The sequence below is a fragment of the Oncorhynchus nerka genome, linkage group LG4, assembly GCF_034236695.1.
Source record: "Oncorhynchus nerka isolate Pitt River linkage group LG4, Oner_Uvic_2.0, whole genome shotgun sequence".
In the NCBI taxonomy this organism is placed as follows: Eukaryota; Metazoa; Chordata; class Actinopteri; order Salmoniformes; family Salmonidae; genus Oncorhynchus; species Oncorhynchus nerka.
Window position 1 is genome coordinate 34,403,095 of NC_088399.1, and position 288,358 is coordinate 34,691,452.

Genomic DNA, 288,358 nt, shown 5'->3' on the forward strand with positions numbered 1-288,358 from the left:
CTCTACATACCACTGTAACCCTCTACATACCACTGTAACCCTCTACACACCACTGTAGCCCTCTACATACCACTGTAACCCTCTACATACCATTGTAACCCTCTACAAACCACTGTAACCTTCTACATACCACTGTAACCCTCTACATACCACTGTAACCCTCTACATACCACTGTAACCTTCCACATACCACTGTAACCCTCTACATACCACTGTAACCCTCTACATACCACTGTAACCCTCTACATACCACTGTAATCCTCTACATACCACTGTAACCCTCCACACACCACTGTAAACCTCTACATACCACTGTAACCCTCTACACACCACTGTAGCCCTCTACATACCACTGTAACCCTCTACATACCATTGTAACCCTCTACAAACCACTGTAACCTTCTACATACCACTGTAACCCTCTACATACCACTGTAACCTTCCACATACGACTGTAATCCTCTACATACCCCTGTAACCCTCTACATACCACTGTAACCCTCCACACACCACTGTAACACACTACACACCACTGTAACCCTCTACATACCACTGTAACCCTCTACACACCACTGTAGCCCTCTACATACCACTGTAACCCTCTACATACCATTGTAACCCTCTACAAACCACTGTAACCTTCTACATACCACTGTAACCCTCTACATACCACTGTAACCTTCTACATACCACTGTAACCCTCCACACACCACTGTAACCCTCTACATACCACTGTAACCCTCTATATACCACTGTAATCCTCTACATACCACTGTAACCCTCCACACACCACTGTAACCCTCTACATACCACTGTAACCCTCTACATACCACTGTAACCCTCTACACACCACTGTAGCCCTCTACATACCACTGTAACCCTCTACATACCATTGTAACCCTCTACAAACCACTGTAACCTTCTACATACCACTGTAACCCTCTACATACCACTGTAACCTTCCACATATCACTGTAATCCTCTACATACCACTGTAACCCTCTACATACCACTGTAACCCTCTACATACCACTGTAACCCTCCACACACCACTGTAACCCTCTACATACCACTGTAGCCCTCTACATACCACTGTAACCCTCTACATACCATTGTAACCCTCTACAAACCACTGTAACCTTCTACATACCACTGTAACCCTCTACATACCACTGTAACCTTCCACATACGACTGTAATCCTCTACATACCCCTGTAACCCTCTACATACCACTGTAACCCTCCACACACCACTGTAACACACTACACACCACTGTAACCCTCTACATACCACTGTAACCCTCTACACACCACTGTAGCCCTCTACATACCACTGTAACCCTCTACATACCATTGTAACCCTCTACAAACCACTGTAACCTTCTACATACCACTGTAACCCTCTACATACCACTGTAACCTTCTACATACCACTGTAACCCTCCACACACCACTGTAACCCTCTACATACCACTGTAACCCTCTATATACCACTGTAATCCTCTACATACCACTGTAACCCTCCACACACCACTGTAACCCTCTACATACCACTGTAACCCTCTACATACCACTGTAACCCTCTACACACCACTGTAGCCCTCTACATACCACTGTAACCCTCTACATACCATTGTAACCCTCTACAAACCACTGTAACCTTCTACATACCACTGTAACCCTCTACATACCACTGTAACCTTCCACATATCACTGTAATCCTCTACATACCACTGTAACCCTCTACATACCACTGTAACCCTCTACATACCACTGTAACCCTCCACACACCACTGTAACCCTCTACATACCACTGTAACCCTCCACACACCACTGTAACCCTCTACATACCACTGTAACCCTCTACACACCACTGTAACCCTCTACATACCATTGTAACTCTCTACAAACCACTGTAACCTTCTACATACCACTGTAACCCTCTACATACCACTGTAACCCTCTACATACCACTGTAACCTTCCACATACCACTGTAATCCTCTACATACCACTGTAACCCTCTACATACCACTGTAACCCTCTACATACCACTTTAAACCTCTACATACCACTGTAACCCTCCACACACCACTGTAACCCTCTACATACCACTGTAACCCTCTACATACCACTGTAACTCTCTACATACCACTTTAAACCTCTACATACCACTGTAACCCTCCACACACCACTGTAACCCTCTACATACCACTGTAACCCTCTATATACCACTGTAATCCTCTACATACCACTGTAACCCTCCACACACCACTGTAACCCTCTACATACAACTGTAACCCTCTACATAGCACTGTAACCCTCTACACATCACTGTAACCTTCTACATACCACTGTAACCTTCTACATACCACTGTAACCCTCTACATACCACTGTAACCCTCTACACACCACTGTAACCATCAACATACCACTGTAACCCTCTACATACCACTGTAACCCTCTACATACCACTGTAATCCTCTACATACCACTGTAATCCTCCACACACCACTGTAACCCTCTACATACCACTGTAACCCTCTATATACCACTGTAATCCTCTACATACCACTGTAACCCTCCACACACCACTGTAACCCTCTACATACCACTGTAACCCTCTACATACCACTGTAACCCTCTACACACCACTGTAGCCCTCTACATACCACTGTAACCCTCTACATACCATTGTAACCCTCTACAAACCATTGTAACCTTCCACATACCACTGTAACCCTCTACATACCACTGTAACCCTCTACATACCACCTTAACCCTCTACATACCACTGTAATCCTCTACATACCACTGTAACCTGTACACACCACTGTAACCCTCTACATACCACTGTAACCCTCCACACACCACTGTAACCCTCTACATACCACTGTAACCCTCTACACACCACTGTAGCCCTCTACATACCACTGTAACCCTCTACATACCATTGTAACCCTCTACAAACCACTGTAACCTTCTACACACCACTGTAACTCTCTACATACCACTGTAACCCTCTACATACCACTGTAACCTTCCACATACCACTGTAATCCTCTACATACCACTGTAACCCTCTACATACCACTGTAACCCTCTACATACCACTGTAATCCTCTACATACCACTGTAACCCTCCACACACCACTGTAACCCTCTACATACCACTGTAACCCTCCACACACCACTGTAACCATCAACATACCACTGTAACCCTCTACATACCACTGTAACCCTCTACATATCACTGTAACCCTCTACATACCACTTTAAACCTCTACATACCACTGTAACCCTCCACATACCACTGTAACCCTCTACATACCACTGTAACCCTCTACATACCACTGTAACCTTCCACATACCACTGTAATCCTCTACATACCACTGTAACCCTCTACATACCACTGTAACCCTCTACATACCACTGTAATCCTCTACATACCACTGTAACCCTCCACACACCACTGTAACCCTCTACATACCACTGCAACCCTCTACATACCACTGTAACCCTCTACATACCACTGTAACCCTCTACATACCACTTTAAACCTCTACATACCACTGTAACCCTCCACACACCACTGTAACCCTCTACATACCACTGTAACCCTCTATATACCACTGTAATCCTCTACATACCACTGTAACCCTCCACACACCACTGTAACCCTCTACATACAACTGTAACCCTCTACATAGCACTGTAACCCTCTACACATCACTGTAACCTTCTACATACCACTGTAACCTTCTACATACCACTGTAATCCTCTACATACCACTGTAATCCTCCACACACCACTGTAACCCTCTACATACCACTGTAACCCTCTATATACCACTGTAATCCTCTACATACCACTGTAACCCTCCACACACCACTGTAACCCTCTACATACCACTGTAACCCTCTACATACCACTGTAACCCTCTACACACCACTGTAGCCCTCTACATACCACTGTAACCCTCTACATACCATTGTAACCCTCTACAAACCATTGTAACCTTCCACATACCACTGTAACCCTCTACATACCACTGTAACCTTCTACATACCACTGTAACCCTCTACATACCACTGTAACCCTCTACATACCACTGTAACCTTCCACATACCACTGTAATCCTCTACATACCCCTGTAACCCTCTACATACCACTGTAACCCTCCACATACGACTGTAACCCTCTACATACCACTGTAACCCTCTACATACCACTGTAACCCTCTACATACCACTGTAACCTTCCACATACCACTGTAATCCTCTACATACCCCTGTAACCCTCTACATACCACTGTAACCCTCCACATACGACTGTAACCCTCTACATACCACTGTAACCCTCTACATACCACTGTAACCCTCCACACACCACTGTAACCCTCTACATACCACTGTAACCCTCCACACACCACTGTAACCCTCTACATACCACTGTAACCTTCTACACACCACTGTAATCCTCTACATACCACTGTAATCCTCTACATACCACTGTAACCCTCCACACACCACTGTAACCCTCTACATACCACTGTAACCCTCTACACACCACTGTAACCATCAACATACCACTGTAACCCTCTACATACCACTGTAACCCTCTACAAACCACTGTAACCTTCTACATACCACTGTAACCCTCTACATACCACTGTAACACTCTACATACCACTGTAACCTTCCACATACCACTGTAATCCTCTACATACCCCTGTAACCCTCTACATACCACTGTAACCCTCCACATACGACTGTAACCCTCTACATACCACTGTAACCCTCTACATACCACTGTAACCCTCCACACACCACTGTAACCCTCTACATACCACTGTAACCCTCCACACACCACTGTAACCCTCTACATACCACTGTAACCCTCTACACACCACTGTAACTATCAACATACCACTGTAACCCTCTACATACCACTGTAACCCTCTACATACCGTAACCCTCTACATACCACTGTAATCCTCTACATACCACTGTAATCCTCTACATACCACTGTAACCCTCCACACACCACTGTAACCCTCTACATACAACTGTAACCCTCTACATAGCACTGTAACCCTCTACACATCACTGTAACCTTCTACATACCACTGTAACCTTCTACATACCACTGTAACCCTCTACATACCACTGTAACCCTCTACACACCACTGTAACCATCAACATACCACTGTAACCCTCTACATACCACTGTAACCCTCTACATACCACTGTAACCCTCTACATACCACTGTAATCCTCCACACACCACTGTAACCCTCTACATACCACTGTAACCCTCTATATACCACTGTAATCCTCTACATACCACTGTAACCCTCCACACACCACTGTAACCCTCTACATACCACTGTAACCCTCTACATACCACTGTAATCCTCTACATACCACTGTAACCCTCCACACACCACTGTAACCCTCTACATACCACTGTAACCCTCTACACACCACTGTAACCATCAACATACCACTGTAACCCTCTACATACCACTGTAACCCTCTACAAACCACTGTAACCTTCTACATACCACTGTAACCCTCTACATACCACTGTAACACTCTACATACCACTGTAACCTTCCACATACCACTGTAATCCTCTACATACCCTGTAACCTCTACATACCACTGTAACCACATACGACTGTAACCCTCTACATACCACTGTAACCCTCTACATACCACTGTAACCCTCCACACACCACTGTAACCCTCTACATACCACTGTAACCCTCCACACACCACTGTAACCCTCCACATACCACTGTAACCCTCTACACACCACTGTAACTATCAACATACCACTGTAACCCTCTACATACCACTGTAACCCTCTACATACCACTGTAACCTATACATACCACTGTAACCCTCTACATACCACTGTAATACCACTGTAATCCCTCTACATACCACTGTAACCCTCCACATACCACTGTAACCCTCCACATACAACTGTAACCCTCTACATAGCACTGTAACCCTCTACACATCACTGTAACCTTCACATCACATACCACTGTAACCTTCTACATACCACTGTAACCCTCTACATACCACTGTAACCCTCTACACACCACTGTAACCATCAACATACCACTGTAACCCTCTACATACCACTGTAACCCTCTACATACCACTGTAACCCTCTACATACCACTGTAATCCTCCACACACCACTGTAACCCTCTACATACCACTGTAACCCTCTATATACCACTGTAATCCTCTACATACCACTGTAACCCTCCACACACCACTGTAACCCTCTACATACCACTGTAACCCTCTACATACCACTGTAACCCTCTACACACCACTGTAACCCTCTACATACCATTGTAACCCTCTACAAACCATTGTAACCTTCCACATACCACTGTAACCCTCTACATACCACTGTAACCCTCTACATACCACCTTAACCCTCTACATACCACTGTAATCCTCTACATACCACTGTAACCTGTACACACCACTGTAACCCTCTACATACCACTGTAACCCTCCACACACCACTGTAACCCTCTACATACCACTGTAACCCTCTACACACCACTGTAGCCCTCTACATACCACTGTAACCCTCTACATACCATTGTAACCCTCTACAAACCACTGTAACCTTCTACACACCACTGTAACCCTCTACATACCACTGTAACCCTCTACATACCACTGTAACCCTCCACACACCACTGTAACCCTCTACATACCACTGTAACCCTCTACATACCACTGTAACCCTCTACACACCACTGTAGCCCTCTACATACCACTGTAACCCTCTACATACCATTGTAACCCTCTACAAACCATTGTAACCTTCCACATACCACTGTAACCCTCTACATACCACTGTAACCCTCTACATACCACCTTAACCCTCTACATACCACTGTAATCCTCTACATACCACTGTAACCTGTACACACCACTGTAACCCTCTACATACCACTGTAACCCTCCACACACCACTGTAACCCTCTACATACCACTGTAACCCTCTACACACCACTGTAGCCCTCTACATACCACTGTAACCCTCTACATACCATTGTAACCCTCTACAAACCACTGTAACCTTCTACACACCACTGTAACTCTCTACATACCACTGTAACCCTCTACATACCACTGTAACCTTCCACATACCACTGTAAGCCTCTACATACCACTGTAACCCTCTACATACCACTGTAACCCTCTACATACCACTGTAATCCTCTACATACCACTGTAACCTCCACACACCACTGTAACCCTCTACATACCACTGTAACCTCCACACACCACTGTAACCATCAACATACCACTGTAACCCTCTACATACCACTGTAACCCTCTACATACCACTGTAACCCTCTACATACCACTTTAAACCTCTACATACCACTGTAACCCTCCACATACCACTGTAACCCTCTACATACCACTGTAACCCTCTACATACCACTGTAACCTTCCACATACCACTGTAATCCTCTACATACCACTGTAACCCTCTACATACCACTGTAACCCTCTACATACCACTGTAATCCTCTACATACCACTGTAACCTCCACACACCACTGTAACCCTCTACATACCACTGTAACCCTCTACATACCACTGTAACCCTACATACCACTTTAAACCTCTACATACCACTGTAACCCTCCACACACCACTGTAACCCTCTACATACCACTGTAACCCTCTATATACCACTGTAATCCTCTACATACCACTGTAACCCTCCACACACCACTGTAACCCTCTACATACAACTGTAACCCTCTACATAGCACTGTAACCCTCTACACATCACTGTAACCTTCTACATACCACTGTAACCTTCTACATACCACTGTAACCCTCTACATACCACTGTAACCCTCTACACACCACTGTAACCATCAACATACCACTGTAACCCTCTACATACCACTGTAACCCTCTACATACCACTGTAATCCTCTACATACCACTGTAATCCTCCACACACCACTGTAACCCTCTACATACCACTGTAACCCTCTATATACCACTGTAATCCTCTACATACCACTGTAACCCTCCACACACCACTGTAACCCTCTACATACCACTGTAACCCTCTACATACCACTGTAACCCTCTACACACCACTGTAGCCCTCTACATACCACTGTAACCCTCTACATACCATTGTAACCCTCTACAAACCATTGTAACCTTCCACATACCACTGTAACCCTCTACATACCACTGTAACCCTCTACATACCACCTTAACCCTCTACATACCACTGTAATCATCTACATACCACTGTAACCTGTACACACCACTGTAACCCTCTACATACCACTGTAACCTCCACACACCACTGTAACCCTCTACATACCACTGTAACCCTCTACACACCACTGTAGCCCTCTACATACCACTGTAACCCTCTACATACCATTGTAACCTCTACAAACCACTGTAACCTTCTACACACCACTGTAACCCTCTACATACCACTGTAACCCTCTACATACCACTGTAACCTTCCACATACCACTGTAATCCTCTACATACCACTGTAACCCTCTACATACCACTGTAACCCTCTACATACCACTGTAATCCTCTACATACCACTGTAACCCTCCACACACCACTGTAACCCTCTACATACCACTGTAACCCTCTACACACCACTGTAACCATCAACATACCACTGTAACCCTCTACATACCACTGTAACCCTCTACAAACCACTGTAACCTTCTACATACCACTGTAACCCTCTACATACCACTGTAACCCTCTACATACCACTGTAACCTTCCACATACCACTGTAATCCTCTACATACCCCTGTAACCCTCTACATACCACTGTAACCCTCCACATACGACTGTAACCCTCTACATACCACTGTAACCCTCTACATACCACTGTAACCCTCCACACACAACTGTAACCCTCTACATATCACTGTAACCCTCCACACACCACTGTAACCCTCTACATACCACTGTAACCCTCTACACACCACTGTAACTATCAACATACCACTGTAACCCTCTACATACCACTGTAACCCTCTACATACCACTGTAACCCTCTACATACCACTGTAACCCTCTACATACCACTGTAATCCTCTACATACCACTGTAACCCTCCACACACCACTGTAACCCTCTACATACAACTGTAACCCTCTACATAGCACTGTAACCCTCTACACATCACTGTAACCTTCTACATACCACTGTAACCTTCTACATACCACTGTAACCCTCTACATACCACTGTGACCCTCTACACACCACTGTAACCATCAACATACCACTGTAACCCTCTACATACCACTGTAACCCTCTACATACCACTGTAACCCTCTACATACCACTGTAATCCTCCACACACCACTGTAACCCTCTACATACCACTGTAACCCTCTATATACCACTGTAATCCTCTACATACCACTGTAACCCTCCACACACCACTGTAACCCTCTACATACCACTGTAACCCTCTACATACCACTGTAACCCTCTACACACCACTGTAGCCCTCTACATACCACTTTAACCCTCTACATACCATTGTAACCCTCTACAAACCATTGTAACCTTCCACATACAACTGTAACCCTCTACATACCACTGTAACCCTCTACATACCACCTTAACCCTCTACATACCACTGTAATCCTCTACATACCACTGTAACCTGTACACACCACTGTAACCCTCTACATACCACTGTAACCCTCCACACACCACTGTAACCCTCTACATACCACTGTAACCCTCTACACACCACTGTAGCCCTCTACATACCACTGTAACCCTCTACATACCATTGTAACCCTCTACAAACCACTGTAACCTTCTACACACCACTGTAACCCTCTACATACCACTGTAACCCTCTACATACCACTGTAACCTTCCACATACCACTGTAATCCTCTACATACCCCTGTAACCCTCCACACACCACTGTAACCCTCTACATACCACTGTAACCCTCTACACACCACTGTAACCATCAACATACCACTGTAACCCTCTACATACCACTGTAACCCTCTACAAACCACTGTAACCTTCTACATACCACTGTAACCCTCTACATACCACTGTAACCCTCTACATACCACTGTAACCTTCCACATACCACTGTAATCCTCTACATACCCCTGTAACCCTCTACATACCACTGTAACCCTCCACATACGACTGTAACCCTCTACATACCACTGTAACCCTCTACATACCACTGTAACCCTCCACACACCACTGTAACCCTCTACACACCACTGTAACCCTCCACACACCACTGTAACCCTCTACATACCACTGTAACCCTCTACACACCACTGTAACTATCAACATACCACTGTAACCCTCTACATACCACTGTAACCCTCTACATACCACTGTAATCCTCTACATACCACTGTAACCCTCCACACACCACTGTAACCCTCTACATACCACTGTAACCCTCTACATAGCACTGTAACCCTCTACACACCACTGTAAACCTCTACATACCACTGTAACCTTCTACATACCACTGTAACCCTCTACATACCACTGTAACCCTCTACATAGCAATGTAACCCTCTACAAACCACTGTAACCTTCCACATACCACTGTAACCTTGTACATACCACTGTAACCCTCTACATACCACTGTAACCCTCTACATACCAAAGTAACCTTCCGCATACCACTGTAATCCTCTACATACCACTGTAACCCTCTACATACCACTGTAACCCTCTACACACCACTGTAACCATCAACATACCACTGTAACCCTCTACATACCACTGTAACCCTCTACATACCACTGTAACCCTCTACATACCACTGTAACCCTCTACATACCACTGTAACCCTCTACATACCACTGTAACCCTCTACATACCATTGTAACCCTCTACAAACCACTGTAACCTTCTACATACCACTGTAACCTTCTACATACCACTGTAACCCTCTACATACCCCTGTAACCATCTACATACCACTGTAACCTTCCACATACCACTGTAATCCTCTACATACCCCTGTAACCCTCTACATACCACTGTAACCCTCCACATACGACTGTAACCCTCTACATACCACTGTAATCCTCTACATACCACTGTAACCCTCCACACACAACTGTAACCCTCTACATATCACTGTAACCCTCCACACACCACTGTAACCCTCTACATACCACTGTAACCCTCTACACACCACTGTAACTATCAACATACCACTGTAACCCTCTACATACCACTGTAACCCTCTACATACCACTGTAACCCTCTACATACCATTGTAACCCTCTACAAACCACTGTAACCTTCTACATACCACTGTAACCTTCTACATACCACTGTAACCCTCTACATACCCCTGTAACCATCTACATACCACTGTAACCTTCCACATACCACTGTAATCCTCTACATACCCCTGTAACCCTCTACATACCACTGTAACCCTCCACATACGACTGTAACCCTCTACATACCACTGTAATCCTCTACATACCACTGTAACCCTCCACACACAACTGTAACCCTCTACATATCACTGTAACCCTCCACACACCACTGTAACCCTCTACATACCACTGTAACCCTCTACACACCACTGTAACTATCAACATACCACTGTAACCCTCTACATACCACTGTAACCCTCTACATACCACTGTAACCCTCTACATAGCACTGTAACCCTCTACACACCACTGTAAACCTCTACATACCACTGTAACCTTCTACATACCACTGTAACCTTCTACATACCACTGTAACCCTCTACATAGCAATGTAACCCTCTACAAACCACTGTAACCTTCCACATACCACTGTAACCTTGTATATACCACTGTAACCCTCTACATACCACTGTAACCCTCCACACACCACTGTAACCCTCTACATACCACTGTAACCCTCTACATACCACTGTAACCCTCTACAAACCACTGTAGCCCTCTACATACCACTGTAACCCTCTACATTCCATTGTAACCCTCTACTGTAACCCTCTACATACCACTGTAACCTTCCACATACCACTGTAACCCTCTACATACCACTGTAACCCTCTACATAGCAATGTAACCCTCTACAAACCACTGTAACCTTCCACATACCACTGTAACCTTGTATATACCACTGTAACCCTCTACATACCACTGTAACCCTCCACACACCACTGTAACCCTCTACATACCACTGTAACCCTCTACATACCACTGTAACCCTCTACACACCACTGTAGCCCTCTACATACCACTGTAACCCTCTACATACCATTGTAACCCTCTACTGTAACCCTCTACATACCATTGTAACCTTCCACATACCACTCTAACCCTCTACATACCACTGTAACCCTCTACATACCACTGTAACCCTCCACACACCACTGTAACCCTCTACATACCACTGTAACCCTCCACACACCACTGTAACCCTCTACATACCACTGTAACCCTCTACACACCACTGTAGCCCTCTACATACCACTGTAACCCTCTACATACCATTGTAACCCTCTACAAACCACTGTAACCTTCTACATACCACTGTAACCTTCTACATACCACTGTAACCCTCTACATACCCCTGTAAGCATCTACATACCACTGTAACCTTCCACATACCACTGTAATCCTCTACATACCCCTGTAACCCTCTACATACCACTGTAACCCTCCACATACGACTGTAACCCTCTACATACCACTGTAATCCTCTACATACCACTGTAACCCTCCACACACCACTGTAACCCTCTACATACCACTGTAACCCTCCACACACCACTGTAACCCTCTACATACCACTGTAAACCTCTACACACCACTGTAACTATCAACATACCACTGTAACCCTCTACATACCACTGTAACCCTCTACATACCACTGTAACCCTCCACATACCACTGTAACCCTCTACATACCACTGTAACCCTCTACATACCCCTGTAACCCTCCACACACCACTGTAACCCTCTACATACCACTGTAACCCTCTACATAGCACTGTAACCCTCTACACACCACTGTAAACCTCTACATACCACTGTAACCTTCTACATACCACTGTAACCCTCTACATACCACTGTAACCCTCTACATAGCAATGTAACCCTCTACAAACCACTGTAACCTTCCACATACCACTGTAACCTTGTATATACCACTGTAACCCTCGACATACCACTGTAACCCTCTACATACCACTGTAACCTTCCACATACCACTGTAATCCTCTACATACCACTGTAACCCTCTACATACCACTGTAACCCTCTACATACCACTGTAACCCTCTACACACCACTGTAACCATCAACATACCACTGTAACTCTCTACATACCACTGTAACCCTCTACATACCACTGTAACCCTCTACATACCACTGTAATCCTCAACATACCACTGTAACCCTCCACACACCACTGTAACCCTCTACATACCACTGTAACCCTCTATATACCACTGTAATCCTCTACATACCACTGTAACCCTCCACACACCACTGTAACCCTCTACATACCACTGTAACCCTCTACATACCACTGTAACCCTCTACACACCACTGTAGCCCTCTACATACCACTGTAACCCTCTACATACCATTGTAACCCTCTACTGTAACCCTCTACATACCACTGTAACCTTCCACATACCACTGTAACCCTCTACATACCACTGTAACCCTCCACACACCACTGTAACCCTCTACATACCACTGTAACCCTCCACACACCACTGTAACCCTCTACATACCACTGTAACCCTCTACACACCACTGTAGCCCTCTACATACCACTGTAACCCTCTACACACCACTGTAACTATCAACATACCACTGTAACCCTCTACATACCACTGTAACCCTCTACATACCACTGTAACCCTCTACATACCACTGTAACCCTCTACATACCACTGTAATCCTCTACATACCACTGTAACCCTCCACACACCACTGTAACCCTCTACATACCACTGTAACCCTCTACATAGCACTGTAACCCTCTACACACCACTGTAAACCTCTACATACCACTGTAACCTTCTACATACCACTGTAACCCTCTACATACCACTGTAACCCTCTACATAGCAATGTAACCCTCTACAAACCACTGTAACCTTCCACATACCACTGTAACCTTGTACATACCACTGTAACCCTCTACATACCACTGTAACCCTCTACATACCAAAGTAACCTTCCACATACCACTGTAATCCTCTACATACCACTGTAACCCTCTACATACCACTGTAACCCTCTACATACCACTGTAACCCTCTACACACCACTGTAACCATCAACATACCACTGTAACCCTCTACATACCACTGTAACCCTCTACATACCACTGTAACCCTCTACATACCACTGTAATCCTCTACATACCACTGTAACCCTCCACATAGCACTGTAACCCTCTACATACCACTGTAACCCTCTATATACCACTGTAATCCTCTACATACCACTGTAACCCTCCACACACCACTGTAACCCTCTACATACCACTGTAACCCTCTACATACCACTGTAACCCTCTACAAACCACTGTAGCCCTCTACATACCACTGTAACCCTCTACATACCATTGTAACCCTCTACTGTAACCCTCTACATACCACTGTAACCTTCCACATACCACTGTAACCCTCTACATACCACTGTAACCCTCTACATACCACTGTAACCCCCCACACACCACTGTAACCCTCTACATACCACTGTAACCCTCCACACACCACTGTAACCCTCTACATACCACTGTAACCCTCTACACACCACTGTAGCCCTCTACATACCACTGTAACCCTCTACATACCATTGTAACCCTCTACAAACCACTGTAACCTTCTACATACCACTGTAACCTTCTACATACCACTGTAACCCTCTACATACCCCTGTAACCATCTACATACCACTGTAACCTTCCACATACCACTGTAATCCTCTACATACCCCTGTAACCCTCTACATACCACTGTAACCCTCCACATACGACTGTAACCCTCTACATACCACTGTAATCCTCTACATACCACTGTAACCCTCCACACACCACTGTAACCCTCTACATACCACTGTAACCCTCCACACACCACTGTAACCCTCTACATACCACTGTAACCCTCTACACACCACTGTAACTATCAACATACCACTGTAACCCTCTACATACCACTGTAACCCTCTACATACCACTGTAACCCTCCACATACCACTGTAACCCTCTACATACCACTGTAACCCTCTACATACCACTGTAACCCTCCACACACCACTGTAACCCTCTACATACCACTGTAACCCTCTACATAGCACTGTAACCCTCTACACACCACTGTAAACCTCTACATACCATTGTAACCCTCTACTGTAACCCTCTACATACCACTGTAACCCTCCACACACCACTGTAACCCTCTACATACCACTGTAACCCTCTACACACCACTGTAACTATCAACATACCACTGTAACCCTCTACATACCACTGTAACCCTCTACATACCACTGTAACCCTCCACATACCACTGTAACCCTCTACATACCACTGTAACCCTCCACACACCACTGTAACCCTCTACATACCACTGTAACCCTCTATATACCACTGTAATCCTCTACATACCACTGTAACCCTCTACATAGCACTGTAACCCTATACACACCACTGTAAACCTCTACATACCACTGTAACCTTCTACATACCACCGTAACCCTCTACAAACCACTGTAACCTTCCACATACCACTGTAACCCTTCACATACCACTGTAACCCTCTACATACCACTGTAACCCTCTACATACCCCTGTAACCCTCCACACACGACTGTAACCCTTCAGTCGTTACTCCACCTTAGTATAAAAGGGTCACTCAGTAATTATCTTTCTCCCTCTCTCTGAGTGTGTGTGTGTGTCTCGCACCATGAAAATAACTGTTTAGTCCAGAGTGAGTGAGCAGCCGTGGCCACAGGAAACAACCATGGGGCCTTGGGTGTTACAACACATCACTAATGCCCTCAGAAAGCCTACTTTATCTCAATCCCTCTAGTCTAGTGGTACAGCCATATTCGTCTATGGATACAGCACATTTACAGCACAGCAGTTCTTCTGGTGTCTCTGGGTCTTGGACTTCTTGATGGACTTACACCAAGTGGTGAAGGTACGCATCAACACCTCCTCCATGCTGATTGTCAACACGGGGGCCCCACAGTGGTGCGTGCTCAGCCGCCTCCTGTACTCCTAGGAAAATAACCTCCCCCTCAAAGTCAACAAAACGAAGGAGCTGATTATGGACTACAAGAAACAACAGAGAGAGCACGCCCATGCCCACATCCACATGGACACACCCCCATCCACATCCACATGCCCCCATCCACATCGACAGGGTCACAGTGGAGAGGGTCCTTGGTGTGCACATCACTGAGGACCTGAAATGGTCCCTTCACACAGACAGTGACAAGAAGATCATCATGGACCTCAGCCACCCGAACCAGGGCATGTTCACCTCGCTACCATCTAGAAGGCGGAGACAGTACAGGTGCATCAAAGCTGGGACCAAGAGACTGATTAACAGCCTCTATCTCTAGGCCATTAGACTGTTTTAACAGTCACCACTAGCCAGCCTCTGCCCAATACCCTGCCATGAACCTTAGTCACCGTTACTAGCCGGCTACCACCCTGCACCTTAGAGACTGCTGCCCTATGTACACCGAGTCATTGAACACTGGTCACTTTAATAATGTTTACATACTGAGAAGGGCTTACCAAGAAAAACTTCCAAAAGGACTAATTCAAGGTAAAACGCGTGGAGGCCCATCGGAATTCTTAAATGTTTAAATTTCTGTTTTACCCACATAATATAGTCCCTTCGGAAAGTATTCAGACCCCTTGACTTTTTCCACAATTTGTTACATTACAGCCTTATTCTAAAATGGATTAAATAAAAAAAACGTATCCTCTGCTGCAGAGAATAAGTTCATTAGAGTTACCAGCTTCAGAAATTGCAGCCCAAATACATGCTTCACAGAGTTCAAGTAACAGACACATCTCAACATCAACTGTTCAGAGGAGACGAATCAGCGAATCAGGCCTTCATGGTCGAATTGCTGCAAAGAAACCACTACTAAAGGACACCAATAATAAGAAGAGACTGGCTTGGGCCAAAATACATGAGCAATCCACATTAGACCAGTGGAAATCTGTCCTTTGGTCTGATGAGTCCAAATTTGAGATTTTTTGTTCCAACCGCCGTGTCTTTGCGAGACGCAGAGTAGGTGAACGGATGATCTCCGCATGTGTTGTTCCACCGTGAAGCATGGAGGAGGAAGTGTGATGGTGTGGGGTATTTTGCATTCTGCAGCGATATGCCATCCCATCTGGTTTGCGCTTAGTGGGGACTATCATTTGTTTTTCAACAGGACAATGACCCAACACACCTCCACGCTGTGTAAGGGCTATTTGACCAAGAAGGAGAGTGATGGAGTGCTGCATCTGATGACCTTGCCTCCACAATCACCCGACATCAACCCGTTTGGGATGAGTTGGACCGCAGAGTGAAGGAAAAGTAGGCAACAAGTGCTCAGCATATGTGGGAACTCCTTCAAGACTGTTGGAAAAGCATTCCAGGTGACAGCGAAGCTGTCATCAAGGCAAAGTGTGGCTACTTTGAAGACTCTCAAATATAAAATATATTTGGATTTGTTTAACACTTTTTTGGTTACTACATGATTCCATATGTGTTATTTCATTGCTTTGATGTCTTCACTATTATTCTACAATGTAGAAAAAAAACAATCAAGAAAAAACATTTTAATGAGTAGGTGTGTCCAAACTTTTGACTGGTACTGTATATATTAATTAATACATTTGGGCACAGTCGATAGCGTGCTGGACTTGAGGGTTCAAAACGGGCTCCCTGCTTGATTCAATACATTATTATGCAGGTCTCAGAGCAAATAGCCTGGATTGTTACTCCCATCTCGTTCCTCGCTCTCTTCCACGCGTCATTCTCCGCCTGAGTGGCTCGCTTGTGGGCAGGATGCTTGTGGCAGGATGTACTGTTTTTTAATCTGTATATATGAATTACAAATCAGCCTTTTCTTAAATCATTTTTCTAGTCTATTGCATAGTTACAATGTGTAATCATTGATGTCCCAGGAGCAGGAGTGGTAAACACTGTTGAAGTGTATAATTGTAATACATACATGCAGACACAGCATCATCAAAATAATGGAGTTTGATACACCTGGTATTGGATATGACTGAAAAAAACTTGCTAAATAGTGATTTTCGTAAATTAAATGCACATTTACTGACATATTCCTCTCAATTGTACATTTTTTGCTTGACTCATTATGACGTTATATAATTTCTTCAATTTGCTTCCACCATACTGTTTTGTCAGCCATCTTTGCTGAAGAAAGTCACCAGGGACTGGTGGTTCACGTCAAATTCGTCATTGGAACCAAAATATCAGTACGGCCCTCACATAAAGCAGTTATTCCAGTGTTACAAAATATCAGTACGGCCCTCACATAAAGCAATTATTCTGGTGTTACAAAATATTAGTACGGCCCTCACATAAAGCAATTATTCCAGTGTTACAAAATATCAGTACGGCCCTCACATAAAGCAGTTATTCTAGTGTTACAAAATATCAGTACGGCCCTCACATAAAGCAATTATTCCAGTGTTACAAAATATCAGTACGGCCCTCACATAAAGCAGTTATTCTAGTGTTACAAAATATTAGTACGGCCCTCACATAAAGCAGTTATTCTAGTGTTACAAAATATCAGTACGGCCCTCACATAAAGCAGTTATTCTAGTGTTACAAAATATTAGTACGACCCTCACATAAAGCAGTTATTCTGGTGTTACAAAATATTAGTACGGCCCTCACATATAGCAGTTATTCTGGTGTTACAAAATATTAGTACGGCCCTCACAGCAAATATGTTGAATGAGCAGTTTGACGAAATGACCTTATTTCTTTGAATCTAATATGGCTATTTACTTACTTTTGTAGCTCTTCGTCAGAAGCAGCTTTTTTTAAGTAGTTCATCCTAATTGTCCTCTCCAAGCTTGAATTCAGCCTGAAAGGATCTGAGAAATGTGATTGGTTGAAGATTGGCATATGACATGATATTGGCCTATGTCTCGTCTTGCTCTGCGCAGAATATCAGATCTCAACAACGATTGGAGAAGTGTTTAACATCACCAGTACCTCATCCTTATGATATATTTATTTTGATCAAATCTGTTTGAATTTGCTGATAAAATGCGAGAAATGATTGTTTGGTTGCGGGACACTGGACAAAGGGCCAAAATGTGGTCACCATAGTTGAGGTGTCAGATCTAAAGTTCAGTGTCTCCACCAGACGAGTTACTAAAACTAAAAGTAGACTCCTGCTGGGTTTTCCCTCAGAGTTTTTTCTTAGCTCTTCCTCTTTCACCTCCCTGTTTAATTATCCACTCTTAACTTATCCAACTGTCTCCCACCCCCCTGTGCCCAAACACTACTGTATATAAAAACTCCCAAAGGCAGGGAGGTCTGTGGCTCTCACTGGGTGTCTTGCATTAGTCTATAGTGGCTTCCTCTCCTTGTCTCCTCTACTTCATCTGCACAGACAATACATGATCGTAGATAAGCAAATGGAAACGAGATAAGGGGAGGAAACTCTTAGACTATTGATTTGACTCCTGTTGTTTCCCATGGCAATCTAAAGCAGACAGGTTCCCACTATACTTTACTACTTACCGAGTCGTATGCTCACTCAAACACACCTAGGCCTCTGATGCAATGGTCAGTGCAATGTGTTTTATTCACGAGGTACGTCAGATAACTGAAAGGATTCTATGTATTTTAAGATTCAGACCCATATAAAAAAAGACCACTTTTGACATTTAGGTAGTCATCATTTGTTTGCTCTGCGGTCCCTGCATATTTATGCTATTCCTGTAATGCGAGCTGTGAGAACAATGGTCGCAACACACACACATTATATCATTATATACAGAATATGCACACACACACACACACACACACACACACACACACACACACACACACACACACACACACACACACACACACACACACACACACACACACACACACACACACACACACACACACACACACACACACACACACACACAGCCTTTCCTGGCATTTACCTCAAACTCGGTCTAAACAAATAGTTTCTTCCTCTCTAGCATTTAGCCCAAAGAATATTTAATAGGCTCAACTTGCTAATGAGGAGATTAAGCATTGAGTCACTGGGAGTTCTCCAGTTCATCTCTCAGCTCCCTCCTGCTACTGTCATCCTCCACAACTCCTTGGCTTTATTCTGCTTCATCTATCCCCCTTATCTCTCTCATCCCTTCCCTCGTCCCATCACTCTCTCTCTCTCTCTATCTCCCCCTCCTCTTTCTCTTCCCTTTCCCCTCCCTCTGGTTTCTGTTTGTCTAATGGGCATCATAATAGTCAGGGGTTACAGTACATGTCTCCCCTCCCCCACTCCCCCTCTCTCCATCGTCTCTCCCCCTCGCCCCACAGCCTGAATACATTTGTCCACTCAGATGAGATGCTTTTCCCAGTGATTGTTATTACAGTTCACAGAATCACATCTATTTAGTAGGAAAGAGCTCATTTAGTAGGAACCATCTCAATAATGGACAGTGAGAAGACACCAGTACAGAGAACACTGCATTCTCCACTCTCACTGGATGGAGGAAGACCTAGGCTAGTTGCTGCACGTTGCTGCACTGTACAGTGTGTGTAGTGTGTGTGTGTGCTTGCATTCAAATGCTTAAAATGCAAATATTCCTGTTCTCTTCCCTTCCCCTCTCTTCCTGACTAACATTGCGGTTGTTCTGTGGGCTGCTGTAGGAGGTCAGGGGCTGGTATTACCTACTGGGGGGAGGAGCTGGGGAAGACCAAGCACCTGAGAGTGTGCTCCCATCCCCAACAAATCCAATAACACACCACCGGTCAGTGGAGCATCTAGCCATTCTACATCTGCGTGTGCTATAGTACATGTGTACCGTACGCAGTGTATGAGCGTTTAAATATACGATGGTATATTCAGGGGAGCTCAGATGAGTGCACATATATGTCTATCGTGTATCTGTATCTGTCCAGCAGACCTCCACTGAGTCGAGTGTGTGTGTGTTATATGTGTGTGTGTACGAGTGTGTGCGGACTGTACCGGGCTCGCAGCTGGGGCTATCTAAAGGGGCCTTGGCATTCTGGGTCGGGAGGTGGGGTGAGGGGTGCGGGGAGAAATGGGGATTAAGGGAGTGAGGGTGAGCGAAGTGTGGAGGGAGGTAGGGAGGGAGGAGGGGGCTGGACAAGCACTCGGCTTCTGAGGAGTTGCAAACAGCTCTGTGTTTGTACTGTGTGCAGGAGTGAAACTGCAGAGCTTCACACACGCTGCTGTTTACTTTCATTCTTTCCTCCACACTGTCCATATTTTCTTGTTTTCTGTGGAGAAGAGTGACTGTTCCCTCTCTCTCACCCGTCTATGCTCTTTCACCTTGGTGCTGGTGGACTATAGACGAGTTATGCTTTTGAGTGCCTGCCACCTGAGCAGCCTGGAGTAGGTGAGTGTTGCCTTTGTGCTCTCAGGAGTACAGTATAGTGTTGTTGTTTGAGATGTAGAAAGATAGAAGCGCTTAATTAGCGGGTTTTAGTGTTTATTGTCTCCTCTCTGTCTTTCGGTTGTCTCTCTCTCTCACTCTCTTTTCTGTCTCTCTTTATTGGTGTGTGAGTGAGTGAGTGAGTGAGTGAGAGACACACACCTTTGACGCATTATTTAATTACATTGTAATGGTATGCCTTGTGTAATTAATATTTGCATGTCATCCTCTCAGATTGAGATTGACCCAATGAAATAGTAATCACGCTCATTTGCCATGCTTGACTAAACTCAGATTGTCTCATGTAATTTGCAACTAGTTTTAGGAATGGTGTGTGTGTGTGTGTGTGTTTATATTCTGTATATAATGGCTGTCTGATAAGAACTGGGGCAGCTGTCACTTCAGACTTTTAGTGCTGGTTAGAAAGTATTTGTGTCCTGACAATGGCATGAGGCTGCTCAGACCCATGCCCAGGGGTGAGATGGGAAAACGATCCTTCATTCTGAAGCTGATGGACTGAAATGAATCTGAAAGCTACAGTGTTAGAGTAAGGATAGGCCACAAAGCTAATTTCTATAGCCACATGACGGTAGGAGCTACACACAGCCTTCTACAAAACAACACATGTTTATTATTCTTTATTATTCACATCTGAATCGATCTTAACAAAGGTTGAACATAAGTTAAGATATTAAATGCAGACCAGACTAGAGGTCGACTGATTATGATTTTTCAACACCGATACCGATTATTGGAGGACCAAAAAAGCAGCTACAGATTAATCGGCCGATTTTATAATAGAAAATAGAAAAATACTGAATGAACACTTATTTTAACTTAATATAATATATCAATAAAATCAATTTAGCCTCAAATAAATAGTGAAACATGTTAAATTTGGTTTAAATAATGCAAAAACAAAGTTTTGGAGAAGAAAATAAAAGTGCAATATGTGCCATGTAAGAAAGCTAACATTTAAGTTCCTTGCTCAGAACATGAGAACATATGTAATTTATTTATTTGATGTGATTTCACCTTTATTTAACCAGGTAGGCAAGTTGAGAACAAGTTCTCATTTACGATTGCGACCTGGCCAAGATAAATCAAAGCAGTTCGACACATACAACAACTCAGAGTTACACATGGAGTAAAACAAACATACAATCAATAAAACAGTAGAAAAATAAGTCTATATACAATGTGAGCAAATGAGGTGAGATAAGAGAGGTAAAGGCAAAAAAAGGCCATGGTGGCAAAGTAAATACAATATAGCAAGGAAAACATTGGAATGGTAGATTTGCAGTGGAAGAATGTGCAAGGTAGAGATAGGTAGAGGTGTGTGTGCACCGTGTGTGAAACAGTGTGTGACTCTTCATATCAAAGCCTGTGAGTGTCTGTTGTGTGTGTGCATGTGTGCATCCCACATCAGTGCTGATTCTGTCCTGTGCTGTTGGCATCTGGGTGAATGTAGGGCAACTAAACTCTGTTTGTCCTAACCAGAAACATGAACATGGGACTGGGAAAATCCAATTCATTTACATCTATGTCTATTGTAGCCTTCTTAATCTCACCCACTTTTCTCTCCCACAGTACCACTCTCATCCATGTCCTGTTCTTTTTTCTCTCATTCTCAATCCCTTTATCTCTCGCTCTCCCTTTCTCTCTCACCCTCTCTCTCACTCATTAACGCTTATCTTTCATCCATCTCCTTTGCAATCTCTTACACATCATTAGTTGTATAAGAAATTAATAGAAAGTATTTTTATCGCACATTCAGGTTGACATGACAGGTTACAACTAATGCTTATATGATACATTTGGTTTTTAAAATCATACCTTCAGGCCATCCTCTGAGAGCATCCTAGTGATAACAAAGCGATCTAGGAACAAGAACAGGAGTGGGGCTTGAACCAGCGATACTCCAATTACTGACCAGAATGATTCAGACCTTGTTGTCCAATTACACTCAGGAAGGCTACAGTATATTTGCCCAGTGAAGCTAAAGAACATAGCTAGCTAAAGCAGGAAGTGGACCAGATGTGTCGGGCATGCTCCCTACAGCGGTGTAGTGTTGGTCAGTGTACCATGCAACCCCGACTGATCAATTTGGCCTAGTTTCAAGTTTTAAGATTTAATTCCGAGACATGATTTTGTCGAGGCACAGATCTGGGGAAGGGTACCAAAAACTTTCGGCAGCATTGAGGGTCCCCAAGAATACAGTAACCTCCATCATTCTTAAATGGAAGAAGTTTGGAACTATCAAGACTCTTTCAAGAGCTGGCCGCTTGGCCAAACTGAACAATCAGCTGAGAAGGGCCTTGGTCAGGGAGGTGACCAAGAACCCAATGGTCACTCTGACAGAGCTCCAGAGTTCCTCTGTGGAGATGGGAAAACCTTCTATAAGGACAACCATCTCTGCAGCACTCCACCAATCAGGCCTTTATGGTAGAGTGGCCAGACGGAATCCACTCCTCAGTAAAAAGGCACATGACAGCCTGCTTGAAGTTTGCCAAAAGGCACCTAAAGGACTCTCGGACCATGAAAAACAAAAATGAAATTTCTCTGGTCTGATGAAACCAAGATAGAACACTTTGGTCTGAATGCCAAGCGTCAAGTCTTGAGGATACCTGGCACCATCCCTACAGTGAAGCATGGTGGTGGCAGCATCATGATGTGGGGATGTTTTTCAGTAGCAGGGACTGGGAGATTAGTCAGGATCGAGGGAAAGATGAACGGAGCAAAGAACAGAGAGATCCTTGATGGAAACCTGATCCAGAGTCCTCAAGACCTCAGACTGGGGTGAAGGTTCACCTTCCAACAGGACAACGACCCTAAGCACACAGCCAAGACAATGCAGGAGTGGTCTCTGAATGTCCTTGAATGGCCCAGCCGGAGCTCGGACTTGAATCCGATCGAACATCTCTGGAGAGACCTGAAAATACCTGTACAACGACGCTCACCATTCAACCTGACAGAGCTTGAGAGGATCTGCAGAGAAGAATGGGAGAATCTCTCCAAATACAGGTGTGCCAAGCTTGTGGCGTCATACCCAAGAAGACTCAAGGCTGTAATCGCTACCAAAGGTGCTTCAACAAAGTACTGAGTAAAGAGTCTTAATACTTAAGTAAATATGACATTTCATTACTAAACTTTTTTGACATTTGCCATCATTTCTAAAAACCTGTTTTTGCTGTGTCATTATGGTGTATTGTGTGTAGATTGATGAGGGACATTTAAAAAAAAATCTATTTTAGAATAAGGCTGTAACATAACAAAATGTTGAAAAAGTCAAGGAGTCTAAATACTTTTTGAATGCACTGTATGCATAGGGGTAAGGTCACTAGGCATATTTGATAAACAGAGTAGCAGCAGCGTTGATTGTATGTTAGTGGGCATGTGGGTGTGTAGTTTTAGTATAAATGTATGTGTGTGTGAGCAAATGATGAAGTGTGTGGTTGTGTGTGTTAGAGTATCAGGGGGAGTGAGTGTGTAGGGCCCTGTGAATGTGCATAGAGACAGTGTAAAACATGTATAAAATTGTCAACTCAACTAGTTCGTGTCGCTATTTAGTTATCTATTCAGCAGTCTTATGGCTTGGGGATAGAAGCTGTTCAGGAGCCTGTTGGTGTCAGACTGTACCGCTTGCCGTTCGGAAGCAGAGAGAACAGTCCACAACCCATCTGAATGCAAAGCCCAGGGGCAGGATGGGTAACAGCCCTGTTGCATCTGCCAATCTGCACTGTTCACACAACACAGCTGTTAGCCTGCCAGAATAGAATAAAATAGCATACAATACAATACAATAGAACCACTAACTTGCTCTAGCCACACAGTGCCTTCTAGGCAACAGAACCAACAAAGACAACAGCCTATGTCCACCCAACAAGCAATATGGAAATTGGGATTCAATTGACATAAGCCTGGCTCTCTGTTATATCTGTTACATAAGGAAGAGAACCGAAGTGTGTTATCAGAAGACTAAAAGTCAATTTTCTGGGAGAAGATGGGAGATGACAAAAGAGCTGGCTGAATGGAGGCTCTTGATGTTAATCGTGCTGTTGAATAAAAGCAGAGAGAGAGAGGGAGAGATGCACGATTGGCGTCACTTATGGCTCCAATTTCAGATAAGGGTTGTGTTCATTTAGTTTGTCTCGTGCCTTAAAATAAGTCACACAATTAAAACACTTTTTGCCATGCCAAGTCAGACTAGTGAACACACAGAGAGAGGGAAATGTACAGAGATAGAGTGTGGGAGGTGAGAAGGAGAGGTGTATGATAAAGTCAGAGTGAAAGAGAGGAAGGAAAACATGGTTTCTGACCTCAGTTTGTCACTCCCACAGCGCTTTGAACTTAACCGCAATGAATGTCCCCAGTCTGTCACCCTGAAGAGCTCCGGCAGACATCAGAGGAAAGGGTTCAGACATTTCAGCTGTGATTTAGAATTTCAGACTAAATGATAGGCCACTCATCAGGTTTGTAAAGGGACAGCCACCCACATTAAAATGGCCTCCGTAGGGGCCTCCCAGGTGGCGCCGTGGTCTAGGGTACTGCATCGCAGCGCTAGCTGTGCCACCAGAGACTCTGGGTTCGAGCCCAGGCTCTGTCGCAGCCGGCCGCGACCGGGAGGTCCGTGGGGCAACGCACAATTGGCCTAGCGTCGTCCGGGTTAGGGAGGGTTTGGCCAGGAGGGATATATCCTTGTCTCATCGCACACTACCGACTCCTGTGGTGGGCCAGGTGCAGTGCATGCTAACCAGGTCGCCAGGTGCACACACTGGTGCGTCTGGCTTCCGGGTTGGATGCGCGCTGTGTAAGAAGCAGTGCCTCTTGGTTAGGTTGTGTTTCGGAGGACGCATGGCTTTCGACCTTCGTCTCTCCCGAGCCCGTACGGGAGTTGTAGCGATGAGACAAGATAGTAAATACTAACAATTGGATACTACAAAATTGGGGAGAAAAAGGGGGGAAATAAATAAATAAATATATATATATATATATATATATACATAAAAATACATTTAAAAAATGGCCTCCGTGAAGGCTTTGCTTACAGTGAGGTGAGCCAGGGTCATCTGAAAGAGCCAGCATGTGTGTGTCTCTGGCAATGAATACTACTAATAGGATTATTCAAATGAAGAATTAGGCTACCTGAGAGCAGCTATGTGAGTAACAAAAAGGTTTCAAACTGTGATGCAAATCTAAGACCAAATACACTGCAGATGCAAGGTTTCTGGCCCGTGTAGAGTCATACTAGCAAGCCTCGCTATTAGAGTCCCACAATAGGCTCATAGCATCAGTAGGACTGAGATTGGGTCTCTGCTGCTCTCTAATTGGACTGCAGACATAGTGTTGCACAGTCTCCCTCTCAACCTAGCATGCTCTGCTCTGAGTGTGACGCACGGCGTGCAAGACCACTGCTCTTCCATTCCCTTCCGAAAGGAGTGCACATCAACATGGGCCAGACTGTTAGCATAATTGACCGGGATACGGCCTTGCATTTGAAAGGCTAATTTAAGAACTTCTCGGGGAGTGAGAGAGATCCACCACAACACCTTTTTGGTCATTCTAATGCAGAAGTGGGTTAGACAGTTATAAAATGGGTTAGATAGTTGGCCAATGGGTTAGATAGTTAGACCAATGGTTAGACAGTTGGGCAATGGGCTAGACAGTTAGACAATGGGTTAGACAGTTCGACAATGGGTTAGACGATGGGTTAGACAGTTAGACAATGGGTTAGACAATGGGTTAGACAGTTAGACAATTAGACCGGGTTAGATGATGGGTTAGACAGTTAGACAATTAGACAATGGGTTAGACGATGGGTTAGACAGTTCGCCAATGGGTTAGACGATGGGTTAGACAATGGGTTAGACAGTTAGACAGTTAGACAATTAGACCGGGTTAGATGATGGGTTAGACAGTTAGACAAGGGGTTAGACAATGGGTTAGACAATTAGACCGGGTTAGATGATGGGTTAGACAGTTAGACAATGGGTTAGACAATGGGTTAGACAATGGGTTAGACGATGGGTTATAGACAGTTAGGCAATTATACAATGGGTTAGACAGTTAGACAATGGGTTAAAATCAAATCAAATCAAATTTTATTTGTCGCATACACATGGTTAGCAGATGTTAGTGTGAGTGTAAAAGCGAAATGCTTGTGCTTCTAGTTCCGACAATGCAGTAATAACCAACAAGTAATCTAGCTAACCATTCCAAAACTACTACCTTATAGACACAAGTGTAAGGGGATAAAGAATATGTACATAAAGATATATGAATGAGTGATGGTACAGAGCGGCATAGGCAAGATACAGTAGATGGTATTGAGTGCAGTATATACATATGAGATGAGTATGTAAACAAAGTGGCATAGTTAAAGTGGCTAGTGATACATGTATTACATAAGGATGCAGTAGATGATATAGAGTACAGTATATACGTATACATATGAGATGAATAATGTAGGGTATGTAAACATTATATTAGGTAGCATTGTTTAAAGTGGCTAGTGATATATTTAACATAATTTCCCATCAATTCCCATTATTAAAGTGGCTGGAGTTGAGTCAGTGTGTTGGCAGCAGCCACTCAATGTTAGTGGTGGCTGTTTAGTCTGATGGCCTTGAGATAGAAGCTGTTTTTCAGTCTCTCGGTCCCAGCTTTGATGCACCTGTACTGACCTCGCCTTCTGGATGATAGCAGGGTGAACAGGCAGTGGCTCGGGTGGTTGTTGTCCTTGATGATCTTTATGGCCTTCCTGTGACATCGGGTGGTGAAGGTGTCCTGGAGGGCAGGTAGTTTGCCCCCGGTGATGCGTTGTGCAGACATCACTACCCTCTGGAGAGCCTTACGGTTGTGGGCAGAGCAGTTGCCGTACCAGGCGGTGATACAGCCCGACAGGATGCTCTCGATTGTGCATCTGTAGAAGTTTGTGAGTGCTTTTGGTGACAAGCCGAATTTCTTCAGCCTCCTGAGGTTGAAGAGGCGCTGCTGCGCCTTCTTCACGATGCTGTCTGTGTGGGTGGACCAATTCAGTTTGTCTGTGATGTGCACGCCGAGGAACTTAAAACTTACTACCCTCTCCACTACTGTTCCATCGATGTGGATAGGGGGGTGTTCCCTCTGCTGTTTCCTGAAGTCCACAATCATCTCCTTAGTTTTGTTGACGTTGAGTGTGAGGTTATTTTCCTGACACCACACTCCGAGGGCCCTCACCTCCTCCCTGTAAGCCGTCTCGTCCTTGTTGGTAATCAAGCCTACCACTGTTATGTCGTGCGCAAACTTGATGATTGAGTTGGAGGCGTGCGTGGCCACGCAGTCGTGGGTGAACAGGGAGTACAGGAGAGGGCTCAGAACGCACCCTTGTGGGGCCCCAGTGTTGAGGATCAGCGGGGTGGAGATGTTGTTGCCTACCCTCACCACCTGGGGGCGGCCCGTCAGGAAGTCCAGTACCCAGTTGCACAGGGCGGGGTCGAGACCCAGCGTCTCGAGCTTGATGACGAGCTTGGAGGGCACTATGGTGTAAAATGCCGAGCTGTAGTCGATGAACAGCATTCTCACATAGGTATTCCTCTTGTCCAGATGGGTTAGGGCAGTGTGCAGTGTGGTTGAGATTGCATCGTCTGTGGACCTATTTGGGCAGTAAGCAAATTGGAGTGGGTCTAGGGTGTCAGGTAGGGTGGAGGTGATATGGTCCTTGACTAGTCTCTCAAAGCACTTCATGATGACGGAAGTGAGTGCTACGGGGCGGTAGTCGTTTAGCTCAGTTAGCTCAGTTAGACAGTTAGACAATGGGTTAGATAGTTAGACAATGGGTTAGACAGTAGGGATAGGTAATGCAGATCATATGAGATCATATGAGATCCCACACTCTTACATAACCTTATGTATTGGATGAATAAGGGAGAATGGACTGCCCTTCATGGTTTTGGAGTGTTGGGTGTACGTTTACAATTGAGTCATTTTGCTCTTATCCAGAGTGACTTACGTTAGTGCATTCCTCTTAAGATAGCTAGGAGGGACAACCACATATCACAGACATAGAGAGGACAGGGACTCAGGGGGAAGCTGGTTCCACCATTGGGGTGCCAGGACAGAGGAGAGCTTGGACTGGGCTGAGTGGGAGTACAGTCGTGGCCAAAAGTTTTGAAAATGACACAAATATTAATTTCCACAAAGTTTGCTGCTTCAGTGGCTTTAGATATTCTTGTCAGATGTTACTATGGAATACTGACATATAATTACAAGCATTTCATAAGTGTCAAAGGCTTTTATTGACAATTACATGAAGTTGATGCAAAGAGTCAATATTTGCAGTGTTGACCCTTCTTTTTCTAGACCTCTGCAATCTGCCCTGGCATGCTGTCAATTAACTTCTGGGCCACATCCTGACTGATGGCAGCCCATTCTTGCATAATCAATGCTTGGAGTTTGTCAGAATTGGTTGGTTTTTGTTTGTCCACCCGCATCTTGAAGATTGCCCACAAGTTCTCAATGGGATTAAGGTCTGGGGAGTTTCCTGGCCATGGACCCAAGATATCAAAGTTTTGTTCCCCGAGCCACTTAGTTGTCACTTTTGCGTTATGGCAAGGTGCTCCATCGTGCTGGAAAAGGAATTGTTCGTCACCAAACTGTTCCTGGATGGTTGGGAGAAGTTGCTCTTGGAGGATGTGTTGGTACCATTCTTTATTCATGGCTGTGTTCTTAGGCAAAATTGTGAGTGAGCCCACTCCCTTGGCTGAGAAGCAACCCCACACATGAATGGTCTCAGGATGCTTTACTGTTGGCATGACACAGGACTGATGGTAGAGCTCACCATGTCTTCTCCAGACAAGCTTTTTTTCCGGATGCCCCAAACAATCGGAAAGGGGATCAGAAAAAAGGACTTTACCCCAGTCCCAAACAGTCCAATCCCTGCACCTTTTGCAGAATATCAGTCTGTCCCTAATGTTTTTCCTGGAGAGAAGTGGCTTCTTTGCTGCCCTTCTTGATGCCAGGCCATCCTCCAAAAATCTTCGCCTCACTCTGCGTGCAGATGCACTCACACCTGCCTGCTGCCATTCCTGAGCAAGCTCTGTACTGGTGGTGCTCCAATCCCGCAGCTGAATCAACTTTAGGAGACAGTCTTGGCGCTTGCTGGACTTTCTTGGGCGCCCTGAAGCCTTCTTCACAACAATTGAACCGTTCTCCTTGAAGTTCTTGATGATCCGATAAATGGTCGATTTAGGTGCAATCTTACTGGCAGCGATATCCTTGCCTGTGAAGCCCTTTTTGTGCAAAGCAATGATGATGGCACGTGTTTCCTTGCAGTTAACCATGATTGACAGAGGAAGAACAATGATTCCAAGCACCACCCTCCTTTTGAAGTTTCCAGTCTGTTATTCGAACTCAATCAGCATGACAGAGTGATCTCCAGCCTTGTCCTCGTCAACACTCACACCTGTGTCAACAAGAGAATCACTGACATGATGTCAGCTGGTCCTTTTGTGGCAGGGCTGAAATGCAGTGGAAATTTTCTTTTTGGGCAAAGAGGGACTTTGCAATTAATTGCAGTTCATCTGATCACTCTTCATAATATTCTGGAGTATATGCAAATTGCCATCATACAAACTGAGGCAGCAGACTTTGTGAAAATGTATATTTCATTCTCAAAGCTTTTGGCCATGACTGTAGAGTATGTCTGTGTAGAGGAAGATCTGTTTACATGTGTTAGTGTGTGTGAGTGTGTAATTTATAATGGATTTACATTACATTATGTAAATGTGGAGCGCAGTGTTTCAGAGGATTTTTAAATGTCCGCTTGTGTCTCTGTGTGTGTGTGTCTGCTTGTGTCTCTGTGTGTGTCTGCTTGTGTCTCTGTGTATGTCTGCTTGTGTCTCTGTGTGTGTGTCTGCTTGTGTCTGTTTGTGTTTCTGTCTGTCTGCTTGTGTATCTGTGTCTGCTTGTGTCTCTCTGTGTGTGTGTCTGCTTGTGTGTGTGTCTGCTTGTGTATCTTTCTATGTGTGTGTGTGTGTCTGCTTGTGTCTCTGTCTGTCTGTCTGTCTGTCTGTCTGTCTGTCTGTCTGTCTGTCTGTCTGTCTGTCTGTCTGTCTGTCTGTCTGTCTGTCTGTCTGTCTGTCTGTCTGTCTGTCTGTCTGTCTGTCTGTCTGTCTGTCTGTCTGTCTGTCTGTCCGTCTGTCCGTCCGTCCGTCCGTCCGTCCGTCCGTCCGTCCGTCCGTCCGTCCGTCCGTCCGTCCGTCCGTCCGTCCGTCCGTCCGTCCGTCCGTCTGTCTGTCTGTCTGTCTGTCGTGTGTACTCACCCTCCAGGACAGCTAGAGTATTTATAACTGACACAACGTGACCTGTACGTGTGTATGCATTTAACCATGTCTAATGCACTGCCCTCAAACGTTGTTACAACTAGGGTCAGAGGGTCTACACATGAAAGTGTCATCTGCATGCACATGCACTCTCCCCTCCCCCGAAGTACTGAAACATTTACACACCTACCCAACCCACTTCCCTATAGTTGGTTTTAGAGGAGAGGCATAGCATTTGCTTGACATTGCTGCTGACATTGTAAGCACAACAGGAATGACAAAGATGAATCTCAACTTTGCCTGAGGCCATCCCATCATAAATCACAGTCAACACTTTCTAATGTGTATATGTTAGATAAAAATATAGTTCCTCTAAAACAACAACAGAGGCATATTCAATTTGATATTTCACGCTTGTTTCCATCAATGCCTACTGAAACACATGAGACCTTTCTACTGTATATTATTAGATTGTTTTTGTTGCTGCCCTTTAACAGATGGCTTTAAATTCATTTTAATCTGCAAATTAAATATTTATAGGAAATTATAGTAAATGTCAAGCATCAATAATATCGCCCTGTTTCACATAGAGCTGCTGTCCTCACATCTCAAAGGTGTTATGACAAATGAGTTCAATCAGAAGATTCAATGAGCTGTTTCTTTCCCCCTGCTGAGTGGGAAGACTGTGTGTGTGTGTTTGAGAGAGTGTATATAACTTAGGTCTGTACTGATGTTTGTAATGACGCTGCTATGATTTAAGGTTAACTCATGCCTCATGCTACTGTCTTGTTGATCCAAAGTCAGATAACCCATCCTAAAAGGTCACATATCCTCTGTTCTTTCCTCTGGCCACTTCCTGCCACGTTGAACTGTCAAATACACAATTGCAAACCATTGCTTTGTTCTGTTTCTCCAATCATAATCTTAATTTAGTTTTTCATAATTTATCCTGTTATACCGTATGTCAACCCCCAAAGCCATATTAGAGTAGTTTTGTATCTGGTGTCAGGACCCTTTTTTTCAATTTTCACCTAAAATGACATACCCAAATCTATCTGCCTGTAGCTCATGACCTGAAGCAAGGATATGCATATTCTTGATACCATTTGAAAGGAAACACTTTGATATTTGTGGAAATGTGAAATTAATGTAGGACAATATAACACAATAGATCTGTTAAAAGATAATACAAAGAAAAAACATGTGTTTTTTGTATTTTTGTTCCATCATCTTTGAAATGCAAGAGAAAGGCCACAACGTATTATTACAGTTTAGGCTCAATTTTGATTTTGTCCACTAGATGGCAGCAGTGTATGTGCAAAGTTTTAGACTGATCCAATGAACCACTGCATTACTGTTCAAAATGTATCAAGTCTGCCCAAATATGCCTAATTGGTTTATTTATACATTTAAGTGCACTATTTTCAAACAATAGCATGGTATTCTTTCACTGTAATAGCTACTGTAAATTGGACAGTGCAGTTACAATCACACGTTAGTTTAACCATCCCCTGGGGGGGGGGGGTGGGACACACACCGAGGTTAATGTATTGGTTCATGGACTTTACAAGGTGTCGAAAGCATTCCATAGGAATGCTGGCCCATGTTGACTCCAAGGCTTCCCACAGTTGTGTCAAGTTCACTGGATGTCCTTTGGGTGGTGGACCATACTTGATACACACGGGAAACTGTTGAGCGTGAAAAATCCAGAAGCATTGCAGTTCTTGACATAAACCGGTCCTCCTTGCACCTACTACCATACCCCGTTCTAAAGCACTTAAATATTTCCTCTTGCCCATTCAGCCTCTGAATGGCACACATACACAATCCATGTCTCAATTGTCTCAAGGCTTAAAAATCATAATTTAAATTGGTCTCCTCCCCTTCATCTACACTAATTGAAGTATATTCAACCATTGACATAAGGGATCATAGCTTTCACCTGGATTCACCTGTCAGTCCATGTCATGGAAAAGCAGGTGTCCTTAATGTTTTGTACACGAAAACGTCCATTATTTTTATTTTTTTATATAGTCGAAAACACTTAGCTAGTCTCTGTAGACTGAATTTTAAGCCTAGAACAAACTAGGCTCATTAGGGAGAATTGGAGAGCTGAACCCTAGACAAATACATTTCCTCCAGAGAAAATTCCTACTGTTACGGTTTTCTTCCGGTGAAAGAGAGGAGGACCAAAATGCAGCGTGGTTATTCATAAACATCTTTAATGAAAGATGAAAATACAAACAGTATACAAAAAAACAATAACGTTAAAAACCGAAACAGCCCTATCTGGTGCAACAAACCCAGAGACAGGAACAATCACCCACGAAATACTCAAAGAATATGGCTGCCTAAATATGGTTCCCAATCAGAGACAACGATAAACACCTGCCTCTGATTGAGAACCACTCTAGGCAACCATAGACTTACCTAGACTACTTCACTAACCACAATCCCATAACCTACAAAAAAACCCTAGACAAAACACACCACATAAATACCCATGTCACACCCTGGCCTGCCCAAAATAATAAAGAAAACACAAAATACTAAGGCCAGGGCGTGACACATACCCCTTGACTTATTCCATATTTTTCTGTGTTACAGCCTGAATTTAAAATGTATTAAATATATTTTAATTCTCACCCATTTACACACAGTAATCCATAATGGCAAAGTGAAAACATGTTTTGAAGAATATATATATATATAGTTTTGTAATTGATTGAAAATGAAATAATTGATTGAAAATGAAATATCTCATTTATATACAGTACCAGTCAAAAGTTTGTACACAACTACTCATTAAAATGTTTTTTTTCTTCTTTATTTTACTATTTTCTACAATGTATAATAATAGTGAAGACATCAAAACTATTAAAAAACACATATGGAATCATGTAGTAACCAAAAAAGTGTTAAACAAATCAATACATATATATTTTAGATTTTAGATTCTTCAAAGGAGCTACCCTTTGCCTTGATGACAGCTTTGCACACTCTTGGAATTCTCTCAACCAGCTTCACCTGGAATGCATTTCCAACAGTCTTGAAGGAGTTCCCACATATGCTGAGCACTTTTTGGCTTCTTTTCCGTCACTCTGTGGTCCAACTCATCCCAAACCATCTCAATTGGGTTGAAGTTGGGTGATTGTGAAGGTCAGGTCATCTGATGCAACACTCCATCACTCTCCTTCTTGGTCAAATAGCCCTTACACAGCCTGGAGGTGTGTTGGGTCATTGTCCTGTTGAAAACCAGATGGGATGGTGTATCGCTACAGAATGCTGTGGAAGCCATGCTGGTTACATGTGCCTTGAATGATAAATAAATCACTTATTGTCACCAGCAAAGCACACCCACACCATCACACCTCCTCCTCCATGCTTCACAGTGGGAACCACACATGCAGAGATAATCCGTTCACCTACTCTGCCGTTTCGCAAAGACACGGCGGTTGGAACCAAAAATCTCAAATTTGGACTCATCAAACCAAGGACAGATTTCCACCGGTCTAATGTCCATTGCTTGGGTTTCTTGGCCCAAGCAAGTCTCTTCTTCTTATTGGTGTCCTTTAGTAGCAGTTTCTTTGCAGATATTTGACCATGAAGGCCTGTTTCATGCAGTCTCCTCTGAACAGTTGATGTTGAGATGTGTCTGTTACTTGAACTCTGTCAAGCATTTATTTGGGCTGCAATTTTTGAGGCTGGTAACTCTAATGAACTTATTCTCTGCAGCAGTGGTAACTCTGGGTTTTCCTTTCCTGAGGCGGTTCTCATTAGAGCAAGTTTCATCCTAGCGCTTGATGGTTTTTGCGACTGCACTTGAATTTTTTTTTAAAGAGCTTGAAATATTCTGGATTGACTGACCTTCATGTCATAAAGTAATGATAGACTGTCGTTTCTCTTTGCTTATTTGAGCTGTTCCTGCCATAAAACGGACTTGGTCTTTTACCCAATAGGGCTATCTTCTGTATACCACCCTACCTTGTCACAACACAACTGATTGGCTCAAACGCATTAAGAAGGATAGAAATTTCGCAAATTAACTTTTAACAAGGCACACCTTTTTGGTTACTACTTGATTCCATGTGTTATTTCATAGTTTTGATGTCTTCACTATTATTCTACAATGTAGAAAATAATACAAATAAATAAAAAACTTGAATGAGTAGGTGTGTCCAAACTTTTGACTGGTAATGTAAGTATTCACACCCCTGAGTCAATACACGTTAGAATCACTTTTGGCAGCGATTTTAAGGAATTGTTTGCAAATGTATTTAAATATAAAAAAACAGAAATACTTTGTTTACATAAGTATTCAGACCCTTTGGTATGAGACTCGAACTTGAGCTCAGGTTCCTGTTTCCATTGATCATCCTTGAGATGTTTCTACAACTTGATTGGAGTCTACCTGTGGTAAATTCAATTGATTGGACATTATTTGGAAAGGCACACACCTGTCTATATAAGGTCCCACAGTTGACAGTGCATGTCAGAGCAAAAGCCCAGCCTTGAGGTCAAAGGAATTGTCCGTAGAGCTCCGAGACAGGATTTTATCAAGTTACAGATCTGGGGAAGGGTACCAAAACATTTCTGCAGAATTGAAGGTCCTCAAGAACACAGTGGCCTCCATCATTCTTAAACAGAATAAGTTTGGAACCACCAAGACCCTTCGTAGAGCTGGCCGCCAGTCCAAACTGAGCAATCGGGGGTGAAGGGCCTTGGTCAGGGAGGTGACCAAGAACCCAATGGTCACTCAGTTCTGCTGTGGAGATGGGAGAAACTTCCAGAAGGACAACCATCTCTGCAGCGCTCTACCAATCAGGCTTTTATGGTAGAATGGCCAGATGGATTCCACTCCTCAGTAAAAGGCACATGACAGCCCACTTGGAGTTTACCAAACAGCACCTAAAGACTCTCAGACAATGAGAAACAAGATTCGCTGGTCTGATGAAACCAAGATAGAACTCTTTGGCTTGAATGCCAAGTGTCACGTCTGGAGGAAACCTGGTGCCATCCCTAATCCTGGGAGACTAGTCAGGATTGAGGGAAAGATGAACGTGCCTCCCGAGTGGCGCAGTGGTCTAAGTCACTGCATCACAGTTGCTAGCTGTACCACTAGAGATCCTGGTTCGAGTCCAGGCTCTGTTGCAGCTGGCCTTGACCGGGAGACCCATTGGGCGGCGCCAATTGGCCCAGCGTCATCCGGCTTAGGGGAGGATTTGGCCGGCAGGGATGTCCTTGTCCCATCACGCTCTAAAGATTCCTGTGGCAGTCTGGGTGTATGCACGTTGACACAGTCACCAGGTGTACAGTGTTTCCTCCGACACATTGGTGTGGCTGGTTTTCGGGTTAAGCGGGCATTGTTTCACGAAGTGATGCAGCTTGGTTGGTTCGTGTTTCGGAGGATGCATGCCTCTCGACCTTCGCATCTCCCTGTACGGGAGTTGTAGCGATGAGACAAGACTGCCAATTGGATACCAGTGTGCTCAGGACCTCAGACTGGGACGAAGGTTCACATTCCAATAGGACAACAACCCTAAGCCAAGACAACACGGGAGTGGAATTTGGACAAGTCTCTCAATGTCCTTCATTGTCCCAGCCAGAGCCCGGACTTCAACCCGATCAAACATCACTGGAGAGATCTGAAAAAAGCTGTACAGCAATGCACACCATCCAACCTGACTGATCTTGAGAGGATCTTCAGAGAGGAATGAGAGAGGCTCCCCAAATACAGGTGTGCCAAGCTTGTAGTGTCACACATATCTACCTCAATGATCTCATACCCTTGAACATTGAATGGTACTGGTACCCCTTGATATATAAGTTATCGTTACTCATCTATTACTACTTTTATTATTGCGTGTTTTACTTTTCTATTATTTCTCTATTTTCTTTCTCCCTGCATTGTTGGTAAGGGCCGTAAGTAAGAATTTCACTGTTAGTACACACCTGTTGTTTATGAAGAATAACATTTTATTTTATTTGATGTGTTCCCATTTCAATGGTGTCAGTCTGGGGCTCGTCAAAAGCTAAAAGCCTGTTGGTGATGATGTCGTGTTCTTGTGCCCAAGGGCGTGAGACACTGAACTCAAGACTGCTTACTTGGTCTCTCCTTTTCCCACTCCCTTCCCCTTGGTCTCCCTGATCCGTCTCATTTTCTTGTCTCTTTATCACTCTCATTTGGTCCTTTTTTAAAATCTGTTTTCACCTGTTACATTTTCTTACTTTCAGCTGTCCCTTTTTACAATACAATGTTACGGCCTGTATGCATTGTTATTGGTTTCGTTTCACCGCATCAAGATGGTGCCATCTTACAATATTGAAATCCCATTAATAGGCTACAGTATGTTAATACGGTTCACCTTTATGAATGTGTCGTGATCACCCTATTCGCCCTGTGTTTAAACCAACCCACCCAAACCCTCCATGTCACAGACTGAGACAGTGGGATGACCAACAGATTGATTGACGTGACTCATAATCCCCATGGGCAGATTGGCCCCCGGCAGAAAGAGGAAATAAGACATCTGCCAATCACAACAGCTACCCTCTGCCCAGTCACCCTAAATGTCCCCATCTTGTTGCGTAGTTCCGTGTGGCATGATGAGTCAGTCACCCTCAGTTTGGCTGAGCAGAAATCCTGTATGTCTGTCTGTAGTACTCTGCTACATTGTTTTCATCTATCTGTTAGCACTGGGTGGTGTCATCGTCTTTGAGTCGCTTTCAGCTCCCCTGCTTTTGCTTCACAGTGGGCTGTTTTTGTGCAGTTAACCCAACCATAACAAGATGTAATTTCATCCCGACCATCACTTTGTGTTTGTGTGTGTGTGTGTGCTTTCCTTTCCTTTTTTCTCTCCTCCCCTCTCTGGCATATAGCTGTGACTTTAGGCTTCGGGGAGAATACTGTTTCATTCCATGTCTCTGCGCTGGCCTGCTTGTTTAAATGTCCTATTTTCCCTTGATTTACCCAGTACACAGGGCTCACCAGTCACATCCTGGTAATATGACTTTTTCCCCTGGTAACGCGTCAGTAAGCATCTGATGGGTTACTATATCCAAGGCACTGGTGGTTAATGTGTTTTCACATCCTCTCTCTCATTCCCTTGTTCTCTCTCTCTCTCTCTGTCTCTCTCTCTCTCTCTCTCTCTCTCTCTCTCTCTCTCTCTCTCTCTCTCGGTCTGTCTGTCTGTATTTGGTGCAGCCTCCGCTCTGTCCTCTTCTGTTAGAGGTAACATTCCCTGACGGTTAGATGTGGTCAAGTGTGACAATGGGTCCTTTTCAAATGCCCAAAAGATGCTCTACCCACCGCTCCAATTCACAGCCACATTAAAAAAATAGCTTTGATCTGCCTCATCCAGGGTCAGAGAGAGAGAGAGAGAGAGAGAGAGAGAGAGAGAGAGAGAGAGAGAGAGAGAGAGAGAGAGAGAGAGAGAGAGACGTGGGGAGGGGGGGTTATTTTCTGCATTATGCATCTTCCTTTCGATGCAAAACCCAGCACTGGGGTTCATGACCGACGCGCTCTACCCACTGGGCACACCACGTCATTTCAACGTGAAAATTTGGGTCATATTTAGTTGAGATGTTGATCAATGAGATTTCAACCTTTAAATCACCCACGCAAAAAGACAGCCAGAAGTTTGTTGAACTGCATTATATCGCTATGCTTTCGACCATTTAAAAGCCAAACCAAATTCCAAATGGAAGAGCAATGTCTGATTTTTGGTTTAGTTGTCATCTAAATGTGTTATCAGAGCAATTTCAACCATTTAAATTCACAACAAAGTTCAAATTGGAAAACATTGTCATATATTTTGTATTTCTAACAACTTAATGTGTTATCCATCTAATAGCACAACCAAATGACTTGGATTGCAGTTGAGATTACATTACAAGTACATGAGCAAGTGATCAATGCTGTTTGAGATTCTGCACATATTATTATAGCAATTGTGAATTGTAGACAAATTGTGAATTGTAGACGAATTGTAAATCGTGGAAAAAGGATAGACAAACTGGACTTAAAGCCAGACTAAGGGGCGACAGGTAGCCTAGTGGTTAGAGCGTTGGGCCAGTAACCGAAAGGTTGCTAAATCGAATTCCCAAGCTGACAAGGTAAAAAATCTGTCATCCTGCCCCTAAACAAGGCACCCACTGTTCCTAGGCCGTCATTGTAAATAAGACTATGTTCTGGGTCCTACTTGTCTAGTTAAATAAAGGTTAAATATAAAATAAGTCAGTGGCACAGATGGACAATCCAAGCCGAAGATACATCCCTTACAAATGTTGATATTTGGTTGTGTTCAATATCCAGTTTGTCAACAAATTGATATGTTAGATTCATGTCTCCATCTCAACCAACAATCAAAGTTAAAGAATAAGACTAAATCTAATCTAATCAAACTTTAAATGCACTTATAAATAAAGTTTGATTTAATTTAGTCCTATTCTTTCACTTAGATTTTTGGTTAAGATGGATGTGAAACTTCAATTTATGATTAACTTGAAGATTAAATTTGAATTCAACCAAAGCTTGAAACCCTAGAACTGAATTGAAGAATAGCTGTTAACACCTCTTAAGGATCCGCCCCTTTTTAAAAAAATTTCGCCTAAAATGACATACCCAAATCTAACTGCCTGTAGCTCAGGGCCTGAAGCAAGAATATTAATATTATTGATACCATTTGAAAGGAAACACTTTGAAGTTTGTGGAAATGTGAAATCAATGTGGGAGTACATAACACATTAGCTCTGGTAAAAGATAATACAAAGAAAAAAATGTGTTTTTTTGTATTTTTTTTGTACCATCATCTTTGAAATGCAAGAGAAAGGCCATAATGTATTATTCCAGTCCAGGTGAAATTTAGATTTCAGGCCACTAGAAGGCAGCAGTGCATGTGCAAAGTTTTAGACTGATCCAATGAACCATTGCATTTCTGTTCAAAATGGTGTATCAAGACTGCCCAAATGTGCCTAATTGATTTATTAATAACTTTTCAAGTTCATAACTGTGCACTCTCCTCAAACAATAGCATGGTATTCTTTCACTGTAATAGTTACTGTAAATTTGACAGTGCAGTTGGATGAACAAGAATTGAAGCTTTCTGCCCATATCAGATATGTCTATGTCCTGGGAAATGTTCATGTTACTTACAACCTCATGCTAATCACATTAGCCTACGTTAGCTCAACCGTCCTGTGGGGGACCCACCGATTGTGTAGAGGTTAATGACTTCCCAAATGAAATACAGGCCTAAATACCATTATTGATGATATATGATTGATAAAGTATGGATACATTTAATTTTCTTTGTTGAATCGACCCCTTTTGAATGACTTTGATAGTAACAGTGCATATATTTAGTTATTAAGAGATTTCTCAATAATTATTCTCATGATAGCACATTGGCAGTAGTCAGTGAAAAATATCAAAGCTAAGCTGGGCTTTGTTAAAACCCTGGATTGGAGACCAAATGAATAACTGTAGATAGATCAACTCTCCAGTAGGAGATATTGCCCAGCCTATTGTTTTTTTTCTGATAGTGCACAAAGTTGATTGTGTTTCAAAGGTAGAAAATCAACATATAAACAACACTTTAAGTTCATGACTTTTTTAAAAATCCAATGAATTTCCAAAAGTGGCAACCAACCATTGATGCCAATGAGAGAGAGAGATTCAATCACAATCTCAGTTACATCTTGTGTACTTGCTTAGTTTTCAGAATATTTTTCATTGAATTTAAACATAATTTAACATTCCTCTATGGTTCAGCCATAGCATTTATGTTGTTTTCAGCCATATTCGTAGAGGCAAAAATCATCTGCTATGTCTACCACTGAAATATACGCTACTGCACTTCATGACCCAGGGCTCTTTCGAGCCATGACACCTCATCAGCTACTTATCATTGTGTGAGTGTCACAGGGTTTTCAACACCCCATCTCTCCCATTGACACCCAAGGCAACGTGTGTTTTGGTGCCCAGCACTACCATTATGGCCTCATGCTGGAGGTGATCTTAAATGACTGAGAAAGAAGTCTGCTTGATGGAGAGATCATTCTCTCGTTCTCTCCATCAATTGTTTATTTGTTTGGAGTGTGAAAGGAGGGCCAGGATGTCAAGAGAGTGAGGAGTGCTTCCACGATACTTGGGGAGAGAGAGAGGTGTTTCATGGCCCGACAGTGCTGTGGCAAGACTGACTGACTGTGGCCAATGGCCAACACTATTCATTCCTCCTTACACGTCTCTCTCTCTCTCCCTCTCTCTTTCTCTCTCACGGTCACTCTCACTCTCTCTTGACTCTCATTTACTCTCCAACTCTTTTTTTCTCTTTATTTCTGTCTCCCCTAGTTTTTTTCCCTCCTCTCTCTCTCTGTCTCCATCTCGTACATTCTCTCCATTTCTTCAGTGCCCCCCTCTCTGTTTAGAGGCTGTTCCTGGTGTGTTGTTACGCTGGCGGACAGTCTTGTGTGCCAGTAGGTGTGTGTGTGTGTGTGTGTGTCCCTTCACTCTGTGTGATTAATGGTCATCCAGACAAAGGGCCGATGGATGAGCAGGTTGGCTCTCTGGGGCCCCTCTGAGTTGGGATTAAAGTGACGAAACTCTTAGACTCCTGCTTGAAGTTCACCCTGTTACCCCTGCAACACGCCTGCGGGATGGGAGAATGTCCTCAGGGTGAACGACAGGGCTGTAGGAGAACTAATTGTGGCAGGGCAGGGCAGGGCAGGGCAGTGTGTGTGTGTGTGTGTGTGTGTGTGTGTGTGTGTGTGTGTGTGTGTGTGTGTGTGTGTATGTGTGCGTGCGTGCACGCTTCTGTGTTTAATGGATGTGTGTGTCTGTGCTAATGCGATTATGATAACTCCTCACGAGGCTGGCGCAATGCTGGGTATGAGAGGGGGGTGTTTCCATGGGGTGGATGAGTTTGAAATCAAATCTCACCATCTGCATGGGGAACAGGAGAGAGGGAGAGAGGGAGAGAGAGATAATGAAATATAGAGCAGGAAAGAGGGAGAATGGCAGAGCAAAAGAAAATAAGAGAGAGTGTATTTCCCTATAGAGTGACTTGGGGGAGAGAGATACAGCTTTGTGCATAAGGAAAGAGAGAGAGAGGCAGGGAGAGAGAGTTGCAGCTCTATGTATAGAGAGTGAGGGAGGGAGGGCAGAAAGGAGGGATGGAGGAAAGGAGGGAGGGGGACCAGGCATCAGCATTGTGGGCCAGCTGAATGATGCCTTTATGAGGAATGGTTAAAAGGACATTGGGGGCGAGGCCCCATCACCATGGTAACCTCACAAGAGCCCTCGAAGGAGAGATAATGGAGTGAGAGGGAAGTTCCTTTTCTTTTTACCCCCTCCCTCCCTCCCTCTCTTGTGTTCTTCTCCTCTCTTGGCTAGTTGGGCGCAACCTCACACCTTAGCGGAGTTGAAAGTTCTGTTTGTGCCTTATTAGAGGGGTCCTAACTGACAACACACACCAAGGCAGCCCAGGACAGTCTTCATACATTGCCTTGTAACGTACAGAGACTTTTTTTTGGCTGCAACATATTGCCATTGTTTTTGTCAGCCTCAAATTTGGGACTTTATCTTGCATCTGCAATATATTGAGGAGTTTTTTGGGGGCATCTTGTTGAGAATAAGAGCACGTTCCCCTGTTGGTGACCTGAAGGTCCAGAGACAGAGAGGCAGAGATGTTCTCTAAAAGCAGTGTCTCAGCCTGTGACTCTTTTGTATTTCTTTCAGAGGCTCCGTTGTCAAACCATGGTGCTGCCTCCGAGACCACAAGCCCTGAGAATATGCAATGCTTAACGGTGAGTGACTCTTTTAGAACTTTCTCTCTATGTGTCTGTGTACTGTATATCTGGGTATCTGTTTGAGACATGGAGCTGTGTGTGTGTGTGTGTGTGTGTGTGTGTGTGTGTGTGTGTGTGTGTGTGTGTGTGTGTGTGTGTGTGTGTGTGTTGTGTGTGTGTTTGTGTGCGCTAGTCTCTCTTTTTTCATCACATTTCATATTTTTGAGGAATCGTCATAATCCGGACAATACATAAAGAGCTTAAAAATATAACAACATTTTTTCGTGAGTATGTGTGTGTATGTGTGAGTGTGTTTGCATGCATGTGTTTGTGTGTGTGAATTATTTATAGCTAGGCTTTGTGTGCAGATGTTAAGAAAATGCCAGAATGTTGTGAAGTATGCAATGCTGTAATTGGTCGCATGTATGTGAGTCATATTGAGAAGAGAAGATTGTTGTTGATGTTGAGAGAGAGAGAGAATGCCCAGTTTGTCATTTATGATGGTCATTTTCTGACCATGTTCTTAGAGAGCAGGAGATAAAGAGAGGGAGAGTTGAGAGGCAGATAGAGAGAGGGAGAGTTGAGAGGCAGATAGAGAGAGGGAGAGTTGAGAGGCAGATAAAGAGAGGGAGAGTTGAGAGGGAAATGGAGAGCGGGAGAATTGAGAGGCAGATAGAGAGAGGGAGAGTTGAGAGGCAGATAGAGAGAGGGAGAGTTTAGAGGCAGATAGAGAGAGGGAGAGTTTAGAGGCAGATAGAGAGAGGGAGACTTGAGAGGCAGATAGAGAGAGGGAGAGTTTAGAGGCAGATAGAGAGAGGGAGAGTTGAGAGGCAGATAGAGAGAGGGAGAGTTTAGAGGCAGATAGAGAGAGGGAGAGTTGAGAGCGAAATGGAGAGCGGGAGAGTTGAGAGGGAAATGGAGAGCGGGAGAACTGAGAGGCAGATGTTGAGAGGGAGAATTGAGAGGGTAAGTTGAGAGGGAGATGGGGAGAGAGAGTGAGATGGAGAGAGGTGAGAGGGAGATAACGGCAGGGAGAGTAGAGAGGGAGAAGGGTGAGTTGAGAGGGAGATGGGGAGATAGAGAGAGGGAGAGTGATAGGGAGAGTAAAGAGAAAGAAGAAGAGTACAGCGTGTTTGTGACCCTCTTCACTTAATGATGCATATAAAACACATGCTTAAGTGCTGTTATGGTGCTCACAGCAGTTTCTCATGCTATCTGCATTTAAGTCTATCCATAAATAATGGTGCCAATGGGAGAGTTGAGAGGGAGAGTTGAGAGGGAGATAATCAGAGTTGAGAGGGAAATTGAGACAGGGAGAATTGGGAGGGTGAGTTGAGAGGGATATAGGGAGATGTTGAGAGGGAGATAAAAAGAGGGAGATAAAGAGAGGGAGAGTTGAGATGGAGAGTAGCAACAGTGCTGAACTTTCTCCATGTATAGACAATTTGTCTTACCGTGGACTGATGTTTTAGAGATACTTTTGTAACCCTTTCCAGCTTTATGCAAGTCAACAATTCCTCTCAGAATGGCTAATATATGAATATTAGCTGATGCTAGCAAGTAATTGATTTCATTAACCTTATTTCTAAGGCTACATACACATATATAAATATGGGCAATTTTCAGCCCTTTCCTGGGTAACTTTTCAGAGATCGACATAATACTAAAAAGAGAAAAAAAAGCAAGAGAAAAAAAATACATCCAACAGTCCATGAATCAATTGGTGTGTGTGTGTGTGTGTGTGTGCTGCGGGGTTGAAGCTACGTACCCATAGGCTTGGCTCTCTCATCCCTTCCAGACTTCTGTGAGGGAGGGTGGACAACGAGCCTGTCGTAGGGAGGGTGGACAACGAGCCTGTAATAGGGAGGGTGGACAACGAGCCTGTCATAGGGAGGGTGGACAACGAGCCTGTCATAGGGAGGGTGGAAAATGAGCCTGTCATAGGGAGGGTGGACAACGAGCCTGTCATAGGGAGGGTGGACAACGAGCCTGTCATAGGGAGGGTGGAAAATGAGCCTGTCATAGGGAGGGTGGACAACGAGCCTGTCATAGGGAGGGTGGACAACGAGCCTGTCATAGGGAGGGTGGAAAATGAGCCTGTCATAGGGAAGGTGGACAATGAGCCTGTCATAGGGAGGGTGGAAAATGAGCCTGTCATAGGAAAGGTGGACAACGAGCCTGTCATAGGGAGGGTAGAAAATGAGCCTGTCATAGGGAGGGTGGAAAATGAGCCTGTCATAGGGAGGGTGGACAACGAGCCTGTCATAGGGAGGGTGGACAACGAGCCTGTCATAGGGAGGGTAGAAAATGAGCCTGTCATAGGGAGGGTGGACAACGAGCCTGTCATAGGGAGGGTAGAAAATGAGCCTGTCATAGGGAGGGTGGAAAATGAGCCTGTCATAGGGAGGGTGGACAACGAGCCTGTCATAGGGAGGGTGGACAATGAGCCTGTCATAGGGAAGGTGGACAACGAGCCTGTCATAGGGAAGGTGGACAACGAGCCTGTCATAGGGAGGGTGGGAAATGAGCCTGTCATAGGGAGGGTGGACAACGAGCCTGTCATAGGGAGGGTGGAAAATGAGCCTGTCATAGGGAGGGTGGACAACGAGCCTGTCATAGGGAGGGTGGACAACGAGCCTGTCATAGGGAAGGTGGACAATGAGCCTGTCATAGGGAGGGTGGACAACGAGCCTGTCATAGGGAGGGTGGACAACGAGCCTGTCATAGGGAGGGTGGACAACGAGCCTGTCATAGGGAGGGTGGACAACGAGCCTGTCATAGGGAAGGTGGACAACGAGCCTGTCATAGGGAGGGTGGACAACGAGCCTGTCATAGGAAAGGTGGACAACGAGCCTGTCATAGGGAGGGTAGAAAATGAGCCTGTCATAGGGAGGGTGGACAACGAGCCTGTCATAGGGAGGGTAGAAAATGAGCCTGTCATAGGGAGGGTGGAAAATGAGCCTGTCATAGGGAGGGTGGACAACGAGCCTGTCATAGGGAGGGTGGACAATGAGCCTGTCATAGGGAAGGTGGACAACGAGCCTGTCATAGGGAAGGTGGACAACGAGCCTGTCATAGGGAGGGTGGACAACGAGCCTGTCATAGGGAGGGTGGACAACGAGCCTGTCATAGGGAGGGTGGACAACGAGCCTGTCATAGGGAGGGTAGAAAATGAGCCTGTCATAGGGAGGGTGGACAACGAGCCTGTCATAGGGAGGGTGGAAAATGAGCCTGTCATAGGGAGGGTGGACAACGAGCCTGTCATAGGGAGGGTGGACAACGAGCCTGTCATAGGGAAGGTGGACAATGAGCCTGTCATAGGGAGGGTGGACAATGAGCCTGTCATAGGGAGGGTGGACAACGAGCCTGTCATAGGGAGGGTGGACAACGAGCCTGTCATAGGGAGGGTGGACAACGAGCCTGTCATAGGGAGGGTGGAAAATGAGCCTGTCATAGGGAGGGTGGACAACGAGCCTGTCATAGGGAGGGTGGACAACGAGCCTGTCATAGGGAGGGTGGAAAATGAGCCTGTCATAGGGAGGGTGGACAACGAGCCTGTCATAGGGAGGGTGGACAACGAGCCTGTCATAGGGAGGGTGGACAACGAGCCTGTCATAGGGAAGGTGGACAACGAGCCTGTCATAGGGAGGGTGGACAACGAGCCTGTCATAGGGAGGGTGGACAACGAGCCTGTCATAGGGAGGGTGGACAACGAGCCTGTCATAGGGAGGGTGGACAACGAGCCTGTCATAGGGAGGGTGGAAAATGAGCCTGTCATAGGGAGGGTGGACAACGAGCCTGTCATAGGGAGGGTGGAAAATGAGCCTGTCATAGGGAGGGTGGACAACGAGCCTGTCATAGGGAGGGTGGACAACGAGCCTGTCATAGGGAAGGTGGACAACGAGCCTGTCATAGGGAAGGTGGACAATGAGCCTGTCATAGGGAGGGTGGACAACGAGCCTGTCATAGGGAGGGTGGACAACGAGCCTGTCATAGGGAGGGTGGACAACGAGCCTGTCATAGGGAGGGTGGACAACGAGCCTGTCATAGGGAGGGTGGACAACGAGCCTGTCATAGGGAGGGTGGACAACGAGCCTGTCATAGGGAGGGTGGACAACGAGCCTGTCATAGGGAAGGTGGACAACGAGCCTGTCATAGGGAGGGTGGAAAATGAGCCTGTCATGGGGAGGGTGGACAACGAGCCTGTCATAGGGAGGGTGGACAACGAGTCTGTCATAGGGAGGGTGGGAAATGAGCCTGTCATAGGGAGGGTGGACAACGAGCCTGTCATATGGAGAGTGGACAACGAGCCTGTCATCGGGAGGGTGGACAACAAGCCTGTCATAGGGAGGATGGAAAATGAGCCTGTCATAGGGAGGGTGGACAACGAGCCTGTCATAGGGAGGGTGGACAATGAGCCTGTCATAGGGAGGGTGGACAACGAGCCTGTCATAGCAGATGTAAGCAATGTCTCTACGTGCTCTGGCAGCTTTCATGGCTGGGATCAGTTCTTTCCTCTTCTGGCGCATAGCTTCATGATAGTCCTCCTTGAGGAAGATATACATTCCTCTCAAGCTCTTGGCTCTTTCCAGAACAGCTACCTTGTCCTTGAACTTCAGGAACTTGACCACTATTGGTCTGGGCCTGTGACCTGGGCAGGTGGTGGATTTTCCAGTCCTGTTGGCTCACTCCACCTCAAACTTCCTGTGGTCCATCTTCAATTTCTCAGAGATAATTTCCCTCACTTTTTTCTCAGACTCCATCCAGGTCTCGTGGAGATTCTGCAATTCCGTCCACAACCATGTTGTTCCACCTTGATTGTCCTTGAAGATAATCTGATTTATCCATCATTGTTATCATGGATTCACACACAGAACTGATATCCTCTCTCAGTGACATACAGATTGCTGTCATCTTGCCGTTCTTCTGTTTCAACTCACCGAGCTGACCCTGGGATAACTGTTCTTCAGGTCCTGGACCTCTCTGGTCAGGTCGTCTATTCTTTAATTAGTTGAATCCACCAGTATTTGGACGCAGAATACTGTTCCCATGCAGGAACATCACTCAGCGGAATTTCAGAGCGCCACCTATAGTTTTTGATAAAACTCAAACTTTCATTAAACTTTCATTAAAATACACATTCAAGGTAGTGAATTAAAGCTACACTCGTTGTGAATCTATCCACCAAGTCAGATTTGTAAAATGCTTTTCGGCGAAAGCATGAGAAGCTATTATCTGATAGCATGTACCCCCAAAATACTGCAACGTCACCTAACATGACAGATTTTGCGGTAGCCGGCGCTACCCAAAACGCAGAAATAAAATATAAAACATTCATTACCTTTGACGAGCTTCTTTCTTGGCCCTCCTAGATGTCCCATAAACATTTATTTGGGTCTTTTTTTCGATTAAATCGGTCCATATATAGCCTAGATATCGATCTATGAAGACTGTGTGATCAAGGAAAAAACAGCGTTTTAAAACGCAACGTCATTTTTTTAAATTAAAAAAGTCGACGATAAACTTTCACAAAACACTTCGAAATACTTTTGTAATGCAACTTTAGGTATTAGTAAACGTTAATAATCTATCAAAATGATCACGGGGCGATGTATGTTCTATAGCTCCACGTCTTGAAATCATGTCCGGATATTTCTCAACCAAAACATCCTGTCGGAGACCGGAAGAAACCGGCTGCCTTGTTTCGGTTTGACCAAGAAACAAATCTGAGACAAATGACAAGACTGTTGACATCGTGTGGAAGCTGTAGGTATTGCAACCTCGGCCCCATTTAATGTGGGTCACTTTTAACAATAGGTTGAAGTGGCGCATGAATATATTTTCCCATTTTCAGTGATCAGATTTTCCTGCACTTTTCGATGAAATGCACGTTCTGTTATAGTCACAGCCGTGATCTAACCAGTTTTAGAAACGTCTGAGTGTTTTCTATCCACACATACTAATATGCATATACTATATTCCTGGCATGAGTAGCAGGGCGCTGAAATGTTGCGCGATTTTTAACAAAAAGAGAGCCATAAGAGGTGCTATTTTCTTGTTGTAACAACTGCCTGTAGAACTCTTTTTGTTTGCTTAAAAGATCCTTCACCTGTGATAGAGAGACACCACTGTCCTCAACGGTACTCCCACTGGCTTTGGTCTTTGTCATGGTAGCTAGCAACTTAGGTTACGCTGTTACTACACACAGTTCCAGAAAGGGCAGGTCACAGGGAAGATTGAAAACAACAAACAGCCGGGATCTAGACAGCCACAAACCCGGGACAATCCGTTGTTCCAGCCACAATGGCTAACTGCGTCACGGGCTGCGTTCAAGCACTCAAGAAAAACCCGCTAGTAGCTAGCAGTTCAAAAAGACAAATTTGAGCTCTCCCTCATTCTGCGTTCAACAGGAAGTGAGGATTGGCGATGTACTTTGTATTTTGGCAAATGTGGTATGACATCTGGGAAGTTTTGGCATACTAACTATGACCAATATGCACACTACATACTCAATTTACGTCACAAATAGTACAGTTAGTGTGGTTAGTATGAGTATTCGAACACAGCTTATGTGTCCAATCTAAAGCACAGAAACATATGAAACATGAACACATTACCTTGATGCTTTCTCTGTTAAAACGAATGACAAGACTCTGCTGTAAATAAAGCAGACAACCGTGGTGTTCCTTACAGTATGTTCCTGTTCTGCACTCCCTTCTCTCCCTCTCCCTCTCCCTCTCCCTCTCCCTCTCCCTCTCCCTCTGTCCCTGTCTCTGTTCTTCCTCTGTCTCTGTCTCTCTCTCTCTCTCTCTTCGGAAAACTCTTTACCTGTTCACTAAGTGTCATAATGTCTACAAATGGTTTACAGTACTCGTTTAAACAGTTTGAAGGTGTTTCGAAGGGATCCTGGGATACCGATATCTATGCATACTCGGGGTATCAGATTCGATCAAACCCACACTGCAAAAACTGCAGACACACAAAAATCTAATTCAAACCAAAAGTAGTTTTGTTTTATTTCAGACTTCCCCTCACTCCTGTTCTTTCCAGTTATGTTTTTCTTCATCACAGCCTAGGTTCTGTCAGCTTTCTCTGTCTCTGTGAGTCGTGTCCAATGCAACTAAGTCCTTTTCCAAGGAGTGGCAAGAGCCCAACCCCTCCACTGCCATATTAACATCTCGCAGCACTTAACCTGAACGGACAGAGCAACACATCTCCAGTGGTCCATCCCACAGATAGACCAGACACAGGGAATGAATATTAATGCTGATTGAGCTGACAAAAAGTTTCCCTGACTCATGACAGCAAGTGCTTGTCGGCTGGTATTACTTTCCTCTCTCTCCATTTCCTGAGACCTGGGAGTGACACTGTCCTGTTGCTCTGGATGCAGAGAGGTGATGAGGATGAGGGTGAGAGCAAGGACAGAATGGTTGTTGATTTTGCTGGAGCCCCTTAGCTCTGCAAGGGCTCCAGTCCAGGCACCAGCCCTGGAACCAACACAGTCCTAGTCCTATAGTCCTGGTTTTAACCACAGCCAGAACTAACACCTGCCCTAGCCTGTCATGACCCTGGTCCAAGTCTCTGCCCTGGGGCTGGGCCTAGTCCTACCCCTATAAAATAATCCCAGTCCTAACCCTGAACCTAGTCCTATCCTTGGCCTTGGCCCTAAACCTACAAAATAACCCCAGTCTAGTCCTGCCCCTGGCCTTGGTCCTAGCTGCGCAGTGGAGTGGAAGCTGCCTGTCTTTGATGCCTCCTCTAGTCAGGTCAGCCAGAGAGACGCTGCCTGTCTTTGATGCCTCCTCTAGTCAGGTCAGCCAGAGAGACGCTGCCTGTCTTTGATGCCTCCTCTAGTCAGGTTAGCCAGAGAGACGCTGCCTGTCTTTGATGCCTCCTCTACTCAAGTCAGCCAGAGAGACGCTGCCTGTCGTTGATGCCTCCTCTACTCAAGTCAGCCAGAGAGACGCTGACTGTCTTTGATGCCCCCAATAGTCAGGTCAGCCAGAGAGACGCTGCCTGTCTTTGATGCCTCCTCTAGTCAGGTCAGCCAGAGAGACGCTGCCTGTCTTTGATGCCTCCTCTAGTCAGGTCAGCCAGAGAGATGCTGACTGTCTTTGATGCCTCCTCTAGTCAGGTCAGCCAGAGAGATGCTGACTGTCTTTGATGCCTCCAATAGTCAGGTCAGCCAGAGAGACGCTGACTGTCTTTGATGCCTCCAATAGTCAGGTCAGCCAGAGAGACGCTGACTGTCTTTGATGCCTCCAATAGTCAGGTCAGCCAGAGAGACGCTCGGAAGATCCCACACTCCAAAGGGGAGCCGCTCCGTTCGTCTTGTCTGGCTCAAAGACGGAGTTACAAACACTTGCCTCTCTCTCTTTCTCTCTCCCCCTCTCTTTCTCTCTCTCCCTCTAATCCATCCTTCTGCCTGTTTAGAGCTGAACAGAAGGATAGAAAAGGAAGAGAAAGAGCTCTCGCATGTTTTTGTGTGCGATTGAAGGGTAACCTTCCCCCCTTAAAAAGGAGAACAGGGAAAAGTCCCCCTAAATGCCCAGTAGAGGGGATGTAAGGACTTGAATGGCCTTTTCTGTCAGCCTGTTAGCATTGTGGAGAGAGCCCACTATGGGTTACTCTTTGGCCTCTCCTTTTCTGTGACTCTGTAAACCTCCAGTGAGCCAGCCACTAAAGGATAAATGGAACGGAGACATGTTAAGAATTAATGAGGTCGCTCTGGGGTTACATTTGCCAGTTTTCTGGCCGAGCGATGTTTGTTGTTATTTTACATAGATTTCATAGCCCTCCTGTTTCCGGCTCTCATGCCGTAGCCAATCAAAAACAAAAATAGGAGAGTGTTTTGATAACTAGAAAGGGGTTTGCCGGAGTTGCACATTCACAGACCTGAATTCCTGCACAGGGAAAATTGAAAGGAAAAGGAGAGGAAATATGAAAGAATCAAACATAACAAACATGATGGTGTCTGGTGTGAGACTGCTGTAAAATAGTTTAGAGAGCGCGGAGGGAGGTCTCCAGAGAATGTGTCTAGGTGTGAAAACTGACTGTGTGTGTGTGAAAAAAGAGAGATTTTCAGAAAAATTGCGAGGTGAGGGGTATGTGTTGCTTTCAACCACTCATGTGCTGCTTTCGACCACTCATGTGCTGCTTTCAACCACTCATCAGCAGCCTGTTCTGTCTTTCATTGTAAGAGCTGCGCAACAGGAGGCTGCACACAGTGGATGTTTCTTGTTAGTGCATGTGGGTGAATATGGCAAAGGGGGACGCTCATAAACACACAGGAGTATATCTACTGTATTTATAATACATGGCTGTGATTGAGCGTCTACAGACTCCCTCCTACCTCCGTATGCATAACATACATATTATGGATGCAAAGCGTTCATTCTCACAGTGCTCTTCTCTCTCTTCCACTTCTACAGTATGATAACACATCTGTGTGTGTGTGAGCAGTCTGTCTCACCTCTCTCTCTCAGCCCTGTACCGCTGGCTCAGGAAGTTGTTCTGGGCTTATCGAGGGTAGGCACACAAACAGGCTGGCCCGGACAGGGCTCGAGGTGGGGGGGAGGCAAAAGAGAGGAGCGTGAGGAGGGGGGGTGAGGGAGCACTTCCTCCCATTCTTCTCCAGAGCGGAGTTCCCATGAGCGGCCATGCCAAGTGCAGTGTGGCTGGAGCAGGCCAACGCAGCACCAGTCTCGCCTCCGCGACGCCAGCCCCCACACACGGACTCACTCAGATCAGAGAAGACTGGACAGCGCTAGGAGGACTCACGGTGTTGCGAGGACCCATACACAGCATTCTGAGGACCCATACACAGGGCTTGGAGTACCGCACCCGGAGCATTAGCATAGTTAATAGAGGATCTACTTGGTGACTGCACTGACCACATACAGAGAACGGTTTCCAGTGCATCTTATTGACTGCATGTTGACCATGCAGATAGGACCATACCTAGTGGTTGCCTCATAAAGGACAGCAATCAACACAGACCATACTGACTGGACTATTTCATAGAGGACCCTAACTAGACAACCACACACAGAGGATCATCCAGAGTGGACAGAGGAATCAGATTGGGGTACACACATAACACATTGAAGAGCACATACAGCGTTGGGAGAACCCAAAGGACCATACAGACCATTGTGTTTAGGAGATCTTCCTCTGAGTATAAAGACGAACAGAGGAACTCAAGAGGATCATCCCCAGAGAACCATCCAGGACTGTAGACAGAGGAGCATCCACAGTGTGTCTGTCTTCAGGAGGAGCCGGGAGTCATGCATACCATCCACGGGCTGTGTAGGGTCTGCATCGCCGCTAGACTGCCTCAGGTCTGTCCCCCTAGATAATCACCTGGAGAGAGAAAGGGAGGGTGGGAGGGGGGTAGAGGGAGAGATAGAAGTGTGTTGTGCATAGGGGTGTGACAAATGGGGGGAGAGTGTCAGGTAAGTGTGCGTGTGGGAAGAGAGGGAGAGGACAGGGAGTGGGGTAGGAGGGTGTGCGAATGGAAGTGCAGAGAACGGGGTAGTGGGAGAATGGAAGAAGAGGGGGAGAGGAGGAGGGATGGGGGTTCAGCTAGGGTTCTGTGTGTAGCCGGCTCTTTTGGAGAGACTGCAACACAGACAAAGAGAATAAAGATGAAAGCAATGATGTAGGAAGCAGACCCTTCAATTGGTTGGGAAAGTATATATATTTTTTTTGTATAGTGCAATTGGATTAAGGCACCGGAACAGTAAGAGATAGATAGATAGCAGTTATGGAATTTATATTTGAGGCTTTAGGCTTTACTTTGCCATTGGAGTGTTTGCCATTGGAAAGCTCACTCCTACAGTATCTAACGTGGAGTGTTTGCCATTGGAAAGCTCACTCCTACAGTATCTAATGTGGAGTGTTTGCCATTGGAAAGCTCACTCCTACAGTATCTAACGTGGAGTGTTCGCCATTGGAAAGCTCACTCCTACAGTATCTAACGTGGAGTGTTTGCCATTGGAAAGCTCACTCCTACAGTATCTAACGTGGAGTGTTCGCCATTGGAAAGCTCACTCCTACAGTATCTAACGTGGAGTGTTCGCCATTGGAAAGCTCACTCCTACAGTATCTAATGTGGAGTGTTTGCCATTGGAAAGCTCACTCCTACAGTATCTAATGTGGAGTGTTCGCCATTGGAAAGCTCACTCCTACAGTATCTAACGTGGAGTGTTTGCCATTGGAAAGCTCACTCCTACAGTATCTAATGTGGAGTGTTTGCCATTGGAAAGCTCACTCCTACAGTATCTAACGTGGAGTGTTTGCCATTGGAAAGCTCACTCCTACAGTATCTAATGTGGAGTGTTTGCCATTGGAAAGCTCACTCCTACAGTATCTAATGTGGAGTGTTTGCCATTGGAAAGCTCACTCCTACAGTATCTAACATGGAGTGTTTGCCATTGGAAAGCTCACTCCTACAGTATCTAATGTGGAGTGTTTGCCATTGGAAAGCTCACTCCTACAGTATCTAACATGGAGTGTTTGCCATTGGAAAGCTCACTCCTACAGTATCTAATGTGGAGTGTTTGCCATTGAAAAGCTCACTCCTACAGTATCTAATGTGGAGTGTTTGCCATTGGAAAGCTCACTCCTACAGTATCTAACATGGAGTGTTTGCCATTGGAAAGCTCACTCCTACAGTATCTAACATGGAGTGTTTGCCATTGGAAAGCTCACTCCTACAGTTTCTAACATGGAGTGTTTGCCATTGGAAAGCTCACTCCTACAGTATCTAATGTGGAGTGTTTGCCATTGGAAAGCTCACTCCTACAGTATCTAATGTGGAGTGTTCGCCATTGGAAAGCTCACTCCTACAGTATCTAACGTGGAGTGTTTGCCATTGGAAAGCTCACGCCTACAGTATCTAATGTGGAGTGTTTACCATTGGAAAGCTCACTCCTACAGTATCTAATGTGGAGTGTTTACCATTGGAAAGCTCACTCCTACAGTATCTAATGTGGAGTGTTTACCATTGGAAAGCTCACTCCTACAGTATCTAATGTGGAGTGTTCGCCATTGGAAAGCTCACTCCTACAGTATCTAACATGGAGTGTTTGCCATTGGAAAGCTCACTCCTACTGTATCTAATGTGGAGTGTTTGCCATTGGAAAGCTCACTCCTACAGTATCTAACATGGAGTGTTTGCCATTGGAAAGCTCACTCCTACAGTATCTAACATGGAGTGTTTGCCATTGGAAAGCTCACTCCTACAGTACAGTATCGAATGTAGAGTTTTTGCCATTGGAAAGCTCACTCCTACAGTATCTAACGTGGAAGGGAAGTGATGATGAGGAAACCAGTGTAAAAACGAGTGGATGAAAGTGTGTAACCTGTTTCCTGAGAGAGACAGAAGAATGAGGTCTCCGCCATCTGCATTATTTATTCAGAGGCAATCTGATGGAGAAAAAGAGAGAAAGAGAGAAATTTGAGACTGTGCTACAGGCTAACAATTACACCCAAAGTCTGGAGTCTCTCATCCTCACTTACAAATCAGTCTCAAGCTTATAGCTTATAGACTTAGCACAAACATTTCTTATCTAACAGTTTGCAATCAGTGATTGGAGTTTGCATGGCATCGCGTCAGTACAGTGTGTTGACATGGACACAATACTGGGCTGGCAGAGAGTTATGTTTTTCTGCCAGCCTAGACATGTTGTCACCAAAACACAGTGACCCAGAAAAGTCCTTGCTCAACGGACTGGGAATGTCTTACTGGAGTTATAGTGTTGTGGAGTTCAGCTCACAAACATACCTGTTAGTGGATGGGAGAGAATTGTTATTTTGCTTTAGTCCTGTAGTGTGTGTGCATGTGTGTGTCTGTGTGTACGTTAGTAGTGCAATCACTGAGGCACATCGGGTTTACAGGCTGGAGAGGCATAAAACAGAGCAGAAGCACACAGACAGACAGACAGACAGACAGACAGACAGACAGACAGACAGACAGACAGACAGACAGACAGACAGACAGACAGACAGACAGACAGACAGACAGACAGACAGACAGACAGACAGACAGACAGACAGACAGACAGACAGACAGACAGACAGACAGACAGACAGTGGGTTGACTCATAGCTGTGGGCTCTCATAGATAGTGTCTCATGAGATTGTTGAGGCAAAACAACATAGAGAAAAAGCTTGGTCTCACACACACGCACATGCACACACTCATGCACCCACACAATGTGCATCTCACAGGACAACAGGTCACGACTCCACACACACACACACACTCACACACTCCTACATGTTACATAAATACACTCTTGTACAACTCATTTCAATAGCGAAGTCTCTCAGTAGAGAGCAATGGTAGTTTCATACTCACTCTAAAGCACCATATAAGTGGGCTCGTAACCTTCTCATTTGATTGGAAGGAGATTGATTGAGGCGTTAGAGGCTCTTGATACAAACTGGAGATGGGAGAATAGCATCCAGATGCTCACTCTGAGCCGGCTTTGTGTGCTGCCTGTCAGACAGTTGTTGCTGGTTCTCTGGCCTTGGCCTGAAGAGCTGTACAAACTGATCGCATTAGTATTGTGGAGCAAGGTTGGACGTGTGTGTTAGCGCATGGGAGAGCAAGACCAGGGATGAGGGTTAGTGAGTAAGAATGTATGTGTGTGTTTACCCACCGTGTGCCCACTGTCAGGCCCTGGATGCCAGTCGGTGTGTGTCTTGTCTCCTTGTGGTCCGGTCCCACGCTCAGAGAGGCCAGGGGGCACCTCTAATTAACACTACCCCCCCTCTACCCTCCCTCTTCTACTGTGTGCCAACCATGCCTTCACACCACTACCCCCTACAGAGCCCCCATCTCTCTCTCTCTCACTTCCTCTTTTCTCTTTCTCTTCTCTCCCTCAGACTCTCCCCCGGCCTTTCTCTATTCGCTTCTGTTGTTTCTCTCCTTCCCATCTGTCTTTTTGTCTCTTCTTCTCTTCATCTCACGTCTTCCTTCTCTCTCTCTCATATCTGACAGTAGTGATGTTGTCTCTGGTCGTTAGCCAGTATGTTGTGTTATTAAACAGGTGTCTCCTCCACTATCCAGATTATCTACATTTTTTTTAACTATCAAGATTATAATTTACTAAACGTTTTAAGACTGTCAACATTATCATCTATCAAACATTTAAAAATACTAGCGTGTTTATCATCTATCAAACATTTTAAAAGACTATCAAGATTATCATCTATCAAGCATTTTAAAAGACTATCAAGATTATCATCTATCAAGCATTTTAAAAGACTATCAAGATTACCATGTATTTTGATGAGTGGAAAGTATGTCCAATTTGGAGGATTCTGAGAAATGTCATAATTGACATAACGTGTACAGCCAATCAATCAGTCAGTCAGTCAGCAGTGGGAGGAGGTCAACCTAGCTGTCACCATGGTGGTGGGGGCGGTGACATGATGTTGGGGGTGACATACCGTATGTCACCAGTGATTATGGACTGTGACTCCTTGTTCTCACAGTGTGTGTCCATCGATCACAGTGTAATCTGTCAGCTCACAGCATATCAAGAGTGAATCAGATGAATCAAACTTTATGCCCCAGTTTGATTTATCCTTTATTTAATTGTCTTCATCCATTTAAGGTGCCAAGCCCTTCCAACACACTATAATTAGTGATCATGGCATTTACAGTATGTGAGCGAACATAATGCATAATCATTGGACATACAGTGCAAGTGAAAAGTTTGCACACACCTACTCATTCAAGGGTTTTTTCTTTATTTGTACTATTTCCTACATTGTAGACATCAAAACTATGAAATAACACATATGGAATCATGTAGTAACCAAAAAAGTGTTAAACAAATCACCCTTTGCCTTGATGACAGCTTTGCACCCTCTTGGCATTGTCTCAAACAGCTTCACGAGGAATTATTTTCCAACGTTCTTGAAGTTCCCACATATGCTGAGCACTTGTTGGCTGCTTTTCCTTCACTCTGCGGTCCAACGCATCCCAAACGATCTCAATTGGGTTGAAGTCGGGTGATTATGGAGGACAGGTCATCTGATGCAGCACCATCACTCTTCATCTTGGTAAAATAGCCCTTACACAGCCTGGAGGTGTGTTTTGGGCCATTGCAGAATGCTGTGGAAGACATGCTGGTTAAGTGTGCCTTGAATTCTAAATAAATCACAGACAGTGTCACCAGAAAAGCATCACACCTCCACCTCCTTGCTTCACGGTGGGAACCAAACATGCGGTGATCATCCCTTCACCAACTCTGCGTCTCACAAAGACACAGCGGTTGAAACCAAAAATCTCAAATTTGGACTCATCAGACCAAGGACAGATTTCCACCAGTCTAATGTCCATTGCTCGTGTTTCTTGGCTTATTATTGGTGTCCTTTAGTAGTGGTTTCTTTGCAGCAATTTGACCATGAAGGCCTGATTCACACAGTCTCCTCTGAACAGTTGATGTTGAGATGTGTCTCTTACTTGAACTCTGTGAAGCATTTATTTGGGCTGCAATCTGAGGTGCAGTTAACTCTAATGAACATATCCTCTGTGGCGGTCCTCATGAGAGCAAGTTTCATCATAGCCCTTGATGGTTTTTGAAGAAAACTTTAAACGTTTTTGAAATGTTCCCGGATTGACTGACCTTCATGTCTTAAAGTAATGATGGTCTGTTGTTTCTCTTTGCTTATTTGAACTGTTCTTGCCATAAAATGGACTTGGTATTTTACCAAATAGGGCTATCTTCTGTATACCACCCTACCTTGTCACAACACAACTGATTGGCTCAAACGCATTAAGAAGGATACATATTCCACAAATGAACTTTTAACAAGGCACACGTTTTTGGTGACTACCTCATGAAGCTGTTTGAGAGAATGCCAAGAGTGTGCAAAGCTGTCATCAGGGCAAAGGGTGGCAACTTTGAAGAATCTCAAATGTAAAATATATTTAGACTTGTTTAACTTATCATGGCTAGGGGTTCCGCTAGCGCCCCCCCCCCCCCTTAGCTTGTTTGATTGCCTTGCGGAGGGAATAGCTACACTGTTTGTATTCGTCATGTTTCCGGTCACCTTGCCCTGATTAAAAGCAGTGGTTCGCGCTTTCAGTTTCACGCGAATGCTGCCATCAATCCACGGTTTCTGATTTGGGATTGTTTTAATCGTTGCTATGGGAACGACATCTTCAGCGCACGTTCTAATGAACTCGCTCACCGAATCAGCGTATTCGTCAATGTTGTTGTTTGATGCAATACGAAACATATCCCAGTCCACGTGATGGAGGCAGTCTTGGAGTGTGGAATCAGATTGGTCGGACCAGCATTGAACAGACCTCAGCGCGGGAGCTTCTTGTTTTATTTTCTGTCTGTAGGCAGGGATCAAGATTCCTGCTTGGGCGGGAATATATACGGCTGTCATTATAATCGAAGAGAATTCCCTTGGTAGATAATGCGGTCGACATTTGATTGTGAGGAATTCTAAATCAGGTGAACAGAAGGACTTGAGTTCCTGTATGTTGTTGTGGTCACACCACGTCTCGTTAACCATGAAGCATATGCCCCCGCCCCTCTTCTTACCAGAAAGATGTTTGTTTCTGTCGGCGCGATGCATGGAGAAACCAGCTGGCTGCACCGACTCCGATAGTGTCTCTCCAGTGAGCCATGTTTCCGTGAAGCAAAGAATGTTACAGGCTCTGATGTCCCTCTGGAATGCTACCCTTGCTCGGATTTCATCAACCTTGTTGTCAAGAGACTGGACATTGGTGAGAAGAATGCTAGGGAGTGGTGCACAATGTGCCCATCTCCGGAGTCTGACCAGAAGACCCCTTCGTTTCCCCCTTTTACGAAGTCGTTTTTTTGGGTCGCCGGCTGGGATCCATTCCGTTGTCCTGGGTGAAAGGCAGAACACAGGATCCGCTTCGCGAAAGTCATATTCTTGGTCGTACTGATGGTGAGTTGACGCTGCTCTTATATTCAGTAGTTCTTCTCGACTGTATGTAAAGATGGCCTGGGGTACCAATGTAAGAAATAACACGTAAAAAAACTAAAAACTGCATAGTTTCCTAAGAACGCGAAGTGAGGCGGCCATCTCTGTCGGTGCCGGATTAACCGCTGTGTCAGATTTTTTAAAAACGTTAAGAAAAAAGCATACCATGCAATAATCTAAAACGGCGCTAAGACGTAACAATATTTCTCCGCCGTGTTGGAGTCAACATAAATCAGTCATGGAACGCAGGCGATATCAACAGTAATGTGCGCAACCAGGAACTGGCATTCTGACAGACCACTGACTCAATCCCTTCCCATCCGGTCATACATCACACTAGAGGCTTCATTCCACGTTCTACTGACTGTTGACATCTAGTGGAAGGCGTAGGAAGTGCGAACATATCCATATCTTGTTTGGATGTGAATAGGCGATGATTTGAAATTCGACCAGCCCAAGAATTTCCACTTCCTGTTTGGAAATTTGTCTGCCCTGCCCTATGAGTTCTGTTATACTCTGTTATACATAATTAAAACAGTTTTAGAAACTTCAGAGTGTTTTCTATCCAATAGTAATAATAATATGCATATATTAGCATCTAGGACAGAGTAGGATGCAGTTCACTATGGGCACGCAATTCATCCAAAGTGAAAATGCTGCCCCCTATCCCTCTTTTTTGGTTACTGCGTTATTCCATGTGTGTTATTTTATAGTTTTGATGTCTACAATGTAGAAAATAGTAAAATAAAGAAAAACCCTTGAATGAGTTGGTGTGTCCAAACTTTTGACTGGTACTGTACATAAGGATTGTATATGGCCTTGCAATAATGGGCATCAAGAGGTTAACAGTTCATGTTAATTCTTTGGGATCGGTGTCCCTTCCAAGGGACGGTTGAGCTAACGTAGGCTAATGCGATTAGAATGAGGTTGTAAGTAACAAGAAAATTTCATAGGACATAGACATATCTGATATTGGCAGAAAGCTTAAATTCTTGTTAATCCAACTGCACTGTCCAATTTACAGTAGCTATTACAGTGGAATAATACCATGCTATTGTTTGAGGAGAGTGCACAATTTTGAACATCAAAGTTATTAATAAACCAATTAGGCACATTTGGGCAGTCTTGATACAACATTTTTAACAGAAATGCAATGGTTTATTGGATCAGTCTAAAATTTTGCACATGCACTGCCGCCATCTAGTGGCCAAAATCAAAATTGCCCCTAGGCTGGAAAAACAATACATTATGGCCTTTCTCTTGCATTTCAATGTGATGGTAAAAAAAATACAAAAGAAACGTTGGTTTTTTCTTTGTATTATATTTTACCAGATCTATTATGTTATATTCTACTACATTCCTTTCACTTTTCCATAAACTTCAACGTTTTTCCTTACAGATGGTACCAAGAATTTGCACATCCTTGCTTCAGGGCCTGAGCTACAGGCAGTTAGATTTGGGTATGTCATTTTAGGCGAAAATTGAAAAAAGGGGATAATCCTTAATGGGTTCAATGTTGAAGTTGGTCACTAGATTACAGATGGTAAATCCTGTAGGCAAATCCGTCAATGAATTCTAGGAATTCTCCCTAAAACCTTTATTCAAGCCACCGTTTGCTACTTAGGGTTGTACTGTAGTTATCAAAGGTAAACAAGTTAATACACTTATGCATCTTGATGCCAGTCTCTTAGACACGCTCAGAGGTTAACCACAGACACAGATTTAGGATCAGTATACCCTATTACCATCCTGATCTGAACTCTAAGACATAAAACTGACTTTAGATAAGAGTCTTGGATTAACATCGTACTGTGTTTGTGTGTTCAGACATACTTTTACTGAGCTTAATTTCAGGCCCTATTGTCAGCAGATGAGATGGAAACATTATTTTGGAGCGGAGCACTGTTGATTTTGGCGCACATACTGGCATTATTCCTGGAATTCTTACAGACAGTTTTTAGGCATCGAATGTGTGTGTGTGTGTGTGTGTGTGTGTGTGTGTGTGTGTGTGTGTGTGTGTGTGTGTGTGCTTGCGCTCCTACTCTGTGCGGATGCTGTTGTCCACAGTTGGCGTCAGAACCACACCAAAGCGCCCACCTCCTTTGATGAGGGCCAAGGTGCTAGTCGGTGTGGCTGGCATCGACACACTTTCCATCCACACACACTCAGCTGCTGGTCAGAGAGAGAACCACGCTCTAATCTGTAGGCAAAATGCTCACGTTAGTCTAACTGCTCCTATTTGGCTGTAGATGGCTTTTCAAAAATAACATGTGCTTTTCACTCCATGGACATACAGTACATAGTCATGTAATAATTGAATAATGTCTTTACATACGGTGATTTGATGTCTCTGTGTCTTTAGGTGACCATCCCTCGAGGAAAGGACGGCTATGGCTTCACCATCTGCTCTGACTCTCCAGTGAGGGTACAAGCCGTCGATCCAGGCAAGGTTCTCCTCTCCCTGCTGTCTGTGTGTTGATGATGTGTGTCTGTGTCTGTGTGTTTGGGATTGTGTGTCTGTGTGTCTTTTCCTTCCTGTGTGTGTGTGTGTTGTTCTAGATGTGTGGGTGTCTGTATACCAGTCTCAGCCCCTACTGTCCTGAGGTGGTCAAGCATATCAGGTTTGTATATAAATGAGTGGGTAGAAGCTTGCTTGTGTAACTTTGTGTAAATTTGTGTGTATTTGTGCGATATCTGTGTGTGTGTGTGTTTGTGGACCTCTACTGACCTCTCTCCTGTCTTCAGGTGGTCCGGCGGATCAGGCAGGTCTGCAGCAGTTGGACACTGTGCTGCAGCTCAATGGTCAGCCTGTAGAACAGTGGAAATGTGTGGAGCTCGCCCACGCCATCAGGTACTACAGGCAGGGAGACACAGAGGAAATAATGGACTAAACCAACTTTGACAGGGATAACTATCGTCAATACTTATAGAGCTCCACATGTACATTTTTAAAGTTTATCTATGCACAGCAATTCCTATATAGACACTCTGGCCCGTGGCCTCTTGCTCACGTTCTTTACCGGCGATAAGCTTATCGTTTCACTCTTCCTGACTAGTTGTCACATTCCCTCTCTCCCTCCCTCTACAGAAACAGCTCCAATGAGATCACGGTGGTGGTGTGGCGCACCGGGCCGGCCGCCAAGCCCAGTTTTGAGGGCCTCATTCACCGGCCCTCCTACAAGCCCAACTACGACACCCCCTCACCCCCCACCAGGCGGAGGGACAGGTCCAAGGACCGGCTAGACCGTGACAAGATACCCCCGGCCGTGCCCCCCCTCCCTGCCCACCACAGGACCAGCCGCCGGGTGCTAGTCAACGGCTCTGAGGGGGGCGGCAGGGGAGGGGTAGGAGGAGTAGGGGGGCCGTGGGGGGAGAGGAGGTGCGTAGGAGGGGGGGCGGAGGAGGTGGATGGTAAAGCCAGGAGCCAGACCCATAGCCAGAGCCACACAGCCACGCTGAAGGGGACTAGAGTGAAGGCGTCCAACGGAGATAACTACATCATCCTGGCCCCCATAAACCCAGGAAGCCAGGTACTGCCGGGGAGCAGAGGCTCATGGTCCATCCCAGGCTCCTGCCTTACCCCCTCGATGGCACTATCTAGACCCTGACATACACTGGAGATCTCAATGTGCCATTCATACCTGCCATAGATCTGTGCCAATCCTACCTGACATACACTATCTGCCATTTAAATCTGAGATATACCCTGCCATTCTAACCTGAGAAATATCTGTATGATTCAAACTGACACGTGCATTCTGTAAATCACATATACTATATATAGTGAATAGTTAAATAGGTAGTTGAATGAGAAATTGTGAAAAAAAGTATACAAGCAAGAGTTGATTTGCTGCAATAGTAAGTTAGATTCAAGCCCCTATATGGGGAAAACCACAGTTGGCCCATGGGGTGTTCTATCAAATGATGCACACTGTAACATCCTGTGACATGCTGTATATGAGGCAATAGCTCTTTATGATAAAGACATAATAAAGTGTAACAAATGGAAAAAGAAACACACTGATTGTGAACTTGATTCCTTAACATCCCCAACCATACAACACTAACCATCCAGCCTGGAAGAAGGGACCAGTTATGTTGAAGCAATGAGTGCAGAGAACCAGAACACCCAGAATTTATAGTCTTTACCTAATCCTCCATAATCTGTCCCACTGAGCTTGAACAGCCAATCACAGACAGTAATGTGGCTGACGGGTTCCGTGACTCAGTAGCCTGGTTGTTAGAAGGCCTCTAGCGGAAATGAAGGAGGCTGTATACCCTGCATTCCACCCAGACCCAGGGACCTAGACACTGTAAGGCTGTCTGTTAGTCTGGGAGGTGCAGCCTACCTGGCAATCTGAGTGTGTGTGCGCTTGTACAGCACATGTGCGTGTGTAGGGCAGTGTGTTTGTCCGAGGGCAGCTGTGCTGCTTCAACAGATATGGCATGACATAGGGCTCAGAGAGCATGATGGGAACGTCTTCTGTGTCTAAATGCTAAGAGGAGAGCACAGGGGTTAGGGGGTTAGGAGTGTGAGGGGGGACTGGCTTGGACGGCTGTGGAGGAGGATTGGATGGAGTGGGAATAGGATGCAGAAAAGGGGATAGAGAGAGGGGGGAGAGAGGGATAAGCGAGGGAGGTGATGGATGAATGGCTACCCCCAATTAATCCATTATCTTCCCTATGGGAAAATATGGGCTAGGGAACAGAGTAGATATGGGTATATATTTTACCTTTATTTAACTAGGAATGTCAGTTAAGAACAAATTCTTGTTTACAATGTCTGCCTGCACCTGCCAAACCCGGGCGACGCTGGGCCAATTGTGCGCCGCGCTATGTAACTTCCGATCACAGCCGGTTGTGATACAGCCTGAATAGTAGTAGTACATCAAGAGGTTGGAATAATGGTTGTAAGAAGTAGAAGGGATTAATGGGGTAGCGAGAGGCAATGATGGATGGATGACGGGTACAGCAGCAGAGGGAAAACGAGGGGAGAGGAAAGGAAGGATGTAGATAAAGCAGTTGTCAAAGTGGATGGAAATAAGAGGAACATTTCAGACTAAATCCAAACTTTGAAGGATGGGGAAATGGAGCATCTCTCCTCCAGGTCAGAGCAGGCATTACGATCCATGATGATTTGGTTCCATCCTGTCAGCCAGTCCCCACTGAAACACACACAGCAGAGAAATCGATCATGGAAGATAGCTGGATGTACTCTGGTTGGGTCACCTCTTTCACGCCAGGTCACCCCTTTCCTCTACCCATCTTTGTTATATCGGGTAGATCTTATCTTTAGGCACAGTTCTAGGATCAGCTTCCCCCTCCCTCATTACATTTCAAGGGGCAACGCTACTTGGGTACTTGAGTAGTTATCTATAGGCACAGTTCTAGGATCAGCTCTCCCCACCAACCGTTCAATTTCCAAGGGCAATGTCATCCTTCTCCTGTATTTATAGAGCTACAGTACAATACTTTATGGTATAGTACAGTACAGTGTGTGGTTGACGTCTGTGTCACTCAAGGCCATAGGAATCAATGAACAGCACAGTCACCATCATGTATCAACAGCACACATTAGCTCTCAGGTCGCTGGGTCTATTCCTTGAGCTGAACACATGTATATTGAATATGTGACATGGCTCACTGGCCTGAGATCACATAGGCCTACTGCAGTACAGTAGTAATGGAGTCAGCCAACAGTCTGTGGCCCCATTCCATGCTCAACACAACCATTTCTTCAGTTTGACTTCATGTTAGGCATTTATTATGGTGGGATGGATACATTACATGTGAAAGTATCCTAAAGCAGAGTATGGTATTGGTCAACTGTTATAACAGGACCATTGATTGTGATGTTTTTGTCTCTTTCAGGTATTGAGGCCTGTCTACCAGGACAACCATGGTACCTTGGGTAAGACATTTACTGCTGACTAGGATTTTAATGAACACGGTGGTTTTGCAGGACAATTCTATCTATAACCATTGTACTTCTACGTACCCAGGCTAACTCCCAGTGTGTGTTGTTGTGCATGTGGTGTCTCTCAGCAGGGAGGATATACCCGGGTCAGGCCAGCATGCCCCAGAAACAGGGGTCTGGCGGTGCCACGCCTGGGGGTGTAGGACTAGCAGGCCGGACCACCTTCCTACGACTCTCCACTAATGCCAAGATGTCTAAGCCAGACGAAGCGAACCTCTCTGGCCAACCCCCACCCAGCTACCAGCAGGTCCAGAGCTCCAGCTTTGCTAACTACCAGAACTGTACTATAGTACACTCCCATGTACAACACGACAACCCGCACGGCAACTATGGCTACGTTAAAGCAGCACCCAAGATCCTCATCTTCCCCATCTTTGTTCAGGTGTGTGTGTGCGTGTTTGTGTGTGTGTGTGTGTGTGTGTGTGTGTGTGTGTGACTCTGCATCTCTCTGTTAGTGCCGTTTGGGGTTTTCCCCTTTTATTTTGCCATGTTTGTTGCAGTGCTTATCCTCTCTGTGTATCTGTGTAGCAACATAGGATTCTGTCATAAACACACTAGAATGAACCACATTTCCTATATATGTCCAATGTCAGGGTGTGAGTGTATTGCACAACTGGACTACCCACTTCCCAGGATTCTACAATGGTCTGTAATAGTACTTCCTGTTGACTAACTGAGTCACCTAGCTGCACAGTGAAACAGCCATCCCTGTGGTCTCTCTAGCTCCAGTCCGGGTCCACAAGAGGATGTGGCTACCACCCCCGCTGCACTAGCGCTTTTTAGCCTAGCGCCTCTTCACAGATTGAGCATCTCACAGACTCCTGCAGTCACAGCTCACACTGTGAGGATCTCTGTAGAGACTGGAGCGACTGTAGCTACACGAGAGCCGCCAGCTGCACAGCCTGTATTGATCCCTTTGGTGGGCAGAGAGCATGGAGCTTGGAGCTAAAATGGAGATGGTACTGTAGCTACATGCTCCCTCATGTACAGCTGTGTTCATGAGAACAGCCCTCCCAGATATGTCTATCCTTGAAACATGTCTATCTGTATCTCTATTTAGCGCTATTTGTGAGTGTTGTGAATGATATTGGACTGTTATAGCAGTGTTATGAGTTTAGTATCAGTGACTTTTGCTGTAGTATTGTGTACTGTCATTATAAGCAATATTAGTAAATGTTGTGTGTTTGAAGTGATATAAAACTGCAGTATTTTGCCATGGATGATAATGTAATCTTCATTTAATTCCTAGTATGTTGCCTAAACGTACTCTAACTTTAATCTAATGTCAATCTAACCCTTAACTCTCCTCTCCTACCCTTTGTGTGCAGCCTCTGGACCTGTGTAACCCCACACGGACACTGGTGGTCTCTGAGGAGATGATCCTCCATGAGAGCAAGCACCTCTCCATTAAGGTAAACGGTGTGTGTTTGTGTGTGTGTGTGTGTGTGTGTGTGTGTGTGTGTGTGTGTGTGTGTGTCAGGATCAGTCAAATCAGTGAGATGGGACCTGTCAATGTTAATGAGAATATTTAAGAGAGGAACACGTTGTGAGAATCTGACACAAGTCTCTATACTGCCATTCTAGTTCTCTTCATTCATATTCCACAACTGCTAATGTCAGGTTTGTTTATCTGTCAAAATGTTTGTGGAATGCACTATGAAGATTTTTCCCATCCTTGTCAATGTTCTTAAATACCCTCCCAGTGCCTCTGTCTTTGGTGTGTTGTGTAATACCAGCAGAGAACAGAGGAAACAGAGGAAGAGACCACAGTTTGAAAACCTCTGGGTGGCTGCTGCACTGCATTGGACGTCTATACTATTGTCTTCTCTTGGCTCTCCTCTCCTCTCCTCTCCTCTCCTCTCCTCTCCTCTCCTCTCCTCTCCTCTCCTCTCCTCTCCCCTCCCCTCTACGCTCCACTCCTCTCCTCTCCTCTCAGACAGACAATGATACAGGACTAGCATTGGAACAAATATTTTGCTAGTTTGACAGAATCCACCACATAGAGTTTGTTTATCATAGAGACGATGGGGACAACTCGGTTCAAAAATAACTTTACATCTCATAACTATTTGAAAAGGAAGGGAGAGAGAGAGAGAGAGAGAGAGAGAGAGAGAGACAGTGAGAGGGAGAGGGAGAGACAGCGAGAGAGAGAGAGAGAGAGAGAGAGAGAGAGAGAGAGAGAGAGAGAGTCCTGTTCATTGCACAGGACAGTGTATCTACATGAGGGGCGCTTGTTTAGTAGTGGGGAATTAATTATTTAGGTCCCAGAATGGTACTTCTGGAGTGTTGCACAGTGACAGGCTTTTATTTAATCGATCAAAGGGTTCCTCTACTTTTGAAATCTCTGCTATGATAAATTCTCTTTTTTCTCCCTCTCTCCCTCAGCTCTCTTTTATGTCCTGCTCTGTGTGTGCACTCTGGCTTTTCTATGTAGCTCTTTCCATGTATGTCTCTGTCTCTCTCTGTGTCATTCTCTCTGTCTCTGTCTCTGTCTCTGTCTCGCTCTCGCTCAATTCAATTAAAATGGCTTTATTGAGATGGGAAACATACGTTACATTGCCAAAGTAAATGGAATAGACAAACAAAATGAAAATAAACAAGGGAGACCTCTTCACACCTTCAGTGAGCTGTTATTTCTACTTGTAACACTCCTCTTTGTTCCATATGGCTCTATAACACTGTATACCGGTAGTTGCAATTCATAGGTTTTTGTTCATGACAGAAAATGTACATTGATATTCATTTCTAGAGAGTTTGTCAGCACAATTTCTATCCATTCATTTTCATGTGGAAATATTTGACTCATGTTATATAAGAGCAAACAAAGTTGAAAGAAATGTTGAGGTTGTGGCACAGTATTTAATTGGAAACTGTTGTGAATAGCATTCATAGATAAAAACAACAAGTACTAAAAAAATATAAGGTCTCCAGAACTTCCTCTACAGTTCGTCAGTGGCTACATAACCATTGAGTAGCATCACCAGTACAGTACAATGGACAGGGGGACTTTGTACTATTTTATTTATGATTCATTGGATCCGGACAGTAGTTTCAATCAAATACAGTATTCACTAAATTCATATGCTGCCTCTCTCTCTCATATTTTATAAATCATACTGTATCTCAGTTTTAACGAGAACTCTTCAAAAATAGCAATACAGTACAAAGGGCCATTGTTGCCCATATTTGCTCTTGTAGTTGTAAGTGCCTGTAAGTCCTGCAGTCATTCTATAGACTGGTGGTTGAATGTGATTACCTCCCTTTGGCCTTGGCTTTAGTGGAAAGCTACAGTACAAGGTTGTGATGATGAGGGTGGATATTATAATACACAGAAGTTTTCCATCCTGTGTTTTCTGGGAATGAGAGAGTGGAGCAAGATAGGGAAGCCATGCCAAGCAGGGCAGCCATTGTGATAATATTGTCCAGGAAATGTGATGGAGAGGTGTGGGGGGGGCAGAGAGCAGTGGGGGGCAGTGGTCTAGGAGAGGAAGACCAGGAGGCCCTGTTTACTATCCAGGGGGGTTGCTAGGTGGTTGGCAGAAAGGGTGTTTGACCTCACTCAATATATGCACAGTGATGTGATGTCAAGTTTTAGCAAGATGAGATTTTCAGCAAAGTTGAACTCAATCCCCCCCTCTCTCTCTCTTGCTCTCACAAACACACACACGCAAACACACACACACACACACACACACACGCACAAACATACATCCTGGCAAGTTGATTCTGGATGACCCCCCTTCTATCCCCCTCTCACCTCTCTGAGAAGACAAAAGAGATCAGCTGTGAATTTTTTGTTTGTTGAGGGGTGGGCTTAAAAAACAACTGACCCTGTTGACTTGAGTCTTCTTGACATTATCTTCCTCCCTGAGGGGTCCAAGTGATTGATAGCAGACACGAGGGAAAGAGAGGGGGAGGGAGTGGGGGCTGTGTGTTGAGGACTGGATGTTAGAATATTCCTCTATCACCTGATCTGTTGGTTTCAACTGTGTTCATATTATTGAAACATTTTTGTCATGTAGCTATGTGTGTGTGTGTGTCTGTGTGTGTGTATGTATTTCGGTGTGTGTGTGTGTGTGTGTAGGAGTTTGATGTGCACCCAGGGTAGTACGGCCAGGCTTGCAACACTGTGTAATAACACAGATTTCTAATTAAAACAGTGCCAATCTTCAGAGATGTCTGGCCCCACACTGATTATCTACAAACATGGACTGTTAAATATTTGTCTTCTTTTATCAAGTCCCAGCCAGGGGCCACAATTACCATGCAGCTCCGATGCTCTCCTCTGAAACACAGTGAGGATCTGAAATGCTCATTTGACACAATGAATGTGAAAAGAAAACAGTGTAGAATTGGAACAGAAAAGGCAATTCTTCACAGTACGTATGCAGTATTGTCCATTTTTATCTGCAGTAGACACACACACACACACACACACACACACACACACACACACACACACACACACACACACACACACACACACACACACACACACACACACACACACACACACACACACACACACACACACACACACACACACACAAGTAATAGTGGTTGAGTGATTTTCTGAAGATAGTATAGAGATAAGCTTACTGATATCGCTGCACCAACCATACTCCACCCACCCACAGACAGACAGACAGACAGACAGACAGACAGACAGACAGACAGACAGACAGGCAGACAGACCACAACAGCAAGACCCTCAGCATCCTCTCGATCTGCATAGAAACCACATTCACAAAAAAAACACACCCCGCCCACACAAAGCCTACACACACTGTTTGCTGTACTGTGTTGATGCATATTATTCAGACCTTTGCTGTAGCTTCCATGGTGTTGCCCAGAGGTGGTTTGCTGAGTGTTGTTTGTTTAACACTAATGTGAGGCCTGACCTTTTACAGTTTGTGTTGTGCCTTCTGTTAAGAGAAACAGGGAAATACCACTGACATGCACACACACGCACACACATAAATGAACACAAATGCACACACACACACATACAGACACACATTCATGCACATAAAGTATTGGCATACACATAATTATTTATCTCAAACAGAATTGCACAAAGTATATTCAAATCATATCAAATTTGTCACATGCTCAGTGAAATGCTTACTTACAAGCCCTTAACCAGCAATGTAGTTTTAAGAAAAATAATAGTCAAGAAAAATATTTACTAAAAAAACTAAAGTAAACAATAAAAGAGCAACAATAAAATAACAATAACGAGGCTATATACAGGGGGTACCGGTACCGAGTCAATCTGAGGGAGTACAGGTATTTGAGGTAATATGTACATGTAGGTAGAGGTAAAGTGACTATGCATAGATAATAGATAATAAACAGCGAGTATCAGCAGAGTAAAAAAAGGGGGGGGGGGTCAATTGATATAGACTGGGTAGCCATTTGATTAGCTGTTCAGCAATCTTATGGCTTGGGGGTAGAAGCTGTTACAAAGCCTTTTGGTCCTAGACTTGGCTCCGGTATTGCTTGCCGTGTGGGAGCAGAGAGAACAGTCAATGACTAGTGTGGCTGGAGTCTTTGGCAATTTTAGGGCCTTCCTCTAACACCGCCTGGTATAGAGGTCCTGAATGGCAGGAAGCTTGCCCCTGTGATCAACTGGGCTGTACGCACTACCCTCTGTAGCGCCTTGCGGTCGGAGGCAAAGCAGTTGCCATACCAGGTGGTGATGCAACCAGTTAGGATGCTCTTGATGGTGCAGTTGTAGAAATTTTGAGGACCCATGATAAATCTTTTCAGTCTCCTGAGGGGGAATAGGTTTTGTTCTGCCCTCTTCACGACTGTCTTGGAGTGTTTGGACCATGATAGTTTGTTGGTGATGTGGACACCAAGGAACTTGAAGCTCTCAACCTGCTCCACTACAGCCCCGTCGTTGAGAATGGGGCTGTGCTCGGCACTCCTTTTCCTGTAGTCCATGAATATCTCCTTTGTCTTGATCACATTGAGGGAGAGGTTGTTATCCTGACACCACATTTCCAGGTCTCTGACCTCCTCCCTATAGGCTGTCTCATCGTTGTCGGTGAGCAGGCCTACCACCATTGTGTCGTCAGCAAACTTTATGATGGTGTTGGAGTTGTGTTTAGCCACGCAGTTATGGGTGAACAGAAGGGGACTAAGAACGCACCCCTGAGGGGCCCCTGTGTTGAGGATCAGCGTGGCAGATTTGTTGTTGCCTACCCTTACCACCTGGGGGTGGCCCGCCAGAAAGTCCAGGATACAGACGCAGAGGGAGGTGTTTAGTCCCAGGGTCCTTAGCTTAGTGATGAGCTTTAATTAAGGATCCGTCCTTTTTTTTCAATTTTCACCTAAAATGACATGCCCAAATCGAACTGCCTGTTGCTCCGGCCCTGAAGCAATGATATGCATATTCATGGTACCATTTGAAAGGAAACACCTTGAAGTTTGTGGATATGTGAAAGGAATGTGGGAGGATATAACATAATAGATCTGGTCAAATATAATACAAAGAAAAAAACAACCGTTCTGTTGTATTCTTTTGTACCATAATTTTGAAATGCAAGAGAAAGGCCATAATGTATTATTCCAGCCCAGGTGCAATTGAGATTTTGGCCACTAGATGGCAAAAGTGCATGTGCAAAATTTTAGACTGATCCAATTAACCATTGCATTTCTGTTCAAAATGTTGTATCAAGACTGCCCAAATGTGCCTAATTTGTTTATTAATAACTTTCCATGTTCAAAATTGGACACTCTCCTCAAACAATAGCATGGTATTCTTTCACTGTAATAGCTACTGTAAATTGGACAGTGCAGTTAGATTAACAAGAATTTAAGCTTTCTGCCAATATAAGATATGTCTATGTCCTGGGAAATGTTCTTGATACTTACAACCTCATGTTAATCGCATTAGCCTACGTTAGCTCAACCGTCCCGTGGAAGGGACACCGATTGGTGTCGAACGCTGAGTTGTAGTTAATTAATAGCATTCGCACATTGGTGTTCCTTTTGTCCAGGTGGGAAAGGGCAGTTTTGAGTGCAATAGAGATTGCGGATCTGTTGGGGAAGTATACAAACTGGAGTGGGTCTAGGGTATCTGGGATAATGGTGCTGATGTGAGCCATGACCAGCCTTTCAAAGAACTTAATGGCTACAGACGTGAGTGCTACAGGTTGGTAGTCATTTAGGCAGGTTACATTGGTGTTCTTGGGCACAGGGACTATGGTGGTCTGCTTGAAACATGTAGGCATTACAGACTGGGCCAGGGACAGGTTGAAAATGTCAGTGAAGACAGTTGGTCAGCACATGTTTGGTGTACACGTCCTGGTAATCCCTCTGGCCCTTCGGCCTTGTGAATGTTGACCTGTTTAAAGGTCTTACTCACATCGGCAATGGCGAGTGTATGGTGTTGGTCCGGTCCTGTGTGGTGAAGTTTCACGGATACACACTATGCTGAAAAACTAACCGACACACACATCTAATAGCAGCTCCAGTGCAAAGGACCCGTTCAATCACCATTGAGACCTAGCACATTACAATAGGTTATAGAGGGCTAGTGAAGGGGTAACCCAGTCTGTTTAGGCTTAACAACAGGGATTCTCTCTCCTGCCTCATTGTTTGGCCCATCCACTGACAGGCAGGAGACAGAGAAGTCCCTCTGCCAAAATACCCCACACCCCACACCCCCGACACAGCACAACCCAAAACACACACACATTAGGGCCAGGAAGGAAGGCAGTTTAGGGAGGCAGTGTGTGTGCCCTTCTCTTCTCTCACACGCAAGCCTCCCACTCACCTTTCACAGCCCCCTACCCTTCAAACATGTACCAGCCATAATTGATCTTTAGGGAGGGTGACTGCCAGTTTGTTTCATTAGTCAGTCAATTAAAGTGCTTAAAGTGGTGTCTGTACCTTCCTATTTCTCTATGTTAGTAAGGCTTTTGCTTTAGTGGGTCAGAAGAATACTAAGAAAACTCATTAATAAATTAGACTAGCTAGGGTTTCGATTAGTCATGCATTCACACAACATAATCTGTAATCTTTAGGGGGGCTTTGGAAGTTGAAGCAATGTTTCTCTATAGACCATGGTGCTCTGTCTTCCTGTGTGAACTACACTTCCTGTTGCATAGAAGGTTGCAGTTTAACACTTTTCTGAAGGCACATTGAAGAGGAGAGAGGGGCTGTGAATGTGTGTGTGTGTGTGTGTCTGTGTGTTTGTATTTGAGTGTGTGTGTCAGTATGTGTGTGATGCTCTGTCCATGACACCAGATACACAACTACTCTGACATTGCAGGGTGACAACTATCGAGATTACCATCTATCAAACATTTTAAAAAACATTTGAGATTATCATCTATCAAACATCTTCAAAAACTATGAAGATTATCATCTATCAAACATTTGAAAGACAATCAAGATGATCATCTATCAAACATTTTAAAAGACTATCAAGATTATCATCTCAAACATATAAAGGAATATCAAGATTATCATCTCAAACATATAAAGGAATATCAAGATTATCGTCTATTTTGATTGGGAAGTGTGTCCAATTTCAATGATTCTGCGAAATGTCATAATTGACATAGAAGGGCAGTTGACAATGAAAAAATGGAGCCGATAGACATGGACACTCTGTTTCTGGACCCTAAGCAACTTGGCAGTATTTAGTTTTTTATGTGTTATTTCCTACATTATTAGCTCAGACTATTAGCTTACACTATTACATACAGCCGGAAATAACTTTTGGTTATTAGAGTGGTGTCACGTTCTGACCTTAGTTATTTTGTTATGTCTTTGTTTTAGTATGGTCAGGGCGTGAGTTGGGTGGGTTGTCTATGTTCCTTTTTCTATGTTTTGCGATTTCTGTGTTTGGCCTGGTATGGTTCTCAATCAGAGGCAGCTGTCAATCGTTGTCCCTGATTGAGAACCATAGCCTGGTTTCACTTTGAGTTGTGGGTGATTATTTTCCGTGTCAGTGTTTTGTTCCACACAGAACTGTTTCGGTTTTGTTTTTTCACATTGTCGTTTATTGTTTTGTTCAGTGTTCATTATTCTTAGTAAAAACCAAGATGAACACTTACCATGCTGCATATTGGTCCGATCCTTGCTACTCCTCAGAAGAGGAAGAGGAAAGCCGTTACAATTGGCGGTAAACTCACCAGCATTTTTCCCAGAAATACTACATTCCTAAATTGTACCTTTTTTTCGTACCCCACAAGGCAATTCCACTTATCCCAGAGACTGCTCCAAGATGCTGCCAGTGGAGAAGAGGTTTTCGGAGTGAACTTTCAGTCCGACTCAGGAGGTGTGCATACCATCCACCACTTCCGAGTGTATTACTTGGTAATGTTCAGTCCCTGGACAATAAAGTAGATGAGCTCAGGTCGAGGACCTCCTTCCAGAGAGACATCAGGGACTGTAACATACTCTGTTTCACGGAATCATGGTTCTCTATACTGTCCCTGTACTCTATACTGTCCCAAAGCAAGCTGTGTTTTCAGTACATTTGGCAGACCGGAATAAAGGACTCTCTGGGAAAAAGAAAGGTGGAGGTGTATGTTTCATGATTAACTACTCATGGTCTGATTGTGGTAACATACAGGAACTCAAGTCCTTTTGTTCATCTGGCCTAGAATGCCGACCGTATTACCCTTCGAGAGAATTCTATTTGGTCATCGTCACAGTCGTGTATATTCCCCCTCAAGCCGATACCACAACAGCTCTCAAGGAACTACACTGGACTTTGTGCAAACTCGAAACTCCATATCCTAAGGCCACATTTATTGTAGCTGGAGACTTTATTAAAGCAAATCTTCGAAGAACGCTACCAAAGTTTTATCAACACATTGCCTGCGCCATTCACGCATCAAAAACTTTCCACCATTGCTACTCTCCATTCCAGGATGGCTACAAGGCCCTCCCCCACCCTCCCTTTGGCAAATCAGATCATGCCTCCATCCTGCTCCTCCCTTCCTATAGATAGAAAGTCAAACAGGAATTACCTGTGGTAAGGACTGTTCAACACTGGTCTGACCAATCGGAATCCATGCTTTGTTCAATTGGACTGGTATACGTTCTGGGTTGCCTCTGACAATAACATTGACTTACAGTGGGGCAAAAAAGTATTTAGTCAGCCACCAATTGTGCATGGGTCCTCATAGGTACACTTCAACTATGACAGACAAAATTAGAAAAAAAATCCAGAAAATCACATTGTAGGATTTTTAATGAGTTTATTTGCAAATTATGGTGGAAAATAAGCATTTGGTCAATAACAAAAGTTTATCTCAATACTTTGTTATATACCCTTTTTGGCAATGACAGAGGTCAAACGTTTTCTGTAAGTCTTCACAAGGCTTTCACACACTGTTGCTGGAATTTTGGCCCATTCCTCCATGCAGATCTCCTCTCGAGCAGTGATGTTTTGGGGCTGTTGCTGGGCAACACGGACTTTCAACTCCCTCCAAAGATTTTCTATGAGAGACTGGCTAGGCCACTCCAGGACCTTGAAATGCTTCTTACGAAGCCACTCCTTCGTTGCCCGGGCGGTGTGTTTGGGATTATTGTCATGCTGAAAGACCCAGCCATGTTTCATCTTCAATGCCCTTGCTGATTGTTACGAATCCCTTTTGGCCCGACAGTCTAGGGGGGATGGTAATGAGACCCGTAATATAACTCATGCAAATTATTATTGTGACAAAGTAAAAGTGTGCACAAAATAACCACGACAACAGAAATCTACCGTCAAACTCTAGGTTTATTTATAAACACACGGTAATGGGGGGAGCAGGAAAAGGGGCTGAGCTGGACCCAAGAAAAGAAACAATAAGTATTCAAAAACACCCCTAAGCTAGACTAGCCTACTTTAACAACAGCTAACTAACTAACCAAAAATACAGTGGGTGGTCCGCCCAGTTCTAACTAGTGTATTTAACAAAGTTCACCTACGGGTAGTGTATGCCCATGGGCGACTGGTCTTGGTTTCCCCCTTTTCCCACCAGCAACAAACAAACACCATAACCAAAAACAATACTCACAGGTGATGACAAAGTGCTATGAGGTGCTTAAACAAAAGAGAGGTTAAGACACAAAGCGAGAGTGAAACACAGAGACCCACAGACATGGCATTTACAGAGAGATTGAGCTAGAGATTGAGCGAGAGATTGAGCAAGAGATTGCTCTAGAACAAACAAATGATGGGGTTTTTAAACCATGGGGAAGGAACTGTGATAGGGTAGGAAATAGGAGGAGGTGTGTCTTCTGATTGATGATTGATTGTTGACTGATTGGGGAGTGATGATTTTCACCTGTGAGGGGAGAAGGAGAGAAAAGAAACACACACAGGATACACACACACACACAGGATAACTATATCCGTAACACTCCCACCCTTAAAGAAGCAACCCTAGGGATTGCGACCACAGTATTACAATGAATACTCACAACAATAACAAAGTCAACCTTGCCAAAACATACAACAATCATTACACACGAGACAAAGCATCTGCCAATACATTCTCGTCTCCTGTACACAACTCTTGGGACAAGAACTGTTCTTCAAGGATTTTCATTGGTCCTCTCACTGTGTGACCAAACACTAGTTCAGCCGGGCTGTAACCTAGGGACTCCTGCACAGTTTCACGAGCAGCAAACAAAACTAGAGGAACTCCCTCATCCCAATCTTTCTCAGATTCCAAACAATATTTACGTAGCATAGACTTCAGTGTCTGATGCCATCTTTCAAGTGCACCCTGAGACTCTGGGTGATAGGCGCTTGACACACGGTGCGTAATTGACAAGGATTTTAACACCTGCCTGAAGAGCTTGGATAGGAAATTGGTACCTTGATCGCTTTGTACCACCCTAGGTAACCCGAAAGGCGTGAAGAATTTTATTAAGGCTTTACTCACTACCGGGGCTGTAATCCTTCTCAGAGGAATGGCCTCGGGGTATCTTGTAGCCATACACATTATCGTTAACAAAAACTGGTTACCCGATTTTGTCTTCGGTAACGGTCCGACACAATCAACCACCACATGCTCGAATGGTTCACCTATGACAGGTATGGGACAAAGAGGAGCGGGAGGAATAACCTGATTTGGTTTTCCTTTTATCTGACATGTGTGGCATGTCCGACAGAACTGAGCCACATCTTGTTTTAAACCCGGCCAAAAGAAATGTCGAAGGATCCGATCATAAGTTTTTGTGATTCCTAAATGACCAGACCACTGGTGATCATGAGCAAGGGATAACACATTTTGTCGAAAGGCTGTAGGAATCACTATTTGGTAAACAGCATTCCAATCTCCATCCGCGTCAACATGGGATTTCCATTTACGCATGAGGAGATTACCATCAATGAAGTAAGCCACGTTCTTCTTCTTCACATCTTCCAATGAGACAACACTAGAAAAACATTTAGCAAGCTTGTTGTCAACCTTTTGGTTAGCAATCAGCTGCTCACGAGTGACTGGTAACTGTATTGCATCAGCAATAAGTTCAACGTTCTTTGATTCTTTCCTCGGCTGTTTGTCAGAGGTGATCAGCTTCTCAGAGGTATCACACAATCCATCTTCTTGATCAACCTCTTTGAACAGAACAGTGTTCGACAAATCTATCACGTCACCCTCTTGTAGTGCCTGAGCACGAGTGACAGCACAAGCGGGGAACACATGTGGATAACTCTGTGCCAGCTCATTAGAGAGAGAGAGTGGTCACTTTTATCCAATACTTCCAATACGGGTACTACCTTTCCTCCGGCAATATCGTTACCCATTATAAAGGTCACACCTTTCACTGGCAACATAGGACGTACCCCCACTCTGAATATTCCACTGATTAACTCAGAGTGTACTTTCACAAAGTGCAATGGCACTGGGACAAAAACCATTTCAATACCCTGCACTAACACACTGGAACCACAGTATGTATCGTCAGATAAGGGCAACACATCAGACAATATAAACGACTGCGCCGCACCAGTATCTCTAAGGATTTTAACCGGTCGCTGAGACGCTTCGTCATTCGTTAGGGACACAAACCCCTCGAAAATGAATGGTTCATAACTGCGGTCGGGGACTGAGACTTTCAAACTACAGTTACCCTGAGGCACCTGTTTTGTTGCAGACCTCACAACCGTACGAATTAGAGCAACACCTGTTGGTGGCTTGGCACGAAGAGGCATCCCTTGTTTGCGTTTAAGCAGGAAGCAATCCTTAATCATATGTCCTACTTTATGACAATAGAAACAGGGACGCTCATTCTTCTGGCGTGCTTGATATACTACTGCTGGCCGACTAGGGCTAAAGGTAGGAAACTCAGTGGCTCTACTCTCAGTTTGAGCCGAAAACACACTCTTGTGCGTCAACACAAACTCGTCTGCCAACACAGACGCTTCTGCCAGGGAGGATACTTTCTGTTCGTTTAGGTAAACTACAATGCGTTCGGGCAAGCAATTTTTAAACTCTTCCAACAAGATTAACTCCCGGAGAGAGTTGAAATCAGTTACCTTACTAGCAGCATGCCATTTATCAAACAGATTTCCCTTGTCTCTAGCAAATTCCACATAAGTCTTACTAGAAGACTTTCTATGAGACCTAAATCTCTGTCGGTATGCCTCAGGCACAAGCTCATAGGCACGAAGAACAGTAGCTTTGACCACTTCATAATTCAAACTGTCCTCCAGAGGTAACGCTGACAAAACTTCTTGGGCTTTACCAGTTAATTTACACTGAAGTAATAGGCACCATACCTCTTCAGGCCATTTCAATGCTACGGCTATACGCTCAAATACACAAAAATAGGAGTCAACCTCTGACTCTCTGAACAAAGGTACTAAGGCAATCTGCCTACTAATGTCAAACGTGTTTGAGGACACAGCAGGTGAGGACGGCTCACAAACAGGCACAGTAGGACCGGAGGCTAGCCTCGCTGTCTCTGCCTCCAGTTCCATCTGGCGCATTTTGAACTCCAACTGCCTTTGTTCTCTGTCTGCCTCAATTTTACACATCTCCAAATGCCGTTGTTCTCGTTCTTTTTCTGCCTCTATTTTACATATCTCCAACTGGAGAGTCTCTCGCCTAATTTGGGCTCTCTCTTCCACCTCCAGTTGGAACTGTGCTAAACGGACATCCCTCCTGGCATCACCATTTGACAGTGGGGAGAGTGGATCAAAACGGGACAATGTGGCTGGTGTTTTAGCCTCGCCTCATTATCAGACACCAATGGGCTCACAGGAGCAGCAACATCCCCTACAGGGGTAGTAGGCTCAGGCAGCGGTAACACAAGCACCTGCTCTTCCAACAATACATTTAATACTAGCTGTTTAACCTCCGCCTTAACTAAACTCTGCGGAATCGATACTGAATAATGGTCAGCCAAGGTCATTAAATCAACTCTACGACATTTGTCAAAAACCTCCCACGAAGGGTTATCCAAAAAGGATTTCAAATCAAAAGTAGTCATTTTACACTACTTCACAAGTGCCAAAGAAAATAGCAAACACTAATGCTACTTCAGCTATGACGCTCAACACTGAACTATACCACTACAACAATCTACATGAGCGGCATGGGTGTCAGTTATGACAGATCCCGGATGAGGCTCCACTTATGTTACGAATCCCTTTTGGCCCGACAGTCTAGGGGGGATGGTAATGAGACCCGTAACATAACTCATGCAAATTATTATTGTGACAAAGTAAAAGTGTGCACGAAATAACCACGACAACAGAAATCTACCGTCAAACTCTAGGTTTATTTATAAACACACGGTAATGGGGGGAGCAGGAAAAGGGGCTGAGCTGGACCCAAGAAAAGAAACAATAAGTATTCAAAAACACCCCTAAGCTAGACTAGCCTACTTTAACAACAGCTAACTAACTAACCAAAAATACAGTGGGTGGTCCGCCCAGTTCTAACTAGTGTATTTAACAAAGTTCACCTACGGGTAGTGTATGCCCATGGGCGACTGGTCTTGGTTTCCCCCTTTTCCCACCAGCAACAAACAAACACCATAACCAAAAACAATACTCACAGGTGATGACAAAGTGCTATGAGGTGCTTAAACAAAAGAGAGGTTAAGACACAAAGCGAGAGTGAAACACAGAGACCTACAGACATGGCATTTACAGAGAGATTGAGCTAGAGATTGAGCGAGAGATTGAGCGAGAGATTGCTCTAGAACAAACAAATGATGGGGTTTTTAAACCATGGGGAAGGAACTGTGATAGGGTAGGAAATAGGAGGAGGTGTGTCTTCTGATTGATGATTGATTGTTGACTGATTGGGGAGTGATGATTTTCACCTGTGAGGGGAGAAGGAGAGAAAAGAAACACACACAGGATACACACACACACACAGGATAACTATATCCGTAACACTGATGGAAGGGGGTTTTCACTCAAAATCTCACGATACATGGCCCCATTCATTCTTTCCTTTACACGGATCAGTTGTCCTGGTCCCTTTGCAGAAAAACAGCCCCAAAGCATGATGTTTCCACCCCCATGCTTCACAGTAGGTATGGTGTTCTTTGGATGCAACTCAGCATTCTTTGTCCTCCAAACACGACGTGTTGAGTTTTTACCAAAAAGTTATATTTTGTTTTCATCTGACCATATGACATTCTCCCAATCTTCTTCTGGATCATCCAAATGCTCTCTAGCAAACTTCAGATGGGCCTGGACATGTACTGGCTTAAGCAGGGGGACATGTCTGGCACTGCAGGATTTGAGTCCCTGACGGCGTAGTGTGTTACTGATGGTAGGCCTTGTTACTTTGGTCCCAGCTCTCTGCAGGTCATTCACTAGGTCCCCCCGTGTGGTTCTGGGATTTTTGCTCACCACTCTTGTCATCATTTTGACCCCACGGGGTGAGATTTTGCGTGGAGCCCCAGATCGAGGGAGATTATCAGTGGTCTTGTATGTCTTCCATTTCCTAATAATTGCTCCCACAGTTGATTTCTTCAAACCAAGCTGCTTACCTATTGCAGATTCAGTCTTCCCAGCCTGGTGCAGGTCTACAATTTTGTTTCTGGTGTCCTTTGACAGCTCTTTGGTCTTGTCCCTAGTGGAGTTTGGAGTGTGACTGTTTGAGGTTGTGGACAGGTGTCTTTTATACTGATAACAAGTTCAAACAGGTGCCATTAATACAGGTAACGAGTGGAGGACAGAGGAGCCTCTTAAAGAAGAAGTTACAAGTCTGTGAGAGCCAGAAATCTTGCTTGTTTGTAGGTGACCAAATACTTATTTTTCACCATAATTTGCAAATTAATTAATTAAAAATCCTACAATGTGATTTTCTGGATTTTGTTTCTCATTTTGTCTGTCATAGTTGAAGTGTACCTATGATGAAAATTACAGGCCTCTCTCATCTTTTTAAGTCGGAGAACTTGCACTATTGGTGGCTGACTAAATACTTTTTTTCCCCATTGTATATACTGACACGGTGAGTGAGTTTATCAGGAAGTGTATAGGGGATGTTGTTCCCACTGTGATGATTAAAACCTATCCAAACCCAAAACTGTGAATAGATGGCAGCATTCGTGAACCATTGTATTTAACCACAGCAAGGTGACTGGGAATATGGTTTAGTACAAAAAGAACAGTTATGCCATTCGTAAGGCAAAATGTCAGTACAGAGAAAAAGTGGAGTACCAACTCAACGGCTCAGACACGAGGCGTATGTGGCAGGGACGCCAGACAATCACAGATTATAAAAGGAAAACCAGCCATGTTGCGGACACTGATGTCTTGCTCCCGGACAAGCTAAACACTTTATTCGCCATCTTTGTGGAAAACACGATGCCGCCGACGCGGGCCACCGCCACTCCCGTGGACTGTGAGATCTCATTCTTTGTGGCCAACGTGAGTAAGACATTTAAGTGTGTTAACCCTGGCAAGGCTGCCGACCCAGACGGTGTGTTTAGGGACATATTCAATCTCTCCCTATCCCAGTCTGTTGTCCCCACTTGCTTCAAGATGTCCACCATTGTTTCTGTGCCCAAGAAAGTGAAGGTATTACTATCGCTGTGTAGCACTTACTTCTGTTATCATGACGTGCTTTGAGAGGCTAGTTAACCTTTCTAGCGCAGGCGTTCCACTAGGGGAACCCCTCGACAACATTCCACTGAAATGGCAGTGCGCGGAATTCAAAAATATTTTTTTGAAATATGTAACTTTCACACATTAACAAGTCCAATACAACAAATGAAAGATAAACATCTTGATAATCTACCCACCGTGTCTGATTTAAAAAATGCTTTACAGCGAAAGCACAACACATGTTAGGTCATAGCCAAGTCAAAAAAACACACAGCCATTTTCCAGCCAAAGATAGGAGTCACAAAAAGCAGAAATATAGATCAAATTCATCACTAACCTTTGATGATCTTCCTCAGATGACACTCATAGGACATCATGTTACACAATACATGTATGTTTTCTTTGATAATGTGCATATTTATGTCCAAAAATCTCAGTTTACATTGGCGCGTTACGTGCAGTAATGTTTTGATTCCAAAACATCCAATGATTTTGCAGAAATACTCATAATAAACATTGATAAAAGATACAACTGTTATTCACAGAATTAAAGATAGACTTCTCCTTAATGCAACCGCTGTGTCAGATTTTTTTTAAACTTTACGGAAAAAGCATAATCTGCAAACGGCGCTCAGAGCCCAATCCAGCCAGAGAAATATCCAACATTTTGGAGTCAACAGAAGTTAGAAATAACACTATAAATATTCACTCACCTCTGATGATCTTCATCAGAAGGCACTCCCAGGAATCCCAGTTCAACAATAAATGACTGATTTGTTCCATAAAGTTCCATAAAGTCCATCATTTATGTCCAAATAGCCACTTGTTGTTAGCGTGTTCAGCCCAGTAATTCATCTTCATGAGGAGCGAGCACTCCGTCCAGACAAAAACTTCGAAAAGTTCCGTTACAGGTTGTAGAAACAAGTCAAATGATGTATGGAATCAATCTTTAGGATGTTTTTAACATAAAACATCAATAAGCTTCCAACCGGAGAATTCCTATGTCTGAAGAAAAGCACTGGAAAGAGAGTTAACTCTGTCGGGAGCACACGTCATGAGCCTGAGACACTCTGCCAGACCACTGACTCAAACAGGTCTCATGAGGTTCTTTACAGTAGAATCCTCAAACCAGTTTCTAAAAACGGTTGACATCTAGTGGAAACCGTAGGAAGTGCAACTTGACTCCATAGACACTGTGTATTTGGTAGACCAAGTTTTGAAAAACTACAAACCTCAGATATCCCACTTCCTGGTTGGTTTTTCTCAGGTTTTTCGACTGCCATGTGAGTTCTGTTATATTCACAGACATCATTCAAACAGTTTTAGAAACTGCAGAGTGTTTTCTATCCAATACTAATAATAATATGCATATATTATCATCTGGGACAGAGTAGGAGGCAATTCACTCTGGGCACGCTATTCATCCAAAAGTGAAAATGCTGCCCCCTATCCCAAAAAGGTTAAAAATAAATGCTTCACAGAGTTCAAGTAAGAGACACATCTCAACATCAACTGTTCAGAGGAGACTGCATGAATCAGGCTTTCATGATCACATTTCTGCAAAGAAACCACTACTAAAGGACACCAATAATAATAAGAAACTTGCTTGGGCCAAGAAACACAAGCAATGAACATTAGACTGGTAAAAATCTGTCCTTTTGTCTGATGAGTCCAAATTTGATATTTTTTGATCCAACCACCGTGTCTTTGTGAGACGCAGAGTAGGTGAACGGATGATTTTTGCATGCGTGTTTCCCACCTTGAAGCATGGAGGAGGAGGTGTGATGGTGTGGGGGTGCTATGCTGGTGACGCTGTCTGTGATTTATTTAGAATTCAAGGCATACTTAACCAGCATGGCTACCACAGTATTCTGAAGCGATACGCCATCCCATCTGGTTTGTGCTTATTGGGACGGTAATTTGTTTTTCAACAGGACAATGACCCAACACACCTCCAGGCTGTGTAAGGGCTACTTGACCAAGAAAGAGAGTGATTGAGTGCTGCATCAGATTACCTGTTCTCCACAATCACCCAACCTCAACCAAATTGAGATGGTTTGGGATGAGTTGGACCGCAGAGTGAAGGAAATCCAACCAACAAGTGCTCAGCATGTGGGAACTCCTTCAAGACTCTTGGAAAATCATTCTTCATGAAGCTGGCTGAGATAATTCCAAGAGTGTGCAAAGCTGTCATCAAGGCAAAGGGTGGCTACTTTGAGGAATCTCAAATATAAAATATATTTTGTTTTGTTTAACACTTTTTAATTTTTTTTATTTGTGGGCAGCACTGAAAAAGCATGTGCGAGCATGGAGGCCTACAATCCTGACTCAGTTACACCAGCTCTGTCAGGAGGAATGGGCCAAAATGCACCCAAATTATTGTGGGAAGCTTGTGGAAGGCTAACCGAAACATTTGACCCAAGTTAAAAAATTTCAAGGCAGTGCTACCAAATACTAACTGAGTGTTTGTAAACTTCTGACTCACTGGGAATGTGATGAAAGAAAGAAAATGTAATCATTCTCTCTACTAATCTTCTGACATTTCACATTCTTAAAATAAAGTAGTGATCCTAACTGACCTAAGACAGGGAATTTTTACTCGGATTAACCTCTCTAGGGTATGTGCAACGCTAGCGTCCCACCTGGCCTACATCCAGTGAGATTGCAGAGTGACAAATTCAAATACAGAAATACTCATTATAATAATTCAGAAAAGATACAACTATTTTACATAGGTTTAAAGATTATCTTCTTGTGAATTCAACCAAGGTGTCAGATTTAAAAAATGTTTTACGGCGAAAGCATACCATACGATTATTTGAGAGCATAGCCCAGCAGACAAATCATTACAAACAGTAACCAGCCAAGTAGAAGAGTTACACAAGTCAGAAATAGAGATACAATTAATCACTTACCTTTGATGATCTTCATATGGTTGCACTCAGAAGACATTCATTTATTCAATAAACGTTCCTTTTGTTCGATAAAGTCTCTTTATATCCAAAAACCTCAGTTTTGTTCACGCGTTTTCTTCAGTAATCCACAGGCTCAGACGCAGTCACAACAGGCAGACAGAAAATCCAAATAGTATCTGTAAAGTTTGTAGAAACATTTCAAATGATGTTCATAATCAATCCTCACGTTGTTTTTAGCCTAAATAATTGATAATATTTCAACCGGACAATTAACGTTGTCAATATAAAAGGTAAACAAGAAAGGCACTCTCTCAGTCGCGCGCATGAAAAAGCTCTGTGACACGGCAGGATCCACTCATTCATGCTGCTCTTACTCCCTAATTTTTTAGAATACAAGCCTTAAACAATTTCTAAAGACTGTTGACATCCAGTGGAATGTATATGAACTGCAATTTGAGTCATAAGTCAATGGATACTGTAATGGCATTGAATAGAAAACTACAACAAACAAAAAAATCCTACTTCCTGAATGGATTTTTCTCAGGTTTTCAGGCTATACACTACTTTAACAGTTTCGGAAACTTTAGAGTGTTTTCTATCCAAATCTAGCAATTATATGCATATCCTATCTTCTGGGCCTGAGTGGAAGGCAGTTTAATTTGGGCATGCTTTTCTTCCAAAATTCCAAATGCTGTTCCCTACCCTAGAGAAGTTAAATGTCAGGAATTGTGAAAAACTGAGTTTAAATGTATTTGGCTAAGGTGTATGTAAACTTCCGACTTCAACTGTATATACACTCCAGACTCCAACATTACTCACCCTAATTGTTAGATGTTACTGCACTGTTGGAGCTAGGAACTCAAGCATTATCAACACCTGCAATAAGATCTGCTAAATATGTGTATGCAACCAATATAATTTGATTTGATAAGCAAGCATGTTTGTGTTTGTTAGTTTGTGTGTGCTTATGAATGAATATGTGTTTGGCAAAAGAGCATCTAATGTGTTGTGGGTCAATGTCAACTTTTTTTGCAATATACTGTATGCATAGTGCTGTTATGTCAAGATTTAGCGATATGAGATTCTCAGCCAATTCTCTCTCTCTCTCTCTCTCTCTCTCTCTCTCTCTCTCTCTAGGTGACTTTGTTCATCTATACAGACCTGATGTTGGTGACCAGAGAGGATGAACCAGGGAGATGTAACGTCCTACAGAACCCTCTATTTCTCAGACAACTACGGCTACAGGACGGTCAGTGTTTCAACCCTTAAACAGAAACCTTAGTGCTGGCCCTGGTGCTATTAGACATGACCCCAACATGAACCCCTTTAACCCCCCTGTCTCTAAGACAGCTTTGACGGTCGGTGCATAAACCCCATAGGCCTAACCTTGACCTTGTTGACCTGACCGATCATAGACTTGACAGTTACCCTCAAACCCTCAACCTCAGACAATGCTGAGACTACAGGATGGATTTCCTAAAAACAGTTGAGATGAGAAGGAGGTACTAGTTGCTGACCCTTGACGTGGACCTTACTCTAAATCTGACCCTTAGCATCTGCCATGTGTTGGCCAGCAACAGTGAATTACAAGAAAATCTCCCTGTAAGATAGAGCACAAATAGAGATAAAATGAATCACTAACCTTTGATGATCTTCATCAGATGACACTCATAGGACTTCATGTTACACAATACATGTATGTTTTGTTCGATAAAGTGCATATTTCTTATACAAAAATCTAATTTTACATTGGCGTGTTATGTTCAGTAGTTCCAAAACATGCAGTGATTTTGCACAGAGCCACATCAATTTACAGAAATACACATTATAAATGTTGACTGAAAATACAAGTGTTATGCATGGAACTTTAGATAAACTTCTCCTTAATGCTACCGCGGTGTCAGATTTGTTTGAAACTTTATGGAAAAAGCATACCATGCAATAGTCTGAGTACGGAGCTCAGAGCCCAAACCAGCCAAAATAAATATCCGCCATGTTGCGCAGTCAACATTAGTCTGAAATAGCATTATAAATATTCACTTACCTTTGATGATCTTCATCAGAATGCACTCCCAGGAATCTCAGTTCCACAATAAATATTTGATTTGTTTGATAAAGTTCGTCATTTATGTCCATATACCTCCTTTTGTTAGGGCGTTTGGTAAACAAATCGAATCGAGCGTGCAACTTCCAGCCTAAAGGTCGGGCAACAATTCAAAAAAGTTATATTACTGGTCGTAGAAACATATCAAACGATGTATAGAATCAATCTTTAGGATGATTTTATCCTAAATGTTCAATAATGTTCCAACAGGAGAATTCCATTGTCTGTAGAAAAGCAATGGAACGGGAGCTACCTCTCATGTGATTGTGCGTGACTAAGCTCGTGGCTGCTGGCAGACCTCTGACTCATTCCCCTCTCATTCAGCCCCCCTTCATAGTAGAAGCATCAAACAACATTCTAAAGACGGTTCACATCTAGTGGAAGCCTTAGGAAGATCAACATAACCAATATCCCACTGTATCTTCAATAGGGGCTGAGTTGAAAAACTACAAACCTGAGATTACCCACTTTCTGTTTAGATCTTTTCTCAGGTTTTTGCCTGCCATATGAGTTCTGTTATACTCACAGACATCATTCGAACAGTTTTAGAAATGTCAGAGTGTTTTCTATCCGATACTACTAATAATATGCATATATTAGCATCGGGGACTGAGTAGGAGGCAGTTTACTCTGGGCATGCTTTTCATCCAAAAGTGAAAATGCTGCCCCTTATCCCAATGAAGATAAACAATGTTTATCATTAATCTTCAGGTTGTAATTTGTCTAAATAATCGATCATATTTGTACCGAACAATAGCGTATTCAATAGAAAGGAAAAACAACGAAGGGCATGCACTCGGTCACACGTGCAAACCAACACTGCGTGATTCTACAGTCCACTGACAGAAAGGTCTCATTCTTCTTTATTTTTCAGAAAACAAGCTTGAAACCATGTCTAAAGACTGTTGACATGTAATGGAAGCCATAGGAACTGCAATCTGGGTCCTAACCCATTAGATACTCTATAGGCATTCATTTGAAACCTACCCACATCTAAAAAAAATCCTACTTCCTGGATGGATTTCCCTCAGGTTTTTGCTTGCCATTTCAGTTATGTTATACTCACAGATGTTATTTTAACAGTTTTGGAAACTTTAGAGTGTTTTCTATCCAAATCTACCAATGAAATGCATATCCTAGCTACTGGGCCTGAGTAACAGGCAGTTTATTTTGGGCACGCTTCTCATCCAGATGTCGAAACACTGCCCCCAAGCCATAAGAAGATAATCTACATTAGCTAAAAATGATTAAAGTAGTTGGCAATATCAGTGGGTTTTGTGATTAATGAGCCATCTGATTCAATGAATGATGGAGCGGAGTTTGCCTTTTTGCCTAAAATGTCCTTTAAGGTGCCCCACATTCTTCATGCCATTTATCATTGTTTAATAGTGTAGTTTCTTCTTCTTTCTACTCAGTTTAGTCATATTATTTCTCAATTTGCAGTACGTTTGCCAATTGGTTGTACAGCCAGACCTATTTGCCATTTATTTTGCCTAATCCCTTTCAACCATAAAGTAATTTTCTTAATGGGTTCGTGCTTATTAGTAAGTGGAATAAGCAATTTAATAAATGTGTCAAGTGCAGCATCTGGTTGCTCCTCATTATACACCACGGACCAACACATAGTATTTACATCAACAACATAGGAATCGTTACAAAACTTATTGTACGACCTCATATACACTATATTAGGCCCAACCTTTGGAACTTTGGTTTCCCTAGATATGGCAACTATATTGTGATCACTACATCCAATGGATTTGTGTACTGTTCTCAAAATAAATGTCTGCAGCATTAGTAAATATGTGCTCAATACATATGGATGATTTCATGATAACCTGAACCATGTTGCAGGCACTAGTTACAGTTTGAAGCTTTCTCTTGAGTGGGCAGCCTGTTGAAAGCCAGTTAATATTTAAATCACGCAGAAAATATTCCTCTCTGTTGATATCACATACATTATTAAGCATTTCACACGTTATCCAGATACTGATTGTTAGCACTTGGTGGTCTATAGGAGATTCACACCAGAATGGGCTTTATGTGAGGCAGATAAACCTGTAGCCATATTACTTCAACAGTGTTTGACATGAGATCCTCTCTAAGCTTTACAGGAATGTGGTTATGAATATAAACAGTAACACCTCCACCTTTGGCATTTCTGTCTTTTCTGTAGATCTTATAACCAAATTAACAGCCATTAAAATAAAGTTATCTTTCCTTCTCTTTCTTGTGATGTAAGTTTCAAGACGGTGTGTTAAATACCCAATAAAGCATTCTTATAGATTCAACGGAAATACAATGTATTTCATTCAGCCCATTCAGCCATTACCGGACAGGGTGTGTTTGACAGGTCATTACAAAAATGTCTGTGGTTGGTACGTTAATGGAAAAAAATGACAGACACCAGCAAGAGTACGAAAGAGTCTCAAGATTAAAATGAAAGCAATCAATCCAGCGATATTTAAGAAACAAGTGGATTTTGCACCCCTCAAACACAGGAAATAGATGGCTGAAAAAGACAGATCCTCAGGTGGGCAGGGCACCCCTCAAACACAGGAAATAGATGGCTGGAAATGACAGATCCTCAGGTGGGCTGGGCACCCCTCAAACACAGGAAATAGATGGCTGGAAAAGACAGATCCTCAGGTGGGCGGGGCACCCCTCAAACACAGGAAATAGATGGCTGGAAAAGACAGATCCTCAGGTGGGCGGGGCACCCCTCAAACACAGGAAATAGATGGCTGGAAAAGACAGATCCTCAGGTGGGCGGGGCACCCCTCAAACACAGGAAATAGATGGCTGAAAAAGACAGATCCTCAGGTGGGCGGGGCACCCCTCAAACACAGGAAATAGATGGCTGGAAAAGACAGATCCTCAGGTGAGCGGGGCACCCCTCAAACACAGGAAATAGATGGCTGAAAAAGACAGATCCTCAGGTGGGCGGGGCACCCCTCAAACATAGGAAATAGATGGCTGAAAAAGACAGATCCTCAGGTTTGTGGGGCATGCATGTTGCTACTTACACATCTACTGATTCCATGGTTTCATCTCAAGCAGGACATACTGTAGGAAACAGTATGTACCGTCATGTAAATAAATAAATGCCATGTTATTTTTATGGCCCCGTAGTAGTGATTCTTCCAGGGGATATTTAGGCTGAATGTGAACCAAACCCTGGTCGTCTGTCTTTCTGGTTCTCAGCTATATAAACACTCCACTCAGTTGGCACCTTGCAAAAAATACAGTAGTTTGGCCCACAGTATAACAAAGCACTGTGGGTCAAATAAATGCATCTTACTGTCAATGCATGTGTTCATAATGTAGAGAGGAGATGGAGAGGGTTCTGACTCAGAGTAGAGAGCTGGGGTTACAGTAGGCCAGAGTCGACTGGATGCTAGTGAGATCCTTTCAGTGTGAAGAGGCTGTGTGTGTGTGAGTGTGTGTGAGTGTGTGTGTGTGTGTGTGAGTGTGTGTGTGTGTATGTGTGCGCATTCACGAGAAAGTGAGATCTGTTGATATACTGTACATAAGGATCAGGTGGCAGAGAGTCCAGTCATACTGATCAGCTGTGGTTGGACAGTGTGGAGCCCAAACCGAGTCACAATATCCTGGGGTGTCTGTCCTGTCCCGCCCCATCCCTGCAACTACATACTGTATGTCTGTGACGCACTTGAGAGCACCCTTATCTCTCGCTTTTTATGTCTCACTCTCACTCTCCCCCACCCTCTCTTTCATTATCTCTCTCTCTTTCTCTCTTCTCTCTTATTCCCCAATTATGCCTGTTCTATCTCACCATCCATGCCTGAGGGGGCATCTGTCATTAAATATGGTACCTTATAAAACTCTCCTCCCTCCCCTTTTCTACTTGTTTCTTTCTGTCTCTCTGTCCCTCCCCCTCTCTCTCTCACTTTTTACTTTGACATATTCCCTCTGAAATGACAGCTCAACTAAAACGTTGTATAATTGTCCCTAGGACAGCGCCCCGTTAAAGCGCCGATGTGACCGCCTTCTTTGACATATGAAGTGAGCTACTGGTCAGGCTAGAGAGAGGTTAGCTATTGTTATGTGTTTAACCCAACAGATGACAGGGCATTACATTACGTTGCATTACATTAGCTCATGTTCTGGCCCCTGAGACACAACACACAGGAGGGGAGTGTAGGAGGTCTATCCTCCCCATGGACAGTGCTCTCAGCTGGGTCACGCTCTGTATGGTTTCCCCCTGCACCCCTCCACCACAGTGGAATAGGAAGTCATCAGGGGACGGGAGGGATGTGTGTGTGTGTGGGAGGGGGGTGTACAAGGAGGGTGCATCTCCACCCGCCTATCATTGTTATTTTAGTACGGCAGGGCCTCTCAGGAAAGAGGCTCTGGGGACTGTGTTTGTTTCAACCAGGGTGGTGTGTGTGTGTGAGTAAGTGAGGTGGGGCAGAAGTGGGACAGGGGATTTCCTGTGACCCTGTCACCTACCATAGAGACAGGGGTGTGGAGCGTGGGAAAGACAGAGGGTGCTAAGAGAGAGCACCACAACAGACACACAAACTACACCCCCACACACACACTGTTGTGTGTACCTGCAGAGCACAGTCACATCAAGCAAAACATTTGTAATTTGCGAAACATCACATGAAAAGTGCCTGTTATTAAAATACATTTTCTTATTTAGCATTTGAGAAGCATCTTATAAAGGCCGTATGAATTCTTCATAAAGCATGACAAGTTATCCTTTGTTATCCTTTGGTAAAGAATGATTAGAATAGTCCAACAGCATTAGTCCAACAGTATTAACAGGCTGTAATTGCCATAAAAGCTGTGATCTCCCTCCCCATGTGCAGTAGATGTCTTAATGTGACACAGGCAGATCTCCTGCAACTGTAAAATAAATGCAAGAGTGACCTCTGGTGTTAAGTTGGAATAATCATAAGCATTCTGATCTGGTTCTGACAACAATTTGAGATTGCAGTGAGGAGATGCAGTATTCTGCCTAACAATCTCACTCGGCTGCCCCCCGGGGTTAGCCCAGTGATACACAGGCTGTCCATGGAAGTCTGTGTTCAACGAGCAGTTTTCTCTTTCAAAATACTAGTTTGATGTACAGTGCAATGTCACAGAAACACGAATGCCTTCAAGGTGAAGCTCTAACATGAGTTGGGATGGTAGGAGGGAGTTTTATTATTTTATTTGACTGAGAATGTTCATTAGTCAGTAAATATAGTGCTGAAACTGTGATACTGACGTTAACATAAGATCAGAAATATTATTTTTGTTTAAATATCCTGACAGGTCTGCAGACCAAGATGAATGTAAAATCAATAACCAATTACGATTACACCTTAATTACTGTGTTTGTCATAGTCAGTCAGGTTCTTTGTACAGTCGACTTTTCGTGTCATAAATCAATTTAACAGTGGTATTATTTATGGTTGACCAATATGCTAATTAATGCAGTAATTAGTGAAGTAACAGTATTGTACAAGTATACTAATATCATAATATAGTGATATTGCACATATTATTGTAGGTGAGTATACAGCAACCCTTGGGGACGAACATGACCTCAGTGGTGTGAAGGGTAGAGTGTGTGAACCTTCTCCCCAGTGTTCCTCAGGGATACAACTGCACAACAGAATCCATATTAGTTCACTATATCTCTGTCTGGATCTCCCCTAGCAAATGACAATATAATAGTGTCTGCTACAGCTAGTGTTATACCTTGCTCTTATTTCTCTGACCTTGACATAGGCAGGTACACACACACACACACACACACACACACACACACACACACGCACACACGCACACACGCACACACGCACACACGCACAGCACACACGCACACACGCACACACGCACACACGCACACACACACACGGTGCAGTTTTCTCTTTGTTGGACAGTAGGGTTGAATGGCGGGAACCCAGTTATCGAGATTTACTGCCAAAAACCACTTAATTTTCAAGGAATAAATAACTGCGAGAAAACGCTCAATTGTAATAAAATATTATAATAAATGATTTATATGAACATGATGTGAAATGGAACTGCTAAATGATGTGATGTCTAAATCTGCATTCTCTACGGCCTTCTCTCTGGTCACTGTATGATCAACGCTCAAGACCGACAGCCCATCTCAGTATGTACACCTATTATCTCATCATTTATTGTGACAGTTACACGTACATTTGCTGCAGCATAGCCTGTGCTACAGTAATATAAAGACCGAATTTACACATCTCCATCTGGCTTTCTGGGGTCACATGATTTATTTATTGTCATGATATATATTATTTGTTTAAATTGCAGCTACAGAGTTTGAAACACTCCTATATCGTTGCTTTAAATCAGTGCATAAACGAGCACTCTCCCAGCAGTCTCTCCCTCTCCATCAATTCCATTAAAATTGCATCCAAAATAGATAATTCTGTTCAAGATGGATATATAGGCATATACTGTACAGTGGTTTCGGAAAGTGTTCAGACCCCTTGACTTTTTGCACATTTTGTGCCACTCAAGGACATTCAGAGACTTGTCCCGAAGCCACTTCTGCGTTGTCCAGGTTTTCATCAAGGATCTCTCTGTAATTTACTCCGATCATCTTTCCCTCGATTCCGACTAGCCTCCCAGTAGACTCCAATCAAGTTGTAGAAATATCTCAAGGATGATCAATAAATGTCTTTAATGTAGGGCTCATAAAATGTATTTAATCAGGCTCGGGAATCAGGTTAGAATTTTTTTATCAAATCTCTAATCAAATCCAGACATAAACCTATTTAAATGCATTAGAATGATTAGAATGATATTTCCGGTATTGGTGGGAAATATTTGGTTTTCCCGGGAGAAAAGTGATTAATTGTCTGGATGGAACATTTGTAAAATTCCAGGAAGATATTAAACCTTAGTTAACAGACAGTGGTCTCACTGTGGTAGACAGTGGAGACAGATTGACAGCCTGGAGTTAGAGAGGACCAGACACTATGGCAGGTGGGCCCATCACACACCATCACAGCTTGTCTCATTCCATTAAGGAAGAAACAAGGACTGGGACACACACACACACACACTCACACACGCACACACACACACACACACACACACACACACACACACACACACACACACACACACACACACACACACACACACACACACAGTTTGTTTGTATATGTGTGATGGGTGGGAGAGATGTAATGTAATAACTATCAAGGCTTGGAGATCTTTATCACACCCTCTTGGCCGCCATATCTCTTCTCCTCAGCAGATGGCGTGATTGAGGAAATGGATGGATGGAGGGAGGTAATGGATTTCTCCTGTCTTTCCTTGGCCGACGTTAATCACAAACCTCAGCCTGGAGCAAAGCTCTTTTTCAGTTTAATTTTAAGGTTACTCGAATCCCTGTCTGTGACCCCAGTCTCCGAGGGTGTCTCGGCGGAGTGGGATATGCAAAAATCACATTTCCATTTCACAACACACACTGTACTTACAGTGAAAATGGACAAATATAAGCACACCCTAGTTAACCTTTGATACATATACAGTTGAAGTCTGAAGTTTACATACACTTAGGCCGGAGTCATTAAAATGATTTTTTCAACCACTCTCCACAAATGTCTTATAAAAACAAACTATAGTTTTGGCAAGTCAGTTAGGACATCTACTTTGTGCATGACACAAGTCATTTTTCCAACTATTGTTTATAATTCACTGTATCACAATTCCAGTGGGTCAGACGTTTACATACACACAGCTTGGAAAATTTCTGAAAATGTCATGGCTTTAGAAGCTTCTGATAGGCTAATTGACATAATTTGAGTCAATTGGAGTTGTACCTGTGTATGTATTTCAAGGCCTACCTTCTTGACATCATGGGAAAATCAAAAGAAATCAGCCATGACCTCAGAAAAAAATTGTAGACATCCACAATTCTGGTTCATCCTTGGGAGCAATTTCCAAACGCCTGAAGGTACCACATTCATCTGTACAAACAATAGTACGCAAGTATAAACATCATGGGACCATGCAGCCGTCATACCTCTCAGGAAGGAGACGTGTTCTGTGTCCTAGAGATGAACGTACTTTGTTGCGAAATGTGCAAATCAATCCCAGAACAACAGCAAAGGACCTTGTGAAGATGCTGGATGAAACAGGTACAAAAGTATCCATATCCACAGTAAAAATGAGTCCTATATCGCCATAACCTGAAAGGCCGCTCAGCAAGGAGGAAGCCACTGCTCCAAAACCGCCAAAAAAAAGCCAGACTATGGTTTGCAACTGCACATGGGGACAAAGATCGTACTGTTGGAGAAATTTCCTCTGGTCTGATGAAACAAAAACCAAACTATTTGGCCATAATGACCATCATAATGTTTGGAGGGAAAAGGGGGAGGCCTGCAAGCCAAAGAACACCATCCCAACCGTGAAGCACGGGGGTGGCAGAATCATGTTGTGGGTGTGCTTTGCTGCACGAGGGACTGGTGTACTTCTCAAAATAGATGGCATCATGAGGACAGGAAATTATGTGGATATTTTGAAGCCATCAGTCAGGAAGTTAAAGCTTGGTTGCAAATGGGTCTTCCAAATGGACAATGACCCCAAGCACACTTCCAAAGTTGTGGCAAAATGGATAAGGACAAGAAAGTCAAGGTATTGGAGTGGCTATCACAAAGCCCTGACCTCAGTCCTATAGAACATTTGTGGGCAGAACTTAAAAAGCGTGTGAGGGCAAGGAGGCCTACAAACCTGATTCAGTTACACCAGCTCTGTCAGGAGGAATGGGCCAAAAGTCACCCAACTTATTGTGGGATGCTTGTGGAAGGCTACCCGTGTCACGATTGTCGTATTGAGGAGACCAAAGCGCAGCGTGGTGTGAATACATGATTTAATGAAAGACGAAAAAAACACGAAGTATACTAAAACAAACAAACTAACTAACAAGACGAGCGTGATCGCTAAAGAAACTCTGTGCTAACATGCAACATCACATAGACAATAACCCACAAACCACAATACAAAACAGGCTACCTAAATATGGTTCCCAATCAGAGACAACGACAAACACCTGCCACTGATTGAGAACCATATCAGGCCAAAACACATAGACATAGACAAACTAGACATACAACATAGAATGCCCACTCATATCACACCCTGACCAAACAAAACATAGAAACAAACAACGCAAATAATGGTCAGAGTGTGACAGTACCCCCCCTAAGGTGCGGACTCCGGCCGCAAAACCTAAACCTATAGGGGAGGGTCTGGGTGGGCATCTGGCCGCGGTTGCGGCTCTGGCGCGGGACGTGGACCCCACTCCACCAAAGTCATTAGACGTGGACCCCACTCTTTAGAGTGACGACCCTCGCCTCCGACCTAGAGTCTAAGACCCTAATTAAAGGCCCCACTGGACTGAGGAGCGCCTTTGGACTGAGGGGCAGCCCCGGACTGAGGGGCAGGTCCAGACTAAGGGGCAGCTCCGGACTGATTGATGGCTCTGGCAGCTCCTGGCTGGCTGACGGCTCTGGCAGCTCCTGGCTGGTTGACGGCTCTGGCAGCTCCTGGCTGGTTGACGGCTCTGGCAGCTCCTGGCTGACTAGCGGCTCTGGCGGCTCCTGGCTGACTGGCGGCTCTGGCGACTCCTGGCTGACTGATGGCTCTGGCAGACTGGCGGTTCTGACAGCTCAGGACAGACTGGCGGCTTTAACAGCTCAGAACAGACGGGAGACTCTGGCGGCTCAGGACAGACGGGAGACTCTGGCGGCTCAGGACAGACGGGAAACTCTGGCGGCTAAGGACAGACAGGAGACTCTGGCAGCGCTGGGCAGGAGGAAGGCTCTGGCAGTGCTGGACAGGCGGGATCACCTGTAGGGATGAGACAGAGAGACAGCCTGGTGCGGGGGGCTGCCACCGGAGGGCTGGTGCGTGGAGGTGGCACCGGATAGACCGGACCGTGAAGGCGCACTGGAGATTTTGAGAGCAGGGCTGGCACCATCCGCCCTGTCTGGATCCTCACCCTAGCCCGGCAGATGCGGGGAGCTGGGATGTAACGCACCGGGCTAAGCACGCATACTGGGGACACCGTGCGCTCCATCGCATAACACGGTGCCTGACCAGTACAACGCCCGCCACGGTAAGCACGGTTCAGAGAACTGTAACGCCGAGCTGTCACAGGACGTGCAGGGCTAGGGAGGCACACAGGAGGCCTGGTGCGTGGGGCTGACACAGTCTTCACCAGACGGCTAGCACGCACCTCAGGAAGAGTATGGAGAGCTGACCCAGGTGACATCAAATCCCCGACACGCTCTGCCTCCAGCTCTGCTTTGGGGTGGCGATATTCCCCTGGCTGTGCCCAGGGGCCTTCGCCATCCAGAATCTCCTCCCAAGTCCATGAGTCCTGCGTTCTTCGCCGCTGCTGCTGCTGGCCATTACCAAGCTGCTTGGTCCATTGTTGGTGGGTTATTCTTTCACGATCGTCGTATTGAGGAGACCAAAGCGCAGCTTGGTGTGAATGCATGACTTAATGAAAGACGGAAAAAAACATGAAGTACACTAAAACAAACAAACAAACAAACTAACAAGACGAACGTGACCACTAAAGAAACTCTGTGCTAACATGCAACATCACATAGACAATAACCAACGAACCACAATACATAACAGGCTACCTAAATATGGTTCCCAATCAGAGACAACGACAAACACCTGCCACTGATTGAGAACCATATCAGGCCAAAACACATAGAAGTAGACAAACTAGACATACAACATAGAATGTCCACTCATATCAAACCCTGACCAAACAAAACATAGAATCAAACAACGCAAATAATGGTCAGAGTGTGACAACCCGAAACGTTTGACCCAAGTTAAACAATTTAAAGGCAATGCTACCAAATACTAATTGAGTGTATGTAAACTTCTGACCCACTGGGAATGTGATGAAAGAAATAAAAGCTGAAATAAATAATTCTCTCTACTATTATTGTGACATTTCACATAAAGTGGTGATCCTAACTGACCTAAAACAGGGAATTTTTACTCAGATTAAATGTCAGGAACTGTGAAAAACTGAGTTTAAATGTATTTGGCTAAGGTGTATGTAAACTTCCGACTTCAACTGTACATAGGCACACTCACACCTGCCTGGTCACACAATTCAGTATTAGACATCCATCATGTGTGAGGTCTTCGGCAGATGACGTGGAAACGTAAATGTAACATTGAACACTTTGATGAACTTCTAATTCTGATGTGGGACTGTGAGAGCTTGTTGTACAGCCGCACATGCATACACACACACATAAGTGACACCCTCCTCACACCTCCTCCTATCTGTCCCCTGGGTAGGACTAGGGCACTCATCACAGGAGGAGTCAACCCTGCTGTCAGATTGTCACCTCCAGTTGTCACCAGGGAGTGACATAGTGTGACATAGTGGTCCAGGGTGGGGACAGTGGTGACAGGGTGACAGACATCTAGCTTGGCCTCAGATGATCCAAGCTATTGATCTGGACCTACAGTAGATACACAGCATGTCTTTCGTGACTTCCAGGACATTGACCAGTGGTAGGCAGCCTTTCCATCAACGTCTGAATAATTCTTATTGGTAATATGTAATAACTTTTTTGTTCCTTCCACAGATCATGCTGAAGATCTGAGGATCTATCTCATCCACATGACTGAGGTAAGCAATGTGTGTGTGTGTGTGTCTCAGAGGGGCCATGCACTCCAGTGGAAATCACATTACAGGACAGACATAAGGATTGGCTCGGAGTTCTAATGAGAATGGACCCCTCTCTCTCTCTCTCGCTCCTGTTTATTCTCCCCCTCTTTCTCTCACACTGAGCATCCTTCCAAACCAAAGCACTTATGTCATTACTTTCAGACACGATACTGATCACAAACATAAAGAGTACTGGCACTATACATTATGCCCACTAATACAAACTTCTCTCTCTCTCTCTCTCTCTCTCTCTCTCTCTCTCTCTCTCTCTCTCTCTCTCCAACTTTTCCATCTCCATCCATTTGTTTTGAAAGTTTTGAAAATTTTAACTCCTCCGTAGAACCTTGTTTTCTCTGTAGTGATCAACTGTGAATAATACATTTACATTTACATTTAAGTCATTTAGCAGACGCTCTTATCCAGAGCGACTTACAAATTGGTGCGTTCACCTTAAGACATCCAGTGGAACAGCCACTTTACAATAGTACATACATCTGGCATCATCACCCCATTGCCCCGTTCTCCTTTTAAATGTGCTCTGTAACCTAATTTACAAGCATATTAATCTATAACAGCTCACGGCTTTATGTAAAAACCGTCCAGACAAGGTAGCACTGTTTGGTATCTGCCCACTGGCAATGGTAAGAAGAAGGGAAAAGCTCCAATATTCAGCCATGTCTAATTAAGATGGTTATAAATAGCAACTGTTACGCAAGTGAGGAGGGAGGAGCCGCCCATGGCTGGTGTGAGGAGTGAGAATGGTGCTTTTTGCAGACTGCAGTGTAGACACAGACAGACAGACCTTGTGGGTTAGGCCTTGTGATGGGATGTCTACTCCACCCTCTCCAGCCATTATCAAAGGAAGTAAATGTGTGTGTGTCTGTGTGTCTGTGAATGTGTGTGTGAGCGCATGTGTATCTCAAACACGCACAACGACAAAACAGCATCACAAAATACATCATTCATAAAGCCTCAGTATCCCATCAAACCTAATCCTTCTGTCCATGCCTCTCCCTTAACAGCAGCTATGCAACAGGACACACACACACACACACACACACACACACACACACACACACACACACACACACACACACACACACACACACACACACACACACACACACACACACACACATACACACACACACACTTGTATATGTGCACATTCATCCATCATACCTAATTCAACTGTCATCACTTTCCTCTTGTTCATTTTCTGCCTGAAGGAACCAAGCATGCCAACTAAAACACTGCATGTACTTACAGGTCAAATCCAATTTATTTATATAGCCCTTCTTACATCAGCTGATATATCAAATTGCTGTACAGAAACCCAGCCTAAAACCCCCAAACAGCAAGCAATGCAGGTGTAGAAGCACGGTGGCTAGGAAAAACTCCCTAAAAAGGCCTAAACCTAGGAAGAAACCTAGAGGAACCAGGCTATGAGGGGTGACCAGTCCTCTGATGGCTGTGCCGGGTGGAGATTATAACAGAACAAAGAGTTTCAGTTGAGTTTGAGTGCTGAGTTGAGTATGTATAGCACTCATACACACGCTGGGACTAAATAGTGTTGATAACCCCCTCTCATGGTTGATCCCCTACTTGATGCAGAGTGACTTGCCCCTAGGCCAGCCCCAGATACAGACCCTATATATAGACTATGGCTGGTCATTGCATTGGGAACTATTTAGCTTTGGCTGTAAATCTGTGAAAGTTGATTAGAGGAATGTCCTCAGGTCAGAGAGAGGGGGAGAGGGGGAAGGGAGACAAGGAGAGAGGGAAGGGAGATGGGGAGAGAGGGAAGGAAGAGGGTGAGTGAGGGAAGGGATAGGGGAGAGAGGGAAGGGAGAGGGGGAGATAGGGAAGGAAGAAGGGGAGAGAGGGAAGGAGGAAGGGGAGAGAGGGAAGGGAGAGGGAAGGGCGAGGGGAGAAAGTGAAGTGAGAGGGGGAGAGGGAATGAAGAGGGGGAGAGAGGGAAGGGAAAGGGGAGAGGGAATGAAGAGGGGGAGAGAGGAAGGGAGAGGGAAGGGAAGGGGGAGGGGAGAGAGAAGAGAGAGAGGGAAGGGAGAGGAAAGGGACAGGAAAGGGAGAGGGAAGGGAGAGGAAAGGGAGACGGAGAGGGAGAGGGAAGGAAGAGGGTAGAGAGGGAAGAAGAGGGGGAGCGAGGGAAGGGAGAGAAGGAGAGGGGAGAGAGGGAAGGAAGAAGGGGAGAGAGGGAAGGAGCAAGGGGAGAGAGGGAAGGAAGAGGGAAGGGAGAGGGAAGGATGAGGGGGAGAAAGTGAAGGGAGAGGGAGAGGGGGAGAGGGGAGGGAGAGGAGAGGGAGAGGGAAGGAAGAGGGTAGAGAGGGAAGAAGAGGGGGAGAGAGGGAAGGGAGAGGGAAGGGAGAGGAAGAGGGGCGAGAGAGGGGAGGGAGAGGAGGAGAGAGGGATGGGAGAGGGAAGGGAGAGGGGGAGAGAGGTAACCATTTGGAGTTAATGCCTAAACTTAACCTTAAACAATTCAAAATGTGACGTTTGAAAAACATGGATGAACGTCTAATTTTGACTAGAGACTGGTTGGTTTGCCCTTTCTAACAGCTGTACTACAGTGTGTGTGTGTGTGTGTGTGTGTGTGTGTGTGTGTGTGTGTGTGTGTGTGTGTGTGTGTGTGTGTGTGTGTGTGTGTGTGTGTGTGTGTGTGTTTGAGTGGGTTTTTCTGAATATGTGTGCATGAAAGAATGTGAGCAGTGTAATGTAATATAGTCTAATTAGATTGTTCCTCTCTGGCCTCTGTGCTGTGCGGTAATGGTAGCGTGAGTCTTATCTGCAGCCCCTGGTCAGGGTCACAGAGTGTATGTGTGTGTTTTAGCAGCATGTAATGTGATTCATCGTCTCCCTGCTCGGCTGAAATGACAGTGTGATCTCTCCACAGCCCTGAGAAATGGACACACACACACACACACACACACACACACACACACACACACACACACACACACACACACACACACACACACACACACACACAGAGACATACACACACACAGAGACATACACACACAGACATACACACACACACTCTCCACTCCACTAATATACTGTACCGACAAACTGATTACCAGCAGGCATGTCAAACTCATGTTTCTCCTTCTTCTCTTCCGTTCATAACATAACATACGAGTGCAGAGCATTAGGGCTCTAATCATGTCCAGTCTATCTCCCTGGGGCTCTATCATATTCATGCACATATATGTCCGCATCCAGAGGTGAATATGTCCTCTCCGAGAGAGGGATAGACCACTTCATAAGGTCTGAGAAAACAACAATAAAAATGCTCTGTCTACTTTCTCACACACTTCTCAAAGCAGAGTGTATGATCTGGAGGCCAGGGTGAAAAGGTGGAGAGGTTTTGGTTTCTGTTTTCTGTGCTTTATGACAGTACAGTATGACAGTACAGTATGACAGTACAGTAGCATACAGTGTTTGGACATAATTCACTGCCTGATTCTTTATCCCCTCGTATGGTATTATTTTATTCCTTATCCACGTTTTAACAATTCACTGAACTTTGGGTGATTGTGCTGAGGAGACCATTGGAGGAGAATGATAGCTCAATGTATGATCATATTGGTTGCAGTTGAGGGATTCAGCTCGTTATTGTTTGTGATGTGTGTGTGTGTGTGTGTGTGTGTGTGTGTGTGTGTGTAATCAGAGGATGAAATCTAAAATCAAACTCTAGCCATATTACATAATCAGCTGTATATATTACTTTGCCTCTCCACTTACCTAAACTATCTACAGTATGTAGCCATGTGTGTGTGTGTAATCAAAGAGGATGAAATCTAAAATATAACTCTAGCCATATTACATAATCAGCTGTATATATTACTTTGCCTCTCCACTTACCTAAACTATCTACAGTATGTAGCCATGTGTGTGTGTGTGTGTGTGTGTGGTCCCTGGTTCAGTAACATAGCTAGAGTTTGACAGTAGATTTCATCCTCTTTGAAAACAAACACACACACACATACACACACAACATTTACTTCCTTTGATAATGGCTGGAGAGAGTGGAGCAGACATCCCATCACAAGACCTGATCCACAATATCTGTCTGTGTGTGTGTGATCAAAGAAATATCAAATCAAACTCTAGCCATATTACATAATCAGCTTAATACATTACTATGCCTCTCCACTTACCTAAACTATCTACAGTGGCAAGAAAAAGTATGTGAACCCTTTGGAAATAACTGGATTTCTTCATAAATTGGTCGTAAAATTTGATCTGATCTTCATCTAGGTCACAACAATAGACAAGCACAGTCTGCTTAAACTAATAACACACAAACGATTATAGGTTTTCATGTCTTTATTGAACACCGTGTAAACATTCACAGTGCAAGGTGGGAAAAGGTATGTGAACCTTTGGATTTAATAACTGGTTAAGCGTCCTTTAGCAGCAAAAACCTCAACCAAACTTGTTCTGTAGTTGCGGATCAGACCTGTACAACGGTCAGGAGGAATTTTGGACCATTCCTCTTTACAAAACTGTTTCACTTCTGCAATATTCTTTGGGATGTCTGGTGTGAACTGATCTCTTGAGGTCATGCATCAGCATCTCAATCGGGTTGAGGTCAGGACTCTGACTGGGTCACTTCAGAAGGCGTATTTCCTTCTGTTGAAGCCATTCTGTTGTTGATTTACTTCTGTGTTTTGGGTCGTTGTCCTGTTGCATCACCCAACTTCTGTTGAGCTTCAATTGGCAGACAGATGCAAAATGTCTTGATAAACTTGGGTATTCATTTTTCCATCGATGATAGCAAGCTGTCCAGGCCCTGAGGCAGCAAAGCAGCCCTAAACCATCATGCTCCCTCCACCATACTTTACATTTGGGATGAGGTTTTGTTGTTGGAGTGCTGTGCCTTTTTTTCTCCACACATAGGGTTGTGTGTTCCTTACCATCTGTCCACAGAATATTTTGCCAGTAGTGCTGTGGAACATTCAGGTGCACTTTTGCAAACTTCAGATGTACAGCAATGTTTTTTTTTGGACAGCAGTGGCTTCTTCCTTGGTGTCCTCCCATGAACATCATTCTTGTTTAGTGTTTAACGCATCATAGCCTCGTCAACAGAGATGTTAGCATGTTCCAGAGATTTCTGTACATCTTTAGCTGACACTCTAGGATTCTTCTTAACCTCATTGAGCATTCTGCGCTGTGCTCTTGCGGTCATCTTTGCAGGACGGCCACTCATAGGGAGAGTAGCAACAGTGCTGAACAGTGCTTTCTCCATTTTTAGGCAATTTGTCTTACTGCGGACTGGTGGACATCAAGGCTTTTAGAGATACTTTTGTAACCCTTTCCAGGTTTATGCAAGTCAACAATTCTTAATCTTAGGTCTTCTGAGAACTCTTTTGTGCGAGGCATGGTTCACATCAGGCAATGCTTCTTGTGACTGTTTATTATAGGGCAAGGCAGCTCTAACTAACATCTCCAAAATGTTTCTCATTGATTGGACTCCAGGTTTGCTGACTCCTGATTCCAATTAGCTTTTGGAGAAGTCAATAGCCTAGGGGTTCACATACTTTTTCCAACCTACACTGAATGTCTAAATTATGTTTGTGTGTTTTTAGTGTAAGCACAGTATATTTGTCTTTTGTTGTGACTTAGATGAAGATCAGATCAAATTTGATGACCAATTTATGCAGACATCCAGGTAATTCCAAAGGGTTCACATACTTTTTCTTGACACTGTATGTAGCCATTTGTGTGTGTGTTTGTTTGTGTTTGTGTGTGTGTGTGTGTGTGTGGGGTCCCTGGTTATGTAAGGTGGGTGACATAAGCAGGACAGTCACAGGGATCTCACAGCCTGGAAATTGTGTGTGTGTGTGTGTGTGTGTGTGTGTGTGTGTGTGTGTGTGTGTGTGTGTGTGTGTGTGTGTGTGTGTGTGTGTGTGTGTGTGTGTGTGTGTGTGTGTGGGGTCCCTGGTTATGTAAGGTGGGTGACATAAGCAGGACAGTCACAGGGATCTCACTGCCTGGAAATTGTGTGTGTGTGTGTGTGTGTGTGTGTGTGTGTGTGTGTGTGTGTGTGGGGTCCCTGGTTATGTAAGGTGGGTGACATAAGCAGGACAGTCACAGGGATCTCACAGCCTGGAAATTGTGTGTGTGTGTGTGTGTGTGTGTGTGTGTGTGTGTGTGTGTGTGTGTGTGTGTGTGTGTGTGTGTGTGTGTGTGTGGGGGTCCCTGGTTATGTAAGGTGGGTGACATAAGCAGGACAGTCACAGGGATCTCACAGCCTGGAAATTGTGTGTGTGTGTGTGTGTGTGTGTGTGTGTGTGTGTGTGTGTGTGTGTGTGTGTGTGTGTGTGTGTGTGTGTGTGTGTGGGGTCCCTGGTTATGTAAGGTGGGTGACATAAGCAGGACAGTCACAGGGATCTCACAGCCTGGAAATTGTGTGTGTGTGTGTGTGTGTGTGTGTGTGTGTGTGTGTGTGTGTGTGTGTGTGTGTGTGTGTGTGTGTGTGTGTGTGTGTGTGTGTGTGTGGTCCCTGGTTATGTAAGGTGGGTGACATAAGCAGGACAGTCACAGGGATCTCACAGCCTGGAAATTGTGTGTGTGTGTGTGTGTGTGTGTGTGTGTGTGTGTGTGTGTGTGTGTGTGTGTGTGTGTGTGTGTGTGTGTGTGTGTGTGTGTGTGTGTGTGTGGGGTCCCTGGTTATGTAAGGTGGGTGACATAAGCAGGACAGTCACAGGGATCTCACAGCCTCACAGCACACACTCCACGCTACATATTATGCGTACATACACACACACACACACACACACACTCCACGCTACATATTATGCGTACATACACATAACTATACACAGTTTACTTTGAGTCACACAGTATGCTACGCACACTCCTAAACCCTACAATGTACACCACTGAGCAGAGCAATGATACACACCAGTCTCATATAATGTGGTGGAATGGTAAGCTAGTTTTAAGATCTATATATTGTTTGTGAATACTCTTGTCGTTAGCTAGTAGTGTCTGTGTGGGATGGGTTAAGCAATGATTTATTTGTTCTTTTCCCGTATGAATTGCTGTCATGTACATTTTGAGAGCAACATTGTATTCGTTTGCAGAAGAGGTAGAGGTCTTAGATTGCATTTGATTCTGCGGGAGAGAGCTGAATAAGTCCAGCAGCTATTTGTTGGCATTGACAATGTTATCTCAGACACTGCTACAGTACCTCTTCTCACTGTCTTATCCTCTACCACAAAAACTGGCAACTGGCGGCCCTTTTGAAGGCCCTTGTATTATTTCCCACCTCCCCTCAACAAAAAAAATGAACCAGCATGTCTTTTTTTTTAGGAACTCAGTCGGGGTCTCAACTTAATGTGGAGAGTTATAATAGTAGAATACACAAGGTGCAAGTTAAAAATGTGGTTGTGCATCCGCAGTTTTTCTCTTGTTATATCAGTCACTGATAGTCACTCAATTAGCCATGTCAGCTAACATTTTTTAGATTTGTAAGTAAGCTTAGCGGCCAGCTATCTGAACTTGTTATTATGGTCATATTACTGACCTCGGGGGCCCAGTTGATTTTGTTAGTCAGTCTCACTCAGATGTCATATTAAAAATGGCAAATATTTCGCTCTACCCTGTGGCAAGATGAGTAGAATTGCATGAAATTAGTTATTAAATGGCAAACCTTTCTCTCTGCACCATGGCAAAATGTGTAGAATTGTATTAAATTGGATATGGTTACACAGACCCGTGAGCAACTGTGGCCTGCATGGTGAGTTCAGAATTTCTGGGTGGCTTCCACCCCCATCAATGTTGCCCATCCCTGCTCTACCACTTTCTCCTCATCCTCTTACTCAGTGAGGCTGAGTGTATGACCTCTCCGTCCCCTCTACTGAGTCCAGGTCCCCTCAGACCCCCATGTCCTTCTCTCTCTGATCTAGAGGACATCCTATTTTAGCAGCCGCTCCAAAAAGAACCAATCTAACCCAGATTCACATAGGAGACTGGAAATGTGTGTGTTTGTGTGTGTGTGTGTGTTTGGAAAGCGTCAAGTGTGTGTGAGCGAGAGAAAGCGAGGGAAAGCAAGAAGGTTTTAGAGTTGAAGGGATACGAGGCGATACGAGATTAAGAGAAGCTCTGACAAAATTTACTAGGCTGAAATATCCTCCCTTGACCTTGTGCGTTGTGGTTCTCAACCGGGTCACCATGGGTAACCTAGCAGATCGGGTTGGGACCAAGAAGAGGTTCATCAGGGGTGCAGACTCCCTCCAGAAGCACCTGCTCTCTGACTGCACAGACGTGAGTGAATCTGGTCAACACTTCTGCTTGGTTCGAGAGACTCTAGAGTTTATAGGGGGGAAACTGTTGTTTTGATTTAAGGTTTAATAAAGGTTGATTAGGGGTTATGCTTTTTGACTGTAAAGAATAGAGTGTCTCTGGTCAATGGATCTGCTCAGGCTGCGTTTCAGAGCGTCTAGAGGAAACTAATAATGTGATAATGTGGGTTCATTAACATCAGCGTTGGTGAAGGATGATGAACTAGTGGTGTGCTCATTACCTGTTCGAGTTGTACATGTCCACGTAAAGTGGTTTGATGACGGTGTTGAAAGGTAGTTTTAGTAGCCTCCCACCCTCTTCTTCTCTCATGAGGACAGCCTGTGTGGAGTTTAGTTCACACTGTCAACCCCATAAAATGTTATTATCCATCATACTTCAACTACAGGTTGGTGTTCTGAATTGCCTGTGAAGTGGAAAGCTAATTATAACTATAGATGAGATACAGATGGTATTCTGCTATGCACTGTACATACAGAAGTATAGATCATTTTGTCCCTTGTGTGCTCAGTTAGATGTTGTCTATAGAGGACAAGCAGTGAGATATGGTTGGGTAGGTTACTTTCTAAGTGTAATCTAGTACAGGTACTAGTTACCTGTCCCAATTTTTTATCAGTAATGTAACTTTTGAATGACCTAAACCCAGTAACGCAACCTGATTACTTTCTGTTTCTTTTGTTAAAAGGTATTAAAAGAAGACAAAAAGGATCTAGCAAACGCATTTGGTGTGTCTGTCACGTTCTGACCTTAGTTCCTTTGTTATGTTTTTGTTTTAGTATGATCAGGGCGTGAGTTGGGTGGGTTGTCTATGTTTGTTTTTCTATAAATTGGGATTTCTGTGTTCGGCCTAGTATGGTTCTCAATCAGAGGCAGCTGTCAATCGTTGTCCCTGATTGAGAATCATACTTAGGTAGCCTGGTTTCACTTTTGAGTTGTGGGTGTTAGTCTTCCGTGTCAGTGTTTGTTACCACACGGGACTGTTTATTCATGTTTATTGTTTTGTTCCAGTGTTCTGTTGTGTTTGATTAAACATTATGGACACTTACCACGCTGTGCATTGGTCCTCCGATCCTTCTCGCTACTCCTCAGGTGTGCCTCGTTAAAAGTTCATTTGTGGAATCTATTTATTTTTAATGCGTTTGAGTCAATCAGTTGTGTTGTGACAAGGTAGGGCTGCTATACAGAAGATAGCCCTACTTGGTAAAAGACCAAGTCCATATTATGGCAAGAACATCTCAAAAGGCAAAGAGAAATGACAGAACATCATTTATTTTTGCCATGAAGGTCAGTCAATAAGGAACATTTCAAGAACTTTGAAGATTTCTTCAAGTGCAGTTGCAAGAACCATCAAGCACTATGATGAAACTAGCTTTCATGAGGACCCCCACAGGAAATGAAGACCCAGAGGTATCTCTGCTGCAGAGGATAGGTTCATTAGTTACCATCCTCAGAAATTGTTGCCCAAATCAGTGCTTCACAGAGTTCAAGTAACAGACACATCTCAATGTAACCCTCTCACCAGGCTCGAATTTGACTCTCACGATATTACCTTACATTTTCGAAGCACCACATCAAAAGAAATACAAATAATGAACCCCAATGAGTCGTGCACAACCCATGTCCAAATGATTTCAAGCTTGTTTAACCCGCTGGCGCACGTTGGAGCTAAAAAAAATGACGACACACATAAAGTCCAGAAGCACCTCACCATTGTGGTTACTCACTACTCGTAGATATTCCCTCAGTAAAGTATGGCAGTTCCTTGCAGGTTTCCTCACAAGATCCACAGCAAGCACAGCTGTCAATGCAGACAGTACTCTTTAGCAGTAACCAATATCCCATGGGAACATGAACTCGTTAATCTTTCCCAAGCAATTCTCTCTTGGTTTCACACGATGCTAGACTAACCTCAAGGCTGTCAAATACCTCCAGGATGAGACTGTAGCTTCAGTCTTTACTAAGTCTTTCTTAACAAAATTATAACTCTCTTATAAAATAAAATCATTATTTCTCTTCAAACTTGGTAGGTTACAGTTTTGTTCTACTTTTTATTGTCTTCTTTTATAATTATTCTTCACCAACGGTCATAATGTACTGTCCATCCTTTTCTCAATGTCTCTCTCCCTCTCTTTTTTTTCCCAGGCCTCCCGTTAACCAGGTCCACTCTCCCATTGGCCACAGCTTAACAAGCGACCTTATTGGTCAAAACTTAAACTTAAAAGTTAACCAAGCTATTCACTTATACCTTAAAGAAATATGTCTTCAAAAGAAATGCATTAACAACATTACAATACGGGAGCAATTCAATCACCTTTTAAATATAAAACCAATTATTTATAACAAATAAACTCAATACTTGGTTTTAACAAGAATAAACTCAATACTTGGTTTTAACAAGGGTATTACATTAACATCAACTGTTCAGAGGAGGCTGCGTGAATCAGTCCTTCATGGTAAAATAACTACAAAGAAACCACAACTAAAGGACACCAATAAGAAGAAGAGAGACTTGATTGGGCCAAGAAACACGAACAATGGACATTAGACCAGTGGAAATCTGTCATTTTGTCTGATTAGTCAAAATTTTAGATTTTTGGTTCCAACCGCCATGTCTTTGTGAGACGCAGAGTAGGTGAACGGATGATTTTTGCATGTGTGTTTCCCACCTTGAAGCATGGAAGAGGAGGTGTGATGTGTGGGGGTGCTTTGCTGGTGACACTGTCTGTGACTTATTTAGAATTCAAAGCACACTTAACCAGCATGTCTTCCACAGCATTCTGCAGCAATACGCCATCCCATCTGGTTTGCGCTTAGTGGGACTATCATTTGTTTTTCAACAGGAAACTAACCCAAAACTCACCTCCAGGCTGTCTAATGGCTATTTGACCAAGTATAGTGATGAAGTGCTGCATCAGATGGCCTGGTCTCCACAATCACCTGACCTCAACCCAATTGAGATGGTTTGGGATGAATTGGACTGCAGAGTGAAGGAAAAGCAGCAAAGAAGTGCTCAGCATATGTGGGAACTCCTTCAAGACTGTAAGAAAAGTATTCCAGGTGAAGTTGGTTTAGAGAATGCCAAGAGTGTGCAAAGCTGTCATCAAGGCAAAGGGTGGCTATCTGAAGAAATATATTTGGCTATCTGAAAATATATTTAGATTTGTTGTACACTTTTGTTCTTTACTACATAATTGTATATGTGTTATTTCATAGTTTTGATGTCTTCACTACTATTCTACAATGTAGAAAATAGAAAAAATAAAGAATGAGTTGGTGTGTCCAAACTTTTGACTGGTACTGTATATTTTCAAAATATATATATGTGAGATTGGAAATGATGCAGACAATTACATTGATAGAAGCCACAATCTGTCTGCAATATTAAAGCTGATCTACCCCCCCCCCCCACCCCTATAAAAAGAAAGGAAATGTGTGACAGGACTATCTCAAATTGTGACTGAGGCTTTTAGCCTCCCACACATAATTCTGCTTTCTGTCCCAACACTAAAAGTAAAAGTCAATCTAAATAATATAAAAACAAAATAGAAATGTTTTTATCAAACTGAAACTGTATAAAAATGTGTCAATCCTGTCTGAAATAGAACTGAAACTAAACTGAATTTCAAATACAAATCTAAAAACTAAAATCACACAACGATAACAACATTGGTGCCTGTCTTCAATGCTGAATTGAATGTCATTGAGAAAACAGAAAGGTGTCCTCATATTTCTATCCCGACAAAATCTGTTCTGAATTTCAAAGTAAACATCTAGTTTTTCAAAAGTTTCTGTAATATGCTTTTTGTTGTTTCTGGTAACGTAAGTGATTAAAGATACAGTTGATTTGTAATCAGATTATATTTAACTGATTACATGCAATCACTTATTCCCCAACCCTGCTGATAGGCCCAACACAATCATCAAATTTACCTAGGTGACAAATGAAGACGGAAGTATCACCAACAATGACCAAACACAGTAGTAATGATGACTAATGCGGGTTTACTTATCTAAATACAGTCTTTATCAAGTATCGCCTGTTGGACTTAGCCTGACAATTGTATCTGATTGCATTAACTGATCGTACCATCAATCCCTTTGAGACTACTGAGTCAAATGTCTTCTTCAGCGAGTGTATTTCTTGCTCTGTTGGAATGAGTGATGAATGGAGGAGATGTGGCAGATAGAGGTGGCAGATAGATAGAGAGATGAAGTAGATAAAGTAGGTGTCCTCACAATGTAAAACGCATGACTAAGCTGGTATGACAGTGAGGGAGTTTTTACTTTAGCTTTCAGATGGGATACTGTGCATACAAACAGTCCTTTTTGTGTGATCTATTTGCAGAAAAGAAGGTCAAATTAATCACGGACCACTTTTGGGTGTGACGTTTGTGTGCTTGGGGCATAGCTGTGACACTAGTTCCACGTGATGATGTCCTAAAAGTCCAACAGACAACATTTTTACTTACTTTGTTAACATGGGCTGCAAGGATTTTTCCATCTGTGCGTGTGCCTGCCTTTGCATAAGTATGTGGGTGTATGTACGTCTGCGTGTCTGCGTCTGCTTGAATGTGTCTATATCTTCCCACTCCAAGACCTTTCCATCACGGTTGACAACTCCACAGTTCCACCTCTGAGAGAGCAAAGAACCTTGGAGTGACCCTGGACCACACCCTGTCATTCTCCGCAAACATCAAAGCAGTGACTCGCTCCTGCAGGTTCATGCTCTACAACATCCGTAGAGTACGACCTTTCCTTACATAGAAAGTTGAGCAGGTCCTAATCCAGGCACTTGTCGTCTCCCGTCTGGACTACTGCAACTCTCTGATGGCTGGGCTCCCCGCTTGTGCCATCAAACCCCTGTAATTTAACCAGACTGCCGCAGCCCACCTGGTGTTCAACCTTCCCAAGTTCTCCCATGTCACCCTGCTCCTCTGCACACTACACTGGCTTCCAGTCAAAGCTTGCAACCGATACAAGACCATGGTGCTTGCCAGAGGAACAGCAAGAGGAACTGCCTCTCCCTACCTTCAGGCTATGCTCAAACCCAACACCCCAACTCGAACACTCTGTTCTACCACCTCTGGTCTATTGGCCCTCGCACCACCACGGGGGGTCAGCTCCCACTCAGCCCAGTCAAAGCTCTTCTCTGTCCTGGCACCCAAATGGTGGAACGAGCTTCCCCCTGACCCTAGAACAGCAGAGTCCCTGCCCATCTTCCAAAAACGTCTGAAACCATACCTCTTCAAAGAATATCTCAAATAAGACATCTCAGACTCATTTTCTGCACACCTGTGATTTTGCGGATAAACTCCTCCAACGACTCCATGATATGCAGCCTGTCATCCTCAGATAAGGGGGCTGAGCGGTATCCACCCTGTGGTTGTTGTCAGCGAAACTGTGTTCTTTATGGTGGCAATCAATAACAGGGCAATGTCAGGGCCCTCCTCGCCTGGTCTGATTGCACTGAGAGCTGCTTTACTATCTCTTTGTCACTGTACTGGGGCCGGGACTGATAGACTGTGTGGCTTAATCACAAGTTTAATATGCTGGGAGAGATAGATTGGGCAGCCCTGACAGCGCCCATACATCTACTTGTAATGACATAAAGACTTCACTCTCAGTGGGATGATTGAGATCTTTGGCTTCAATAGCCTCCTCAGATCTAGCCTCCTAGATCAACTCAACTTTTAATCTGATAAAGAAATTAAAGAAATTAAAGAAATTATGACTGTGCTAAAGTACTGTTGTGAGTTTGGGTAATGCTGTCCAACTTTTCCTTCACTTAATAAAGCAGAATTACAGTGTTTGAAATTGAAACAGCGATAATAGTTGACTTTAGTTGAGCTCTGTGAGGGAACTGTTCGGAAATGATACACACAATATGACATTACTCATGGCCAGTAATATGCTTATCACTCTCCCTAATGGCTATCTGGAGGCCTTTATAGGCCTAGAGCTCCAGTAATGTCCCTCCCTGAGCCACACATCTCTGTCTGGGCATGCATTAAAGAAGCACTGGTGTAAGCCCCAGACCAAACATCCCCTCTTGGAACCAACACAAAAATAGATGAAAGAGTGTGGGAATTATGATGTAGATGAGAAGGAATCAAACATCTCTCTGTTGTCTGTTTGTTTACAAAAATAAACAACTTTTTGTTTAGTCTGAAATGTTTTTAATATATAATAATTTTAGTCATTTGACCATGTGTTAGATTCCAATGTACTGTATGCTATTTCATAGAGCTCTGATAAGGGCTCCATTTTGAAGGGGAAAACTACCCAGACTAGTTTGACCTTGATTCTATAAGAGTGGCTACCTTAGAGACCAACTACTGTAGAAGCTCAAGACCAAGGTCAGCTATTTCTAGCCTCCTCATCAGATATACTCTAAAATTAACCTGTGTGTTTGTGTGTGTGTGTGTGTGTGTGAGTGAGAGATGCTTTGAACACCCCAGGCATCTTTGAAAACCACTGGTATTCAATTTAGCTGAGCAACCATAGACACACAGCGTAACTCTATAGAGCTCTACAATTCAACTGAAGTTATCCCACCAATGCCTAACCTATGTCCAGCGGAATGCTATTATCATAGTCGATATGCCTTTCACTATTTTCATTTGACTCATACATAACACACAACACATGGTACACATGGATTAACCCAGCTCCTGTAGTGGGTCCTCATGACCCCCTTTTCAGCACCCCCACACTGAGTATGTCTAACACGGTTACGTAGCGGGGCATGGGAACCAGAGCACCACAGTGAGAACCGTCTTTCATCGTCTGAACTTTAACCTCATCTACCCTGTGTCTGGACTCATTGGACATTGTGACCTAATCACTTGGAGGAGGAGACTATGAGGCAAGGGAGAATGAGGGAGAGAGAGAGAGGGGGAGGGGGACAGAGAAGAGAGAGAGCGGGAGGGAGGGAGAGTAGAGAGAGAACGGGAGGGAGAGACAGTGAGAGAAGGGGAAGAGAGAGAGAGAGAGGGAAAGAGAGAGAGAGCAAGAGAGAGAGAGGAGGGGGTGCGAGAAGGAGAGATAAAGAAAGAAAGTATATGTTATGGCATATGTTTCTAAATCAGACGGTTTACACAGTACTGTAGGCCTATTCTCTAATCTGTACTTTCTAATCTGTTCCCGTGTGACCGCCAAGTTAGGGCAAGTGACATGGGAGCTAGAAGTGACATGGGGGCTTGTTTACTGGTCGCTCGTTCACTGGTCGCTCGTTCACATGGGGTTAGCTCATTAAATGTTGGCTATTTTAAGCATTAGATTAGCCTTTCTTTAGCCTGTTCACTGGTAGCTCATCTACAACAGTACTGTACATCACATTGTACAGTTGTGGCTTGTGGAGGGATAGATAAAATTAGCACTAGTACAGTACTGATAGTCCATTGACAATATTTGTGTTTAGCAGTACAGTATGGTACAGTACAGAAAGCTAGCTAAGCACTAGTGGGAACTGAGATACAGTAGTAGTGTGGCAGGTTATCATAGCATGTTCAGTCCCACTTGGTGGTTCGTGAGTGATGGGGTTGTGACAGTGCTTTGTTCCTCAATGACTATGTGAGCTGCTGCACTACTACACGGGGACTGGACACATAAACAGGCATCGAAGCTCTGAGGAGCGTGACACCAGATGACACTCATCGTGGATGGAGATGACGTGAGTGTTTCTTAAAGCTGAACTCCATTGAATAGTGCTTTGACGGAAATGTTTCTGTTGAGCGGCAATGCTGTTTAATTGGTTGATGAGCAGGTGTTTTTAGTTGATGGGATACAACATACATAGTATCTAGGAAAGGAATAACAAATCCACCTTCAATTTATCCCAATTCAATCCCTTACTGCAAAGCCATTACCTATTTTCACCTGGTGCCTTTGCTTCGCTTAAATCCCAATGAACAGCAGATTAGTAGCACTCAGGAGACATCAGCTTGTCATCAGCATTCATGCAGTGACCTACATTGCCTCTCTGGTTGGCATACTACGCTGCCATACCCAGCCTGCCAGGCTGATAGGGATGTCATCATCTCTGCCGTTCATTCTCTGTTGTAAAAAGGTTCTCCAGAGCATAGCCAGAGTTGTATATCTAGTATTATAAACTTGGTGGTTTGAGCCCTGAATGTTGATTGGCTGACAGCTGTTGTATATCAGATCTTATACGACGGCTGGGTCTAATCTTGATTGCTGATTGGTTAAAACCGCATTCCAGCTGGTGTCTATTCCACAAGCTACCACCGGCTAAATCTATGATGTTAAAATGATCTCCACTATAAAAGCATCTAGACATTATCTCACATTTCTTTTAGACTAACATTTAGTTTTCAACAGCAGAGATTTGTATACACCTTGCTGTATGTCTCTACGACATTTGCAATATTGTTTAAATATTCAAATTCGATCCCCTGATGTCCTTGGGAGTCGGAACGAGACAGACAGGCAGGCAGCGTTTCATCGAAATCATGATTCAGCTGGCATAATTTTTATGGATATATACAAATAAATGTAAATTGAAAATAGGTCAAATGAAACAAAGTGCAATTGGTTGCAGTCTTTCGAGCTTCAGTTTGAAGTGATTGTGTTGTTGCCTAGCTCCTCTGAACAACAGTGTCCTGATGAGAAAGCAGGCACAATCACACCTCTTTAGCTCATAGTTATGGATGTATCCAAATAAATGTCACAAGAAAACAGCTTAAACAAATGCAAACACTTTTGGCAGGGATTACAGTCTTGAGTCTTCTTGGCTATGATGCTGCAAGCTTGGCACACCTGTATTTGGAGAGTTTCTCTCATTCATCTCTGCAGATCCTCTCAAACTCTGTCAGGTTGGATGGGGAGCGTCGCTGCACAGCTATTTTCAGGTCTCTCCAGAGATGTTCGATCGGGTTCAAGTCCGGGCTCTGGCTGGGCCACTCAAGGACATTCAGAGACCACTCCTGCATTGTCTTGGCTGTGTGCTTAGGGTCGTTGTCCTGTTGGAAGATGAACCTTCGCCCCAGTCTGAGGTCCTGAGCACTCTGGAGAAGGTTTTCATCAAGGATCTCTCTGTACTTTGCTCCCTTCGATCCTGACTAATCTACCAGTCCCTGACACTGAAAAACATCCCCACAGCATGATGCTGCCACCACCATGCTTCACTGTAGGGATGGTGCCATGTTTCCTCCAGACGTGATGCTTGGCAAAGTGTTCAATCTTGGTTTCATCAGACCAGAGAATCTTTTTTCTCATGGTCTGAGAGTCCTTTATGTGCCTTTTGGCAAACTCCAAGCGGGCTGTTATGTGATTTTTACTGAGGAGTGGCTTCCATCTGGCCACTCTACCATAAAGGCCTGATTGGTGGAGTGCTGCAGAGAGGAACTCTGGGGCTCTGTCAGAGTGATCTCTCAATCTCTCCCGATTGCTCAGTTTGACCGGGCAGCCAGCTCTTCTTCCGTTTAAGAAGGATGGAGGCCACTGTGTTCTTGGGAGACTTTCAATGCTGCAGAAATATTTTGGTGCTATACCCTTCCCACACCTTCGCCTCGACACAATCCTGTCTCAGAGCTCTACGGGCAATTCCTTCAACCTCATGGCTTGATTTTTGCTCTGATATGCACTGTCAATTGTGGGACCTTATATAGACAGGTGTGTGCCTTTCCAAATCATGTCCAATCAATTTAATTTACCACAAGTGGACTCCCATCAAGTTGTAGAAACATCTCAAGGATGATCAATGGAAACAGGATGCACCTGGGCTCTGAATATTTATGTAAAAAATGTTAAACCAGTTTTCGCTTTGTCATTATCAGGTATTGTTTGTAGACTGATGAGGAATTGACTTCATTTGATCAATTGTAGAATAAGGCTGTAACTTAAAAAGAAAAAAAGTCAAGGGTTCTGAATACTTTCCAAATGCACTGTACTGTGTGTGCTGGCGTAGTCCACACTAAGGTGAGCATTGTTGACAGGAGGCCAGAGATGCATCTGCCAGATGGCTCTGGGGGAGGGTTCTAACTAGCGAGCAATTTAATCAATCTGATTACAGGGAAATGCTGCCTGTATTTTTAGCCACTCTAAGGCAGGCCAGTGGCCATTCATTAAGTTGTGTCTCGTTTGCTCTTGTGTTATCACTTGAATGTGGGTATGTAAGAATAAACATTGAGGTAGAGGCATAGGAGACTTAAAGAGAGTTGGGCAAATAGCTTGATCTTCCAAATGGGTACACATTGAGTTATACTGACTACCTGTACTGCATTTCAGTTCTGTTTTGCACAAGCATGTGTCCGAAGCATGTGGTTGCAATGCATTGGACAACATACAAAAACTTGGCTTGGAATTAAGAGTTCTGGTGCCAACATGAACGATAGTTTACCAAACGGTTCATCAATGGTTTATCAATGGTATGGTTTAGCGATATACCGGGTAGAAGCTGTAGCAGGGGCTGGAGAATGTGTGCCCTGGTGTGTCTCAGGCCAGGGGTTTTGGGATGGAAGCCCCAGGGGAGAAGCCCCAGGGGAGAAGCCCCAGGGGAAAAGCCCCAGGGGAAAAGCCCCAGGGGAAAAGCCCCCGGGCAGCAACCAGATGCCACTTATGGAGGAGGAGCAATATGACCTTAACATGGAGGTCCCTACAGACTGGCTACTCTGGAATATGTAGGACTTTGATGAATCTCTTGTCATTCTCCAGGGATTCAAGTCCTCAGTTCAACAGAGCATGGTGTTCTGTCCAAGTTGTTGTCTTTTCACTCAGTCATGGATCTAAGGTTTAAGGTTGTTCTGCATTGCAGCAAGTTGAGATGACATTTTTTAACTACACTTTGTGACAAATGTATTTTGTAAAACACTACACAAATGACATTTGATTTGAAGTGTATTTATAGGGGGATGGTTTACCATGTGTTTTTCTGGGCTCGATTTATCTAGAAGAGGGATGCCAACATTCTTGGACCCTGAGCCAGCTAGCTACTCATGCAATGGTATTGTCCTTCACACACACTGCCTGCCGTTGTGGCAGTGCCCTAGAAAATGCTCCAGCCTGCCAAGACTGTGGTCAGCCGCAAACTGTCAACACTCCACTCATAGTCTTGTGAGGTTTTTCATCGATGCTGACTTGAGTAATGAGTTTGAGGTAACTGCGATGAAAAATACCACAAATAGTTGGGATGGCGTGTAATAAAAAGTAGGGGAGATTGACAGCGTAATATTATATAATTAGGAGCAATTTGAGAAAAACTAGACGATGAAAAGTATATTAAAAGCCATGTGCTTAGCAGTATGTCACTCTCTGCCTCTCTTTCTCTCTCTCCTCTCATAGACATGTTTCTACCCTCCCTCCCTTCTGTGCTGCAGAGGAAGTGTGTCATGTCAGTGAGTGGGTTATGGCCAGAGCCTGGTGCGTCTCCCAGACCCATATACAGTATTTAGAAGGTTGTCGCAACTTTTAGAATTAGGAATATTCTTCTAATTCTAGACAGTCAGTTACACAGAATTGTTGAAATATTCCCCTTGTTATGTTAATGGAGAGCTAACATGGCTGCCATATCATTTTGTAGTGTCATATGCATTATAATGCAGAAACCTCAATGGCCTATCTCTCTAAATACATAGAATAAGTAAACACACTCCCTCCCAGACAGTGCAGGAATGTGTCCCTAGTAGCTATGAATCATAATACTCCAGGTTCACTGCATGGGCGTCACACACTCCAAACTATACTCCACTGGAGTGGGGTGTAGTCTCAGCTGATGCCGTTGTTGTTATTTCTTCATTATTGTGCATGTTAATGTGTTACATTCATTTATTCAAATATAATTCAATTGGGCTTCTTTCGAGGCTGCATGCAGCCTTATTTGGGCACATGTGAGCCCTTACCAGAGGAGGATATGTGCATGCATGTTGATGTGATTGCGTGAATGTAATTATGCCTGTGTGGGTATTTACAGTACTGGGCGGTGTGCGCGCTCCGCTGGGTCATTGGGCTGCTCCATGGCACCTGTGTTTCTGTGCTGTGAGGCTGTGAGGCTGTGGGGCTGTGGGGAGTTGTCGGTCACAGCGGAGGTATCTATCTAACAGTGAGAGAATGCAGTCACTTGTGGCCTGTCCACACTAAATGTGGCTCCTACCATGGCGATGTCACTTCACACAATCCCACCAGACACAGCCAATGACAGGGCTCATTGGAGTCAGTCTGAGAAGGGGAGACAGAGAAACTGAGCTGTTTGGTTTATGCAGTACACAATTACATTGCTCTTATACTGCAGGGCACAACTGGCAATTTAAGTGTGTGATATGGGAAGGTTTATACACCTCTACTTTCTATGCAGTAGCTCCACTAGTACTCCCCTAATAAGGAAGCAAGGTGGCTAGGGACACAACCCTATACTTCAGGGCCAAAGCAGAAGCTACTTGTTCACTTGTAAAGGTCGATGAGGGACTAACTACATGCTCACTTTTAAGGGTCTGACCAGGAACCACTTTTTCACTCCATAAAGTGTGAGTGGGGACATTTACCTAACTGTTAAGGCATGAGTGGTGCAGAGTTTGATTGGCACCTGTGGTGCAGGACATGACTGTTTGGCTCCTGACCTCTTCAATACGTCTCAGTGATGGATACAACAGAATATCGCTATTCATTTTTGCTTGCTTTCAAACATTTTGTCCATTTTATCATTATTTTGAGTGAGGAGAAACATCCATTCAGTTTAATAAATGGTCGTGCTGCCAGTATGAATGTCTCTCTTTCAATACTATGTCTGTCTTTCTGATTCTTTTCTCGGACAATTTCCCTCGTTCTTTCTTTCCTTAATGTTGTGTCTTTGTCTCGCTTTCTCTTTTGGTTTTGTCTTCCACTATTTTCTTTCTTTCTCTCCTCTATGGATGCATTATCAGCATCTCCAACTTGGAGGAGTAGAGCTGCACACTGTGTGTGTGGAGCTGTGGTAGTCACATAGACAGTATCTCTGCCTGCAGGCTTTCGCAACTTCTTAAATAATTCTCCCCGTGTCAGGGGAGTCTGGCTTTGACAGTGAAAAAGCATCACAGTTCCAAATACATTAGACTGCAATACTATGTCTGACAATGACAACGTCTGATAACAAAGTCTTTCCCACAGGAGATAAACATTTCCCAACATCAAAGAACAGTGGTAAAAGGCAGTGGACTGCTTAGTGACAGACGTCAGACCAGGGAAGAGTTAACTCCAACACAATCCTTCAGGACTCCAGTTAATCTCTGAGGAAAAAGCTCCAAAAGTAACCCATGCTGCCAAAGACATCTCTGCACAAATGTTTTCCTTCCAGACGGAAGTGAAATCATAAGAGAGAAAGAAAACGGAGTGAATAGAAGAAATACACAGCTGAGTGTAGAGAAATGACTTTTATGTAGCGCTCACTCCAGGGAATGAATGGAACTGAAATGATCTTACCTGAGCCAGTCATCTGTCTGCGAGAGTCTGGTTCTCTGCCAAGCTGGAGATAAAACTTGTTTAGCCTTTTACGGAGTTTCTGAGTAGTCTTCACGTGTGAACCACTGTATGTGGGCGTATGAATGCCATCCGCAACTTGCATTCCCTAAAGGTGATTGATTGGTCCTTTTGATTTGGTATGTATGTGTGTGTGCCGTGTTGTGTAGCATTGTGTGTGTCTTAGTGATCGTGATGGCAGTTGAGGTGGTGGTGGGGAGATTGGTCCATGTCAAATGCTAAAAAGGAACCATTAGGAATGCTTCTAAGTCTTTCGCAGAAAAACACACGAGGGAGACTCAACAGATCATAATGCATTGAGCCTATTCAAGACCACAGGCTTTCCTCCCAGTTATTCTGTTGCTGCAGTGCCCTTCAGTAGACTATGTCTTTGTACAGATCCACTGTAGTTAATAGAAGAGGTTACACCATTATGTAACCTACAAAATGTGTACACGTACACACACACCACGTACTGAGCCCTTTACACTCGCAGCCCGTATATGGGTAGAAATAGCAGATTTGGTCCCTGGTTTGTACCTACATTGGAACACAGCGGCTGTAAAATAACAGGATGTACATGACATCAGAGCTCGGGGTCTCTGCTTTACATATGCCATTCAAAGCACAGATGTTCTAAACCCCTCTGTGTGAAGATGAGACTCTCATCTCTCCTCTGTTTTGCTTTACGACCCGTTTTGGGACTCGTCTGAATTCGGTACAGCAGATCTGCCAACTACTTTCTGTAGCATGCGAACAGTTTGAGCTGCACATAGATATGACACCCCTGTGGAAATATAGATGTTGGTTGTTTTGCTCTAGGACGCTCACAGGCTCACAAGACTAGTCTGAAGGTCCCCCGGTAACAGTTGAAAAATGTTATGAAAGTACAGTGTATATGGAGACAGTTTAGAGGCAAAAATAAGGGGTTAAATGCATTTTTTTAAAATCCAGATCCTTGTTATATCTCTCAGATATATGTTGTTCCATGTAGTGAATATGATATTCAATGTGTTTGTAGGGGCTAATAGCAGTAACGGCCAAAATATTTTTCATCAAACAATTTGTTAAAAAAAAAGTTTATACATCAAGTGGTCTTAAACTCAAAAACAAATAACAAATCAATCATTGGTGTGACAGTAAAATGTTTGGACACACCTACTCATTCAAGGGTTTTTCTTTATTTGTACTATTTTCTGCATGGTAGAATAATAGTGGAGACATCAAAACTATGAAATAACATATGGAATCATGTAGTAACCAAAAAAGTGTTAAAACAAAAATAAATATATTTTAAATTTGAGATTCTTCAAAGTAGCCACCCTTTGCCTTGATGACAGCTTTGCATACTCATGTCATTCTCTCAGCTTCATGAGGTAGTCACCTGGAATACATTTCAATGTGTGACAAGTTAATTTGTGGATTGTTTTCCATTCTTAATGCGTTTGAGCCAATCAGTTCTGTTGCGACAAGGTAGGGGTGGTATACAGAAGATAGCCCTATTTGGTAAAAGACCAAGTCCATATTATGGCAAGAACAGTTCAAAAGGCAAAGAGAAACGACAGACCATCATTACTTTTTGACATGAAGGTCAGTCAATACGTAACATTTCAGGAGCTTTGAAAGTATCTATAAGTGCAGTTGCAAAAACTATCAAGCGTTATGATGAAACTGGCTCTCATGAGGACCACCACAGGAAAGGAAGACAGAGTTACCTCTGCTGCAGAGGATAAATGAATTAGAGTTAACTGCACCTCGGATTGCAGCCCAAATAAATGCTTCACAGACTTCAACAGACACATCCAAACATGAATTGTTCAGAGGAGACTGCGTGAATCAATCCTTCATGGTCGAATTGCTTCAAAGAAACCACTACTAAATGACACCAATAAGAAGAAGAGACTTGCTTGAGCCAAGAAACACGTTAGAAAAGTACAAATTTGAGATTTTTGGTCCCAAAAGCTGTGTCGTTGTGAAATGCAGAGTAGGTGAACGGATGATCTATGTATGTGTGCTACATATCATTCCCTAGATATACAAAGTATTCAATTTGCCCAGTATTTACAGAGAGAATAAATACAGAAGGTAAAGCAAAAATGTGATGCTAAAAACATTTTAAAAATGAAAAAATACTATACATGTTATGAGAGGGAAAATACTTAAGTGAAAGTGTACATAAACAAGCTTACTAGGCCTATATATGGCTCCAAGTCACAATGGTCATGTATCACACCAAGAGGTTGTTCGTCTTTAATGAAGCACAGTAGTCAATAGCGCTATTACTGTTTGCTACTACTCAGCAGCAGTAGAGTATGACACTTCTGGCTAAGCTCTTTTGTTAGTACTTATTCTCTTTCAAAGCATTCTCTGCACTCAAGATGCCCTGTGCTGCCTGGACTGTACCAGTGGGTCAGCGTAATTCTCTGTGACTGAGTGGATGTGACACACACACACACACACACACACACACACACACACACACACACACACACACACACACACACACACACACACACACTGGTCCAACACACACACACACACACACACACACACACACACACACACACACACACACACACACACACACACACACACACACACACACACACACACACACACTACCTTGGACTTGAACATCTCTATGGGTGAGGATTAAGCCATTAAGCATGATAACTCTCCAACACTATCTTACTGTTCCTCTCTTTCATTTGCCATCATTCATTTGCTTTCATTTTATTTTTCATTTGCTCTCTCCCTCTCTTCTCCCCCTCCTAAAACAGAGGTCATTACACCATGAAGACACTTTTACAAACACACGTTTTTGTCAACCAAACTGTCCAACCTGCAACAAAGAGAAGAATACAGTATTGGGTGAAAGGAGAACAACCACCCCACTCATCCTTTGTCCCCCCCTCTCTCTCCCCATCTCTCTCTCTCTCTCTCTCTCTCTCTCTCTCTCTCTCTATGTCTCTCTCTCCCTCTCTCTCTCTCTCTCTCTCTCTCCCCCCCCCCCCCCTCTCTCTCTCTCTCTCTCTCTCCCCCATTTCTCTCTCTCTCTCTCTGGCCGTGTAGAAGTGTGACTGCCTGCTCAGTCTGGAAGCCTACTCTGCTGACCAGAAGCGGCGTGTGTGTCAGTGTCTGAAGGACACGATTGACAAGCAGCTCCAGCTCCAGAGGACTGCCCCCTTCTACCCTCCTAACGTCCAGGTAGGAAACACCACACCCTCATCCTGCCACTCATTGGCTCATCTGCGCTTACGCTCATCCCTGCTGTCATTCACTGAAGCACATGGCTTGCACTGTACTCATGGTGAGAGTGCATTCATGAACAGTGTGCTACTGTGCTTCTCCTATGAAGTCCGCTGGGTTCTCCTTGTTTTATCAGCTGCTCTGTAGATGACTGTAGAGTGCTCCCACGTAGCTAGCCAAGATCTTTTGGTTTGCTTGGTTCTTGTGATGGAAGTGCAGTGGGCATTCTTTAATTGGACACTACTCCAAGCACTGTTCTAGAACCTGTTCTTACCTGTTCATTAGAGAAGAGCTGTGTTAGAATTAAAAGGAACAGAAGAAATGGAATGGAATCCTGTATCTTGAACACCCCCTCAAAATAATCCATCCTTCACTCTTAGAAAAAATGGTTCCAAAAGAGTTCTTCGGCTGTCCCCATAAGAAATCGCTTTTCAGTACCAGGTTTAACCCTTTTGGGTTTCATGTAAAAACCTCTCCAGGGTTCTACCTGGAACCCAAAAGGTTTCTGCAATGGGTTCTCCTATGGGGTCAGCCGAAGAACCCTTTTAGGTTCTAGATAGCACTTTTTTTCTAAGAGTGCACTAGAGTACCTTTATGATTCATTGTTTCATAATCTCTATCCTTGTTTCCCCTGAGTGGAAGGTTTGGACAGACAGACAGACAGACAGACACTATGTCCTATACTATCTAGCTGTGGTCCTATTGCTCTCTAGCTTCATTATGTGTATGGCCTCCACACCTGCCATCCATTAGGGCTTTATTCTCCTAGCAACATGAAAGAGGGATGAGCTCGCACTCTTTTATCCCTCTCTCTCTCAATCAACCAGGGAATATGCTTTTCTCTGCATGTCCCTGGTTTTGTTTCTATCGTGTCGCCTCGCCCTGCATCCTCTCGCTGTATGTTTGTGTGTGTGTGTGTGTGTGTGTGTGTGTGTGTGTGTGTGTGTGTGTGTGTGTGTGTGTGTATGTGCTTGTTTCCGGCGGCAGCAGCTGTTTTTCTGGGCTGACCCATTTACCAACTAGAGAGGCGTGAGACAAAAGAAAGGAGAGCATTTTTGTGAAATAAAGGAGGAGGGATAGAAAGTCTAACAGGATAGATATGTGCTGATTCTCTGACCAGAGGAGAAATATGTTGTGAGAGTGATGGCATTGAAACAGTCAGTCATATCTATGTGATGCTGTATAGAAGTAGTTCCAGAGAAGGGGGTTAACACCATTTGAGTGTTTAGGACAGTACTGTTTATCATCACTCTGACTGTGTCCCAAATGGCACCCTATTCCCTAAATAGTGCTCTACTTTTGCCAAGAGACCTATGGGCCTGCGTAAAAAGTAGTTCACTAAATAGGGTATAGGGTGCCATGTGGGATGTATCACCAGTCTTTTGATCTATTGGAGACGGAGTGATACAGAGTAATGATGGCTGTGTGACATATTGTGGCGTAGTCATGTCGAATGCAGTGACAGTCTGAGTCCACCTCTGTGAAGTGATCAGACTTGGTCCCCGTAAGGCAGAGCAAAGAGGATTCTGTTGGGACACATCTGATAGGGGAGATCAGTTCACTGCAGTCACACTTTTGGCTGCGTGTGTGTGTGTGTGTGTGTCTACCCTACCTGCACTCACCTGCACTGTCTACCCTAATCCATTAGACTCATCAGACAGCAGAGATGAGTTTATGACAGTAATAAATACAACAGTTGGACAATGGATGAACCACTCCAAACTTTTGGAATACATATTTTACTGGCATGGAGAAATAATGAATGGAGTTTAGGGATTTTGGTGATAATTCAGGTATTCAATTCATTGTAAAATGTTGTTAACTTAGAATGCACTCATACATACATTTTGTAATGGTATCAGGTATTTTTTCAATATTTTGTTTTAAAATCAAGATAATTATATGTGCTGCATTTACATAAATACAAAGGGTGTATTTGAATATATTAATGCATTAACATAAATGGGTAGAACAGGGCTGCAACCACCAAAAACTTGCACTGTCTACCCTACCTGCATTGTCTACCCTACCTGTACTCACCTGCACTGTCTACCCTACCTGTACTCACCTGCACTGTCTACCCTACCTGCATTGTCTACCCTACCTTTACTCACCTGCACTGTCTACCCTACCTGCACTTACCTGCACTGTCTACCCTACCTGCTTTGTGCACCCTACCTGTACTTACCTGCACTGTCTACCCTACCTGCATTGTCTACCCTACCTTTACTCACCTGCACTGTCTACCCTACCTGCACTCACCTGCACTGTCTACCCTACCTGTACTCACCTGCACTGTCTACCCTACCTTTACTCACCTGCACTGTCTACCATACCTGCACTCACCTGCACTGTCTACCCTACCTGTACTCACCTGCACTGTCTACTCTACCTGCACTCACCTGCACTGTCTACCCTACCTGCACTCACCTGCACTGTCTACCCTACCTGTACTTACCTGCACTGTCTACCCTACCTGCATTGTCTACCCTACCTGTACTCACCTGCACTGTCTACCCTACCTGTACTCACCTGCACTGTCTACCCTACCTGTACTCACCTGCACTGTCTACCCTACCTGCACTCACCTGCACTGTCTACCCTACCTGCACTCACCTGCACTGTCTACCCTACCTGTACTTACCTGCACTGTCTACCCTACCTGCATCGTCTACCCGACCTGTACTCACCTGCACTGTCTACCCTACCTGTACTTACCTGCACTGTCTACCCTACCTGCATTGTCTACCCTACCTGTACTCACCTGCACTGTCTACCCTACCTGTACTTACCTGCAATGTCTACCCTACCTGCATTGTCTACCCTAACTGCACTCACCTGCACTGTCTACCCTACCCGCACTCACCTGCACTGTCTACCCTACCTGTACTCACCTGCACTGTCTACCCTACCTGTACTCACCTGCACTGTCTACCCTACCTGCACTCACCTGCACTGTCTACAATACCTGTAATCTACCTGCTCTGTCTACCCTTCCTGTACTCACCTGCACTGTCTACCCTACCTGTACTCACCTGCACTGTCTACCCTACCTGTACTCACCTGCACTGTCTACCCTACCTGTACTCACCTGCACTGTCTACCCTACCCGTACTCACCTGCACTGTCTACCCTACCTGTACTCACCTGCACTGTCTACCCTACCTGCACTCACCTGCACTGTCTACAATACCTGTACTCACCTGCACTGTCTAACCTACCTGTACTCACCTGCACTGTCTACCCTACCTGCACTCACCTGCACTGTCTACCCTACCTGTACTCACCTGCACTGTCTATCCTACCTGTACTCACCTGCACTGTCTAGACTGCCTCATTAATTACTGTTGTTGTCATGTTCTGCTGCATAATTCAACAAGTGTGTCAATTGCAGTATATCCTCGAAATTTTTTTTTACACGCTTATCTAGATTACTTTTATCAAAACATACTTTACATTGTTTGCGAGATCAGATATAATATCACTATAATCCAAGTGTTCATTTTCAGAAGTTGATTTCACTTCAGCGCATCTAATTTGTAAACATTTCAACTGTATTAATTATTACTATTTTTAATTCTAGAAAAAATTTAACACTCATGAAAATAAAGTTACCTTTCTTCTCTTTCTTGTGATGTAAGTGTCGAGGCGGTGTGTTAAATCTTTGACGAAGCGTCAGCGTTCTTATACATGCAACGGAAAGCCAACGTAATCCGTTAACAGAAAATAACAGCAGGTACAAGCAAGAGTATGAAAGAGTCGCAGGAGTAAAATGAAAGCAATCAATCCAGCGATATTTAATGACAAGTGGACCCCTCAAACACAGGAAATAGATGGCTGGAAAAGACAGATCCTCATGTGGGTGGGGCATGTGCGTTGCTTGTGACAGCACACAGCCCAATTAGACAGTCCATAGCGTGGCTAGACAGTCAATAAGAGTATGGGTGGGAAACAATCCATACAGGAAGCAATGACATTGTCTTCTCATTAAATAAATACTGTACAATTGGAAAACCTATTGATATTTCCATCAACAAATACACTGCTGTGTCCTTCCTTTACTTGATGGATTGTTGATAGCTCATTCGTGTTTCTCGTGTTATATCTGTACAATAGGTGTGTGTGTGTCTTGTGTGCCCCAGAAGTTATATAACTCCTAACCTTTGACCTGTAGCCTTATCATCAGTGGTGTTTACGGTATTCCCTGACAGGGAGCGAGAGAGCTCCTGGGAGGGAGGCTGTGCTGTGTATTCCTTAATGTTCTTCTATGGTTTCTACCATTGAATGCCCAGATCCCCTGCTAATTGGCGGGATGAGTCACAGACAGGACAGGAGCAAATGAAATAATGCAGGTCGAACAAATCAAACTGGCAACAGACAAACAGAGAACATAGGTATAAATAGACAGGAGCTCCTAGTAGCCGGGGACTTTAATGCAGGGAAACTTAAATCCGTTTTACCAAATTTCTATCAGCATGTTAAAATGTGCAACCAGAGGAAAAGAAAATTCTGGACCACCTCTACTCCACACACAGAGACTTATACACAGCTCTCCCTCGCCCTCCATTTGACAAATCTGACCATAATTCTATGCTCATGATTCCTGCTTACAAGCAAAAATTAAAGCAGGAAGCACCAGTGACTAGATCAATAAAAAAAAGTGGTCAGATGAAGCAGAAGCTAAGCTACAGGACTGTTTTGCTAGCACATACTGGAATATGTTCTGGGATTTTTCCTATGGCATTGAGGAATACACCACATCAGTCGATGGCTTCATCAGTAAGTGCATTGATGACTTCGTCCTCAGTGACCGTACGTACATAACCCAACCAGAAGCCATGGATTATAGGCAGCATCTGCACTGAGCTAAAGGCTAGAGCTGCCGCTTTCAAGGAGCAGGACACTAACCTGGAAGCTTATAAGAAATCCCGCTATGCCCTCCGACGAACCATTAAACATGCCAAGCATCAATACAGGACTAAGATTGAATCATACTACACCGGCTCTGACGCTCATCAGATGTGGCAGGGCTTGCAAACCATTACAGACTACAAAGGGAAGCACATCCGCGAGCTGCCCAGTGACATGAGCCTAAAAGACGAGATAAACTACTTCTATGCTCGCTTCGAGGCAAATAACACTGAAACATGCATGGGAGAACCAGCTGTTCCGGGAGACTGTGTGATCACACTCTCCACAGCCGATGTGAGTAAGACCTTAAAACAGGTTAACATTCACAAGGCCACAGGGCCACCCGAATTGCCAGTATGTGTACTGCGAGCATGCGCTGACCAAATGGCAAGTGTCTTCACTGACATTTTCCCTGTCCGAGTCTGTAATACCAGCATGTTTTAAGCAGACCACCATAGTGCTTGTGCCCAAGAACACTAATGTAACCTGCCTAAATGACGACCGACTCGACCTGTTTGATGTAGCCATGAAGTGATTTAAAGGCTGGTCATGGCTCACATCAACACCATTATCCCAGAAACCCTAGACCCACTCCGATTTGCATACCACCCCAACAGATCCACATATGATTCAATCTCTACTGCACTCAGCCCTGCCCTTTCCCACCTGGACAAAAGGAACACCTAGAGTGGGGAGAACAAGTATTTGATACACTGCCGATTTTTCAGGTTTTCCTACTTACAAAGCATGTAGAGGTCTGTATTTTTTAAAATCATAGGTACACTTCAACTGTGAGAAATAGAATCTAAAACAAAAATCAAGAAAATCACGTTGTATGATTTTAAAGTAATTCATTTGCATTTTATTGCATCCCGACTATTTGCATCACTGCCTGGTATGTTAACTGCTCAGCCTCCGACCGCAAGGCACTACAGAGGGTAGTGCGAATGGCCCAGTACATCCCCGGGGCCAAGCTTCCTGCCATCCAGGACCTCTATAGCAGCCGGTGTCAGAGGAAGGCCTTTAAAATTGCCAAAGTCTCCAGCCAACCTAGTCATAGACTGTTCTCTCTGTTACCGCACGGCAAGCAGTACCGGAGTGCCAAATCTAGGTCCAAGAGCCTTCTAAACAGCTTACACCCCCAAGCCATAAGACTCCTGAACATCTAAACAAATGTCGACACAGACTATTTACAATTCCCCCCCACCCCTCTTTTATACCACTGCTTCTCTCTGTTGTTATCATCTATGTATAGTCACTTTAATAACTCTACCTACATGTACATACTACCTCAACTAACAGTACCCCCCTGTATATAGTCTCGCTATTGTTATTTTACTGCTGCTCTTAATTACTTGTTACTTTTATTATAATTCTTCTTAAATGAAGGGTTAGCAAAAATAGCATTTTGAATGGGACTGAACAGTGTGTGTGTGTGTGTGTGTGTGCGCGCGAGTGCGTGTGTGCGTGTGCGTGTGTGTGCGTGTGCGTGTGTGTGCGTGTGTGTGGTGTGTGTGTGTGTGTGTGTGTGTGTGTGTGTGTGTGTGCGTGTGTGCGTGTGCGTGTGCGTGTGTGTGTGTGTGTGTGTGTGTGTGTGTGTGTGTGTGTGTGTGTGTGTGTGTGTGTGTGTGTGTGTGAAGGGAAAAACATATCACAAGACCCACTGTAGGTAACTAGATCCGTCATCAGTCTTGCAGTAAAATGAATGTGTTGTATGGTGATTAGGTCAAATGGATGATTAGAGTCTGAACATTCCTCTATGCTTACATTGGAATCTTTTTAGTATAACCATTCCATTTGCTTGAGTGGACCCTAAGGGTCATTCAGTAATACATATCCAATCATGGCAATATTAGTTCAATTTTAATCAGGATAATGTATTGGTTTAATTTGAGGTAAACTTGTACAGTTATGAGAATTGAAACACAGGGTAATGAATAGATATTTCATCATAATAAAGCTTTTGTGATGATAAGAAATCGTAAATATGGTAAATATGGCTTAAAGTCTTAATATGGCTTGTGGTCTATGCCTTTGTGCTCTCTTAGGAAACTTTAACAGGATGTTGTTAGAAATGAAAGGTTTTCAGGGAGGTCAGACCATGCATCATGTGTGCATATGCACGTGGTTGTGTGTGTGTGTGTGTGTGTGTTCAGTCCCTTGTGTTGTTACATTTAGAGGTCTAAGGGAACAAAGCAACCTTTGGGTAATTGGGTGAGCCAGGACAAAGCAAACCCTACATGTGACTCATAGACAGGGTATTGATATGGGATGTCAAGGTTTCTCTCTTGCAGTTGCCAAATCTGAACCGCGAGAGTTTCTCCACTTTGGCCATAAAGTTAGGGACCAGGGTGGTGTTGTGGTCAGTGTTTTGGAGGAACTCAAAACTCCCCCTCTGACAGAACCTGACTCAGAGCTGACCACAAGTTTCAAAAGCTGAACCAGCACAATGTGATTTGAAATAAACACAACTTTCATTTCATTACTAACTCAACACTATAAGCCCCAAATGAGTTGATGCTTTCACTTCAGCCTAATAAATACACGATCCCTCTCAGCTTGTCTTGGTGGTGGAAGACATTTTCTACGGTATGCTGCTCCAAATGTGTCAAAAAGGCTCTTATATTCTGACTTTGGAGGATTTTCTATCACTAGTTCTTAAGTACATTAACAAAGGCCTGGGAGAGTGTCTTTTGTGGAGCTTGTCAGTAGCAGTTGCCAGTTGCACTGTAAGCTTTGATTTGATTTAAAGCTGAATGGGGTGATAGAATCTTTGTTTGAGAGGTAAAGAGGGATAAAGAAATAGAGAGACAGAGCGAGAGAAACAGAGAGAGAACTTTAATTAGTGTTGCATTTCCCATAATGTCAGAAACAGCGTTTCTCCTCTGATGTACAGTATTTGCGGGTAAATTCTCACTCTGCTGAATCAATGCGCTCTTGAGAAAAGGAGCTCTGAGTTAAACACTTAAGTAAAGTAAAACTGACTTTACCTTACCTGTGTACGAGTATGCAAACGGCTACTATATGCAAATAGTCAACCGGGTCACTGTCATTTCCCGTTCTTCTGCATGGTCACAGTGCTGATGTTGACATTTCCCGTTCTTCTGCATGGTCACAGTGCTGATGTTGACATTTCCCGTTCTTCTGCATGGTCACAGTGCTGATGTTGACATTTCCCGTTCTTCTGCATGGGCACAGTGCTGATGTTGACATTTCCCGTTCTTCTGCATGGTCACAGTGCTGATGTTGACATTTCCCGTTCTTCTGCATGGTCACAGTGCTGATGTTGACATTTCCCGTTCTTCTGCATGGTCACAGTACTGATGTTGACATTTCCCGTTCTTCTGCATGGTCACAGTGCTGATGTTGACATTTCCCGTTCTTCTGCATGGTCACAGTGCTGATGTTGACATTTCCCGTTCTTCTGCATGGTCACAGTGCTGATGTTGACATTTCCCGTTCTTCTGCATGGTCACAGTGCTGATGTTGACATTTCCCGTTCTTCTGCATGGTCACAGTGCTGATGTTGACATTTCCCGTTCTTCTGCATGGTCACAGTGCTGATGTTGACAATTGTCCCCGTTTTACTGGCACTCAGCGGCATTGAAAGCAGCTTTTTTATTTTAGAGACGAAGGAAGTTTGTTGATGAGATATCTCCACTTGAGCCAGTAATTCCCTCCAAAGCCCCTGTGAAAGACTGGGGGAGAGGATAAGAGTTGGAGGCCGTTTGCTGGCTTTGTGTGCGTACGGTCTAAAAGTACTTTCATTGTTTGGTTTGTTCAAAGTTTGAGCTTGAGGGCTGAATTTGCAGGTAATGTCAAATATTGTGTAGTGAATAGTCACCATGGTCACCAATTCTTCTGAGTTTATTTTCTAAGTGCAGCTTGCTGGCTCCTCCTTTGTTTACGGGCTACATCAATTCTCACTATTGTTCACCAAATGTGTGTTTTTGCTAATGTTGTTGTATAGTGTGGTAACCATGTGCCACATTGGTTCTAGTTAATTCAGTCATTCTAGGTATTGTTAAAAGAGTTTCCTTTCTCCCTGTCATGCTCAGTCTCTTCTTAGTAAGTGGGGCAGGACTGTCCGGGACAATGCATTCCGTTGCTGCTGTAAGCATGTGAACTAGAGATGCAACTACGTGGTTGTAGCCACCTCCACCGCCAAGTTCCAGGAATCCTAGTACTATTACTGTAGTCTGGTTTATTTAGGGGAGATAGTTATGTCCCCTGACTGTCTCAATGTCCTCTCCCTAACCACCATGCAGTCAGCCCTCACACACACCACGGGATTCTGCTACCTTACATAACACGCACACACACACACAACGCTTCTATTCCTAGCCAGGCCACTTTTCTCCCTCAATGCATGATTGTCACATGGACAGAAGTATGGATGTACACGTACGTACACACACACACACACACACACACACACACACACACACACACACACACACACACACACACACACACACACACACACACACACACACACACAACACAACACAACACAACACAACACACACACACACACACACACGCACGCACGCACACACACACAAAACACACACACAAAACGCACACACACACAAAACATACACACAAAACACACACACACACGCACACACACACAAAACACACACACAAAACACACACACAAAACACAACTCCCGAGTGGATGGTCATACAGCACATAAGCCTATGATCTCATCCTGCTGTATGCTTCCAGTACTATCTGTGACCAGGCTGCATTAGCCAGAGAGCTGCTGGAAAAGTACATTTGTTCAGCTGAACACACACACTAGCATGCATGCACTTTCTCACTCACACTCTCCAACCAGCATCTGCTGCTCAACGAGCTAATCTAGGTTGTCCTGTGGAGCAGAAACAGATAGCTAGACAGCCGTGAGTTTTCTAGTGGATCTAAGTGCTAAGCTAGGGTACGGTTGTATACCGCAACACACAGGGGAGCCTCAGACAGGGCCTAGCCTTCACCTCGCCAGGAGAGATACTTAATGTTTCAGATGTCTAATGGACGAAGGATGTCTGCTGGGCCTCAGAGACCGCCTAGACTGTCTTTGACTGTCTGACTCTCATGTCAAATGTGTGATGTTCCTTTTTTGGATGTAGAGGTGGGTGGTTTATAGGGAAGATCTTGCTTGTTTTCCAGGCAGCTGTGACGTAGCTATGACGTAAGTTTGACGGTACATTTTTTATAGCCACATGACTTGTATGACGTTACCATGACCTTGCATGGTGTTTACTCACCTCCCTTCCTCTCTCTTCCCCTCCCTTCCTCACTCCTCTCCTCCTTTCATCCGAATTCATGAAGACTGGATCACATCTCTTCACCCTGAGGCTATGAGAGGTATAATGGAATCAACTGTTCTCTGTAACACACTATAAAGTACTCAACAAATGCACACAGACAGTCATAACAAGTACAGTGCATTATAGGCAATGGGAAAGAGGAAGCACATTCCATTAGAAATTGTAAACCACAGTTTTAGTCTCTGAACTGTCTGGTTCATAGTCCATTTTCACCTGCCCATGTGAGGGAAGAGAGGTGCTTGATTACCTGTCTCTGAGTCTTTGTCACACACATGCACTCACTCACTCGTACATACATACACTTTTTGATCCCCCCTCCATGGTGCATTGTGTCAGATCAGACAGGGTGTGAATCCCATCTTTCTCCCAAGCCTCCATCACACACCCTGTCCTTTCAAGGTGATGTTTACCTGTCTCCATTGACTTCTGAATTGATCACAGTAATCTGGCGAAAGGGGGATACCTAGTGAGTTGTACAACTGAATGCGTTCAACTGAAATGTGTCTTCTGCATTTAACCCTCTCTGAAGCAGAGCGGTGCTTGGGGCTGTCTTGATCAACATGCACGGCACCCGGGGAGCAGTTGTTGGGAGTTATCTGCCTGGCACAGAATGACAGATTTATACTTTGTCCACTCTGGGATTCGATCCAGCAACCTTTCGATTTCCGGCCTATGCTCCTACCCGCCAGGCTACCTGACACTTTCTTTCAATAAGCACACACAAACACACACACACACAATGTCTCACTCCATCAATGTGTGTGTGCGTGCGGAAGTGGGTGTGTGTGTATACGTACATGAGTACGTGCGTGTGTGTGTCTTTTTTGCACGGCGGTGATATCCATCACGTCCTAGGATCAATTCCCCAGCCGTGCTTTAAACTTTCATGAAATCTCTTTGATGGATCGTGTTTTGCTTTATTTCAGTTCAAAAAGCCCTTAACTATTTATAACTTGTTCTGTTGTTATATAATGCACTGGCATACATATACAGTCTATCAAAGCTTTGTATAAAAACGATTGGACCAGATCCTAAGACGCCATATTATTCATTTAAATTATTCACATTCTTGGGTTAGGGTCATTAGAATTTCTCCACAGAGGCCCAGCATGCAATGCTTAGGATAATAGTTCATTTTGGGACACATGAAACGTATTCCACTTTTCTATGTCATGGATGTACTGTATGTGGAACGTCTATGACAACGTGTGGAATGGTCCTTTCGCTCTATCCTAGATGAGACTTCATAGATGTCTCCATATGTTTTGATCTAAAACTAAAAATAAAAAACAAATGTGGAGTTTCAAGGTTTTCTTCCGACAGCGATGATAGGTTGTATTTTATTATGCTATTCACTAGACAGAGAAAGTCGTTTTCTGGGTTTGCGTAAGCAGTTAAACTAGAGCTTGAGGGAATTAAATGGCCCTTCAAACCTGATCATTTGGAAGTCATATGGGCTACAAATAGATTAGATTAGCTGTACAAGAATATGTGTATAGAGGAAGTGTAAAAAAATGTGACGCTTCACTCTGAGGCACTGCTAGGTCATGGGATGGCATGGGAGTCAAAGCTAGTGTTTTGTATGTTTGTGTGCGCGTCTTTTGTGTGTTTTGTGAACATGATTGTTTATGTGTGTGTATCCTTTACCTGTGTGTGTGTCTTCGTAGTTGATGAGGTGTGGAATACAGGGCTCTTTTGCATCCCAGATCCTGCACCTCTTTGATAAGCTTTGATTCATTGCTTTGATTCATGGCTGGGCTGGGGTCTAAAAATAGGAGGTGGGAAAAGAGGGAGGGAGGGAGATAGAGGTACAGGACTGCACAGCATGGCATCATGGGCCTCCAGAGACACACTAACACATGGATACAGCTCCCTTCACCCTCCTTCCCATCAACTCGTGAACCTTTCTTTTTCTCCCTCCCTCATTCTCTCTCTCACTCTCCTTTTTTTCTCCATCTCTCTATGACTCTGTGTACACTATCAACTACTTCCACCAGTATCAACTCTATGTATCCCCTTTCTCCTACTGTTCTCTCTCATCTTTTTCCCTCGCCTTTCTCCCCTTCCTTCCTTCCTTCCTTCCTTCCTTCCTTCCTTCCTTCCTTCCTTCCTTCCTTCCTTCCTTCCTTCCTTCCTTCCTTCCTTCCTTCCTTCCTTCCTTCCTTCCTTCCTTCCTTCCTTCCTTTCTTTCTTTCTTTCTTTCTTTCTTTCTTTCTTTCTTTCTTTCTTTCTTTCTCTCTCTCTCTCTCTCTCTCCCTCTCTCTCCCTCCCTCCCTCCCTCCCTCCCTCCCTCCACTCTCACTTCTTGCTCTCATCTACCTCTCCCTTCCTCTTTCCCTAACCCCTCATAGCTCCCCCTCCTCCTCCCCTCTCTTCCCTCTCCTCTTCCCCAGCGCTAGTGTTGCACGTTGGCAAACACATAAGAACCACACGGTGAGAGAGGCAGGACTGCACAACATTCAGACAGAAATAGAGAGAGAGATATATAAACAGAGAAAAGAGTGAACATAGAGACAGTGAGAGACAAAGAGAAGGATAGACAGAAGAGAGAGAAACAAATCACTACAGCATTTTTCACACCTGGATTTTCTGTCCTCTTTCGCTACTATCCTGTGTGTGTGTGTGTGTGTGTGTGTGTGTGTGTGTGTGTGTGTGTGTGTGTGTGTGTATGCTCTTGCACTCCGCACTGGCAGAACTCGTACATATTCACACACACACTCGGAACAACCAGATGCCTGTCTCTAAGGTACTGTATACACTCTTTGTGCTTCCTATTTCTCAGGTCAGGTACCATACACCTGCAGGTCTGTGTTTTGGTAGTGTTAGCGGAGATTAAAGTTATGGTGTGTGTGTGTGTAGCGTTCCAGAATGTCTCTGCATTATATTATTTTTGCATGTTTCAGCTGCTGACGTATTCCTAACACTTTTCTAATGCTTTATTGACACTTCTGGTTCCCCTTTTGGATTACCTTTGGATTACCTTTTTAGTTACAGTATATAAAGTATTCAATGCTATGTCACAATGTAATCATTTTACTTGGCTTCACTGCTGGTTGGCTATCAAATTCCTCTTCTCATTATAGGATGTTTTACATTTTTATGGTACCAAATTTATTTAACATAATATCTGCACACAATTTTTGTGGACCAAATATAACATTTCTCTCTCTTTGAAAGGAAGGTAACTGCCCACTATTTAGTATTGGAATGGAATTTATGTACGTGCAGTGTATTTGATTGAGTCACTGCTGAAGGTGCTGTCAACTGCAGCAGTGGTGTAGTACAGTAGTTGGTTAGCTTATCCCCACTACACAGAGCAGCTGGTCAGGAAAAGCACAGCAGGTGAATGTGAATGAGAGAAATAGACTGTTCTCCATAGTGTCAAATGAAATGTTATCTGTGCGGGAGACAGAAAGAGTTCAATAGTGTTTGTTTGTGGTCTGGGTTTGTGAGAGAGAGAGAAATAGAAAAGGAGGGAAAGAGATAGATAGTGTGTGTGTGTGTGTGTGTGTGTGTGTGTGTGTGTGTGTGTGTGTGTGTGTGTGTGTGTGTGTGTGTGTGTGTGTGTGTGTGTGTGTGTGTGTGTGTGTTGCATGTGTGTGTGCGCTTGCTTGTGTATGTGTACATTTTTTACACAGTATTTTTATGAGGAACTGTTATGATTCCCAGGGGCCAGTTTTTCAGAAGTTATTTATAAAATTAGATTAAATGTTAGGATTCAACATTAGGGATTTGGTCATCCAATTTCACCTTCAATCAGGATTAAATGATGTTTTTGTGTTTTTCAAAACTCAAAGGTAGTGATTATGAAAGTTTTGATACGGAAAGTCTGGATTATCTTCATCTCACCGGAAAGGTGGTACCTTTAGGTATCTTTATTCATGTAGTTTACTCATCTCTGTTTGCCGTTGACATTGTAGAAGTAGTACCACAACTTGTCCAGTAGATGGCAAGGTGTAGGCCTGTTCAAAGCACTACATTTGACATTTTAGTCATTTAGCAGAAACTTAGCAAACATAGATATTGCCTGTCCCTGCTCAAATTTGATTAAAATGTTTTCTCAGTGACCAAGAGCACTGTGGGCTTTGAGCACAGTGAGGGAAGAAAGATTATTAGTGAAGCGTTAGTTAATGCATTCGAGGATTCCAGAATACCGCACACCACAGGCCAGGGTTATTCAAGTCTACCTGATAATTCATTGCACCCACCTGGCGTCCCAGGTCTGAAGCAGTCCCTGATTAGAGGGGAATAATTTAAAAAGCAGTGGAATTGGCTTCAAACACTACTGCACAGACACGGGCAGACACCGACACACATGCAGGCACACAGTTACAGAAGCACACAATGCCCCCCACACAGACAATTGCGTTGGTCCCACTCACTGTCACAGTCAGGTTACGTTGGAGCTGAGAGCCTCTCCTGCCTCAGTGTGCTCTGTCATCTGAAGCTGTTAAGACGAAAAGCACCTGAGATAAGACAAGAGAGAGAGAGAGGAGGGCGAGGGAGCAGATGTTCCATAAAGCACAGCCAAGCACATTGAGCAGTGAATTAACTTAAGGGGTTACGATCAGCTGTTGGGATCGGCTTTTATTCAGTTGTTTGCTATTATACTGTACACAGACATGCTCTTTATTAAGTTCTATTGTACATCTGCTAGCTGCATGTTGTTCTCTGTTTGGTTTCTGGTCTCATGACTTGTCTCATGGGGAGGAAAGAGAGAGAGAGAGAGAGAGCGAGACAGAGAGGGAGAGAGCGAGGGAGAGGGAGATGGGGAGAGAGAGAGAGAGAGAGAGAGAGAGAGAGAGTGAGAGAGAGAGAGAGAGAGAAAGAGAGAGAGAGAGAGAGGGAGAGAGCGAGAGAGCGAGGGAGAGGGAGAGGGAGATGGGGCAGAGAGAGAGAGAGAGAGAGAGAACAGAAACCAGCTCTATGTAATTGAAGAATCCATAGAATCTAACCACTTCTGGGAAAATTGGAACATACTGAACAAACATTAAACACAAACTGTCTATCCAAGATGGCCCTATAACAAGGAAATTTTTTCCAAAATATATACATGATCAAACAAAAATCATAGAATCAGCTATTAAAGACTACCAGAAGAACCCACCCAATTCTCCAATTACATTTGAAAAAGTATTCAGACCCCTTGATTTTATTCATATTATGTTACATTACAGCCTTATTCTAAAATGGAATAAATAAAACAATTCTCATCAGTCTACACACAGAACCCCATAATGACAAAGTGAAAACAGGTTTAATTTTATTCAGCACTTTTTGGGGCAAAACAGATATACCTTATTTACATTAGCATCCAGACACTCGAAATTGAGGTTTCCATTGATCATCCTTGAGAGGTTTCTACAACTTGATTGGAGTCCACCTGTGGTAAATTAAATTGATTGGACATTTGGAAAGACACACACCTGTCTATATAAGGTCCCATAGTTGACAGTGCATGTCAGAGCAAAAAAACAAGCCATGAGGTTGAAGGAATTGTCCATAGAGCTCCGAGACAGAATTGTGTCGAGGCACAGATCAGGGGAACCAAAATATTTCTGCAGCAATGAAGGTCCCCAAGAACAGTGGCCTCCATAATTCTTAAATGGAAGAAGTTAGGAACCAACAAGACTCCCACTAGAGCTGGCTGCCTGGCCAAACGGAGCAATCGGGGAGAAGGGCCTTGGTCAGGGAAGTGAACAAGAACCCAATGGTCACTCTGCCAGAGCTCCAGAGTTCCTCTGTGGAGATGGGTGAACCTTCCAAAAGGACAACCATCTCTGCAGCACTCCACCAATCAGACGGAACCCACTCCTCAGTAAAAGGCACATGACAGCCCGCTTGGAGTTTGCTAAAAAGGCACCTAAAGGACTCTCAGCATGGATTCTCCAGTCTGATGAAACCAAGATAGAACTCTTTGGCATGAATTCCAAGCATCACGTCAGGAGGAAATCTGGCACCATCCCTAAGGTGGAGCATGGTGCTGAAAATAATCATGCTGTGGGGATGTTTTTCAGCTGCAGGGACTGGGAGACTAGTCCGGATCGAGGGAAAGATGAACGGAGAAAGTACAGAGAGATCCTTGATGAAAACCTGCTTCAAAGCCCTCAGGACCTCAGACTGGGGTTCTACAGATGCAACAGCGACCGCCTGGTATGGCAACTGCTCGGCATCTGACCGTAAGGCGCTCCAGAGGATAGTGCGTACGGCCCAGTCCATCACTGGTGCGAAACTGCCATCCAGGACCAATATACTAGGTGGTGTCAGAGGAAGGCCCCAAAAAATGTCAAAGACTCCAGCCACCCAAGTCATAGACTGTTCTCTCTGCTACCGCATGGCAAGCGGTACAGGAGCACCCAGTCTAGGTCCATAAGACTGCTGAACAGTTAATCAAATGGCCATGTGGACTATTTACATTGATCCCCCCCCCCCTTTGTTATTACACTGCTGCTACTCCCTGTTTATTATCTATGTATAGTCACTTCACCCCTACCTACAGTGCATATACAAATGACCTTGACTAACCTGTACCCCGCACATTGACTCTGTACCGTTACCCCCTGTATATAGCTTCGGTATTGTTATTTTATTGTGTTACTTATTATTTACATTTTTTACTTCAGTTCATTTAGTAAGTATTTTCTTAACTATTTATTGAACTGCATTGTTCGTTAAGGGCTTGTAAGTAAGCATTTCACTGTAAGGTCTACACCGGTTGTATTCGGCGCATGTGACAAATGCCATTTGATTTTGATTTGATGTGGTGTACTCCTCAATGCCATCGGACGATTCCCGGAACATATTCCTTTCTGTGCTAGCAAAACAGTCCTGTAGCTTAGCATCTGCGTCATCTGAACACTTCTTTACTGACCGACTCACTGGTGCTTCCTGCTTTAGTTTTTGCTTGTAAGCAGGAATCAGGAGGATAGAATTATGGTCAGATTTGCCAAATGGAGGGCGAGGGAGAGCTTTGTACGCGTCTCTGTGTGTGGAGTAAAGGTTGACTAGAGTTTTTTTCCCTCTGATTGCACATTTAACATGCTGGTAGAAATTTGGTCAAACTGATTTAAATTTCCCTGCATTAAGGTCCCCGGCCACTAGGAGCGCCCCCTCAGGATGAGCATTTCCTGTTTGCTTAGGGCCTTATACAGATCATTGAGTGCGGTTTAAGTGCCAGCATTGGTTTGTGGTGGTAAATAGACAGCAACGAAAAATACAGATGAAAACTCTCTTGGTAAATAGTGTGGTCTACAGCTTATCATGAGATACTCTACCTCAGGCGAGCAAAACCTCGAATCTTCCTTAATATTAGATTTCATGTACCAGCTGTTTTTTTTTTTTTACAAATATACACAAACCACCACCCCTTGTCTTACCGGAGGCGGCTGTTCTATCTTGCCGATGCAGCATAAACCACGCCAGCAGTATGTCCCGATGTGACCATAGCTCGTCTATTTCGTTATCCAATGATTGTACGTTGGCTAATAGGACTGATAGTAGAGGCAGATTACCCACTTGCCGTCGGCTCCTTACAAGGCACCCCGACCTACGTCCTCGATATCTCCATCTCTTTCTCCTGCTAATGACGGGGATGAGGGCCATGTCGGGTGTCTGAAGTAAGTCCTTCACGTCCGACTCGTTATTGAAAAATCTTCGTCAAGTACGAGGTGAATAATCTAGAAGCTCTTTTCGGTCATAAGAGACAAAATAAGTTACCAATAACATGAAAAAACACACAAAATTGCACAATTGGTTAGGAGGCCATAAAACGGCAGCCATCTCCTCCGGCACCATTCTATGGTTGTGAGGTCTGGGGTCCGGTCACTAATGAAGAATTCGCAATACCTGCTAATGTTCAAAATCCAGAAAGGAGCCGCTAAATTGTGAACCACCGCAAAGGAAGTGATTTTCTAACCTTCTATAAAAAAATCCATCACCTATAGAGAGATGAAGACCGGCTATGTGCCCACTGCGCTGCACTTCCTAACTTCCTGCCAAATGAATGATCATTCTGGAGACGCATATTTCCCTCAGATTACACAGACCCATAAAGAATTCCAAAACAAATCCAGTTTAGATAAACTCCCATATCTATTAGGTGAAATGCCACAGTGTGTCATCACAGCAACAATATGTGTGACTTGTTGCAACAAGAAAAGGGCAACCAGTGAAGCACAAACACTATTGTAAACAAACTATATTTAACTCTACATTTATTTTCCCTTTTGTACTTGAACTATTTGCACATTTTACAACACTATACATAGCCAGTAATATAACATTTGAAATATAATTATTTTGAAACTTTTGTCAGTATAATGTTTACTGTTTATTTAGATTAGTTTATTTCACTCATGTTAGTTATCTATTCCACTTGATTTGGCAGTGTAAACATGTTTCCCATGCCAATAAATAACAGAAATGAGAGAGAGAGAGAGTGAGAGAGAGAGGTTTTCTCTGCTTCTCTCTCCATTAGCCCTGGTATATATTGTTATTCCCATGTCCATGTCTCAGAGACACTGTGTGTGTGTACATCTGCCTAACGCCTGTGTATTGTATTTTTCTGCCTTTCATGGTTAAGTCAAATCAAAGCTACTGTATGTATATGTGTGTGTTAGAAAAGTCGGGGGCGGTAGACTGATGAATGCTAATGGCTCTGTGTGTCCCGTGGGACATGGCAACTGTACACAGCGCCTTGATGTCTTGACCAGGGATGGGCTCGGGGGGGGGGGGGGGGTCTCTAATGGGTGTACACACATACACACACACACACTTCTTCCTCTCCCCAGTCCTCTCTTCCTCTTTCTTTAGCTCCTCCCCCTCCTCCCTCTATCTCTTGTTGTGGTTGCGCTGCTGGATGGGAGACTCCCTACAAATCCCACAGGGCATTCTCTCTCTCTCCCTCTTGCTCTCTCTCTCCTTCGCTCCGTTCAGCTCAGAAACAGAAGCGCAGTTCCTGCACTCCTCTAATTCACACAGCCGTGGAACACAACACACACACACACACTCACCCTGACACACACACCGCTGGCCGTTTGACAGAGAGGAGAGTGGGCCACTTTACCAGGGATGTGAAAGAGGAGTGGCTGTCTCTGCTTATTGGACTATAACTGGGGATCTCTCACTACAGGTGAAGTCTATAAGGATATACCATCTCCATTTTCACACCCACCCACACACTTTATAGGTGTCTGTAGTTTTTAATACATAGAGGGAAATACTTCAGTGTATTTCTGAGCTAGCCTAATGTTGAATGCGTGGGGGTTGTTTTTGATAGTTTTTATTGCTGGTGTTCTTTGTTGTAGGAAGATAGGGAGTGGTTTAATTTGCCTTACCAGAACGAAAGAAAGAAAGATGAGCTGAGAGAAGGCAATGAACTCAGGCTCTTGGACTATCAGTTCAGGGCATCAGGTTTGGATGACCCGCGGTTTATTATCTACTTTAATTTTGTCTTTGTTCTTTCTTTCTTTCCTTCTTTTTGTCTGTGTCAGAATAAGTTTGCTAAAATACAAAAATGATTCTCAGAGTATTTAAATTAGTTCAAATGCAGATAGAGAAATCAGGTTGTGAAATGGTATGGCCTTCTCTTTCTCTGTACTGTTATCTGGGAATTCATCTGCATCGGCTCATCTCTCAAAGAGGATCGTCATCAGCTCACAGATTCATGAATGTGTAAAGCCATCACAGCTCCGTGTAAAGCCAGAGATCAGGACAAGTGAAAGAGAGAACAGAGAGATCATGGAGAAAGAGAGAACAGAGCAAAGAGAGAGGGAAAAAACAAGGAACACACTAGGGAGAAAAGGTAACTTTTTTTTGCATTGTTAAGATCTCGCTGGCTGGTATGTGTGTGTGTATGTGCGTGCGTGTGTGTGTGTGTACATTGTGCGCATTAGCAACCAGTGATCACACATCTTCTGTCAACAGTTTTGCAGCATATTGCACAGGAATAGCTAAGAATAGCTAGGAAGTCATGAGGAACATCTGTCAACACGTTTGTCATGTGTTGCAATGAGGAGAGTATGACGGGGAGTTTACAAGTTTATCTATTGACCAGAGGGAAGCAGGAATATACAGTATATACCGTATATATATATATATATACACACTATTATTCTACAATGTAGAAAACAGTCAAAATAAATTAAAATCCTTAAATTAGTAGGTGTCTATACCTTTGACAGGTACTGTATGTCAAAGGTTTGGACACACCTACTCATTCAAGGGTTTGTATTTATTTTTACTATTTTTTGTCTTGTAGAATAATAGTGTGTATATATATATATATATACGGTATATACTGTATATTCCTGCTTGCCACGAAATCGGAGCCACGATCTTAGCAGCAGGAAGGACAGGCATGTCCGTGTCATCTCGAATGGCAGGAGCGTAGACTCGGGACAGGGCATCCGGTTTGAGATTCTTCGACCCGGGCCGATAGGTGAGGATAAACTGGAATCGATTGAAGAAAAGAGACCATCTAGCTTGTCTAGAGTTCAACCGCTTCGCCTGCTGGATATACTCCAGATTTTTGTGGTCCGTAAGCACTTGAAACGGGTGAGAAGCCCCCTCGAGCCAGTGTCTCCATTCCTTCAATGCCATCTTAACCGCTAGGAGTTCACGATCCCCCACATCGTAGTTCCTCTCAGCCGGGGTAAGCCGGTGTGAGAAGAAAGCGCACGGGTGAAGCTTCTTGTCTTCACCCCTCTGAGACAGGACAGCTCCAACACCAACCTCTGAGGCGTCTACCTCCACCACAAACGGTTCATCCGTAGTCGGTAGTATCAGGATGGGAGCAGAGAGGACGCGCTGCTTGAGTCCTTGGAAGGCCGTCTCAGCTTCTCTTCCCCACAAAAACCTTGCATTGCCACCCTTGGTTAATGCTGAGAGAGGGGCTGCCACCAAGCTGAAGTTCTTGATGAACTTGCGGTAAAAGTTTGTGAAGCCCAGGAAACGCTGAACTTCCTTAACGGATTTGGGGGTGGGCCAATCCGCTACCGCCCCTACCTTCCTGGGGTCCATTTGGACTCGACCGGGTTCCACTACAAATCCCAGGAATTGTACTCGGATGAATGGAATTCACATTTTTCCGGCTTAACGTACAGATGGCTGTCTAGGAGGCGTTTGAGTACTTGTCTGACATGCTTTGTATGTTCTTGAAGAGAGCTCGAAAAGATGAGGATGTCATCCAAGTAAACAAACACAAATATGTTAAGCATATCCCTAAGCACATCGTTTATGAGCGCTTGGAACACCGCTGGGGCGTTGGTCAGGCCGAAGGGCATCACCAAGTATTCATAGTGACCAGTAGGCGTGTTGAACGCGGTCTTCCACTCGTCACCAGGTCTGATCCGCACAAGATGGTATGCGTTCCGCAGGTCAAGCTTAGTGAAAACAACTGCTTCCTGGAGCAGCTCAAGGCTGTGGCCATAAGGGGTAGCGGGTAACGGTTACAGACGGTTATGGCATTGAGTCCCCGGTAGTCGATGCAAGGACGTAATCCACCGTCTTTCTTGGCCACAAAGAAAAACCCTGCTCCCGCCGGGAGGTGGATGGACGCATGAGGCCTGCTTCCAGAGCGTCCTTGATGTAGGTATCCATAGCAGCTCGTTCGGGTGGAGATAGGGAAAAGATCCGACCCTGGGGGCAAGTGCCCGGAAACAGTTCGATGGGGCAATCATAAGGTCTATGGGGTGGTAGCATGGTGGCCCTCTGTTTGCTAAATACCAGTTTGAGGTCATGGTAACACTCGGGAACTCGGGTCAGGTCGATGGATTCTAAAGACTCGGGAGTAGAACTCGGGAATTCGGGAAAATACATGTAGCTTGGCACGTAGGACCCCACTGCTTGATAGTGCCCACAGACCAGTCGATGTGAGGGTTATGGCTGTGAAGCCAGGGGTATCCAAGGACGAGAGGGAACTCGGAACAGGAGATCAAATGAAAGTTCATCAATTCCTTGTGTTGTGAAACTGAAAGTCGCAAGGAGGTAGTGACATGAGTGACAAGTCCAGATCCCAAAGGGCTTCCATCCAATGTAGTAACCCTCATGGGGTCACTTAGAGGTTCAAAGGGAACACCATTCTCCTTCGCCCAGACACCATCCATGAAGTTACCTGCGGCTCCAGAGTCTACCAAGGCTTGAAGGTGAAGCTTGTGGTTGTCCCAGGAAAGGGTGACTGGAATGAGCAGACGGGAGTTGGACGGATGGGAGGAGGTTATGTTTCCCGTTACAGTTCCCCCCGGTCTGTACGGGACAGAGCGTTTCCCTGGAGCCCGGGACACGTGGAACGGAAATGGCCCGGTTTGCCGCAATATAGACAGCGTCGCTCCCTCATCCGGCGGTCTCTCTCAGCCTGGGAGATGCGTCCAATCTGCATGGGTTCCGGTGGAGCCAGCGAGGATAAAGGTGGGGACTCGGAGCTGGGACTGATAGGGGCTAGAGGTCTACGGTTGAGTTCTCTCTCAGACGCTGGTCAATGCGTGAGGCCAACTTGATCAGGGACTCGAGATTGTCCGGTGGTTCCCGAGTGGCCAGTTCATCTTGGATAGTGTCGGAAAGGCCTTTCAGAAAGCACACAGTGAGCGCCTCGTTGTTCCAACCACTCGCTGCTGCCACCGTGCGGAACTGGATGGCATAGTCCGTCACGCTGCGCCGACCTTGGTGGAGAGTCAGGAGCTGTTTGGCTGAGTCAGGACCACTGCTTGGGCCTTGAAACACTCGTTTGAATTCCTCAGCAAAGGCAGAGTAGCTGGCACAGCAGGAACTATGGGCATCCCACACAGCAGTAGCCCAGGCCAGGGCTTTTTCCGACAGCAGGGTGATGATATATGCGATCTTAGACCGGTCGGTGGGGAACGACGAGGGTTGCAGCTCGAAGGAGAGAGAACATTGGGTGAGAAACCCTTTACAAGCACTTGGATCACCTGAGAACCGTTGGGGAGGTGGAAGACGAGGTTCAGCCAGAGGGTTAACTGCCATGGGTACGTGAATCTGAGGTACTGGGACGGGAACTGTTGCCGAGGTAAATCGATCAGATATCTGCTTTATGGAAGTCAGCATCTCCGACAGAAGATGAGAATGTCTAGCCATTAAGGCCTCTTGCTGAACCAGGGCAGCTTCGTGGCGTTGGACAGTCTCCTGGTGGTGGGACAGCATGGCAACAAGGTCCTGGGAACTGGCTGCCTCTGGGTTCATTTTTGGCTCTGTGTTTCTGTCAGGACCCGGTTACGAACCCGGGTCTCCGGAGTGAGAAACAGTCACTTAACCAACTGAGCCACGAATAGTCGGCAGAACCCAGAAGATGAGGCAGACACAGCAGTACTTGAGACGGTGTATTTAATGTAGTAAAAAGTGAAGTCCTTCAGGAACACATGTAACTCCACAACCTCAAAAGGAATTCCACAAGAACAAAGGAAATCCTCCAAGACAAAAAAGGTAAATCCACAAGGTGGTAGGTATAGCACAAAAAGCCTCAAAAGATACTCAAAAATAAATAAACAAGAACAAAAAACAGAATTCCACAAGAGCGTCCACCGGGATCAACAAGAGTTAACAGAATACTAGGGCTGGGTGCTAACATACAAACACAGAGCAAAGGACTGAGGAAAACAAAGGGTTTAAATACAATCAGGGGAAACGAGGCACAGGTGCAAATAATAATGGGGATCAAGGGAAAACAAAAGGTCAAAAGGCACAATGGGGGCATCTAGTGACCAAAAACCGGAACAACCCTGGCCAAATCCTGACACATTGTCGTTGGTTACTACTGCACTACTGCATTGTCGGAACTAGAAGCACAAGCATTTCGCTACACTCGCATTAACATCTGCTAACCATGTGTATGTGACAAATACATTTGATTTGATTTTGACCTCTGCTGCAGAGGATAAGAACATTAGAGTTACCAGCCTCAGAAATTGCAGCCCAAATAATTGCTTCACGGAGTTCAAGTAACAGATATCTCAACATCAACTGTTCAAAGGAGACTGTGTAAATCAGGCCTTCGTGGTCTAATTGCTACAAAGAAACCACTACTAAAGGACACCAATACGAAGAAGGGACTTGCTTGGGCCAAGAAACACAAGCAATGGACATTAGACCAGTGGAAATATGTCCTTTGGTCTGATGAGTCCAAATTTGAGATTTTTGGTTTCAACTGCCGTGTCGTTGTGAGATGCAGAGTAGGTGAACGGATGATCTCTGAATGTGTGGTTCCTACCGTGAAGCATGGAGGAGGAGGTGTGATGGTGCTTTGCTGGTGACACTGTGATTTATTTAGAATTCAAGGCACACTTAACCAGCATTCTGTAGGGATACACCATCCCATCTGGTTTGCGCTTAGTGGGACTATCATATGTTTTTCAACAGGACAATGACCCAACACACCTCCAGGCTATGTAAGGTCTATTTGACTAAGAAGGAGAGTGATGGAGTGCCGCATCAGATTATCTGGCCTCCACAATCACAGCTGATAGAATGCCAAGAGTGTGCAAAACTGTCATCAAGGCAAAGGGTTGCTACTTTGAAGAATCTAAAATCTAATTTTTGATTACCACATGATTCCATATGTGTTATTTCATAGTTTTGATGTCTTTACGATTATTCTACAATGTAGAAAACAGTAAAAAATAAAGAAGAACCCTTGAATGAGTAGTTGTCCAAACTTTTGACTGGTACTGTACATGTATACAGTATGTACACATACACAGAAAAACACACTCACAATCCATACTTACCAACTTTCAAGATGGGAACAGATAAGTACAGAAACAGACACACATAAGTGGGCACAGCATGCGATAGCAAGAGATAGAGAGCTCAGAAAGAGAGGAGATACACACCCAGATGGGGTGTAAAGGAAATTAGGTCTGTTGTGTGGGACATTATTACATCTGCAGCGTTATCCATCAATCTTACCTCTCCCTCTCTTCTCCTCGCCCCCTCTCCCCTTCTCTCCCAAAACTCCTCCCTTCATCTCCCTCTGTCTCCCCCTGTCCTCCGTCCTCCTCGATCAATATCAATCGACACTCCCTTCTCTCTCTCTCTTTCTCCCTCTTTCCTTCATTCTGGCTGGTGTCATTGTGTTATGTGTCTGTGGAGGGGAATATCAATGGCCTGTACACACAAACACACACTGCTGCTAAAAGAGACTGTCTAGGCAGTGTTGTAGGCTGTGTTCCTCACAGTCTGCCTGGCCCTCTGTTTAACGCTGAGGCCACCTGTGAGGCAGACACACAAATACATACACAATATGTCTATCTCTCTGTGAGACACACACATGAATGTGCAAGCACATGGACACACACACACAAATGCTGCAGCGGTCACATCGACTTTGCCCGGGGACGTCACACAGCTAGCCAGTTAGCCCCATAATCACATCACTGACATTCTCCCTCTGACCTTCCGCTGGGATTGATAATGTCTTGGAACATGAACCTTGACCCCCGGAGATGGGCTGTCATATAAAGTGCCCTTTATAATACAGGGACACAGACTGCTGGGGTGCTATTTGTTCGTTACTGTTCCATTTTTCATTACCTCATCCAGGAAGGAGACGAGGAGGAGGTTGTTGGAAAAAAACAGGCCCCTTGTTGAGCTTAAATATTAATGAAAATAGACTTGCTTTTAATAAATCTTATACCCGATGCCCCTAGGTCCCCATTGCTATTAAAGTGACTGATATTGTGTGGCTCCAGTGAGATATTGAGTGGACCGCTGTGTTTTCCTGTTTACTGCTATAACATCTCCCCCATGTCATATAATGGTGTTGTATATGACGTTCTTTACCTTCGCTCGCCATTTGCATAGGGGAAGATACCTCAAGGGACAAGCAAATGTAATCAACTAATAATGGAACTACAGCTACAAGACAGAGTACACACATAGCGAGATAGGAGTAGTAACGAGCATATTGAGAAGAGTTATAAATCTCCTTCGATGTGGCTAAACAACGTTCATTCTATTTATAGCTTATTTAACAGGAGTTGTTTCGTGGGAACACTGACATTTTTCATCCTGTTCTTCTTCGCTCGACGCCTTTTTTTGTCCACCACTTCGTTCTGTCCATTCCTCTTCTCCATCGTTTTGCTCTTTCGCTTGACTTCAACGGAGGGCCTTGACATGTAAACGATCATTGCCGCCTCATCCCTCTGTCCTTTGAGCGAGGGATGGGCGGGGAGGCTGGCCATGCATGTGACGTGGCCACTCAGTAATCCTCCTCTAACCCTTTATCAACCGATAATGGTGTGATAGTGAGCAGTCACTGTAATCCACAAATCCATACTCATAATTGCGTGTCCTGAAGAGCTATTGCTTTAGCTTTGCTTGAAACATATGCACATTTAACCAAATAAGGAGAGATTGCAAGTTTAAAGGCTGGACCTCGAATGACCATCTAATGATGTCAATGAGAGTGGTGCTAAGCAAGCAGATTGGGTTTGGAAGCTAAATGACCACATTTGTTTGCTGGATGTCCTCTGTTCCTGGAATGGTTGATTTGATATTTCACATTAAAGCAATAATGTGTCTGTTTAGTGTGTTTGTGTTAGTAGGAGAGGCAGGAGGTAGGGGTGGGGGGTTACCTCCACCGTGCTGCCTAAAGATCCCCACCCTTTGCTCTTTGGGCCACTCCATACACTGTTGTGGTTTGAGGGGCCGATTGGTGTGAGGGCCACGTTTGTGTCTTTGTCGCTGTGTGTAGTAGCACTGTTCACACAGCAGTCCCACAGCAAAGCTAATGTTCCTTAACCTATCACATTTGATGCGGAGCTGTGTGTTTGTGTGCGTGTGTGTGTTTGTGTGTGTTTGTGTTTGTGTGCATGCTTGCGTGTGCATGTGTGGTTTCGAGATGAATCCGCCTCTTAGTGATCTCTCAGAGGGCCACTAATATGCTCTCTAATGCATTCTGCTTCTACGGCAGATGAGACATGAGGACCACATGATAACACAATGGTGTGTTAACCACATACCAGCCCCATTTAGAGGGAGGTGAGGACATGATTTCTATTAACTAGACACAACCCCCTTCAGAGAAAGGTGACTTATGAGAACATTGGGTATATTGACACATAGCAACCCTAATTCTCAGAGATGTGACATATGATGACATTGGTGTGTTAGCTAAACACACACATACACCTTTCAGAGATTGAGAAAATGAGGACACGGGTGATTTGACACATCATAGCTTAAGAGGACACACTGTTCTGTTCTATATCATAATTACACTTATGTTGGAGTCATTAAAACTTGTTTTTCAACCACTCCACAAATGTCTTGTTAACAAACTATAGTTTTGGCAAGTCGGTTAGGGCATCTACTTTGTGCATGACACAAGTCATTTTTCCAACAACTGTTTACAGACAGATGATTTCACAATTTCAGTGGGTCAGAAGTTTACATACACTAAGTTGACTGTGCCTTCAAACAGCTTGGAACATTACAGAAAATTATGTCATGGCTTTAGAAGCTTCTGATAGGCTAATTGACATCATTTGAGTCAATTGGAGGTGTACCTGTGGATATATTTCAAGGCCTACCTTCAAACTCAATGCCTCTTTTCTTGACATCATGGGAAAATCAAAAGAAATCAGCCAAGATCTCAGAAAAATATTGTAGACCTCCACAAGTCTGGTTCATCCTTGGGAACAATTTCCAAACGCCTGAAGATACCACATTCATCTGTACAAACAATAGTACACAAGTATAAACACCATGGGACCATGCAGCCATCATACCGCTCAGGAAGGAGACGTGTTCTGTCTCCTAGAGATGAAAAAAAGTGCAAATCAATCCCAGAACAACAGCAAAGGACCTTGTGAAGATGCTGGAGGAAACAGGTACAAAAATATCTATATCCACAGTAAAACGAGTCCTATATCGACATAACCTGAAAGGCCACTCAGCAAGGAAGAAGCCACTGCTCCAAAACCGCCATAAAAAGACAGACTAGGGTTTGCAACTGCACATGGGGACAAAGATTGTACTTTTTAGAGAAATGTCCTCTGGTCTGATGAAACAAAAATAGAACTGTTTGGCCATAATGACCATCGTTATCTTTGAAGGGGGAGGCTTGCAAGCCAAAGAACACCATCCCAACTGTGAAGCACGGGGGTGGCAGCATCATGATGTGGGGGTGCTTTGCTGCAGGAGGGACTGGTGCGCTTCACAAAATAAATGGCATCATGAGAAAGTAAAATTACGTGGATGTACTGAAGCAACATCTCAAGACATCAGTCAGGAAGTTAAAGCTGGGTGGTTGAAACTAATCACTAATCTTACCTAACATGACTGGGTGGTTGAAGCTAATCACTAATCTTACCTAACATGACTGGGTGGTTGAAGCTCATCACTAATCTTATTTAACAACATGACTGGGTGGTTGAAACTAATCACTAATCTCATCTAACATGACTGGGTGGTTGAAAGCTAATCACTAATCTTATCTAGCATGACTGTGTGGTTGAAGCTCATCACTAATCTTATCTAAAATGACTGGGTGGTTGAAAGCTAATCACTAATCTTATCTAACATGACTGGGTGGTTGAAGCTCATCACTAATCTTATCTAACATGACTGGGTGGTTGAAGCTAATCACTAATCTTATTTAACAACATGACTGGGTGGTTGAAACTAATCACTAATCTTATCTAACATGACTGGGTGGTTGAAAGCTAATCACTAATCTTATCTAGCATGACTGGGTGGTTGAAGCTCATCAGTAATCTTATCTAATATGACTGGGTGGTTGAAGCTAATCACTAATCTCATCTAACATGACTGGGTGGTTGAAGCTAATCACTAATCTCATCTAACATGACTGGGTGGTTGAAGCTAATCACTAATCTTATCTAACATGACTGGGTGGTTGAAAGCTAATCACTAATCTTATCTAGCATGACTGGGTGGTTGAAGCTCATCACTAATCTTATCTAACATGACTGGGTGGTTGAAGCTCATCAGTAATCTTATCTAACATGACTGGGTGGTTGAAGCTCATCACTAATCTTATCTAACATGACTGGGTGGTTGAAGCTCATCACTAATCTTATCTAACATGACTGGGTGGTTGAAGCTCATCACTAATCTTACTTAACAACATGACTGGGTGGTTGAAGCCAGTCACTAATCTCATCTAACATGACTGGGTGGTTGAAGCTCATCACTAATCTTATCTAACATGACTGGGTGGTTGAAGCCAGTCACTAATCTTATCTAACATGACTGGGTGGTTGAAGCTCATCACTAATCTTATCTAACATGACTGGGTGGTTGAAGCTAATCACTAATCTTATCTAACATGACTGGGTGGTTGAAGCTAGTCAATGGAACCATTGGTTTCACATTTGATCAGTGACACTGTAACTTCAGGGAAAGGAGGAAGATAAGATTACTTTTCAAAGTATCCAAAAAGTGCAGTGTTTCTTCTGTCTTCCTAGGGATAAGAATGAGAGAAGAAAAACACTGAGAGAGAGCAATAGACAGAGAGACACGGAGAGAGGGATAGTTTGTAATTGAAGGAGGGTCTAATGGTTTTGTCTTGTTCTCTCAAACTGCCCTGGGCTTCTATGATAGCAGGAAGAAGGAGCCCCAGCTAAGTGTTTCTCAACCCAATTACCCAGCGCCATCCTTTGAAGCCTTATGTTCTTAGTCTACTTCCTCTTTCCTCCTCTTTCCCCTATCATTCTCAGTGAGGCAGGCGGGTTATTAGCCATTGGTGTGCTGCAGTGTGCTGCCCCTGTAGGTGGTGGTTTGGCTGTTACCTGATAACTCTGGTGCATGGTAGGCTGAGATGCCTAGAGAGTTGCATCAAACATGCTAGCATCAGACTTCTTAGAGCTAGATCAGACAGATAGCCAGAGAGAGAGAGAGAGACAGAGACAGAGAGAGAGAGAGAGAGAGAGAGAGAGAGAGAGAGAGAGAGAGAGAGAGAAGAGAATAGCACACAGTTGTGGGCAGGACAATGTTCCTCAAGAGCTCAACAATGCACACCTGCCCTAAGGGGGGTCTACTGTCTCCATGGTAACCCCCATGAGGTCAGAGGTGAATGGTGATGCATCCCCAGGTTGGCAGGCTCTTCCTGGTTACATGGTTGTTAGCCTGCCCTAATGCTGTTAACGCTCGTGTAAGCAATTCTATCCACAGGAAAGTCAAGATGTCCATTTTCAGAAATGTTGCTCTCCCACTATTCCTCCCTCCCCATCGCTCCCCATCTTGTTGTCCACTCTTCCTTCATATTTCTAATGTCCTTTATCCCCTGTTCTCCCTCTGCCTCCTCTTTTCTCCTCCCCTCTCTTCTTCTGCTACTTTCTTTCTCTCTTCCCCTACTCCTCCTCTCCTCCCTGGACTCTCATCATCCGCCCATCTCGTGTTCACATTCAGCTCCTGTGATCAACACTGGGTCAATAATGGAGGCTGTGCTAGTGGTCTGATTGAGAAATGCTAATCATTGATGACCTACCTGTGCTCCTCTCCTCTCCTCCCCTCCCCTCCCCAGACCCCTCCCCAATCCTCTACCCAGTCCTCTCCTCTCCTCTCCTCTCTCCTCTCCTCTCCTCTCCTCTCCTCTCCTCTCCTCTCCTCCCCAGACCCCTCCCCAATCCTCTACCCAGTCCTCTCCTCCCCTCCCCAGACCCCTCCCCAATCCTCTACCCAGTCCTCTCCTCCCCTCAACAGACCCCTCACCAATCCTCTACCCAGTCCTCTCCTCCCCTCCCCAGACCTCTCCCCAATCCTCTACCTAGTCCTCTCCTCCCCTCCCCAGACCCCTCCCCAATCCTCTACCCAGTCCTCTCCTCCCCCTCCCCAGACCCCTCCACAATCCTCTACCCAGTCTTCTCCTCTCCTCTCCTCTCCTCTCCTCTCCTCTCCTCTCCTCTCCTCTCCTCTCCTCTCTCCTCTCCTCTCCTCTCCTCTCCTCTCCTCTCCTCTCCTCTCCTCTCTTCTCCTCTCTTCTCTTCTCTTCTCCTCTCCCTCTCCTCCCCAGACCCCTCCCCAATCCTCTACCCAGTCCTTTCCTCCTCCACAGACCTCTCCCCAATCCTCTACCAAGTCCTCTCCTCCCTCCCCAGACCCCTCCCCAATCCTCTACCCAGTCCTTTCCTTTCCTTTCCTTTCCTCCCCTCCCCAGACCCTCCCCAATCCTCTACCCAGTCCTTTCCTCCCCTCCCCAGACCCCTTCCCCAGTCCTCTACCCAGTCATCTACCCAGTCCTCTACCCAGTCCTCTCCTCTCACGGAAACACAGAGAGCTTTTGACCCATCAAGGGTAGCTCTCTTTCATCCTCCTCTTTCACTGCTCTCTATCTTCCCTCTCTGATTTCATGTCAGCCAGGGGAGAGTAAGAGAGAGTAATGACTTCTTAGCCAATGGCCATAAAACACATGACAGGGCTGGACAAAGATGAAATGAAGTTGTGGTTTTGTGGTTGGTTGTTTAGAGCGTTGTTCTTTTCATGGCCGTTCACTGGACATGAGCATCTTTTCTTGGAGGGCATTGTGTGTGTGTGTGTGTGTGTGTGTGTGTGTGTGTGTGTGTGTGTGTGTGTGTGTGTGTGTGTGTGTGTGTGTGTGTGTGTGTGTGTGTGTGTGTGTGTGTGTGTGTGTGTGTGTGGCCGGCCCAGTATGGTAGCAAATGGCTGTGTTATGCTGGGCTCTGAGATGAAACATGTGTATCTGACAGGACAAGTGGCTCCTTTGTGTCTCCTGCCATATCTCCACTGGACAGGGAGGCAGAGGGAAGGAGTATGTGTGTGTGTGTGAGAGAGAGAGAGAAAGTGTGTCTGCATTACATATGAATTACCATGGTTTAATAGATACTAACTATTTCAAATCTTAGCTTCACTTATTCAAACAAATATTCATACAAATACAGTATTTTATACTCCAGCTGTTCATTGGGTATTTTTAAAACATGAAATGGTCAGAGCAAGGACTATTGAGGCTAGTAAGAATACTGTGATTGTTTGATTACAATCAGAAGAATTGTGGATTGTTTTTTCCCTTGATATCCAATCTGATTATGCCTCTGACCCTGAGGGTTGAGAGAGAGAGCGAGAGAGAGAGCAATAGATGGAAAGAAAAGAGAGGGAGGACAGAGAGAGAAGGAAGTGAGTGTGTGTTTTTAAATCCTCCGTCCTGTATTCTTCTTGCTACCCTATCGCTTATGAAAGTGTAATTCACTCTAAAAATAGCAGCCCCATCATCAGGAACCTTTGCCTCAGAGCTCGGGGCTCGGGCGGAGGGCGGGAGCGTTTAGAGAGGAGGACATCGAGGGTAAGCGAGGGTGAGAGTGAGCATGTATGGACAGATGTTGTCTTGTGACTGTATGTGTGGTTATCTGTAACTAGTGAACTTTAAATCAGTATGAGGCCCTCTCTCAGCAAGGACTAGGCTCTCACCCCTGTGTGTTCCAGACTGTCTTTTTATACGCCTGGTTAAGAAATGCTCCTACGCTAAGTCTAGCCGAGAGAGGTACGGGGGGCAATATTGGGAGAGGAAGAGGGATAAAAGACTTCTGTCTAATCTGTTTCTGCTTAGTTTGTGATATGAGCACCTAGCTCAATCAAAGCCTGCCTAAAGAGCACCTCTGCGTGCATATCATGGTCTATGATCATCCTGTGTCACTTTAGTTGGACGTAGAACATAGACTTTATGACACTGTCAAGAAGCATTATGACCACCATAATCATGTAAGCCAGATAGGCCTGTCACCTACATGCCCATATGTCAGTCATCAGTCAAAAAGAGGGTGTCTTGTCCTGCTCCTGAATTCATCCCAGTCATCAGCAACAGACCAATAGGGTAGGTTCATCTCTGACATCAATGTGTGTGCAGTTACAATGATAATTTAACATGGTCAATATATATTTTTTTATATAAATAACGTGAACATACTGTTGACAACCACCTTGTGTGGTAGGTTATGTGGGTTTTGACACTCTAATGTAGGTATCATAACCAGCCATAAATAATGCAATATATGTCACAACAGGTCAAAACATATGTGTCATGACAGTGTTATGACCATATTACAGCCGATTATGACAAGTTATTTAAGTCAGCTGTTATGAAATATTATGGCATGGTTATGACTGTGGCATAACGTTTTATGATGCTGGGTGTCAAGTGTTTCCGGTAAAATGTATAAAACAGTGGAATATCTAGTTTTAGACTCCACTGGGACTTTAGAACTGCGATACGTTCTCTACGCCACATGGCAGATTGTATAGAATTGCATGAAATGAATGTCAAAACAAAACACGTTCTCTCCGCTGTCAAGAAGTGGGCCACTATAAAAGGCTTGAGCCGGCCACTGCTGTTAGCTTAGCATTAGCATTGTTGAGGTCAAAACATTAAGAGTGGTAGGATGCCGGGTCCCACTCTCATCTACAGCCGTGTATTTGAGAACAATAGGTAGTCAGGTTGGTAGTGATTGGGCAGTTTCAGTAGAGTGCAGCAGTTGAGGAGTTTTAATAGAATGTGTAATGGAGTTCAGTGATAATGCACGTTTTTCTCCTTCACCCTGATTATCACAAAATTGCGCCCTCATTCCATTGTTCAAAATCCCAATCACTGCTTGAGATTTAAGTAGAGACAAGTCAATGAATGTTAAGTATCACCATTTTGTTAGATGCACTAATGATATTGGCCAACACTCTGACAGAATCTGTTCAAGCGCTTTACACACAAGGAGAGACAGAGAGGTAAAACAATAATAATGAATAATGACTATGTGTGGTGTAGCGTCGTAGTGGCTTTGCCTTGTATAGTACAGCTCCCTCAGCAGAGTCCAACACCAGAAGACAGACAATGGGATGGGAGGGGGTTGAAGGGCAACGATAGATAAAACAGAGATGGGAGAAAGAAGGTAAAGGTGAAAATGAATGGAGAAGAGATGGTGGTGAGTTGATGGTGTAGATGGAGGGTTTCAGATATACTCAGGGGGGTTGAGCCAAGAGGTTCTATTACATTTACATTTAAGTCATTTAGCAGACGCTCTTATCCAGAGCGACTTACAAATTGGTGCGTTCACCTTAAGACATCCAGTGGAACAGCCACTTTACAATAGTGCATCTAAATCTTTTAAGGGGGTGGGGGTGAGAAGGATTACTTTATCCTATCCTAGGTATTCCTGAAATAGGTGGGGTTTCAGGTGTCTCCGGAAGGTGGTGATTGACTCCGCTGTCCTGGCGTCGTGAGGGAGTTTGTTCCACCATTGGGGGGCCAGAGCAGCGAACAGTTTTGACTGGGCTGAGCGGGAACTGTACTTCCTCAGTGGTAGGGAGGCGAGCAGGCCAGAGGTGGATGAACGCAGTGCCCTTGTTTGGGTGTAGGGCCTGATCAGAGCCTGGAGGTACTGAGGTGCCGTTCCCCTCACAGCTCCGTAGGCAAGCACCATGGTCTTGTAGCGGATGCGAGCTTCAACTGGAAGCCAGTGGAGAGAGCGGAGGAGCGGGGTGACGTGAGAGAACTTGGGAAGGTTGAACACCAGACGGGCTGCGGCGTTCTGGATGAGTTTTAGGGGTTTAATGGCACAGGCAGGGAGCCCAGCCAACAGCGAGTTGCAGTAATCCAGACGGGAGATGACAAGTGCCTGGATTAGGACCTGCGCCGCTTCCTGTGTGAGGCAGGGTCGTACTCTGCGGATGTTGTAGAGCATGAACCTACAGGAACGGGCCACTGCCTTGATGTTAGTTGAGAACGACAGGGTGTTGTCCAGGATCACGCCAAGGTTCTTAGCGCTCTGGGAGGAGGACACAATGGAGTTGTCAACCGTGATGGCGAGATCATGGAACGGGCAGTCCTTCCCCGGGAGGAAGAGCAGCTCCATCTTGCCGAGGTTCAGCTTGAGGTGGTGATCCGTCATCCACGCTGATATGTCTGCCAGACATGTAGAGATGCGATTCGCCACCTGGTCATCAGAAGGGGGAAAGGAGAAGATTAATTGTGTGTCGTCTGCATAGCAATGATAGGAGAGACCATGTGAGGTTATGACAGAGCCAAGTGACTTGGTGTATAGCGAGAATAGGAGAGGGCCTAGAACAGAGCCCTGGGGGACGCCAGTGGTGAGAGCGCGTGGTGAGGAGACAGATTCTCGCCACGCCACCTGGTAGGAGCGACCTGTCAGGTAGGACGCAATCCAAGCGTGGGCCGCGCCGGAGATGCCCAACTCGGAGAGGGTGGAGAGGAGGATCTGATGGTTCACAGTATCGAAGGCAGCCGATAGGTCTAGAAGGATGAGAGCAGAGGAGAGAGAGTTAGCTTTAGCAGTGCGGAGCGCCTCCGTGATACAGAGAAGAGCAGTCTCAGTTGAATGACTAGTCTTGAAACCTGACTGATTTGGATCAAGAAGGTCATTCTGAGAGAGATAGCGGGAGAGCTGGCCAAGGACGGCACGTTCAAGAGTTTTGGAGAGAAAAGAAAGAAGGGATACTGGTCTGTAGTTGTTGACATCGGAGGGATCGAGTGTAGGTTTTTCAGAAGGGGTGCAACTCTCGCTCTCTTGAAGACGGAAGGGACGTAGCCAGCGGTCAGGGATGAGTTGATGAGCGAGGTGAGGTAAGGGAGAAGGTCTCCGGAAATGGTCTGGAGAAGAGAGGAGGGGATAGGGTCAAGCGGGCAGGTTGTTGGGCGGCCGGCCGTCACAAGACGCGAGATTTCATCTGGAGAGAGAGGGGAGAAAGAGGTCAGAGCACAGGGTAGGGCAGTGTGAGCAGAACCAGCGGTGTCGTTTGACTTAGCAAACGAGGATCGGATGTCGTCGACCTTCTTTTCAAAATGGTTGACGAAGTCATCTGCAGAGAGGGAGGAGGGGGGGGGGGAGGAGGATTCAGGAGGGAGGAGAAGGTGGCAAAGAGCTTCCTAGGGTTAGAGGCAGATGCTTGGAATTTAGAGTGGTAGAAAGTGGCTTTAGCAGCAGAGACAGAAGAGGAAAATGTAGAGAGGAGGGAGTGAAAGGATGCCAGGTCCGCAGGGAGGCGAGTTTTCCTCCATTTCCGCTCGGCTGCCCGGAGCCCTGTTCTGTGAGCTCGCAATGAGTCGTCGAGCCACGGAGCGGGAGGGGAGGACCGAGCCGGCCTGGAGGATAGGGGACATAGAGAGTCAAAGGATGCAGAAAGGGAGGAGAGGAGGGTTGAGGGAGGCAGAATCAGGAGATAGGTTGGAGAAGGTTTGAGCAGAGGGAAGAGATGATAGGATGGAAGAGGAGAGAGTAGCGGGGAGAGAGAGCGAAGGTTGGGACGGCGCGATACCATCCGAGTAGGGGCAGTGTGGGAAGTGTTGGATGAGAGCGAGAGGGAAAAGGATACAAGGTAGTGGTCGGAGACTTGGAGGAGTTGCAGTGAGGTTAGTGGAAGAACAGCATCTAGTAAAGATGAGGTTGAGCGTATTGCCTGCCTTGTGAGTAGGGGGGGAAGGTGAGAGGGTGAGGTCAAAAGAGGAGAGGAGTGGAAAGAAGGAGGCAGAGAGGAATGAGTCCAAGGTAGACGTGGGGAGGTTAAAGTCGCCCAGAACTGTGAGAGGTGAGCCGTCCTCAGGAAAGGAGCTTATCAAGGCATCAAGCTCATTGATGAACTCTCCGAGGGAACCTGGAGGGCGATAAATGATAAGGATGTTAAGCTTGAAAGGGCTGGTAACTGTGACAGCATGGAATTCAAAGGAGGCGATAGACAAATGTGTAAGGGGAGAAAGAGAGAATGACCACTTGGGAGAGATGAGGATCCCGGTGCCACCACCCCGCTGACCAGAAGCTCTCGGGGTGTGCGAGAACACGTGGGCGGACGAAGAGAGAGCAGTAGGAGTAGCAGTGTTATCTGTGGTGATCCATGTTTCCGTCAGTGCCAAGAAGTCGAGGGACTGGAGGGAGGCATAGGCTGAGATGAACTCTGCCTTGTTGGCCGCAGATCGGCAGTTCCAGAGGCTACCGGAGACCTGGAACTCCACGTGGGTCGTGCGCGCTGGGACCACCAGATTAGGGTGGCCGCGGCCACGCGGTGGAGCGTTTGTATGGTCTGTGCAGAGAGAGAGAACAGGGATAGACAGACACATAGTTGACAGGCTACAGAAGAGGCTACGCTAATGCAAAGGAGATTGGAATGACAAGTGGACTACACGTCTCGAATGTTCAGAAAGTTAAGCTTACGTAGCAAGAATCTTATTGACTAAAATGATTAAAATGATACAGTACTGCTGAAGTAGGCTAGCTGTTTGTTTGTTTTCCTCCACATTGCTCCCTCCCTCCCGTCTGTCCCAGAGGCCCTGAGGTGGTTGGGCCAGAGTGTGTCTGTGTGACACCAGACAGGAAGATAAAGTACCAGGAATGTGTCTGAACCAACAAGCAATGCTACTGCTGGAAAGCTGAGCTATGTGTGTGTGTGTGTGTGTGTGTGTGTGTGTGTGTGTGTGTGTGTGTGTGTGTGTGTGTGTGTGTGTGTGTGTGTGTGTGTGTCTGTGTGTGTGTGTGTGTGTGTCTGTGTGTGTGTGTGTGTGTGTGGTGAGTGCATGAAGGGAAGTCAAACAGGCTGTATCAATCTCGTCATCATAAACACACGTGGCCTCTGTTTCCTGGCTAAACTCAACATACAAACAAAATCACTGGCTTCTCCTTCACTGTTGATAGTTGGTAGGGAGCCATTAGTCTCCCAGACACGGAACGCACAAACAGGGCAATAGGATTGTAATGGATTGCTGTCAATAAGAAGTCAGGAGCAAAGATTTAGATCAGGCCTGGTGTTGGTATAGGCTTGTTTCTCTATTGATTTAATAAAGTGGGATGTGTCTTAATAGATTTGTAGTGATTGGGACCATTTCAGCAGGGCTCTGGTTGACTGTTGCTTTAGCCCAGTGCTAATAAATGTGATTCATGTTCTAATCCACTTCATCAAACCCTTGATATGCAATAAATGTGCAGTGTGACAGTGTTTATAACTTCCTCTCCCTCCAGATGCTGGAGCCCAAGGTGGATACCCCTCCATGTGAGTTGGGAGGAGGACGAGGCCTACCCCTGCCAGGGTCTGAAGAGGACCACCTCTACCCCTACCCCTCCAGCCCCTCAGAACCCCTGACCCTGGGCAACCCGTACCCCTCTGAGCTTCTCACCCCCCTGGAGGAGGTTTGCACCCCACTGGGCGACGGAGGGGAGCACAAGGTGCCCCCCACCCCACTGCCCTCCACCGAGTGGGAGGACACCAAGAGCATGGAGGGCACTGAGCCTGAGATCTGGCGGGAAAGAGAGGAGGAGGTGGAGGAGGAGAGGAAGGGTGAGGAGGAAGCAGAGATAGAGGAGGGAGGGGAAAGAGAGAGGGAGGAGGAGGAGGGAGGAGATGTGAAACCCCCGGCGACAGATGACAAAGCCCCGTCAGACCCCCCCGACACCAACGCCCACCCCTCCTCTTCATCCTCCTTCGTCATCCCCGAGCTCCGCCTAGACCGCTCCTTTAGCGCCGATGCCCTCTCCTCGCCCAACACCGACGAAGAGTATGACGAGGACGATGATGAAGATGACGATGATGATGAGGAAGATGACAGCGATGATACCTACCTAGAGCGCAGCGACAGTAAGCGTCGTAGCATGGTGGAGGGCTCTGCCTGCGAGAAGCACGGCGGCAGGTTGAGTGTCCAGAACTCCCTGCGGCGCCGCACGCACAGCGAGGGCAGTCTGCTGCAGGACCCACGCGCCACTGGCTTCACCTCAGACAATGCCATCAACTGCCTGGACCCGACACACGCCCACAAGGGGGGCTGGACGCTGCCCTCGCCTAAGACCCTGAAGAAGGAGCTGACCAAGAACGGAGGCTCCATGCACCAGCTCTGCATGCTCTTCTCTGGCAGGAAGGTCAGTACAGAACCATGCTCAGACACACATACACACACACACAGTGTGCGCACACACAAACAGACACACACACACACACACACACACATACAAATACATGCATGCACAGATGCGCACACAAACACACACTAAATCACATAGGTTAATGCCATATACACACTAGTACCAAGAAACTATGCCATATTTGGTCTACAGCTGTTGTATTCGGCCGATGTGACAAATACAATTTGATTTGATGTTGTAAAGGCCTGTGTCGATATAAGACTGATCATACAGGAAAAATCAGGCATTCACTGTAAATATTTTAAATATTATTTTTGTATGTTCTGTGATACCATGATTAGGTTAGTTTCTCATCATAAGATAGGTTCAGTGGGAAAGACAACCTGTCTACATTTTAGAGGTTGGCCGCCATCGAGTGGTGAACGTGAGAACTTAGAATGTCATTACAGTTGAGTTTGCAGTATTCAGCATTGCCCACTAGAGGGCAAGCGGTGTCTGGTTCTCTTTTTCACATTTTTCCATTGAGCAGGAGCAAAACCTCACCTCAACTTATACTCGCCAATGATAAACAACCTGTATTATTATTATATACACACACCTGCCCATCAGGATTAAATAAAACATGTTATGAGAGTGGTTGTGTGTGTGTGTGTGTGTGTGTGTGTGTGTGTGTGTGTGTGTGTGTGTGTGTGTGTGTGTGTGTGTGTGTGTGTGTGTGTGTGTGTGTGTGTGTGTGTGTGTGTGTGTGTGTGTGTGTGTGTGTGTTTGAATGGGAGAAAGAGCAGGAGAAAGGGCTACGAGAGGCAGTAGGTATGGTTGGTGTACTGAATTAACCTAGGTCGAAACAGCTCTGTTGGCCAATAGTGTGACTGTTAGCTGTTAGTAGGTGGTAACTAAGCATCTGAGAACACAGCAGAGGCCATTCTACTGGCCAATGTACAGTCACTTGATAATAAGATGGATGACCTCCGATCGCAGATTTGCTCCCAACGGGTCTCTCGGAACTGCAATATTCTTTGCTTTTCAGAAACATGGCTCTTGGACAAGATATCTCCCACGGCTATCCACCTCGATGGATTCTCCATTCACCGGGCCGACAGGACAGTGGAGTCGGAAAATCAAGGGGGGGAGGGGTTTGCCACTTCATCAACACCAACTGGTGTGCTGATTCCAGTGTGGTGGAAGTGTCGACCAACTGTTCACCCGTCTTAGAATACCTGATGGTCAAATGCTGACCCTTCTATCTCCCGAGGGAGTTTTCAGCTGTTATCGTGACTGCTGTATACATTTCACCTCAGTACAATAAAAAATAACAATCTGGTGCTTAACGAACTGTACAAGGCTATAAACAAGCAGAAAAACTACACCCAGAGGCTGCCTTTCTGGTTGCCAGCGACTAGGAGCGATAAAGTCCTAGACCACTGCTATTCTACCCACAAGCAAGCATACAAGGCACGCCCTCATCCGCCATTTGGCAAATCAGATCGTGACTCTGTACTCTTGCTTCCTGTTTACAAGCAGAAGCAGAAACAGGAAGTAGCCGCAATTCGCTCCACATTCCGCCCCAACAGATCCATAGATGACGCATTCTCAATTGCTCTGCACACTGCCCTCACCCACCTAGGTAACCATTATACCATTATACCCTCCAAGCTCGTCACTAAGTTTAGGACTCTTAGGATCCTGGACTTCCTGATGGGCCGACCCCAGACGGTGAGGGTAGGCAACATCACCTGTGCCACGGCTGAACCTTAACACAGGGGTCCCACAGGGGTGTGTGCTTAGTCTCCTTCTGTGCTCCCTGTTCACCCACGACGCACGCCTTCGACACCATTATTAAGGTAGCTGACGACACGACAGTGGTAGGCCTGATCACCGGTGATGATGAGTCAGCCTACAGGGAGGATGTCAGTGACCTGGCGGTGTAGTGCCAGAGAGAGAGCGAGAGAGAGAACGAGAGAGAGAACGAGAGAGAGAACGAGAGAGCGAGAGAGAGAGAGCGAAAGCGAGAGATAGAGAGAGATAGAGAGAGAGAGCTCTAGTTGTTGGTCTGACATGGAGCCTTAAATGGCGTTTCGTTCTCTGTATGGAGTTAGGAATGCAGCTAGCAGGCTGAGCCTATTGGTCTTGGCAGATTCTGGGAGTAATTTTACTACCTATTGGCGTCATGGACCGAGCTCTACAGCTCTGTGTTTCCATTATTTAAAAGGTCTGTCAGTTCCTCACACTAAATCACATGGCATCTCTAAATTAGGTGAGATCTAGATTGTGTGTGTGTGTGTTTAAGGTGCTTGTGTGTGCATATGTCTGTCTACTTGTCTATCTGTGTGTAAGCAGAATGTAAACTATCATGTGCTGCAAAAAGAGGAGATGCATAGGGTAAAGTTGGTTCAATAGCTTGACCAATTGGAGGGATTTACAAATTGTGCTTTGGTTGGAGCTGTTAAAGACATGAACATGTGGATTATAGAAAAAGAAGAATATACAACATTTGGTTGTAGATCAGCAGTTTTTCTCTTGTTATGTCTGTCACTGACAGTCACACTCAATTAGCCATGTTAGCTAACAAGTTTTAGATTGGTAATTAGTAATGGATTGGTAATTAGTTTAGCCAGCTGTCTTAATCATGGCCCAACACCGACCGGGCATGCAGGGCACATGCCCAAAGGCCCTGACCTCAAATCACTCTCACTCAGATATCACTAGCATGGCATAGAATTGCAGGAAACGTTCTGTAAAACAGCAAAAATGTTCTCTTTGCCCCATGGAAAAATGATCAGAAGTGCCTGAAATGTGGTATAAAATTGGAAAATGTTCTCTCTGTCCCATGGAGTGATTTACCAGATACAGCAATACCTACTGTAGCAATACAAAACATTTCACACATGACCCAAAAAGTAAAAAGAAAGAAATTAAGAAATGTTAGAATGAGCAATGTCAGAGTCAGGAATATAAATATATATGTATATAGTGGTGTATATAGACAGTATGGACGGTATGTTAATAGAAAAGGTGTATTTAGGATGAGCCATTACTAGAATGCAGTATATACATATTTAACTAGGCAAGTCAGTTAAGAACAAATATTTATTTACAATGAAGGCCTACACCGGACGGGACTCCCAATCACGGCTGGTTGTGATACAGCCTGGATTCAAACCAGGGTGTCTGTAGTGACACCTCAAGCATTGAGATGCAGTGCCTTAGACCACTGCACCACTTGGGATACGCTTTATACGTTAATACTGTATCCCATTAGATACAGTGGCTTGCGAAAGTATTCACCCCCTTGGCATTTTTCCTATTTTGTTGCCTTACAACCTGGAATTAAAATAGATTTTTGGGCGTTTGTATCATTTGATTTACACAACAAAATATTTTTCATTGTGAAACAGACAAGAAATAAGACAAAAAAACTGAAAACTTGAGCGTGCATAACTATTCACCCCCCCCAAAGTCAATACTTTGTAGAGGCACTTTTATCAGCAATTACAGCTGCAAGTCTCTTGTGGTATGTCTCTATAAGCTTGGTACATCTAGCCAACTGGTACTTTTGCCCATTCTTCAAGGCAAAACTGCTCCAGCTCCTTCAAGTTGGATGGGTTCCGCTGGTGTACTGTAATCTTTAAGTCATACCACAGATTCTCAATTGGATTGAGGTCTGGGCTTTGACTAGGCCATTCTAAGACATTTAAATGTTTCCCCTTAAATGGCTTGTGTGTTGCTTTAGCAGTATGCTTAGGGCCATTGTCCTGCTGTAAGGTGAAGCTCTGTCCTAGTCTCAAATCTTTTAAAGACTGAAACAGGTATCCCTCAAGAATTTCCCAGTATTTAGTTCCATCCATCATTCCTTTAATTCTGACCAGTTTCCCAGTCCCTGCCAATGAAAAACACCCCCACAGCATGATGCTGCTACCCCCATGCTTCATTGTGGGGATGGTATTCTCGGGGTGATGAGAGGTGTTGGGTTTGCGCCAGACATAGCGTTTTCCTTGAAGGCCAAAAAGCTCAATTTTAGTCTCATCTGACCAGAGTACATTCTTCCATATGTTTGGTGAGTCTCCCACATGCCTTTTGGGAAACACCAAGCATGTTTGCTTATTTTTCTCTTTAAGCAATGGCTTTTTTCTGGCCACTCTTCTGTAAAGCCCAGCTCTGTGGAGTGTATAGCTAAAAGTGGTCCTATGGACAGATACTCCAATCTCCACTGTGGAGCTTTTCAGCTCCTTCAGGGTTGTCTCTTTGTTGCCTCTCTGATTAATGTCTTGTCTGGTCTGTGAGTTTTGGTGGGCGGACCTCTCTTTGCAGGTTTGTTGTTATGCCATATTCTTTCCATTTTTTAATAATGGATTTGATGGTGCTCCGTGGGATGTTCAAAGTTTCTGATATTTTTTTATAACCCAACTCTGATCTGTACTTCTCTACAACTTTGTCCCTGACCTGTTTGGAGAGCTCCTTGGTTTTCATGGTGCCGCTTGCTTGGTGGTGCCCCTTGCTTAGGGGTGTTGCAGACTCTGGGGCCTTTCAGAACAGGTGTATATATACTGAGATCATGTGACAGATCATGTGACACTTAGATTGCACACATGAACTTTACCCATATGCACACAGTACTTTTCCTTTTGTGTTTTTTTAGAAGGTTTTGAATCAAGTCATTTTTTTCATTTCACTTCAACAATTTGAACTATTTTGTGTATGTGCATTACTGCATTCTGTTGTCTGTTACACAAAATAGAGTGCAGTAGGACACAGGGTATGAATACACCCTAGAGTATTACCACATAGTCCATCTGAGTTAAAAACTCTTCTCTTCTTGTGCTACAACAAAATACCTAGTTCCCTTGTGCTGTCAGCCCTGGTGTACACCACAGGGATTTATACACTGCAGTATCCAACATAGCGCCGAGCCTTGTTTCTGTGTATATACGATGTAGACAAATTATGGTAGCCTTTAAAGTGCTGGAGTGTGTAGTTAGTCAGCATAAAGATGCCAAGTGGCATGGATGGAAACATACTTGAACCTTCGGAGAGATGTGTCAGTGGTTTACATCAGGAGGAGTTAACTATTTACGGGCAGGGCTTGATATAGTTGTGAAACACAAATTCCACCTTGTAGATATTCTACATAACTCGTGTGGATAAATTTTTCTTAGATGAAGAAGATATTGATTGTTATTTCGTAGATTTGTCCGTCAGCGCCACCTCCTATTGGACAGTGGGAGAAAGGCATTGTGGGTTATTTATACATAGCTCCCCCATGGATCAATGGCAAGCTCTCCAAAGCTGTCAAAGACACCTCGTCACTTAGCGATTGTCACTCTGGGTTACCAAACATCACTGTAGATGAGAAGGATAGACCCAGTCGGTATTAGATAGATAGGTTTCTCCATTGGCTCACAGCAAGACTTGACCTTTTTCAAATGCAATTTAAAATTACAAAGCAAAATTTAAAGTACAACATGTCTAAACACTACTTTTCAACATTGCCTTCTCCCTTGTTCTCACTACTAAAAATGTAATATTGTCAGGCTTCCCTCAGGCCCCTTTTCATGACGGTGCTAGCAGCCACATGAGTGAGTGCTAGCGGAACATTAAGCCAGCCAAGACCAACAACACAAACAAACATATACAGTGAGTGACGTTACTAACGGACTATTGCTAAACAAGTTAAATGTCTTACCTGTGTCAACAAATTTGACACACACATAGCTACACACAGACTACTTGGACACCGGGTCCCCACATTTCCCACTCTCCCACGCTGAATAACCTGAAGCCACTGGGCTCTTCTCACAGGCTTTATGTGGGAGCATTGATTTTTGACCTGGTTACATGTACTTTGAAGAACACAGAGGCTTTTCGGCATGTTTTGTTATTTCTGTGTAAGAAAAAATTGAAGTCAAAGTAGGCTCTTTTACACTTGGGGTCAATGGGAAAGAATGTTTGTTTTCCCCAAATTGTAGGCGTGGTCGAGGGGAATTCCTTATTATCCCATGAATATCGACTCGCACTATGGAGAAAGACAAGGGAAAATGTTGGTGTATGTATGTTGGCATCTCTTGTCCACTCTTCTATTCGCGTCTCCTCTCTCCTCTATCCCTATCTCTTTCCTCTTAGCTCTGGGGTGTTTATCTAGTCCTTTAATAGTTCTGATTTACACGCTATTGTGCTCTTTTCTTTCTTTCCACTCTGCTGTTTTTCCCTGTGTTAGAAGCCTTTAGTGCCCCTTCATACGGACAGGGAGAGAGAGAAAGAGAAAGAGAGTTAGAGTGGCACACACCAAGAGTGTGCTGGAGCCAATCTCAATGTGATGATTAAATCACAATGGCTTATTTTTTCGTTGGTCACACTTGTGCCTGAACTCCTTGTCAACTTCTCCTCCACACAGATACATCACACTCATATACCTGTCTGACTGAGCTGCAGGTTATTGTCATTGGGTTACACTTGGAATTAGTGTTTAGAAAAGTGCATAGAGAGCATTCCAGGTGACATAGGTGCCGAGGTAACCTGAGTTTACAAGGTCAAGCCATTAAGTTGATGGGAGTTGGATCTGTGTTTGAAATGGCTGCATAAACACATGCAATCGTAACAGGCTAGGGAAACAGAATTTTATTGTGTTTACTGAGGGAGCTTACGTTTTTATGCAGCACCACACACAAGAATCCACTGACACATAAATATATACAAACATGCTGGTATGTACTCACACCCACACCCACACACAGACACAGATACACACACACATACAAACAAACACACACACACACACACACATAAACACGCACAGAAACACACACCTGCCCATCAGGATTAAATAAAACATGTTATGAGAGTGGTTGTGTGTGTGTGTGTGTGTGTGTGTGTGTGTGTGTGTGTGTGTGTGTGTGTGTGTGTGTGTGTGTGTGTGTGTGTGTGTGTGTGTGTGTGTGTGTGTGTGTGTGTGTGTGTGTGTGTGTGTGTGTGTGTGTGTGGTGTATGTGCTGATGTGTGAGTGTTCTTTAGAGACAGTGGGGGACAGACACCTCACACTGAGTGATGGATGGTGAGATAAAAGATGGTCTGGTGGTATGTTGAACTCATCCATCCTCCCTCTATCCTCCACCATTATGTATTGGTTCAACAACTGCAACATCCTTCTGGGGTTTGTGAGAAGCAGTAGTATTATAAGCATGTTCTGGCAGGACAAGATTGTCTTCAGTTAGTTTGTCCTGGTTATGTGGGGACCACAACGACCAGACACCAGATATAGAGGGTTCTAGAGGAGGGAGAGAGGGAGAGGGAGAGAGAGGGATATAGCGAGAGAGGGAGGAATGTTGCGAGCCACAGTCACAGTACAATACAGAACGGAACACGTTTGGCTCCTATTCTATAATGTCATTTCAATCACGGTTAAGATGTTCGCTGTTCTATCCAATAGGAACCGGATGGAGAAAATAGAGAAGAGTTGAGTCACTAACATCAAACCCTATGAAGTCTTCAAAGTCATGACCTGAAAGTGCCTTGACATCATATACAGGTCACGACTGTTGGTTCATGGATGAAGACTTCATGTTTTGCTTGGCTGAAAAGCAATTGAAGTAGAAGACAATTTCATTGAAAGTTCTGGCCTTGAGAAAGATAGAAATGTGAATTTCAGAGTCAAGGCCAGGGAGCTTTCCAGGGAGGTTATAACTATGTAATCTCTGTGTAGTTGTCCTCTCTGTCAAGTAATCAGCCATTTCTTCCTCTGCAAGTTCTATCAAATAACTTCAACTACTTTCTGGGGATCTGGGGATTGGGTCAAACTGGGCGGTGTTTGTTTCTAATGTAGTTCCTCAGCTACTAGCTAGAGGGCATAGTGGGTGAAGGGCACAGCCTTGCTGTTCAAAGGCCTGCTATTCTGACCCTTAACAACAGTCCCAAAAGACAGTTAACCAGACAAATCACTGCATGGCAAACACAGTGCTAAACATGAACCATTCTATCTTTAGGGAACAACAACGGAATCAAGATGTAGATAAGAATTGTGCATAGAGTAGTGTTGTTGTAGTGAAGTCCAACGCTGACAGAGAACAACTGTTACATTGACATTGTCTCATTCTGTTAGCTTAGCTAGCTCCAAAACACATGTAAAGACACTGTGTGGTCTACAGTATTGGTGTTTACTTTGGTCTCAGAGAACACAGTTACGGTTAAAGCATTTGGCACAGGGTTCTACTAAGAGTGTACCACTCCAAACAGCGAGGATGCTGGGTAAACATATGGCGGTGTTCTGGTTGGCTGGGACCATCCGAGGGGACAAAGGGTCATCAGGGGGTCAGTCTCATGTGGGACACTGGAGCTGGAGTCATCTAGTAAAACACTAAATGGGTAACATGTAAATATTTGTGGAGTGGAGTAAACTGTGAGTGTGTACAGGACATTCAACCCACGCCAAGGCCCCCCTCTCCATTCAAAAATGCCTGACTGGAGCGCATGTAGGTTTTAAATATGGTGTTTGATATATAGTATTTCACGGTTTATCCAAGCTTGTCGTGACTGGAGTTTATATTGTAATTGAAATACATGTTTTATTGACATTACATACACAATACATGATGTAGGCCTATAGCAGGGGAGTTTCTCCATGGGTTTTGTGAGGTTTGTAATCATCTCCAGTAAGGTTCCCATCTCTTCTTCCCTTTTACGACCAGTACAAATGGGTTTAGAACGTATATGAACTCACCAACCTTTTATCCAAACATGATGCTCATGATACATGAGCCATTCTTTGTTTATTTCTAACATCATCAGCAGGGAGGTTTTGGGAAGAGGATGAACGGGAGGGTATGACTGTAAGTAAGTGTGTGTGTGTGTGTGTGTGTGTGTGTGTGTGTGTGTGTGTGTGTGTGTGTGTGTGTGTGTGTGTGTGTGTGTGTGAAGAGGCATTAACGTGGCAAGGATAGATCTTCATGATACATATCCTGTGTCTTATTTTGTCATAGAATAAACTAAGGCACTGGCATAGTTACATAGTGTTGTCTGTTTTGCGTAATAGTCTCCCGTATTAGTTTCTCTCTCTGTCTAACTTTTTCTGTTCCGCCAGCCACTTGGAAAGGCCTGCTGGGACTGGAGCTGATTGAAGTGAGGAGGGGGGTTGGGGGGAATTCAGCTTTTGGGGAGAGAGGCAGGTGTAATGACAAGGATGGAGCATGCATCAAGGTAAAGAGACATTCATGAGGAAGTTGGCCTTCTGTTTTTATGGCTGTTACCATGATTACACCTTTGATACAGCGCAAACATTCTAAAAGTCAATCGCAGTGCCATGGTGTTTATCTGCGTTGATTTGAATCGCAGCCTAAGAACTCTGGGCAAAAGTAGTTGATGACATAGATCAGGGGTAGGCAGCCCTTTTCTTGGAGTGCCACAGGTACAGCAAGATTTTGTTCTAACTAGACACCACACCAGAGCAACTGAGCTAAATGATCAGTTCAGTGATTGCCTAAATTCAACACACCTGGTCTTCCAGATCAGTTCAATCTTAAACATGAAGTGCCTGCGTCCCTCCAGGACCAGGGTTGCCTGCCCCTGACATAGGGAATAGAGAACCCTTCTGTACTCGCCCACAGTGACAATGGCCCATTCCTGATTGGTCTAGACACTCCATTCCAAAGAGTTATGTGGCCTGCTAACACAGGTCATTGTTTCCTGCCTCACCCCATTCGGATAAGTGTCAGATAGAGCTAATGCAGTAAAAATGTACTAAGTGGGTTTAGTAGGGATGAGTTGAGGCCTGTGACACATTTTCTCTTCACACCCTGCTACATTATTCTGCGAGGTTAGCGCATGATGCTAGGCTATACATACAACTGAAAGAATGCTTGTGTGGTGCGCTACGTGGCGTGAATGCCAACCCAGATAGAGATAGATGTAATGGGTAACGCATGATCCAAATACCCTTCAGTGTACTGGGGTAAATATACTGTGAGACTCGAGGAGGGACCCATTTAGAGCAGGGAGAATGCTAGCTAAGTATGTGCTTTCCTCCAAGGGGATGCTGCTAGACAGGCAGGAAAAGGGGAAGACATTGTGGTCTGGAGATAGACAGTCACACTGACATGAAGGGGAAAGAGCAGGCTATCTGGGCGACTGCGATAGAGGGTCTTCTGAGAAGAGCCATCAGAATGAGGTTTTCATGGGCTTATTAAGGAGTGTCAGAATGTTCTGACATGGACGCCTTTCTTTGTGACTGACTGTCTGTCAAAACAAATAGAATGGTCATGCAACTTAAAGAGATGTGCCTGCCTGCTTTATAGATTTCCTGCCATTCCTAGAGATAATACAGGCCATAGTTAAACTGGAGTGTGTGCTTCTGTTTGTGTAACTATGTTTTTACATTTCATTTCATTTAAAAATGGTAGACATTGTCCCTGCACCCTGACAATGAGTCTTCATTGTTTTCTATTCTTCACAACTATGAAGGTACCAAATATTATTGCTTTGCGTGTGTGCGTGCCTGCGTGTGTGAGCACAGGTGCGCATAGTCGCGTGTGTGTGTGTGTGTGTGTGTGTGTGTGTGTGTGTGTGTGTGTGTGTGTGTGTGTGTGTGTGTGTGTGTGTGCGTGCACGCGCGTGTGTGAGAGAGATGAGGAATGACAGCTCCAGCCAGTACAGTGTTGGCCTCCACCCAGCCAGTTCTCTAATCTAATCGGAGACTCCCTTTGTTGAACAGCTCAATGTCAAACAAACTATTCAACCTCATAAGGAAACATTTATTCACAGTCATTATTATTAGTATTAACATTTACATTGACAAGTTCTGTAGTCACTACAAATTTGGAAATGTGATCCGAGATCTGCCATTGCGAAGTACACTACATTACCAAAGTATGTGGACACCTGCTCGTCGAACATCTCATTCCAAAATCTTGGGCATTAACATGGAGTTGGTCTCCCTTTGCTGCTATAACAGCCTTCACTCTTCTGGAAAGGTTTTCCACTAGATGTTGGAACATTGCTGCAGGGACTTGCTTCCATTCAGCCATAAGAGCATTAGTGAGGTCGAACACTGATTTTGGGCGATTAGGCCTGGCTCACAGTCGGCGTTCCAATTCATCCCAAAGGTGTTCGATGGGGTTGAGGTCAGGGCTTTGTGCAGGTCAGTCAAGTTCTTCCACACCGATCTTGACAAAACATTTATGTATGGACATCGCTTAGTGCAAAGGGCATTATCATGTTGAAACAGCAAAGGGCCTTCCCCAAACTGTTGCAACAAAGTGGGAAGCACAGAATCATTTAGAATGTCATTGTATGCTGTATAGTTAAGATTTCCCTTCACTGGAACTAAGAGGGCTGGCAGTGGAAATACAGTTCCAGACCATTATTCCTCCTCCACCAAACGTTACAGTTGGCACTATGCATTGGGGCAAGTAGCGTTCTCCTGGCATCCTCCAAACACAGATTAGTCCATCGGACTGCCAGATGGTGAAGCGTGATTCATCACTACAGAAAATGCATTTCCACTGCTCCAGAGTCCAATGGCGGCGAGATTTACATCACTCCGGCTGACGCTTGGCATTGCGCATGGTGATCTTATGCTTGTGTGTGGCTGCTCGTCTATGGAAACCCATTTCATGACGCTCCCGACAAACAGTTGTTGTGCTGACTTTGCTTCCAGAGGCAGTTCTGAAGTGTTGCAACAAAGGACAGACAATTGACGTATTTCAGCACTCGGCGGACCCGTTCTGTGAGCTTGTGTGGCCTATCACTTCTGAGCCGTTGTTGCTCCTAGATGTTTCCACTTCACAATAACAGCGCTTAAAGTTGAACGGGGCAGCTCTAGCATAGCAGACATTTGACCAACTGACTTGTTGGGAAGGTAACATCCTATGACGGTGCCATGTTGAAAGTCATTGACCTCTTCAGTAAGCCCATTATACTGCCAATGTTTTCCTATGGAGATTGCATGGCTGTGTGCTCTACTTTATACACCAGTCAGCAAAGGGTGTGGCTGAAATAGCCGAATCAACTAATTTGAAGGGGTGCCCACATACTTTGTGTATATATAGTGTATTAATGAAAGATTGGTGCTTATGCACAAAATACTTTCAGTATGTTGATTACCCTCCCTAAACCCACAAAGAGCATGTAGTAGCACAGTGGCAAGAGAAAACTATAGGACATGCACTAACTATACAAAACATTTCTTATTCCATGAGACTGACCAGGTGAATCCAGGTGAAAGCTATGATTCCTAGACTGACCAGGTGAATCCAGGTGAAAGCTATGATTCCTAGACTGACCAGGTGAATCCAGGTGAAAGCTATGATTCCTAGACTGACCAGGTGAATCCAGGTGAAAGCTATGATTCCTAGACTGACCAGGTGAATCCAGGTGAAAGCTACAATCCCTTTTTGATGTAACTTGTTAAATCCACTTCAATCAGTGTAGATGAATGGGAGGAGACAGTTTAAAGAAGGATTTTTAAGCCTTGAGACAATTGTAGACATGGATTGTGTATGTGTGCCATTCAGAGGCTGAATGAAAAGTGCTTTTGAATGGAATATGGTAGTAGCTGCCAGGCGTGAGTGTGTCAAGAATGGTCCACCACCCAAAGGACATCCAGCCAACCTGGCACAAGTGTGGGAAGCATTGGAGTCAACATGGGCCAGCATCCCTGTGGAAGGCATTCGACACCTTCTAGAGTCCATGCCCCGACGAATTGAGGCTGTTCTGAGGGCAAAAGGGGGGGGGTTTGACTCAATGTTAGGAGGGTGTTCCTAATGTGTTATAGCTGTCCTAAAATATAATAATTTCAGATCTGCACAAGTACCTAGGAGCTGAAGGTCAACTTGGGATTCAGTATCAGGCTACCAAGTTATGGACATCATGAATGGTACCCTTTTTCCATGGGACGTAGCCATGATAAGTTGCCATTCAGAATGCCCACGCCCAGTAGTCTGCAGAATGCAGCCAGGCGGTCTGTCCAAAGTTCCCAGATCCAATCCCCATTAGGTGGTGTTGCAACCAAGTGGGCCAGCCATTTAACATGTTGACCATTTAGTCATACAGCAGATGCTCTTATCCAGAGCGACTTACAGTAGTGAATGCATATATTTTCATAACTTATCGTACCAACCCACACCCCACTAACCAAACCTCTAGACCTGACCCTGCCATAAAGGTCAGCCTTGCGTTAGCTCCCTCTCTCTCTACAGGGTTCTACAGGAGCTCAGTCCCTCAGCCTAAAATGAAATGTTTTCTTAAATCCCTGCCACAATGGCTTGGTAATCCCCAGCTAATGAAGAGAAGCTCTTTTGTTTGTTTGTGTGGCGGTGATTGTGTGGCTGCTTCCTCTGAGGCTTTAGTGTGCTGGGGTCTTAGAAGCAGCATTGTGAGACACAGTGGGAATGGGCTATGGGAACAGTCTGCCTTCATCCATTTAGAACGAAATGTTGCTTGGCACTGATTCAGGAACAGTGTGGAAGAACATTGGTGAGTGGGGATTTGCTTCTAAGGCCTTATAAAGTGCAGGAGAGCTGAGAGAGTGAGGGAGAGGTGGACAGTGCACTCAGATCAATCATGTTCTATTTGCATACAGCTTTTTTTTGTCCTTAAGTGCTCAACTTAACAGTCACCCAGGCCCAAAGTTCAGAAGAGACTTGAAAAGGTTGACAGGACTGCCATTGCCAAGTGAGGGAGGGATGTAGCTTCTCTGTCCAGCTCCTCTCTTCCCGACAAACCTCTTGTCACTACCTACCTAATTTCCCTCTGAGTGTGTAGTGTACAGGCGTGGGTTGGCATAGGAGGTTGTGTGGTGTCCACAACAAGACATCCACAACAAACTAGCCTTTGACGTCTGGCTGTGGGGAGAAGATCCAGCAGGCCCCTCTCTTCACCCTCCATGCAGTGTGTTTGCGTGTGGATGTGTATGTGTGTGCGTGTGCATGTGTGTTTGTGTAGGTAGTGACTGCCTGTTGGGTGCGTTAATGGCACCGGTTGCCATAGCAGTGCTTTGGCAAGTATTGTGTAGAGAGGGATGAGACACACTCACTATGTCCGTGAACAAGCCGTTCACCAGTCGATAAACACACACTTCCACGCAGGGAGTTTTAAGGCAGATCTTTCTATCCATACTCCGTTGCCAGGTTCCACAAGCTCATAGTTACGTTATGAGGTTAGTTGGGGCTGGAGATGGAAGTTGATAATGGTTTATTGCTAAAATGTTCATCACTCGCTCTCCCTTCCTCTTTTACTCTCTCCCATCATCTCTCTCTCTCTCTCTCTCTCTCTCTCTCTCTCTCTCTCTCTCTCATCCCTCAGTCCCACCCTCCACTGCCCAGAGGTCCATCTCCTTCTTACTCACTCCCTGTTCTGTATCTCACTCCATCATCTTCTTCAGTACAGCCTGTTCTGTAACCCTGTTCCCTGCCCGGGGAGATGTCAGGTAATTCCATCCCTATGTCACCCTGACTCCTAACAACTGTGTTAGAGAGTGTGTGTGGTGGTGTTGTGTTTAGGAGGTGTTATACAGCCAGTTGGGGAGTCTTCATCGCTGACATTAGCTGAGAGAACACCCTGCTCTCTCTATCTCTGTGTGTAGCACATTGATCCCACAGAGAGAACACGGCTTCTTCCCAAATAGAACCCAATTCCTTATTTAGTGCACTACTTTTGACCAGGACCCATAAGGCTCTATATGACTACATAGAGGGCTGGGTTTCCATTTAGGATGCACTCCAAAGCACCTTGAACAACAACAGATAGCCCAGTCCTTTTCCCACAAGGCACGATACAGCCAATAGATCATGTTGATGGTCAAACAGTACAACGTCTATGTCATATTCATCTCCTTGTTTACTCACTATCTATTTTACCCTTTATCTGACCTGTTCATGCTCATAACTACCTCATGGAGTACATGACATTAATTAACCAAGTTTCATAACTCATCTGAAATTTATATGACCATAATGTACCCGTGGTCATGTCTCCATATCCAATAGTAACACAACACGGTCTGTGCTACAGAGAAAATGATATTGTTCTCTAGCCATGTGCTACTAACCCAACAAGAACCACATTATCCAGCACTTACTTCATCTTCCAAATCTCATTTCAGGAATGCCAATGTTTAAAGACCCAGTGCAGTCAAAATAATGTTTTTCCCTGTGTTCTGTATCATATTGTACAACAGCTGATAAAACGAACACTGTAAAAGTGTGATTTCTTTTACCAGTGTTAATTCCTGATAGTTGCTGGTTGAAAATACAATCTACACAAGACCTAATCAGCATGTATGCATGGGCGGGAGGTTCGGCTTTCCGTGGTGGCATCGCCATGCGGTAAATTGGTTAATATACCAATAACAAAGAGAGTTCCAGACCTCTGCCAATAACAGCTAGTTGTTCCAGACCTCTGCCAATAACAGCTAGTTTTCAATTTTCCCCTCCCCAGTCAGACCACTCCCAGACAGTCCTACAAAATTCTTGCCTGAGAAATAGTTTTTTCTAAAAAGCTATTTTTGCCCATTTTCATGGAACTCTATTACAGTAAGGAACTTGATTATTATGGTCTGTGCCAGTAAATGTACAATTATTTGATATTGATATAAAAACGTCTATTAAATAAGCTTCTGATGAGGTATTTTAATATCATTTTTGAATTTCTAGCCATAAATCATTTTCCCACAGTAGTTGATTGTCGCGTGTGCTCCCTCTCCAGCCTCTATGTCTCCAGGCTGCTCATTAGGGCGCACACCTGTCACCAGCGTTAGACTCATAATGACACTCACCTGGACTCCATCACCTCCTTGATTACCTGCCCTATACATGTCACTCCCTTTGGTTCCTTCCCCCAGGCGTCATTGTTCCTGTTCTGTCTGTGTACTGTTTGTGGTTCTTGTTTTTTTTATTTAATAAATGTTTTCACTCCCTGACCTTGCTTGCCGACTTTCAACGTCCATCGTTACAGAATGACGACTCATCAAAGGGAAGCATAATGGAGTGGTTTTTTTTTCTTCTTGTTGTTCTTGGGTCCGGGTGTTGGAGCCGGAGCTATCTGGGTGGCCTCAGCCGGTTTGTAGGCTCCCATGCCTCAGCGGGTTCGATAGGCTCTCATGCCTCAGACGGTTTGTAGGCTCCCATGCCTCAGCCGGTTTGTAGGCTCCCATGCCTCAGCGGGTTCGATAGGCTCCCATGCCTCAGCGGGTTCGATAGGCTCCCATGCCTCAGACGGTTTGTAGGCTCCCATGCCTCAGCCGGTTTGTAGGCTCCCATGCCTCAGCGGGTTCGATAGGCTCCCATGCCTCAGCGGGTTCGATAGGCTCCCATGCCTCAGCCGGTTTGTAGGCTCCCATGCCTCAGCGGGTTCGATAGGCTCCCATGCCTCAGCCGGTTTGTAGGCTCCCATGCCTCAGCGGGTTCGATAGGCTCCCATGCCTCAGCCGGTTTGTAGGCTCCCATGCCTCAGCGGGTTCGATAGGCTCCCATGCCTCAGCGGGTTCGATAGGCTCCCATGCCTCAGCCGGTTTGTAGGCTCCCATGCCTCAGCCGGTTTGATAGGCTCCCATGCCTCAGCGGGTTCGATAGGCTCCCATGCCTCAGCCGGTTTGTAGGCTCCCATGCCTCAGCGGGTTCGATAGGCTCCCATGCTGAAATTGGGTGAACAGGTTCCCATGCCTCAGCCGGGGTAACCGGGGAGGTCTCAGCCGGCTCATCATGTTCATTCCACATCCGGTTTGTCAGGTTTCTGCGCCTCAGTGGAGGTGACCGGTCCGCTCCGGAACCCCGGGATCGTCCCTGTGGTTGGCTTCCTGCGGCTGGAGTCGAAAACGCTGGGGGGGGGGGGGGGGTACTGTCACGTATAATCTCTCTCCGGCGCTCTAGGTCGTCATGCTCCCAAGCCTCAGCCAGAAGGACAGGTTCCCGTGCGTTAGCAGAGTTGACCGGTCCGCTCATGATCCCCGGGATTGTCATCTTGGTCGGCGTCCTGCGGCTGGAGCTGTGCATTGGGGAGGGAGTACTCTCACGTGTGCTCCCTCTCCGGCCTCTAGGTCAGCAGGCAGTCTGCTCGTTAGGGCGCACACCTGTCACCAGCGTTAGGCGCACAATGACACTTCTCGATTACCTGCCCTATATATGTCACTCCCTTTGGTTTCATCCCCAGTTGTCATTTTCCTGTTCCAAGTCGGTGCGCTGTTTGTGTTTCTTGTTTTGTTCTTTAATTTATTAAATGTATTCACTCTCTCACCTTGCTTCCAGACTTTCAGCGTACATCGTTACATTGATGTCCAGGAGCTTGAGCTTTCCACTTTGGTACATGTGGTTTTTCACTAATGAATACAGTAACAAACTAACTTTTGATTGGCATTGAGTTGAGGGCATGCATTAGCCTGTGAATTGGGACTGTTCTGCCAATCATGTACCACTCTTTTCTCATGTCCTGACGTTGTACTGATATATCTCTGGCTTAGACAGCAAAGTAGACACAGGAACTTCTGTGTGGAGATGATAAAGAAAGAGCAATTTACTGCTCTTGAAACTCCGAGCCTGGAAACCAGTCTACCGATACTGCTTTGGAATTGGGCTCCATGCTATTCTGTTCAATAGGTTTCTTCTATGGAGAGCAAGGTAATAGTATATTCTAATCCACGTTTTAAACATTTCTATGCTTTGAAATTATGTACATGGGAAAAAACTAGGATTCAATTGTATTACTGGTTATAATATGTAGCCTATAAGCCTGCTACAAAGTTACACTGTTCTTCCATGACGTGCTAGCTGGTGTGTAGCTCTGTTGTAATGTATATACAGTAACTAATGCAGTGTTAATGGAGAAACCAACTGCAAAATATCCTTGTGTTATCTTATGATGAGCTTGGTGTTGTTTTCCCCTGTTGTGATACATGGTGTAGGGATGTATTTCGCACACAGTCTCCTGAGAAGACCATGTGAGGATCTAGGTGTTGTTTACCTCAGTTGAGAGGTGGAGTGTGACCCGCAGTGACCATGACTGACCCGCATCATTCCCCAGCTGCTCTCTCTGTCTCTCCCTCCATCCTCAAGCGGAATGCCGTTTACACCATTCCTCCCAGGTCCCTCTCTTCCCTATTTCCCTGCTACAGCTTTCCACAAACTGCCCTTTTGTCTTGCTGATGGCTGAACTCCACCTCTGAGATTCCCTTCAGCGTAAATACCCTAGGTTAGATTTAGGGTCAGGTCTTCGGGTCTCCCCCTCCCTCTCCCCTTCTCCTCTTTTCCTTCTCCTGTCGCTGTCAGATGAGGGGTCAGGTCTCCCCTGTCTCCCCCTTTACTTTTTTCTTCGCTGTCAAAGGAATTTCTCATCAGAGCTGCACTGGCTGTGATGAATGTCTCACTGCTACCGTTGACAGGCGGGCCGGGAATGAAGAGTAATTCCAATAGCTAATAATAGTCATATGGAAGCACCCCCCTCAAAAATACCTTGTGTTGTTTCTTTTACTACAATGCTTCAGGAATGTTGTCCCTTCCAAGGACCTACGGAAAAGGGAATAGGCCGCTAAGAATTGGGGACTGGAAGGCATGCCAAGGTTGTAGATGAAATTGCTTAACAAGGCTGATCTGTGGCCTTTTGGGAATGTCGCTAACGTTGGGGCTTTTTGAAGTCTAGAAGCCTGGTTGGTCTATGTGAAGAGATCCACATTGTTCCACAACATCCTGTACACCACAGGAAGTTCTTACTCAGACAGGAAGCAGCCATGTCCTGCAAGTGCTGAATAACAGCAGGAAGAGACTGGGGGGGGTCAGATTAAAAATAATCCACACTCACACACACAAACATTTTCTTTACAGAGTGAGGAGTGACTTACGGTTCTGTTTCCTGGCTGTGGTGTATTGAGTTTGTCATTAGACACACTACACACTGGTTGATTGTGTGAGACTGTATTGGACTTTTCTGAATGTGTGTGTATGTGTATTTTTCAATGTGTGCATGCTTATTTGTGTGTGTATGTATATCAATTTGTTTGTGTGTGTGTATCAATGTATGTGCTCACAAAACCCTGCACAGAGGACCCTTGGCTCCAGCTTTCTTGCCTTGTCCTCTTCTCCTCCAGTGAGTGTTGAGTGACATCTGAAGGTGCTTTCTGACTGACAATGGAGGGTCCTACGAGGAGGATTCTACAGTTACAGACAGAAGACAATTAAGTGATAATGCCTGAGAAGCCAGTGTTTGGAGGATATATAAGCACGGGTGTTGATTCGTCTCGGGCCAGTAAACCGTGCTAATATATACTCCAAACACTGGCTTTGAGGGTATTATCACTATTATAACGGGTTACCAACATATTCAAATAATGATTGACATATTTTCCTAATTTTTTTTTTTTAAATGAATTTATTCATACTATTTCACCCTTCCACAAGATATAGTCCCGACATAAAGCTAGGGTTGCTACCCAAGCCGGCTGGTCATTCGTTCTATCGGTTCGGTTGCCAGAGACGCAACCCAGTCATTCAGCTTTTCTGTTCTCTATTGATGGATGCAACCCAGTCGTTCGTTCTAAATGTTCCATTGCCATACTGGCTGGCAGCGTTCTTATCCCTTACTTGATAGCTAGCCAACTATGGCTTACTTACAGTAATGTCAAACAGTGCAGCCAGAATAACAACAGTAGCTGCATTTGAATTTGTTTGAACTTTTCTCTAGTGGCATTTATTTGGACACAACCATAACAATTAGTTAATGAGGCACGATTTTGCCTGGCATGGAAAATGTGCTCTCTTGTCAGCACGCTGTTGTTCAGAGGAGCTAGTCAACAACACAGCTAACACAGTCACTTCAAACTGAAGCTGGAAAGACTGCAAACTAGCTGCACTTCGTTTCGTTTTACATTTTTCATTTGTGACCGACCGGCATTTGTGAAATGGTGTTTTTTATATTGGACAAAAGTAGAGACTCGAACTAGAAAATTGTATATCATACGCTACAGTTGAAGAACAATGGGACAGTAATTCTGCTTTGAAAGTTGATAAACTTGTAACCTCCACTTTTGAGAAAATGTCCCTTTGAATGTTTTTGTAAACCTACTGGAGAGCTTTTCTTTGTCTACACCCACTCAGCATCGTTCACACCCTCTTAATCCTTAGCCCCACCCATCTCTTTAAGTATTCACATGTGAGGCCATGTACTTGACAACCAAAGACTTCAAGACTAAAGGCTGGTTTATACTGCGGGTGTGTTCATAAATTCAATCTGGAATGCCAGAGTGCGCTCAGAGTGAGCTCTGGGCTTTCATAAACTCAGAGCATTGTCAGATTGTCTGTTCGTAAATTCAGAGCGTTTTGCTCTAGGAGCATTCAGAGCACACACTGGATGCTCTGACTGAGGAGTAGAGTTGATCCGAAGGTTCTGACCTAATAACAGTTCGCAAGCACTAAAGCTAACTGGCTAAAGTTGGCTAGTTGCTAGCTACTTCCAGATGCAAATGAGAGAACAACTCACTCTGACCATTTTACTCGCCCTATCAGAGCTAGTTAGGCTATTTTTACGTTATCAAAAGCGTCGGTGACTGTAATTGTGCTGCTGGCAACAATTGAATTATGCTTTTTTGTCAACGTTTACTGACACTGGCCATATTCAACTGGTGTTGAGCGTTCGTAAATTTGTCAGTTGTTCTGCATTCTGGCACACTCAGATGAGAGTGCTCTGAAATCGGAGTAGGTAGCCAGAGCGAATTTACCAACTACATCTATCGACAGTTGTCTCAGTGAAATCATGAACATTCTATTGAAATGGTTACTTGCATAGATAGTGGAATCTTTTGTTTAGACATGTAGCTACAGTAGCTAGCTTAACAATGAACCAACTAATAACATTACTACCCTGCATGAATCTGCATGTAGCTAACCAACCAGGTTCAATGTTAGCTAGTTGCTAACATTAGGGTATAACTAGTAATGCAAATATCTCTGAGATACGAATAATATTACTACATAGATCCTATATGTAACGTTAGTTAGCGATCCAGCCAGCTAATATTAGCTAGATAGCTAACAGTACTCTTTAACTTGAAATGAAAATGACTTTCTGACAAAATTAGAAATGTGTCATATCTGAAAATGTCACTAGCTAGACTATCTTACCAATATACTGTACATGGATGGACGCTTCTCCCTCTCTGTGACGGATGCCATGTTTGCCCTTAGTTTGAAGATGTAATCCGGAGACAGGTGTTTTATACAATAGACCTCTTTTCGACTCTCTCTGCACATGTGCAATCAAACGGCAGAATTTCTCCTTAGTTATCATACTCTAATTCCACTGATTTCAAAACTCGGTCCTACTACGTGATATCTTTCAAAAAAGCCACATTAGAAAGGATAACCTACACATACTGACCAGGTCATGTTATAGACAGAACCGTGCTACATGGAAGACCAATCTGAGCTCATCTCTCGGCATGTCCAGCCAAGCCATTATTTCAGCAAATCATGGCTATCGGGAAGGTTCCTACATTTTCCATGGCTAAATGTAACAATTTTCTTCACTTTTACAGATGGCATACAAGTTTGCTACTAAAGCACAGAAGCATTTATGCCCAATTCTTTTTTTAAATTTTTTAAATCAAATGCATTTTAAGTTAAAATGTCTCTACTGTGAAGTAGTGATGCTAGACTGACTGAGAAACGCTGCCTGCATGTCTGCTTCGTCCCGCCTCCCAACACGTTCATTACTCTGGGACACCTGGAGATCGAAGTTCAACATTGAAACAATGTTGCAAATGTCGTAGAGACATACAGCAAGGTTTACACAAATCTCCGCTGTTGAAAACTAAATGTTAGTCTAAAAGAAATGTGTGATAATGTCTAGATGCTTTTTATAGTGGAGATCAAGTTTATAAATTGTCTGGCTGTGCTGATGAGACAGTGGATTGCACAGTCAGATGGAACAGGATGAATAGGCTTTGTAATGTCATAGATTTAGCTGGTGGTAACTTGTGGAATAGACACCGCCTGGAATGCGGTTTTAAACAATCAGCATTCAGGGTTAGACCCAACCGTTGTATAAAGGGAAACAATCACCCTGGGCCTGTAACAGTTACGAACACAGCTCTGTCTGAAACAACTCTGTTTCATAATGTCTAGGATGTTGTACCAGGCAAGAGCACAGAGCACTTACCCTGGACACTTAAACAATTATGGCATGAATGATAGGATATCAAAGAAATGAGAAGTGAACAATGTGCATTAGGAATGTGCTAACATGCCAGTGATGTCAAAGCGCTCGCATTAACCCATAAAAGTCTATTTGCTAAAAAATGTTATTTGGCCTTAATGTCATTAGCCCATACAAGTGCATAGAATAAAATATTTTTTGACATTTTTGCTAATTTATTAAAAACAAAAACCAGAAAAACCTTATTTGCATAAGTATTCAGATCCTTTGCTATGAGACTCGAAATTGAGCTCCGGTGCATCCTGTTTCCATTGATCCTTGAGATGTTTCTACAATTTGATTGGAGTCCACCCATGGCAAATTAAATGAATTGGACATGGTTTGAAAATGCACACACCTGTCTACACAGTTGACAGTGCATGGCAGATCAAAAAAGCCATGAGGTTGAAGGAATTGTCCACAAACAGGATTGTGTCCAGGCACAGATCTGGGAAAGGGTACCAAAACATGTCTGCACCATTGAAGGTCCCCAAGAACACAGTGGCCTCCATCATTTGTAAATGTAAGAAGTTTGGAACCACCAAGACTCTTCCTAGAGCTTGCCGCCCGGAAAAATTTAGCAATCAGGTGAGAAGGGCCTTGGTCAGGGATGTGACCAAGAACCCGAAGGACAACCATCTCTGCAGCACTCCACCAATCAGGCCTTCATGGTAAAGTGGCCAGACGGAAGCTACTCCTCCAGTAAAAGAAACATGACAGCCCACTTGGAGTTTGACAAAAGGCACCTAAAAGGTTTGATGAAACTAAGATGGATCTCTTTGGCCTGAATGCCATGCGTCATGTCTGGAGGAAAGCTGGCACCATCCCTATGGTGAAGCATGGTGGTGTTAGCATCATACTGTGGGGATGTTTTTCAGCCCAGGGACTGGGAGACTAGTTAGGATCGAGGCAAAGATGAACGGAGCAAATTACCGATAGATCCTTGATAAAAACCTGCCCCCGAGTGCACAGGACCTCAGACTGGGGTGAAGGTTCACCTTCCAACAGGATTACGACCCTAAGCATACAACTAAGACAATGCAGGATTGGCTTCGGGACAAGTCTATGAATGTCCTTGAGTGACCCAGTCAGAGCCTGGACTTGAACCCAATCGAACATCTCTTGAGAGACCTGAAAATAGCTGTGCAGCAACGCTCCCCATCCAACCTGACAGCTCTGGAGAGGATCTGCAGAGAACAATGGGACTCCTCAAATACAGGTGTGCCAAGCTTGTAATGTCATACCCAAGAAGAACCACCTTCCGGAGACACCTGAAACCCCACCTCTTTAAGGAATACCTAGGATAGGATAAAGTAATCCTTCTCACCCCCCCTTAAAAGACTTAGATGCACTATTGTAAAGTGGCTGTTCCACTGGATGTCATAAGGTGAAAGCACCAATTTGTAAGTCGCTCTGGATAAGAGCGTCTGCTAAATGACTTAAATGTAAATGTAAATGTAAGAATCGAGGCTGTAATTGCTGCCAAAGGTGCTTCAACAAAGTACTGAGTAAAGGGTCTGAATACTTATGTAAATGTAATATTTCAGTTGTTTAAATATTTTTTTTTTTTTTAAAGTATTTAGTCAGCCAACAATTGTGCAAGTTCTCCCAGTTAAAAAGATGAGAGAGGCCTGTAATTTTCATCATAGGTGCACTTCAACTATGACAGACAAAATGAGAAGAAATCACATTGTAGGATTTTTTATGAATTTATTTGCAAATTATGGTGGAAAATAAGTATTTGGTCAATAATAAAAGTTTATCTCAATACTTTGTTATATACCCTTTGTTGGCAATGGCAGAGGTCAAACGTTTTCTGTAAGTCTTCACAAGGTTTTCACACACTGTTGTTGGTATTTTGGCCCATTCCTCCATGCAGATCTCCTCTAGAGCAGTGATGTTTTGGGGCTGTTACTGAGCAACACGGACTTTCAACTCCCTCCAAAGATTTTCTATGGGGTTAAGATCTGGAGACTGGCTAGGCCACTCCAGGACCTTGAAATGCTTCTTACGAAGCCACTCCTTCGTTGCCCGGGCGGTGTGTTTGGGATCATTGTCATGCTGAAAGACCCAGCCACGTTTCATCTTCAATGCCCTTGCTGATGGAAGGAGGATTCCACTCAAAATCTCACGATACATAGCCCCATTCATTCTTTCCTTTACACTAATCAGCATGATGTTTCCACCCCCATACTTCACAGTAGGTATGGTGTTCTTTGGATGCAACTCAGCATTCTTTGTTCTCCAAACACGACGAGTTGAGTTTTTACCAAAAAGTTATATCATGGTTTCATCTGACCATATGACATTCTCCCAATCTTCTTCTGGATCATCCAAATGCTCTCTAGCAAACTTCAGACGGGCCTGGACATGTACTGGCTTAAGCAGGGGGACACGTCTGGCACTACAGGATGGTAGGCTGTGTTACTTTGGTCCTAGCTCTCTGCGGGTCATTCACTAGGTCCCCCGGTGTGGTTCTGGGATTTTGGCTCACCGTTCTTGTGATCATTTTGACCCTACGGGGTGAGATCTTGCCTGGAGCCCCAGATCGAGGGAGATTATCAGTGGTCTTGTATGTCTTCCATTTCCTAATAATTGCTCCCACCGTTGATTTCTTCAAACCAAGCTGCTTACCTATTGCAGATTCAGTCTTCCCAGCCTGGTGCAGGTCTACAAATTTGTTTCTGGTGTCCTTTGACAGCTCTTTGGTCTTGGCCATAGTGGAGTTTGGAGTGTGACAGTTTGAGGTTGTGGACAGGTTTCTTTTATACTGATAACAAGTTCAAACAGTTGCCATTAATACAGGTAACGAGTGGAGGACAGAGGAGCCCCTTAAAGGATAAGTTACAGGTCTGTGAGAGCCAGAAATCTTGCTTGTTTGTAGGTGACCAAATCCTTATTTTCCACCATAATTTGCAAATAAATTCATTAAAAATCCTACAATGTGATTTTCTGGATTTTTCTTTTCTCATTTGTCTGTCATAGTTGAAGTGTACCTATGATGAACATTACAGGCCTCTCTCATCCTTTTAAGTGGGATAACTTGCACAATTGGTGGCTGACTAAATACTTTTTTGCCCCACTGTATTTGAGAGAGATAAGGAAACATTCTTATTATTTTACATCTATTTACCCCTTATTTTTGGCACTAAAAAATCTCCATATATTCTTCTGTAATTAAAAAAAAACTGGTACCGGTGGACTTTCAGACAAGTCTTGTGAGGCTTGTGGGCGTCGTAGAGCAAAACAACCGACATATACGTGTCTGTGAGAGTCTCTCCATTCCTAGGGGTCATATTAGTGTGTAGCCCAGACACATCCAATGCAGGAAAACAGATATCTCTACCTTAAACAGACAGAATGTTTTGGGGATTTTTGTATTGAGTGAATTAGAATTCCACGGGGGTGCGTACATCAACCTTAGGGGGTTAAAGAAAAGAACAAGTCGGCCAGTCGAAACTCGCCTTTATGTTGTAGTGAACGTGCACTTCAACTTCCTCCTGTCCTTCCCTTACACAACAACGGACTCAAACTGTGCCATTGGGTTCAAATTTTAGAACATTGCGGTTTAAGTTCACTCATTGAGGTTAGCGTTTGCATTTGACCGTGTCTCTCCCTTCTCGTCTAACCTCCGCCCAAGAAAACGTCTCGTGGCCTCCATTAGACCCATTTTCTTCTATTCCCATCTTTTTTTCCATTCTTCACCAAGACCCATTGTTGCTCCCATACCCCCAGGAGAGAACTCAGAGAAGCCTTATCCTCTGCTTTTTGTCCTCCTCCCATTCCACCCTTCTCCTCTCAATGTCAGGAAACCGGGTATAAACGGTTCACACAAACCCAAACCTGCTCAGATGGAGGAAGGGAAAGAAAGCAGGGCTGAAGGAAAGAAGGAAAAGGCCAGCCCTACATTGTCCCATGGTGAATAGTCAAGTTGTTTTTTGAAGGAGGAGAGAGGGAAGACCAATGAAAAGGAAGAAGTGTCCTTGGGGAGGCATGAATAAGGTCAGACTAGGGCAGCAGGCTGTAGCAGCCGGGCAGCAGCAGGAGTGAACTGCTGAATGGAGGTTAGCTATACAAAGACTAACATGATGGAGGCCAACCCTTCACCTTGGGGGATTTACTGTGGGCTGTGCTGCAGTGTGAATTGATTGGGGTGTTTTTAGCAGCAGTGGTTTGTTTAGGTGTACTGGATGTGTGAATAAAATTGTCTTTTGGGGGTGTTTTACTGGATGTGTGAGTACAATTTGTATTTGTGTGCACTGTATGTGTGGGTTAGTGTTTGTAAGTGCTGTGTGCGTGAATATGTACTGTATTTCTGTGTCTGAGCGTGTAGTGTTTATTTGCGTACACTGTTTGCTAGAAACGTGAGCACTTGTGAATGTGTGTATGTATGTTCCCCTTCTCTGTTTCCACTCATGCCATATCCCAGCTCTCTGTTATCAGGGAACAACAAGCCAGTGGTGTGACTGCCAGCTGATGTTCTGAACTACATCACGTGTGTGTCAATCAATATGCTTGCTTACAAGCCGTTCCCAATGATGCAGAGTTAAACAAAAGAAGAATATGGTAACACAAGAATTAAGCTATATACAGGGAGTACCAGTACCATACCACTGTGCAGGAGTACAAGGTATTTGAGGTAGATCTGTATATAAAGGAAGGGTGAAATGAATAGGCATCAGAATAGATAATAAGAGTTAAATAAAAAACAGAGTAGCATCAGCATATGATGAGCGTGAAAGTAAATGTGTGGGGGGGTGTTTGTGTGTTATGTCTGTGTGTGGGTTTGTGTGAGTGTCAGCGTAGTGTGAGTGAGTGTTTTTATAGTCTTGTAAGTGTGCATAGATAGGGTCAATGCAGATAGTCTGGGTAACCATTTAATTAACTATTTAGCAATCTTATGGATATTTAGAAGTCGTTTGGCTTGGGGGGAGAAGCTGTCTCTGAGCCTGTTAGTCAGTTTGCGAGATGGTAGCACAGTGAACAGTCTATGGTTTGGGTGGCTGAAGTCTTTGCCAATTGTTTGTGCCTTCCTCTGACACCACCTGATATAGATGTCTTGGATGGCTGCAGTCAACGTCCGGTGCATTTACCATGCCAAGCGGAGATGCAGCCAGTCAAGATGCTCTCGATGGTGCAGCTGTAGAACTTTTTGAGAATCTGTGGGTCAATGCCAAATATTTTTAGTCTCCTGGGGGGGGAAGAGATGCTATCTTGCCCTCTTCACAACTGTGCAGGTGTGTATGGACCCTGCTAAGTCCTTAGTGATGTGGACACCAAGGACACTCGACCCGCTCCACTACAGCCTCGCTGATGTGGATGGGGGTGTGCTCTCCCCTCTTTTTCCTGTAGTCCACGATCAACTCCTTGGTCTTACTGACATTGAGGGAGAGGATGTTGACATTGGCACCACACTACCATGTCTCTGAGCTCCTCCTTGTAGGCTATCTCATAGCCATCGGTGATCAGGCCTACCACCGGCGTGTCATCAGCAAACTTGATGATGCTGTTGGAGTCGTGCATGGCAACACAGTTGTGGGTGAACAGGGAGTACAGGAGGGGACTAAGCACACCACTGAGGGGCCCCTGTGTTGAGGGTCTTAAACTCTCCTGTAATCCCTGTACTCCCGGATCCAGTTTCAGAGGGAGGTGTTCAGTCCCAGGGCCCCGAGCTTGGTGATGAGCTTGGAGGAGACTATAGTGTTGAACGCTGAGCTGTGGTCTATGAACAGCATTCTCACATAGTTATTTCCACTCTTGTCCAGGTGGGAGAGAGCAGTGTGAAATTAAATTGATATGTTGGGGCGGAATGCAAATTGGAGTTGGTCTAGGGTGTCTAGGATGATGGTGTTGATGTGTGTCCTGACCAGCCTTTCAAAGCACTTCATACAGATGTGAGTGCTACGAGACAATAGTCATTTAGGCAGGTTACCTTGGAGTTCTTGGGAACAGGGACAATGGTGGTCATCTTGAAGTATGTTGGGATTACAGACTGGGACAAGGAGAGATTCTAAATGTCCTTCAAGACACTTGACAGCTGGTCTGCACATGCTCTGAGAACGCTATTCTGTCTGGCCCGGCGGCCTTGCAAGTGTTTACCTGTTTAAAAGTTTTATTCACATCGGCCACAGAGAGTGAGATCACACAGTCATCTGGACAACAGGGGCTTTCATGTAAGACTCTGTGTTGTTTTCTTCAAAGTGAGCATAAAAGGCATTTAGCTCGTTTGGGAGTTATGCGTCACTGGGCATCTCATAGCTGGGTTTCCCTTTGTAGTCCGTTATTGACTGCAAGCCCTCCCATATCTGATGAGTATCGGAGCCGGTGTAATAGGATTCCACCTTCCTCCTATATCGTCCCTTTTCATGTTTTTTTTCTCATCGGCGGTCATAGCGGGCTTTTTTGTATGTGTCTATGTCTGTGTCCTGTTCCATGTAAGCGGTAGCTCTAGCCTTTATCCCAGTGTGGTTACTGCCTATAATACATGGTTTTTGGTTTGGATACTTTCATATGGTCACTGTGGGGAAGACGTCTTCTATGCATTTATTGATGAAGCCCGTGACTGTGGTAAACTCTTCAATTCCAATGGATGAATCCCGGAACATGTCCCAGTCGGTACCTGCAAAACGGTCTTGTAGCCTTGTATCTGCTTCATCAGACCACTTCCTTATTGAGCGCATCTCTGGCACGGGAGGATAGAGTTGTGGAAGCAGGAGGATAGAGTTGTGGTCTGATTTGCCGAAGCGAGAGAGTGACTTATATGCATTTCTGTGGGAAGAATAAAAGTGGTCTAGAGTTTTAGCACCCCTTGTGGTGCAGGAGACATGTTGGTAGAATTGATTTAGCATGGTTTTAAGTCCCCTGGTGTTAAAGTCTCCGTCCACAAGAAACGCTGCCTCTGGATGTGCAGTTTCTTGTTTGTTTATGTCCCATATAGTTTGTAAGTGCCAAAGTGGTGTTTGCTTGTGGTGGGATGTAAAAAGTTCTGATAATTATGGATGAGAGCTCTCTTGGTAGATAAAAAGCTGTGTAGCTTACCATGAGAAATTCTATATCAGGTGAGAAAAAGCTTGAGATTTCTTTCACACTGAAATCAGAGCACCAGTTGTTGTTTATGAAGAGGCACAACCCTCCCCTTTTGGACTTGGCCGAGGCAGCTGTCGTTCGATCGTGTGGCTACATGGAGAAACTACTTAGTTCTATGTTCATAGATTCAGCCAGCCAAGTATCTTCAAAGAATATAATAATGTTGTTTTCTAGTCTCTCTGACAGGAGACTCTCGAACGAAGCTCATCCATCTTATTCTCAAGTGCCTGGACATTTGCCAATAAAACGGAGGGGCGTGTTGGTTGATTTACTCTTCGTCTCAGTCTCACCAGGACGCCAGCCCATGAAACAAAGGAATAGGGTCTGGTGTGAACAAGGGAACAGCTGAGTCAGAGTCGGATTTGCTGTTGAAATCGAGGTTAGTAACTGTCTATCTGATGTCCAAAGTGCTAGGCGGTAAAATGTGATAATAGCATTACCGATGTATTTTTCTTCTCAATAAACACAAAAAAGTCACTAAATAGCAAAGTCAGTTTGGAACTCGTGAGATATCGACCTTCCCTGTCAGTGCCATCTTGTGTTGGTGTGTATGTGATATTTTCATAAATGAGTGTGAGTATGTACAGTTGCAGTCGGAAGTTTACATACACTTAGGTTGGAGTCATTAAGACTTGTTTTTCAACCACTCCACAAATTTCTTGTTAACAAACTATAGTTTTGGCAAGTCGGTTAGGACATCTACTTTGTGCATGGCACAAGTAATTTTTCCAACAATTGTTTACAGACAGATTGTTTCACTTATAATTCACTGTATCACAATTCCAGTGGGTCAGAAGTTTACATACACTAAGTTGACTGTGCATTTAAACAGCTTGGAACATTCCAGAAAATTATGTCATGTGTGCCTCTTTGCTTGACATCATGGGAAAATCAAAAGAAATCAGCCAAGTGTTTTAATTTGTCTGGTTCATCCTTGGGAGCAATTTCAAAACACCTGAAGGTACCACGTGCATCTGTACAAACAATAGTACAGTGGGGCAAAAAAGTATTTAGTCAGCCACCAATTGTGCAAGTTCTCCCAGTTAAAAAGATGAGAGAGGCCTGTAATTTTCATCATAGGTACACTTCAACTATGACAGACAAAATGAGAAAAAAAATCCAGAAAATCACATTGTAGGATTTTGAATAAATGTATTTGCAAATTATGGTGGAAAATAAGTATTTGGTCACCTACAAACAAGCAAGATTTCTGGCTCTCACAGACCTGTAACTTCTTCTTTAAGAGGCTCCTCTGTCCTCCACTCGTTACCTGTATTAATGGCACCTGTTTGAACTTGTAATCAGTATAAAAGACACCTGTCCACAACCTATGGCCAAGACCAAAGAGCTGTCAAAGGACACCAGAAACAAAATTGTAGACCTGCACCAGGCTGGGAAGACTGAATCTGCAATAGGTAAGCAGCTTGGTTTGAAGAAATCAACAGCTGACCCACTGGGAATGTGATGAAAGAAATAAAAGCTGAAATAAATCATTCTCTCTACTATTATTCTGACATTTCACATTCTTAAATAAAGTGGTGATCCTATCTGACCTAAGACGGGGTATTTTTACTAGAATTAAATGTCAGGAATTGTGAAAAACTGAGTTTAAATGTATTGGCCATGGTGTATGTAAACTTCCGTCTTCAACTGTATATGCATTGTTTGCGACCGATCAGCCCCCCATCGACCCAACCCATCTGACCTCTTGCCCACAGCCCTTCAGTGTGTTTCTGGCTTTGAGCCCCTTGGCCTGGGGGTGCAGGCCCACTGGTGTCTGTCCTCAGTGGAGCACGTGAGAGTTTGTTTCTGCTGTGGACCACTGCTGTGTAGACATTGGGGCTCAGGGTTACAGTATATATAGAGACTGGATCTGACCCTGCTGTTGTTCCTATGTCCTGAGCAGACTGCTATGTGAGGGGCTGGGGAGGGGTTCATGCTTCACAGACTTCAGAAATTAAAGTGATGGAGAACGCCAGAGATTCACTATTTTAACACTTGAACATGGACAATTGATCACCAATTCCAATTGTTATACCTGTATTTCAATCTTAAAATCTTAGCATATGGATAATTTCTTCTTATGTCATATAAAACATTACTATCTAGTAGGTATTCAGGTTATATGTAGGTATGTGCAACAAAGGGTAAATACAGTGCAATCGGAAAGTATTCAGACAATTGGATATTTTCCACATTTTGTTACGTTACAGTCTTATTCTAAAATTGATTAAATAATATTTTTCCTCATCAATCTACACACAAATCCCCATAATGACAGTGAAAATGTTTTTTTGCAAATGTAAAAAAAATACATTTACATAAGTATTCAGACCATTTGACACTCAAAATTGAGCAGGGTGCATCTTGTTTCCATTAATCATCCTTTAGATGTTTCTACAACTTGATGGGAGTCCACCTGTGGTAAATTAAATTGATTGGACATGATTTGGACAGGCACACACCTGTCTACTCTATATAAGGTCCCACAGTTGACAGTGCATGTCAGAGCAAAAACCAATCCTTGAGGTTGAAGGAATTGTCCGTAGAGCTCTGAGACAGGATTGTGTCGCAGCACAGGTCAGGGGAACCAAAAGATTTCTGCAGCAATGAAGGTCCCCAAGAACACCCGTGGCCTCCATTATTCTTAAATGGAAGACGTTTGAAACCACCAAGACTCTTCCTAGAGCTGGCCACCCGGCCAAACTAAGCAATCATGGGAGAAGAGCCTTGGTCAAAGACGTGACCAAGAACCCGACGAACACTTCGGGACAAGTCTCTGAATGTCTTTGAGTGGCCCAGCCAGAGCCCGGACAAGAACCCGATAAATAATCTCTGGAGAGACCTGAAATTAGCTGTGCAGCAACACTCCTCATCCAACCTGACAGAGCTTGAGAGGATCTGCAGAGAAGAATGAGTGCCAAGCCTGTAGCGTCATACCCAAGAAGACTCAAGGCTGTAATCGCTGCCAAAGGGGCTTCAACCAAGTACTGAGTAAAGGGTCTGAATATTTTTGTAAATGTAATAGTTCCGTTTTACATTTTTTATACATTTGCAAAATTGTCCAAAAACATTTTTTTGCTTTGTTATTATGGGGTATTGTGTGTCGATTGATGAGGATAAATAGCTATATAATCTGTTTTAGAATAACATGATTTGGAAAGGCACACACCAGTCTATATATGGTCCCACTGTTGACAGTGCATGTCAGAGCAAAAACCAAGCCATGAGGTCGAAGGAATTTTTCCGTAGAGCTCCGAGACAGGATTGTTTCGAGGCACAGATCTGGGGAAGAGTACAAAAAAATGTCTGCAGCATTGAAGGTCACCAAGAACACAGTGGCCTCCATCATTATTAAATGGAAGAGGTTTGCAACCACCAAGACAATTCCTCTTCCAAACTGAGTGATCGGGGGAGAAGAGCCTTGGTCATGGAGGTGACCAAGAACCCAATTGTCACTCTGGCAGAGCTCCAGAGTTCTTCTGTGGAGATGGGAGAACCTTCCAGTCGGACAACCATCTCCGCAGCACTTCACCAATCAGGCCTTTATGGTAGAGTGGCCAGACGGAAGCCACTCCTCAGTAAAAGTCACATAAGAGCCCGCTTGGAGTTTGCCAAAAGTCACCTAAAGGACTCTTAGACCATGAGAAACAAGATTCTCTGGTCTGATGAAACCGAGACTGAACTCTTTGGCCGGAATGCCAAGTGTCACACCTGGATGCAACCTGGCACCATCCCTATGGTGAAGCATGGTGATGGCAGCATCATGCTGTGGGGATGTTTTTCAGCGGCAGGGACTGGGAGACTAGTCAGGATCAAGGGAAAGATGAACGGAGCAAAGTACAGAGCGCTCAGGACCTCAGACTGGGCTCACATTCCAACAGAACAAGGACCCTGAGCATACAACCAAGACAACGTAGGAGTGGCTTCGGGACAAGTCTCTGAATGTCCTTGAGTGGCCCAGTCAGAGCCCGGACTTGAATCGGATCAAACATCTTTGGAGCGACCTGAAAATAGATGTGCAGCGATGCTCCCCATCTAACATGACAGAGCTTGAGAGGATCTGCAGAGAAGAATGGGAGAAACTCCACAAATACAGGTGTGCCAATCTTGTAGGGTCATACCTAAGACTCGAGGCTGTAAGTGCTGCCAAAGGTGCTTCAACACTGAGTTCTGGGTAAAGGGTCTGAATACTTATGTAATTGTGATATTTCAGTTGTTGTTTATTTATACATTTGCAAAAATGTATAAAAAGCTGTTTTTGCTTTGTCATTATGGGGTATTGTGTGTCGATTGATGAGGGGAAAAAAGCTATTTATTCCATTTTAGAATAAGGCTGTAACTTAACAAAATGTGGTAAAAGTCAAGAGGTCTGAATACTTTCCAAATGCATTGTATACAGTATTTTATCACCCATGATACAATTCAGTATTTGACGTCCATCCATGTCTGAGCGCGTTGGGAGATTATGTGGAAACCAGCCACCAGGGGCGACATTGAACACTGTTAACTTCAAGTTGATTTTGGTTTTGCTAGGGCATGGTGGATGGGCTTAAACATCTGCCTCTGATTTCAAAAGTGGCAAGTTTGAATCCAGCGTTAGAACGTTTTTGATATAGTTGTTCTCAATTTTTTTGTAATCCTATCCCAAACCCTAACCCTTACTTTAAAAATGTAGAGTTAATGCCTAAACGTTTCCTTAAGCAGTCCGGAATTTGACATTTGGAACAACTTCAAAGTTCGACATTTGAGCAACATGGATGAACATCTAAATCTGACATGAGAATGTGAGGGCTGGTTTAACATGCTATTTTATTTAGTCTGTCTATAGCTATTCAGTCAGTAAGTAGTTTTAGGTTATGTTTCCATGTTCCTCTTAGGAAAAACAACACACCTTCAAGGTAGCAAGACATTACAGCCCTAAACTAGGTCTGCATCACGTCACCAGACAGCATCCTACATTACAAATGATCATGTTACATGTAGTAGGAAACCCATAAACATTCCCTTTAAGAGACACAATAGAAGGGAGTCCATGTGTTCCTGTAGGTTGTAATGGGTCTTAATTGCAGTTGGAGGGTTGTTTCAAAGTGTCACATGAGCCTGGCGTTGAGTGCTTTATGGTATGAAGGGACCTGTAACATGAGGACCTCCTCTCAATGGCTAGAACCTCATCGTGTGTCTTCATTTGGAGATCCCCGCTGAAGGCTATAGCGTGTGTGTGTGTGTGTGTGTGTGTGTGTGTGTGTGTGTGTGTGTGTGTGTGTGTGTGTGTGTGTGTGTGTGTGTGTGTGTGTGTGTGTGTGTGTGTGTGCAGGCAGGCAGGCAGGCAGACAAAAGCAAACCATATTCCCCTGTGTCTGTGGTCAGTAATGTGGAGTTATGACCTCTGGATTAGCTATTCCTACAGTAAACCCTGTGGGTAAATAGCAGGAGGACTGGGTTGGCCTGACCCCATCCTCTCTGGTTACTGGGGCAACGCATGGCAGACAGCTCCCTGGGGTCTCTGGGGCACCCTGGTTCTCATGTTCCCACACTAAGATTAAACACTTTATTTTGATGTTGCTGCTGACCCTACTGACCTCATTGGGATCTGGTCGTGGCACAAGTGCGTGTATGTGCATGTGTGTGTGTGTGTGTGTCCGTGCGTTTGTGTGTGTTTGTCAGCCTTGAGCGTCTGGGGCTTGGAGGTGGACAGGAGGCTACTAATGACCTACACAGACATACACATGTACATTGAACAAAAATATACATTTCAACGATTTTACTGGGTTACAGCTCATACAGTATGAGGAAATCAGTCAATTGAAATAAATTAATCTGGCCCTAATCTATTGATTTCACGACATTGAATAGAGATATCCATCTGTTGATCGCAGATACCTCATAGTTAGTACTTGTCATTTTCTGTGTACGCAGATAACGTTGATCTTTAGACGCTAGTTTACAGGAGCTTTTTGTTGTTTTGGTTGGCATCTCAGTAGCTCTACTCTCAGTGACACCTTTAGCAGTGTCAAGGGAACGAGCCAGCTCAGTATCTGAACTCTGGCTATGATCAAAACACTACACAGGGTACAAGTAAACAGATTATGTGTGCTTTAGACTGGGATTTGTTGAATAGGTGGGTAGGAGGCATTACAGCTTCAGTTTGACTTTGATTTTGTTTTAAGATGGCACTGACCTCAACTATATACACAGCACAGGTTCAATGGCTGTGAACTCCTTGCCAACTGTTGGTTCAATAGCAACAATGAAGTATTTTTTAGTCAGTGTCTGTGTTGTTATTCTCATTTGTCACTTTGAGACACAGGCAGGGGAAAGAAACTATACTGTACCTAATGTATGGGGAAATGGGTTCCCAATGAGCACTTATTGTTTCAGTAGAATAACAGCCGCACACACACATACACACACACACACTCATGTGTGTGCATGAACGCACACACACGCGCACGCACGTGCGTAAAGACACACACACAGAAACCTCCACCTCCCCCAGGACAGTCACAGACCAGCAGATTACCAGAGAATGACTCCTCTTCCACTCCTCCCCCTCTTTTCTTTCTCAGCCAATCAGAGACAGAGGGGCTCAGGAAGTGTAATGTGACACTGGAGCCTATCGGCTTAGGTTTAGGCTTAATTGGGGCCAGGGCTACCAGACTGGTGTCACACTCTTTTCACACACAAACTCACACACAAACACAACTTGACTCTCTCACAAATACTCACACATGCACAGCGTAGGCCACCCTCACTCACTCACTCACACATGCATTCACTCTCGGTCAGCCACACATTCACACACAGAGAGAGGCCCGGAGGTGATAGGAGTATGTGCTGGGGTGCTGTTGAGGATTAGCCAGAGTGGGAGCTGGCTGTGTGTGTTACAGACTGGACTAGATACCCTTTACCTCCATCACACTGCATACTTTAGCCTGGGAGATAGTGACACAGGAGGGACTAGTGGCTTTAGGGGCCCAGTGTGAGGCTCTAGGGGCCAATCTCTACTGTGACTGGGGAGACTGGATGATGCAGTGTGTGCTCTCCCTACTCTCCCTTCAGCTCAGCGCCGGATCCCCATGCAGCTGTGACGTTGGCCCCGACGGGTCCAAGAAGTCTAAGAAATCCAAGAACCTGTAAGTAACCAAACAACCTTTGATTTACTGTTTCCTGTCTTTATTTTTTACCCCCTCTCTTCTTATCTTTGTAGTTAATATTGAGAATGTCTTTGTGTTGTGAATGGGGAATCCCATGTCATGTGTTCTAGCAGTGCAGACATTTGATAAACTAGCATTAGTAATGCTGCTTTATGGAGTTTCCCTATTTAACGTCAATTGGATCCATGAACACTGTTGAATAAGAGAATGTCTGCACTGCTAAAAATGTGGGATTCTTTTGTTTCCCATTCTTGGCTGTGACTGATATGAACTCTAAATACACATTTTAATTTGCTGTAGCTCTGTTATGCTAACCTTTATAATCCAAAGACAAAGAGTTTTTTTGTTCATTGTCGGTAGGGGTAGTGTGGCGTAATGCAATAATTGTTTTTCTTATACTGTACATGGATGAACCTGCAGCATACAGTAGTACAGTGTCACCTCATGTCAATGTCATTAGCCTTAATTCTATGGCCTCATGGCTATCAAACATGGCTGAAGCCACAAGCCCATACTTGCCATTCACTCTCCCAGAGACTTTTAACAGAGGTGTCAGATAGGCATTTGAAATGATTTCACAATTTGAAAAATAGAATCTATATCTATCCAGCTAGTCGAAATACAAGTGTTTAAAGAAGCATATATATATTTTTTTACTTCAATGTGGAGTCAGGACTCAGGAGAGGCGGTGAACTCTGTTGTTTCAGCACAGGTAGGCTGTTCATATTAAAACAGCCTACCTGTTGGGAGACCATTGTATCCTACTGCTTCTCATTTTCATGCTTCTCAAGTACTCAGTACTTGGTTGAAGCACCTTTGGCAGCGATTACAGCCTTGAGTCTTCTTGGGTATGACACTACTAGCTTGGCACACCTGTATTTGGGGAGTTTCACACATTCTTCTCTGCAGATCCTCTCAAGCTCTGTCAGGTTGGATGAGGAGCGTTGCTGCACAGCTAATTTCAGGTCTCTCCAGAGATTATTTATCGGGTTCTTGTCCGGGCTCTGGCTGGGCCACTCAAAGACATTCAGAGACTTGTCCCGAAGTGTTCGTCGGGTTCTTGGTCACGTCTTTGACCAAGGCTCTTCTCCCATGATTGCTTAGTTTGGCCGGGTGGCCAGCTCTAGGAAGAGTCTTGGTGGTTTCAAACGTCTTCCATTTAAGAATAATGGAGGCCACGGGTGTTCTTGGGGAGCTTCATTGCTGCAGAAATCTTTTGGTTCCCCTGACCTGTGCTGCGACACAATCCTGTCTCAGAGCTCTACGGACAATTCCTTCAACCTCATGGATTGGTTTTTGCTCTGACATGCACTGTCAACTGTGGGACCTTATATAGAGTAGACAGGTGTGTGCCTGTCCAAATCATGTCCAATCAATTTAATTTACCACAGGTGGACTACAATTAAGTTGTAGAAACATCTCAAGGATGATCAATGGAAACAGGCTCCACCTGAGCTCTGAATACTTATGTAAAAAAGGTATTTCTGCTTTTCTGTTTTATACATTTGCAAAAAATTATAGAAACCTGTTTTCACTTTGCCATTATTGGGTATTGTGTGTAGATTGATGAGGGGGAAAAAACAATTTGATCATTTTTAGAATAAGGCTGTAACGTAACAAAATGTGGAAAAAGTCAAGGGGTCTTCGGAATGCTTTCCGAATGCTCTGTATGTGTTGTCAAATGTGTGTGCTGAGGGGGATTCCTGTGCCATTATCGCCTCAGTGATTAATCAGCTGTTGATTGAGCCTTCTTCACACTGTCTCACATGGAGACGAAAGGAGAATTCACAGCCAGAGAACAATATCCATTTAAAATGGCTGCTCAGCCTGAATGCTGATAGCTACTCAGCATATCAACAGCTGATGAAAATTAAAATCAGAAGCGTCAAAAGCCACATTTGAGCATAATCATTAAGTAAATACAATGTCATGTATTTTCAGTTTAGATGTTAATGACATAAGTCACTACTTGACACATTTTGGTATCCCTCGCCACTTTTTGAATGCCCCAGGATAGTCTGTTTATGCAGCTGAGAGTTTGAGAATGTAAATGTGCAGTTGTTGAGAGGGATGTTCCACACCTCCTACATGTGTGTGTGTGTGTGTGTGTGCGCATGTGACTAAAGTGTCTGTTCCCAAGTCCTTAAGTGTCACCTCAATGTCACACTTCCTCTGAAGTGAGTCTACAGATGTAGGATCTTAATTTAGGATAAAGTAATCCTTCTCACCCCCCCCTTTAAAAGATTTAGATGCACTATTGTAAAGTGGCTGTTCCACTGGATGTCATAAGGTGAATGCACCAATTTGTAAGTCGCTCTGGATAAGAGCGTCTGCTAAATGACTTAAATGTAAATGTAATGTAATTTGAGCCAGATTGCTATAGCAGAAAAATAACCCTGCAGCATCAGGAAATGTGAATTATAATTAATGGACATTTTTGTAAGGGTTGATACATTTGTCAATAGGGCAAATCAAGCCTGAAATGTCAAAGTGGAAATGACAGAATTTAGAAGCCTTTTTAAAACTCACGTATTCATTTCTTGCATTGCAGGAAAAGTCTCAGCAACAAAATACTGATGAATTTAAATCCTACATATGTGCATGTTGAGTGGATGTCTATTGTTTTCTTCTCTTGGAGGTTTTTCCAATTTAGAATTTTCTGTCTAGCCTCAATTGAGCCAAATGTGACTGACCCAATTCCAATCTATGTTCTCGATATTTACGCCTAGTTATTAGGGATAGGGATAGGCGCTAGCGGGACACCAGTCGACAACATCCAGTACCTGTGTATGCTGTCTTGGGAATCTGGTCCTCTCTACCGGCTGATACCCCAGCCTATTCAGTATGAGATGGAGCTCCGGGAAGTTAGAACGTGAAACGCCAGATGTGGGGAATAATCATGTAAAACAGTATATGCAGTCACTTACACCATCAGGCATATGTGGGTTACAGCGCAGCGGGTTACAAGAAAGCAGAGTAGAGTTGTTGCTTTTGAGTAATTTCCCAAAAGCATAGGTAGGGAGGATATTGCTGAACCTGGGGATTGACGTGTACAACGGCTGGATTACAATTTAATTGTGTTGGGAAGGGGTTACAGGAGTATTTTCCTTAGGGTAATCACAGTTATATCTCTTACATGTTTCCAGTTATTGTGTGCTACATATACTACCTTGATTAAGCACTTTGCTCAAGATGAATCTACAATGTCCTTTATTCGAACCCGTGACAATCTATTGAGTTCCTCAACTATGTAGCTGTAAACTGCACCTGTCCCTACTAACCCCATGACCTCTTCTTTAACAGGTATTCTTTTTCTCTCCTTTTCACATCCATCCATCAGATTTCACTTTCTCCATTGTTTTCTTTTACCAGGAGACCGAGTTCAGTCTGAAACCTGAAGCCCTGTCTTTGTAAATCATGCTCCTTCTTCCCCCCCCCTGGCTCTGTCTTTCATTCCTCCCCCCTTCCTTGGTGAAGTCCTCTCAACCATCCCTCTGGGCCTCCGTATGTGTCTTGAACCTTTCCAGACTTTATCTCCTCATGATCTTACTCCTGGTCCAATCACCAAAGAGTGTATACACTATGCAACCTTCAGTCTTCCTACATACGTAGGAGGCCAGGTCAGGATACAAAGCTGTAGATCATTCCTGTGGCTCAAAGACCCCTAAAGGCCGTCATTTACCGTGTGTGTGTGTGCATTTGGATGCAGTTAGATTTTTTTGGATCAATGCACGCCTTTTGTTTAACACGGGCCTTGTTTTTGTATTTTTTTATTGTCTTCTCATATGGGGTGAAAGCAAGGAAGAGGCGTCATCCCTTGCTAGCAGTAGCTAACTGACTTGAGCCTGACAAAAGCATAGCAAGCTAGCTAGCCTTTAGTTTTCCACACCTCCATGTGAAACAATCAGATGTATTATTAAATAATATGCCCTAGCAATATTGTTATACTTGCTAGTGTGACTTACAGTATTATCCCAGTTTAATATGCTGCTTCAATGTGTTCAGTTCCATCAGATAACAATAGAGCTTCATATCTGAAGGCACGTGGCTACCAGCGTTTTTACCATTTTACTTCTCAACAAAATACCTTTCATTGTTTAAACAGTCGCTGAGATTATATTTATTTATCAATGCAAAATTCTACTTTAGATGCACAGCCTATTTCAAGAAAAATGATGTGAACCCTTTGGATTTACCTGGATTTCTGCATAAATTTGACATAAAATTTGATCTGATCTTCGTCTAAGTCACAACATTGTACAAACACAGTGTGCTTAAACTAATAACACACTAATTATTGTATTTTTCTTGTCTATATTGAATACATTTATTTAATTTAAACATTCACAGTGTAGGTTGGAAAAAGTATGTGAACCCCTTTACCAAAAGCTAACTGGAGTCGAATCAATGAGACGAAATTGGAGATTTTGGTTAGAGCTGCCCTGCCCCATAAACATTTTTGGGTTTGCTATTCACAAGAAGCATTGCCTGAGAAGAACCATGCCTCAAAGAAAAGAGAGTCTACAATACGTAAAACACTAAACAAGAAAAGTGTTCACGGGACGACACCACGGAAGAAGCAACTGCTGTCAAAAAAAAACATTGCTGTACATCTGAAGTTTGCAAAAGAGCACCTGGATGTTCCACAGCGCTACTGGCCAAATATTGTGTGGACAGATGAAACTACAGTTGAGTTGTTTGGAAGGAACAGGCACAGCACAGCACACCAACATCAAAACCTCAACCAAACTGTAAACTATGGTGGAGGGAGCATCATGGTTTGGGGCTGCTTTGTTGCCTCAGGGCCTGGACAACTTGCTATCATCGCCGGAAAAATGAATTCCCAAGTTCATCAGGACATTTTGCAGGAAGATGTAAGGCTATCTGTCCACCATTTGAAACTCAACAGAAGTTAGGTGTTGCAACAGGACAACAGCCCAAAAGACAGACATAAATCAACAACAGAATGGCTTGAACACCTTCTGGACTCCACCTTCTGGAGTGGCCCAGTCAGTCCTGACCTCAACCCGATTGAGAGGCTGTGGCATGACCTCAAGAGAGACATTCACACCAGACATCCCAAGAATATTGTGGAAGTGAAACAGTTTGTAAAGAGAAATGGTTCAAAATTCCTCCTGACCGTTGTGCAGATCTGATCCTCAACTACAGGAAACGTTTGGTTGAATTTATTGCTGCCAAAGGAGGGTCAACCTGTTATTAAATCCAAGGGTTCACATACTTTCCCAACCTGCACTGTTTATGTTTACACGGTGTGTTCAATTGAGACATGGACAATTATAATTGTTTGTGTGCTATTCGTTTAAGCAGACTGTGTTTGTCTATTTTAGTGAGTTAGATGAAGACCAGAGAGCATTTTAAGACCAATTGATGCAGATGTCCAGGTAATTCTAAAGGGTTCACATACTTTTTTCCAAGCAACAGCTTCATTGCCTACACAATACTGCCCCCAAAACAGCGTAATGAACTCTCCCTAGAGTCACATATTTGAATCTGTGCAAAAGTCTGTTGATATAGCAACACCTGCCATGTAAGCAGGACTATGTTCTACAAGGAGCCGCCCATTTTGTGATATGCGTAGTTTACGTAAGGTCTGTAGTAAACCCTTAAAGCCCAATGTTTAACACACATTTCCACTTATGTACGTAGGGAGAAAATCAACACATGAGATTGTTTTTAGGAAAACTATGCAATATGGGCTCAATGTGAGTGCTACTTGATGTTTTGCATAAATCGTGCATTGATGTTGCTGGACATGTTTGAGTTGTGCATTCGTATCTCACGTTCAGAATCCTGAGTTGGAATAAACCTTTATTCCTAACCTTTATAACTCTTTGTGGAATGGAAAACAATTGCAACAATGTTTACGGGTATTTAATACTCTGCTATTCAAGACTATAATGGACATTAAGCTTGGACTGTTAATTGGCTAATAAGTATTAATGAAGGGTGCTGGGTAAGGGCTAACTGGTGACTGTGGCATAGCCTTAGTGTGGTTGTTGTAGCTCACACCGGTTGACAGTGCTAGATACTGGCCAGTAGGGGATTATAAGTGGGGAGGGAGCAGGAGTTATCAGTCATACTGTGCCTGTGTTAAGTTTATGCAGACACAGAGTGGTGACACCTGGTTTTTGGATGGCCTATAGCGAGAATCTGTTGTAGCTGAAACGTTAGGAGCCTCAGGAAGCAGAATGTGTAGGTTTTTGAAGAGCATATTTGATTGAATTCTAGACAAAGTTTGTAAGAGGGAACCTGAGTTTAATGCTGAGTAGGTATGGCCTTTATCCAGGCAGGCTACTAAACAGGCCACTATCTCCTCACCTAGCCCCCTCTCCCTCTTTCTCTCATTCTTCTCCACTCCATACACACACACACACACACACGCGCGCACTTTCACACACTTACACACACACACACACACACACCAGATGAAAGGATAACATTACACCAGATGTGCTAGTATAATATCCACCTGTTGTTGTGCTACATGACAGGAACAAAAATAAAATGGTGGAAATGGATTTTCGATTTTTGAGTCATCTCTAGTTATGTCTACTAATGATAGTGAAGATGGATGTCATATTGCTGTAGTAGTAGTAATAGCGAGTTCTACAAGGTCAATATTAGTTGTTGCAGCATTCGTAATAGTCTAGCATTAGAGGGTTTACTAATTGCTGTTGCAGAGGTAATAGCAGTAACAGGTGTAGTTGTAACAGTAGTAGCTATTAAGTGATTATATATTTGTGAAAATGAAAGCATTTCCTACCCCATAAAACCCAGGCTTGTTCGGGCTTAGATAGAATGCAGCACCATCCTCTCAGAATAGCACCTTGTGATTGGGTGAGCCTTGAGCCCGCCTCCCCTGGCCCCTGGACTATATAAAGCTACAGCAGAGCCTCTCCGGGTTAGAGGAATGTGACAACTGAATTACCCCTGCCCCGAGCACAGCGCTCTGACGCTCTGACACACACACTATACACACAGGACTACACACAGGACCCTAAAGACTTGTGCCCATGTTCCCCGCTATGGTTGACTTCTCGGAGAAGTACCTGGAAAGGTAAGAAGTTGGAACCCATGGGTAGTATGCTCTGTGTGCTCTCTGCTGCATTAGGAAGGAATAGGGAGAGGGAGGGAGAGAAGGAGGGTGATGATGTTTTAGGCTCTGTGGGGTACTACTGAAAAGCTGTTAGGAGGCCAGCTGACCTCTCTTCTGAATCTCATTTGCCAGTCGCTGGGTGAGAGGACTCCCGTGTGATTAAAACTATTTTGAGGAGACTTCAACTTGTAGCTAAAGATTGGCCTTGTCTTTTAATAATTGGCCTGGATTTCTTATGTGGTCTCTGTGGTTTGTTAGGTGGGTAATGTTGATAATTTAGATTTACATTTGGCAGATGGCTCAGTTAAGAGGGGACGGGTCCTTGCAGTGTTGACTTATATATACTGAACACTGTAGGAAAATTTCTATGTTCAGCATTTGCCTTGGTTAGAAAATAATGTACTACTATATTTCCAGACAGAATTCAGATGCTCTCAGGAGCTCGTGCAAAAGCACATTTCTGTCCCAGTGTGTTTGCCTGCTCTGTTTTTAAACAGTCTATCTCTATGCCATAGAACGACTCTGGAAACCCACATTCTTATTTACTCTGTGGTAAAAGAATGTGAGGACCCTACTGTCCCTTGCTCCATGATATCTCCATGGTGTTGTTGTTGTTGTTGTCCTCATAGTGGGGAATAACAGGGACATGTGCAGCTATGCCATGTTATGCAGACGTGCACATGCACACACACACACACACACACACACACACACACACACACACACACACAACTTGTTATTTTTAGTATGACTTTGCTATTGATTACTGTATTGTTGGGGTTAGAGCTTGCAAGAAAGACATATCACTGTACTTGTGCATGTGACATTAAAACTTGAAACAAACACACAGACACACAGAGGCGAGGTATGTGTGTGTTCTGTGTACACGGTGCAGGGCCAGGCACATAATCTACTGCAAACAGCCAGAGTGGCAGACGGGGCCAAAACAAGCCCAAAGGTTACCTCCTATCCCTTTATCCTCTACGCCTTCCCCTGGCTGTAGTGGATGGGGCTGCCTGGAGGTGTGGAGAGGGGATCCAGTACACCGTGGGAAACAGAGCCACCGGGTGGAACAGGAAGGTGGGATGTATAAGGGATCCACTTCAAAGCAACAGCAGCTGTGTTTTAACAACCCTGATGAACTGACATGGTGGAAACATCTAGTACAGTAGGTCAGAGCAGGACTGACTGTAGGCACCAGGCAATGGGTGCTGATAGGCAGGCGTTTTCTTTGATTCTATAGTGGGACTTGACAGTAATATGAAATGTTCCTCTTTCATGCTCCTATATATGTATAACTCTGTAGTATACATTGGTGAAAGTCACCCAGTAAAATATTATTATGAGTAAAAGTCTTAAAGTATTTGGTTTAATATATATTTAATTGTGCACTTTGCAGAAATCACTTCGCCATTTCCTCATTGCTAAAATGCTTTGTTGTGCCATCCTAACCGCTGTGAAATGTATTTTCAATTACCAAAAATATTGTTTGAAGCTGGTGTACAAAACCAGAAGTAAAATATGCAAAAATTAAATTTAAGAATGTGGAGCATAGAAATAGCGCACATACTGCTTCTTAGACTTGCTTTCACTGAGAATGACAGACCGATAACTGATATTTCTATGTGAATTTGGTCCGTAGCCCAAAAAGTTACATATTGCAGCTTTAAGTATCAAATTGTAAATCTAATTCAACGGGATCGGTGTCCCGTCCACGGGACGGTTGAGCAAACGTAGGCTAAGGCGATTAGCATGAGGTTGTAAGTAACAACAATATATTCCAGGACATAGACATATCTGATATTGGTAGAAAGCTTAAATTCTTTCTTAATCTAACTTCGCTGTCCAATTTACTGTCGTTATTATAGTGAAAGAATACCATGCTATTGTTTGAGGAGAGTGCACAATTTTGAACATGAAAGTTATTAATAAACAAATTAGGCACATTTGGGCAGTCTTGATACAACATTTTGAACAGAAATGCAATGATTCATTGGATCAGTCTAAAACTGTGCACATGCACTGATGGCATCTAGTGGCCAACATCTAAATTGCACCTGGGCTGGAAAAATACATTATGGCCTTTCTCTTGCATTTCAAAGATGATGGTACAAAACAATACAAAATAACCGTTGTTTTTTTCTTTGTATTATATTTTACCAGATCTATTGTGTTATATTCTACTACATTCCTTTCACATTTCCATAAACTTAAAGTTGTTTCCTTTCAAATGGTACCAAGAATAAGCATATCCTTGCTTCAGGTCCTGAGGTACAGGCAGTTAGATTTGGGTAATGTCATTTTAGGAGAAAATTGAAAAAAAAATGTCTAATCCTGTATCAAAAGTAAAAATACAAATCATTTCAAATTCCTTATTTTAATCAAACCAGACGGCACCCTTTTCTTGTTTTTATTTATTTACGGATAGCCAGGGACACACTCCAACACGCAGACATAATTTACAAATGAAGCATGTGTGTTTAGTTTGTCCGCCAGAGGCAGTATGGATGACCAGGGATGTTCTCTTGATAAGTGCGTGAACTGGACCATTTTCCTGTCCTGTCCTGTCCTGTAATGAGTACTTTTGGGTGCTAAGGAAAGTGTATGGAGTAAAACGTTTGTTATTTTCTTTAGGAATCTAGTGAAAAGTAAAAGTTGTCAATTCTTTAAATTGTAAAGTACAGGTACCCCCAAACACTTCAGTAGTACTTAAGTACTTTACACATGGGTACTATACTATGTTATTACTTTGTTGTTGCACATTTCTAGTACATCAATGCAGTTCTTTATCTCGCAATGTGATCTACTGTTGGTGTTGACATGCCCCCCCTGTAGCCCCCGTGGTTGTTAGTCAGTCAGTCAGTCAGTCAGACAGTCACACTCTAGCACATCTACAGTACATTTGCAGTGTGTCTCTCTGCACCTCCCCAGTGCTCCAGCTCTCCCCTTGAGTTCTTAGTGCCTTGCTAGCTAGAGATCCCTGGGACCGTGGCCCAGTTTCACGTTACCAGTATTAGCTTGGAGAGAGGCTATTACTGTCTCTAATGTGAGCCAGGAGAAGTGGGAATAACACGAAGACCTGAGATAATTGCAGCGCCAAAGACCCTCCAGCCCCCTCTACACGGACACAAGTACGAACACACACACATCTCTGCCTGGCAGATAGGGAACATGGGAGGTAACAGAAGTCTTTTCTGGATGGATGGGATTAGAGAGCATCTCCCGTAGAAGGATGTTGCCATTTTTGAAGCAGATTGCCCTGTCAGGGTTAGGGCTATGTTTAATGAAGAGAGGAACACACATAACGTCTTCCACTGCCGCTGGTGGGTGGGCGATTAGCTCTGTAGCCGGGGTATGTTATGCAGAGTTAGGAGTGGTGGGAGAGGGTTTGAGGGTTAAATGCAGGAGACAAAGAGATGAGACAAGGAGAGCAGACAATGCTGGGCCTCTCTGTCTCTCTGTCTCTCTGTCTTTCTGTCTCTCTGTCTCTCTGTCTCTCTGTCTCTCTCTCTCTCTCTCTCTCTCTCTCTCTCTCTCTCTCTCTCTCTCTCTCGCTCTCTCTCTCTCTCTCTCGCTCTCTCTCTCTCTGTCTCTTCTCACATTTCCTCGATCCCCTCTTGCCCCTTCACCTCTTTGCAGTACTAGTTGTTCTCCCAGCAGGTTGTTTGTTTTCTTGGAGTAGCTAGCCTGGGGGCAGGGGGCCTGACGACACCCAGCCGTGTGTTGAACAAGCTAACTGAGCTGTGTAGAATGTGTCCCCTGCCTGCCCTTTGTGGCTGTGTGGATGTGTGGCTGTGTTGTCTTCCCTGTGCCGAATGGGGACTCTGATACTGGCCTTTGCTGTAGCCCTCAGCCCCTCAGGCCCAGTGTATGAGCTAATAATCACAGAAGCAATGTGATTGATGGCCGTGGCCAGAGAGCTGCCATGTGTGTAACCTCCTTATCACTGCCTCAGCCTAAGTCACGTTTCAGCAGCCTCACATGTGCTTGACTCTCAATAACACGTATAGACTCATGGCATAGGATTATAGAATGGTATTTACACAAACAAGTAGGCTATTCAACTACTGAAATATTGAGATGGTTTGAATGGATTGTAGGATGGTCTGTTAAGCAAAATGAAATTTTACTGTAGTTTTCATCACTATAGTGTAGTTTATTCCTCCCAAGAATTGTAAGATTTGTAAATCAGAAGGGGATTTTTACTGTCATCATCTTTTAAAACCAAACAATTGAATGTTATTGGTAATTATTCTGCCACAGTACATTAACATGTTGAGAATGGAGGGCCATATCTCTGTAGTACACTAATCCAGCCAGAAAGTGGCAATGTAGAGTTGTGAATTCAGATCCCTCTCCCAGTTCTCACTGACCAGTGTTCACAGCCCTGTCATAGATTTCCACCCAGCCTGGCCCAGCGTAGTTCACTCAAGTTGTATTGAAACCAGACATGCATAATAAATGGCATCATTAGGCTTGCAAATATTTGCCAGCGCTCCTAAAAAACAAGTCCCTTTTCTCACATATGTTGGCATGGCACCCCTATTCGGCTTTAACCTCACATAGTTATAAGCCAAATGGCGATGGACACTAAAAACAGAGCAATCAAATACATTCCACTTCTCTATGATGATTTTCTGCCTTTCTAAAACAGCTTTTTATTTGAGGTAGTGTGCTGACCTCAGACTGGTGACTGGGTTGTCGAGAGAAAAACTGGGCCAGAGGTAGAGTTGAATGTTTTTCACCACATCAAACAACCCAATTTGACTTCACACTAGAGCTACCATCATCTGGATAGAGCATGGTTTCATGCAGCCCTACTCTGGAATATTAAAATCATGCCCATTGCAACACCTATAACCTTTTATGGTGCATTGTTAAAGATCACCTTCTGTTTTTAGATGAATCACAATGGCTGCTAAGCCTGTCACCCAGATAGCCCTAAAAAAATACACACTAATCAGCAACAGGATTTTAGAAAAAGATTGTTCACATTCCTTGAGGTCTGCCTTTTTTTATTTTTACAATCAATTTCCTGATCTCGCTCAGTGAGGAATGCAGAGACATCCGGTGACAGGGGGACGCGATGGAGGGGGTTGCACATGGTCCCCTCTCTCTCTCTCTCTCTCCCATCCTGCTGAAGAGATAGGAGAGGGGAGAAGAAGTTCTGTCTAGAATGCCTTCAGAGCCACTTCCAGAAGCTTCGCCACGAGGAGACAATAACACTCTAATCAGCCTCAGCTTGAGGACATATTTTTTATTTCTTTATTTTTTATGGCTGGAAAACCCACATGATCAGGTGCATGGAGAGGGCCTTTGGATACTGGCAGAGAGAGGGTGAGGGTGAGGGTGTACATGGGTACAGTATGCATGTGTGTGTTTAAATGTGTGTGTGTTAGCATTTATACTGAATGTGTGTGCGTTTTCAGGCTCCAAAAATTAAATGCTTTTTTGGGTTTGGTGGTCTCACTGGGGCTCTTGGTGGCATAAGGCCAGCTGACAGTGACTAGGACAGCGGCGTGTTCGCGCGTGAGCTAATAGCTAATACACAGTGGAAATCAACCAGGAAATGGGAATCGTGTGGGGTCGTGTCCCTTTGAGGAAGCATGTGAGGTCAGAGGGAGGAGCCAAGAGCCAGCCAGGGATTGTTGGAAAGCATGGAAGACTAGGGTCTCTGGGGAGATGGTGATGGGAAAGGGAGATGCAGGGTGTTGTTGATGGTGGGGGGTATAGTTTGGGTGATGGAGGTGGAGGGGGTGCAGCTGTGCACCGTGTCCCGTCCCGAGGGCCCCGGCCCTGGGTTATCTCCCTCTCAGGGTCCCTTTCGGCACCTGGAGAATGGTGTGATCGCTCAGAGGAGTGAGTCTCTCCTCCTTCACTGCCAGATTCACTCACTCCCTGCACAAGGACCTGCCAGGGATAGAACTAGAGGAGAGATATATTGAAAGAAGACATTGACAACGGAGAGGGAGAGATACTAGCTGTCACTGTGCTGTAACTTCCACTGGACACCACTCTACTCTACTGCACTTGAATATCCTGCTGAAGTCTGAAATGTATACAGCCCTGGCACTTTTTCCTTCTTCTGATTTTGAGCATATGGAACTGATCTGAACCGCTGGAGTTTGTCTTTAAACTTGAGCTGTGTTTACCATGACTTGGATTTCATTGTTTTGTTTTTAATTTCTGGAAGACTCAACCCCCTTCTTCCCACTTGGTCTCTCCACATCCCTTTCTTCATTTTTCTCTGTTTTTCTCTCTCCATTTCTTTCTTTCTTTCTTTCTTTCTTTCTTTCTTTCTTTCTTTCTTTCTTTCTTTCTTTCTTTCTTTCTTTCTTTCTTTCTTTCTCTCTGTCCTTCCCATACTCAGGGCCAAAGACATGAAGAACCGGCTTGCTTTCCTGAGGAGGAGGAATGAGTCTCCCGGAAGCAACCCAGCTGGAAAATTCGACAAGTCCTTGAAGTCAGTAAAGTGAGTTTTTTTTGTGTGTAGCTATGTGTGTTTGTCAGTGTGTTTGTCGTGTGTGTTTGTCACATGCCCGCATTCTGGGTCCCACCCCAGCTGGTGATGACTTGGCTCAGAGAGACAGACTATTTGGCACTGTGAAGAAGCGCTTGTAAAGCCACTGAGAGAAAGACAGAAATTAAGGAGGGAAGAAAGGAGGAGTGATAACTGATTAATTACGTCTCAATGTGTTGAACCATCTCTGGTTGATCCGTAAGCTAAGACGGATGTGATTGCCGTTACAGGTTAGGTAGATGTTATGGCTTTGGTAAAGGCAGCCATATAGTTATTTTATGTTCCTATTTCTACCTGTTTAAATAGAGAATGTTTCAGAGAGTGTATCTGTATTAGATTTCATGTATGTGGTCTGGTGGTTGATTTTGAGTTGCAACATTGTGATGGGTGAACTCTTGTAACAGAGCGATAGGTCCAGTCAATATCCATGGTTACATATATATTTCTATACTGTATTTATACTGTAGCTATTTGGCTAGTTTGATTGACAAAACGGATCCTGGTCCCGTACAATGGCTAGTGTATGTCTAATGTATAGTCTGCCATTGCGTCTTTAGAGTATGCTCGCTTGAACACAAGCTGCATCTACTCAACTGCTATTTAAATTCAAGCGTGCATCATGTAATAAATATCGGCCAGCAACCGTAACAGAGCGAGCAGGAGGTCCATTTGTTTTGCGTATGTGAAAGTAGTCAGTCGTACATTATACTGTATCATGCAATGTTGTAGAGAGAGACATACATGTTTTGTCCACAGAGAGAGAGAGAGAGAATTTATTCACGGAGCCAGTTGCAACAGTAACTGATGTAAAAAAAAATGTAAATAAGGTAGAAAATGGTAACAAAGAACCAGTAGTGTCTCTGCATGTAGTGTTATTAGAATGGATTCAAATGGTGGGGTCCTATATTCCTCTGTTGCCATGTCAATAAGGCTGCAGATGTGTTGAAGGAAAATAAGTTGATCCTCTATCAGAGAGCAGAGGAATGAGGGAAGCAAGGGGCGGGCATAAAAGCTAGGGGGTGGACCCTCAGGTTCAAACCCTCTCCCCATTGGCCGGCTTAGTCCCTCCCCTCCCTGCCTCCCGAGCTGCAGTGAGAGGGAGTATAAGATGAGTAGTCTAGTGGAGGAAGTTAGACAGTTTTAGGCACACACATTCATATCCACTCACACACGCTCGCTCACACACAGCCCCAGAGTGACAGAGAGTGTGAAAGAGAGAATAACAAAGAAAGAGAGAATAAGAAGAAGAAATAGTAATTGAACAGAGGACTAGCCAAAGGACCACACTGACGCTCCTTACCAGTCCAGTGCAGTACAGTGGAGCACAGAGCTTCGGATGGGTCACACTATGAGAAACCTGGCAGAGATGGGCTTGCTAAAGAACCGCTCCGCTTTCATTTGCAGGCCCACCCCGGAGGAGGCACTCAAATGGGGGGAATCTCTGGACAAGCTGCTGGCCCATAAATGTAAGCTTGCCTTTCCTTCTTATTCTTCTCCTTCTTTATTCTCTCCATCCATTTAATCAATCTAACCCAGGGGGATAAAGGAAATGACTAATGCCCATCCGGGTTGATTGCCATATGGTCCAATGTGTATCTGGTTTAAGTTGAACTGAAGCTTGGGGAACAATTGCATTGATTATGAATAAGGAACAATGTGCATGTGTTTTGGGGGGTGGGGGGTGGTGTCTGGTACGGGTTGTAAATATGCTCATATTGACGTGCATTAAGCATGCATGCCTTGCTTGTGCTTGTTGCTTTTGTGATGTGAATTCAGTGTGTGTGTGAGTTGTTGCACGCCTGCAGTGAATGGGCAGTCTGTTGAGGCACTCTGCTGCAGCTCTCCCACTAATCCCAGTGGATGAATAGAACCATGCATTAGTGTATGGGGAGAGCGACCAGATTATAGGCTAGGTGGCTGATAGAGGGAGAGAGAATGCTTCAGAGTAGTGTTACTATATTTATATTCTTCCATAATTCATAGCCCGGGTCTGAGTGCTGTGAGGTTGGTTGTTCAAATCCCTATTCAACTCCCTCTCTTAGCGGAACAACACTTTAGTGAGACAACACATGAATCCCTTTCTTTTCCTCCCTTTGCTCTCAGTTTAATGTTATCTCCCCGAGGGGGTTCATGTGAACGGAAAGGTGTGGGCGACCAGGCAGGGTGGGAATCTGCTTCCTGCCATTCTTACCCTGCTGATGGCTTTTCCTTAAGTAATTAAAAACACCAATCTCAATAGCCAAATCAACAGAAATGTATTGACAAGCAAACTGACCCCACCTAAGAACAAGAAAGGCTTCTCTTTGTTCAGAGACGACATTGAAAAAGGCATTCCAATTACTGGTGTCGATGACAGGAAAAAGTAACAGAGTATAGTGTAGGGTCAGTGGGGTGATGCTGGATAATTTTTGCATATGGGAGGTGACTGGATAGGTGTCTCAGAGGTGACTGCATGCTGGCTTTAGTAGTCCCCTTTTTAACAGCGTGATTCAATGGACTTGGCTACCGTGCTATTTTAGGTAGTCTCCCACATTGAGAGAGATGCCGCTGTGTTGCCATTGCTCTCCAGTCACATCCACTAACCCACACCTCTGTCTTTCATCTTCCTTTCAGATGGCCTGGCAGCGTTCAGAGCTTTCCTGCGCACAGAGTTCAGCGAAGAGAATCTGGAATTCTGGCTAGCATGCGAGGATTACAAAAAGATTAAGTCGCAATCCAAGATGGCGTCCAAAGCCAAGAAAGTATTTGCTGAATACATCGCCATCCAGTCTTGTAAAGAGGTGAGCAGCAATCCCCATACAAACACAGACCCGTACCCACAAAGGATGGCGGAAAATACCATTAAACTGTCATTTACCCTCTCCAGCCATTAGGCAATGTTTATACCTAAATGAGCTCTCCATTTCCATTTTCCAAATGGTTTACTTTGACTTACTGGAAAAGACTTAGTCAGCGGCCCCTCAATTAAGATAGTGTTCTCTAATACCAACCTCACTTGTCTTGATTCAGCCTTTTTCGAATGTCCGCTTCTAACTCCTGCCTGACAGAAACTAGGCCATGAATGAACTTGTTCCTGCTGTAAATAGAAAAAGCAGTGATTTTTGGCCGGCCTCCGCAGCATTGTTCCCCTGCTAAAGATGTTAGGTGATGAATGTGTAATGCCTGTCAGAAGGTGCTCCCACAAGGGAACGAGTGAGCTGGAGAGGACGTGAGATCATTCCAGACAAACTGGCTTTCTTTGGCCGCCTGACACGCACCAAATAGACTCCCTCACTTTTCCCCTTTCCCTTTTTGTTTCAAACCTGGAGAGCCGGGTGGAAACTTCAAGTCACAAAACAGCCCCAACAACTGGAACCAGTTGTCAGTAGCACTGAAACTAACCTGCTCTGCTGCTTCTTCCCTTCTTCCCTCGTTCCCTTTCTCAGGTGAACTTGGACTCGTACACCCGAGAGCACACCAAGGACAACCTTCAGAACGTGACACGTTCCTGCTTCGACCTGGCCCAGCGCAGGATATATGGCCTGATGGAGAAGGACTCATACCCCCGCTTCCTCCGCTCAGAACTCTACATGGACTTAGTCAACCAGAAGAAGGCCAGCACCACGTCCACCTCCTCATCGTCGTAAACACACAGAGATCGAGAGAGAAAGTGAGAGACAACGACGAAAGAGAGAAAACATTGACTTGAAAGCAGGTTCTTTTTATACGTTCGCTGTTTTGTTTTGTTTCTGCCATCTTCCTGTCCCACTATAATTTGGGTGTGAGAGAGACAGAAAGCTAGGCTGTGGCATTGAGGGGGATGTTGTTTCCACAACGACCATGATGACGGACCGATGGTGGATGGATGGAGAGGAGAGCCCAGTCAGGACAGCTGGTCAAGTCGTGACTGCTGGACGCTTCTCTGATCACTCTCATTGATAATTGATCACTGTCTGTGGTTCATAACGATATATGTTGGTTTGTCCGGACGTACTGTAGAAAGGATGGGGTGCTGAAACCTCCGCAGACATGAAGACAGTCCGGTACTGTTTTGGCGTTTTTGTTGATATTTTCCTTCTTTTTGTTTTACACCTCCCCATCCTCCTCCTCCTTTAGAGCCAGTTCAAATGCTGTTGGTACGACGCAAAGGTTTGTTTTGTCCTAGATTCTCAATGTCTCACAATGACCATTTCTAAACGGGCTTGCGAGAAAAAGGAGAAATGTGATAGCTGGATCAATGTCTGGATGACTGGATGAAAAGCCGCTTTTTGTCTGGTTTTGCATCTTTTTTTTTCTGTTCATGGTGAAACACAACTCTCTCAAGCACAGTCAGCATCTGTTCTGTTCAGCATTCTCTCACAGGGTCTCACCTTGTCGCATTCATCCAAATCATACAGCAAAAGACACGGAGAAACAGAGGGAAAAGAGAGAGAGAAAGATGGAAAAATATCAACAACGGAACGGACCAAAACTGCAAAAGCAGAGATGTGCCACTCTAACTCGAAAAGACTTGCTGCCTGTTTCCAAAGACCGTCGAAAAAAAGACAAGTAACACTTGACTGTGTTCTGATAAGCAATTCATTGTAGCGCCACCTAGACTCAACGAGACAGCATTCTCAGGACATTAAGGCACTTGACTATGAAGCTTCCAAGCTTGATTTTTATTGTTCATTTTTGTTTTTACACATAAAATGTTTTTTTGTTTTTTTTTATCGTTTTAAGTTCAAACCTGCACTCCATAAGTATACTGAGCAATACTGTTGGGAGGTTGCTCTTTTCATAGACATAAAAATAAAAAAAAACGCTTCACCTGTACAAAGGTCTGCCTATTTATTTAGATATCTTGCTGGATGCTTCACCCATTGCACTCAGATGAAAGCTCTCCCTTCCCCTAACCACAAACCAGGTCCACCGCTGTCCTGGCTTTAAGTGCAATATGTTTTTGTTTATTTTCCTTTTTTTTCCCATTTTTATCCGAAAGACAATGTCTTGAGCTCTGTATTATACACTTTATTTGTAAGAGTTGTGCTGCAAAATTCTGCTATAAAGTTGATTTACAGTTTAAGTAATTAATCAAGAATAGATACATGAATTAAGTAAGTCATTCTAACTGTGTACCCTGGCAGCAGGCAGCTAGGGGTTAAGGATGTACATATAATTCTTTAAGAAAATAAAGAAAAAAAACAGAAAAAAACAAGAGGTTTCACTTGTGTTGAGCTGGAACCTGGCTGTATCTATGTAAATATGAGAGACTCAAAGCTATAAGATGACACGTATTGTTATAGAAATGAGGAAGGGTGGCTACGGTCTGCCCTTTCCTGGTCATACACTGCTTGTCAGGAGTTTTCTGAAATGTATTTGATCATTTTCATTGTTTACAATTCAAACGCATCTCCCAAGATAGCAAGCGAAAAAGACAATAGAAATACATTTGGTGTTATTGCTGAAAATAAATAAAATAACCAACTGGTGAAATGATAAATAATGTCTCTGAATTTTAATTCGCTGGGAATTGTATGTCATATCAGTATGTCCACTTTGTTACATGTTGCTAATCCAAGAAATTAGCTGGAGAAGAAATACATACGCATATCCAACATCTATTACAGTATGAGCGCCAATGTATTAAGAACAAATTCTTATTTTACAATGAAGGCCTCCCCTAACCCGAACAATGCTGGGCCAATTGGAACTCCCGATCACGGCCGGGATCCAGCCCGGGATCGAACCAGGGTTTGTAGTGACACCTCTCGCACTGAGATGCAGGTTTCAGGCCGGGATTCAATCCAATCAGCAATAGATAATACCGCGCTTGACACTTAATTTCTGATTGAGCTGATATACAGTACCAGTCAAAAGTTTGGACACACCTACTCATTCAAGGGTTTTTATTTATTTTCTACATTTTAGAATAAAAGTGAAGACAACAAAACTATGAAATAACACATGGAATCATGTAGTAACCAAAAAAGTGTTAAACAAATGTATTTTATATTTGAGATTCTTCATAGTAGCCACCCTTTGCCTTGATGACAGCTTTGCACCCTCTTGGCATTCTCTCGACCAGCTTCACCTGGAATGCTTTTCCAACAGTCTTGAAGGAGTTCCCACACATGCTGAGTACTTGTCTGCTTTTCCTTCACTCTGCGGGCTAACTCATCCCAAACCATATCAATTGGGTTGAGTTCAGGTCATTGTGGAGGCCAGGACATCTGATGCAGCACTCCATCACTCTCCTTCTTAGTCAAATAGCCCTTACACAGCTTGGAGGTGTGTTGGGTCATTGTCCTGTTGAAAAACAAATGATAGTCCCACTAAGTGTCACCAGCAAAGCACCCATACAACATCACACCACCTCCTCCATGCTTCACGGTGGGAACCACACGTGAGATCATCCATTCACCTACTCTGCGTCTCACAAAGACACAGAGGTTGAAACCAAAAATCGCAAATGTGGACTCATCAGACCAATGTCCAGATTTCCACCGGTCTAATGTCCATTGCTCGTGTATCTTGGCCCAAGCAAGTCTCTTCTTATTATTGGTGTCCCTTAGTAGTGGTTTCTTTGCAGGAGCTATCGACCATGAAGGCGTGATTCACGCAGTCTCCTCTGAACAGTTGATGTTGAGATGTGTCTGTTGACATGACCTCTGTGAAGCATTTATTTTGGCTGCAATTTCTGAGGATGGTAACTCTAACGAACCTATCCGCTGCAGCAGAGGTAACTATGTGGTGAGAGCCAGTTTCATCATTGCGCTTGATTTTTTTTTTACTGCAATTTTCCGCATTGACTTACCTTCATGTCTTAATGATGGCCTGTCATTTGTCTTTGATTATTTGAGCTGTTCTTGCCATAATAAGGACTTGGTCTTTTACCAAATAGGGCTATCTTCTGTATACCTTGTCACAACACAACTGATTGGTTCACACGCATTAAGAAGGAAATCAATTCCACAAATGAACTTTTAACAAGGCACACCTGTTAATTGAAACGCATTCCAAGTGACCACCTCATGAAGCTGGTTGAGAGAATGCCAACATCTGTGCAAAGCTGTAATCAAGGCAAAGCGTGGCTATTTTGAAGAATCTAAAATCTAAAATATATTTGTTTAACACTTTTTTGGTTACTACATGGTTCCACGTGTTATTTAATCGTTTTCATGTCTTCACTTTTATTCCAAAATCGTACAATAAAGAAGAACCCTGGAATTAGTAGGTGTGTCCAAAGTTTTTACTGGTTCTGTATGTAGCTTGAATGCAGTCTCTGCGAACAAGGTAATGTTGCCTTTAAAAGGTGCCTAGTCGACAAAGTGCGATTGGATTGAATCCCAGCCTGTGTCTCTGATCTGCAAAGAAAATGTACAATAAAGTATATTAACTAAGGGCTCTATTCAATCTGTATCCCTGAAGCGTTACAGATTACACAATAGAAATGTAAAGGTAATTTCCGATTGAACAAACATATGCAGGGTTTACCGTGGATGCAGTCTTCACTAATGCGGGAACATTGCCTTTAAATTTCTGTAACTCTGTGATGCTGAATTCCCGCGACACGGATTGAATCAAGCCTTTATTAGTGCAGAGAAAAACAACAAACAACACTGACTTAATGACCGTACACTATGAGGAAAATTAAGAATAAGGGTTATATTCAATCTGTATTGCTGAAGCGTTACAGATAGCTTGCTAGAGATTTAAAGGTGATTTCCTACTGAACGGACATCTGCATTGTTAACAGTGAATGAAGTCTCCGATAATGCGGGAATATTGCCTTTAAATTGCTGAATTTCAGCGATACGTATTGAATAAAGCCACATTCTGCTTCTGTAGCCTCTTTCTGTTCACCCAGTGGAAAAAAGATCTCGTGCCCACTTTCCAAATGGACCTCTGTTGTCAGCTCACAGACGGAATGAGAGGGGGAAGACAGAGGAAACGGTCAGTGGTCTATGATGAGTTTTAGGGTGGGGGTTGGGTGGGGGTAAGTAGGGGTGGTATAGGACTTGTGGAAGGAAAGGGGGTGAGGGGGTGTTTTTAGCATCTGAGCAGTTGGGGGTTTGAAGAGGCAGTTACAGTAGAGATAGAAACTTTAATCTCCTTCACCAGCTGCCGTCTGTTTTTCACACAGACAAGCGCTTGAACATGTGCTCACACACACACACATACACACTCGTGCAGATACACACACACACGCACGGAAACATGCGCACACACACCACTCGCCCTCGACCTCTCTATCGCTCTTGTTTCCTCCCCTTGTCTGTCTTGTCTTTATTCTACTCCTCTTTATCTCCTCCCACCATGGAGGCCCTAGTCACGGGCCAGCCTCTTATCCTAAATCCTCTTCCTTCCTCCCAGATATCTGTTTCTGCCATATCCCCACGTCAGTTAGTCAGTCAGTTACAGCAGAGCACTTCACATTTCCTGTCTATTGCCTCCTTTGTCCCAATTCAACCATGTCTACCACCCCCCTGGTAAATTGACGGGATTCAATCAAATACACATTGTAGACAAATGCACTGTACTTGACTTTTTAAGCTGATTAACTCTTGAGCAGACATTTGCAGCATGCTCAACAATGCTCTTGACCGCTTGTCTGAAATACGCCTCTGATTGAATCCCGGCCAAAGTGCTGTGTATCTCACATGCATATCCCCCTAGGATAATTTCAAATGGAATACTCTGCTTGATGGAGTCACTCTGTTACCATATGACCGGTCATCTATGGTTCTGATCATGGTGACATGATCTGTTCCTAAACATCTTGTTTCAGATAAATGTTCCATCTACAGTATAATTCCCTAATGTAAGAATTTACAGTCTTCTATCTGATTCCTCATCACCATAAGGTAATTGTATCATGTTCTATAAATCATGGCATTGACACACTGTAATACAGCAATTATAATTCTGAGTGCATGCGGTGGAATGTTTATTGTTCATGTGCTCCTACAGTCAATAATTAACAAGCTCTGCCTTTGACAAGCTCTGCTTTGACATTAAGAAGCAGTCAGACTAGATGCATTTTGGTCCACAACTCAACAGAGTGCTTGTTGACTGCTCTCAAAATCTTTTCTCCCACACAGTGTGAATGCATATACTGTGTGTGCCATCAATAGGGGGCTTTAGACTTGATTCATCCGTAATACTCAAACCGGCAATCCCACTGGCTCTTGGTGAGTTGCTTAGGAACTGCCACATCTCCCAGCTGCAATTACCCTAACCATGCGGCCCCCTGAATCCTGGTTGGCCCGGGAGGGGGAGGAATTGTTGGAGAGAAGTGGCCTCACAGCAGCATGGCAACAGGGCGACTGGGGGTGAGTGGTGGCACTGTGTGTGTGTGTGTGTTTGTGTGTGTGGGCAGTAGTGTGTGTACGTGCATGTGTGTATGTGTGTGCGTGTGTGTGTGTTAATGTCGGGAAGCAGCCTCTCTAAAACAGCTGCCCCCCCTTGAGTCTCAGCCAGAGAAGCCCAATTCCCTCCCACATAGCACAGGAAGGATCCAGCAGCAGGTGTCCTCTCAGTGCCCGTGCAGAATGAGCTGCAGCTTAACGGAACAAAGAGGACAACATTGAGTCAAGACAGCTCTGTTTTCTCGCTTAAGCACATTGTTAATCAAGTCTCTTTCTCCCGGGGTTTGTGTGTTTGTGTGTGTGTCAGGGCAGCGCTGACCAGCCCTATTCAGACAGCTCAGCATAACGTGAAGAACAGGACACGCTCATACACAATTTATGTTCTTAAGACACGCTCATACACAATCTATGTTCTTAGACACGCACATACACAATCAATATTCTTAGACATGCTCATAGACAGTCGATGTTCTGAGACACGCACATACACAGTTGGTGTTCTGAGACAGTCAATGTTTATTTGTTTGTTTGTCTTGCTTTCAGGACTGGTAGATTTCTCGGGAACCATGATGCTAAGTGTGACATTGCATGGATGTGTTTTGCACACCTGTGCGAATTGGTGTGTGTGTATTTGTATGCATGTGAATGTTGTCACCAATCCTGGTTCCAGGTGGGCATGTGGCTCTGAGTGGGAAGTAGATGGAGGAGTGGGTTGGGTTATGGGGCAGCGTTGAGAGGTCTAGGGGCATATAAGGCACCCCTCTGCGCAACCCTGGGACCCATTGGCTGCAGCAAGACCGGCACTCTGTAAACACCTCTGAATTGTTTTGATCAGGTCTCTCACACCCAGACTACTAGCGATGATGGGTTGTGTTTGGTTCCATGTGAGTGGGTCTGCTGTGATGTGCATTCAGAACATCCAGGAACACAATGGACCTCTATCTCAGAATAGCTTCTCAGATTATGCCAGTGAGGTTTGTGGAAGGATGTCAAGAGTGTGAAAATACAGTTCCTTAGGACCACACACAGCTCTGACACACACACTTATCCCACCGGACATGCCACCAGGGGTCTTTTCATAGTTCCCAAATCCAGAACAAATTCAAGAAAACGTACAGTATTATATAGAGCCCTTATTGCATGGAACTTCCTTCCATCCCATATTTCTCAAATAAATAGCAAATCTGTTTTCAAAAAACAGATAAAGCAACACCTCACGGCACAACGTCTCTCCCCTATTTGAGTTTGTGTGTATTCATTGATATGTAGGCTACTTGTGCCTTTTTAAAAATGTATGTAGTTCTGTCCTTGAGCTGTTCTTGTCTAATGATGTTCTGTATTATGTCATTCTGTATTATGTTTCATGTTTTGTGTTGGACCCCAGGAAGAGTAGCTGCTGCTTTTGCAACAGCTAATGGGGATCCTAATAAAATACCAAAATACCAAATACCACAGTATCTGCTGGCACCTTTCTATGACATTTGATTTTAACTTATCTTTGTCTCAACACCTGACAACCAAGTTACGGATCAGTTGCATTTCAAAATAATAGAAATACATAATCAGCTGATTCTGCAGGACTGGAATCCACTGAAGGATAATGTTGTCTCTCTCTCTCTCCTGTATAGTTTTATTTTGTTTCAGTCTTGACCACAAGGGCACAATGTGTACATAAAGAGAGAAAGGAAACCATATAGAGGTAACACATCGACCACACCTCTCCCTCATGTAAGATTTGAGTCAATGCACCACGTTGGATAAAACTAATATCCACCTCCTATCCAGGGTGAAGTACAAGTAAACCATGTGAACCACAGCTCCCACTGACTTGTAGGTCACAGGTTGACTGACAGACAGGCAACTGGATGGGAAACACTGCTGGGGATCAAAGGTCAAAAGCTGTGCTGATTCCCCTGCAGCTGTGGCCAACTATCCAATTGTTTTCAATTTAACCGCTGGGACTTCATCCGTTTGTGACTGGGGTTCGGCCGGGGGGGTACATGTATGTTTGGGGTAAGTTTACAGGATAAAGATCCAGGTTCAAGGCCGGCAGCTGCCCTGCCCAGCTGTGCTGAGTTCACTCCATGTCTTTTAGGATTTGAACGTGTTGCTCAAATGAATGGACCATTTTCTTTCTGTGGGGTTAAGCAAATTTAGAGACAAGTCTTATCTAGTTAATGCTGACTCAGAGAGAGAATGCATGTGGTTTAATGAGTTTCGGGAAATAGGAAATGCCTTATAGTGCCTTAATAGTCAGAATCTAATTAAAGTAAATGTTATCTCAAGGTTAAGTCAAGCTGTAGTATTTCCTTCTGAGAGTTTAAAATAATGTAAATGCAATAATGAATGATAATGATCACAGTAATATCACGATCAGTGCTCCGGTCAAAGTTGCAGTGAATTTCAGGCCAGGTCTCTTGCTGGAAACGTCATGGTTGATATAAAGTCATAGATCTATTCAGGCTGCCAACCTTAATTCAGCTCAGCGGACATCAACGTTTATGCTTGGCCAGTAGTCATTGTGACCACTGTCTCTTGAGAGGAAGAAACTCCAGTGTGGACATTTGTCATGGAGCATACGCCAATAAAGTTAACTTCATAAGCGTGCTGAGTGACGCTAGCGAATATCCTGTTGTTGCGTCACCAATGTTCCAGTGCCTGAAGAGGATACAAGGTTAGCGTGGGAGGCAATAAAGGAAATAAATCAGAGATGAGAGATGAGAGGAGGAAGAGCATGTGTTGTGTGTTTGTGTGTGGACACCGTATTTTGTGTGTTTGATGTACTTGTACTTGTATATATATGTGTGTGTGTGTGTGTGTGTGTGTGTGTTGGGGTCATGTCCCCATGAAATCCTCTGTTTTGGTTGTGTCTGTCCATCTGTCTCTCCGGAGCTTCTATTCCTAGAGGGAGGATTGTTTACTTCCACAAATATCATACTGTCTACAAATCAACAGATACCAGACACCCCACTATGTATTCCAATACAAAGAATAAAAGCACAGCGGCATCCTCTCTACATGATACCCCCCGGGCACAGACTTCAGTTCAAAGTTTAGTTTTGATTTACATTTGGTTGAGTTGTCAACGAACGTGAATTCAACGTGAAATCAACAACAATAAATGACCATGTTATTGGATTTAGGTTAAAAGTTGGGGGGAAAATTAAGAAATTCCCTTTAGTTGATGACTTTTTGTAAATCCAATCAGTTTTCCACGTTGATTCAAAGTCATCACATTGAATCATTTTGGTTGAAATGGCATGGAAACAACGTTGATTTACCCAGTTTTTGCCCAGTGGGTATGATAAAAGCTGGCATGAGTTATAATGGAAAATAGACATTGAGTGTACAACACAATCGGAACACCTTCCTAACATTGAGTTGCACCCTCTTTTGCCCTCAGAACAGTACTCAATTCGTCGGGGCATGGACTACAAGGTGTCCAAAGCGTTCCACAAGGATGCTGTCCCATGTTGACTCCAATGCTTCCCAAAGTTGTGTCAAATTGGCTGGATGTCATTTGGGTGGTGGAACATACACACGGGAAACTTGTGAGCCTGGCACCTACTACCATACCCAGTTCTAAGGCACCTACTACCATACCCAGTTCTAAGGCACCTACTACCATACCCAGTTCTAAGGCACCTACTACCATACCCAGTTCTAAGGCACCTACTACCATACCCAGTTCTAAGGCACCTACTACCATACCCAGTTCTAAGGCACCTACTACCATACCCAGTTCTAAGGCACCTACTACCATACCCAGTTCTAAGGCACCTACTACCATACCCAGTTCTAAGGCACCTACTACCATACCCAGTTCTAAGGCACCTACTACCATACCCAGTTCTAAGGCACTATTTCCAGGATTTCCATTCATAAATAATTGGGTGTTTGGACACAGTAATATTTCAGTAGTGAAATGAGGTTTATTGGGTTAACAGAAAATGTGCAATGTGCATCAAAACAAAATTAGACAGGTGCATAAATTTGGGCACCCCAATAGAAAAATCACCTTAATATTTAGTATTGCCTCCTTTTGCTAAAATAACAGCCTCTAGACGCTTCCCATAACCTCTAATGAGTGCCTGGATTCTGGATGAAGGTATTTTGGACCATTCCTCCTTACAAAACATCTCCAGTTCAGTTAGGTTTGATGGTTGCCGAGCATGGACAGCCCGCTTCAAATCATCCCACAGATTCTCAATGATATTCAAGTCTGGGGACTGGGATGGCCATTCCAGAACATTGTACTTGTTCCTCTGCATAAATGCCCGGGTAGATTTTGAGCAGTGTTTTGGGTCGTTGTCTTGTTGAAATATCCAGCCCGGCGGAACTTCAACTTTGTGACTGATTCTTCAACATTATTCCCAAGCATCTGCTGATATTGAGTGGAATCCATGCGACCCTCAACGTTAACAAGATTCCCAGTACCGGCACTGGCCACACAGCCCCACAGCATGATGGAACCCCCACCAAATTTTACTGTGGGTAGCAAGTATTTTTCTTGGAACGCTGTGTTCTTTTGCCGCCGTGCATAACGTCCCTTGTCATGACCAAATAACTAAATCTTTGTTTAATCAGTCCACAGCACTTTATTCCAAAATGAAGCTGGCTTGTCCAAATGTGCATTCGCATACCTCAAGCGACTCTGTTTGTGGCGTGTGTGCAGAAAAGGCTCCTCCGCATCACTCTTCCATACAGCTTCTCCTTGTGCAAAGTGCGCTGAATTGTTAAACAATGCACAGTGACACCATCTGCAGCAAGATGATGTTGTAGGTCTTTGGAGGTGATCTGTGGGCTGTTTTCGACCGTTCTCGCCATCCTTCGCCTTTGCCTCTCCGATATTTTACTTGGCCTGCCACTTTTGGCCTTAACAAGAACTGTGTCTGTGGTCTTCCATTTCCCCACTATGTTCCTCACAGTGGACACTGACAGCTTAAATCTCTTCGATAGCTTTTTGTAGCCTTCCTCTAAACCATAATGTTGAACAATCTTTGTTTTCAGGTCATTTGAGAGTTGTTTTGAGGCCCCCATGTTGCCACTCTTCAGAGGAGAGTCAAAGAGAACAACAACTTGCAATTGGCCACCTTAAATACCTTTTCTCATGATTGGATGCACTTGTCTATGAAGTTCAAGGCTTAAAACCTGTTGGTACTAGGGGGCAGTATTTTCATTTTTGGAAAAATAACGTTCCCAAACTAAACAGGATATTTTGTCAGGACAAGACGCTAGAATATGCATATAATTGACAGCTTAGGATAGAAAACACTCTAAAGTTTCCCAAACTGTAAAAATATTGTCTGTGCTTATAACAGAACTGATGTTACAGGCGAAAGCCTGAGAAAAATCCAATCCGGAAGTGACTCGTCTTTTGAAAGCCCTGTGTTCCTCCACAGCTATTGAGCTGTGAATGCACTATCAACCAGATTACGCTTTCTACGTATTCCCCAAGGTGTCTACAGCATTGTGACATAGTTCTACGCATTTATGTTGAAGAATTCATTGCGCAAGTGGTCACCTGATGCTCCCAGAGAAATTCTCAAGTAAAATACAGAGGTAGCCATGATTCCAATCGCTTCTACTGAGAAACCAATTGTCCCGGTTGATATATTATCGAATAGATATTTGAAAAAGACGTTGAGGATTGATTATAAACGACGTTTGCCATGTTTCTGTCGATATTATGGAGGTAATTTGGAATATTTTTTCGGCATTGTCGTGACCGCAATTTCCGGTTGATTTCTCAGCCAAACGTGAAGAACAAACAAATTTCGCCTACAAAAATAATCTTTTGGGAAAAAATGAACTTTGGCTATCTACCTGGGAGTCTCGTGAGTGAAAACATCCGAAGTTCATCAAAGGTAAACGATTTCATTTGATTGCTTTTCTGATTTTCGTGACAAGGTTGCCTGCTGTTAGCAAGGCATAATGCTATGCTAGGCTATCGATAAACTTACACAAATGCTTGTCTAGCTTTGGCTGTAAAGCATATTTTGAAAATCTGAGATGACAGGGTGATTAACAAAAGGCTAAGCTGTGTTCCAATATATTTCACTTGTGATTTTCATGAATAGGAAGATTTTATAGGAAGATTTATGTCCGTTGCATTATACTAATTAGTGTCAGATGATGACAACGGTCCCGTTCACGGGATGGGGTGTCACTAGAGGTTAATGAGCTCACCAAACCAATTGTGTGTTCCAATTAATCAGTGCTAAGTAATTACAGGTATTCAAATCAACAGAATGACAAGGGTGCCCACATTTTTTGCATGGCCTATTTTTCACATCTGATTTAATTTCCTACAACTTAATATTGCTTCACTAAAAATATTTGTCTGGACAATACCCCAGTACTCAGCTCTTATTAGAACATGAATGGCATGCCACTGTGATCATTTTCTGTGACGACAGAATAAATGATTATGCAGCCTCAGAAGGGTGCCCAAACTTTTTCATACAACTGTAAATCTTTTGTCTTACCCATTCATCCTCTGAATGGCACACATATACAATCTGTCTCAATTGTCCCCTTCATCTACACTGATTGACTTGGATTTAACAAGTTATATCGAAAAGGGATCGTAGCTTTCACCTGGTCAGTCTATGTCATGTAAAGAGCAGGTGTTCCTGATGTTTTGTTCACTAAGTACTTAGCTGGGTATACCAGGGCATACTGGAAGCAGGCCTTCAGGCTGAGTAATCCCGAGCAATATGTGGGTAGCAACTAGGGACAATCACAAAGGGGGCTATCATCAAGACACTTTGGGTGATGATCAAATCAAATCATATTGTATTTGTCACATGTGCCGAATACAAAACCGTGAAATGCTTACTTACAAGCCCTTAGCCAACAATGCAGTTTTTAAGAAAATAAGAGTTAAGAAAATATTTACTAAATAACTAAAAAAGTAACACAAGGAAATAACAATTACTAGGCTACATACAAATGGGTACCAGTACCGAGTCAACGTGCAGGGTTACGAGGTAATTGAGGTAATATGTACATGTACAGTAGGTAGGGGTAAAGTGACTATACATAGATAATAAACAGCAAGTACCAGCAGTGTAAAATGCAAATAGCCCGGGTAGACATTTAATTAATTGTTCAGTAGTCTTATGGCTTGGGGGTAGAAGCTGATGAAAGTTTTACCTAGCCACAGTCCACTGGCGATACAATTTAAATTGAACTACAAACCCACTGACTGGAAGAGCTTAGTGACTGGGCAATCAAATCAAATCAAATTTATTTATAAAGCCCTTCTTACATCAGCTGATATCTCAAAGTGCTGTACAGAAACCCAGCCTAAAACCCCAAACAGCAAGCAATGCAGGTGTAGAAGCACGGTGGCTAGGAAAAACTCCCTAGAAAGGCCAAAACCTAGGAAGAAACCTAGAGAGGAACCAGGCTATGAGGGTTGGCCAGTCCTCTTCTGGCTGTGCCGGGTGGAGATTATAACAGAACATGGACAAGATGTTCAAATGTTCATAAATGACCAGCATGGTCAAATAATGATAATCACAGAAGTTGTCGAGGGTGCAGCAAGTCAGCACCTCAGGAGTAAATGTCAGTTGGCTTTTCATAGCCGATCATTAACTTCTTGATGCATCCCATCCCGTTACCGGGATCATTTTCGTCAACATCCGCTGAATTGCAGAACGTCAAATTCAAATTAAATGACTAAAAATATTAAATTTTCATGAAATCACAAGTGCAATAGAGCAAAACACAGCTTAGCCTGTTGTTAATCCACCTGGCGTGTCAGAGTTCAAAAAAGCTTTTTGGCGAAAGCATACCAAGTGTTTATGTAAGGACATCTCTCTCAGCAGACAAAATATTACAAACAGCTAGCAGCCAAGTAGATTGGTCACGAAAGTCAGAAAAGCAATAAAATGAATCACTTACCTTTGATGATCTTCGGATGTTTGCACTCAAGAGACTCCCAGTTACACAATAAATGTTCCTTTTGTTCCATAAATATTATTTTTATATCCAATATACCTCCATTTGGTTGGCGCGTTATGTTCAGAAATCCACAGGCTCGAGCGGTCAAGACCGGGCAGAAGAAAATTCCAAATTGTATCCGCAAAGTTTGTAGACACATATCAAAGGTTTTTTGTTTTTACAATATGTTTTTACAATATATAATCGATAATATTTCAACCGGGACTGTAGCTTCTTCAATAGGAGAGAGAGTGAAAATGTCTGCTCCAAACTGTTGCGCATGCAAAACGCTGCTGGCACGCAGCCATCCAATGACGCGATGTGATCTTTCTTGCTCATTTTTCAAAATAAAAGCCTGGAACTATGTCACTTTATCACTTTAAATGGAGCTAAGGCAGTGGAAAAGAGAGCTTTCAGGAAAAACAGCACTTCCGGGTTGGACTTTCCTCAGGTTTTCGCCTGCAATATCAATTCTGTTATACTTACAGACAATATTTTGACAGTTTGGGAAACTATAGAGTGTTTTCTATCCTAATCTATCATTTCTATCCTAATTATATGCATATTCTAGATTCTGGGCCTGAGAAATTGGCAGTTTCATTTGGGTAAGTTTTTCATCCAAACATCAAAATACCCCCCCCTACACGCAACAGGTTAGGAGTATCTCTACCGCTCCTGCTGTGTCTAGAGAGTTGAAAACAGCAGGTCTGGGACAGGTAGCACAGGGTTCCATAGCCGCAGGCAGAACAGTTGAAACTGGAGCAGCAGCACAGCCAGGTGGACTCGGGACAGCAAGGAGTCATCATGCCAGGTAGTCCTGAGGCATGGTCCTAGGGCTCAGGTCCTCCGAGAGAGAGAAAGAAAGAGAGAAAGAGAGAATTAGAGAGAGCATACCTAAATTCACACAGGACACCGGATAAGACAGGAGAAGTACTCCAGATATAACAAACTGACACTAGTCCCCCGACACAAACTACTGCAGCATAAATACTGGAGGCTGAGACAGGAGGGGTCAGGAGACACTGTGGCCCCATCCGATGATACCCCCGGACAGGGACAAACAGGCAGGATATAACCCCTCCCACTTTGCCAAAGCACAGCCCCCACACCACTAGAGGGATATCTTCAACCACCAATTTACCATCCTGAGACAAGGCAGAGTATAGCCCTCTAAGATCTCCACCATGGCACAACCCAAGGGGGGGTGCCAACCCAGACAGGAAGATCACGTCAGTGACTCAACCCACTCAAGTGACGCACCCCTTCCAGGGACGGCATGGAAGAGCACCAGTAAGCCAGTGACTCAGCCCCTTTAATAGGGTTAGAAGAAGAGAATCCGGGTGGAGAGAGGGGAACCGGCCAGGCAGAGACAGCAAGGGCGGTTCGTTGCTCCAGGGCCTTTCCGTTCACCTTCACACTCCTGGGATAGACTACACTCAATCATATGACCCACTGAAGAGATGAGTCTTCAGTAAAGACTTAAAGATTGAGACCGAGTCTGCGTCTCTCACATAGGTAGGCAGACCATTCCATAAACATGGAGCTCTATAGGAGAAAGCCCTGCCTCCAGCTGTTTGCTTAGAAATTCTAGGGACAATTAGGAGGCCTGCGTATTGTGACCGTAGCGTACATGTAGGAATGTACGGCAGGACCAAATCGGAAAGATAGGTAGGAGCAAGCCCATGTAATGCTTTGTAGGTTAGCAGTAAAATCTTGAAATCAGCCCTTGTAGGGAGGCTAGCACTGGAGTAATATGATACATTTTTTGGTTCTAATCAGGATTCTAGCAGCCGTATTTAGCACTAACTGAAGTTTATTTAGTGCTTTATCCGTGTAGCCGGAAAGTAGAGCATTACAGTAGTCTAACCTAGAAGTAACAAAAGCATGGATACATTTTTCTGCATCATTTTTGGACAGAAAGTTTCTGATTTTTGCAATGTTACGTAGATGGATAAAAGCTTTCCTTGAAACAGTCTTGATATGTTCGTCAAAAGAGAGAGCAATCTTGTCTTCACACCTATAACCACTCACTTCCCTTAAGGGCCTATACTGTGAATATGTTTTGTTTTTCATTTCCACCATTTGTCCAAGAGATCAAATAAAATAAAATTGTATTTGTCACATTCGCTGAATATAACCTTACAGTGAAATGCTTACATACAAGCCCTTAACCAACAATGCAGTTTTAAGAAATTTTAATTTTAATTTTAATTTTAATTAACCTCTTCGAGAGTTCCCGTTTTAAACAAGATATTTTGTCACGAAAAGATGCTTGACTATGCATGGAATTGACAGCCTTGGAAAGACAAAACTCTGATGTTTCCAAAACTGCAAAGATATTATCTGTGAGTGCCCCAGAACTAATGCTACAGGCGAAACCAAGATGAAGTTTCATACAGGAAATGCCCCAGATTCTGAAGGCGCTGTGTTCCAATGTCTCCTTATATGGCTGTGAATGCGCCAGGATTGAGCCTGCGCTTTCTGTCGTTTCCCGCCATTGTCTGCAGCATTGTGACGTGTTTGTAGGCATATCATTGGAAGATTGACCATAAGAGACTACGTTTACCGGGTGTCCCGCCCGGTGTCCTGTGTCGAAATTATTGCGTAATCTGTAGGTCCATGTGCGTTCCATTTCTTCAGAAGAGAAAGTAAACTGCCACGATGGATTTTTATCGTCGATAGATATGTGAAAAACACCTTGAGGATTGATTCTAAACATCGGTTTGCCATGTTTCTGTCAATATTATGGAGTTAATTTGGAAAAAAGGTCGCGTTTTAATGACTCATTTATTTTTTTTCCTTACCCAAACGTGATGAACAAAACGGAGCGATTAGTCGACACAAATAATATTTTTTGTAAAAACGGAACATTTGCTATCTAACAGAGTCTCCTCATTGAAAACATCTGAAGTTCTTCAAAGGTAAATGATTTTATTTGAATTCTTTTCTGGTTTTTGTGGAAAATGTTGCATGCTGAAATAGAGGCATAATCCTATGCTAGGCTAATACTAATACTAATACTGTTATACAAATGCTTGTTTAGCTATGGTTCAAAAGCATATTTTGAAAATCTGAGATGACAGTGTTGTAAACAAAAGGCTAAGCTTGAGAGCAAATAGATTAATTTCATTTCATTTGCGATTTTCATGAATAGTTAACGTTGTGTTATGCTAATGAGCTTGCGGATAGATTTACACAATCCTGGATACAGGTTTTTTTTCGTAGCTAAACGTGACGCAGAAAACGGAGCGATTTGTCCTAAACAAATAATCTTTCAGGAAAAACTGAACATTTGCTATCTGAGAGTCTCCTCATTGAAAACATCCGAAGTTCTTCAAAGGTAAATGATTTTATTTGAATGCTTTTCTGGTTTTTGTGAAAATGTTGCCTGCTGAATGCTAACGCTAAATGCTATGCTAAATGCTACGTTAGCTATCAATACTGTTACACAAATGCTTGTTTTGCAATGGTTGAGAAGCATATTTTGAAAATCTGAGATGACAGTGTTGTTAACAAAAGGCTAAGCTTGAGAGCAAATAGATTAATTTCATTTAATTTGCGATTTTCATGAATAGTTAACGTTGCGTTATGGTAATGAGCTTGAGGCTGTAGTCACGATACCGGATCCGGGATGGCTCGACGCAAGAAGTTAAGAAAAAGGAAAAGCAAATCATTACAGAGAAGCAGTAAATAACAAAAGTGGGGCTATATACAGGGGGTACCGACACAGAGTCAATGTGTCAATGTGCGGGGGCACCGGTGTCAAAGTAGTTGAGGTAATTATGTACATGCAGGTAGGGTAATTGCAAATAGTCTGGGTAGCCATTTCATTAGCTGTTCAGGAGTCTTATGGCTTGGGGGTAGAAGCTGTTAAGAAGCCACTTGGACCTAGACTTGGCACTCCGGTACTGTTTGCCGTGCTGTAGTAGAGAGAACAGACTAGGGTAGCTGGAGTCTTTGACAATTTTTAGGGCCTTCATCTGACACCGCCTGGCCAGACAGTAAAGATCTTCAGTGGGCTCTAAGTGGCGGTCAGAGTGAGTCATCCAAACTTCCTGTTGTGGACAAACAGCTCTTCTCCTCTTTTATACTCTCTGCACATGTTGGCTGATTCTGAAGTAGGAATTTTGACTTTTTCTATGCATGCCTTTCCTACGCCCTTCTCAGTATTTGGTATTCAGCCTTTTTCAGTCGCGCCTTTCCTACGCCCTTCTCAGTATTTGGTATTCAGCCTTTTTCAGTCGAGTAACGTGCTCTGCAGGTGTGGCTATCTTGCATGCTCTGAATACATTTCATTCAACCACTGAACGCCCTCCCACAGACTCACTACAAAAATTTGACTGAACGGGTTCATAATATTAGGGATCAATGAAAGAAAGCCATCTAAATATATACATATTCATCTCCGTTTCAGCACGAAATGGTAGATTTAAAAATACTCTGATATTGTAGATTATTTAGGTTTAGGAAAGTGTTTATGAATCATAAAAAACAGGTTTGGAGAGCATTTACGCACAACAAGAAGAAAACTGTAGGTTTGATTCATTCTGAAAATTGCCACATTCAGTTCTTCAACCCATGTTAATGTTGGAAGATTAGTGTACATAGAATTATAATAGGGAGAATAGTCCACAATAGTAGGCTATACCCTCATCTGTTGTTGGCCTATTGACGGTCGATACTGATAGTGGCTAATATTTAACATGATAGAAATAGGAGACAGAGAGAGTCAGAGTAACTTATAATTAAGATATTTGAGAGTGCCCATCCCTGCAAGTAAAAAATACATACAATTTCAATTCTGAATAATGGCACAGCATTTCATAATTTTTACAGTGGGAAATGTCATATGTTGATGTGCTTCAGTTTGCTGCCATATGACTGGTTTCACATTTATCTCCAGCAATTATAAGGTCAAATAGATGTAAAAGAAGTGTCATTTATATTTACAAGTCCCTTATCCAAACAGATCATTAATTTACCTAGCTCTTATCAAAAGTTCTTATCAATTTGTAAATTGCAGTGCATGGAGAATGGTGTTATTTCGATCTGAAAAATAAAGTAGATGCTTTTTCCACTTGGAACCGGAAGGTTTGCTAGATCTATTTCATGGTTTCGGCGTGCATAATGGTGGTGGAATTATTTGGGAATTATTTGGGAATAACCTCTTAGAGCCCCCTCTCCCGGATCCGGGATCGTGACTACGGCTCAAGCACATTAGCATAACGCACAATGCGAAAAAATATTCCTAAAAATATTTAACCTCCACACATTAACAAGTAAAATAGCTCAAATGAAAGATAAACAAGTTGTTTATCTACCCAGCAAGTCAGATTTCTAAAATGTTTTACGGCGAAAACATAGCACATATTTATATTAGATCACCACCGAAACAAAAGGCAAGCGGCGGCCATTTTGTCCCAGAAAAAATAAAATTTAAAAGTAGGATTAAAAAATAAATAATTCACTAACCTTTTGAAAATCTTCATCAGATGACAGTAATATTACATGTTACACAGTACATTTAATTTTTTTCAATAATATGCTATATAATATCCATAAATCTCGGTTGACAACATTTAAAAAAAAAACATGCTACTCAAATGTCAGGAGAAATGATGATAGCTCCGACAGATAACGTCAGATAACAAGCAATAAACATGATTAAATATACATGTTCTACATATATTTACAAAGATACACTTCTTCTTAATGCAACCGCTGTATTACATTTATTTTTAACGTTACAGACATCGTTCACTTGGCTATACTAGGAGTCGGCGCTCAGATATTAGCAGTACGTTTGGAGTCCAAAGAAACCCAAAATAACCACATAAATATTCCCTTACCTTTGATGTTCTTCCATCAGAAGACGTAGAAGGAGTCATATTTACCCAATACATCGTTTGGTTTCACGTTGTGTGTCCCTGTATTAGCATATGCTAACAGCTTCAGCTGGAATGCATCAAAAATGACTTCTGGTCCAGCACTCTGCGCATTAAAACTTCCAATTTACATATTATATGTCGATTAAACTGGTCAAACGATGTGCAAAATCGAGCTTTATGATGTTTTTAGCATGTAGAACAAAGGACAGCGCTAACAGACAAACCGGCTTCAAATGCTGCATGTTGGAAAAAGACGTACTCCAAATCGGCCGCGCGCAATAGAGTGCCCGGTTTTGAGAGGGACACGCAGAATTTCGCGCGCCAAAGGTGCAGGGCTCGTGCGATTCTCACAGTGAACGCGCCATTTGAAAGCAGACATCGCGCTGAACTGATAGAGACTGTTCCTGGATCCGTAGCTGCCTGGGAAGGGTGTTGGCGATGACGTCAAAGTAGACCCAACTTTTCCATTGTTGACAGAGTGTTTGGGAGAATGGCTCTCCTGAGAGTTCTGCTTTACATACAGACATAATTTAAACGGTTTTAGAAACTTTAGAGTGTTTTCTATTCAATAATAATTTTTATATGCATATATTAGCAATTTTGGGTAAAAATATTTTCAGTTTACTATGGGTACGCACTTTCTCCAACAGGGGCAGTATAGAGCGAGAGTTCTAAGAGGTCAAGGTCAGAATACAGGTATCTGTAGACACACCTCTGCCACACCTTAATTTATTCAATCTTCACCCCAAACGTATTCCATTCCATTTACGGGCACATAACTCAGGTCGGAACTGGGCTCCTATTCCTCACTCTATCTACACACGGTCTCTATCTACACATGGTATCTATCTACACATGGCCTCTATCTACACATGGTCTCTGTCTACACATGGTCTCTATCAGCACATGGTCTCTATCTGCACATGGCCTCTATCTACACATGGTCTATATCTACACATGGCCTCTATCTACACATGGCCTCTATCTACACATGGCCTCTATCAGCAAATGGGCTCTATCTACACATGGTCTCTATCAGCACATGGTCTCTATCTACACATGGACTCTATCTACACATGGCCTCTATCTACACATGGCCTCTATCAGAACATGGTTTCTATCTACACATGGCCTCTATCTACACATGGCCTCTATCTACACATGGCCTCTATCAGCACATGGTTTCTATCTACACATGGCCTCTATCAGCACATGGTTTCTATCTACACATGGCCTCTATCTACACATGGCCTCTATCAGCACATGGTTTCTATCTACACATGGTCTTTTTCTACACATGGTCTCTATCCCCCCATTCTCTCTCTTTCCAGACACAATATAATCAACACCATGTGGACACACCAGGTTCCTGTCTCTCCTTTTCTGTCCCTTAGCCTTCCCCTTCTCTAATATATCTCCCCCTCTTTCTCTCTCACTCTGCCGTCACAACTGAGTGCATTTGCTGGAAGTTGTATCAAGCACAAGAGTCACTTGCGTCAGCTGTGTGGCCAAGTGAGGATGATCAAACTCAGAGGCAGGGTACATTGTATGCATTTAGTTCAGTGGTGCACCAGTTGTACCTAGCTGATGCAATATGAACAGAGCTGACATAAGCCAGGACCCAACAACCCAAAAAACAGACATGCAACACGAGAGAAGCTGTTGTTGGGCATATAGTCCAAAATCTATGGTATAGTCCATATTCTATTCTATTCTAAACTTCAGTGTGCATGTGTACATCGTGTTGCAATAAACTGGGTTTTAATGGATACAGTGAGATCTCTCTTGATTAATATCCAATGAATGAGTCATTGGTGGGAATAGAAAGCAACAAGTCCTAGAATGAATGGTACAAAACTGTACAAGTAACAGTAAAAAAAAGTTGAGATAAGATATTGAGCAGAAAAACAGTTTGATACATCGCCTATGCATGAGCTTATCTCTGTGAAAGGATGCAGCTTCCAACAGAGTTATTATTACCTCATCGCTACCGGATGTAGACTGCAAAGAACAACATGAGAACAATACACACGATTTGTTATCACCTATCTGCCCCAATATCGTTACACCACAGAGTAGCAGCCTAACATTGTGAGCAGCTTTTTTTTAATGTCAGCCGTTTAGTAATTTTCCACCATATAAGGTCCTTCCGCTGAGCCATAGCCCCTTTGCATGGACACTCATTAACTCTACTGTAAAACCATTATTCGTCCTAATTGTGAAATTAGTTGGGAGCGGAAATGAATGGGCATGAATCAGCCGTGATGTCAGAGAGTCATAACTACAATCTGATCGTTACCCAAACAGCCATTCTCACAGCGTCATTTCTAGTGTTGATTCAGGAGTTAAATGAACGATCATTGGTGTAAAAGAACCATAGTGTTGGTGTTAATACACAGAGTTAAACCATAACCACACCCATCATTATCATATATCCTGAGGGCACACACTTACTGTGTTGTGAATTCTGTAATGAATGTATTGTAATGTTTTTAAAATTGTATAACTGACTTAATTTTTCCTTGGCAGCAGCTAATGGGGTTTCATAATAAAAACAAATACAGGACTAATACAAAATAAATGCATCAACCAGGTGCTCTATTTCAAATGTATCGCTGAAGCGTTAAAGATTGTGTGATAGAAAGTGAAAGGTCATTTCAATTGAGCCGACATATGCAGCACTTACCGTGAATTTCAATCACGCTGTAACGTTGAACTCTATACAGTATGTATTTTACAGAGTCCCATGTCTCTGTCATTTTAACAAACACAGTCATGGGTGGTAACTCTACAATTCACTCGAAAGGCAAGGCACTTTAAGCAGTGTGTAAATTTAACACTGAAAAGTGTGGACACATACAGACACGGGAACAGTGTTAAATGTAACACTTTCAGGGAATTTGCTGTGTAGTATCAACAAAACAGTCTGAAGAGGGGATGCAGAAGCACGTACAACCCAGGAGCAGCCCAGAAATGGTATCGTAGCTACAGGACCAAACACCACGTAATGACGGCAGCAGGAGCCAATGCTTACTTCCACTTCAGGGAAACAATCTTTTTCTCACTCCTAATCATGTGTTTTTCTTTTGCATCGGGAAGCGAACACAAACAGAAGCAAAGCATGTTGCCATATACAGTAAATCATTTTGACTACTGGGATGCCTTGCTTATTATATTACAGTGACTTATTGGTGCTGTTTGACTGAAAATCATGTGAAACTATTCTAGTTTAAGGGCTCTGTAGGAAACAACTTAACTCAGAGTTGCATTGGTCCAAAACCAGGAACCGTATAAAAGTACTGCAATGCTCTTTCCAGATAATTTATGTTGACATGGGAAGATCATTTCCGATTAAATGCGTTAGCTTTGTAAGAAATCAGGTGGACATTTTCCTTTGACATTTTTGGGGGTATTAGCTACACCATCCAAACCCAAGAACTCATCATCAGTGATGTCAGCCAAAGGGTATAAGAGAATGGGGGAAATGAAGGCACTAGTAATTGAACCCAGAACCATGGCAACTATACTCCCTTGTATAAATAGTTTGCTGGAATTGTTTTGAAGAGTGAAATTAAGGCCATTGGTTGTGCCAATGGAGGGAAGGGCTGTGTATTACAATACTTTGATGTGACATGCTGATACTTCACAGATTCTTCCATGAGGTCTCTGATGTGCCTGAGTTAGTGAATGAAGTGTGGGAACTGCGAGAGAGGAACGTTATGCTGTTTCAAAATAGGCAGAGGAAGAAAGAGTGACATGCTCCATCTGTCCTTCTCACTCATTGGTTCTCTGAATTTTTTTCCCTCTCTCATTTGTTTTCACAGGTCCTCTGTAAATCCTACCTTTGGCGCTCTGTGTGTTGTGGATTGTCACGACTTCCGCCGAAGTCGGCTCTTCTCCTTGTTCGGACGTTCGGCGGTCAACGTCACCGGCCTTCTAGCCATCGCCGCTCCATTTTCCATGTATCCACTTGTTTTGTCTTGTTACCTGCACACCTGGTTTTCATTCCCCAATCAATTCATATGTATTTATTCCTCTGTTCCCCATCATGTCTTTGTGTAGGATTGTTTGTGTTACGTGTATTTTGATATTGTGGATATTGTTACGCGCATTACTTTTTGTCTATGTTCCGTGTTTTGAGCACATGTTTTGTATTTTGTGCTGTCATTTTGACCTGTATAAAAAGTATGCCTGTTCACTACACTCTGCTCTCCTGCACCTGACTTCACCTCCAATACACACTCCTAACAGGATACATTGTGTAGAGTGAGTGGGGATCGCTATGAGTGGCTTTTCTAAGACTGAGGGGAATTGTGGTGCAGCAGGAAAAAACACAGAACAGCCTTTGAGCATATGTCACTGTGGATTGTTAGAAGCTGGAATCCAAAACAAGGACAAAATTGGCAATTTGATGCATTCGGAATAACAAACTAAGTGCGCTTGGGAAGAAGGCTCTTTTACAAGGGCATAAAAAAGTAGTGTGTGTGTGTTAATGTGTGTGCGTGTGTGTGTGTACAGTCTTGTAATCATATACATTACAGTGACCTTTGTTAAACAGCTAAACCACTGGGAAAGTATTGGTATTTACAAACTACAGGCCACTAAGTAGCCTGGTTTAAGTGAAGATATGAACTTCTTACCTTTCCTGTAGGGTCGTGAGAGGTCCATTTACTGTCATCTTGTGAACTTTTTTGCTCTATTGCCTTCAGCTATGTCTAGACTGTTGTGGTCATGTTTTCACATGTTCTAGTGTACTATAAAATAAATGGCTCTCCTATTCTTAGCACTTTGCCCAGTCATATTCAAGGTTAGAACTACCTTTCTATGGGTTCTGATCATTCTAGCCTTGAGTTGCATTTTTGATAACATAATTTCAGTACATCCCTTTTGAATGTGTATAGTATTGCTTACTAGGTGTTGTCCAATGAATTCTGTAACCACTCCCTCTTCAAATCACGGTTGATTGGGAAAAGCTGTTTAAAAGAGGACATTGTATTATCATATTGTTGTACTCCCTGACGAAGGCCATGCAGCCGAAACAAGTTTGTTTTTAAACTTTGTTTCCATTGAACATACCATACAAATAAAGGCATTTGAATGTCCACTAATACACAACAAATACATTCACAGTCATGCAACCATGCATGCACAAATACACACACACACCAGGGTTGGGCTCAATTAAATTGAAATTCAAATTGAATTGGCCCCACCCCACAGGATGTAGAATTTTTATTTAATTTTGAGTGACGGGAAGTAGAATTTAATTCAGTGCCATTCAAATAAATTCTACTCAGTAATAGAACATGAGTTTCATTGAATGTGACAGGCCTCACCAAAGAATACGTCACTTTTCTCTGGTAACAATGTCCATATACTCTTTCAACCTTGGTGCTTAGAATATCCAAATATATTTCCACATTCTTTATGAAGGCCTCAGGGTCAACTTGAGAGTTAAACTAATGCCTTCTAGGAAATGTGGTATTTCCTCAATATTGCAGAAAATTGAAGTGATTAATTTAATATCGGCCAAAAAGTTATACTTTTGACTCATCTGTCCATAGATCATTCTTCTAAGTCTTAATGATCATCCAGGTGCTTCCAGATGCTTTTTGGCAAACTTGAGTCAACTTATTTGGATGAGATTGGTCCCATTATGTCTGGCGAAAACCAAACACTACATTCCACAGTTAATAAACCTCATACCAATGGTCAAGCATGGTGGGGGTAGTTTGATGGTTTGGGAATGCTTTGCTGCCTCAAGACCACTTGTCTTAATACAAGTAACCATGAATTCTGCTCTGTATCAGATAATTCTACAGGAGAATGGCAGGCGATCCGTCTGTGAGCTGAAACTGAAGCACAGCTGGGTCACGCAGCAAGACAATGATCCAAAACACGCAATCAAGTCTACATGACAATGGTTAAAAAACAACAAATGAGACATTCTGGGATGGCCTAGTCAAAGTCCAGACCTAATCCCAATTGAGATGTTGTGGCAGGACTTGAAACGAGCAGTTCATACTTGAAAACCCACAAATGTCACTGAGTTAAAGCAGTTCTGCAGGCAAGAGTGGACCACAATTCCTCCACAGCGATGTGAGAGACTGATCAACAACTGCAGGAAGCATTTGGTTGGAGTCGTTGCAGCTAAAGGTGGCACAACAAGTTATTGAGTGTAAGGGGGCAATTACTTTTTCTCACAGGAAAATTGGGTGTTGCATGATTTTGTTAATGAAATACATCAAATGAGTATCCATTTGTTTTGTGATTTGTCAACTCAGATTCCCTTTATCTAATATTAGATTTTGGTTGAAAATCCAAAAATAGAGAAAATCAGAAAGGGGTCAAATACTTTTTCATAGCAATGTATTTGTATAGAGTACACCTAATACAGAAAATAACAGGCATTTACATTTCACTGAAATCAATTGTAATTCATTTCATTCAAATTTGAATTGCAATTCTGTATCCTGTTTACGGCTTCAATATTTTTATGGCATCATGAATTCAGCAATCACTCAGGTTAATGTCAGTAATTGCAAGAGCAATATGACACTTCACACAGTAGAGCCCATAACTAGCCATGACAGCCTGCTTTTCTCTCTCAACAGATGTTTCTTGCAACACATCCCAGCTGTCATGTGTTTACACACACTTCATTATGGTCATTTTGTCAGGGCACGTATAGCGTACAACACACAAAGAACACAGTTCAACAAGGGACAACTTATCTCAAATCTGAAATTGTAGTAAATGAAACATGAATTATGTCAGTGATAAACAATGGCAAAATATTCATTTGATTTAAATTAAATTAAAATACATCTCAGATCTGGTGACATGAAATGAGGAAAATTCAGATTTAACTATAAGAAGAGGCATCAAGTGCAGCTAAACGCAGGAAGTCTATATAAGGAGCAGAGTAGATTGCACAGCTGGAAGATCGAGAACTCAGGGAGAGAGGACAGACTTCATGAAGAACTACAAGCCATATACAATATCTTTTTTTGTACTCATCTTTTAAATCCAATTATGCCTTGCTACATTTCTCAGGGGAAGAAGCTATAGGAATACAGAACATCTGCTACTGCTTTGTGACTGGTTCACGTGACGTCGGTCCCTTGAGCCTCGGTAATGCTGTGCAACCGTACCCCATCACACCATGTACTTCTGTATCATCTACCTGTGGGTGTGAGACAAACACGGAAACATACAGACAAAAATAGGACCTACAGAAAAAAGCCTCCATGTCCCTCTGTCTGAAGCACCTCTTGATGTATGCCCTACAACGGTGTCCTTTGATATCTACACCCAGGTAATGATTTACCTCTCATCACCCAAGTTTCTACTTCAGTTGTCTCACTGGTGGTGAGTCAGACATGACCAAGTGAGCTCAGTTCCACCTCCACAAATGTCAAACCTCTGCAGTCTACTTCTCTGCCCTCAGCGGGGACTTTTATTCCCGTCAGAGATATTTGTAATCTCTGTCTGTTCAAAATGGTGGCTGATAAATTGAATGTTAAATGTTATTCCTGTGTAACAATTTGGGGATGTTATTTCCTGTAGTCTGGATTAGGGTTGTGAGTCACATCATCATAAAATGGATGAAATCACTGCTGTACATAAGACAACGACCATAAATATACAGTACAGCTGTTTATGTGAATAAGGTTAAGGTCTTTAAGTGGAGGGTCTGAATGTTGCATCACTGAGGATGTGGGACAATTACATAATGTTCCATACAGTACCTCTACTCAGTGTATTCTCAGGCGTTAAATACAGAAGCTACCTCTTCGAGGTACCGTAAAAATAGATCTGGACATCCAAAACGTATTGTCTTACAAGTCCAGATAATAAGTCCTTAATTGACTTTGAATGGGGAAGTACAAACATTCACCGGCCACTAACAAGCATTTCTCAATGGGGCTCCTCAGCACTTTAGCCCTCTTCACTGTCCCTACTCCCCTGAGCCTACATTGTATATGGGTGAATCAATTTCAACATCCATGTTCCTCCCAGTCTATTCCGGGGTTGCGTCATGCTCTTTGAAATTCAGGTTTACCAATGGAAAATAAATAAAAACCTATTGCTACTATGGCCTGTCAATGTCTGGAATAAAACTCGATTTTCATTAAAACTCGATTTTACTCGATTTTCAACCACTCCACAAATTCCTTGTTAAAAGACTATAGTTTTGGCAAGTCGGTTAGGACATCTACTTTGTGAATGACACAAGTAATTTTTCCAACAATTGTTTACAGACAGATTATTTAACTTATAATTCAATGCATCACAATTCCAGTGGGTTAAATGATTACATACACTACGTTGACTGTGCCTTTAAACAGCTTGGAACATCCCAGAAAATGATGTCATGGTTTTAGAAGCTTCTGATAGGATAATTGACATCATTCGAGTCAATTGTAGGTGTACCTGTGGATGTATTTCAAGGCCTACTTTCAAACCCAGTGCCTTTTTGCTTGACATCATGGGAAAATCAAAAGAAATCAGCCAAGACCTCAGAAAAATAATTGCTGACCTCCACAAGTCTGGTTCATCCTTGGGAACAATTTCCAAATGCCTGAAGACACCACGTTCATCTGTACAAATAATAGTACGCAAGTATAAACACCATGGGACCACGCGGCCATCATACTGCTCAGGAAGGAGATGTGTTCTGTCTCCTAGAGATTAACGTACTTTGGTGTGAAAAGTGCAAATCAATCCCAGAACAACAGCAAAGGACCTTGTGAAGATGCTGGAGGAAACAGATACAAAAGTATCTATATCCACAGTAAAACGAGTCCTATATGAACAGCAAGCAAGAAGCCACTGCTCCAAAACCACCATCAAAAAGCCAGACTACGGTTTTCAACTGCACATGGAGACAAAGATCGTACTTTTTGGAGAAATGTCCTCTGGTTTGATGAAACAAAAATAGAACTGCTTGGCCATAAGGACTATCGTTATGTTTGGAGGAAAAGGGGGAGGCTTGCAAGCCAAAGAACACCATCCCAACCGTGAAGCACAGGGTGACAGCATCATGTTGTGGGGGTGCTTTGCTGCAGGAGGTACTGATGCACTTCACAAAATAGATGGCAACATGAAGCAGGAAAATTATGTGGATATATTGAAGCAATGTCTCAAGACATCAGTCAGGAAGTTAAAGCTTGGTTGGAAATGTATCTTCAAAATGGACAATGACCCCAAGCACTTCCAAAGTTGTGGAAAAATGGCTTAAGGACAACATATTCAAGGTATTGGAGTGGCCATCACAAAACCCTGACCTCAATCCCATAGAAAATGTGTGGAAAGAACTTAAAAAGGGTGTGTGAGCAAGGAGACCTACAAACCTGACTCAGTTACACCAGCTCTGTCATGAGGAATGGGCCAATTCACCCAACTTATTCTGGGAAGCTTGTGGGAGGCTACCTGAAACGTTTGACCCAGGTTAAACAATTTAAAGGCAATGCTACCAAATACTAATTGAGTGTATGTAAACTTCTGACCCACTGGGAATGTGATGAAAGAAATTAAAGCTGAAATAAATCATTCTCTCTGCTATTATTCTGACAATTCACATTCTTAAAATGAAGTGGGGATCCTAACTGACCTAAAACCTGGGCTCATTCATTCCCCTCCTCTCCCCTGTAACTATTTCCTAGGTCGTTGCTGTAAATGAGAATGTGTTCTTAGTCAACTTACCTGGTAAAATAACGGAAAAATAAAAAATATAAAAACAAAGCATGTTTACGAGGATTAAATGTCAGGAATTGTGAAAAACTGAGTTAAAATGTTTTTGGCTAAGGTGTATGTAAACCTCTGACTTCAACTGTAAATATATGTGTGTTCTTCTCTGTAGCTGGGCAGCCAAGCGTCTAGTCCCCTCTCTGACCCACCAACTAGCAATCAATAGGAGTTTACTCATGGATTAGATGTACTGTACCACATCTGCAGGTGGTTATTGCAGATGAATGAACTCACTTCCCCCCACCCTACCTAGCTGGGCCACTCGGTTATGTAACCAGAGAGCACTAACCCTTCTCCATCCACTCTGTTTGTCCTCCATCTCCCCCTCTCTCTTTCCCCTCTCTTTTCTGATATCTTATTGAGTCAGTGTACACATCATGCATCTTTGTGCTCCCAGTACATTTTAAACGTAGAGACGGAGACGTAACAGCATTTTGTCTGCCCTCAATATCCACTGTGTGAAGAGGATAAAGGCAAAGGAAGGCAGGCAGGTAGGCGGTGCAAACATACAAATCCAACCAGGAAGGAACATCTGAGTCAGTAATTGCAGATCATAGAGATAGAGGACTCATCTTTATATCTGTGCCATTATAGCATCTGTGACAGCATGGACAGCGCCATTTGGGCTATTTGGTAAAAAAACAGCTCAAATGACAGTCCATCATTACTTTAAGACATTAAGGTCAGTCAATCCAGACAATTTCAAGAACTTTTAAAGTTTCTTCAAGTTGCAGTCGCAAAAAAAATCTAGCGATATGATGAAACTTGCTCCGACACAGAGTTATCTCTGCTGCAAATTATAAGTTCATTAGAGTTACCAGCCTCAGAAATTGCAGCCCAAATAAAAAACAGACACATCTCAACATCAACTGTTCAGACTAGACTGAGTGAATCAGGCCTTCATGGTCGATTTGCTGCAAAGAAACCACTACTAAAGGACACCAATAATAAGAAGAGACTTGCTTTGGCCAAGAAACCCGAGCAATGGACATTAAACTGGTGGAAATCTGTCCTTTGGTCTGATGAGTCCAAATTTGAGAATTTTGGTTCCAACTGCTGTGTCTCTGTGAGAAACAGAATAGGAGACCGGATGATCTCCATATGTGTGGTTCCCACCGTGAATTATGGAGGAGGAGGTGTGATGGTGTAGGGGTTCATTAGCGGTGAAACTGTCTGTGATTTTTATTCAAATTGTATTGGTCACATACACGTGTTTAGCTGACGTTCTAGCTCCAACATGTACCCAATACACACACATCTAAGTGCAGGAATGGAATTTAGAATAGAAACAAAAAAATAAACGTCCTCTCACTGTCAACTGTATTTATTTTCAGCAAACTTAACATGTGTAAATATTTGCATGAACCTAACAAGATTCAACAACTGAGACATAAACTGAACAAGGTCCAAAGACATGTGACTAACAGGAATGGAATAATGTGTCCCTGAAAAAAGGGGGGGGGAATAGGGCTACTTGCAGGAAATCCCGCACAGAGAGCAGTATGACTGGTGGCATTGTCATGCTGGAGGGTCATGTCAGGATGAGCCTGTCGGAAGGGTACCACATGAGGGAGAGGGATGTCTTCCCTGTAATGCACAGCGTTGAGATTGCCTGCAATGACAAGAAGCTCAGTCCGATGATGCTGTGACACACCGCCCCCAGACCATGACGGACCCTCCATCTCCAAATCGATCCTGCTCCAGAGTACAGGCCTCGGTGTAACGCTCATTCCTTCAATGATAAACACTAATCCGACCATCACCCCTGGTGAGACAAAACCGCGACTCGTCAGTGAAGAGCACTTTTTGTCCTGTCTGATCCAGCGTCGGTGGGTTTGTACCCATAGGAGGCGTTGTTGCCGGTGATGTCTGGTGAGGACCTGCCTTACAACAGGCCTACAAGCCCTCAGTCCAGCCTCTCTCAGCTTACTGCGGTCAGTCTGAGCACTGATCAAATCAAATCAAATGTACTTATATAGCCCTTCTTACATCAGCTGATATCTCAAAGTGCTATACAGAAACCCAGCCTAAAACCCCAAACAGCAAGCAATGCAGGTGTAGAAGCACAGTGGCTAGGAAAAACTCCCAAGAAAGGCCAAAACCTAGGAATAAACCTAGAGAGGAACCAGGCTATGCGTGGTGGCCAGACCTCTTCTGGCTGTGCCGGGTGGACATTATAACAGAACATGGCCAAGATGTTCAAATGTTCATAAATGACCAGCGTGGTCAAATAATGATAATCACAGTAGTTGTCGAGGGTGCAGCAAGTCAGCACCTGAGGAGTAAATGTCAGTTGGCTTTTCATAGCCGATCATTAAGAGTATCTCTACCGCTCCTGCTGTCTCTAGAGAGTTGAAAACAGCAGGTCTGGGACAGGTAGCACGTCCAGTGAACGGCAGCAGCACGGCCAGGTGGACTGGGGACAGCAAGGAGTCATTATGCCAGGTAGTCCTGAGGCAAGGTCCTAGGGCTCAGGTCCTCCGAGAGAGAGAAAGAAAGAGAGAAAGAGAGAATTAGAGAGAGCATACCTAAATTCACACAGGACACCGGATAAGACAGGAGAAGTACTCCAGATATAACAAACTGACACTAGCCCCCTGACACAAACTACTGCAGCATAAATACTGGAGGCTGAGACGGGAGGGGTCAGGAGACACTGTGGCCCCATCCGATGATACCCCCGGACAGGGCCAAACAGACAGGATATAACCCCACCCACTTTGCCAAAGCACAGCCCCCACACCACTAGAGGGATATCTTCAGCCACCAACTTACCATCCTGAGACAAGTCAGAGTATAGCCCACTAAGATCTCCGCCATGGCACAACCCAAGGGGGGGTGCCAACCCAGACAGGAAAATCACGTCAGTGACTCAACCCACTCAAGTGACGCACCCCTTCCAGGGACGGCATGGAAGAGCACCAGTAAGCCAGTGACTCAGCTCCTTTAATAGGGTTAGAGGCAGAGAATCCCAGTGGAGAGAGGGGAACCAGCCAGGCAGAGACAGCAAGGGCGGTTCGTTGCTCCAGGGCCTTTCCGTTCACCTTCACACTCCTGGGCCAGACTACACTCAATCATATGACCCACTGAGGAGATGAGTCTTCAGTAAAGACTTAAAGGTTGAGACCGAGTCTGCGTCTCTTACAATCTGTAGGCAGACCATTCCATAAAAATGGAGCTCTATAGGAGAAAGCCCTGCCTCCAGCTGTTTGCTTAGAAATTCTAGGGACAATTAGGAGGCCTGCGTCTTGTGACTGTAGCGTACGTGTAGGTATGTACGGCAGGACCAAATCGGAAAAGATAGGTAGGAGCAAGCCAATGTAATGCTTTGTAGGTTAGCAGTAAAACCTTGAAATCAACCCTTGCCTTAAGAGGAAGCCAGTGTATGGAGGCTAGCACTGGAGAAATATGATCACATTTTTGGGTTCTAGTCAGGATTGTAGCAGCCGTATTTAGCAATAACTAAAGTGTATTTAGTGCTTTATCCAGGTAGCCGTAAAGTAGAGCATTGCAGTAGTTTAACCTAGTAGTAACAAAAGCATGGAATAAAGTTTCTGATTTTTGCAATGTTACGTAGATGGAAAAAAGCTGTCCTTGTAACAGTCTTGATATGTTCGTCAAAAGAGAGATCAGGGTCCAGTGTAATGTCGAGGTCCTTCACAGTTTTATTTGAGTTGACTGTACAACCCTCAAGATTAATTGTCAGATTCAACATAAGATCTCTTTGTTTCTTGGGACCTAGAACAAGCATCTCTGTTTTGTCCGAGTTTAATAGTAGAATTTTTGCAGCCATCCACTTCCTTATGTCTGAAACACAGGCTCCTAGCGAAGGCAATTTTTGGGCTTCACCATGTTTCAATGAAATGTACAGCTGTGTGTCATCCGCATAGCAGTGAAAGTTAACTTTTTGTTTTCGAATGACATCCCCAAGAGGTAAAATATATAGTGAAACCAATAGTGGTCCTAAAACGGAACCTCGAGGTCACCGAAATTTCGGAGGCGTTCTGCAGTGATACACCATCCCATCTGCTTTGCGCTTGGGACTATCATTTGTTTTTCAACAGGACAATGACCCAACACACCTCCAGGCTGTGTACGGGCTATTTAAACAAGAAGGAGAGTGATGGAGTGCTGCATCAGATGACCTGGCCTCCACAATCACCCAACCTCAACCCAATTATGATGGTTTGGGATGAGTTGGACCGCTGAGCAAATGAAAAGCAGCCAACAAGTGCTCAGAATATGTGGGAACTCCTTCAAGACTGTAGGAAAAGGTTTCCTGGTTAAGCTGGTTCCGAGAATGCCAAGAGTGTGCAAAGTTGTCATCGAGGCAACAGGTGGCTACTTTGAAGAATCTAAAATATATTTTGATTTGTTTAACACTTTTTTGAGTTACTATGTGATTCCATGTGTTATTTCATAGTTTTGATGTCTTCACTATTATTCTACAATGTAGAAAATAGTTTTTTTTAAAGGCTTCCCCCAAAAATGTATCTTTCGTCTCTCTGTGTCTCATAATTTTCCTTCAATTCGCAGGCGGCTGAATGTATCTCACAGGAGAAAGCATCCAAGTGAGCGAAACAGCACCCCTCTGTCCTTCTATGTGTAGGCCATCTATCTAATGCTGTATGGTCCAAACGAGTATGACATTGTTGCCGTACGTAGCATTGAAGGTAAGGGAAGCCAGCGAGCATCTGACCTTCCTTGACAAAAAATATATTCAAAATTTGCCAATCAGCGTTGAACTAGACTGAGCGAGCTCAACTGTGAATGGTCCTGGTGCATCCAAAAAATTGTCAAGGACCCAGCTTGGATCATGCATCAATCCTATCAAATCCCATTGACAGCATATGACATTGTTATCCTCCAGTGGCTAGCCAGGTAGGTCAAATTTTGCCCTTTCCTCAATTAGCCATGGATGGAGATAGGGATTTGGACTTGTGGTTTTACTTAATTCTCAGAGACTGGCCAATGATTATAACAGAGATTCTGATCTAACCATTAATTCATACATTGTTATGCCCCTGGCCTAAGAGGATGGAAGTTCAATATGTAGGTACTGTAGATGTAGAAGGCTAACGTTAACACGCTGAATGGAAATTAGGCTCGTGACCAAGCATTTTAGTCAGGTAGCCTAGGACTACAAAAAATACAATTGTGTACTGTATGACAGAGTGATAGACCATTTCGTCAACATTAAAGAGAGCAGGATGGCATTGCCGTTTCTTTACAAGTAGAGTGAGTCAACATGTATTTCTACTTGGCTTCCCCAGTGATTATACCCACACACCGCTACTGCATGTTCCACTTAATTCAGTTTGATATGCTCTTCACAAATGTTTCTGTTAGATAATATGAAGGGCTGCTAGTCATCTAATTTAACCCTATCCAATTGATATGTAAAAAACAGAGCGAACAGAACAGAGCAAAAATAACAGACTCTAAAATAGAATGTGTTTATGATCCTTTCAGTTTGTGAAGAAAAAGGACAGGAGTTTTCAAACATAACCAGGAATAAAAAATGATATCCAAAGCGTTGCACATCTGCACCGACAGAGCTTTGCCGAGAATACAGGATTGCACTCACACTTCTCAGAAATACATCTGGCCCACCACCCTCTCTCCACCCCTGCCACCCCGCTGATATAAAAACCTCCTTTTAGAAAGATAAATATTTGGAAGCTGCGCGCCAACGAGAATCAATCTTTACTCAATTGTATAAAGTTTATCTTCCATCACTAAGAATGTGGTGAATGATGGTTTTGGCCGGTGCTAAGGGCTCAAAGCGGAGTCCAACCTGGCATGGAGGCTGTACTGTCATTGGCTCATCTTCCCCCAGAGGCCCAAACCAAATGGCTAACTGTCTCTCACAGCGTTGCTAGGAGGCGAAAGGTCTTCGGAGCAGAGACTGTAATTATGTAATACAAATTGTGACATGTATCTTTCTCTCTGTCTGGGGTAGACTAATGACACAGCGCATTCGGGAAGTATTCAGACCCCTTGACTTGTTACGGATCTCTTTGTACTTTACTCCGTTCGTCTTTCCTTCGACTCTGACTAGTCTCACAGTCCCTGCCACTGAAAAACATCCCCACAGTATAATGATGTCACCACCATGCTTTACTGTAGGGATGGTGCCAGGTTTCCTCCAGACGTGACGCTTGACATTCAGGGTAGCCTAGTGGTTAGAGCGTTGGACTAGTAACCGAAAGGTTGCAAGTTCGAATCCCCGAGCTGACAAGGTACAAATCTGTCGTTCTGCCCCTGAACAGGCAGTTAACCCACTGTTCCTAGGCCGTCATTGAAAATAAGAATTTGTTCTTAACTGACTTGCCTGGTAAAATTCAGGCCAAAGAGTTCAATCTTGGTTTCATCAGACCAGAGAATCTTATTTCTCATGGTCAGAGAGTCATTTAGGTGCCTTTTGTCAAACTCCAAGCGGGCTGTCATGTGCATTTTACTGAGAAGTGGCTTCCGTCTGGCCACTCTACCATAAAGGCCTGATTGGGGGAGTGCTGCAGACATGGTTGTCCTTCTGGAAGGTTCTCCCATCTTCACAGAGGAACTCTAGAGCTCTGTCAGATTGACAATTGGGTTCTTGGTCACCTCCCTGACCAAAGGCCTTCCCCCTGATTGCTCAGTTTGGCTGGGTGACCAGCTCTAGGAAGAGTCTTGGTGGTTCCAAACTTCTTCCATTTAAGAATGATGGAGGCCACTGTGTTCTTGGGGACTTTCAATGCTTCAGACATTTTTTGGTACCCTTCTCCAGATCGTTTCCTCAACACATTCCTGTCTCTAAGCTTTATGGACAATTCTTTCGACCTCATGGCTTGGTTTTTGCTCTGACATGCACTGTCAACTGTGGGACCTTATAGACAGGTGTGTGCCTTTCCAAATCATGTCCGGTCATTTGAATTCAACACAGGTGGACTCCAATCAAGTTGTAGAAACATCTCAAGGATGATCAATGAAAACAGGATGCATCGGAGCTCAATTTCAAGTCTTATAGGTTCTGAGAACTTATGTAAATAAGTATTAATTATTTATATTTTTAATAAATTTGCAAACATTTCTACAACCCTGTTTTTTCTTTGTCTTTATGGGGTATTGTGTGTAGATTGAAGATTGAACATTTGTAATTAATCCATTTTAGAATAAGTGTAAGGGTTTTCTGGTGAAAGAGAGGCGGACCAAAATGCAGCATGGTGGTTATTCATGTTCTTTCATTTATAAAGAAACTGCACATGAGATAACTAACAAAAACAACAAACGTGAGAAAACCTAAAACAGTCCCATCTGGTGCAAACACAAAGACAGGAACAATCACCCACAAACACACAGGGACACCCAGGCTACCTAAGTATGATTCTCAATCAGAGACAACTAATAACACCTGCCTCTGATTGAGAACCATACTAGGCCGAAACATAGAAATACCCAAATCATAGAAAAACAAACATAGACTGCCCACCCAACTCACGCCCTGACCATACTAACTAAATACAAAACACAGGAAATAAAGGTCAGAACGTGACAATAAGGCTGTAACGTAACAAAATGTAGAAAAAGGGAAGGGGGCCTGAATACTTTCCGAATGCACTGAATATGTCCAAGTGTGTGACTATGTCTCCTTAGGGACAGCACCATGGATCAGGCAATAATGTGAGAGTTGCGGTTTAGAATAGGATCCCCCTGATTATCACAAGGATAATTTACGTGTAATTACTTATATCCATGACTCATGGGGAATCACAAATCCTAGCATCTGTCCTAATAAATATGGTTCATTCCTCTTTAGTGACCAAGTCATGACTGAGGCTATAATGTGAGTTTTGTGTATCAGAATTAGAAGAATGTGTGTGTGAATACATATTTTATAATATATTGTACTTTATATGACATAACAAAAAGTAAGGGTGACCTTTCTGTCCATTATCTGTAATGTCTGCATGTACAGTACAAGATGTGCTTTTACTGGAAAGCTAAATCAGCTGATAAGAACATAGATCTGAATGGAAAGGGACAAGGAGTATCCATTACAAAGAGTACCAAACTGCACAAGATATATTAGTCTGTGATTATAGCAGTTCAAAATACTCAGTGAAGAGTAATCCGGAACATATTGTGGATCTGTATTTTTAAACCCCTGGAGTTGATAGTGTGTCAATCTAAGTAACATAATGAAAAAATCCCCATCAAAATCTTGGATGCGTCTCAATCCATCTCATCCGCCGATGTCGCACTTCTGCATCTGCAAGTGAAAGGTGGCAGAGCAACAGCGGTGTTTGTAAGTCCATGAGACGCCTTTTCACGAAAACGTCTGTAGCGTCCGAACGGTTGGACTGCAAACTATTCTGACCACACTATGGAAAGGGGAGACTATCTACAACCCCCGCAAGTGTCACGGATGGAAGTATGGAGGTAGTTTTGTGCCAAAAAAAACTCTCTGGGTGGTGTTTTCTGTTTTGCACTACGACCCCCACAAGTGCCAGGGGACTAGTCTGAAGTCAGCACAGTTGATGTACCAACTTCGGTTTGTAGCTTCCCGAACCTTTTGGGCTACAAACTAATGTGACACCACTGTGGAAAGGGGAGATTCTCACGAACAAGGTGGCAATCTACATTTGCTCTACAAGCCCCAGAAGTGTCACATGACTCGTCTGAAGGTAACGAGTACAGTTTTTTTTTTATTATTGGAAAGTGGTATGAAAGTAGTTTTGTGCCTACACAAAAAAGCTTAAATATGTGTAAAAGAAAACGCCTCACAAGTCCTCAACTGGCAGATTCATTAAATAGTACCCGCAAAACATCAGTCTCAACGTCAACAGTGAAGAGGCGACTCCGGGATGCTGGCCTTCTAGGCAGAGTTGCAAAGAAAAAGCCATATCTCAGACTGGCCAGTGAAAAGAAAAGATTAAGATGGGGAATAGAACAAAGTCGCCTCTTCACTGTTGAAGTTGAGACTGGTGTTTTGCAGGTACTATTTAATGAAGCTGCCAGTTGAGGACTTGTGAGGCATCTGTTTCTCAAACAAGACACTCTAATGTACTTGTCCCCTTGCTCAGTTGTGCACTTGGACCTCCCACTCTTTCTATTCTGGTTAGAGCCAGTGTGCGCTGTTCTGTGAAGGGAGTAGTACACAGTGTTGTACGAGCTCTTCAGTTTCTTGGCAATTTCTCAGATGGAATTGCCTTCATTTCTCAGAACAAGAAAAAACTGACGAGTTTCAAAAGAAAGTTATTTGTTTCTGGACATTTTAGCCTGTAATCGAACGCACAAATGCTGATGCTCCAGATACTCAACTACTCTAAAGAAGGCCATTTTTAATGCTTCTTGAATCAGAACAACAGTTTTCAGCTGTGCTAACATAATAATTGCAAAAGTGTTTTCTAATAATCAATTGGCCTTTTAAAATGATAAACTTTGATTAGCTCACACAACTTGTCATTGGAACACAGGAGTGATAGTTGCTGATAATGGGCCTGTCACGTTCTGACCTTTATTTCCTTTGTTTTGTCTTGATTTAGTATGGTCAGGGCGTGAGTTGGGGTGGGCAGTCTGTGTGTTTTTCTATGTTGGGGTTTTGAGTTCAGCCTAGTATGGTTCTCAATCAGAGGCAGGTGTCGTTAGTTGTCTCTGATTGAGAATCATACTTAGGTAGCCTGTGTTTCACTTTTGAGTTGTGGGTGTTTGTTTCCGTGTCAGTGTTTGTCGCCACACAGTACTGTTTCAGTTTCGTTCATGTTTATTGTTTTGTATTTTCATAGTGTTCAGTTTATATCTTATAATAAACGCTTCTCGCTTCTCCTCCTCAGAAGAGGTGGAGGAATGCCTTTACAGGGCCTCTACGCCTATGTAGATATTTCATTTAAAAAATATGTAGTTTCCAGCTACAATAGTCATTTACAACATTAACAATGTCTACACTGTATTTCTGATCAATTTGTTATTATTTTAAATGGATAAAAAAGGTGCTTTTCTTTCAAAAACAAGGACATTTCTAAGTGACCCAAACTTTTGAATGGTAGTGTGTGTATGTATACAGTGGGGCAAAAAAGTATTTAGTCAGCCACCAATTGTGCAAGTTCTCCCACTTAAAAAGATGAGAGAGGCCTACAATTATCATCATAGGTACACTTCAACTATGACAGACAAAATGAGAAAAGAAATCCAGAAAATCACATTGTAGGATTTTTAATTAATTAATTTGCAAATTATGGTGGAAAATAAGTATTTGGTCACCTACAAAAAAGCAAGATTTCTGGCTCTCACAGACCTGTAACTTCTTCTTTAACTTCTTGCGTCGAGCCATCCCGCAAGAAGCTCATTACCATAACGCAACGTTAACTATTCATGAAAATTCATCGCAAATGAAATGAAATAAATATGCTAGCTCTCAAGCTTAGCCTTTTGTTAACAACACTGTCATCTCAGATTTTCAAAAATATGCTTCTCAACCATAGCAAAACAAGCATTTGTGTAACAGTATTGATAGCTATTGATAGCTAGCGTTAGCATTTAGCGTTAGCATTCAGCAGGCAACATTTTCACAAAAACCAGAAAACCATTCAAATCAAATAATTTACCTTTGAAGAACATCGGATGTTTTCAATGAGGAGACTCTCAGTTAGATATCAAATGTTCAGTTTTTCCTGAAAGATTATTTGTGCAGGAGAAATCGGTCCGTTTTCTGCGTCATGTTTGGCTACCAAAGGAAAACGAAAATTCATTCGTCAAAACGCCAAAGTTTTTTCTAAATTAACTCCATAATATCGACTGAAACATGGTAAACGTTGTTTAGAATCAATCCTCAATGTGTTTTTCACATATCTCTTCGATGATATATCGTTCGTGGAAGTGTGCGTTCTCCTCTGAATCTCAATGGAAAATGCCTCCAGTTGAAGATTACGCACCAATTTAGACAAAGGACACCGGGCGGACCCCTGGCAAATGTAGTCTCTTATGGCCAATCTTCCAATGATATGCCTACAAATACGTCACAATGCTGCAGACACCTTGGACAAACGGCAGAGAGCTTAGGCTCGTTCATGGCACATTCACAGCCATATAAGGAGACAATGGAAAACAAAGCCTAAAAAATTATGCTCATTTTCTGTTTGAGGTTTCATCTTGGTTTCGCCTGTAGCATGAGTTCTGTGGCACTCACAGATAATATCTTTGCAGTTTTGGAAACGTCAGAGTGTTTTCTTTCCAAAGCTGCCAATTATATGCATAGTCGAGCATCTTTTCGTGCCAAAATATTGCGCTTAAAACGGGCACGTTTTTTTTAATCCAATAATGACATAGCGCCCCCATAGGTTGAAGAGGTTAAGAGGCTCCTCTGTCCTCCACTCGTTACCTGTATTAATGGCACCTGTTTGAACTTGTTATCAGTATAAAAGACACCTGTCCACAACCAGAAACAGTCACGCTCCAAACTCCACTATGGCCAAGACCAAAGAGCTGTCAAAGGACACCAGAAACAAAATTGTAGACCTGCACCAGCCTGGGAAGACTGAATCTGCAATAGGTAAGCAGCTTGGTTTGAAGAAATCAACTGTGGGAGCAATTATTAGGAAATGGAAGACATACAAGACCACTGATAATCTCCCTCAATCTGGGGCTACATGCAAGATCTCACCCCGTGGGGTCAAAATGATCACAAGAACGGTGAGCAAAAATCCCAGAACCACACTGGGGGACCTAGTGAATGACCTGCAGAGAGCTGGGACCAAAGTAACAAAGCCTACCATCAGTAACACACTACGCCGCCAGGGACTCAAATCCTGCAGTGCCAGACGTGTCCCCCTGCTTAAGCCAGTACATGTCCAGGCCCGTCTGAAGTTTGCTAGAGAGCATTTGGATGATCCAGAAGAAGATTGGGAGAATGTCATATGGTCAGATGAAACCAAAATATAACTTTTTGGTAAAAACTCAACACGTCGTGTTTGGAGGACAAAGAATGCTGAGTTGCATCCAAAGAACACCATACCTACTGTGAAGCATGGGGGTGGAAACATCATGCTTTGGGGCTGTTTTTCTGCAAAGGGACAAGGACGACTGATCCGTGTAAAGGAAAGAATGAATGGGGGCATGTATCGTGAGATTGAGTGAAAACCTCCTTCCATCAGCAAGGGCATTGAAGATGAAACGTGGCTGGGTCTTTCAGCATGACAATGATCCCAAACACACCGCCCAGGCAACAAAGGAGTGGCTTCGTAAGAAGCATTTCAAGGTCCTGGAGTGGCCTAGCCAGTCTCCAGATTTCAACCCCATAGAAAATCTTTGGAGGGAGTTGAAAGTGCGTGTTGCCCAGCAACAGCCCCAAAACATCACTGCTCTAGAGGAGATCTGCATGGAGGAATGGGCCAAAATACCAGCAACAGTGTGTGAAAACCTTGTGAAGACTACCCAACAAAGGGTATATAACAAAGTAGTGAGATAAACTTTTGTTATTGATCAAATACTTTTTTTCCATCATAATTTGCAAATAAATTCATAAAAAATCCTACAATGTGATTTTCTGGATTTGTTTTCTCATTTTGTCTGTCAAAGTTGAAGTGTACCTATGATGAAAATTTACAGGCCTCTCTCATCTTTTTAAATGGGAGAACTTGCACAGTTGGTGGCTGACTAAATACTTTTTTTGCCCCACTGTATATATATATATATATATATATATATATATATATGTTCTGAGCTTTCTTATATCTCCTAGATAGGACAAACACTTCAAAACCTTGTTTCTTATTATTGATTGTCTTTTTTGCCAATTATGAATGTGTTATTCAATGCGTTTCTCTGGGCTTTAGAAGAAAAGGCCAAATTCAATATTTGATCAAATCATTTTTCATATTATTTTTTGATACCTAAAGGGGTCCTAAAATTAAAATCAAAATATGAAAATCTTAAAACAATTCCCTATGTCAGCTTAGAAGCTTGGTCAGGATGAGGAAAATTGTAGAGTAGCTCTACGATGACCTCCCATCACCCACTCAGAAATGGGAAGCTCCCAATTATTGTTTGTGATGGTTTTTGTGTGTGTGTGTGTGTGTAATACATATTCATTTTAGGAAAAGGGGGATTCAATTTTATTTTCAAGTAGTTCATAGTTCACCCAATAGCAGCTTTTCATTTTTACATGAAGTGGGTAAAGTTAGTAATAATTTTACGAGCAGAGCGGCATGGTTGGGAGAATCCTCTTTTCAAAAAGTTCCAAGCAGTCAGAACCATGTCTTTTTTGAGACAAGGGTGTCACCAAAGCTGTGTTTTCTTCATTAGGTGTGTCGTAGGTCATTTTCAAAGATAAATAACATGCTCAAAACATTGTTTAAAAAAACAAAACATTTTCTTGAGAATCAGTCATTACCCCATATTCCATAATCGTCACAGCCCTATCTGCACCACATTGCTTTCAGAAGTTTTTAGCATGGGAACAAGGTACGCTCGTGAAGTAGCTTTTGGCGGTGACATCATCAAATGTGGCCCGGGACTGCTGGGGGATTTACTGGCTGCTGAGTGGATGTTGATGCTACACAGCACTCTTACTGCCAAAACACTGCAGACCTCATGGCTGAAATATTTGTTATTAGCTTTGTATTTTCACCATCAAAGGTACACTCAGACAGGCAGCCTTCAGCCCCATTAAGAGCTGAGAGGGGTTTTAATCGTCTGTAGTACAACTTCTCCCACTGTAACTCAGCCTTTGTTGACATTGTTCAGTGTTTCTCTCAGCTGTTTTTGAATTTCGAAAGAACATTTACATTTACTGATCATTTCAAATAATGTTTCAGTTCTGTCTTAAACCATTTAAAGAGGGTTTTGTTTTCTGCCCACTTCATCTTTTGAATAAAGAATCTTCCAAGAAAAATGATCAAATGAACTATTCAAATGTAAATCGGGGTCCATAACAGTTGGGTTAAAATAAAACATAATATCAGTCTTCCAAATAAACATTAACAGTAGATTCCCTTCAAATAAAGTATTCTAACTTAATCTCAAATCTTCTGATATGAGATTAGTCTCAAAATAAACAGTCAATAGTTTCTGGATCACAAGCACAAAACACACATTTGTCATCTATAGCCATTTTGAATCCATGTACAATAAAGGTCTTTACAGGAAACACTCTGTGAATTAGTTTATATGATACTTCTTCCACCTTGTTAGATATACAATATTTTCTAGACAACAACAAAACGTTGTTCCAGTTCACCTGTCCCGGGCTGCATTCCAGTACATTCTAGCAGTATGGAATAGTAGCACCTTGACATAGCTTTATTATATACATGTTATTACATTCAGAGTTTCAAATGTTCAATTCTTCAAGCTAAATTGAGGCTACAAATGACTCAACAGTTGCAGTTGGAGTAGCACAATATTATCCTAAAAGAAGAACAACACTTCTAGGGAAAGCACTAACCATGATTTGAAACTCCTCGGGAGTGATTGGAACATGGTGTGTCTTCATGCATACAGGATAATTATATAGTTGTCCATCGTTATTCAATAATTGTTTATCCCAGATAATGCTGTTGTCAAACCAGTTCTGGAAAAACAAAGACTTGTTTTTGTATCTTATGTCTTTAATATTCTAGATTGTATATCTGTAGGGAAAAGTTATGTTTGTACATGATATTCCAAGTCAGATGTACTTGTTTATGAAAGTATTTTAAAAAATACAACACAAATGAATCATAATGTGTGTGATTGTTTGTTTGATGCGGTCTAACAAAGGAATAAACATGTGACACAGTTTCTACAAACTTTTTGGACACATTCTGTACAGAAGTAGCCTGCATAATATGATTCATTTTCTATGATGTTCTGCAAGGGGAGGACTCCACATCATTTCCAACAGTGAGCTCATGTGAGGCTGTCAATAAACATTCTATAAAACATTTTGTGACACATTCCATACAAAAAGTAGCCTACTACATAATGTTCATATTCTATGAAGTTCTCCACGGGCACGACAGTGTTGGTTGGGTAGATGAGTCATCACAGTGTTGGGTATGTGAGTCATCACAGTGGTGGGTAGGTGAGTCATCATAGTGTTGGGTAGGTGAGTCATCACAGTGTTGGGTAGGTGAGCCATCACAGTGTTGGGTAGATGAACAACCACAGTGTTGGGTAGGTGAGTCATCACAGTGTTGGGTAGCTGATTGATCACAGTGTTGGTAGGTTGGCCATCATAGTGTTAGGTAGCTGATTCATCACAGTGTTGGGTAGATGAACAACCACAGTGTTGGGTAGGTGAGTCATCACAGTGTTGGGTAGGTGAGTCATCACAGTGTTGGGTAGGTGAGCCATCAGAGTGTTGGGTAGATGAACAACCACAGTGTTGGGTAGGTGAGTCATCACAGTGTTGGGTAGATGAACAACCACAGTGTTGGGTAGGTGAGTCATCACAGTGTTGGGTAGATGAACAACCACAGTGTTGGGTAGGTGAGTCATCACAGTGTTGGGTAGGTGAGCCATCAGAGTGTTGGGTAGGTGAGTCATCACAGTGTTGGGTAGGTGAGCCATCAGAGTGTTGGGTAGGTGAGCCATCAGAGTGTTGGGTAGGTGAGTCATTATATTGTTGGTTAGGTGAGCCATCACAGTGCCACTCAGTGAATGAGTCATCTTCCAGCCTGCCAGCCAGTGGTTGCTGAAAACGTTACCTTTTGTATTTTCACAGTTTCCATTGTTACGCACTGTTATCATTCCTGTCCTTGGCTGTCTGAGAGAGGTCCGTGCTCAACCTTTGTATGGCAATCAACACAGCCAGAACACAACACAATCACACTGAAGTAAGACCCGCCTGCAAAACACAGACAGCCAATGTATGTTACTCCAAAATGTGTTCAGAGCCAAGAAATTATGGTTGTGTTGTATACGGTGTGTAACCATAATAGCATTAGACATGTCTGGCGATGATGTACTGTGATAATGTACTGTAAGTGTGTGGTGGGTCTGAATTGTGAGGGCGTGTTATATGTTATATTTGTTTGACCTGAGCTATTACTTTGCTCAAAGGTCAGAAATGTAAAAAAAGATGGCTTTGTTGTAAAAAAGCATATTTCTGTGTTTATTCACTCCCTGGCCTTTTACAAAAAATGTATGTTTTCCCAGCTATATTTTGTAACCATGGTGACAGTGGTGTGGTTGGCAGAAATGCACAACAATAAAGTAATGATTTTATTTTCATGGTGCCTCCAACACATTGAACTGTTTTTTTTTCTCTGTATGGAGAAGCTGAGGAACGGATACAGCAAGAGAGAACATGTGGGACTGGGAATGTCAGCAGTCAAGGACACATCATCCCAAACCACCCTGACAGAACTATCCAGTAACATTACACGGAAAGAAGAGGGAAGAGATAGACAGGTGGGCGGTCGACCCAGGGAGAGTGCCGGAGCCCGCCTCGGATTCGATGGAGCAGTGCGAGGAAGGTTACAGGAGAATGAGGTTGGCGAAGCGAGCACGGTGGCGCGGTAGGAAGCCCGAGAGTCAGCCCCAAAAATGTATTGGGGGGGGCACACAGGGAGTATGGCGAAGCTAGGTAGGAGACCTGCGCCAACTTCCTGTACTTACCGGAGAACGAGAGAGACCGGGCAGGCACCGTGTTATGCTGTGGAGTGCACGGTGTCTCCAGTGCGGGTGCATAGCCCGGTGCGGTACATACCAGCTCCTCTTATCGGCCGGGCTAGAGTGGGCATCGAGCCAGGTAAGGTTGGGCAGGCTCGATGCTCAAGAGCTCCAGTGCACCTGCACGGTCCGGTCTATCCAGTGCCACCTACACGCACCAGCCCTCCGGTGGCAGCCCCCCGCACCAGGCTTCCTATGCGTGTCCAGAGCCCAGTAATCCCTGTTTCTCCTCCCCGCACTCGCCCTGAGGTGCGTGTCCTCGGCCCAGTACCACCAGTGCCGGCACCACGCATCAGGCCTATAGTGCGTCTCGCCTGTACGGCGCTGCCAGAGCTCCCACCCCTCAGTCCAGAGGCGCCAGAGCCCCTCAGCCCAGAGTTGCCGGAACTTCCCGTCTGCCCAGCGCCATCAGAGTCGCCAGTCTGCCCAGCGCCGCCTGAGCTACCCGTCTGCCCAGCGCCATCAGAGTCGCCAGTCTGCCCAGCGCCGCCTGAGCTACCCGTCTGCCCAGCGCCATCAGAGTCGCCAGTCTGCCCAGCGCCGCCTGAGCTACCCGTCTGCCCAGCGCCATCAGAGTCGCCAGTCTGCCCAGCGCCGCCTGAGCCACCCGTCTGCCCAGCGCCGCCAGTGCCGCCAGTCTGCCCAGCACCGCCAGTGCCGCCAGTCTGCCCAGCGCCGCCAGTGCCACCAGTCTGCCCAGCGCCGCCAGTGCCGCCAGTCTGCAAGGAGCCGCCAGTGCCGCCAGTCTGCAAGCAGCCGCCAGTGCCGCCAGTCTGCAAGGAGCCGCCAGTGCCGCCAGTCTGCAAGGAGCTGCCAGTGCCGCCAGTCAGCCAGGATCCGCCAGAACCACCAGTCTGCCAGGATCTGCCAGAACCGCCAGTCAGCCAGGATCTGCCAGAACTGCCAGTCAGCCAGGATCTGTCGGAAGCACCAGTCAGCCAGGATCTGCCAGAGCCGTCAGTCTGCCAGGATCCGTCAGTCTGCCAGGATCCGCCATTCAGCCAGGATCCGCCAGTCAGCCAGGATCTGCCAGAACTGCCAGTCAGCCAGGATCTGCCAGAACTGCAAGTCAGCCAGGATCTGTCGGAACCACCAGTCAGCCAGGATCTGCCAGAACCACCAGCCAGCCAGGATCTGCCAGATCCATCAACCTGCATGAGCTTCCTCTCAGTCCTGAGCTTCCTCTCAGTCCTGAGCTGCCCCTCAGTCCCGAGCTTCCCCTCAGTCCCGAGCTTCCCCTCAGTCCCTAGCTTCCCCTCAGTCCCTAGCTTCCCCTCAGTCCCGAGCTACCCCTCAGTCCCGAGCTACCCCTCAGTCCGGAGCTGCCCCTCAGTCCAGTGGGGCCCGTTGTTAGGGTTCCTAGGCCAAGGTCAGCGGCGAGGGTCGCCACTCAAGGGACGCTAAGGAGGTGGACTAAGACAATTATGGAGTGGGGTCCACGTCCAGCGCCAGAGCTGCCACCGTGGACAGATGCCCACCCAGACCCCCCCTATAGGTTTAGGTTGTGCGGTCGGAGTCCGCACCTTGGGGGGATACTGTCACGTTCTGACCATCGTTCATGTGTGTTTTTCTTGTTTTAGTGTTGGTCAGGACATGAGCTGGGTGGGCATTCTATGTTGTGTGTCTGGTTTGTCTATTTCTATGTTTGGCCTGATATGGTTCTCAATCAGAGGCAGGTGTTAGTCATTGTCTCTGATTGGGAACCATATTTAGGTAGCCTGTTTTGTGTTGGGTTTTGGTGGGTGGTTGTTCCTGTCTCTGTGTTTGTTTGCACCAGATAAGGCTGTTTCCCGTTTTTCACGTTTCTTGTTTCGTAGATTGTTGTATTTTCATCTTTATTAAAGATGTACAAAAATAGCCACGCTGCATTTTGGTCCGCCTCTCTTTCACCAGAAGAAAACCGTTACAGTTACAAACCTTTAATAACAAACGTGTCAAGTGTCAGTGTGCAGTGGTGAGGACGGAGTCAGGCGCAGGACACAGAACTGAGTAAAATCACGTACTTTACTCGAAAAAGAAAGAACCATAAATTACCATGCAGAGAAAACACACCATAACACAGCAGTCTAACACTCAACAAGGATCAAACACACACAAAACATATTGGGAACCAGAGGGTTAAATAGGGAAAATAATATTAATGTAATGGGAACCAGGTGTGTACAATCAAGAGTAGAAAAAGAAACGTAGATCGGTGGCAGCTAGAAAGCCGGTGACGACGACCGCCGAACGCCGCCCGAACAAGGAGAGGCACCAACTTCGGCGGAAGTCGTGACAAAACCTTTAATAACAGAAAGTAACAAACTTTAAGTCTAATGTGGCAGTATCAAAAAAAATGTGGACATAATTCTCCGAAGCATCTAAAAAAGCTTTGTAGATGTTGTGTGTACACTACCAATGGCAGATACAAATATCTCAGCAAACACTCGAGTCATCCACCAATGTGCTGCTAAATTCATATCAGAGACCTGTTGAACTAATTGCATATTCATGTGATAGCTAATCATTGATGGGCATGGGAGAACAATAACAAGACCTGGTGACTTAGATAATAATAATGTATCTGTAAAACAGACAAAATTCTGATAAAAACACATCAAAACAATGATATAACAAGCTCATACTGCCACTTACAATAGACCCTGGCCAAATTTGGTGGAGATAAGACTTCAAAGGACATCCAGATTATTTGTAGTAGTCCTGTGTTATGTTTTCCACTGTCGGATCACATTATGCTGGTGGATAAGTTCATAATAATATTATCACAGACAATTAGCTTAATGCTGGCTATGCAGACTGAGGCAGATAGCCAAAGTAATACTGCAAAAAATGTGGCAAAGCAATATACTTTTCTCCCTGAATACAAAGTGTTATGTTTGGGGCAAATCCAGGGCAACACATTACTGATTACCGCCAAGCATAGTGTTGGCTGCATCATGTTATGAGTATGCTTGTAATTGTTAAGGACTGGGGAGTTTTTCAGGATAAAACATTTACTTAATGGAGCTATGCACAGGCAAAATCCTAGAGGAAAACCTGGTTCAGTCTACTTTTCCACCAGACACTGGGAGATTAATTCACCTTTCAACAGGACAATAACCTAAAACACAAGGCCAAATCTACACTGGAGTTGCTTACCAAGTTAATGTTCCTTAGTGGCAGAGTTACAGTTTTGACCTAAATCTGCTTGACAATATATGGCAAGACCTGAAAATGGTTGTCTATCAATGATCAACAACCAATTTGACAGAGCTTGAAGAATTTTGAAAAGAATAATAGGCAAATGTTGCACAATCCAGGTGTAGAAAGCTCATAGAGATTTACCCAGAAAGACTCTATCTCAATTTTCTTTATATTTTGGTTATGTCAGAGTGTGACGAGGGTGGGTATGCTAGTTTTTGTATTGTCTAGTGTTTTTGTATGTCTAGGGGTTTTGTAGGTCTAGGTATTTATATGTCTATGGTGGCCCGATATGGTTCCCAATCAGAGGAATCTGTTTATCGTTGTCTCTGATTGGGGATTATATTTAGGTGGCCATTTTCCCTTTTGTGTTTGTGGGTTCTTGTTCTATGCTTAGTTGCCTGTCTGCACTACTCATATTAGCCTCACGGTTCGTTTTGTTATTTTGTTTGTTTGTTAAGTGTTCATTCATTTAATAAAGAAGAATGTATGCATACCACGCTGCGCCTTGGTCTCCTCCTTGGTAAGGAGGAGCAGCGTTTTATGTAGAAATGGACCTGGGAGGAGATACAGGATGGAGTACGACCCTGGATGCAGGCGGGGGAGTATCGCCTTCCTAAGGAGGAGATAGAGGCAGCGAAAGTGGAACGGCGATATTACGATATTATTAGCCCGAAAGGCAGCCCTAATAATTTTGGGGGGGAGATTGGTTGAGTCAGGTTGGAGACCTAAGCCAACTCCTCGTGCTTACCATGGGGAGCGTGTGACTGGTCAGGCACCATGTTATGCAGAGATGTGCACGGTGTCTCCAGTTCGCAATCATAGCCCGGTGTGATCTATTCCAGCTCCTGGTATTTGCGGGGCTATAATGGGCATCCAGCCAGGACGGAGGGTGCCGGTCAGCTCTTCTGGTCTCCAATACACCTCCTTGGACCAGGATATCCTGCGCCGGCTCTGCGTACTGTGTCTCCGGTGAGTCTGCACAGCCCAGTGCATCCTGTGCTAGCGCCCCGCACTTGCCAGTGAGAATCCAGCCAGGACGCGTTGTCTCAGCTCCACGCTCCAAATCTCCAGTGCGCCTCCACAGTCCAGTACGTCCTGTGTCTGCTCCTCGCACACGCCCTGAGGGGCGTGTCTTCAGCCCGGTGCCACCTGTACCGGTCCCACGAACCAGGCCTCCAGTGCGCCTCCAGAGCCCAGTACGTCCTGTGCCTGCTCCTCGCACTCGCCCTGAGGTGCGTGTCTTCAGCCCGGTGCCACCAGTGCCGGCACCATGCACCAGGTATCCAGTGCGCCTCCACAATCCAGAGCTTCCGGCGACAGTTCCCAGTACAGAGCTTCCGGCAACAGTACCCAGTCCAAAGCTTCCAGCGACAGTACCCAGTCCAGAGCTTCCGGCGACAGTACCCAGTCCAGAGCTTCCGGCGACAGTACCCAGTCCAGAGCTTCCGGCGACAGTACCCAGTCCAGAGCTTCCGGCGACAGTTCCCAGTCCGGAACCTCCAACAACGGGCCACAGCCCGGAACCTCCAACGACGGGCCACCGTCCGGAACCTCCAACGACAGGCCACCGTCCGGAACCTCCAACGACGGGCCACCGTCCGGGACCTCCAACGACGGGCCACAGTCCGGAGCCTCCAGCGATGATCCCCTGCCCGGAGCTTCCAGCGACGGTCCGGAGCCTCCAGCGACAGTCCCCAGTCCGGGGTCTCCAGCGACGGTCCCCAGCCCGGGGTCTCCAGCGACGGTCCACGGTCCGTTAATATCTATGTTTTCTTTATATTTTGGTTAGGTCAGGGTGTGACGAGGGTGGGTATGCTCGTTTCTGTATTGTCTAGCGTTTTTGTATGTCTAGGGGTTTTGTAGGTCTAGGTATTTATGTGTCTATGGTGGCCTGATATGGTTCCCAATCAGAGGAAGCTGTTTATCGTTGTCTCTGACTGTTTTAAAGGCAGCTCCCTGGATCACAGTTATTTATGACATGGAGGAGATGCTCCTCAGAGAGAGAGAGATGAGCGTGACTATATGGGATTGAAGCTCAGGGTCACTCTCATTTAGAGGAAATCAACAAGCAGAGCAGAGTTTAGGGGTGGTTGGGTGGGTGAGGGAGGGAGGCATATGGGAAGAAGGAGGGTCTATGTCCATATGAGAAGGTCTATGTCCCGATAACATAGCCTTACATCCTAACTTCAAAGTCCTTGTCCTTACTGACCTGTAAAACAACGAGCATGTTCCCCTTTATCCTCAGTTTGAGCTGAAATAGGGCAGGCCAAATACAGTACACCTACTACACACTCTCCAAGGAGAATAAAGTGTTGCAAACTGCAGCTGTGACTCCTGAAATACCTGCCCTACTTTGACCGCCCACAGACAAACACAGGTGATACAGGCTGGACAGAGAAATAATTGTTTATGTGCATTGATAATATCAAAGCTGTTTTTGAAGCAGCCATTCCCTTTTTTAAGCTGCAGTGTATATTTTCATTGTGTTCATTCTCCAACTTCATTCTCTCTTGGATCTCATAAACAAAATGTGTTTGTTCATAATGTGTGTGTGTGTGCGTACGTGTGTGTGTGTGTGTGCATTCAACTTATAGAGCCTACAAGGTTCTCATGCGTGTGTTTTCTCTCACCTCCCTGTCACAGATCAGAGGTGAAGTTCAATTCCAAGGTAAACTGAAGAGACGCAGAGCTTTGCCAAAACAGGGAAACATGACTTGGAGACATGACTGTACGTCCCTCAATACACAAACCTTCTCCAAGACAGATATTTCTCATCTAGAAGAGTAGCTCTTAAGGTCAGTGCTGTGTGACCCATCTAATGTCTGTTGGTTATCTCGTGATCCACCAAACTGATAGAACAACGAATTGACACACTCCTCGTTCACTTGACCACTTAACTACTCGATCACGGAGGAGAGAGGATGGAGGAGACAGGACGGAGGAGGGTCTTTTTCCCAAACGAGAAAACTCCTATGTTGTTGCACCTGTTTGTATGGGGTGACATGAGACTGGCACCTGGTTTTCCCATCTTCATTCACTTTTGTGCAGCATGACTGTTTGGCTAAGGGTCGGTCAGCTAGACTACACTGCTCCCCCCACACCCCGAAAGGCTGCCCTTCTGCTTCACTATGTGTCAATGGAGTAGTAGAGGTGTGTGTGTTTGTACACCCTTGTGTGTGTGTGGCGTGAGAAGTGAGTGTGTGAATAGTGTTTGTTTAAGATGGTGGGTGGCAGTGTTCTAGGTCTAAGACATATTTTACAACATGATCGTTTGGTTATGTTTATTCAAGTCATTTCAGATCATAATCATTCAATCTAAATGGAAGTTTGACCTTTGCTCTCAATTTGTTAATAACTCCTTGGTTTGCAGAGTGTGTAACGCGTGAGTGTGGGTGTGTGTGTGATAGCCATGTGTGGTGTGTGTAGAGAGTGCGACAACAACCGTGTACATGAGTGCTGTGTGTTTTTAGCATGTGAGTGTTATGATGACACTAGTGATCTGAAAACTCCCACTGTTCTTTGTTCAATAGCTCTGCGGTCGTCTATGATCACACTGTCCACTATGGACCTTCGTCCAGCTCTTTTCGGTCTTAAGAGACGGAAGCAGCAGCATTACGTACAAATGAATTACAAACAATGCGAAAAAACAAACATAATAGCACAGTTTGTTAGGAGCCCGTAAAACAGCAGCCACCCCCTCCGGTGCCATTATTATTATCAGAATTCAAGGCAAAAGGGTGTGTGCATGTACATGCATGTACATTGTTTGTGTACACACACTTGAGCATGTGAGAGTGTGTGTGTGTGTTCAATGTGTGGGCATGGGAAGAGCTGAAAAATTACCACTGGACCCACGGGGCGGCAGGTTGACCTTTGTCAAGGAAACAGCTTGCTGAGATAGATGAACTGAGCTCTGCACCAAGGCTCACTAGAACACATGTTCCCCTCTCCCACACACAGCATGCCTAATGACTGTTAACTGTCACTGTGTACAACAGGTGGCTGGCTGAATGGACATCCTATTTAAGGCACGTCAAAAATACCTAGAGTAGCAATGAAAAAGGCAATGGACTCAATAGGTTCAGCAGACCATGAGATTATTTCAAAACCAAGGGAGGCTCAGTGATGTGGATGAGGAAGTTTGACCCTCAGCCCTCCCTCACTAAGTGGTTGTTTATTCAAGTATATACATGATACCAGGAACTGGTAACCCAAGAACAATTCATTATCTGATTACAAGTCAAGAATGAAAAAAAATGAAAAAACCTGTCCCAGCCTTACACACAATGTCCCAGTGAGTCTGTCGCCAAGTGACATAGCCAGACCCCTCTGGTGAATTTTGGTACAATACAGCACTGATCTGAAAGGCGCCATTGGATCTTTAATAGAGCCCGGGGGACCAATAGTGAGTATCAGACTTATCCAACCTACTAGGTTGAGTCTCACACTAATTCTGGATCCGATCGATCTGTGTTGAAAGGCATGGATGGAGCTTCCACTGAGCTCATTAGACTGCTACTGCCCCTGCATTTATATTACCCTCTCAATATATAGCTGATACCTTTCAGCCACACGCACGCTCTATTTTCCCCAGCTCCCACTCTCTCTATTCAGGGCAAGCTATCTAACAATATGGTGCCTGAGTTTGGAGTCCAGTTGTTTTATTTTAAGCCCGGTGTTGAGGGCTATTCTTACTGCTCCCCGAGAAAGAGAAGACGAGATGAATTGGTTCAATCCAACCAGTCCCTTTTTGGCCAGAGGTTGTGTTTGGGTATTATAGTGGGCATGTGGTAAAGGAGACACAAAATCCAAACGAAAGGGGAGGCATGTTTTGTAGACCCCGGAGTGGATGACATATTATAGAGTTTACATCATCATCAGAGAGATCATTATTATCCCCGTTGGCTTCTGTCTCTCTCCGTAATAGAGTACAGGCAAGTCGTTTGGTGTTGTCACTAGAACAGGCGATTAATGTATTAAACTGCTAAAATAGACGCCCCAATTGGCAATAATTTGTGTTTTTAACCTGTTAAGCCTACCCGACACGCATGCGTCCCATCTAGCCATCTGGAAATGCAAATGCGCTACGCTAAATGCTAATAGCACTCGTTAAAACTCAAACATTAAAACACACATGCAGGGTACTGAATTAAAGCTACACCCGTTGTGAATCCAGCCAACAAGTCAGATTTTTTAAATGTTTTTCGGCAAAAGCATGAGAAGCTATTATCTGATAGCATGCAACACCCCGAAATACCTGAAGGGGACGTAAACAAAATAATTAGCATAGCCGGCGCTACACAAAACGCAGAAATAAAATATAAAACATTCATTACCTTTGACGATCTTCTTTGTTGGCACTCCTAGATGTCCCATAAACATCACTATTGGGTCTTTTTTTTCGATTAAATCGGTCCATATATACCCTAAATATCGATCTATGAAAAGTGTGTGATCCAGGAAAAAACGCTGTTTTAAAACGCAACGTCATTTTTTTTTAATTAAAAAGGTCGACGATAAACTTTCACAAAACACTTTGAAATACTTTTGTAATCCAACATTAGGTATTAGTAAACGTTAATAATCTATCAAATTGATCACGGGGCGATGTGTATTGAATAGCTCCACGTCTTCAAATCATGTTCGGAAATTTCTCCTCCAAAACATCCTGTCGGAGACCGGAAGGAATGGGCTCTCTCTTACTCGTTTGACCAAGAAACAAAGCCCAGGCAATTGACAAGACTGGCGACATCATGTAGAAGCTGTAGGACTTGCAATCTCAGCCCCATGTAATTTGCTTCCCCATAGACAATAATTGCAAGTGGCGGATTGATATTTTTCCCAGATTTTGGTGATCCGTTTTTCTTCCGCTTTTCGATGAGACACACGTTCTGTTATAGTCACAGCCGTGATTTAACCAGTTTTAGAAACGTCAGAGTGTTTTCTATCCACACATACTAATCATATGCATATACTATATTCCTGGCATGAGTAACAGGACGCTGAAATGTTGCGCGATTTTTAACAGAATGTTCGAAAAAGTAGGGGGTAGGCTTAAGTTAAGCCCTGGCTATTCTAGTATTAAATAAACGGGTGCAAACACACACACACACATACACACATACACACTCCGCGGTCAGTGACTCATTCAAACCATTCCACTAACCATTGACTTTCATTAGTCTCTTAGCAACAACGGCTTCATCCCCAAGCAGCCAAAGCATTGCATTTCTCTTTTCTTCTGATGTCAAATTTGAAAATAGTATTATTGAGTGACTGGTCCTGTAACTGTTTTAAACTCTTGGCTGGGTTACAAAGCCCATAGGCACCATTACAGATTGGACTTCATCGTGTCACAGAAGAAAATGCCTTCCAGGACGTACCAATCAAGTGTCTGTGTTTTTGTTTACAAATTGCTCCCGATACATAAACGCTAATAGAGCACATCCATATACCTGTGAAGGGAATCAAACATTTTAATCATAACCTAAACCACTCTGGAATTTGAAACTAGGGTTAGGTTTAGGGTCAGGGTAGGGTTGCAAAGGGAGGGTATATTACTGGAAACTTTCAAAGTTTACCAGTAAACTACTCGAATTTTGCTAAATTACATCTAGTGGCCTTTTTTGGTTACTTCAGATTATCACAGATAATTGAACTCTGTAATTACCTCTGGTCCTCTGGATGGCCTTATGTATAAAATAATATATATATATTTTTAATGAATGACAAAGCCATTAAACATGATCCTAAATATAGTATAAACCATCAACTTCGTGAATACCATTTGTGTTTTATCCTTTATCCTTGTCCTTACGTGTGTCAATCTAAGTAACAAAATAGAAGAAAAAACATGAAATATCCTTCAGTTTTTTTTTACACACTTTTATTTATTTTACTATGTCAATATGTCTTCGTTGTACATGTTTTGCTGCCAAACTGGAGGCAGTTGTGAAAAAAAGTAATTAGTTAGAAGACTTGCAGTGGTGTTAAGTACTTAAGTGAAAATACTTTTGGGGGGAATCTGTACTTAACTTTAGTATTTATATTTTTGACAACTTTTACTTTTACTTCACTTACATTCATAAGAAAATAATGTCCTTTTTACTCCATAAATGTTTCCTGACACCCAAAAGTACATTTTGAATTGTTAGCAGGACAGGAAAATGGTCAAATTCAGGCACTTATCAAGAGAACATCTCTGGTCATCCTTACTGCATCTAATCTGGCACACTCACTAAACACACATGCTTAGTTTGGAAATTATTTGTGTGTTGGAGTGAGCCCCTGGCTATCTGTAAATAAATAAAAAACAAGAAAATGGTGCCGTCTGGTTTGCTTAATATAAGACATTTGAAATGATTTATTTGAGGAATTACATTTACTTTTGATACTTAACTATATTTAAAACCAAATACTTTTATACTTTTACTCATGCAGTATTTTACTGGGTGACATTCACTTTTACTTCAGTCATTTTCTATTGAGGTATCTTTCCTTATACTCAAGTATGAATTTGAGATGCTTTTATAGTGGAGATCAAGTTTAGAAATGTATAAAACGTCATAGATTTAGCTGGTGGTACATTTTCTATTGAACCATATGGTCAATCTACTAGAATCTCATGGACAATATGGACACAGATATAAAACATGTAAACTACGCACTGAGTATACCAAACATTAGGAACACCTTCCTAATATTGAGTTGCACCCCCTTTTGCTCTCAGAACAGCCTCAATTCGACGGGGCATGGACACTACGAGGTGTCCAAAGCGTTCCCGCGGGAATTCTGGCCCATGTTGACTTCAATGCTTCCCACGGTTGTGTCAATTTGGCTGGATGTTCTTTGGGTGGTGGACCATTCCTGATACACATGTTTTTTTAAAGTTCAGCAGTTGCCCAGCAGCATTGCAGTTATTGAAACACTCAAACCGGTATGCCTGGCACCTCCGGTTCAAAAGGCACTTAAATATTTTGTCTTGTCCATTCACCATATGAATGGCACACAAACACAATCCATGTCTACAATTGTCTCAAGGCTTAAAAATCCTGTCCTCTCCCCTCCCCTCCCCGTCTGAGATGTCAGAGGCGATCGAATAAACCCTCAATTCTTCTAGCAAATACACAATCTTTGGACAATAAAATGGACGAGTTACTGGGAAAATTAAAAACTGAAACATCTTATGCTTCACGGAGTTGTGGCTGAATGACGACAATATCAACATACAGTTGGCTGGTTATACGATGTACCGGCAGGATAGAACAGCGGCTTCGGGAAGACAAGGGGCGGCGGTCCATGTATTTTTGTAAACAACAGCAGGTGGACGATATCTAAGGAAGTCTCGAGCTACTGCTCGCCTGAGGTATAGTTTCTTATGATAAGCTGCAGACCACACTACCTACCGAGAGAGTTATCATCTATATTCTTTGTAGCTATTTACATACTACCACAGTTAGAGGATGGCACTAAGATAGCATTGAATGAGCTGTAATACGCCATAAGCAAACAAGAAAACGCTCACCCATAGGCGGCGCTCCTAGTAGCCGGGGACCTTAATGCAAAGAAACTTAAGTCAGTTCTCAAATTTTTAGAAGCATGTTAAATGTGCAACCAGAGGGAAAATAACTCTGGACCACCTATACTCCACACACAGAGATGCATAAAAGCTTTCCCTCACCCTCCATCCTCCTGATTCCTGCTTACAAGCAAAAATTAAAGCAGGAAGCACCAGTGACTAGATAAATAAAAATAAATGGTCAGATGAAGCAGATGCTAAGATGCAGGACTGTTTTGCTAGCACAGACTGCCATATGTTCTGGAATTCCTCAAATGGCATTGAGGAGTACACCACATCTGTCACTGGCTTCATCAATTAGTGCATCGATGACGTCATCCCCACAGTGACCGTACGTACATACCCCAACAAGAAGCCATGGATTACAAGCAGCATCCGCACTGAGTTAAAGGCTAGAGCTAACACTTTCAAGGAGCGGGACTCTAACCCGGAAACTTATAAGAAATCCCGCTATGCCCTCTGACGAATCATCAAACAGGCAAAGCATCAATACAGGACTAAGACCGAGTCATACTACACTGGCTCTGATGCTCGTAGGATGTTGCAAGGCCCGCAAACCACTACAGACTACAAAGAGAAGCACAGCCGAGAGCTGCCCAGTGACACAAACCGGACGAGCTAAACTACTTCTGTGCACGCTGCGAGGCAAATAACACTGAAACATGCATGAGAGCACCAGCTGTACCCGAAGACTGTGATTGCGCTCTCCGCAGCCGATGTGAGTAAGACCTTTCGACAGGTCAATATTCATAAGGCCACAGGGCCAGATGGATTACCAGGGCGTGTACTGCGAGCATGAGCTGACCAACTAGCAAGTGTCTTCACTGACATTTTCAATCTCTCCCTGTCCGAGTCTGTAATGCCAACATGTTTTAAGCAGACCACCATAGTGCCTGTGCCCAAGAACACTAAGGTAACCTGCCTAAATGACTACCAACCCATAGCACTCACGTCTGTAGCCATGAAGTGCTTTGAAAGGCTAGTTATGGCACACATCAACACCATCATCCCAGAAACCCTAGACCCACTCCAATTTGCATACCACCCCAACAGATCCACAGATGGTCTCTATTGCACTCCACACTGCCCTTTCCCACCTGGACAAAAGGAGAATGCTATTCATTAATTACAGCTCAACGTTCAACACCATAGTGCCCTCAAAGCTCATCAATAAGCTAAGGACCTGGAGACTAAACACCTCCCTCTGCAACTGGATCCTGGACTTCCTGGCAGGCCGCCCCCAGATGGTAAGGGTAGGTAACAACACATCCGCCACGCTGATCAACACAGGGGCCCCTCGGAGGTGTGTGCTCAGCCCCCTCCTGTACTCCCTGTTCACTCATGACTGCATGGGCAGTCATGACTCCAACATCATCATTACATTTGCCGATGACACAACAGTGGTAGGCCTGATCACCGACAACAACGAGACAGCCTATAGTGAGGAGGTCAGAGACCTGGCCGTGTGGTGCTCGGACAACAACCTCTCCCTCAACATGATCAAGACAAAGGAGATGATTGTGAACTACAGGAAATAGAGTACCTAGCACGCCCCCATTCTCATCGACAGGGCTGCAGTGGAGCAGGTTGAGAGCTTCAAGAAACATCACCAACAAACTAACATGGTCCAAGCACACCATGACAGTCATGAAGAAGGCACGACAAAACCTCTTCCCCCTCAGGAGACTGAAAAGATTTGGTATGGGTCCTCAGATCCTCATAAGGTTCTACAGCTGCACCATTGAGAGCATGACTGACTGGTTTCATCACTGCCTGGTATGACAACTGCTCGGCCTCCGACCGCAAGGCACTATAGAGGGTAGTGCGAACGGCCCAGTACATCACTGGGGCCAAGCTTCCTGCCATCCAGGACCTCTATACCAGGCATTGTCAGAGGAAGGCCCTAGAAATTGGCAAAGACATCAACCACCCTAGTCATAGGCTGTTCTCTCTGCTACCACAAGGCAAGCGGTACCAGAGCACCAAGTCTAGGTCCTAGAGGCTCTAAACAGCTTCTACCCCCAAGCCATAAGGCTCCTGAACATCTTGTCAAATGGCTGTCACGTTCGCTGGAATGAATATCGGACCAAGGATGAAAAAAAAAATGAAACTTAACAAAGACAAAGAACAAATAAACAATAAACTAACAACGAACCGTGACTACAGAGATGCTACATGCAATAACTCAAAACAATATCCCATAACACACAGGTGGAAATATGATCCCCAATTAGAGACAACAATAGCCAGCTGCCTCTAATTGGGAATCATACTAAAACACCAACATAGAAAAAACAAACTAGAACCCCACATAGAAAATATAAACTAGACTAAACCCCTAGTCGCGCCTTGACCTACTCTACCATAGAAAATAAAAGCTTTCTATGGTCAGGACGTGACAGTACCCCCCCCCAGAGGTGCGGATGTTGAGTTCCACATAATTCTAATGAAAAAAATGTAACTTAACAAAGACAAAAAAACAAATAAACAATAAACTAACAACGAACCGTGACTACAGAGATGCTACGTGCAATAACTCCAACAATATCCCATAACACAGGTGGAAGAAATGCTACTTAAGTATGATCCCCAATTAGAGACAACGATAGCCAGCTGCCTATAATTGGGAATCATACTAAAACACCAACATAGAAAAAACAAACTAGAACCCCACATAGAAAATATATGTAACGGCGTTCTTCGTTTGTTGAAAGAGAGTCGGACCGAAATGCAGCGTGGTGGTTACTCATGACTTTAATGAAAGATATAGCGATACATGAAATAACTTATGAATACAAAACAACAAACGGAACGTGAAACCTAATACAGCCTATCTGGTGATACTACACAGAGACAGGAACAATCACCCACGAAATACACAGTGAAACCCAGGCTACCTAAATACGGTTCCTCTTCAGAGAAAACAAGAATCACCTGACTCTGATTGAGAACCGCCTCAGGCAGCCAAGCCTATACTAGACACACCCCTAATCAACCACAATCCCAATGCCTACAAAAACCCCAATACGACAATACAATAAACCCATGTCACACCCTGGCCTGAACAAATAATTAAAGAAAACACAAAATACTAAGACCAAGGCGTGACAGAACCCCCCCCCCCCTAAGGTGCGGACTCCCAAACGCACCTCAAAACCATAGGGAGGGTCCGGGTGGGCGTCTGTCCATGGTGGCGGTTCCGGCTCAGGACGTGGACCCCACTCCATAAATGTCATAGTTCCTCCCCTTCGCGTCCTGGGATAATCCACCCTCGCCGCCGACCATGGCCTAATAGTCCTCACTCAGAACCCCACTGAACTGAGGGGCAGCTCGGGACTGAGGGGCAGCTCGGGACTGAGGGGAAGCTCGGGACTGAGGGGCAGCTCGGGACTGAGGGGCAGCTCGGGACAGAGGGGCAGCCCGGGACTGAGGGGAAGCCCAGTACTGAGAGGAAGCCCAGTACTGAGAGGAAGCTCAGTACTGAGAGGAAGCCCAGTACTGAGATGAAGCTCGGGCAGGTAGTAGGCTCCGGTAGATCCTGGCTGGCTGGCGGATCTGGAAGATTCTGGTTGACTAGCAGATCTGGAAGATTCTGGTTGACTGGCAGATCTGGAAGAGACTGGTTGACTGGCAGATCTGGAAGAATCTGGTTGACTGGCAGATCTAGAAGATCATGGCTGACTGGCGGATCTAGCTGCTCTATGCAGACTGACAGCTCTGGCTGCTCCATGCAGACTGGCAGCTCCTTGCAGATTGGCAGCTCCTTGCAGACTGGCAGCTCCCTGCAGACTGGCAGCTCTTTGCAGACTGACAGCTCTGGCTGCTTCATGCAGACTGACAGCTCTGGCTCCTTCATGCAGACTGACAGCTCTGGCTGCTTCATGCAGACTGACATCTCTGGCTGCTTCATGCAGACTGACAGCTCTGACTGCTCCATGCAGGCTGTCAGCTCTGATTGCTCCATGCAGGCTGGCAGCACCTTGCAGACTGGCAGCTCCTTGCAGACTAGCAGCTCCTTGCAGACTGGCAGCTCCTTGCAGACTGACAGCACAGGCTGCTCCGAACAGGCAGGAGGCTCCGGCAGCGCTGTAGAGGAGGAAGGCTCTGATAGCGCTGAACAGGCGGGAGACTCCGACAGCGCAGGAGGGAAGGAAGGCTCTGATAGCGCTGAACAGACAGGAGACTCCAGCAGCGCTGTAGAGTAGGAAGGCTCTGATAGCGCTGAACAGGCGGGAGACTCCGACAGCACAGGAGAGGCGAGGCGCACTGTAGGCCTGATGCGTGGTGCTGGCACTGGTGATACTGGATCGAGGACACGCACAGGAAGCCTGGTGCTGGGAGCTGCTACCGGAGGACTGGTGTGTGGAGGTGGCTCTGGATAGACCGGACCGTGCAGGCGCACTGGAGCTCTTGAGCACCGAGCCTGCCCAACCTTACCTGGCTCGATGCCCACTCTAGCCCGTCTAACCCCCATGTTGCGTCTAGTCCAGGTTGCACCACTAGCTATCAACCTGCATGTACATTTTGGGGTTTTCTATTTTCACATGTACAAATTACCCTACTTCAGAAATGTGTTTCAAGTGACTGGGCTGTGCAATGTGAATTTGATTGAATTGAACTTGGTATCGATGGGTAAGATAATGCATTTGTTTGAAATTGCTTGAAGTTCATAGGCGATATGGTCCATTTTGCAATGGCTTGCAGATATGATGACGATGACACTTGCGATACAATGTAGGTGACGGTTTATTGTACACACTGTGTTCCCTTCCTTCCTGCATTTGCACTGACTGTTTGGTTTTGTGGTTTGTTCAGGATATTGGATCCAGTTGTGAGGGTATAGTATTGCGTTTGTTTATTCTCCTCCATTTGCCAGGGTCTGCTTCCTTCTCCAGCGGCCAGAATCACTTTAATGGTCTCTCGGGGTAATGGATCATGTCAAAGACACACTTGGAAATGAAATACACGTATAACTTGCCTAGTTCATCAACATAAGGTTATAACCGCTAATACACTCCGATGCGCTTGACTGAGATTTCTATTTGCTGTGATATGGAGTTTTACAGCTGAGCCATGCAGGGCTGTATGAGAATCAGCATCACACACACACACACACACACACACACACACACACACACACACACAGGTCTTACAGCTGTTTTGAAGCCATCATGCTTCCATCTAGGCACTCCCCCAACATTGTAAAAATATATTGGAAGCTGTCGAAATGCATTTGTTACAGTTTTTTTCAATTGCTAACATGCATTGGTCAAAACTGAAGTCACATTGTCAAAACTCTTCACACAGTCAGCGAAACAGAAGTGCATGTGGAACAAACTGAATAATTTTTCATTGCTTTCAACCAAAATGCATTCAATGACCACATTCTCTGAAATCCATCCACTCTTTTCTCATTCATACTCCACCACCTGCAAAACTATATATTCGCAGCACGTTTTCAAATGCAAACACTGAGGACGTTGGTAAAATGAAAAATGCAGAGTCAGGCGCAGGACACAGTTCTGAGTAATCATCCCAAATTTACTCCAAAATAAGTAAGATTCCAACAAGGAACAAATACAATAATCCCAAGCACAAACAACGAGAACCCACATGACAAACAATAACGCACAAAACAGAGAGAGAAATCAGAGGGTTAAATAAGGAACATAATTAATGGAATAGAAACCAGGTGTGTATGATCAAGACAAAACAAAACGAAAATGAAACATAGATAGTGGTGTCTAGAAAGCCGGTGACGTCGACCGCCGAACTCCGCCCGAAGAAGGAGAGGGACCAACTTCGGCCGAAGTCGTGACAAACACACTGTTTCCATAACTGTTAAAAACACAACATTCAAAACAGAAATATGGCAAATGTCCTGCATTAACCAGAATGAAACATATAGAAAATCAGAATATTGAATCATTCCTAACACAGCTGATTGCAATTTCAGCTGAAAGCCTACCCAAGTGTCCTGTTTTTAGTCTCGTTACCAAGCAGACAAAAGAGGGCGGCTTCGGAATGATTTAGTTTGGAAACATGGATCAAGGAAGACAGGTTGGTGGGGAAAGAAGAGTGGCAGGGAGAGGGAGAATGAGTGGAGGACAAAGGAGAGGAAGACCAAGAGCAGTGGTCTCTGATGAGATAAGGGCCAAAATGATTGACCATGTTGTAAACCAATACAATACATTATGCTCACATTTTTACATGTGAAGGGGTGAAACCAAGGCCTCATACCTTTTAAATTGTTAATAAATGGTGTTATTATAAACTGTAAGGTCTCCTCTTCCAGGAGTGTGTGTGTATTAACACCTGTTTTGAGTGTTGTGCCATTCAGACACTATCAGAAGGCGGAAACCGCCTACGTCCATACATACTCTTCTTGTCTGGGCCCCAACCGCCTATCTGAGGTTCTGAGAATACGACTGGTTTTCTGAGAACACAAGGCTGCCGCAGGTCTGATGAAAACAGCCACCTGTCAGAAGATGCTTCGACTCGTTCACCTTGTTATGACCCTATTCTTGTGATGAAAGGTCAAGTTTCGGTCAAACCCACTTCTGAGCTTTTAATAGCTGATAAGATGGTTGCTGCTGTCAGGGGGAGGTTAGATGTATTAAAATGTTGTTGCCAGGGAAACTCATGCAAGGAGGACTGGGAGAGGGTATATGAGTTACAAGATGTCTTAGACATATTGCAGAACCTGGGGAGAGCTATTAAGAACTGTACTCAGTACCAACTTCGGCCTACAATTGTATTACTAAAGGAATACTTTAATACTTAAAAAATAGTGTGTGTTTCCTTTCCATTAATAATGTATATTTGATAATTATATAGACCTGATCATTTGTTGAAGAAATTGACCAACACATGTACCGACATTTTGAAATATATTAATTGTTTTGTGTTTTTCTCTGTGTGGAGGTGGAAGCATTATGACCAGATGTCCTTGCAGGATGCCATGAATGTGGGGTGTGGAGACACTTCTCCTGAAGACTGCCAGGGTTGGATTAGACATTCCAGAAGATACTGTATTTACGATAGCATGGCTTCTCCCTTTGTTCCTCAGTCTTCCCGCTCTTTCACTCAAACCCAGCCCCTTTTCTCTGTGTAACCAGCTGTCATATCTGTTCTGCCCGCTAGGGACATTTTCCTTTATGATGTACATTTACATTACATTTAAGTCATTTAGCAGACGCTCTTATCCAGAGCGACTTACAAATTGGTGCATTCACCTTATGACATCCAGTGGAGCAGCCACTTTACAATAGTGCATCTAAATCTTTTAAGGGAGGGGGGGTGAGAAGGATTACTTTATCCTATCCTAGGTATTCCTTAAAGAGGTGGGGTTTCAGGTGTCTCCGGAAGGTGGTGATTGACTCCGCTGTCCTGGCGTCGTGAGGGAGTTTGTTCCACCATTGGGGGGCCAGAGCAGCGAACAGTTTTGACTGGGCTGAGCGGGAACTATACTTCCTCAGTGGTAGGGAGGCGAGCAGGCCAGAGGTGGATGAACGCAGTGCCCTTGTTTGGGTGTAGGGCCTGATCAGAGCCTGGAGGTACTGAGGTGCCGTTCCCCTCACAGCTCCGTAGGCAAGCACCATGGTCTTGTAGCGGATGTGAGCTTCAACTGGAAGCCAGTGGAGAGAGCGGAGGAGCGGGGTGACGTGAGAGAACTTGGGAAGGTTGAACACCAGACGGGCTGCGGCGTTCTGGATGAGTTGTAGGGGTTTAATGGCACAGGCAGGGAGCCCAGCCAACAGCGAGTTGCAGTAATCCAGACGGGAGATGACAAGTGCCTGGATTAGGACCTGCGCCGCTTCCTGTGTGAGGCAGGGTCGTACTCTGCGGATGTTGTAGAGCATGAACCTACAGGAACGGGCCACCGCCTTGATGTTAGTTGAGAACGACAGGGTGTTGTCCAGGATCACGCCAAGGTTCTTAGCGCTCTGGGAGGAGGACACAGTGGAGTTGTCAACCGTGATGGCGAGATCATGGAACGGGCAGTCCTTCCCGGGAGGAAGAGCAGCTCCGTCTTGCCGAGGTTCAGCTTGAGGTGGTGATCCGTCATCCACACTGATATGTCTGCCAGACATGCAGAGATGCGATTCGCCACCTGGTCATCAGAAGGGGAAAGGAGAAGATTAATTGTGTGTCGTCTGCATAGCAATGATAGGAGAGACCATGTGAGGTTATGACAGAGCCAAGTGACTTGGTGTATAGCGAGAATAGGAGAGGGCCTAGAACAGAGCCCTGGGGGACACCAGTGGTGAGAGCACGTGGTGAGGAGACGGATTCTCGCCACGCCACCTGGTAGGAGCGACCTGTCAGGTAGGACGCAATCCAAGCGTGGGCCGCGCCGGAGATGCCCAACTCGGAGAGGGTGGAGAGGAGGATCTGATGGTTCACAGTATCGAAGGCAGCCGATAGGTCTAGAAGGATGAGAGCAGAGGAGAGAGAGTTAGCTTTAGCAGTGCGGAGCGCCTCCGTGATACAGAGAAGAGCAGTCTCAGTTGAATGACTAGTCTTGAAACCTGACTGATTTGGATCAAGAAGGTCATTCTGAGAGAGATAGCGGGAGAGCTGGCCAAGGACGGCACGTTCAAGGGTTTTGGAGAGAAAAGAAAGAAGGGATACTGGTCTGTAGTTGTTGACATCGGAGGGATCGAGTGTAGGTTTTTTCAGAAGGGGTGCAACTCTCGCTCTCTTGAAGACGGAAGGGACGTAGCCAGCGGTCAGGGATGAGTTGATGAGCGAGGTGAGGTAAGGGAGAAGGTCTCCGGAAATGGTCTGGAGAAGAGAGGAGGGGATAGGGTCAAGCGGGCAGGTTGTTGGGCGGCCGGCCGTCACAAGACGCGAGATTTCATCTGGAGAGAGAGGGGAGAAAGAGGTCAGAGCACAGGGTAGGGCAGTGTGAGCAGAACCAGCGGTGTCGTTTGACTTAGCAAACGAGGATCGGATGTCGTCGACCTTCTTTTCAAAATGGTTGACGAAGTCATCTGCAGAGAGGAGGAGAGGGGGGGGGGAGGGGGATTCAGGAGGGAGGAGAAGGTGGCAAAGAGCTTCCTAGGGATAGAGGCAGATGCTTGGAATTTAGAGTGGTAGAAAGTGGCTTTAGCAGCAGCGACAGAAGAGGAAAATGTAGAGAGGAGGGAGTGAAAGGATGCCAGGTCCGCAGGGAGGCGAGTTTTCCTCCATTTCCGCTCGGCTGCCCGGAGCCCTGTTCTGTGAGCTCGCAATGAGTCGTCGAGCCACGGAGCGGGAGGGGAGGACCGAGCCGGCCTGGAGGATAGGGGATATAGAGAGTCAAAGGATGCAGAAAGGGAGGAGAGGAGGGTTGAGGAGGCAGAATCAGGAGATAGGTTGGAGAAGGTTTGAGCAGAGGGAAGAGATGATAGGATGGAAGAGGAGAGAGTAGCGGGGGAGAGAGAGCGAAGGTTGGGACGGCGCGATACCATCCGAGTAGGGGCAGTGTGGGAAGTGTTGGATGAGAGCGAGAGGGAAAAGGATACAAGGTAGTGGTCGGAGACTTGGAGGGGAGTTGCAATGAGGTTAGTGGAAGAACAGCATCTAGTAAAGATGAGGTCGAGCGTATTGCCTGCCTTGTGAGTAGGGGGAAGGTGAGAGGGAGAGGTCAAAAGAGGAGAGGAGTGGAAAGAAGGAGGCAGAGAGGAATGAGTCAAAGGTAGACGTGGGGAGGTTAAAGTCGCCCAGAACTGTGAGAGGTGAGCCGTCCTCAGGAAAGGAGTTTATCAAGGCATCAAGCTCATTGATGAACTCTCCGAGGAACCTGGAGGGCGATAAATGATAAGGATGTTAAGCTTGAAAGGGCTGGTAACTGTGACAGCATGGAATTCAAAGGAGGCGATAGACAGATGGGTAAGGGGAGAAAGAGAGAATGACCACTTGGGAGAGATGAGGATCCCGGTGCCACCACCCCGCTGACCAGAAGCTCTCGGGTGTGCGAGAACACGTGGGCGGACGAAGAGAGAGCAGTAGGAGTAGCAGTGTTATCTGTGGTGATCCATGTTTCCGTCAGTGCCAAGAAGTCGAGGGACTGGAGGGAGGCATAGGCTGAGATGAACTCTGCCTTGTTGGCCGCAGATCGGCAGTTCCAGAGGCTACCGGAGACCTGGAACTCCACGTGGGTCGTGCGCGCTGGGACCACCAGATTAGGTGGCCGCGGCCACGCGGTGTGGAGCGTTTGTATGGTCTGTGCAGAGAGGAGAGAACAGGGATAGACAGACACATAGTTGACAGGCTACAGAAGAGGCTACGCTAATGCAAAGGAGATTGGAATGACAAGTGGACTACACGTCTCGAATGTTCAGAAAGTTGAGCTTACGTAGCAAGAATCTTATTGACTAAAATGATTAAAAATGATACAGTACTGCTGAAGTAGGCTAGGTGGCAGTGGCTGCGTTGTTGACTTTGTAGGCTAGCTGGCAGTGGCTGCGTTGTTGATTACGTTACGTTGCGTTAAAAGAACGACAATAGCTGGCTAGGTAACCTAGAAAATCGCTCTAGACTACACAATTATCTTTGATACAGAGACGGCTATGTAGCTAGCTATGTAGCTAGCTACGATCAAACAAATCAAACCGTTGTACTGTAATGAAATGAAATGAAAACGTGATACTACCTGTGGAGCGAGGCGGAATGCGACCGGGTTGTTGAGTTCTAATCGGTAGACGTTGGCTAGCTGTTAGCTAGCTAGCAGTGTCTCCTACGTTAAGGACGACAAATAGCTGGCTGCGTTGTTGATTCAGGGGCTAGCTGGCTAGCTAGCTAGCAGTGTTGATTACGTTACGTTGCGTTAAAAGAACGACAATAGCTGGCTAGGTAACCTAGAAAATCGCTCTAGACTACACAATTATCTACACAATTATCTTTGATACAGAGACGGCTATGTAGCTAGCTATGTAGACGGTGGGCGTTAGCTAGCTGGCTAGCTGCTGGGCAGATACGTTAGGACGACGAAATACGATAATTACGCAATTATCTTTGATACAAAGACGGCTATGTAGCTAGCTAAGAAGAAATTGCTAAGATTAGACAAATCAAACCGTTGTACTATAATGAAATGTAATGAAATGTAATGAAAAGTTATACTACCTGCAGACCGAAGTGCAGACCGAAGTGCGGATTTTTTATTTTTAAAAATTTTATTTCACCTTTATTTAACCAGGTAGGCTAGTTGAGAACAAGTTCTCATTTGCAACTGCGACCTGGCCAAGATAAAGCATAGCAGTGTGAACAGACAACACAGAGTTACACATGGAATAAACAATTAACAAGTCAATAACACAGTAGAAAAAAAAAATGGGCAGTCTATATACAATGTGTGCAAAAGGCATGAGGAGGTAGGCGAATAATACAATTTTGCAGATTAACACTGGGGTGATAAAAGATCAGATGGTCATGTACAGGTAGAGATATTGGTGTGCAAAAGAGCAGAAAAGTAAATAAATAAATAAATAAAATAAAAAAACAGTATAAAAACAGTATGGGGATGAGGTAGGTGAAAATGGGTGGGCTATTTACCAATAGACTATGTACAGCTGCAGCGATCGGTTAGCTGCTCGGATAGCTGATGTTTGAAGTTGGTGAGGGAGATAAAAGTCTCCAACTTCAGCGATTTTTGCAGTTCATTCCAGTCACAGGCAGCAGAGTACTGGAACGAAAGGCGGCCAAATGAGCTGTTGGCTTTAGGGATGATCAGTGAGATACACCTGCTGGAGCGTGCGCTACGGATGGGTGTTGCCATCGTGACCAGTGAACTGAGATAAGGCGGAGCTTTACCTAGCATGGACTTGTAGATGACCTGGAGCCAGTCGGTCTGGCGACGAATATGTAGCGAGGGCCAGCCGACTAGAGCATACAAGTCGCAGTGGTGGGTGGTATAAGGTGCTTTGGTGACAAAACGGATGGCACTATGATAGACTGCATCCAGTTTGCTGAGTAGAGTGTTGGAAGCCATTTTGTAGATGACATCGCCGAAATCGAGGATCGGTAGGATAGTCAGTTTTACTAGGGTAAGCTTGGCGGCGTGAGTGAAGGAGGCTTTGTTGCGGAATAGAAAGCCGACTCTTGATTTGATTTTCGATTGGAGATGTTTGATGTGAGTCTGGAAGGAGAGTTTGCAGTCTAGCCAGACACCTAGGTACTTATAGATGTCCACATATTCAAGGTCGGAACCATCCAGGGTGGTGATGCTAGTCGGGCATGCGGGTGCAGGCAGCGATCGGTTGAAAAGCATGCATTTGGTTTTACTCGCGTTTAAGAGCAGTTGGAGGCCACGGAAGGAGTGCTGTATGGCATTGAAGCTCGTTTGGAGGTTAGATAGCACAGTGTCC

The 288,358-nt window shown here is 44.1% G+C and overlaps 1 protein-coding gene across 1 annotated transcript; it reads left to right on the plus strand.

Annotated features, from left to right (window-relative positions):
• Positions 1–54,062: 54,062 nt before the first annotated feature.
• Positions 54,063–220,156, plus strand: LOC115122923 (regulator of G-protein signaling 3-like). The gene is made up of 16 exons (XM_029652210.2): positions 54,063–54,155; positions 63,161–63,242; positions 63,544–63,649; positions 63,887–64,328; positions 66,670–66,709; positions 66,844–67,157; positions 68,104–68,187; positions 87,863–87,974; positions 100,466–100,509; positions 125,401–125,535; positions 163,764–164,654; positions 200,961–201,034; positions 214,543–214,644; positions 216,097–216,158; positions 217,306–217,472; positions 218,118–220,156. The coding sequence occupies exons 1-16, from the start codon at positions 54,102–54,104 to the stop codon at positions 218,316–218,318; spliced, it is 2,910 nt and encodes a 969-aa protein (XP_029508070.1). The 5' UTR covers positions 54,063–54,101; the 3' UTR covers positions 218,319–220,156.
• Positions 220,157–288,358: the final 68,202 nt, after the last annotated feature.

What these genes read in the sequence shown, in the direction of transcription:
- LOC115122923 (XM_029652210.2), top strand. Translation starts at nt 54,102, where the DNA reads ATGCATACCATCCACGGGCTGTGTAGGGTCTGCATCGCCGCTAGACTG. An exon ending in GGACAACCATGGTACCTTGG is followed by an intron (nt 66,710 to 66,843) that starts GTAAGACATTTA and finishes GGTGTCTCTCAG; the next exon opens with CAGGGAGGATATACCCGGGT. An exon ending in GCAAGCACCTCTCCATTAAG is followed by an intron (nt 68,188 to 87,862) that starts GTAAACGGTGTG and finishes CTCTCTCTCTAG; the next exon opens with GTGACTTTGTTCATCTATAC.